Source organism: Pelmatolapia mariae, linkage group LG5, assembly GCF_036321145.2.
Source record: "Pelmatolapia mariae isolate MD_Pm_ZW linkage group LG5, Pm_UMD_F_2, whole genome shotgun sequence".
Classification (NCBI taxonomy): Eukaryota; Metazoa; Chordata; class Actinopteri; order Cichliformes; family Cichlidae; genus Pelmatolapia; species Pelmatolapia mariae.
In genome coordinates, this window is record NC_086231.1 from 33,739,642 (window position 1) to 33,951,328 (window position 211,687).

Here is a 211,687-nt window from a genome sequence, read left to right on the forward strand (position 1 = left end):
GAGAGAAAAAGAAGAGAAAACAAGCAAAAAAAAACAACAACAAAGCAACATACTAAACGCAACACCATCATGTTAATCTAGGTAAGTGTAAACAGCAATAAATACTAAATATTGAATGTTGTTGTGCAGCACAGACAGCGCACAATGTGCTTTGAAGTAGCAGCTAAGAAAGGTGTAGTTTATGTCTACGAACAGTGAACACCCATGTGCACACCCGTGTGGATCAGCGCGCTTGTATACAGAAGGTTTCCCCATGTAACGGTCTGCTAGAGGGTGTGGAGGGCCATAGCCCCGTCCCCCAGGGCATGAAGCAGGCATGGAGGAGATCCAGGCTCCAGACATCCAGGGACCCCAGAGTGCGAGAGCCCAAGGAGTACCACCGGAGGGGCATCCGTGCCACCCTCCTGGGAAGGGCTGAGGAGATCCCCAGACGAGGGGTCACCCAGTAGCCACGGAGCAGAAGCCAGAGGGGGCTGCACTGGCGCGCCCGCCGGCTCTGCCGGCAGCCAGCTGTGCCAGAGTGAACCGAGCTGCAGGCCCCGAGGCCGGAGGTTCGAGGGCCCCCTTTGCCCCGGAAGAGGCCTGACCGAGCGACAGGCACCAGGCCCCGCCAAGTAGCCACCGGGAGTGAGCTGGTGTATACCTGAGCGCCCAGCACCGGACACCAAGAACCACCAATGCACCGACCCCTGAGTGCATCAGTTACCGGCAGGGAGTGTGGTGAGGGGAGATAGGCCTCCACACTTTGGAGGGCCTGGGTGTTCCCAGGGAGGTGGAGTCTAAGACCTGACCTGACATATAAACACAGACAAACAGGCACACACAGACACAAACATGCATTCCCACCCTCATGCACACATATACAAACACTCAGCACTCATCCAACGTAGGAATAGACATATATGCACATGTACACACAATCGCACTCCCCAAACATACTCTATACCCCGGGTCCAGGTACCCTCGCCCCCAGAGGGGGAAACGGCACCCAGACCCAAGAGATGTGACCCTTTCCCCCCGGGGTGGAGGCAAGCAGACCGCCCCAGGCCTCGCAGAAGCAGGGAGGCCAATCTGTCAGCCAACACCTCCTCCCAGCCCCCCGCCCCGATGGCTGGCAGAGAACGGGGGTGTGTGAAGACCCCATACCTCCCTCCTCCCGCTCATGTGTAGTGTTGCTGCGTGTTGTTCTAAAGTGCATTTAAAACAGGGGAGGGCATGGTGCTACTGCCGGAGAGCAGCAGGTGTTAGCACGGCCCCTCCCGAGAACCCTCAATGTCTACATGGATTTAAAATTGAGAGGTGGGCACCGGCGCCAGAGGTAGGGTTGAATACTCAGACCATTCACTGGACGCCGTTGGCGTGGTCACCCTCAAGGCCCTATATATATGTGTGTGTTATGACAGTGTGAATAATGTGGATGTCTAAGTTGTGGAATAAAATTGAGGCACAGGTGGCCAGAAGGGGACAGAGGGGGGGGATGTCTCCCCTGCACCCTGGTGACACACCCACACCCCAAGGCCCTACCTGTGTGGGTGGGTGTGGTGGAGCGGGAAGAGGGAGGCAGCCGGGGATGGGGAGGAAAAGAAAGGAGGAGCAAGATGCTCCTCCCTAGGGCCAGCTCCCCCGCTGACCCCAGTAGGCACCCCCGTCCTCTGGCACCCACCAAGGCAAGGGAGTCCAGGCCCATCCAGACCGGGGCCTACGGCAGCAGCACCGCCAAGCCCCACAGGACCCAGGGAAGCCCACCCTACCCCACCACAGAGGAAACTGTACCCACCCTAACATTCAATCATCTCCCAGACTACACAAGACAACAGACACCCAGGTTAGGTTTGTTCTCCACCTCTCCTATGTCTCTCCCCCACCTGCAGAGTGGACTTCTGCAAGGATGGAACAACCTCCCCGCCAGTTAAAGAGCCCCTCAGTTAGGCCGATGCACCAGAGGCCCCCTGCGCCAGGGCTGAGCCCCCGTGCACCCACCCGCCCACAACCTCGGCGACACACCGACTAGGACCGAAGCCCCAAGGCCCAGTCAGAGCCCCATCACGGAGACGAAGCACCCCCGAACCCCAAGCCCCCCCGCCTGCCCCGGATCCACTCAGGGGCAGCCAGGCCACCAGGCCAGTAACCTACGTCCGCCAGCACAGACCATCCCCCAACCCCCGCTGCACGCAGCCACGAGGAGAACACCCTCTAAGAGCGACCAGAGCCACTGACCAGGTTATGACCACAGCCCCCCGGGTTGAGCCCTCCCGGGATAACGTCTCTAGGGGTCCTCCAGGCGCCCTAAGCCCGTCCCAACCTCCACATCAACCACAATAGCTAAGACGGGACCAAACCACGACCCCCCACCCCCTCTAGGTGACGGAGCCGATCAAAGGAGCCCAGAGGGATTGATCTAATGTGGTGGCAGAGGCTGTATCAAGACTAATGTGATCTGTTAGATGGTTTCTATATTGGCTAGAATTAAGATTATTTTTATTTTTCCAGTTCATGAGGATCGTTTTCTTGGCGATGCATAGGGCAGTAAAAACCATGTGGACTGTATTAGTTTCTGTAGTGACATCATCCAATTTTCCCAACAAGCACACTAAAGGGGAGGCTGGAATTTTACATTTCAGACACTTTGATAAGTCTTCACATATCTCACGCCAAAACTTCTGAACTGGTGAACAGAACCAAAGAGCGTGGATGTAATTGTCTGGTGTATTGCCTTGACAGTGTGAGCAGTTGTTGGAAGATGTAAAGCCCATCTTGAACATCCGATGACCAGTATAGTGCACTCTATGTAGTATTTTGTATTGTATTAATTGCAGACTGGGATTTTTAATCAATTTAAAGGTTTTTAAGCATACCTGAGACCAGAAGTTTTGGTCTAAGCTTACTGATAAATCTGCTTCCCACTTTGCAATAGGAAGGGATACTGATTCATCTATTTTAGAAAGTGTTCTGTATATTTTAGATAATAATTTGGGGGATTTAAGAGTAAGAAAATGTACCACACTTGGTGGTGTTTGTAATTCAGCTTGACTGGGGTAAAATTTCTTTTTTACTATGGATTTAATTTGTTGATATTCTAAAAACCTTTTCTTGTTGATCCCATATTGTGCAACTAGTCTGTCAAATGAAATAAATTCTGTTCCCTCTAATATATGTTCTAAGTATTTAATTCCTTTACAACTCCATTCTGGAAAATTAATCATATTATTGTTTTGTAATATGTCAGGGTTATTCCAGATAGGTGTAAGTTTGCATGGGATTAATGAAGACTCCGTTATTTTTAGAAACTCCCACCATGCTGTCAGAGAAGAGCTGATGTTAACACTTTTGAAGCATTCATATCTTTTGATGTTTGAGCTGATAAATGGTAGGTCTGAAATCTCTAGATCATTGCATAGTGCCTGTTCAACATCTAGCCAGGGCTCATCTAAGAGGGTATGTTTTAACCATTCTGAAATGAACTGAAGCCTGTTGGCTAAAAAGTATTGTTGAAAATTAGGCAGATCTAATCCTCCTTTATCCTTAGTTCTTTGTAGCGTTTTTAAGCTGATACGCGGGGGTTTATCTTTCCAAAGGAATTTAGAAATATATGAATCCAGAGATCTGAACCAATCTTGTGATGGTTTGTTAGGGATCATTAAAAATAAGTAATTTATTTTTGGCAAGATCATCATTTTTATAGTGGCGACCCTTCCCATGAGTGATATGGGTAAAGATTTCCATCTAGTCAGATCGCCTTCTACTTTCTTTAGAAGTGGGATGTGGTTTAATTTAGTTAAGTCTGAAAGCTTAGGAGAAACATTAATACCCAAATATTTAATGTTTCCAGATTGTAGTGGGGCAGAAGAAGAGTTATGGAAGGAGCAGTTAATGGGAAGAACTGTAGATTTTGACCAGTTAATTGAATAATCTGAAACTCTTGAAAACCAGTTTATTAGAGTAATTACCTCAGAAAGGTTGGTTTGTGAGTTTTGCAGAAAAAGCAACACATCATCTGCATAGAGACTGATTTTATGTTCTACGTTCTTACATTTTATGCCCTTAATTTTTGTGGCCTGTCTAAATGCTGCCGCTAGTGGTTCGATAAAAATTGCAAAAAGTGAAGGGGAGAGTGGGCATCCCTGCCTGGTGCCCCTCAGGAGACAGAAGCTGGAGGATGTCTGGTCATTTGTCCTGATACAAGCTGTTGGAGAATTGTATAATATTCTTATCCAGTTTATGAAAGAGGTTCCAAAACCAAATTTGTGTAAAGTTGCAAATAGAAATTTCCAGTTTACTCTGTCAAATGCTTTTTCTGCATCTAGAGATAATATTATGGTTTCAATGTTTTTACTGCATGAGTAGTCTATCAAATTAAGTAATCTACGAGTGTTTGTTGATGAGTGTCTACCTTTTATGAAACCAGTTTGGTCAGGATGAATTAAAAGGGGGGTTATTTTCTCTAGTCTCTTTGAGAGAGCTTTGCAGATTATTTTGAGGTCTACATTTATAAGAGATATTGGACGATAGCTTGAGGGAAATAAAGGGTCCTTGCCTGGTTTTAGTAGGAGACTAATGTTGGCAGAATTCATATTTGATGGAAGTCTGCCATTTTCCTTGATTTCCTGCAACATTCTGCGGAATACTGGTGCCAAAATTGTCCAGAATTCTTTGTAGAATTCTGCAGGAAAGCCATCGGGACCTGGAGCCTTATTATTGGGCATACTTATCAGGGCTTCCTGGAGTTCACCTGGCGTCAGTGGCGAATCCAGTGCCATTGCTTGACTGTCTAGTAATTTCGGAAGATTTACGTTGTCAAGAAACTGATCAATTTCATTATTAGATGGGTTTATTTGTGGTGAATATAAAGTTTCATAGAAATCCCTAAAAATGTTGTTTATTCTTCCCGGGTCATATATTGTGTTCCCCGATAGATCTTTAACAGCACATATAGTTGTTTTTTCTTTATTTATTTTTAACTGGTTAGCTAGAAATCGACCGGATTTGTTACTGTGTTCAAAATTCTGCAAGCGAAGTCTTTGTACTAGGAATTCTGTTTTTTTATTAATAATTTCATTTAATTCTAGTTTTGTTTTGCATATTTTGTTCATTATTTCTTGATCTTGGTGGGACGCGTAGGCTTCTTCTAAGGATTTGATGTTTTTTTCTAATTCCTGAATATTTTTGTTTTCTTCTTTCTTTTTATGTGATGAGAAAGAAATTATTCTACCTCTCATCACAGCTTTCCCTGCTTCCCATAGAACAGAAGCAGATGTTCCGGGAGTGTCGTTAAAGTCTAAATATAAAGTCCATTCTTTTTTAAAATATTTAATAAAGTCTTCATCTTTGAGCAGTGATGTGTTAAATCTCCAGTTTTTACTTGGTGTAGTATTATTCTTGTGCATCAATGTTAAAGATACAGGAGCATGATCGCTGACAGCTATAGGGTGAATCTCAGTGTCTGAAATGTCCCTCAGCAGTGAGCTGCTGACCAAAAAATAATCCAGACGAGAGTAGGAGTGATGGACATGTGAGAAAAAAGAATATTCCTTACTGTTGGGGTGGAGGGAGCGCCATGCATCGCAAAGGCCATAGTCGCTCATATACTGTTTGATTATATATAGGATAATGTAAATCTAAATTGTTCGTATTTATGAAGGTGAGCATGAATGGTTATCTATTCCATCTGTGTTGATCTTGTTAAGGTTGCACTGGCAACCCAGCAGGTTGTATTGTGAACTGTGCCATGCAACAGTTGGAAAAGGCTCTGGCCCTTCTTTGACCCTGAATTGATTTAGTAGAAGAAAGAAGATGGATGGATGGAAGATACGATGATGGGAGAGAGACCATACTTCTCCCATAATGGCCTCTCTTCTTTGTGTCCTTGTTAAATCCAGAATAAAATCATTTGCTTCACATACAAGGTCTTGAATAATCAGGTCTCATTTTATCTTAAAGACCTCACAGTACTGTATCACCCCAGTAGAGCACTTTGCTCTCAGACTGCCTCCCATTCTACTTTTAAATATCCAAGGAACCACAAGTAAACCAGCTCTTAGTTTGTTTGGGAAACATACGCCCTCTCTACTTTTAAGATTAGGCTTAAAACTTTCCTTTTTGATGAATCATACCCTATCCTCCCTTAGTTATGCTGCAATAGGCCTAGGATGCTGGGGGCTTCCCATGATGCACTGAGTGTTTCTACTTCACTCACCCCTTTTCACTCTCTGTGTTTTTATACACCCTTTTGCATTTAATCATTAGTAATTATTCATCTCTGGTTCTCTTCCACAGTGCATCTTTGTCCTGTCTCCTTCCCCTCACCCCCAACCAGTCACGACAGATGGCTGCCTGGTTCTGATGGAGCGTTCTTAAAAGGGATTTTTTTCTTCCCACTGTCACCAAATGCTTTCTCATAGAGGGTCATCAGATATAAAGCACACTGAGGGGACTGCTTTTGTGATCTGGGCTATGTAAATAAATAAATAAATAAATAAATAATACATTTAAAAAAACTAATAACCAAAGAAGTAAAAATGAATTGAATAGAATAGACGGATAGATGGATCAGTCTAACCCTTCACCATGCCCTTCACCACTTTCCGGCTATTCCTGTATGGATTTCCTTTTCTGTAAGACACATTACACTGATAACTGCGGCTGTTGTAAATTCACGGGTCATTATTTTGCCCATTGTTTGAGCATTTTAAATTTCAGTAATTTTATTCAGAAATGTTTTTTTTTTCCAACAGATACACATGGTGCAATTGTATCTACTACACAAGCTTAAGAAACACACAGAGGCTAATTTTGGTTTGCTCTAAATTTGATATTTAACATTGTCAGTCCCTCCCTCCCTTCCTACTGTCTGCAGTGTTTCCAATCAGGGAAGTATAGCAAGGCCCAAGATTACAGTCATAGGAGGCCTGGCTTTATCTCTCTGCTTTAAAAGGGAAAGAAGAGGGAGGGGAGAGAAACAGCAAAGAGGAGAAGGATGAGGAGGAGGAGGGAGGGCAGCTAATAATTGCAGCTGGCTTGTTTTAATTGTGCCCAGAATCCCTGGTGATTGCAGGGGCCAATAGAGGGACTGAAGCTGTGTTGTGTTGATCAGCATGCTCTTTTCTGCTCTGCACAATAATACACATAAACAGTGAGCCACAATGACTGACACACACACAGCGTTTTCTACAGCAGCCAAGCTGTCAACAATCCCGACAATGGCGGCCATTATGTTCAGGCGTACTGCTGCCCTCTGTGCGGCTCCTTCCAGCAGTGTGTGCGCACAGGATGTTTGGGAGCGTGCATTCTTTGAATCTTCAGAACACGCTGTCCAACGGCACCTCTGCCAAGAGAAAGTCAGTGTCCAGAGGCGACGCAGGCCAAACACTCACAGCAGAGCGGCAGCAAAGCATTCAGCAAAAACTTTAGTTTAGCTAATTTGCATAAAGAAAGAGAAACTGGCCCTTTGTTGAACTTCAGTCGGAGGTAGTCTTTATCTGATTGCGCCTGTGAAGTTGACCAAGGTTTTGCGTTCAAAGGGAGCAGAGTGCGATCAACCTGCTCGGGAAAAATCCCCACCATCTTAAATCAAGTGGAGGGAAGTGTGTCAAGGAAAAACTTTCCTGTCGTCTGTTCTCCCTGCACTCTTTTCCTCACTCGTCTTTCGTTTGATGTGCTCACGAGAGAGACAATACTGACAGAGAGATAGAGAACATGTGCATGCAAGAGGAAAAGATTCATTATTGAGATAATGAGTCCGTGTGGGACAATATAAGACAGTTCACTCCCCCTGTGATTGTCTCCAGCATTCTAGGAGAGGACACTTTTCCAGTTCGGAGCAAGAGGACAGCCAGCATTGCCACGGCCTCGTTATTGTGCCACCCTGCCGATGGTTGCCATTGCTGCTGCCATGCAGAGTTCTGTTAAAGAGCTCTGCCAATTGCAGGTCTTCTGGAGTTTTCTTTCCTCCATAGAAAAAGAAGAGGTGACAAATCCTGCCTTTGATTGAAAACCATATATCTCAGCTTCACAAAAACGTTTTGTGGAAAATCTGTTTGCATTAATTCTATTTTATAATCTGATCTGAGTTCTTGACTATGCTTTTGTATTTTTATCTAGAAAAAAACTCGTTTACATTGATGCATAGATCATACATGTACAAAGATGTACATTTCCTTATCTTTTTTTACATTTCACCAAAATTCAACATTCAACATTTACTTGGCACTCGTTCGTTTTGCAACCAATCACAGAGCTAGCCTTCCTGATCATTTTACTCAGTCTGTTGGTGTCACCAGCTCAGATGCTGCAAAGTACAATGCACTCGAGAATGTATCACTCTATCGAATGATAGAAAATCTCCATTCTTTTTCTGCACACACTAGGATCTCAGCTTCCTTCCTGCTCATCCCCCTCCTTGTATAGAGGTTTGCAGACATGCGACCGCTCACCATGTGCACATGTGCACCACAACTTGTCGGCCATTTTGGAAGTGGGCAGTGAGTGAAAAACCTGCTAAACATTATGTATGTCACGGTTCTGGGTCATTTTGACCCAGCTTTTTCAGTTTTTTATATTTTGGTATATTTCTATAGTATTGATTATTATTCTAGATTAAGTTCAGTGTCTGTCTGCCTCCTTGTAAATTGTTTCTTGTTTCCTGTTTTACTTTGGAGGTTCATGTCTGGTGTCAGTGTGTTCGGTTTACGCTTCCCCTGTCTCGTCAGCTGTGATTTCTCCCAGGTGTGTTCCCCTCCTGTCTCTCAACCCTTGATTACTGCCGTGTGTATATTAGCCCTGTGTTTCCTTTGTTCTCTGTCGCGTCGTTAATGTCTACTCACCCTCAGTCTATGCTCTGTGTTTCGGTCCCTGTTTATCTGCCTGTTAGTTTATATTTTCCCAGTGTAGTTAGTCCGCTGTTCATCTGCAACCTGCAAATAAAGCTGTTTACTTTGAGTTCAACTTCGCCTCACTGAATCCTGCATTTTGGGTCCTTCCTCCTTGCCTGCCGGTACACAGCCATGACAGAACGACGCGACCATTACCTGGACCCAGTGGTTTCATCCCCTGAGTGTGATCTCTCCCGCATCCACAGCCTGGTCAAGCGGATTTCCCACACTAAGGACGCGAAGGCAATGGCAGTTGGGATTAACGCTATCAAAGCGATCCTGGAGGGAAATTCTCATCTGCGCCCACTTAAGGGATTTATGGGCTTGATGGACCAGCTGCACGAAGCCCAGGAGGTGCTACAAGCTCTGGAGCTCGCAGCTTTCGCCCGCTCCCGGTATTCCGTCCCAAAGCCCCCACACCAGCAGCAGCGGTGCACGGAGCTTTCCACTACACACCGGCAACCGACATTAGAGAGGGGAATCTCAACGCAGCTGCTGCAGAATTCCTCCTCGTGCCATTCTGTGCCTAACTCACCGGGTTCCTTCCTGGCAGCAATGTGGTCAGAGGAGGAGGAGCAAGCCTTCATCGCTCCACCATCACCAGTTTCCTCCGTCACCTCTGTTCCCTCATCAGGGAGGAAACGTCATTCACGCCGCCGGCACCCCCTAACTCAACCAGATTCTGGGACTTCTGAGCAGCCGGCTGGGCTTGCATTTCCAGGGACTACTGAGCTAGTGCAACCCGCTCCTCTCTCCGCTGGCAGCTTAGCTGAGCCGCCTCTGCCTCCTGTTTCTGCTGTGAGCCCAGGCGAGCTCAGCCAGCCTGCAAAAGACTGTTGCTTATCTGTTCACTCGGAACAGAAGCCTCTGAGACAGGCTGTTTCCTCTGAGCTCGTCCAGCCATCACCAGCGCCTGCAGCCTTCGCTGGAGGGTCCAAGGAGCCCGTCCAGCCATCACCGTCATCAGCAGCTTCCGCTGAGGGGTCTCAGGAACCACTTCAGCCTGCTGCTTTCGCTGGGGGGACCAAGGAGCCCGTCCAGCTATCACCATCGTCTGCAGCGCCACCACCTACGGCTCCCACGCCGTCGCAAGCAGCGCCACCACCTGCGGCTTCCACGCCATTGCCTGCAGCGCCACCACCTGCGGCTTCCACGCCATTGCCTGCAGCGCCACCACCTGCGGCTTCCACGCCGTCGCTTACAGTTTCGGCATCCTCATCATCCATGCCTGCAGCATCGGCATCCGCTTCATCCTCATCTGGTCCAGCCTCCGTGTCTTCTTCCTCGTCTGGTCCAGCCTCCGTGTCTTCATCCTCGTCTGGTCCAGCCTCCGTGTCTTCATCCTCGTCTGGTCCAGCCTCCGTGTCTTCTTCCTCGTCTGGTCCAGCCTCCGTGTCTTCATCCTCGTCTGCAGCGGCAGCTTCACTCTCGCCTGCAGCTGCAGCCTCACCCACGCCTGCAGCGTCAGCATCGGCATCAGCCTCGCCATCAGCTTCAGAGTTGCCTGCCGCAGCCTCATCAGCTTCAGCGTCGCCTGCCGCAGCCTCGTCACCCACGCCTGCCGCAGCCTCGTCACCCACGCCTGCCGCAGCCTCGTCACCGGCATCGGCATCAGCATCAGCTTCGCCAGCATCGGCATCAGCTTCTTCATCCTCGCCTGCATCGGCATCGGCAGCAGCCTCTTCATCCTTGCCTGCAGCGGCAGCCTCTTCATCCTCGCCTGGTCCAGCGCTGTCAGAACCAGCTCGGCCTGAACTACCTCGCCTTTGCCGGCCACTTTCCAGGCCTTTGGTTGGACGTCTTCGCCGACGGGGGTGGCCCCCAGAACGAGTTCGTCCCCCTGAACAAGGTCGACGCCGCCGCTGCCTTCCACGCGGCCGACCTCTGGACCCTTTTCACCTGTGCCGCCGCCGCCGCCGCCGCTTTACGCACGGTCGGCCTCCTGAACTATGCTGTATTGGCCTCGTGCATTGTCGGCCTACACGTCAGCCCCCTGAACTCTGTTTGTGGGTTTTGTTTTTCCTGGACTCCAGGGTTTTTGATTTGTGGCTTGTTTTGGTTTGTTTTTGGACTCATTTTGGGTCCTTCCTCCTTGCCTGCTGGTACACAGCCATGACAATGTAGATGAGAACTATGGCAACTATAAGTAAACAAACAAGTCTATATTCACTCTCAGAAGAAGGAAAACACTTTCACGGCAAGCATCGTGCCCGTTATGTGGAGAAATTGGGCAAGGGAGGGCTGAAGATGGATGTTCAGTTACTCTATCCGAGTGTGTTTACTGATGTTTTAAAGCCTGGCACTCTCTCTGACTTCATGCCGCAAGACTTATCATTACGTTATCATGTTATACAGATGAGATATGAAGGCCTACAAAAGCTTCCATGCTTATCAGTATTTTGTGTCAGAATGGGTAACAAACCTCAGTCACTGGACTCTGCCTGGAACTGTAGTCACTGGATTTAGTGGACCACAGTAACTGCTCAGGTATTTACCAGATGTTTTTGGCAGATGGGGGAGATGAGAAACGAAACATCTAGAAAATAATAATATAAAAATCTTAATGCAAAAATTTGAATCTTGTTTGAAACATACTGGTGATCTTAAAAATTCAAATAAGTTATAACTGATACTTTTTGATCTGATTCCACTGTTTCAGTTAATTGTTTTGGGGCTTTTTCAGCTTCTTCTATGCAAAACAGCAGGAAAACAATAAAAAGTAAATATTCTCTCTCTGTCCTTGATGATTGCTGCACCCAACAGCGCAGCAGAATATAGATGTTGACAGGAGGAGAGGAACAAGAGTGAAAGGGAAGGTTTACAAGATGGTATTGAGACCTGCTATGATGTGTGGTTTGGAGATGGGGGCACTGACAAAAAGACAGGAGGTGGAGCTGGAGGTGGCATTGCTGAAGATGTTATGATTTTCACTGAGAGTGAGCACTATTGGAATTACAAATCAGAGGGAGAGCTCAGGTTGAGCAGTTTTGAGGCAAAGTTAGTGATTAAAAGTTGAGATGGTTTGGACATTGGATGAGGGATAGTGGATATATCTGACAAAGTATCTGGATGATGAAACTGTCAGGGAGAGGCAGATGGTAGGGAGAGGTTTAGATGGAGGCAGATGATCCACTGTAGTGAGCCCTAAAGAGAGCGGCTGAAAGAAAAAGAAGAAAAAAAAAGAGGAAAATATGATCTCCTCTATATCCTTCATTTAAGTTATACTGTAACAAAATAATAACAATAATAACAATAATAATAATGAACAATTAAATTACATTTCCTGTTTTTCACTATTGACTATCAAAATGTCTGTTTTGAATTTTTTTAAAATCACATTTTCTGTGAATTTACCAAAATTACAGGACAGTCTAGGCAATAAACTACACATTTTACACATGTATTACTTAGAATTTCAGCCCAAACAGTCATGCTAAGTTAATTTCATTAACTGCAGCAGTATTTCTTTATCACGTGGGAAAACTGAAGGCATAATGTTGACATTGCACTTTTTCCCCCTTATAAATATATCAGGGATTAAATGTCTGGTTAAACTTCTTTTCACTAACAGAAAGGGAAGTTTACTGGTCTGGTCTATTTAAGATCAAAGTGAGCTGTTTGTAGCCCAGAATGGAAAATGAGGTTGACATCCCTGGACTAGAATTTAGTAAAAACCTTGCAGCAGCATTTTATATTGTATACTGTTTGTAACATGTAGCGCCTTTTTCTAGATATTTAAATGAATACAGTGATTTATTTCACCTGGATAAAGTAAGATCATTCCGTATTAGGTACGTATCAGGCATCCAAAGATCAAAAACTCTGATTAAAAGGCTATGTCTACATGATGGGTCCTTTTCAAAAATGCTATTAGACACAATATGGGCAGGACAGTGCTGCAGTGGTTAGCACTGTCACCTCACAGTATGAAGGTTCAGTCAACTGGCTGGCTCTGTGGGCTCTCTCCAGGTACTTTGAATTCTTCCAACAGTCCAAAGTCATGCTTGTTAGGAGAATTAGTGATTCTAAATTGGCCATCGATTTGAATATGAGTGTGAATGTTTTTCTGTCTATATGTGACCTGTGAAGGCCGTACTTTGCTTTTTTCCCTGTGACAATTGGGATAGGCATCTCCGTCCTGGAAGACTTGAGAACCAGAAATAATAGATGATATTGTATCATTTTGTTGGTGCCATTCAAACAGAAGACAATGTGAAAATTATTCTATAACTTCTTAATGTCCACCAGGTTTCTGGTGAACTACTTTGGACTAATATTGAATTGAATTTGAGATACATGTTAGACAAGATGCTCTATTTCCATATACCAAATACCAAATTACATAACAGTTAGCTATAAAGGGGTAGATATTAACCTAACCTCAAGTTTAAATGGGTTGCTGCAACCTAGTGGAAGTTAAGAGATTAAATAAAAATCTATAAACAAATATGCGTAAAAGGAAAAAAAAACATTTACAGAAAGTTAAAAAGAGATATTTCAGGGTCAAAAACACTACAGCATTTCTTTCTTTTCTTTTGTATTCTTCTTTTCATGCACTGCTGTGCGGTGCATCCAGATTGCTGGAATAAACCTTAAAGTATAGATTTTTCCATAGAGTTGAGCCATCAATTTAGCACCAATGGCTGGTGTGATTTTACCCCAGCTGGTTTTGGATCTTGTGTCACAATAGGAGAATCAGAAACGTTAATCAATAGACTCTCCCCCTTCTTGACTCCCCCCTTTTCTTTCTCCTCAAAACAAGTGAACTAAACAGCAGTCCACCCTCACTGACATGGAGAGCAGACTGCTGTTTGGAAAAACAACTTTATGGCAAGAAGACCTGTTGCACCTTGGTTAATATGTCATGTTGTCACAATGGATTTTGCCCCATTCTTTGTCTTTTCATCAGATTTGACACTTTTCCTTTTTTTAACTTCCCTAAAACAAATTATATAAGGCATTGGGGTGAGAAAACCTTGCAAGAGAGAGGGGAAAAGAGCTTGCAAGGTCGGAGATAAGTGGAGGCATTAACTTGTGGAATGAAACAGAAAGAGAGCAACAGAGGTGCACATGCACCATTCATTCTCCATTCAGAGCCGCGGCTACAGTGCGGCACAGAGGAAGCACACTGGGACACTTCCCTTGTCATTAATCACAGTGACAGGCCTTTTGTTGTCACTTAGCAGCTGTATGCTGGGGAACATTACTGTTCCTGATTACAAACTCTACACACCACAGTTGCATGTACTTGTGGGACCATGTACGAGTTGGTTTTGACCTTGCTTGAACCCACAAAGATAATTGTTATCTTGCTACAAATTCTTCCTTGTCTGGTCAAAATGCCATCTATTGCAATTTAGCTAGAATCAAGTCAATGCAGAGAGAAAAAAAAGACTATCTATCTATCTATCTATCTATCTATCTATATTAAATTCCTTTTTTTTGTCAAAGTCTATCTCAAGGGTAAGTTCTAGACAGCCAAAGATGACTTTTATTCAAAGATTTACTTATTCATAATTTTTGAGTATTCAAATCAGTAGTGTCAGTGAGTAATGTGTGATGATAAATAAAAAGTGTTGAGTCATGTATGAAGCAAAGAAACACAAAACTAAACCAAGCCAAATAGCAATAGACATCGCCTTGGAGTTACATAGATCAAGAATTTATGGTCCCACATGCAAGAATTCAACCAAAGAAGAGTCCAGTCTTGCTACAAGGAAAAGTTTCTGATTGAGAGCCTTACGCGTGATGTTCCTGGCAGCCTTACCTTTTGTCCTGGCGAGTAATCTGGTGCTGGAGCATGATGACGGGTTAGTCCACGTACCTTTTATTTTGAGCCTGAGCAAGGCCTCACTGGTGTAAGGGGGGTTCATATCCAAGAGATACTTCAAAAGGGGACTGACCTGTAGCTGAGGAGGTGAGGGAGTTGTGTGTGTATTCAATCCAGAGTAACTGTTGGGACCAAGTGGCAGTATTTTGAGAGGTGATGTAGCCTCGAGCTCCTGGTTCAGCTGCTCAGTTTGCCCATTGGTCTGTGGATGGTAACCAGAGCTGAGGCACACCTTGGCTCCTAAGGAAGAACAGAAGGTTTTCCAGGTTTGTGAGATGAATTAAGGTCCTCTGTCTGAGAATATTTCATTGGGGATACCACGGAGTTTGAAAACATAATTTACAAGGATGATAGTCTTACCATTGGGCGGAGGGAGGACAGTGAGGGACGTCTAATGCCATGTGAGACAAACGAAACCTTGTGGGGTTTGAAACTGGAAAGTGGGGAAGCTACCTTACAACAATCTTTGATGAAGGTAAAGGGTAAAAGTTGCTAAATCCCAAGAAATGTTGGAGCTCTCTCTTCATTTGCCCTCCTGAAATAACAAAGCCCAGAAAAGAGACTGTAGAGGTCTTAAATTCACACTTCTCTGTCTTAACATTAACATCTGCCCCCTGGAATTAGTCAAACACAGGGGGTACTTGTTTTTTACAGTGATGTCATTAAGTCCCTGCTAAGCTATACAGGGCCTCAAAGTCTTATCTTTTTGGTGACAAAGAAAATACTTGCGCCTACCTGGGAGGTGGAGGTGCCTGCTACCAGACTCCTGAATGTATTTCTCCATGGACTCCCTCTCAGGACGCAGCAAGTTGTACAAGCAGCTTGAGGGGAGTGTGGTGGCAGGAAGGAGATAAATGGAGCAATCGTAGGGGGGATGGGGCAGCAACAGAACCTTCTCTTTATTGAACCCTCCAAAGATGGCATATTTCTTGGGTACCAATGAGGTCAGAAGGAGTGGTGCACAGGTGATCAGTGGTGGCGGGGCCTGAAGGGAGAGGCATCGGGTGTGACAGAATAAACTCCAGTGTGTTCACTCCAGATGGGGGTTATGATTCTCCAGCCAGGGAAAACCAAGGATGAGTGGAATATCTGGAGACATGAATGTGTAGAATGTTATTGTTTCCCAGAAGTGACCAACTGCACAGGCTCAGGCTAGTGAGTGATCTTGTCAAAAACCTTGATATTTGGAGCAGTGGCAGGTATGTTGGAGAGGGATCAGGGGAAGGTCCAGGTGATGGACTATTTCAGCGTCAATAAGATTCAGTGCATAGCTAGAATCCTCAAAAGCACGGAGAGGGTGAAAGGCGTGTTGGTGACAGAGTTTCACTGGGAGTAAGAGGCGGGACTTGGGCAGGGAAGAATCGCCCACCAGTACCCCCAAAATTACTGGGTGACTATTTGGCTGAACTGGACAGGAGGCAATGAAATGACCAGCACGGCCGCAATGTAAGCACTCCTGAGTGCAAAAATACCTCTCTCTCTTTCCACCGGAGTGAGCCTCGACTGCTCAATTTGCATGGGTTTGGCTGGGTCCTTTGGTGGACGGGAAAAGGGACTGCTGAGCGGCTCCGCGGGTGGTAGCGTGAGAGGGCGCAGAAGTCTGGTAAGTGGCTGCGTGTTCCTTACTCTCTGTCTATACAAAGAGCTAAAGAGACTAATTCCTTGAATGAAGGGGGTTCATTGTGAGCTGGTCCTTCACAGTTGGAAAAGAGGGAGTTTGATTGAGCCGATTTTACCACCATAGATAGGCAAACAAGCCGGTAAAGAGGGGCATTTTTGTGAGCTGGTCCATATCAGATCTTCAGGCTACTCTTTGGGCGACCGGCCAAGCTCCATGGGCAAAGCCCTGACCACTAAGCGCTCTAGCTCCCTAACCAGGCTTTGGCCCAGTCTGGGTCCTAGTAACCCTGTCCCAGACAGCGTAAACTTGATTATTACTTATTTCATAGACCTCAAAATCAGAGTTAGTCCAACTGGGACCAATCAGGTGTGCGCTGGTATCAAGAACACTTGCAGAAAACTTTGTGATAATAAGCATGAATAACCATCTTATCATGTTGGAGGGGATTTGTGTCCCTGTGATCCCAAGGGATATACTGTCAGGGGCTGTCACAAAGTTGAGACTCAAAGAAAAACAAAGACCTAGTGTCAGTCTGAATACAATACAAGAGATCCATTTTTTTCTAACATTTCTTATGCAATTCTGAAGTACACAGCAGCCTGTAATAATAATTTGAATTACATGTGGATGTTGTCAGCCTCATTACCATTTGAGACATTCACTCACCAAAACAACTGGAGAAAAAACTGTGGATAATGACCATGTAATGGCCATTACTTTTGAATACACATTATGATGGTTACGCATTAATTGACCTTTGAAGTGTTAGACAATATGCAATTTGAAATTTCTCTCTTGCTACTCCAAACTATCTTTCAAAGCCACATGCACTTTTTGGGGTGATTGTGGATGCAACCTCATGCCCCATACCACGCTTGTTTTTGGTTTGTCTGTTGAAGCCTAATAACAGTAAAGTCTATTTTAACAAGTCAATTCTCCACGCAGTGTGGTTAATTCAAATATAGCCGCTCGCGGGCACATACATTTATGGTTTTATTCTCTTTCAGTCCCTGAAAACTTGAAGAGTCCTGCAGAGGCAATCATACCAGACACTTGAGTAAAAATAAACCGATCAAAACTTGATTTCTTGTCATGAGATGGGAACAACAGAGGGCAGTATGGTGGTTAAAAAACACTTGCCATAGAGAATAATTTCTGGGTTGGAACCTTCTACAGAGCTGGGGTGTTCTGTATGGAGTTTGCAAGTTCTTTCTGTGTCTCTCTGTGGTCCTGTTTCATCCCAGAGTTAAAAAAACAAAATGCATTTTAACTGATAACTGATGGCTGCAGGTCTGTAACAAGTATTTCAGATGTGTTATACCTTTCTCTATTCGCACTGTGATAGTCCGAATGCATCAATATTTTTATATAAAAGATGAATTTAGCTTCTGGGTCTGAAAGGCAAAGCTGGTATGGAAGTGCCTTAAGCCTAGTTAAACTCTGATCTCCAACAGGGACAGATTCCTTTCAGTTGGCAAAAGAAAAAAGTGGTATTGTAAAGGAGTATGTGCTGAAACATGGTCTTAGTCATGTTTTTGCATGCTCCTACTGTACTTTTAAATCTTCTCTCATGAGTGTCATTCAGTGGTATGTTATGGCCCGAATTCTGCCTTTGACTGGCATTTATTGACTTGACTGTCATAGACATAAAGTACTGTGAAAAAGTCTTGAACAGTCCCTATTTCTGTATATTTTGCTTCCATATTTGCTTCATTGAAGCAGTGTGGAAATCATCTTGACCAAAAACAGAACAAAAGGCAACCAAGTTGCAAAGATTTTTGGACTATCCTTTAAGAAGCCTGGAACAGTATTGATGAAGACTAGCAAAATAAATTAGTAGAAAGATAAAATTTTGTTATCCAGAATATATATAAATCACGAAACACAATTTTGGGTGCACTGTCTATTCAGCATCACATCTATTTAACTGAAGAACAGTAGAAGATAAAACACATTTTGTTGACAGGTACACATGTTGCCCGTCTCGTTTATGCATGGCCATAGTCCCTAGACTTGCAAGTAATGTTCTTTGGTCATTCTGTGATGAATCTGTGATGGCATGCTGATGTCTCCAGGGTGTACGCCATCCCTTGCCCTATGAAAACTGGTATAAGCTCCTACCACCAATGATCCTAAATTAGATAAGTGGTTGAGAAAATGGTTACATTTTTAAGTGACATAAAAAAAAAAAAGACAAGCAAAAACATTACCCATGTTTCTGTTCAAGTGAACAGAATCCACTTTTTGGGATTTCCTTACCTGATTGAGCATGCATCAAGATGTTACCCATGTTTCTTTTGCTGGTGCTTAAAATCAACTGCTCTTATCTGCTTGGACTACACAAAACCTCTGAAAATGACTTGTGGTATCAGCACCAAGACAGGTGGGGATGAACGGGAGGGCCTTCTAGTGAGGCCTGGCCGATTGAAGATTTACCAATGCAGCAGTCTCGTGACGACACTCTATGCTTGTGATAAAAATTGCTGGTCATGGTGCCCTGAAGCCATGTGGACCTACTTGAGCTTTGTATTGTTGAGTGATAGGCCTTATTAAGTGAGTCGTGACACTCGCACAGAGGAGGGACACACCCAGTTGTTGATGCCTAAGAGCCACTGGGAAATGATTTTCCACGCAGCTCATTATTGCCCCATGGCAGGGCATATGGGATATGATAAAACTCTGTAGCTAATAACGGCCTGATTTTATTGGCCAGGCATCTGAGCGGATGTGCGCTGATGGTACGTGTCCTGCCGTCCATGCCAATGCGCCCAAAAGCATTTAAGCGCATTGGCATGGGCCTTATCAGGCCATTTCACCTGAGTGCACGGGGATATTGCTTTGTATTAGTTCCAGTGGATTATGCAATATTCTGACTGCCACCATTTCTGCAAAGAGTGGGGTGCAGGCGCTGTTTCAGGTGATCTCCTGAGACGGTATCTCAAAAGAGGTGCTGACTCACCAGGGCACGTTGTTCATGTCTCACACACTCAATGAATTATTAAATCTATTCAGATCAGTTTCTTCCACCCTCAGACTGATGGGTTGGTGGACCGTCTGAATAAGACTTTAAAGTCCATGATTCGTAAGTTCATTCCTGAGGATGAATGCAATGGGATTGCTGTTTAGACCCTCTGTTGATCTCAGTGCAGGAGGCATCCCAGGTCTCCACGGGATTTTCTCCCTTTGAACTGCTGTTCGGCAGGAAGCTGCAGGGGGTGTTAGAACTAATTAAGGAAAACTGGGAAGAAGGTCCAAGTCTGGTGAAAAATTAGATTCAGTATGTCCTGGACCTGAGAGCAAAGCTGCACATGCTGGGTAGGTTATTACGAGAGGATTTGCTCCAGGCCCAGGAATGTCAACAGCGCCTGTACAATAGAGGGGCTAGACACAGGCAATTTTCACCGGGAGACCAAGTGCTTGTGTTACTCCCTACTTCCAGCTCAAAGGCACTCAGCAAGTGGCAAGGGCCCTTCGTGGTCACACGGCAGGTAGGTGATGTTGACTATCAGGTGGTACAGTCGGACAGGGGAGGAGCCACACAGGTATATCACCTAAACCTCTTTAAAGCATGGAGAGATCCTGAAACCACTTCTATGGTGAGCTTGGTGGAGGAGAGAGATGAGTTGGGGCCAGAGGTGCCAAATTCCACAATTCCCGCTTCCCTCCATTGTGATAACCATCTCACACAGGCCGAGAGAGTGGGTGTTGCTGCATTGCAAAAGGGATTTGCGGATGTGTTCTCCCACCTGCCTGGACGTACGAGTCTCATAGAGCACCATTTTGAGACGCAGCCTGGCGTGATGGTGCATTCACGAGCCTACAGGTTACTGAACATAAACAGTAAATTGTTCAGAAGGAATTGGCCAAGATGCTGAGAATGGGGGCAATAGAAGAGCCCCATAGTTCTGGTTGTGAAGAAAGATGGGTCTATACAGTTCTGTGTTGATTACTGCAAGGTGAATGAAGTGTCAAGGTTTGGTACCTGCCCCGGGTTGACGAACTCCTGGACCATTTAGGCACCACTTAATTTTTCATGACACTAGATTTAACGAGGGGCTACTGGTAGATTCCCTTGTGTGTAGAGTCCAAGGAAAAGACAGCCTTCTCCACTCTGTACAGTTGGTACCAATTTGTCAAACTTCCGTTCGGCTTGGTCGGAAGCCCCTGCCACTTTCCAGCGCCTCACGGACCGGGTGTTGCTGCCGCACACTGCATATGCTGCCGCCTACCTGGATGATGTGATCATCCACAGTAACACCTAGGCAGAGCATGTGCAGTGGGTGGCCACGGCCCTGGAGTCTCTTAGGCGGGCAGGGCTCATGGCTAAACCAAAAAAGTGTGCAGTTGGACGGAGGGCAGTGTTGGGTAAGTTACTTTAGTAACTTAGTTACATTACTAGTTACTTCTATCAAAAGTAACTCAGTTACTTCAAGTTACTCGTTACTTTCAAAGTAACTAGTTACTAGGGAAAGTAACTTTGGTTTTACTCAGAATTCTCTTGTTAATGTGTTGCTTCCGTAACTGGATACCCAGAAAGAGTGCCAGTCTTCTAGCTTGCTTACTTGCCACAAGTGCACTGTGCCACCTACCAATAGAAAGGAAAAAATAATGTGCATATATCCACGAGAGAAATCCCACGCCTGGACCGTCGTTGACCACCGCCATGATTCTAGCCTACGTCACAGCGTCACATGCGCTTTTTACATCCAACACAAAAACTGCAGTCGTGGTGCTTTCGATTGTACTCAGAACTCAGAAATTCTGCCTTCTGAATAGGAAGATGTAGGCAACACCAGACTGCAGATGAGCTGCATACAGGGCTGGACTGGGACAAAAAATTGGCCCGGGCATTTTGACTAGAAAGTAATATTAAATAAATTCTAACAACAGCTGATCAAGCTGATCAAGCCCGCCATTAGAGGAAAAATCATAAAGCCTTTGAATGAAAACAAACGCTGTTGTGACAGTGATGTACACTGTTCTGATGGTATATATGTATCAATCTATCAATTGTTTGTAGTAAGATTCAGATAATTATTTGTTAAAAGCTAGATATTTTAAATGAGAATAAGAAAGAAAAGTATTTCTTTGTGCCCCCCTTTCCCTGTTAATGCCCTACCTGGCCCCCTGGCTAAACTTTGCTAGACCCGCCCCTGCACAGTTACCAGCTGTCAGCTACATAAAAAAAGGATCCTGGTGTTATTTGTCTCTCAGAAACAGTTCATAACTTCCCTTCAACTCATTCATGTCACCTAAAAGGTAAACCTGTTTCTCCATCACCTGTTCAGCTCTGATGATTCAGTAAGGACATCTCCTGGTTTCATCTTCATGTTTCGTCTCACCACATATCCAAACCGATATCATGACCAGCAGCTTTTACAGCTGTGGCTCCAGCAAACATCAGCTGATACTAGAAATTAATATTAAATAAATTCTAACAACAGCTGATCAAGCTTAAACGTGCTGCTGCTGTTTAACGCGACCTCCGCTGGTTTCTTCTTTCTGGCGCAAAGTGGGCGATAAACAAACAAGAGAGAAAAGCCGATCAGCTGATCATTGATCAGTTTCATGATTGAAGTAGAAACAGGAAAGGGAAGGGAGAGAATCAGAGAAGAAGAGGCAGCTGCAGCATAAAGACACAGAATAACTTCAGCTTTGTGTCTTTTTCATTGTAGCTGAAGTCTGGGACAAACTGCATTCATTTTCACCTCAATACGAAACGCGTAATATTTTCTCTGAATAAGAGACGATTCCGTTTTTTACAGGACTGTTGGCAACTCTAATAACTAACCTTATGAACAAAATAAAGTTCAACATCAGTAACATCATAGCACCCACCCAGCTGTATAGAAACTCCGTCATGCTAGCTAGTACCCAGTACGAAAAAGTCAGCACAACGAAAATAAACTCCACCCCCTTTCCCTCATCCACCTGCTGGCCTCCACCACTTGCTAATGTTACTGAATCTGTGGAAGCTCCGCGATAGCCACCACAAGAAGTAACGAATAACGACCCCATCTAAATACCAGTAACGACTAACGCGTTCCTGACTTTAGCATAATAACTAGTTACCGTGCTCGTTACCACAATAATAATGTAGTTACTGTAACGCGTTACTTAATAACGCGTTAGTCCCTACACTGACGGAGGGAGGTATGGTATCTGGGGTACCACTTGGCGGATTGGCAGGTGTGTCCAGAAGAACACAGCCGCTATTGCATCCTGCCCACTCCCCAAAACCAAAAAGCAGGATCAGAGGGCTGGGGGCCGTTTTGTCCTAGCAGGTAAGGGGGGGTCAACCAGTCGTATACATAAACCGGAAGCTGACCAAATGAGAAACGTGGTACCGCACTGTGGAGCAGGAGTGTCTGGCAATCTGGTGGGTGGTCAAGCCCCCGGCCTCAGCCAGGCAGTGGGGATTTGTAGCGGGGATGGTCTTTTTTCTCTGCTGCGGTTGAGGGGTGGTGCAGCTGCATCAAGGGGCAGTGCCAGGGAAGCTGAGGTCCAGGTGGAGGTAATCAGGCTGATGAGCTCTCTTCCCTTTTTAATGTGGCCAGGGACCGGAGACAGGAGAGAAGTGTGGAGTCAGCTGAAAAGCTGACCACACCAAAGACGTTTGGTGCCAAACCATAATGTGCGTGTGTGCGCGCACCTAAATAAAAGTGGCAAAACAGCCAATTTGTCACGGTCCGTGGTCCTGCGTCTGTGGAATGCGCGGATAGCCACACCCCCCGGGCCGGGCCATCCTCGGCACACCTGCTCTCCATCGCTGTGATTACAGGAAAAGCTACTTCACCCGGCGCTGACGGATGCTCCATGCCAGTCCGTAATCACATCACAAGTGGTAACTAGGCTCCCATGAAAGCGCGTATCACTTCTGGTTGGAACTGTGTCTAATCTGCCTACTTGTGTCCAGGTTTCGATTCGGCGTTCAGCGTCTGCCACCTGCCTGTCCTCCTGCTCGACTGGATCACTCAGTACATCACCTGGCTCTCCACTATCTCCACAGGACTTCCTGCTCACGGACTGCCACTCTACCCTCCCGAGCTCCCACGGTCCCGCTCTATCGTAAGCCCGCGACTCCCGCTAAGTCCTGATGTGTTTCCCTGCTTCCCGGCTTCCTAGTAATCTTCTCCCCTTTTTCTTGCAGCCTCCCACGGTCCCGATTCCGGTTTCCTCGTGTCGTTTCCTCCCCGAGTTTTTCAGTTCCTCGTTTTGCTCTCTAGGTTTCCCGGGTCGCCTTTCGTTAATATAATAAAGTGCCTTTTCTGTTAGCGCTGAGTCTGCGTTTGGATCCTTTTTGTGCACACGCGCCGTGGCGCATGACACAATTAATGTCGTGCAGGGTCTGAATTATTCACAATATTGTTTTATGTTTCATACATATTCTGGATAACAAAATTTTATCTTACTTGTACTTCTACAGGCTTTGTACTCCAACGATCTTGTTTGAGGACAAACTGAAGAACTATGTTTACCTGTTTCATTTTTGCTTCCAACTTGAACTGGTGTTAACTGGTACACACTTTTCATAAGACTTTGGCCCATGGGAGATTTACTCAGGTTTTAACACATGACCGTTTATCCCACAGTGAATGTGACGAATTAGTTAACTTATCACTCAGTTTTCTGAGATGCCAACAGATCCCAAATGGTGATATGCAATATGGTTAAAATAATGATTATTTTCTTTGTCTGGGTGGCTCAAGCACTTAATGCTCTGCCCTAAACAACTCTAATCCTCGGTGCACACTAGAGAATGTTGCATAGAAGAAAAATATTTTTGCCTGTTACCACTTTTAAGAAAAAAACTGATATTTGATCGGGGACGGTCACTAAATGAGAAGCTATTAATCACTGTACAGTGGCTATTTTAGGCCATGTCAGACTTCAGTTGGTAGCCATAACTAACAGGCTACTTTACAGAATAGTATGTGAATGCTGAGCATGTAACCTTTAGAATATTAGTTATGTGTTTAGAGATTTCAAGATCAAGGGACGCCCACACAACAGGGACATGTCAGTCACTTAGGGACTCATTATTTTATTGAGTGCTTCTAGCTGGGAAATGCCCTTTGGGTATTAAAGTAACAAAAACAACTCAATATCTTCCCTTAATGCCAATACAAGGTATGTAAAATAAAGATTAATTTGGCCAAGACTGTTATTTTAGTCTGTAGTTATGCAGCAGTATACCTTACGGCCATAAAATGGTTACAAATACAGACTGAATAACCCCAAGTTGGTGCAATGTCCGAGTTTTATGAGTATCCAAAGGGAGAAATGGACTACTGACACTATTAGATTCAGCCTGTCACAAACTCAAATGTTGAACAAGTAGAACTTCTGTCACGTTTCTATGATTACATCAGACTCTTCGTCTCGGGAGCACTGGACCTAAAACTGATGGTAATACAATTCCACTGCTGTCAGAACAGATCAATTAGACCAACAGGGTGACAACACACTACCCTTGACCATGCATTTTGTACTGATATTTTTTTTTCTTCCAGAAACAAGACATTGATGATATGTCCCCGACCTCAAAATTGCCCCTCAAACAAGATTTATTCATCTACACTGCAGCTTTGTGCAGCATTTTCATCTACAGTGGTTCTTACGTACTGCAAGCTCTGAAAGCTCAGGACATGAGGAGCATCACCTGATCTCTTGAAATTAGATTTGAAATACTGAGGATAGTCTTATATTTGAGGACTCGGCAATTTTGTGTTTATCTGTATTATGGGTTGTTTATGACATTAATGCTTTAGACTAGTAAATGTTACAGCTGGTCTTAATACCGGTTCTCTATCACTTATTGCATTAGCACCTGTTATGAAAATATTCTCTTGATCTGCCTTTGATCTAATCACAGTTTGCATAGGAGGCTGATATCTTGACAACAGTTATAGTGTGGTCCCAGGTTAGGGGAGGCAAAGCAAGTTAATGTAAAAGTTAATTTAATACCTATGATATGTTATTAATACTGAAGAACAGACTTCAATGAGAGCTAAATTATAAAGATATATTATCGCATTGCGCTCTGAGGAAATTTGCTTTTGGCCACATTTCCAGACTCAGCACAGAAGACAGAAACTATGTCCTCATTGCAGAATATTAAAAACAGCAAATAATATTAAAAACAACAAATAATAATAATATATGAGAAATACAGTTTTTAACAGAAAATAATAATAAAAATAAATAATACTTTGACATTTTGGACTTGTTTCTGAAAAATTGTGCATTTAGCATGTGACTAAAACAAAACTGAATCCTAACCATAGCACATGTAATTCCTGGGAACCTAGTAGGTGTTAACATGTTAAACATGTAGCAATTTGGGTATACAGTCATATCCCTAATACCTTCTCTTGAACCTTCACTGTGTGGATTGATGGTCTTCCACATGCTAAAGGTTCAGATTCTAAAAAGTCTGAAGAGTTTAAAAAGATTTAGTGATTATCAAGAAAACCTGTTCAGTGGTACATGTACACAACAGCTTCCCAGCTTAAAAAGAATTGATTTCTCATAAAACAGATGTTGGAATAACAGGTCATCTCATATTTAATTCAGTATGCTAGCGACATTGTACATGAAATATTCCTACTGACTTGAGAGGAAGGCAGCTTTGTCTAAACTAGAATCAAATTTAGTTTTTGCAGTCAATTTGTGAATTTACTAATCACAACAACAATTTCCTACCTTCATATTGTATTGGTCATAAAAAACAAACAAACAAACGAAGAAAAATAAAATATGAGAAGCTCGTTTTTCAGGATAGTCGAATGGAGTCGCAGGGGACACACAGACCTCTACAGACTAGAGAGGTCTGCCCTGGTCCAGATCTGGGAGGAAAACCCCCAGGACAGAAGATTACCCCGATGTTGGTGTCTTTGAATTCAGCCTTCTGTACGTTGATCATTTTCTTTTCCATTAAGACAATGTGACACATTACCTAGTCCATTTCAGTATAGAAATCAGTACGATGTTTTTTTTTTTTTTTTTTTTTAAATTGAGATCTGATGTGTTTTCAAAGAATTCTCTTAATTTCTCTTGAGTATTATATAATCAGTATTTTTTTAAAGCAGAGGAGTTTCCCCCTGCAGGCTAATGTGAAGAATTACGAGTTAAGATACACAAGTTACACAGTTCTTTTCAGAACTGGAAGCTATACTCATCTCTTTATACCATCTACAAATTCAGCTGATGAGTAACTGATGGAACTTATATGCATGTTCAATATGTGCATTGCACACATACAGACGTTCTCGCTTCTCTCACACATAAATGGATTTACAGTATCTGGTGTTCTTCATCCCTCTGCATTATCTACACTCTTGGCAAACAAATGAATAGCCTACATTCAGGCAAGATAAGCTCATCCTCTGTATGTTTGTGTGTGTTTGCGGGTTTACCCAGTGCTTTAAGGCACCGCGGAAATTATGCCCCCAAGATGCTAAATTTTGGACTGATTCATTATCCCGTGTTTTATCCTGACAATGCTTCTGGGTCAACACACTCAGCTCTGAACTCTATTTGACCCCAACCTCCCATCGTGCAGCGCTCCTAGAAATCTACCATGACTTCCCACAATTAGTACCCAAACACGGGCTCAAAGATATACACACACATATACATACACGCACACTCTGTGCAGAGATGCTGACACAAACACACACACCTCAGTCGTTTTTCTGCCTGGGCTGTTTGCTCTGTTTCTCAAAGTGACAAAGAGCTCTTGGGCTGTTTGGTGACAGTCCTTGTTTACCTTCCTTCACTCCTCCTCCTCCTCCTCTTCCTCTCCCTATTTGTTGCTCTTTTTTTTTATAAACCACCCCTCTGAGAGAGTCTGTCATGGATAAAGCGCTCCTAAGACACAGGCTAGGATTGAGTGAGGACGACCCTGTTGTTTCTGCTGCAAGCTGCACAATACATGAACATCTATTTCTGTCTTCCTTTATTCAAGAAAGTGTGTGTGCGTGTGTGTGTGTTTCTGTGCTGCCTCAGAGCTGATGGGTCACACACACAACAGGGCTGTCACAGTTTATCAGCTGCATGTGTCCCATATTGATTCTAATGCCTCAAATGTAAACTGATGAAAGGAGAATCATGAAATTGACATCACTGTCTCTAGCTTGTAAAAGAAACCTCAAGGGTGCAAAGATGGATGACTCCCTGTAATTATGCCTATACTTACCTATACATACGAGCAGCGCACTGGTAAGGGAGGCAGGCTTCCTTTAGAAGTGGAAATAAGGAAGGAGATGTCTTTGGAGATGACAGGAGGAGGTGCCCACCAGTCAGATCAGTGGATTTTTAAAGGCTGTCCTCAGCATTATGCTCCCTCGCAACTCACTCTTACAACTATTCCCTCAGCAACATTACACATAATAAACAAATATCTCTTTAATTTTGGGGAGATATTGTCATATAAACAATGTTTGTTCATTTTCTCTTTATTCTTGATTACGATGACATAATATGTTTTATAGTTAGCTTTAAATGTAAGATACATTATGCTTTGGACCTTTGATGACAGCCAACTAGATTAACTCACCAACTACACCAAAGAAAAATGTAAGGCAAAATTGCAATGGGATTATATATATGAAGGATTTTAAATGAAATTCATGCAAAGTATGGAGGACTTCAATTATAGTTCATTAGTACTAATATCTTGTCAGTGAGCTTTACAGTGGTGGTCTGCTTCAATCAGTGAGTGAAAAGAAAAACACTGAGAAACAAAAGATAAATAAACACTTTCCTTAAGACCTTAAAACAGAAGTTTGAAGGACAAACTATTCGGATCCTATATTTAAATGGTGATTCAGACGAATATTAAGGTGATCCAGACAAACCAAAACAAACTAACACAAAGCCTTCTTGTAAACTAAACCAATTATCAGTTAAGTAATTGATCCAAATATAATTTTAAAAGAGAGCTCTAGAGAAAAAATACATTTTGATTTGCAGCATCCTCCTAGTAGACAGACAGACAAAATGAACAAATAAACAGTTTTCAGGTTGGTGAGGTCAGAGGAGGATCAGGAACACGGAGATCTGGAACAAAAGATACAGAAAGAGGCAGAGAGGGAACGAGAGGACAGAGAAGACCAAGTACAAACAAAGAAGAGAGAGGAGACACACGTAATGGTATTTAATAGTGCTAAATAAACATGGAGAGAGTGAAAGAGGGTAGAGTGCATCATGGGTCACCTAGTAGAATCAGCCTGTAACACTTTTAGCCCCATTGTTCTTGTGTTAGTTTTATCCAAAGGAAAGACTAGATCATAATCCTCCATGTTTGCTGCCCATTAGAACACTAGAGTAATGAAACGAGCCTGGATCCTCCAGACTCACACATGATTTTGTCTTTTAACAAAAGCACAGTGCCTAAGTGCACTCCCCATCAGCTGTGTATAATACAGATGATCAGTGCACCTAAAGATGTGCTCGAGTAAAATGTTCTGCTTAGCAAGTCTTCAGTGTTTAGACGAAAAGCTTGCTGCTTCAGCTGATTGTGTTTAAATGTCAGATAGAAGAAAATGCTTTTGTCTAAATCCAAACACAGCCAGACCTTGAATTTAGATTTTACAGTTCCTGTTGTAAAAGATGGATGTGTTTGTTAGGATTGGGTCAGCTTAAGGCTACATGCATGCTGAACAAGAGCTGTTTTGTAAATGATGAGGGTCAGAGGTTTAGCTAAAGCCTTCGAACATCTTTGAAGTTCAGTGGAAGAAGTTTTATACATACTTAATATATACAGAACTCTCATCTGTTTCGGTTTTAAAATATGTAAAAATGTGCACCACAGGGGGAAAAAGTAAAAAAAGGAACAAATAAAAATGAAAAAAAGAACACAATTGTATCAGGAGCACATCTGGTGCCCTGCCACCTGCTGCTGCAGTGTAAGTGGTGTTTAACAGAAAACAAATGTCTTGCTTCATTATTACGTGCAGTCTAAGGTCTGACCCTGGCTTTGATCCCATCTAACTAACCTGCTAGTCAGGCGGTGAAAGGGCTAAATAACCGAACATGTAGTTTCAGCTTCAAATTCTTGCTGTTTCTCTCACAACAAAGGCAATCTTCAGCACTGGCGCTGCTGCCAGGACTGCTGCGTTTTCATTTAAATATAATATATTTTTCATGCAGCATGAACACAATATCCTGTCAAAGTGTAGCCCTTTCCATTTCTCTGCATTATATGTCCCCATATCATTGTACTGTGTAGGTCAATTTTATTTATAGTGCTCCTTAAACTAGTGTTTTTGTCACAATGTGATTTATAGAGAACAAAGGGCACAGAAACGGACAAGAACAGAGATAATGAAAGCAGGAGAATAACTACTCTGCAGACTCGGGGATACAGACACGAGATTGTATATCAGTGTTTCAGTTATTCTTGTGTCACCTTGTCACATTTGGTTGTTAGGGTGAGCCAGTACAGGTGAAGGAGTTTTTCTAAGGCTGCATGGAGGGTCAGCTATTAGTGCTTTTGTTTAATGCTTTTTAGTTTTTATTATTTATTTACTGCCATCAGTTTACCTTGTTTTAGAGGCATTCACAGCAATATTAACTCTATACAGACTAGTTTTATAACCTGCTACCCAATCAGATAATCTCTGGATATGGGCCTACAGGGAACAGGGAAATACAGTCTGTACAAACAGTCTGTCGAGTGATCTGCTTGCCTCTTTTGTGAGGGAAAGACCCGGCAGCAGAGTCATTGAGAATGAGGGAACAACTCCATGTGCTGATTTAGGGTTTAAACAGCCACTTTATTACAACTAGTGACAGGTGTTGTGTTAGCGTGGATGACTAGAAAGTTTGGTAAAAGCATGGTGTAAGGAACAGTACAAAGAGCCCACAGACACCCCCAGTTGTCCTGTGGGGGGGTCATAGCTGTCATGGTAGCAGGGGGGAGCTTACAGTTTTGTTGCACCTGATCTGGGAATAGGAGAAAAAGCAAAATACATAAGTAAAGTAAAGTAAAGTAAAATTTTTGCCCTGAGCTGTCACTTCTTTGCTTGAGATATATGCAGGTATGTTTTTTTTTATTTAGTTTTTTGATTTATTGATTTATTGATTAGCATTCAAATATCTCAGTGAATACAGAATAAAGATCTACCACAAAGCAAGAAAGCACGAGACATGGCTAATCAAAAGGTATTGGCTGAAGCACATGCTTATTACGCCAACCCTTTTAACAAAAGATCTTTTAGCATGCAGCTCATGTACACAGGGTTTGAAGCAAAGAGTAAAACAATACAGAACAAAGCAAACAAACAAACAAAAAACTTTCCACCTTAGATAAGTAACATTAAATTAAATTTCATTAACATAATCAAAGCAAAACAACCAAGAGTTTCAGTATTATTATTTTGCTCCTTTCATTCTTGATTTATATATTTTTCTAATACTCTATTTTTAAACATGTTTTTAAACAAAGAAAATGAACTGCACCTTTTTAAATCACTGTCATAACTATTCCACACGTTACCTCCTCTAACAGAAACACATCTCTGCTTTATGTTTGTCCTTATCTTGTTTTTGTTTTTTAAAGAAATCTGTTCCCCTTAAGTCATATTGACTCTCTCTGACTTCAAACAGCTTCTGAGTACTGTGGCAAAGCAAGTTATTTTGTGCTTTATACATTATCTGTGCCATTTTATAGTCATAAATCATAAAATTTCAGGGTATTCAGATTAATAATCAAAATGTTAGTTGGTCCTAAATAGTTTGATTGATTTATAATTCTTATAGCTCTTTTTTGTAACTTGAAAATAGGAAGAGTATTTGTTTTATATGTATTACCCCATAACTCTAGACAATAAGTCATATATGGAAGCATATATGGTATGTCATCACATCGGTTCAAAACCAGAGAGTTTCTGTTTATATAGCCTATACCCCCTCAGATGGCAAAATGGGAATTTAGTCTTCAGTGTTTAGAAAGTAATGATGCTTCTCTGATCTAAAAAAGTCAGTGCTACAAGATGGCATGTAAGACAAATCATTAATTCCCTTTCAAGTTATTTTGCAGAAAGTAAGGCTTTGTTAAAATCCAGATCTACAGGGTGGGCCATTTATATGGATACACCGTAATAACATGGGAATGGTTGGTGATATTAAAGTCCTGTTTGTGGCACATTAGTATATGTGAGGGGGCAAACTCCTCAAGATGGGTGGTGACCATGGTGGCCATTTAGAAGTCGGCCATCTTGGATACAACTTTTGTTTTGTCAATAGGAAGAGGGCCATGTGACACATCAAACTTATTGGTAATGTCACAAGAAAAACAATGGACTATAGTGATGTAACGTTGAGGGTCTCTACTCTTTTACTCTACTTCATTTTAAGGGGCTTAAAAATATCTACTCAGGGGAGTTTCAAAAAATGGAAGCCAAGTGGTCAGATTCTAAAAGAACTTTTGTCGCGGTCCTGGGTCGCGGGACCCAGTGTTCCTGAGTTTTCTTATATTTTGATATTCATTGTTTATCGTTAAGTCTCATTTAATATTCCAAGTTTGTTTCTATTTTGCCTTGGTTGCCTTGTTGTAGTTTATTATCTATCAGATTCCCCTTGTGTCTTCGTCCCCTGTGTTTAAGTCCCCCTCGCCCTTCATGTGTTTCATGTCTGCGTGGTTCATGTTCCTGTTTTATTTTGAAAGTCTTGTTTCTATGTTCATCATGTTTAGCGTTACCTTTCCCTGTGGCGTCATGATGTTCATTTTTGTCAGCTGTTTCCCCGTGTGTTTCCACTTCTCCTGATCACCTCCTGTGTGTATTTAGTCTGTGTCTTCTCATTCTGTCCTTGTCTCCACGTCTTGCCACAGTTATCATAGTTGTCATAAGTGATTCATAGTTCATCGGTCTCAGTTGTCACAGTTATTTTAGTTTACCCAATTTAGGTTTTCAGTTAGCTCTCGCCCCTGTTTACCTTCGTTTGAGTTTTGTATTCGTGTTATATAACAGCCACTTCATCATCACACTGGCATACCCCGCAATGACAACTTTGTTAAAGTCATTGTCATTTTGTAGTTTCATTGGTAATCCCTGGGCAGTTATTTCTTCCTGTATACATACACTTGCATCAGTTCAACTGCAGCCTCTTTTTGAGATGAACCATTTTTCTTAAATCCATGATACATTAAAGATGTGGATTTTAGCTATTTTCTTCAGTGTATCTGGAAAGTATTCACAGCGCTTCATTTGTTCCACATTTTGTCATGTTACAGCTTTTTCAAGAATGGATTAAATCATTTTATAAATTTATTCCATATTGGAATAATATGACAAAATGTTAAATAAGTGAAGCTCTGTGAATACTTTCATGATGCATTGTACATGATCCATTAGATCTAAAATATGTAGGAAAAAATTTAATCCAGACAAATTGATTAAAGAGTAAAAATACTGACTGAAGTTTAAAAATATAACTGTCCAAGCTACAAATGAGAGCTATAAGTTGTCTTTATTTTAAGATACCTGTGAAGCTGGTTATGGGTTTTAGACAGACGTTGAACATTTTTCTGCACCTGTATAGCTCATGAGATGGCTTAATTTGAAATAATAATAATAGTTTTCAACAGGATGTTTTAACTGGAGAGCAGGTGTTGGTGTAATTTTGCAAAGTGAACTTTACTCCGCTCTCTAATCCATCCATGACCAACTCACTGTGGAGCTGTGGGTGCGATTTAGAGAAAGGCTGCAAGAGAAAGAACACGACTCTGAGGCTAATTGCAGAAGGGTTGTTTCATTATTTGTATTTTTTTGCAGGCAACTGTGTAATTAATGTGGTCAGTGCTGAATGCTAGGTAGATTAATGATAAAATTTATGCTCGTGGAAGATCTAGTCTAATTTTTATCTTAGAGACTCTTCAGTGGCACCAGAGTGCTTCAGCTGTGGAGGCAGGCTGATGAGGTGATGGAAAAAAGGTGAATGGTGAGTGAGAACAACGAGGTGCAGATGTTTCAAAGAATAAATGGCAGATAAGATAACTGGCTGTGATAACTAAGTTAAGTCAGTTAGGGACAGATTGGAAGCAACAGCAGAGAAAAGCGGGGTTAATTTTGGCACCTGATGTTTGTTCAAATTTAGTCCTTACAAAACGTGAATTCATTTTAGTCAATAAAAACCCAAATCAAGTTACTCAGCAACCAGGCGGCACAAGCAGGAGGGAAAGACTATTAAGTGTTATGACTGGATGATTTTGCTGCTATCATGAACTGTGGATTGTGACAATATTATTCTTATAATGTTATAATATAGTTAATGTGGACTGTGAATATTCATATTCACATTATTATGCTCTTTCATGTAAGACATTAAAATGTAGGATAACTTTGGTCATAGCACACAATGCTTACCACCTGCACTGCTTACCAGGTATGGCTCTCTGCAATTTTGACCAATTCCCCCAAAAGTGGTAAATACACTGGTTCTTGTACAGTGCTTTTCTACTTTACCTGAGTACTCAAAATACTTTATACAGTGCTTAATTCATCCATTCATACACACATTCTTTTATGCTTAAGTGTTTTCTATCTAACGTTCACTCACAGATGCATCAGAGAGCAACATGGGGTAAGCATCTTGCCAAAGGATATTTTAACAAAGCAAGGTCCATAAAGACATAGGTAGTGAGTTTGGTGTGGAAGAACTTAACTGGCCACCACAGCTCTCAACCCAAAAGAACACCTTTGGGATGAAATAGAGTGGAGACTGCAAACAAGGCCTTGTCATTCAACAGCAGTGTCTAACCTCACAAGTATGCTTCAGGAAGAATGGTCAAAAATCCCCATAAACACACTTCTAAACCTTGTGGAAAACCTTCCCAGAAGACCTGAAGCCTTTATGGTTTGTTGTATGAGCAACGCAAACCAGGTGGTTGCAGGCTTGTGGTGGTTATAAGTCGAAGATTAAATGAGTAAAATACCAGAATGTAACAGCACTCGTAAAAAAGACCAGCGGCTGCCACTGCTATCCCTTGGGCTTGTAGTAGACAGACCCATGGTAACAATCTCAAAAGCCGATGTCACTGTCTTCTGAAGTTATAGCATTCACAAGGTTTTCAGAAAATTAGATTAGAATTCATCAAAGATTTTTAGAAGATGCATCCATGGTGTCATTTTGAAATTCCTTCTTGAGTTGTCGCATTCACAAGATTTTCAGAAAACTTGACCTCTGATCTTGACCTTGAGGAACTGCTGAGCCTGCCGTTGGGATGGCAGCTAGGATATGGTCCGAGCTGGCGTCCCCTCTCCATCACATCATTTCCTTAGGGATTAATAAAGTATTCTGATTGTGATTCTGATTATCATCAGTGTTCCTTGTTACTGTACTAAAAGAGTTATTAACAACCTTTTTACCCACCATCTTCTCTGCATCACACATATTGGCCAAGGTGGTTAGCAAGAGGAAACATAACTATTATGACGATAAATGCTAAGGATTGCTTCCATACAAAGTGAAGATTGGAAATGATCTGTGAAAGCAGAGTCCGCATCAGATTGCTATCAGTTTGCTTTAAAGACCAAAATTTAGCCACAATATGCAAACCACCAGAAGAAAAACTGCTGTTTACCCAGCTCAAGTCATTGTTAATGGGAGACAGATACGCCCCTAAAATGGAGACAATACAATTTCCTATGACTACAAAACAAGAAGCGTTTTCAGTCAGAATAGCTAATGCAGCCAAAAGATGGCAGTAATGTAAAGGCTAGATGGGAAAAGGCCTGGAGGTTCATGACAGTGCTGTTTGAGATGTAAGGATAGAGATGACCTTATTGTGTTATGTTTTAATTTCAGTCTATTTTCACATTTTGTCCTGAGAGATTGCCACTGCTGAAAGGAAAGGATAGAAAAATTTAACCCTGTAATGCCAAATGTATCATATTTGACATAACGACTTTGATACCTCTACATCGTCAGTATGATTTTTTTATTTTGAAAAACCTGACGTGTAGAGCTGCAAACAGATTTGCTGTTGGGAGCAATAAACTGTGCAAAAATGATGGATGTAGCAAAAATGATACAAATTAGTACTCACATGTGCAAAATTATATTTAATTCCTTTTTTTTAAATGTGTCAGATTATTCAGTAAACACTCCACTTTCAAAAAAGCTGAATTTTCTGGCAATTATTTCATGGTTCAGGCTTTAAATCAAGTGCCAACACAGCTCACGGCTCTCATAATTAACTTTGATCTTTCATAGCTTTCAATAGCCGTAGGTCAGCAGTGGACTTGAACTCAGGCCCCTTCAGCAGTAGATATGATCACCTGCACAACCAGGTGAGCCGTAATGGCACCCATACAATTTTAAAGAAACTGTTTCTTTAAAAAGTAACAAAGTGTTTCTCCATGCCAAAGGACCTTTTCTATGCTTGCCTCATTCAGGCTTCCGATCTGTGAGGCCGATACCGATCCTCTCACTCTCAGGTACAGCTCGCTAAAAGTTATTTATGTATTTGATTAGAATAAGACCTTTGTGTCATTTACAGTATCTTGCCTGGAAAATGTGAGTTTAGATTGATATTATTTGACAGCTTCCATTTTACTAGGATTTTGGCCTGATAGTGCTCGATCTATTTCTCTGTCCATATTTTCTCTCTTCCTGATTTAAGCTACAACAAGCAATGTGTCGCATGCACACTGTCTCTGACCCTCACGAGCACACACACATAGGAAGGACAGAACAGAAACACACTCACAGTGTCTGACAGGGTCTCAGTGGAGACATCCCCTGTCAGTCTGTCAACTCTCGGGGTTTCCAAACAAGCCAAGACAAGCTTTCTTGAAGACAAGATACAAGACAACTCATCACTTTTGGCTAGTCGTCTTTTGGGATGCCAGTCTTATGCAGAAATGTCACGTTCACAAAGAACACAAAGGTGAAAAAAATAAATAAAGACTGTGGGTCATCATGTTGTCTTAGGACTAATTCATGTCTTCATGAAAATTGATTGATAGGAACTGGTGTGTATTGTGAGACTGCACATGAGGCTTACAGGCAGCCGGCTAATTAGGACTAAACTGTATTAACGCAACAAGAACCGTGACCCCTGCTGAGCCTTGTTCTTAAATGTACACACACACAGAATATGACCTCATTATTGATGCTCTTCTTGGTTAAGATACTCTCACGGTCTCTGCTACTCTGGACTTCACTGAATAAAAAACCCACACAGATATAGTGACCAATTATTGTTAAAAACTCAACACCCTGTTATTTCTGCTTCAAGGGCTCAGTAATCATGGGCAGTCGTGTTGATTTTTTCCCTGACACTAATCACTGCTGTTTTAAATGGGATGAAATATAGAGATTTTCTAAAGATGGGTATTTGAGAATTGCAACAATGTATCACAAACACAAAATTCCACATATTGTGGGAGTCAGTTCCTTAAATGATAAAATACTGTCTATGATAATTATTTAACTCAAACATAAAGCTAGCCAATAGAGTCACTTGAAAAAGATACTTTATGTAGATTTCAATTAAAATGGGTAAAGGTGGGATTATTTTACCCATCAATCTACTCCCAGTACACAATAATAATAAGTAAACCATAATATGGGAATATACAGTACATGGAGAAAAATACTGTACCACAACTGAATCTTTCATTTCAGGTGTTTTTAGTTGCTTTGTCTCGAGAATATAATATCAAGCACCTAGCCATGCAATCTGCCATTACAATCATTTGTGAAGGAACTGGTCATTCTAAAGAGCTCGTGGTACTAAAATAGAATGTTATATTTACAAAAAGTCAATTTGTGAAATTTATATCCCCCCTATATATTCCATGATCAATTTTAAGTAGTATTATTGTATGCTGGAAGTGGCAGTTCACATAAAGTTACAGAGCAGTGTTGCAAAGTGCTGAAGTGCATAAGATTCAACAACACTGCTGACTCTCTGACATTAACATCAGCACAAATGTGTGCCGGGAGCTTCGTAGCATTGGTTTTCATGGCCGAACAGCTCCTGTCGGTGTATTGTGTTGTTTGTCCAATACTTTTGTCCATTTCATGTACGGCAGAAAATAAAGGAAGCAAAAAAGATAACTTTAATGAAAGTTACTGAAACTAGTATTAACAATTTGGAGAATACAATCAGCATATATTTTAATAGCAATAATCCACCACTGTCAGGTTTCTTTTTTTTTTAACACAATTAGTTTGTAAATATATTTCACTACTTCATGCAAAGATGTTTCCCATTAAAAGACTTCCAGGGCTTTTTTTTATTCATAAAGAAGATACATCTCAATCATTTAAACTACATCCAAATAACACCTCTAGTACAGCTAGAGTAATTCAAAGGAAAGAACATGGATCAAATGTAAAAGGCTGTGCAAAGATGAAATGAATGAAGTGTTTAGTATTTAATAAGTAGGTTAAAATAAAATGTATCTGTTAAATGCACAACGTCAGCAGTAGGTTAGTAGACATGATAATGTGATAGTATTATGATTATTGGATAAAGAACTGAGGAAACGTATATCATCCTTATGAGGTATGTTTTACAATTATTTAATCACCTTCATGTTTTTTTTTGTAATCTTGTTGATGCTGAACTAACCGAGCAGGCAACAAACTCAATCTCAGCAACCATTCCAGCAGGTCGACAGATCTCTGTGACAGTAATCTGATTACTTACAATTATACTATGAAGAAAAAAACTTATATAAGGATGGTAAACAGGAGTGAAGCAACTTACAGTCTTTTGTGTTTCATTCAGTTAAATAAGAGACATTAAAAAGTGAGATGTCATGATTGCTGTGTGTTCTTTGAATAGTTCATTAAAAAGAAAACTACAAAAATTCTAAATAACTTGCTAGCACCAAATTACAAAATTATCACTCAGTATTTTTTTGTAAGATTATTATAAGAAGGACATGCAGAGGGTTGTTGTGACAAAAGAGGATGCTAGAGATAAGGGAAGTTGGAGGCAGGCAAATAAATGCACACTTCTTCATGATAGATAAAAAGTAAAAATTCAAATGAAAATGAGATGAAATGAATAAAGGTCTTAAAATTACTTTTAACTAAGAACACATCACATCATGTCTTTAAAGGGAATTCTCTTTGGAGAGCTGCGCATACCAGCTGTGGTTAGTATAATGTAATGAGCCTGTGGCAAAAGGCTCTGAAAGAAATGCCAAAAACTGCATATTAGTGCAATACACCTATAATTCCATTTGCACTCAATTCTTGTTTTTTAATGTCACTAAAGATGTATGCAGTACAATCATTCCATTCCCCCCAAATTACCATGGCATGCATGTCCATGATGAGTGCATGTGAACTTCTAAAAACTGCTCAAACTTTATTTTTTTAGCGAGATAATCATAACAAAACATTTTAAACCTCTGATATGATGAAGCCAGCAGCAACAGACTTCTAAGCATTTCAATATTGAAAAGGAACAGAACAAAAACATAAACAGCTGAAAGGTTGTTTTTTTTCCCACAATACCTGTAAAACTTATATGAGTTACTCAATAAAGAGGCCCTCTTCACATTTGTCTCATACATAAATAAATAAAGAATATCATGAGACTTACGAAGTATATATAAAATAAATATTTCATATGTTTAGATTATGTTTATTTATTTATTTTATTGTAGGGGTGCTAGATGCTCCACAAGAAAATACTGACACAAATCAGCAAAGTAGCAATCAGTAACATATGTTGGTAAATTAGAACGAATAATCAAAGAAGAATTAATCAAAGTATAACATACTAATTAGAATGAGACGTCTGTCTCTGTCTTGTCTGAGCGAGCTGATTTCAGAGCAGATTACATCACCTCAGAGAAATGTAATCTCACTGCACATCAAGCTTGGCTTGACAGACACGTCTGACAGCTGGATTCTGTTTGGCTGCTCAAAGGAAGCATCGCAGATTAACAGAAGAAGACTGCAGAACAGTGCAATGTTAGCTCATTAGGTCCAGCAGACCTGAATGCTTTTATAGGTGTTGCAGGGTTACATGAAGTTACATTAGCTGCCCATAAAAAGATTCAGTCGGAGGAAACAAATTTGTAGAGACAATTTAAATCCAACAATGAATTTAGTGATTAGAATTACCTTTAATGAAAGTTGGTGAAAGGCTTTATTGGCCAGCTCAGTATCTCCACATGGACTTCTCGATAAAGCACTTTCTTTTGGATGTAAAATCTGGGTCACTTATAGTCCTGTGTTTCTCTGAAGCACAGTAAAGAGGGGGACTAATTTTTGTTTTTGCCTGTCCCGTTTGGTTCTTTTGCCATCAGAATTATTGTCTAAAGGCAAAGAAAGATGCCCAATGGATTTACTTTACCAAATGGACCACCCCGGCATTGCCGTATTGGTCTATTTGATTCACCTTTGCTTTTATTGTTTATTTTATTTTATTTTCACTTGCTACACACGGGACAGACATGACTGGGGGAAAGAAAAGGGAGAAAGAAAGAGACGTAGGGAAAGAAAAAACAGCGGGGAAGAGGAACGGTGATAAAGGGCAAAAAACAAAAAACAAAAAAACAAACCGACAAAAAATACATATATCAATCACCTGGATCACCTGTTGAGAAAGAAAAAAGAGAAAACAAGCAAAAAAAGAGAGCAATATAATAAACAACATCATCGCGATAATCTATGTGAATATAACAGTAAATACTAAATATTGAATATTATTGTGCAGCACGTAGGATCGACAGCACACAGTGTGCTTTGAGGTAGGAGCGAAAAAGGGTGTAGTTTGTGTGTGTGGGCAACCGTGTGTACACCTGTGAGCATGAGCGCGCTTGTATTTAAAAGGTTCCTTCATGTAATGATCTGCTAGAGGGTGTGGGGAGCCATAGCCCCGTCCTCCAGGGCATGAAGCAGGTATGGAGGAGATCCAGGCTCCAGACATCCAGAGGCCCTCAGAGCACAAGAGACCAATGTAGACCAACGGAGGGTCAACCGTGCCACTTGTGCTATGGGCTTGAAGATGGCCTCTAGCGTTGTCCGCCACATCCCCATTGAGTTCCTGATGAAGACTCTTAGGGTCCTGTTGACCTTGTATAGTTGTAGGCATTCCAGGATCCAGGTGTGAGGCATTGAGTCATAGGCCTTCTTGTAATCAATCCAGGCAGTGCACATGTTGGTCAGTCTGGTCTTGCAGTCTCAGCTGACTGCTTGGTCTACCAGTAGCTGGTGTTTTGCGCCTCTTGTATTCTTGCCAATCCCTTTCTGTGCCCCGCTTATGTATTGAGCCATGTGCCTGTTCATCTTAGGTGCTTTGATGCCTGACAGGAGCTTCCATGTGGTGCTAAGGCAAGTTATTAGTCGGTAGTTGGATGGGACCGGTCCCTTCTGGGGGTCCTTGAGGATCAGGACTGTTCGGCCTTCGGTTAACCAACCCGGGTTTCTCTCGTCAAGTACGTTTGTGCTGCCAGGCGCTCGTGGAGTGCAGTCAGCTTCTTTAGCCAGTAGGCGTGAACCATGTCGGGAGGACAGCTGGTTTATTCTCCTGCCTTCGATCTCTCTGGTGTACCTCTTCAAGCGGCTGGCCAAGGCTGTGAGTGATTGCTTGGTAGTTTCCAAGGCCTCAGGTATGGACAGCTTGCTGTACTTCTTAGGCACCTTCTTCATCGCAACTTTCTGCAACTCCGATAGTTGGCTAACCTCCCTCCGTGCTACGTTGATCTTAGCCTCTAGCCTCCTTCTCCATAGAGGGTACTGCCCCTTGTGGCTGTTCAACTTGTAGCCAAGCATCACTGCCGCCGTATTGTAGATCAGCTTGTTAGTCTCGGTAATGGTGGCCGTAGGTATCGTCCATAGTGCTGCATTAACGTCATGTAGCAGACCTTCTGAGGGTACTTCACGTAGTCTTGGTAACCGGCTACGGGGGGTCCAGGTTTCAAGCTTGGCCATGATCCTATCTTTCAGGTCAGTTCCTCTCGCACTCAACAATTCTTCTCCTATCGCACTTGGGGATTGGTACCCAATCGCGGGTGGGGGTGATGATATCTCCCCCCTGACCTGGCGCCCTGGCTCCCCCTTGCTATAGCATTTATGTTGTACCTCGTCAATCTCTAGCTGTGAGAGCAGCCCCTTCTTTTGAATATTAGAACACTGAGCTACTAGTTGTTTCGCCATCATTGTGGATGTTGGGTATCGAAGCATCCATAGGTCCCTTTAGATAGATATATACATAACCTACATAAGGTGGAGCAAGGCAGAAAGTTGGTGCCTTAATCCCTGGCTGCTCCAGTCTGCATGAAAGCAGATAGACAGAAAGTATTTAGATGTAGAAAAAATGCTTGTGTGAATGAGCCACTTTGTATAAAATGCTTAGGGCTCAAATTGAGTAGAAGAGCGATATATGACAAACAGTCCATTTGCCATTTACATAACTCCAGTGTTATTCTAGATTGTGCAAAACTGAAAATATTGTCTGGAACAACAGACTATATAAAAGCTGTATTTGAATGATTTGGTATACTCATTTTTTCACTGCTACTGTATCAGGTGTACACAAAAAGTTTCAGGAACAGGCCAATAAAATTAAAAATCATATAAATTTTAATCATTAAATTTGCCAGATCTCGCAGTTCATAATAGTCTTCCTGGGTGTGGCCCAACAGCTTGCATTGGAACTGTTATACTTAGATCACTCCCTGGAAGTTCCTTTCTACCCACTTGCACTGTGTGTTCTGTAATTTCATTATTAGACAGTCCACTGTACTCTTTCAAAATGATCAGAATTTTGTGTGAGGATCGTTACCTGTGATGAGAGGCGTGTCTCTATATAAGCTCGAGCAATTTATAGCAGATTTCAGTTGAAGAGTCCACAGTTTCCAAGCCCGAGGGTGAAGCATGAGGTGAGGAGAGAGACTTGGAGCTTGCTTGTTATTTTTTCCAACATTCACAAGGTAGTGTACTGTGAATTTGTCCCTCAGGGTGATGCTGTCTGTGTGGGGTTCTACATCCTAAGGCACCTGAAGGAGAAAATGACCTAAAGTGTGGTGCAAGCCAGCCTGCTACCCTATGCTGGCAGACAGCACACTGAAAATAATTGTTTTAGCCATGAAAACACAATCGGCAATTATCATTTGCCTTACCCCTTTTCTGGAACTCCTGCTTTCTAAAAATGATAATAAGTATACTGAGATCCAGCACTCACCACTAAGTAACAACTGCAAAATGATAGAAAAGGACTTGCACTAAGTAGTTATGCCATTATTAATGAGCCCTGAGAGTCCACTTGCTTTGTTGAATTCTACTGGCTTACTGTAACAAATATGAGTAAATACAGTTTAATAAGAAGAGAGGAGATATAAGAGAAGTTGAACATGATTTATTGATATGGTAATTAATGTGCTATTTGGTGATTAGATTCTCAATGTTAGCTTTTTTCATGAACAAGTTAAACAACCACATCACTGTTATATTATTGCAGTGCTAACCAAGCAATGTTAATTGTTCAGTTAAGTAGTAGTTTTATGACTTTCAATCATGGCATGACTGAGGGTGTATATGTCTATCACATTTTGGAACAAACTGTCATATTTATGTAGCCTGGCTAATTTAACCAGCCCTTTGTTTTAATCTGAATGATAAAGTAAGCACTCAGAAGAAAATAAAAAGGTTGTAAAAAATAAAGAAATAAAATTGTTACAGACAGTTCTTATCCAGTAACAGCTTTGTGCACTGGTAACCCACTGCTACTGCAGGTTATTTTCCCAACTTTATCAGCGTCTGGAACTCAAGGATGTCTAGCGTCAATTTGTGACTGATATAAACCCATACAGAAATAAAACAAACTTAGAAGTGCAAAAATAACTGTAGTGGCTTCTCCTGCTAAAATACAGAGCCAAAATTAAACAGTTAACAAAGGTACATTTTCCCCCTTACCAGTGTAGGGACTAACGCGTACGTTATTGTTGTGGTAACGAGCACGGTAACTAGTTATTATGCCAAAATCAGGAACGCGTTAATCGTTACTGGGATTTAGATAGGGTCGTTATTCGTTACTTCTTGCGGTGGCTATCGCGGAGCTTCCACAGATTCAGTAACATTAGCAAGTGGTGGAGGCCAGCAGGTGGATGAGGGAAAGGGGGGGCAGGAGGAGCAGAGACCTGAGGCGGCCGCCGGTCCGAGTGTCAGGTGAAATGAACTTCAGGTAAGAAGTTATGACCTGCAGTCTATCTGGGTCAGATATAAACCAAGTTTAGGTGTAGTTTATTTTCGTTATGCTGACTTTTTCGTACTGGGTACTAGCTAGCATGACGGAGTTTCTATACAGCTGGGTGGTGCTATGATGTTACTGATGTTGAACTTTATTTTGTTCATAAGGTTAGTTAGTAGAGTTGCCAACCGTCCCGTAAAAAACGGAATCGTCTTGTATTCAGAGAAAATATTACGCGTTTCGTATTGAGCTGAAATTAACACAGTTTGTCCCAGACTTCAGCTACAATGAAAAAGACACAAAGCTGGAGTTATTCTGTGTTTTTGCTGCACAGCTGCCTCTTCTTCTCTCGTTCTCTCCCCTCCCTCTCCTGTTTCTACTTCAATCATGAAACTGATCAATGATCAGCTGATCGGCTTTTCTCTCTTGTTTGTTTATCGCCCACTTTGTGCCAGAAAGAGGAAAGCAGCGGAGGTCGCGCTAAACAACAGCAGCACATTTAAGCTTGGTCAACTGTTGTTAGAATTTATTTAATATTAATTTCTAGTATCAGCTGATGTTTGCTGGAGCCACAGCTGTAAAAGCTGCTGGTCATGATATCGGTTTGGATATGTGGTGAGAGGGAAACATGAAACCAGGAGATGTCCTTACTGAATCATCAGAGCTGAACAGGTGATGGAGAAACAGGTTTACCTTTTAGGTGACATGAATGAGTTGAAGGGAAGTTATGAACTGTTTCTGAGAGACAAATAACACCAGGATCCTTTTTTTATGTAGCTGACAGCTGGTAACTGTGCAGGGGCGGGTCTAGCAAAGTTTAGCCAGGGGGCCAGGTAGGGCATTAACAGGGAAAGGGGGGCACAAAGAAGTACTTTTCTTTCTTATTCTCATTTGAAATATCTAGCTTTTAAAAAATAATTATCTGAATCTTACAACAAACGATTGATAGATTGATGCATATATACCATCAAAACAGTGTACATCACTGTCACAACAGCGTTTGTTTTCATTCAAAGGCTTTATGATTTTTCCTCTAATGGCGGGCCGTCTCTAGTCAAAATGCCTGGGCCGATTTTTTGTCCCAGTCCAGCCCTGTAAGCTCATCTGCAGTCTGGTGTTACCTACATCTTCCTATTCGGAAGTCAGAATTTCCGAGTTCTGAGTACAATCGAAAGCACCACGACTGCAGTTTTTGTGTTGGATGTAAAAAGCGCACATGATGCTGTGACGTAGGCTAGAATCATGGCGGCGGTCAACGACGGTCCAGGCGTGGGATTTCTCTTGTGGATATATGCACATTATTTTTTCCTTTCTATTGGTAGGTGGCACAGTGCACTTGTGGCAGGATAGTGCTAACATGTAAGCAAGCTAGAAGACTGGCAATCTTGCTGGGTATCCACCTACAGAACACATTAACAAGAGAATTCTGAGTAAAAGTAAAGTTACTTTCCCTAGTAACTAGTTACTTTGAAAGTAACGAGTAACTTGAAGTAACTGAGTTACTTTTGATAGAAGTAACTAGTAATGTAACTAAGTTACTAATTTAAAGTAACTTACCCAACACTGCCCCTTACCCACAGAGATATTATAATACAAGTGTGAACTCAAATACATACAGTGCATTAATCCAGCAGAAAACGGAATACAGATCCCTCTGAGATGAACGGCGAAGTCGGTTGCAGCAACTCCTGGTGCCTGAACTGTTCCACACTTTGCATTTAAAACAGACCACGCAGCGAAAAACGGCATTGCACACCCACATTACACCAATGCAAGCTAGCACTTCCGTGAATGTCTCTGTAGATCCCCATCGTCCCTTGCGCTCTCAGAGGTCCTCCAAAAGAAACAGCGCCATCCTGTGGCATGTCCCATAATACCGATCTTCCACCTGGCTACATTTATTTAGAATGAAAATGAGGTCATTCACTAGCTCGTGAGGCATTTTAAGGCAATAACATTCCATCAGGGCAAGCAAGGCAAGCCAGTGCTTGTCTAGTGAAATCTAAAAATAGATAGAGTAAATGGACTGGTTCTTATATAGTGCTTCCCTACTCTACCTGGGCACTCAAATTGCTTTATATGCATGCCTTTTTCACCTATTCAAACAAGCATTTTTTTCTAAGCATAGGCGCTTTCTATTTAACATTGACACATATTCACACTTCGATAGATGCATTAGAGAGCAACTTAACCCTGGAGAACCCATGGGGTCAGAGCCGACCCCATTGGTTTTCTAGGGAAACCATGGGGTCAAATTTGACCCCATGGGTTCTCCAGGGTTAAGGTTAGCATCTTGGCCAAGGATGTTTAGCATGCAGACTAGATCGAACCAGCAACATCCATCCTTTAAATCATTGTCATCTTGTGTCTATAGTTGGCTATTGTTTCTGGAAGCAGAATTAATACCCCCTAATTAATGCCCTTCGATTGAAACTGATACCAGTACAGATTGGTACTGATAGGTGTTCTCATGGGCATGTCCGTGTCCTAGTAACAATGACTGAAACTCGTCAAGCTGATATAGAAAAACTTTAATAACTTGTTTAACATGATAAATGATTTATCATTTCCTGATAACATTTACATTTACAATAATTGATTACACAGCAGTGGAGAGTAGACTTTATCAAACTAGATGTCTTTCTGATAGTGCTGTAACTAAGTTTAAGAATATAATCCACCCACTGTTATCATCTTCAATGCCCTGTACCAACATAGAGCAGGGCAGCTATCTGAACGCTACTCCAACAGAGGTCGATTATCTTGTTAATAATTTTACCTCCTCACTACGTACGACTCTGGATACTGTAGCTCCAGTGAAAACTAAGGTCTCAAATCAGAAGTACCTGACTCCGTGGTATAATTCTCAAACACGTAGCCTAAAGCAGATAACTCGTAAGCTGGAGAGGAAATGGCGTGTCACAAATTTAGAGGATCATCATTTAGCCTGGAGAAATAGTTTGCTGCTTTATAAGAAAGCCCTCCGCAAAGCCAGAACATCTTACTATTCGTCACTGATTGAAGAAAATAAGAACAACCCCAGGTTTCTCTTCAGCACTGTAGCCAGGCTGACAAAAAGTCAGAGCTCTACTGAGCCAACCATCCCTTTAACGTTAACTAGTAATGACTTCATGAACTTCTTCAGAAATAAAATTTTTATCATTAGAGAAAAAATTACCAATAATCATCCCACAGATGTAATATCGTCTACAGCTACTTTTAGTACCATTGATGTTAAGTTAGACTCTTTTTCTCCAATCGATCTTTCTGAGTTAACTTCAATAATTACTTCCTCCAAACCATCAACGTGTCTTTTAGACCCCATTCCTACAAAACTGCTCAAAGAAGTCCTGCCATTAATTAATTCTTCAATCTTAAATATGATCAATCTATCTCTAATAATTGGCTATGTACCACAGGCCTTCAAGGTGGCTGTAGTTAAACCCTTACTTAAAAAGCAATCTCTAGACCCAGCTGTCTTAGCTAATTATAGGCCAATCTCCAACCTTCCTTTCATATCAAAAATCCTTGAAAGAGTAGTTGTCAAACAGCTAACAGATCATCTGCAGAGGAATGGCTTATTTGAAGAGTTTCAGTCAGGTTTCAGAGCTCATCACAGCACAGAAACAGCCTTAGTGAAGGTTACAAATGATCTTCTTATGGCCTCTGACAGTGGACTCATCTCTGTGCTTGTCCTGCTAGACCTCAGTGCAGCGTTTGATACTGTCGACCATAATATCCTATTAGAGCGATTAGAACATGCTGTAGGTATTACAGGTACTGCACTGCAGTGGTTTGTATCATATCTATCTAATAGACTCCAATTTGTTCAAGTAAATGGAGAGTCTTCTTCACATGCTGAGGTTAATTATGGAGTTCCACAGGGTTCAGTGCTAGGACCAATTCTATTTACATTATACATGCTTCCCCTAGGTAGCATCATTAGAAGACATAGCATAAATTTTCACTGCTATGCAGATGATACGCAGCTCTATCTATCCATGAAGCCAGGTAACACACACCAATTAGTTAAACTGCAGGAATGTCTTAAAGACATAAAGACCTGGATGGCCGCTAACTTCCTGCTTCTTAATTCAGATAAAACTGAGGTTATTGTACTCGGCCCTGAAAATCTTAGAAATATGGTATCTAAGCAGATCCTTACTCTGGATGGCATTACCTTGGCCTCCAGTAATGCTGTGAGGAACCTTGGAGTCATTTTTGACCAGGACATGTCCTTCAAGGCACATATTAAACAAATATGTAAGACTGCTTTCTTCCATTTGCGCAACATCTCTAAAATTAGAAATATCCTGTCTCAGAGTGATGCTGAAAAACTAGTTCATGCCTTCATTACTTCCAGGCTGGACTACTGTAACTCATTATTATCAGGATGTCCTAAAAACTCCCTGAAAAGTCTTCAGTTAATCCAAAATGCTGCAGCAAGAGTACTGACAGGGACTAGAAAGAGAGAGCATATTTCTCCTGTTTTGGCTTCCCTTCATTGGCTTCCTGTTAAATCCAGAATTGAATTCAAAATCCTGCTCCTCACATACAAGGTCTTAAATAATCAGGCCCCATCTTATCTTAATGACCTTGTAGTACCATATCACCCTATTAGAGCACTTCGCTCTCGCTCTGCAGGCTTACTTGTTGTTCCTAGAGTATTTAAAAGTAGAATGGGAGGGAGAGCCTTCAGTTTTCAGGCCCCTCTTCTGTGGAACCAGCTTCCAGTTTGGATTCAGGAGACAGACACTATCTCTACTTTCAAGGTTAGGCTTAAAACTTTCCTTTTTGCTAAAGCATATAGTTAGGGCTGGACCAGGTGACCCTGAATCCTCCCTTAGTTATGCTGCAATAGACGTAGGCTGCCGGGGATTCCCATGATGCATTGAGTTTTTCCTTTCCAGTCACCTTCTCACTCACTATGTGTTAATAGACCTCTCTGCATCGAATCATATCTGTTATTAATCTCTGTCTCTCTTCCACAGCATGTCTTTCATCCTGTTTTCCTTCTTTCACCCCAACCGGTCGCAGCAGATGGCCGCCCCTCCCTGAGCCTGGTTCTGCCGGAGGTTTCTTCCTGTTAAAAGGGAGTTTTTCCTTCCCACTGTCGCCAAAGTGCTTGCTCATAGGGGGTCATATGATATGATTGTTGGGTTTTTCTCTGTATTTATTATTGTGCTATCTACTGTACAATATAAAGCGCCTTGAGGCGACTTTTGTTGTGATTTGGCGCTATATAAATAAAATTGAATTGAATTGAATTGATAGCAATAAGAAGCTTTAATGATTGACAGGGGAACTCAAGCACAGGCTCCATCAACGCTTACAGATTAGCATCTTTGAGAAATCACTTGGTTGATCAAATGAATAAAGTTTAAACATGTTTAAAAGTTATTTTGGTAATACACCACCTTCATTTTCATTAATTTTTAATCATTTTATGTGTGTGTGTGTGTGTGGTACATTGTCTCTATTTGCCTTTTTGTACATTCTGTAGTGCATGGTACTGGGCACTGCTTTAAAGAATAACTCCAATAAAAACTGCAAAGGAAATGGGAATTATTTTGTTGTGCAGTAATAAATATATATATAGAGAGAGAGGTCCAAAGGTGCATGTGATGGACGTGGAACATGAGCTTAAATAAGCTACAGTTTTTGATTTACACTAAACTGCTTTAAAAAAAATGATCTTGGGTGTATCTTTAAAAATGATTTATATGTATCATTAATTATTATTTCCCTTCTTTTTTTGATAGAACTATCTTTGTATCAAGCTTAGTCATATGCAGAATGTTTTACCCTCAGGTTTTTCAGCACGTTATGACTAAACTTGTCTCTGTGAGCCTACCTGTTAAGTGCAGCACCTCTGCCCCTCAACTGTGTAAGCCACAGCACCCTGATAAGAGTTCACTGACCTTTGTGTTGGAGTGGGAAGCAGAGAATTGGGAGATGACAAGCAAAACAGACTAGGAGATGCAAAAAAACAGAAGAAGAAGTAAGCAGTATCTTTACAGTCAGACGTTTCAGATACCCACTGTTGCCAGAGAGGGGAATTGAAAACGATTATCTCGAAGAAGCTGAATATTTCAGGGCATTGGAGTGGACTGTAGGGTGGGAGATTCTCACTAGTGCTGAGTCTGATCAAACAAGCTATCCAGATGAGAGGAAGATTAGATGAGATGATGGTCTCGGCGGATTCAACTGGCTGACTCTATGATTGCAAACATGTACTGTGGTTACTTTCGTCTAGGGGTATAGTGCAGACTGAATCCATCTCAACTTAATTTAAACACTTTTCTGTAGGGACAGTGTGTGCTGCCTTTAACCCTGTGCCATAAAGTCTTAAATAAAAACTGGTGTTCCCATAATAGCCAGGAACATCCCCAGCATGAACAAATACAGACCTGGTCTTGGTTCAAAAATTAGGTTGAGGACCTGTGTATACCATAATGGCATGGCAACAAAATATAAAAATTGCTCTCACTTATCATGGCACTAAAATTTAGCAAGAGGAAGCAGTTTGCAGACATGACAAGCAACAGTCAGGACTATAGCTTATATTTAACATAGCCAAATGTTCTTCGATTGATTGATTGTGACCTTTCTGTGGGAAGTGTGCATGTTTCTTCTGTATCTCTGTGGGTTTCCTATCCAAGTCCAAAGACATCCTTGTTAGATTAATAAGTATGTCTGTTTTTCTATGTTGGCCGTGTTATGGAGCAGCAACCGTTTGCCATATGTCAGCTGGAATACGCTTTAATTAAGACACTGAAATGATTATAAAGTATATAACTTAAAATAAGTACTGCTTATTGTTCACATAATGAATCACTCTCTTGTTTACCATAAAACTACATTTAAATCATCTGCCCAATTGGCATGTTTTGATAAATTCAACATGAGTTCACTGGCCATCATTTCCATCAACTTTTTCAAAGGGCATTTCAAAAAAGTTATTTGGAGAAGAAGGAAATTGAAGATTGGCTGAACTATGAACATTGTCTGCTTTTTCACTTATTTTACGTTCAGTCTTTATATCATAAGTCTGCACCACTGGTGGAATGACTCTTTATATTATAAGGCTGCGTACTCAATGAGTACCTGCTGATGCACCCTGTTTGCTCTAAGAGTGGTAAGAGTGTCGAGAAGGTTGATCGTTTTTACTTTACAGCTGGACCAACAGTCATTAAGTTTAAACTTTTGAACTCACTTTAAACCTTAAAACTGTCAAAAGGACGATAAGGAAAGATTTTGGACTCCTTTAAAGGAGGGGCAGATATGCCCCCACCAGCTTTTTCTGTATGTGTCTTTGTGGGTCTCTGCTGTATGTGCTTAAAGGCTCTACACCCTGAGGTTTTGCTTTTCTTGTTTTGCTCCATGTTATCTTGCTGTTCTGTGTATTGTGATGTACTGTTTTCCTGTTCATATGACATATAAATATGCTTCAAGAATTTCACTCTTTTCCAGAGGATCTTTTTGAGTGATTTAATTTTAATTGGATCTAAAAAGCTGGATCTCCAAAACATCATTGGCTAGATAAGGTTATCGTGTTGTCTTTAAAATTTGTGACCCAACAAACCATCTGCCTGCCTGCCTGCCTGCCTGCCTGCCTATCTATCTATCTCGATCTATCTCGATCTATCAATCTATCGATCGATGATCGATCGCCAGGTCTCAAGGGCAGCAGCCTAAGCAGAGAAGCCCAGATTTACCTCTCCCTAGCTGCCTCCTTTAGCTTGTCCGGGTGAACACCCAACCATTCCCAGGCAAGCCGAGAGATATAATCCCTCCAGCGTGTCCTGGGTTTGCCCCAGGGCCTCCTCCTGGTTGGACATGCCCAGGACACCTGACAGGAGGCATCTTTGTCAGATGCCCGAACCACCTCAACTGGCTCCTTTGGATGTGGAGGAACAGCGACTCTACTCTGAGCCTCGTTCCGAGTGGCCAAACTCCTCATCCTGTCTCTAAGGGAGAAGCCAGCCACCCTTTGAAGGAAACACATTTCTGCTGCTTTTATCTGCAATCTTGTTCTTTCAGTCACTACCCACAGCTCGTGACCATAGGTCATAGATCGACCAGTAAATTGAGAGCTTCGCCTTTACACTCAGCTCTCTATTCACCCCAATGGACTGGTGCAGCGTCCGCGAGTGTTCTCATCACTCGTGAACAAGACCCCAAGATACTTAAACTCCTCCACTTTGGGCAGAAACTCAGCCCTGACCCGGAGTGGGCACTCCACCCTTTTCCTGATTCTCATTCCCACCACTTCACACTTGGCTGTCAACCCCTCCAGTGCGAGCTTGAGGCCATCACCCGATGAAACCAACAGAAACACATCATCTGCAAAAAGCAAAGATGAGATTTTGAGACCACTGAAGTGAAAGGCTTCCACCACTTGGCTAGAACAAAAAATTCTGTCCATAAAAGTTATGAACAGAATCGATGACAAAGGGCAGCCCTGGCGGAGCCCATCACCCACCAGAAACGAGTGCAACTTATTGCTGGCTATGCGGACCAAGCTTCTGCAACGGTTGTTTTGCTTCAGCCACTGTCGAGCCACTTTCCAGCTGGCTTGTCAGTACCTATCAGCTGCTTCCAAAGTCCCACAAGCTAACCAAAACCGATAGGACTCCTTCTTCAGCCGATGGCTTCCTTCACCAGGGCTACCACCACGACAGTCACGAACCACCTTGCAGCCGCAGCTCAGTGCAGCAGCAATGGATGCGCTGAACATGTCCCCTGTCTCCCTCGGAATAATGTTGAAGCTCTACTGGAGGTGTGAGTTGAAGTTCTCATGGACCTGGACATCTGCCAGATTTTCCCATTGCACCAGGTCTGTCCAGCATCCTCCACCGCCACCTGATCCAATTCACCACCAGGTGGTGATCTTCACCCGAGTGCCCAGAACATATGGTCTGGTGGTTATCGACCTGCAACCTAGTGTCACGTGCACTTATGGACACCCTTTTGTTCGAACATGTGGTTTGCACAGAAGTCCAGTAACGAAACACCGCTCAGGTTCAGATCCGGTAGGCCGTTCCTCCCAGTCACGTCCCTCCAGGTCTCACTGTTGTTGCCCACATGAGCACTGAAGTCTCCCAGTAGGACAACAGAGTCCAGCATCCCACTCATGGACTCTATACAACATGCCCCATTTACCCATTCACACAAGTACTGTCTTTGAAGTACTTGTCAGTACCTATCAGCTGAACCATTCACACTCTGATGGATGCATCAGAGAGGAACTTGGGGTTAATATCTTGCCCAAGGATATTTGGCATGCAGACTAGGTGGAGCCAGGGATCGAACCACCAATCACCAACCTTCCGATCAGTAGATGACCTGCTCTACCTACTGAGCTACAGCCACATAGATTATTTGTGGTGTATCACATCTTTGGAAACCTAAGTTCAGTTTCTCTAGCCCAGGCCAGTCAGTTTAACTAATTGTGTGTCTGTATCATCTGGCATAATTGATAAATAAAGCTTGGTATCATTGGCATAGCAATAAAAATGTATGCTACAGCTTCAATCAGTGTCTCTCTAAAAGTGAACTAGAACAACGACAACAAAAAAAACTAGAATAAAAAATAGAGACTTTTCTGATATTGCAAAGATGTATTTATTTCTGCTTGGGGACATGCACTCACTGGCTACTTCATTTGTTACATCTTGTTATTACTGGATTGGACCCTCTTTTGCATTCGGAATGACCTTAATTCTTTGTGACATGGACTAAACAAGGTGCCCGAAATATTCCTCAAAGATTTGGCCCATATTGATGTGATAGCATCACAAGGTGCAGATTTGTCTGGTTTCCATCCATGATGCAAATCTGCTATTCCACCACATTCCAAAGGTTTTCTGTTGGATTGTTTGATTGCTGCACAGATACTGACAACTTTGCCTTTTTGCTGCTAATGCACCAATTGCAGAAAATATATTTGAGGACAATCTAAAAATTAAATTCAGTTATATAAACAAAAAACAGAAAAAAAAGAGTCATATGAGCTCTTCTTCATGCAGGAAATTATGATGTTCATTTACACTACAACGCATCAATTGAGTACAATGTAAGAATAACAATAGAATGAGAAGAATGTTTGTTATGAATAGGGATGGGTACCGGTATCCGGTGCCATTATGGCACCGGTTCTGACATAAACAGTAGTAACCAGACCGAAAAGCAGCGCACATTTCGGTGCTTTATTCGGTGCTTTTTTTTTTCTTGAGATGTCATACACTTTGGATTCTAGCCAATCATTTTACCTTTACAAGGATAGTAGGCGGGCCCAGGTACGTACGTTCTTTTAGAGCAGAGCTACAGATTAAAAATGCCCAAGGCGAAGCGGTCAAAAGTCTGGCTGTACTTCACAGCAAAAGATGCAAACTCAGCAGCCTGCAACAAGTGCTTTAAGCCCCACGCCCCCGGTACCGCGAGCAAAAAGGAGGAGATCACGTTTAATCGGTTATAACACGGGGTGAGAAATATAAGTCCAGACATGTGTGGTATCCACAGAAACCTCTGAATCTCAGCTAAAATGTCATATAAACCATTTCTACAACCACCAAACTCAACGAAAACAAGCCATGATTAAACGAGCAGTTATGTAAATGCGCACAAGTCCGCTAAACAAACAAGGCGAACCAGAAATTCTCCAGACGTTCATGTAACCGGCTAAAGAAAAGCTGGTTATCTTCCAGAGCTATCACCAATTCCAAACACCAAGTTTCACCACACTCTGACCAAAATTCACTGAATGAGCCACAAAAGAAGACCACAAAAACACACAGCGGCGCAAATGCGCTAAGACAGAAATTGGCTTACCGTCCAGATTTCCTCCGTTATTTTCGCCGGTAGCCGGTAGCCATGTGATTATCAGCAGTTACCACGCCTACCTAGCCGCATCAGAGTCGTTTTCCGTCAACAACCTCCATTTTAGACCCACCTACAGACACGTGACTGGACAGACGTCACATGCAGTAAATTTGGGCCCACGTGGGTTTTAGCCTTGGAACGTCTGATTGGTTGAAGTAACGTGAACGTGGCATCGTCACTGTGACTCTATTGGCTCAAACAATTAAAAAGAGGTGTCAATCATGCAAATTGACCAAAAGAAACCAAAGTTACAGCCCCTCAGAGTTTAAAGGGCCAGAGGCCAATTAAACGCTCCATGGCAGAAAAGGCCCATTACCATGTAAATGTGTGGTTAATTCTTCAAAAACGTATTTTTAAAAAAAGCATTTTTAGGCATGTTAATAAAATTAATTAATGTCTGCTCTTAAATACCTAAAAAAAAACAACTGGCATGGTGTCCAATTGTGTGCCAGAATTGGACATTTTTGTACAACGTCTGGATATTCATGTATTGACAGCGCTGTAATTTTTCACTGTTTCACTTTAAAAACATAAATCTTTGCACAGATGATGTTTATATGTTGTTACGGTTCTTATCATTTTGCAGAAAAAAAGAGACCGCTAAAAATAAAAACATAAGAGGTTTTTGGACGCAGTTTGTGTTCTCCATTCTTTAAGCACCGGTTCGAGCACCGTTTAAGCACCGGCAGCGTTTCAAAAGTACCGATTTGGCACCGGTATCGGATAAAACCTAAACGATACCCATCACTAGTTATGAATAAAACTTTTTTTGGTGTCATGACAAAACAGTTTTGCATTGGACACATTCACGTGTGTAATGTTTTCCTGCAACTGAAGTAAATAAAGGCTTCTTGTGCTATTTTGGCTCACAGTATAGCATAGTGACATCTATTAAACTAACACAAAATAAAGTAAGATACTGATGTTTTTCTGTTTTTAAACAACATCTGTCGTGCTTTTAGTGTCATTCTATGACTTGTTAGTTTATGCTGAACTGACCCGTGTTGGTTTAAATCCGTTTGATTACACTGAGATAAAATAAAAGGAGGTGAACTGATCAAAAAATTAAAGTGAGAGTGGCCACAGAGTCAGGGACTGTGCTCTGAGCCGCTCTGTCACTATTGCGCTATATTTAGCCAACACACACCAACAAGCCCCAAAACAGTAAGCGTGCACTGACCCCCACCATCTGCTCACTCTCTCTCTTTCACACACACACACAAGTATACAGACACACACCTTATGGTTTTACCGCCAACTGCTGCCCACAGACCCCCCAGGTAAACCCAGGTGGACTTATTAAGATTCGCGTCATGAGGTGTTGTTACACACACACACACACACACACACACATACACGGGAGGGGGACTCCAGCAATAGAGTTGTTAGTGAATTTGCTCATTATGGTGGATACATATACTGTATATAACAACAAGGCTTTTCAAAGACTTACTGTGAGAGCAGAGAGCTATGGGGAGCCATTTTAATGAGCTTGGATGTGGAATTCTGTGCATGTGTGTGTGTGTGTGCGTGTGTGTGTCGGGGGGGGGGGCATCGAAGTGAGTGTGTATATAACACATCTATCATGCATTTCTCTCCCTCACGCCTTCAATTATGGTAAAAGGACAAAATGACCCGACAACATTTGTATTGCTCCTGTTTGCGCTCACATTTATATTCATATTCTGAGTCACACATTTATACGTGCAATACCTGGCCCCGTAGAGTGCTGTGTTTCACACACTGTGAGATGGGGTTTTTTGTTGTTGTTTTTGGGGTTTTTTTTTATCCTACCACCTCCTTTAGCCAGAAGTGATAGAACACTTTACACAGGTGCACGACTGCTTGAAAATTAACTGCCAAAGATGCAAAAGGTGACCGAGACAGCAACTCGTGGGATTTTTCTGGATCTGTTTTCTGCTTACACATATTCGAACATAATGTTAGCCCAGGCACCAAGTCAAGCTCAATGCCACAATCCTGGCAGGTCAGCCAATCTAAGTGCCAGCCCACATCAGCTTATGGCTCAGCTGACACCCTCCCACATAATCATCTTGTGAACACTTTATATTAACTATCTGTAACAAATGATAAATTGATAGTTAAAACACCTTTAGTTATTTACCATTAGCAAGAAAAATAAAAATTAATATGTTTTCTTTTTTGATATACAGACCTGCTCTTTGTTTATATAAACCTACAAGCTGTTTCTCTCACTAGTTAGTTTTGATCCCACTTTTAAATTTTGATAGCTATTTATTTCTTTTTAGGCAGTACGGTTGGGTTAAAAAATGACCCAAGAGTGTGACCCATCTCACTCTTGGACACAGAAGTCTGATAGACAGTGGTTTTGGGTTCAAATAAAATAGTTTTTTTTTTTTTTGTACACAAATTAATGACATAAATATAAAATACAATTTTACTATTGATTAGACGCTAAAATAACTAATCATTACTTTATCCTTTATTATCAATTCCTATCATAAAGTTATACCAGATGACCCTTTAGGAAGGACTACTTAATCTGCTTTAGTCTTCCCACAGTTGCTGCAAATCTGCAAACCACTCAGCAGTCCACCTTAACCTCAGCTCATGTCATGTTAAGTCATAGCTGTTGTCGATATGACAGTATATGAGTATATGACAGCATATAGGATATGAGTGTTTTTCTGCTGCTCTACCTGTATATATGTAAATTCATGTAGATGTGCTCTACCTGAATTTGCATATGCGCACATGGTTCCAGAACAGTACCATAGAGCCTTGCATAAATTTCTACTGTAAATTCAATTCAATTCAATTTAATTCAATTCAAGTCAATTCTATTCAGTATTATTTATATAGCGCCAAATCACAACAACAGTTGCCTCAAGGTGCTTTATATTGTAAGGTTAAGATCCTACAATACTGTATTTTTTGTACTTTTTAACTGGTAATAAAAAAGTGTGGACTGAAATTTGTTCATCTTTGAACTCGTTTGGTCAGTTATCTGGTTACAATGCAGCCTTTTATTCTACAAATCCCTGGAGAATCTGACAGAAATCAGTGATTTGTTTTGGTGTTTTTGGCATGTCGATGGTGTTTAAAGGTTCAGAGAGCACTCTTTGCTCTGCTTTGGAAGATTGGAGCATCCGGGTGAAGATGACAGTGTTGTCATCGCAAGCGTGCAAGCCTATTAGACAGGCAGACTGACAGTGCAGCCTAGTGGTAAAGAAACGAAGCCTCACACATGAACACATACACACACACAAACGCTGCAGACGAGGGACAACTCAGCTATAGAGCATAACAGCATCTGAAATATGATGCACGTCCATCCGCATCTGTGTGTTTGTGTTTATGTGTGTCTCGCTCCAGCCAGACGTTGCACGTAGGCACAAAGCTCCCCTATACATGCTGTGGAAGAACCATTATGAACTCACACAGACACCCCTGTGTCTCCAGGCCTGAGGAGGGTGGAGGCAGGCGTTTGGCAGGTGCAGCACTGCCTCAGTTTGGCCTTGACACTCATGTCAACTAACCTCCATCTTCTTTGCTTAGTAGGCCAGCTGTCTGTATGTTCACACTCAACATTCACGGACAGGCCTCACTTAAAGCCTTAAATATTTTGTAGGATGAGTAATAGTTTACTTCTGTGTGTGTGTGTGTGTGTGTGTGTGTGTGTGTGTGTGTGTGTGTGTGTGTGTGTGTGTGTGTGTGTGCATGTGCAAGGCCAATCAAGCAGTAGCAGAAGAAGCAGCCCTGTCGTGATGGCAGCCAAGCTGTGACAGTGTTGTGCTGCCATGTCCCAGGGCTCACGGGGCGTACAGTTCTGTTTGGAAACTCAGCATGCAGCAGGGCTGGCAGACCCCTTAGCAGACCTCTGTGACACACAACACAGCTACAGCAGGAGGATGAGTGGCTGGCCCTGTGCAAAGGGGGACTGTGGAGAGAAATGCATTCTTTACTTACATTTATTTATTTCATAATTTAACAATAAAACATATTTGGACTGAGAAGCACTATTATTAACTGAAGTAAAGTCTTTAAAAACATTCCAATAATTATTTTTAAGGTTTTTAATATTACAATATTTTTTATTTATTGATGAAAGTCATGTTATTGTTATTATTAATAACAACTGTAATATAATAATAATGATAATAATTATAATCATCATCATCATAATGTGTGCAAATTATATTTAACAAAAATGTCTATTATAATCTCTTTTGGATTTATCAGTGGAAGAATTACTTAATGGTAGTATTAGTTATTATTTGTATTATCTCCATTAATAGGACTGACAGTTATGATATATCATTATTTTCACTGATACAAATAATAGAAATTAGATAATTAGTGACGGCAGTAGAAGACAAGTAAAAATAACTGTACATTGTTTAAACTGTTATAATACTCTACTACAAGTAATTGAAGCTGGAGTAGTAGCTAGGAAAACCAACCAAGTACAAGTAATTTTAACACTGACAATAGCTGACACATGACATGATATGTTATGATTTATTGCTAATATTACTATTATTTTAAGAAGTAGTACAGATGTAATAGTAACAATAACAGTAGAATGAGTAATCAAGTAAATATAATAATATAAGTATTATTTCTTTAAAAATCTATGTGTGGAAAAAAAAGAGGTGAATGTGCAGTAGTAGCATGTAAGCAGCAAGCAGGTGAATTCTGTACATTAGGTGAATTAAATAAGAATAGACAATATGAACATTTTACAAAATAGACAATATGAACATATTTAAAATTAAAGGAATTTGAAATGTACATTGTGCCGGTGGGTTTAGAGTGTCTGGAAGAGAGTCCTGTCTCAGTCACATGGATGATGTGAGAGGGCGAGTGTGTTTGTGTGTGTGTGTGTGTGTGTAGGGGGTGGGGGGGTTAGGGCCCGGATGGCTTGGGGATAGAAGCTCCTCTTGAGTCTCTCTGTCCTTGGCCGGATGATGCGGAACCTTCTACCGGATTGCAGAAGTTGGAACAGTTTGTTGCCAGGATGGGACGGGTCCTTCAGTATCTGCGCTGCTCTAGTCCGGCATCTCCTGGTGTAGGTGTCCTGAAGCGCGGGGAGAGCAATCCTGCAGCAGCGTTCTGCTGTACGGATCACTCTCTGAAGAGCTTTTTGGTCCTTAACACAGCTGTTCCCAAACCAGGATGTGATGTTCTGTGTGAGGATGCTCTCCACAGCGCCTGTAGAGAAAATCTTGAGGATCTCTGGCGAGACCCTGAACTTCCTCAGTTGTCGTAGGTGGTACAGGCGCTGCCTAACCTTTTTGGTCTGGACCTGAATGTGGGCAGCCCATGTCAGGTCTGAAGAGATGTGGACACCGAGATACTTGAAGGACTGCACCCTCTCCACTGGAGCTCCATTGATGATAATGGGCTTGTAGTCGCTGTGCTGACTCCGTCTGAAGTCCACCACCAGCTCCTTGGTCTTGCCAACGTTCAGCTTGAGATGGTTGTCCTGGCGCCAGATTCTTCACTTCATCCATGTAGGCCATCTCATCGTTGTTGGAGATGGCGCCCAACACCACTGTGTCATCAGCAAACTTCACAATGGTGTTGGAGCCGTGGGTGGCCACACAGTCTGAAGTGTAGAGGGAGTAGAGCAGTGGCGAGAGGACACACCCCTGTGGTGCTCCTGTGTTGATGGTGATGCTGTCAGAGACACACCTACCCACCCTCACCACCTGAGTTCTGCCAGTGAGGAAGTCCAACACCCATGCACACAGACGGCTGTTGAGTCCCAGATCCCTCAGCTTTGTGAACAGTCTGCTGGGCACTATTGTGTTAAACGCTGAACTGTAATCAACAAACAGCATTGTCACATAGTTACCCTGTTTCTTGTCCGCGATCTTATTTGGTTTTTATGAGCAACCAAGGATCATCAGTTACTGCTGTAGACTTTCTCTCGTCTTAATCTAAAACATAACTTTTCACTTTTATAGTATAATGTAGTTTTTGCACTATTTGTATTCCATGTGCTACGATTGGCATGCTAGGTTGGAGCAAAGGCATCTGTTATTATGCCCGTCTGTTTTATTTTTTTTCGTCTGCTTATATTTTTTTTAATTAGCTACAATTTTTTATGTGGAAAAAAGTAAAGTAGTAGAGTAAGCAGTATTATTATTATATTATTAGAAGAAATGGAAACTAAGAACAAAACTCTAATTATCCATAATTAATAAACAGAAAACAGGTTTGGTGCTATTTGTCATTACCAGTAGACACACAGCGAATGAAAGTGCACCAAAGACTGTATAGAAAAAAAAATTCACTACTGATTATTTTTTTATTTCCTTTTTTAGTGGAGTCGGAGCAAACCTTATTTGGACAAAAGTGCATAGTACTAAGCTAGCAGCTAAGATTAGCTATTTTAGTTAGCGAGCTGTTAATTAGTGGTAAGTAGCACACTAATAAAGTACAAGAATTTCACTTTGCATGAACCCCTTGAGTGGGTTGGCAAACTACAATATTTATGAGGTAAGTCCATTAAAATCCTTCACAAGGCACCGAAAATCCAGACATGGTGGTAAGGACTAGTTAGCGGAGGTGAGAGCTAACAGTCAGCCACTGGCTACAGCTAACTGTCTGAGCAGCCAGGTCTCTAATTTTAAGCCTGAACAAAATACAACTTTTAACACACTTCACCTATTGTAGAGTTGTTCGGAAGGGAGGAAACTATACGCACCAGGGTGTAAACATGCACTTTAATGCTGTAAGGTTGGAGGAACTGCAATTTTTGGCACTTCCTGTGTTGGCTTCATTATTACAGTTTTTGCCCGTTGCTTGAACACATTTTGCAAAACTTCGCTCATTGTGCCAAAACTCTAAACACAAGTAAACATGACACAACACTGGGAAATATACCATTCACATTTGTGCCAAATTGAAACTCTTCTCTCAAAACCTAAACTCTGCTATCAAAACCTAACATGCCTTTGTCAAAATGTAACTCTATTGACAAAATGACACATACTTGCATCATATGCAAACACTTTCAGATCAGGGGGAACACACTAGTCTACTTTATATAAAACACTGCAGTCTTTGATTTTCATTGTTTATTCAGAAGGCATATTTTCAGGAGACACATTTTCAAACAACCAAAAAGCAAATAGGCCTACTCAATATTGTACATTGCAGCACTGTACATTGCAGTACCATGAAGTCAGATAAAGCAAAAAACAAAAACAAAAACATAATACAGTAATAGAAAAAACACTATCATGTAAACACAAAAAATCATGACAATTGTGCATACGTGGGCTCATGGATCCCGCCGTCTGTTGGCGTCCTCCCCCAGAAGGTCTTCGAGTCATTCTAGAGACATACAACCACATATTGTCATAGGTTTGCTTATTTTTCTTACAGTACTTTACTGTATATACTGTATCATCCACTGTACAACACTGTACTTCAATATAAGTAATCATGGTATGTTTCACAAAAACTGCCACTTTGGCTGCAAAAGGAGCATTAGCACCCTGCAATACCCTGTACACTTGATATGGTAATGTGATATACTGTAGAACAGTGCTATAGAAACCATCTGAGTAGAGTAGAAGGTAGAGAGGTGAGGCATACCTGTTTTCTAGTCTGAATGTTCGTATTACAGATGCCACTGTGAAGCGGCTTAGATGTGGGTGGACTCTCTGCCCAGCTTCCCTCATGGTCAGGCCATGGTTGATGACATGGTCCACCAAAGTTGCTCTTATGTCATCACAAATATGGGTCCGTGCATGGCCTCTTCGACCTCTTCCTCCTCCTCCTCCTCTTACTCTTGCTCTCCACCCATCCATGCTTGCAAAGTTCTTGAAATGGCTAAACTGAGGACTTTTTGTAGTTGGCTAATTGGTGTTCAGTTTTGCAAGTAAGTGCATTCAGGTATGTATTTGAGTGGTTGCAATTACCCGATGTGTTTTGTATTTTGGATACATGTGTTTTCCAAATGGCACCCTGAAATTTCATTTTTGAACGAAGTGTCTTATGTATGAAATAGAGTGTAGTATGCAGGACCATGTGTGTTGCATAAAGGAGTAAGTGTGTTGCATAATTGCAACTAGAGTGCAAAGCAGCGCTTTTGCTTAAGGAATGGGTACATGTGTTTGAGGTATGGTAACAAAAGCTTCAAGTTGTGTTACTTTAGTCTAAGCATGGGTTTATAGTGTTCAAGCAATGGGCAAAAACTGTAAGCTCCAGAGGTTGGTGCTTCGTGTTAACATTGAAACAATAGCTGAGCAAACACTCTCACCTCAAGGTCTGTTCAGTAGCTTGTCTCCAGTTTTCAAAACATGCGACATGAGCGTACCCAGAACTGCTAAGGATGTTTTGTCAGCTGTATATTGTTAGTTTTACATCAGTTCACCGCGTTCACGCCTCATGAATGCAAATGTGGTTAAAGTGAGATTTGGCAGACTGACTAATAAAATCAATTTTTCTGTCAGCCTTCTAAACCAGTGTTTGCACGCACATGTGCCTCTACATGTGCAGCAATTTTACTTTACTGTGGCTCAGGTCACTGCAACACAAGCTTGTCGAGAGTGAGGGAAGAAAAAAGATCATTGATCTGGACAGGTGCCGTGATCTTGCACATTTCCCACCATCGCATGAATCAATGCTTGATCACAGTGCTAGAATAACAGTGCTTCTCACACACACAGACACACATATGTGAAGTTGCGCTGTGCTGCACCTGGTCATAGTGAAGGTAATAGCTTTATGAATGCAATATGGATGATCGATAACCGATCATTGTCCTTGGGCCTCGCAGACATGCTGCTGTTTTCAGTTTATCCCATCAGTCAGATATTTGCCACTGGGTAGGTGAGAGTGTGTGTTTGTTGGGGAGAGGCGAGCCAATGACAAATGAGGGTAAATAGAGGTAGAGAGAGAGAGGGAGAGAGGGAGGAGTTGGGGTGTAGCACTGTGCCAGCTCATGACCCAGAGAGATAAACAGAAAGTGAGAGTTGGCCAGGCAGGTAGGACAGGGAGGGTGTGGCGTTCTGAGAGAGCTTTCACTCCCAATGCCGCGCTCTAATTGGCTGCCACCGTTCTGACAGACGCGGCCGTCCCTCCCTCCCTCCTTCTGCCTGCCGAAACTCTATCTATGTATGTGTGTGTGCATGAGGGAGCTGGCAGATTGAAGAGAGCCACAGAGGCAGCCTCTAACTCCAACCCAATGAGCTCACAGCCTTCACACACACACACACACACAAAATCTCTCCTCAGCGCTCTGCTCTCACTCTCTCTTCAACCCTGGGACACAAGAAGAAGAAGGAGGAGAGAGCACAGAGAGAGAGAGGAAGAGGCAGTGAGTTGCAGAGAGGGAGAGTGAGGGTGAGGGAGTAAGAGAGGAGAGAGGGAGAGAGAGGCAGAGGGAGACTGGCGGGGTGTGAGGGAGAACACCATGGCTTCAGATCCGGGGCTGGCTGCGATGCTGCTATGGACTATATCACTACAGGCTGTGGGCACCTCGGGAACTAACAGCAATGAAGGTAAGAAAGAGAGAGAGAGTCTTTGTGTGTGTGTGTGTGTTAATTTGAACAGACAATTAAATAATGCATATAGTCAGACAGCGGGGATTAACTTCATATGTACATGTGGCGCTCCAGTGTGGAGAACACAGCGACAATGAGTCAACGCATGCACACAAACACATTAACAAATGTAAACACACACTTCAGAGAGGATGTCTCAACCCAGGGGCAAGACATCAAAGTTTGCTTCGCGGAGCAACTCAAGGAAATCCGCCTGATGTCTGCATGTGTACGTATGAACTCGTCTTGACATTGCTCATATTTGGCCGGGTTGCGTGTCAGCTGCAGTAACAGCGCATGTGTCTGCTGAGGGCTTAGGCGGTGACGTGAAAGTGTGTGTGTCTGCGCTCTTTTTTTATCTGAACTGAACATTTTTATGAATCCTCACTTGTGTGAGCTTCTTGAAAAAGTGTGTGTGTGTGTGTCCCCTATACTCTTGTTCCACACACTTTGTTCCCTAAAGCCCAGCCTGGGTTTGTTTTCTTCCACCCTCTTGTCCTTCATCTTTCCACCATGAGACGGAAAACTGTTGTTATCACTTGTTCAACTAATGCTGCGCACACACGCCACAGAGTCCCCCGACACCGTCCTTTATATTAGTTTGTGAGTGTGACACGGTCCTTGACATAGGTCTGATCTCAGGAGGCTGAGTGACAGCAGCGGCTCAACTGTTAGGGCCTCTTCTTCACCCCTCGTGACAACACTGAGCTTTATCTGCTGCAGGAAGACAAGAAAAAAGCAGCAAAAAAAGATGACTGTGTGTGTGTGTGTGAGAGAGTGTGTGTGTGAGAGTGTGTGGGGTGGGATTGCCTCAGTGGTGGAGAAGTATCCAGTATGAAGTTAAGTAGGGTGAGGTGAGACACGTTCAGTCCTGCGATATCTGCATGTCACATTTTATTTACCTCTCCATCCTTCGGCGGTCCCGTCCTGATTGGTGCTGATTGGACCACAGTGTTCGCTCATATCCACTTCCATGTAAAGCGCTCCCATTCTTCCTGTGCCTTTGCTCTTAACATTCAGCCCACGGTGACTGGAGCCCATTGCTGAGACATACATGCTAACTGAATTTAAGAACTTGTCCGTCTCACTCCAAATCTAAATGTAAACGCAAAACAAACAAACAAACAAAACAAACAAACAAAACAAAAAAAAAACAACGCTCCCCCCAAATTGGTAGAAATTCACAAAAGTTTCACTGTCCATCATTTTAGGTCCAAAAGTGTCTCAATCCACCTTAATAAAAAACTGTTGAGAATACTGGCGCAGTGCAAACCCATTTAAATCAACATGGTTTCATATTCTAATATTCTAATACGCTGAGGTAAGAGTTAATATTACAGTTTTATTAGATGTTTTGTCTTAATTTGACAGGAAATGTGGGAAAAATAAAAAATGATACAAGTGCATCCCTTTGGTATTTTTTGCTTAACAATGAAGACGATCACGTTTGGAAATCCCCCTTAAAAATGCTTTAAAGTAAATGTTATTGCTCTTATTCCCACTGCTTCTAACAAATAGAATTTAAAGGTCCCATTCAGATGGTGCAGAAGCTTAGAAAACACGGAAACAGATGTTATGATAGACAGTAAGTGTTTTTTTCTGGTTCTCCCTTTAGTACACTTAGTGTCTTTGTTCTGTCACAGCAAAGTTTGAAAAGCTCATAATAAAGCCGCTTCTACTGAGCTATTCAAGATCTCAGTCAGAGGACAACTGAGTCCTGCTCACAACAGTTCACCTACAAAGAAGTTCTCACTCTATTTAAAGAGGACCTCTGAGTGATGATAATCTATATATATATATATATATATATATATATAGATAGATAGATAGATAGATAGATAGATAGATAGATAACACCATCCCTCGAAATCCTATGGTGTTATCATCATTCATCGAAATAAAGACATGCAATTAAGCTCAAGTCAGAAGTTGATGCAAAAAAGATAACAATTTCTTTTTATTTCGGTAGTTTTGTCCGTATCCCGCTGAATTTAAAAAAAAAAGTATTTGAAAGAATTAAAACGATGAAACGTTAATTGTCTCCTTTGCTTTTCTGCAGTCTGACCTGAGGGCAATTCTAGATATTACATGTACATGGAAGAGATAGCTAGAAATATAGATGCAGATAAAGTGCTAAGAATTACATTCTTGAAAGAGCAGGCACTGCAACCGTGCAGAGCTCCGACTGACTTGAGTACGTATATCAGAGCAGGAGCCAGGGCCAGCCATTTTGTTTTTGTTCATCGTATTCATCCTGTGCAGATCCATACAAATGGCCAGAGGTGTGTATGTGAGGCTGCCTGCGCTTTCACACGCAGTGAGACTTTGAATTGTATATATTCAGCTCGTCAAACCTTAAGTGTCCTTCAAACATTGTCATTTAGTTACTTGGAGCAACTCTGTTTGTGTGCGTGCGTGGATCTGTGGTTAGGAGGGGTCAGACCTCGAGGAACAAAGAGACAAAGGGAAAGCAAATGATATTTTGACATCTCATAATGTGTCTGGATGTTCTTCAGCTGGAGATGTGCAATATTGAATCTTTCACCGAATCTATTGTGTGCCCGACAGCCACAGTAATTATTACAGAATCCGATCACTGCTGTTTTCTAGGCAGAAAAAAAGAGGAGCTCTAGGCAGTGGCAAACCTGCCACGATGTACGGCTTGTATGCTTAGCAACATATTTCATTTCCAGATATGGAATTTAGAATATCACGAGTCACATAAAGCAAGGAAGTAAAGTGTGAAAAGGCTGTGCAGCTTGTACAACTTTGTGCCTATGAAAACAACATGGTATTACGGTATTGTGGTAATAGTTTTGGTACACAGGCAACGCTAAAGTGAATTGGTTAAAAAATAATTAACATAAAAACAAATCTTCAATTTTAACAATTTTACAATTTTAACTTTGGAGACGTGATTTTCTTTTGACACAATTTAGATGCAATCTCGCAGGTGAGCGCTGTTTTTGATTTTCCTTTTAATCTTGAATATGACCTATAAAAAAGAAAATTAAAGAAAAAATTTAAGCGAATTATTCAAATTATTGTAATGAAGCAATCATTAAAAATAGCACTATATCTTTATCTCTAATGTTACGTGCTTTATCTTTAATGCTTGAGATTTTAATATTTCTGTGTAATATACAGAAGCCAAAGTTAAAAACAAAACACTTTAAGTAGAACAATTATTTTTAAATTACATTAAATACAGAGAATCTATATGATTTTGAAATGTTCCAGTGAATTATTAAACCCGCCAGCTCCTCTCATGATGAAATGTTGTGAAACATAAAGTCGTTTGTATTCTATTCCAGTCTTGTGTTTTTTTTCCTTGAAGTGTTTTTTTAATTTCCAGATTCTGATTGTGTTTCGGAATAACACTTCTTCATGCTTATCATGTTCATCACTTTTTTTCTGTTGACCAAGACAAACAAGCTAGACACTAGAGTCAGGTATGTGATTGGTCACTGGTCTGTAGGAACGAGCAACCAGAAAAACGAGGAAAAATATCCGTCTTTAAAATTCAAATTGAATTCATTTGCAGTTGTCTGGTTACACTAAGTTTTTCAGTGCTTACATGTTCAGTATGTGGTTTTTTTTTTGTAATTTTTTTTTCAAGTGTCTTGAAGCTGTAAGCTGTAAACATCAACACCAGCAGCAGACGCTCCTCTAACTTTGAGCTGTTTGCTGCAGAAATAATGCTTTCTAAGAATCCATTCACAGAGGAAACACTGACCTATTTTTGACAGGTTTTTGAGGGATGAAAATGACCACATTAAAGTTATTGGCACAAAATACTTATCATCTGTATTTATATCTGCCTCCAGAAAAGTCATTATAGGCCAAACAGACACACTCGCACAGGAAGCAACACATTTTGCTGCATCTCCCACATATTATTGCAACTTTTGCCTGTACGGGGGTGGTGGTTTTCCCTGAGCAGCTTATCCTGTCTGTGAGTACTGTCCCTGACTCAACTCCGGCACACTGTTTCACACTGTCGCATTCCCATCGAGGACACAGAGCGTTCCTTCAGGTAGTTGTCAGTACTGAGGAACATGAAAAGACCCATGCAGAGAGCAGGACTCACTGCTAATGAGCAAACTGTAGGTAGATGATTATTACAACATACCTCTGCTGCAGGAAGACCAGCTAGGGAAACGAGACCCAGAGGCAGAAAACAATGAGTCGCAGCCAGGATTATTTTTGCTTTACTTTTGAAAAATTTGAGCACATAATGTAAAAAAGGAAATGAAGAAGGAGAAGTTGAAAGCAGCTGAAGTGTTGGGAGTTGCAGTTTTTGCTTCTCTTTGTGCGATAGAAGGCAAAGACAAATTTTTGCTTGTGTGAAAAGAAAAGCTTTTGAATTTGATCACTGCTAGAGTCAGCTCTGCTGTTTATATTGATCTCTCCTCAGTCAACAGAGAATGTAGCGCTTTTTCATTTTTTGTCAACATCACACGGAAATAAAACGTAGCACGACTTGACATAATTAATAGCTTAGAGAGGAAACCTTTCTATAACACATTACAGAGTTAAGAAAAAGCATTGTTGCTATTATATTAAGCACTGAAGCTACTTCAGCTCCCAACATATACCAGGTTGCTGGAGAGCAATTTAAAGGCAGGGTTAGGGTTAAGTTCTCGTCTATGCCTTTATTTTCACATAGCCAAGTGGATGTTTCCTATCAGAGGCCCAAATACGTTCAAGAGACCCAATTTAAGGTAGCAGCATACAGTTTCTGAAACTATGCTTCTTAGCATGTGGCTAAAATGTACCGCTACCCGTAAATGGGTTCTGCTCTTTTGGATTTAGAGGGAGGAAAAAAAGAAACCAATAAAACATTGTTGCTTTAAAAAAAAGTGCTAGGAATTGAGCTTTGTTCATATCAGTTCATTTATATGTTTATTTACTTTTTATTATTTGGGATACCCAAAAATTAAATCTCATATTAGAACAACTTTAAGGCCAAAATAAATCCCAGAGACTTGATTTAAATTACTTCTAGTTTTGTATTCCAGTGTTTGCCCCTTCCTGAATTCCAAGTTGTTTATTTTATTTTATTTTATTTTATTTTATTATTTTATAATTTTTATTTATTTATTTATTTTTTAATTTTTTTTTATATTTATTTATTTTTTATTATATTTATCTCACTTGAATATTTCAGGTCATCAAACAAATTTTGATATAAAGGGACAATAATACATAATAAAATATAAAATGCAGTTTTAAATTATGATTAATTAATTACAATTAAGGGGGGGGGGGGGGGAACCTACCCGCACCTACCCGGGACTATGTGAAAAAGTAATTCCCCCACTTCTTAAATCATAAACTGTCACTGTGATTAACAGTTTTGAGATCAGTTTCACTCCGCACACCCAGGCCTGATACTGCCAGAAGTGTTAAATCAAGAAATCACTTAAATAGAGCCTGGCAAAGTAAAATTAAAGCTAAAAGAGCTCAAAATTCATCACACCTTGATATAAGGAAACAGACGAGTAACAATGTCACTGAGTCTAGAAAGTCTAGACTTTAAAAGGTTACAAAGATATGTCGAAGGCTTTATGATTCCAGTGAATCACTCTGAGAGTTATCCACAAATTGAGAAATTTTGGAACAGTGGTGAATCTTCACAGGACCCAAAATGATCAAAATTAGACCAAGAGTGCACTGACGACTCATCCAGGAGGTCACAAAGGAATCCTGAACAACACCCAAAGAACTGTAGCCACCACTTGCCTCAGTTTAGATTAGTGTTCATTATTCAATAATAAGAAAGAGACTGGGAAAAAATGGATCGAAAATCACTGGATAGCAAAAATAACACAAATTTGCTAGAAAAAAACAAAAAACCACTGTGATGACCAAGACTTTTTGGGAAAACATTCTGTGGACAGACGAGATGAATTTTCTGCAAGGTTTGAGTGCCACTACATCTCACGTAAAACTAATTCATCCATTCATCTTGTTCTACTTATTTTGGGTCGACTCGCAGAGGGAGGAGTCTAAGGCGAGAAGCTCAGACCTCCCTCCTCCAGTTTATCTGGGGGGTGCAGAGGCATTCACAGGCCTGCCAAGAGATGTAATCTCTCCAGCATGTCTTGGGTCTGCATTTCATTAAAAGAACATCATACCAAAAGTCAAACATGGTGATAGTGTGATGATCTGAGGCTGTTTTGCTGCTTCAGTACCTGGATGACTTGTTGTAATTGTTAAACCTGAATTCTACTTTCCACCAGAAAATCCTAAAGGAGCACATCCTGCCTTCAGTTTGTACCCTGAAGCTCAAAGGCACTTGGGTTATAGAGCAGGACAATGATCACAAACGAACCAACGAGTCCACCTCTGAATGGGTTAAAGAACAAATCTAAGGCTTAGAGTGTCCCAGTGAAAGTCAATGTTTTAAGAAGACTTTCCACAAGGTTTAGAAATGCGTTTATGGTCATTTTTGACCATTATTGCAAAATCACACTTGTGAGGTCAGACACTGATATTGGACAAGAAGACCTGTCTCGCAGTCTCCACTCTAATTCATGCCAAAGGTGTTCTGTCAGGGTGAGGTCAGGACTCTTTGTTGGCCAGTCAAGTTCTTCAACAGCAAACTTACTCATCCATGTTTTTATGGACCTTGTTTAGTAACAAGTACAAGTTACTGTAATCTAATTACTTTTTTCAAGTAATGAAAGGGATTACTATTGCAAAAAAGTAATTAGATTACTGTTACTTTCCCATAAGCACGCTGCATTACTGCGTTACTAAACCGTGATTCTGTTTGTGAGAGTGTCTCATGACAATGATGTACGAGCGTGCGACATCCGTGGCAACAATAGATGTGTGCAGATCAACAATGGATAATATGGAGTTCGGCGAGAGTACGACCATGCAGCGTTTAAAGCTTGGAAGTACTCACATTACTTTAAGTTTTATTCCGTAAAAAGTGACAAAAACATTAGTGTCTGCTGTACACTCTGTGTGGAAAGAAAACTTAGTTGTTCAGCGAAAAATTAAACTTCAAATCTGAGGTAGCACCAAGCACGCTCCCACAGGAATGGGAAATTCACAGAGAAACCCCCGGATCCTCCCACTGACATAACCGCTGCGGCACCGGGCAAACCTCCACCCACCCCACTCCTGCTAAACAGGTGACAATAGATTTAAAAGCGACTGCTGAATCTTTGATTTTATTTACTTTTTGCTGTATTTTACTTGCATCTGTTTGAAAGAGTGCGTGTAAACATGCTTATCCTTTACAGGGTCGCGGACTGCTGGTAACCTATTCCCATATTTATTTCCCTTTACTGTCAGCACAGTTTGTCCAAATAGTGCCCTTTTGTGCTACCTCACAGTCCCCTCTAGTGGTGGTCCTTGTGCCAACCACACAGTCCATTTTTCAATTAATCAATTAATTCCCAGGATATGGTGCAAGTCTATTCAAAACCTCATACATAAAACAGGTAAACTTGAACACAACATGACAGACTGATTGATTGATGAGGCAGACAGTATTTCAGACAATATTTTATCTTGCAAGCCTTTTTATTGATATTTCCTTCCATCCCTTTGCCACACAAAGCGGCCAAACTATATCCTGAAGTCTCATGCATCAAAAATACAAGCCCAGCCTCACCAATCAATCAGTCTGTCATGTTGTGTTTCTTTCTCACCAACACTCTTCTTTTGTTTGTTTTGCTCTATCACTTAAAGCTGTCTGGTCCCGATCAATAATGGAGTGGGGAGTATTAAGAGATATATAACACAGCTTTGTTTTAGTTAGTCACGATTTTACCTTGAAAACGAGGAATAAAACAGTCTTTGAAGTCAGAGTTTTATTAATTATGCTTTAACAGCAAATGACTGCACTTTACTTTAATGTATTGCATTTGAAGTGAGCATAAAATGTTCTTCTCCTTTTCTTCTGAGTTTGAGCTCAGTACAGTACGAGTTTACAGTGTCATCCTGAGCAGGGGAGTGCTGTCAGAGTGCATTTAAAAACAGAGAGGGCACGAACTGCTCCATTCCTTTGTCTGTTGGTGTGTCTTCAAACAGGTTGCTGTTGGCTGACCCAGCAGCCCCCCCCCAAACACACATATCGTTTCTCCCCCAGGCACCAGTCTTTATTGAGACATCAGCCTTGTTAGCCAGCTGTCGGCAGAAATACAGGAGCTTTCAGATCAATACAACTGGCTCTTGTAGCCCTCCTGGAGCTGAAGCCGACTAGGCCTCACAAAACAGGGGGCTCTCTACAGCCCTTTCCACCCATTAAAAGGAGCTGATGCTGGGCTGACCAGAGTTCAGCAGCCTCTGTGCGGGCTCTGCTGCTCTTTCTGATTGGAGGCGTGTTGCTGGGTAATTCACATTTCTGTGCTCTGCTACCATGTGTGCTCGAAGATCCCTCACTGGGATGGCTGAAGATAAAGCGAAAGAGTGAGAGACTGTTGTAGGTGATGCTTGACAGCTCTGTAATGGGCTGCTGTTGTGGCTGTGTTAGCACATCCCTCCTGGAGAGAGACCTCTATGATGTTCCCTTCATGGGGACTGATGAATGACGAAGATCTGGCTCTGCAGCATCAGCTTTGTCTCCTCTGTTATAGACTGGAAGAGGCGTACAGGTTGTGTTAGAGACAAAAGAGAGACTGTGTGATAGAGGAATAAGGGGGGAAGGGACAATGTGAAAGGAGAGAAAGGAGGAGGGATGGAAAGAGTCACGGTGAGAGAACAAAGTGAGACGAAGAAGGGAAAAGAGAGGGAGGCTTGCTGTCTAAACTGCATCTCTTCAAGTTCCACTGGTGAGTGTCTTTATCAACACCAGTGGAGAGCGTCTAGCTGATAATTTGCCGCTCTCAATTCCCTTCAATCCATTAAAGGATTTAAATGTTCATTAAGTTTAATAGAAGCCCAGTGAAGGTCTAATATGCTCTGATAAACGCTGGCAAACCTGCCAACCTGTTCAAATTGCTGCTGCAACAAAGAGCCATCCAACTAATAAGGTCAAACTCAAAGTTTGTGCTAGGCTCACTTTGTGAAGAGAATTTTCTGAGTCACAGCAGCTCAAACGGCAACAAGCTGAGAGAGAGTAAATCCATGTCCTCTAAAGTAGAAAGTAAAAATAGATTATTATAAGTGCTGTTCAGAAAGACCCATGAAATACACACACTTTTCAATTTTTATGGTAAACGGACTGATTCTTATATAGCGCTTTTCTACTCTCCCGGAGTACTCAAAGCGCTCTATACAACATGCCACGTTCACCCAATCACACCCATTCTCTGAACTTAGTGTTTTCTAAATACATTTACACACATTCATATTCCAATAGATGCATCAGAGAGCAACTTGGGGTTAGTATCTTGCCCAGGGATTGGAGGAGCCACAGATCGAACCGCCAACCTTCCGATCAGTAAGTGACCTGCTCTACCTCCTGAGCTACAGCCACCCCGAAATTGTTAGATCTGATGCCACTTCAGGTGGGAAGACATCGTCTGTCACTGCACTCTGAATGTGATGCTTAGAGAAGGAGTACCACTGTCACTGCTTTGCTGCCTTTGTTAAGAAGGAAAGTCAAGAAGAGGAAATTACCACTATACCCTCAACACACTGTCACATTGGTCTGAACCATCAATCACAAAGTGATATTTTATTTCTACCAAGGCGGTTTGTCTTGTTATCTGTTCATTAGCAGTACTATTAAAATGTTAAACTAATGTCAAAACTAATTAGGAATCAGCCTAAGATTTTAAAATAAAGAGGCACTCTTTTGATGATTGTTAAAAGACATATTTTTACTAATTTAAAGCAAAAAAAAGTAACAGTGCAAAACTAAAAAAGTTTTACTCACAACAGTTTTGCTGTTAGAGCTTTATTTGGTTCACTATAACCATTAGCTTAAAGATGCTAACGTTTGGAGACTGATATCGGTGTGCTCATTTAAATATTATTCTGTTTGCTTGACTGCTGCTCCAAATCAAGGTAAAACACTTTTAAAGCATGACTTTAGTCAAACTGAAATGCAGATTATTCTTTGGGAACTTTGGATTTTCTGCTTTTGCTTGTGTGCTCCTGTTCCTCCTGCTGTCTAAAGTGATGCATGCTCAATTAATATTAAATGCTTACCTAGTTGAATAACCAGTTAAGGCAATACTAAGGTGGAAGTACATCTAAATGTTTTCCTGCTCTTCATCCCATTCAAACTGTACTGTTAATTCACCAACAGATGAATACTTTAAAGCAACACTAGGGTTAAAGACAAAAACATAAATGACAGTCCCCCAGTATGCCCTGTACTAGTTTCTGTTGCCACTATTTCATCAAAGTGACACTGTTTCACCATGATAAGGGTATCACAAATACCTTCATCTGGCAATGATTATATGAAAGAAAAGCCCACATGACTCGTAAATGTGTATTTGCAATACGAGGCACGGAGCTCATTGAGCAGTCGCTGTTGTGTGAGTGAGTAAATGAAAGAGTCGGTGACCCAAAACCTACTGACTATTTACCCTGGTCACTGGCCAGCCACCTAAGTGGAAACAGTTTGCTCAGCCTCTGCTGCTGTGTCAAAGTAATTTCCTTTGTTGCACCTTCCAGAGACAACTGGCTTTGGATGAGAGTCAAAATAGGTCCCATTTAGACAATCCTCAAACTTTGTTTCCACAGATTGTATAAAGTGTGTAAAGAAGCCTGGAGCTTCACCACACAATCTTGGTGCTCTTTAGCCAGATATGATGAATATTCAACAGAAGTGAATGAGAACTGTACGCACAATAAAACTAGTGACTTATCAGTTGGCACGGTAAAGCACACCCTGCTTTACCTACCGTCCTGTTTGACTCTAACGGGAACCGTAATGTACAAAATAACTATCATTACAGCATGAGAATATGAACTGAAACTGGAGACTGAGACCATAATTTCATCAGAAATCTCTGTACTGGGGTCTCAGATCAATGGATGGGTGGTTGTTTAACGATAAACTTCATTTTCAAATTCACACTTACAGTTGTGGTCAGAGGTTCACATTCAGTCATCATGGGCATGAATGTCATGGTAATGTTAGAATGATTGTACAGCTTACACTACCGGTCAAAAGTTTTCCAGTTATTTATTGCAATTAAAGTCATTCATGTCCAATGAATTGCTTGAAATGGTACAAAGGTAAGTGGTGAACTGCCAGAGGTGAAACAAAAGATGCAGCAATGGAGGTTGATCAAGTCTTGAAAACTAGTGCTACTAATTCCTACAAGTGTTCCAACTTTTCTGGATTACTTCCAACCCCCTCTGTCTGCATAAAAGCATTGTTGGAACACACTGTGGTACCATACTCTTGTAAGCATTAGTTGAACTGTATTGTACCACAGAAAGTAGTGTGTTGCTACAAAAATGGTGAGAAAAAGGCAATTAACAATGGAAGAGAGACAGACCATCATAACACTTAAAAATGTAGGTCTTTCCTACAGAGAAATTGCAAAGAAAGTCAAGGTGTCAGTGAGCACCTGGGGCAAACTGATAGGCGGCTCACAGGACAACAGCTTCAAGCACAGCTTAATAGTGGTCGTAGTAAGCAAGTCTCAGTTTCAACTGTGAAGAGAAGACTTCGAGCTGTAAGAGGCTTGCTGGACCATGGAACACCACCATTGGACTACTAACAACTTGAAGAAGGTGTTATGGACTGATGAATCAAACTCTTAAATCTTTGGTTCATGATGCAGGATTTCTGTATGCCGTCAAGTAGGCGAAAGGATGATTCCACAGTGTCTGGCATCATCACCATCAGGGAAGTATGATGGTCTGGGGCTGTTTTGCTGGATCCAGGGTCGGTGACTTGTACAGAGTGAGAGGCAGCCTGAACCAAAATGGCTACCACAGCATTCTGCAGTGCCATGCAGTACCCTCTGGTATGTGCACCTAGTTTGTCAGGGGTTCATCCTACCGCAAGATAATGAGCCAAAACTCTATACTGTACAATCATTCCATCCTGGAAAAAGAATAGTTCAAAGAAATCATTAGAAGCCCAAACCTCTGACTGCGACTGTAGGTAGAATTTAGAATCACTAACCGACTTAACTAGAAAGATAGAAGACCTGCATTTACTTCCCTTTTTAGACATGAAAGTGACTTCTTTTATAAAGAGTTTGAAAAACGATCCAGTCTTGATTTCATATTGAGTGCGAGAGAGTGCATTCCATCGGTGACTACGGCAGGTAAGCCAAGTGCTCATGTATGATGCAGTAAGCCCCAAAGCAACCATGAAACAGGCTGACGGATCTCTCCCAGGGCCTGTTTCCATAAGGAAATAATGCGTTTTACACCAGTAATCTGTTCATATATCACAGCCCTGATGAAATTAATACCTGGCAAGGGGAATGATGAAAATCCAGACACACATGTACTCTGCACGCGGGGCTACACATATGTACATGTGCATGCTCCCACACACACATCTAACTGAGTTATCTCAGTGGGGATGATATTAATGTCTGGCAAATGTGAAGCGTTAGTCTAAAGGAAACAGTTCAAGATATTTTACTTTTATACACAGATAGGGGAGAAAGATAAAAGGAGGAGAAAGTGAATACATTAAATGAAGAGTATTTTGGCAAAAGGTTTGTAAATGTCTATTTCAATGTCTTGCGTCAGCATCTAGCCTATGAATTACCTTCTCCTGAAGTAACCTTAGCATTTAGAGTAAAAAAAAAAATATATATATATATATATATATATATGTATATATATATATACATATATATACACTGAAAAGTCTAAAAGAAGTTAATCTGAAACCTCTAAGTTGGAAGTGGAAGGGCCAGTAGAGAGCTGTGTTACCTACTATGTTTTTTCTCCTCTTGATCCATGTTCTTCCAGTACAACTACCTCTGTGTGATGATGTGAGTGTGTAATCAGTGCAGTGATATCTTGTATAAATGTAGGAAGATCAAAGATTTTTAAGGTGAATGTACGAGAAAAAAGGAAAAAAGAAAAGAAAGAAAGAAGAAGAGCCAAGTGGGGAGAGGAAATGCACAGCTGTCTCAGTGACGTGCAGTGGCTAACTCTGTCAAAACAGGGAGTCCAAACACTCTTTTATTCCCCTCTCTGTTCTCTGACATCATTCGTCTTCTGTTCAAAAACAGCCCTTTTCAAATGCATAAACTCATTCATCTACTTGTGCTCAAACTAGATTAACAACAAAGCTGGTGTATCCCTGCGAGTCCCTGAGCAGAGGGTGTGCTGCAGGCTTTTGCGAGCTCCAGTTAGCTCTCTGCACTGGAACTCTCTGCACTTCGACGCATGGCTCCATGGGGAAAACAAACACATTAACACAGCAGCATGTCATTGTGTTGTGCACTAGAAACTATGGTTTGATACTGATTTGCGCACCTTACTTCCTGCTGCTGATGTTTCCATGCTCAGGCTGCTTTTTTTTGGTGCTGGCTAATGATGCAGAGAGTCACTACTCTGTAGTTCATTCAAATCTACAGCTCTCACTGGGCTGCACAGACAGTTAGGTCCACCAGCTCTGGAGCAGTTTTCACTATTCTGCTACAGATTTCCAAAGAAATAATCATTTTAATGATTATGCAAATTTATTGCCCATTTTATATGTTGTTTTGAATATCTTATCAGCTGCAAAATAGTAATTTTATCAAGATAAGACATAATTTATAATGTAAAGGTGTTTTTCAATTGACCTTGCTTAGTAGGTTACTCTAGGCTACTGATAGCTTAGAACATATAAATCATTATTTTGTTATTGTGCTATACTGAAAAGATGGAGCCCATTTTACAGCAAAATATTAATTTTCAATTTTGTTTTGTCATTTTGATTTTATTCTTTTGACAGAGTTTTGAATTTATCTGCTCACTACTGCCTACAATATATTGAGTAGTAGAATAGAAAAAGCTCAATTTATAAAAAATACCCTTGGACATCTTACCATTTCACATATATCGTGATACTTTACTTAGGCAGATCCTTTGAAGTGTTATATAAACCTTGCCATATGAGCAGTGTTTGTCTCTTTATTCCATATTTAATGGTGACTTGAACAAAATTCTGTCACAAATACAAATTTTAAATAAATAACTAATAATACATAATAATAAATAAATAAATAACGGCTCTGCAAGCTGTCCAATGCTGACATTGGGATGTTGTGGGGTGGCTGTAGCTCAGGAGGAAGAGCAGGTCATCTGCTAATAAAAAGGTTGGTCATTCGATCCCTGGCTGCTCCAGTCTGTGTGCTTAATATCCTCGGGTAAGATACCAACCCCAAATAGCTCTCTGATATATCCATAAGAGTCTGAATGTGTGTGTACATTAGAGAGAAATCACTTAAGCATAGAAAATGTACTTGTGTGAATGAGGCAAGTTGTACAAAGTGCTTTGAGTATTTTAGGTATAGTAGAAAAGATATTTAAGAACCAAATCTTTTAATTATTTTTAGGTATTTTTTGAGACTTTGCCCTATAATAAGGTTTTTTCCCTCCCTGCATATTCTGTTATGAAATTCTCTCCACATTCTTTGAGTGCCACATATCTCCTTATGTCCCTGGTGTCCGTATTTCACTCCATGTCTTCCCTAAAGCTTTTAGTTCTATTGAAAAAGTGTTTTGTAATTTTCCTGTACTAATAGGAACTAACAGGAATGCAGCTCAGCCAGCACTGATGGACAGGTTGTCACAATTACAGATACCTACTGTAAGTCTAGGCAGGAAATATAGCCCGCACCCAGGGGGAACAACTGGTCAATGGTTGCCTAAAGTGTAGCATAAAAAGTCATTCATTGTATTTCGTTGTGTTCTTATTGCCTGGCTCCAAAATGTTCCCAAGGCTCTCAGCCTGGAGGCAGAAAACCAGAGAGAAATCTTTGGGTTATACATAAAGATTTTCATGAAACTAAGTCGTGAACACATACGGTACAGTGCATGTGTGCCCCAATTCCTTTCTTTCTTTTTTTTTCAATGTTATCTTGCTACTGATACTGCAGTCTCTTTTCCCTCTTCAAGCATGGGCCCTCCAGAGCAGACATAGTGAGGTGACCATGGCATGTTAGACACACTGACTGACAGTAATTATCACCATTCATCATTAAGCGTAAGCTAGGGATGATAAGAGCTCTTTATGTAAAATGTCAGCCTGCTGAAATGATGAAAATGATTAAAGGGCATTGGTTTGAAATAGAGACATACATGCTGCACTAGAGCTGAACTGAGCTGACAGCGCAGGGGCTTGTGGATAGAGCAGCCAGCGTGCAGGAAAATAAATAAAGAAGAAGTGTAATTTTACTTATTAACGAGAAAGGCATGGTGAGAACGGAGCTGGTATGAAAACATCACAGGGATCTCTGGGCTGGGCTGCAAGTCGAGTCCGTATTGATAAAATATCACCGTCATCTTGACTTAACTATTCTCTCTGCTCTGTCTCGCTGCTCTTCAGTTCAACACAGCTAACCTCTGCATGAACTCTCTCTGCCATAAATCAATAAGTTGAGCATACTTGGTCAGCTTTTTCAGCAGCATGAGCTACAAGTCAGGAGATCTGTTCTGTTCAGCAGGTGCTGCAGACAACATCCGCCCAGATCTCTGTGGACACCGTGAGCCACAGATATCATACTCTGTCATCTGCTTTCAGACTTTTCTGTCTCTTCTCTTCTTGTCTTCTGCCCCCTCCTCTCATTTTGCCCCACCACTCCTCTTTACCTGCTCTATAAATAGCTTGCCATGTCTCTCCTTTGCTGCGTCTACACCCCTCTGGATGTTTTCCCTGGGGAAGCCAGGCAGGCCCAGGCAGCAGTATAGCCTGCTATTCACTCCTCTCTCCTCTGGGAATGGATGAGTCTCGCTGGCCCTGAGCATCCTCCACCCTTCATCATGCAGCAAGCATGATGCCTTGCAGGGATATATATACAAAGCAGGGTCTCACGCTCAAGCATGGGAGCACCTGGTAAAGTAAGATGTGAGAGATTGTGCTGGGTGGGGTTTGCCAGAGTAAACTGCATCATCTCATCAAGCATCCAGCAGAGGAGCAGGTACTGTAGTGCCTGCTCTTTCTGACCCAATCTTGTGGTTGTGGATAGCGGTAAACTGGGCCGTGTTTACGGTGTATTCTGCTGTTTACTTGTTGAAAAAGCGCTGTCTCCAGTGCATTTTGTGCTGATATTATGGAAAAAGTTGTGCAGTGCACACTTCTATGCTTCATTTCCATAACAATTTTGGAAGCTCTGGCAGTGATGACGACGACAGCTTTCTTGTGTCTCCAGTGTTCAAATACCCCCCCCCCCCCCCCCCCCCCCGCCCATACCCATCATCGTATCACGGCACATATAGCATATTTAGTAGTTGTTTAAAGTCTCCTCTTCTGTTATATACATACTGTTAAAGCGGCACATGCTCAAGTTAAACATGGCAGTAATAATTCCTGTGAGCCAAAAGCTCTGACTTGAAAAAGCTCTAAACATTCAGTTTCAGATTGTTTTTGTTACTCTTATGTCTTCATGTTAATGAGAGGTGATATCTTTAATATGCTAATATAAGACTTACAGCTCTAACAGTGAACACAGAATCCTCAATCACCTTTTTTTCCATTTAGAAAACAGATGCCTCAGAGGCAACCAGCAGCATTCAGGGCTTAAAGTTAGGGTGAGTGTGGAAGCAATATAAACTGCAATTCCTGTAGTGGCCACTAGAGGCTAGCTTTACCTGGAATCCATTCCCATAGACTAAAAATGCCCATCTAAAAAGATGAAAAAGCATTATTTACTGCCTGTCAAATGTTTTTTATGGTTTTTGTATTTATTTTTTATTTTCTGCCTGTAGGTGAAGTTTTCCCCTTCACAACAACTGTTATGATTTCATCAATCATGTAATAAATATCTGCCTTACTTGTTTTTATTTTAAGAGCCTTCTTATTCATTCTTGCCAGTGTTAGGATGATAGTAAGACCTTAGTGAAAAAAAAACACATTTTTGTGCTGTTAAACTTGACACCTATAGCGCTGAGCTGGAAAAATCAACAAATCAAAAATGCATGAACCAGGTAACGATTGCATTAAAAAAGTATAAACCATGCGGGGGAATCCTATTACTCTGGGATAATGCTAAAAATCACTTTAGTACACCTAACAGATTGAGTTTTCAGTCCTCACTCTCTGTCTGCTGGAGTCCCGTGGGGGCCCTGCTGCTGTACATGGTGCCAGGGATCTGTTTATTTTCATGGCTATTAAATGTTAAAAATGAGCTTTGTTAGGCATATTGACCTTCTGTTTGACTGTAGAATTATTGCACAGCTGCTAGACTCTGTATTGTGCACCAATTTCTGACCAAGTAATGGCTGGCTCAGTTTTAATTAGATTTTTATTTATTTATTCATTTACTTTAAACTTAACAAAGTCAGTCATGTCCTCAATATGGCAGCACTGAACTGATATTTTTAATTTAGCATTTTTTGGTGCTCTAGTCAGACACGTTACGTGCGTATTAACACAGTAAAGTTATAATAGTAGATTCTAAGCAGAAACTTCTACGTGCCTTAAACAGTATTGTCAGGGGCATCAGTCCACCATCCTGTGACTGAAATATTAGTGGATCTTAAAAAACAGAACTTCAAAAGGTACATTTTTTATATATTGTATAGTCAATATAGTAAAATATTTAATCTTTTTTGTTTTAATTTTGATGATTTTGCTGGGTATTTTATAAAGGAATCCAGTGTTTTAAATCGTTAAAATATTGACAATACAGTTTCTTGGTTAGGATTCCTTTAACAAACTGCATCAGTGCAGCATGGCATGGAGGCAGTCAGCTTCTGGCACTGCTGATGAAGCCCAGGTTAGTGTGATTTTGGCCTTCAGTTTGTCTGTTTTTGACTTCACTACCAATTAGTCAGCATGTGGCACTGTTACAGCCCAGGTAAGATGCTTAGCTGTTGTCTCTGTTTAAGGAGTAGCTTGATATGAGGAAGTTGGTAATCAGCCTCAGTCCAGTTCTCATTCTTGAATCTACTTTTGTTGACTATCTCATGAAGGAAAATAAAACAACAGAGATGACTGCCACACTTTTCCTTTCCAGTTAGCTTTCTGTTAATGTGCTCGTTCCACTTTCATTAGTTCCGCCCTCCATTTCCACAGGGAACTAATAATAATACGTTTTTATTTTTTTCTCATTCACTATGTGTTAATAGACCTCTCTGCATTGAATCATACTTGTTATTAATCTCTGTCTCTCTTCCACATCATATCTTTCATCCTGTCTTCCTTCTCTCACCCCAACCAGTTGCAACAGATGGCCCCGCCCCTCCCTGAGCCTGGGTCTGCTGGAGGTTTCTTCCTGTTAAAAGGGAGTTTTTTCTTCCCACTGTCGCCAAAGTGCTTGCTCATAGGGGGTCATATAATTGTTGGGTTTTTCTCTGTATGTATTATTGTAGGGTCTACCTTACAATATAAAGCGCCTTGAGGTGTTGTTGTTGTGATTTGGTGCTGTATAAATAAAATTGAATTGAATTGAATTAAATAACTGTGTTTCTATATAAGTATATAATAACTGAATTTTATGAATGTCCAAAATAAAGCAAATACAAATAATACAATTAAAACATGTAAACGATGTCAGAAATAAAGAAAAAAGAGATTACACATTTTTGTGTATACCACACAAAATAAGCAGGGGGGAATGGACTAGATTTAAATACCATTTAAATGTGGTAATTGTTTCTGTAAACTCAGAGCGTATGTCCAAAGAAAACTTGCAGTGCAAGTAACACAGAAACAGCAGACTAAAATCTATCAAAATTCAAGAAAAGTTTACAAGAAATTAAACAGTTGTTTCCTGACTAAACGCTGAACTTTAGGCCAAAAAATTAAATAACGATTCAAAAAATTAAAAAGTCGGGTTCAGGATTCAATTTTTGACAAAATACTCAAAAAGAACAATTTTTTGTAAAATTATGTAAATTTATGCAAACATATTTGAGCCATTCAAAATATTTAATGTGAATAAAAAAAGCATATTATTTATTTATTTTTTATCCAAAAATTGGTGTGCGCGCGCGTGTGTGTGTGTGTGTGTCCACACTGTTTCATACCATTTCCACTTGTTTGTTCTGTCTACCACTTTAAAACCTATTGGTGGCACTTATCATATGAGTTCAGAAGCAGAGTGTGAAAAGTTGAAACAAAGTCTTTTCTAAAGGGAACATCTGCATCTGCGTGTCATTATAAGTCTCTCAGCAGTCTTTCCCGCCATCGGTTGTACTGCTTTCTTGGTACCAAGGACAAAAGGCTTACACCACAATGGAGACATTCGGAGGAAAGAAGAGCCTCTGGGGAGAAAAACTTCAGGGAGAGTCTGAAGAAAGATGAGACGAGGAAGAAGAGGGAGGAAGGTTAGTGTAGGTGTGGAGGTAACGAGATGAAGCTTTAATGATCCCTGTGGGGAAAATGGGCCACTGCAACAAATGCTAAAAAGACACAGCAAGAAACACAGAAAGAAAATGGAAAAAAAGAGCTGAACACCATTGAACAAAGCAACGTTTTTACAGCAAGTTAGACATATGGAAAACTGCCACAAACGACAGTGAGTATTTATTCAGATGGGGAGATGTGAGGATATGTAGAAAAACATGCTGAGAGTAAATTTAGAAAAGACAAGGACAATGAAGGCATAAATGTGTAAAATATTCATTTTCTCTTAAAGAAAAATGTAGCCCATATATTTCTGTTACATCATTGTTTCTCTGTTGTGGCTCTACTAAGCAGGCCTCCTCTGTAGTACAAGTAGGCTGGCAGTGTTCTCTCCTATTGATGGTTTCTTACTGTTTACAGTTTTAAAAATAGAGGTAAAGTCTATAGTCATGTATCTACAGGTCCAAGTGATTGGACTCCACACTGAAGAAAAATATTTACACTCAAAATGCTGACTTTAAGTGATTTGATGTAAATTCTTCAAGTAATTTTTTTTTGCATAAGTACAAAGGAAAACATTAAATTTAAATGAAATGTACTGGATTGGTATGCATTCAATTTATACTAAGCATATTTTCCCTAATGATTAATTATGTGAACAAATAAACTTTTGCGTTTATACATTTCAGTTACATTTTACTCAAAATTATTATAATCAGTTTGTTAGGTGAGGGGGCGATTATTGAAATTATTCATGGCCAAAAAGGTACCAGAAAGTATGTTAACTGGCATCAGCTTTTACAATGCAGTACAAGGTAGCATAAATAAATTAAAATGTGCTTAGATTAATTTAAAAAATGTACCATTATAATAAGGAATTAGCTGATGTACTCAGGTTTGTAATCTAATCCAATCCACATTTTAAAGGCAAACTTCATCAAGAAAAGATGCAGTCACTGCATTGTCATTCCTTCCCTTAATGGCTGCTCCACTCTGTCACAGATCACTACCTTCTTATCAGTGATGAGCATTCAGTGTTGAACTGTGTGTGTGTGTGTGTGTGTGTGTGTGTGTGTGTGTGTGTGTGTGTGTGTGTGTGTGTGTGTGTGTGTGTGAGAGAGAGAGGGAGAGAGAGAGAGAGAGAGAGAGAGCATCTCTCTGTCTTTCTCGAGTCTTTAGTTTATTACACAGTGGAGCCTGCTTGAAAATTCTTATAGCCTGAAAATAAAAGTTGGTTTTCTGCAGCAGTTTTATTTTAAAAAAGCAAACAAACAAACAAACAAAAAAATCTATGAGGGTTTTTAAAATGCATTACACATAATATTTACTAATACTATTACCTCAGTAATTATCAAAATAGTATTAAGCAAGAAGGTAGGAAAAGAAGAAAAATGACCACTAAGAATGCTGGCATAATGTGTAGTAACATATGTTGTGGGTAAGCAGTTGCAGCAACACAAACATGTTATGTATTGGGTGTGATCCCAGCCTGGAGTTCTGCTCCCATGTGTTGTGGTTTATTTACAGCTCATTTGTCATCCAGGAAGCCACATGATTTTGTTCCCTTCTCTGTAAAATGAAAGTCAATACTGGCTGAAGAAACTTTACAGAACTCAGTTTAGAGGATTTTTTCTTCTTCTTCTGATGCACTCTTTAAATCTTTTCAAACAAAACTAGACTCTTTAGGGAAATTTAGTGAAGCAGCCCAGATAACTTCAGGTGAGTGACGAAGAAGAATCTAATGTTGACACACATTCATCAGACTCATTTTACTTTAAGATAAGTCTTGGAATAGTAACCACGGTGATAAGCAAAGAAAAAGCTGCTTTGTTATGAAGAAAATCTTTAAAGAGGGCCATGATCCAAGCTAATCCTGATAAGGTTATATTCTGTGAATCTGGGTCTTGACATGACAACTGAAAGTTGAACAGCCCTTTGAAGTTTACCAACATGTGCTAACCCTAACCCTTACACTTTACACTCATTTTTCCCTCTGATCTGTTTTCATGGCCTAAAGTCAATTATTATTTTGCACTAGTACCTATTCGGCTCCACTCAACTTGGTTTTGTTCATTTTCCATTACAATTAAGTACCACCTGATTTGTGTGGGGTCGTTACAGTAACCTAAAGTCCTGTGACGTCATTTGTATGCAGCATGAACGCCACAACAATGGAGGATGTTAAGGCAAATATGGTGTATGGCTTTGTGTCAGACTTGGGAACCGCGGTCATGGTTTTTCGTGTAGCCATTTCCCTTGTTGTCAGGTTTCAAAAATGGTGGTTTTGATTTTTGCGATGGAGACATTCTCATGACTCATCGAGTGACCCCACTGTTGACATCACATCGGATCACCTCAGATCGCTTGGAACCCCAAGCAGTTACAGAGAGAACTCCTGGTACCAGGTACAACCACCTAATGGAAAACTCCAAAACTGAGTCGTGGAGTGCCAAGATGACCCAGGTTGGTACTGGAGGATATGTTCTCTTTCAGCTGATTCACTCGGTACAACACACATAGTATGGGATGTCATAGCCCTGCATGTCTTGGCTGAAGACACGTCTATTCATGCCTATAAGGTAGTGTTAGTGGATCTGTGTGCTAGGCAGAGTTATGTCCCCAAAGTGCAGACTCACAGGCAGGACTGTGAGTTTATAGATAAACAACTAAACTGGGAAGGTTAACTGGGAGATACTAAACAGGCAGAATTATACATGGAATTACTATACAGACAGGAAACACAGCAAGAAGGAGATCACAACACTGGACAGGAGACAGAGACATTATATACACAAGAGGGAATCAAGGCAGAGAGGAAACACGGCTGGACATAATCTGACTGACGAAACAGGGGCAGCAGAACAGAACATCACCTACACAGGACTATCACAATAAGACAGGACACACACTGAGACACAGACTATACAAACAATAGCACACACAGGACGTGAGGATACAAACAACAGAGTGAATACAGCGGATGAAATACTGAATAACTGGAACATAAATAACTTCATAAACCAAAACTATACCATGAGCCCTACTCAAAACTCAAAACATGATAGGGAGATGAACTGTGATGACTTATGTGCAGGCCTGTAACACAGTTATCCCTCATTTCGATAACCACTGCTCATCGAGCCAAGCTGCACAGGGAGGCAACCTTGTGTTGCACCTCATTTGTCTCCTTCAGGGAACAGATGTTACAGACATAACATTTTTAGTGTATAGCCTGCCAGCACTCCTCCATCATAGATCGCTAAAACGGAAGCCAGTATTTGAATGAAATGTCTTTCAACAGGTAAAAATAAAATGTAAACACATGCACAGTCATGATAAATCTATTTGCACTTCTTCCAGCTCATAACAGCCTTATTACCCCAAATAAAATCACATTTTTTTTCTTTAGTTTTTGGACTTTTTCTCACTCTGCAGCATAGCTGTGCCTGATAAGCCTCGATTGTACGTTTCTTTACTATACAGCAGGGCTGTCAGTTAAAAATTAAAGAGGTCCAGTTCAAGAAAATAACAAAGTTCCAGAATGTCATAAAGTTCCACGTGCATTAGAATTCAGTGCAAGATATTTCAATATATTTAATTCTTTCTCATTCAAAGTTAATCAAGGTTTGCATTCAAAAGTTAAAAAAAGACCTTTAGAAAAACCTATCCTAAAATAAAATGCTTAATTTTAAAAAAAAAAAGGAAGACTTGTACTCTGCGTTTCCCCTTTTCTTCTTTTTCCTTCACATGTAACCCATCTCAGCTTTAACCCCTCTTTTCTTGCTGCTCCCCTGACTTCTTCAGGCTTCTCTCATCTCCTCGTGGAGTTTTCTGTTTTCCCACATGCACTCTAAATAAATTATTTGATTGGCTGAGCAGCATCACATGGAATGACTCACAAAGCATGTGATTGGTCTGTGTGTTTCCTGTGTACCAGAGCTGTTGAATATATCCATTAACATCTACCTTATTCATGAACCCATTCAGAACAGCTGTGCCAGACTGAAATAACCAGCAAACAATGGCATCTGGGTCTGGATCTGGACTGCTGTCCAACTTATTGGTGACCGAAGATTCACACTTTCAATCTCAAAAATGCCTGAAAACTACTTTACTTTAATCACCCACCATCATTGGATACTCAAGTGTCCTGGTGTGGTGCATTAACAGGATCTACTAATAATGTGCTCTCTCTTTGCTTGTGAGCACCAAATGAACAATTTGGGAATCATATCAGTCTCCCTTAATTCATTTCCACCTTTCATTTCTTCATTTCATCTGCCTGACTTAAACCAGCACACCTCCCTGTGACTGTCACCGCTCATCATCAGCATTTCTTTAAAAAAAACAAACAAAACATACACTTGCATCTGTAAAGAGGAGAGGAGGGGAGCGCTGGCGATGAAAAGAATGCTTGTAAATTATTTCATATTGGTTTGAGTTTTCTTGAGAGGCAGTAATTTATGTGGACTTGTTCTTATAATTGGAGAGTAGGGAATTGGTGTTGGGACTGCGAAGCAATTCTAAAAACAAAACTAGAAAGGACAGACAATAGCTCTGTGTGTCCCAGTGTGTGTGTCTGTGTGAGAGAGAGAGACTAAGAGGAAATAAAAGAGAAAAAGAGAGCGCGAGCGTTCGGTGTTTTGGTGAAGCTCCTCTCATCTCCGTGAAGGCTTTTATCGTCTGTGGTCGCAGCAGCTATGAGGAGCGTTACAGGCGGCTCGAAGAGAGACAAGAGAAGGAGAAGCTTGTTAGAGCAGGGAGGTGTTGATGAGATAATTACACAGCTGTCACAGTGCCTGTCTCACACAAGAGCTGTGCCATCAATGAGTGTGTCTGTACATATGTGTGAGCGTACATATTTGCTTGAAAGGATGTACATTTATGCGTTGGTCTATGCACATTTTTGATTGCCATTGAATGTTGCCTTCTATTTCTCTGCATGTACACATGCTATATGTGTGTGTGTGCTGATACACTTTGTGTAGAGTGATGGCTGCACTTTCCCTTCTGAAATGTATGACCATGCCTTTTGGGGTGGAAATGAAGTTTTGAGCATCTGCTGTGTTTTGCCATTTCCTCCATCTATACTCGCCTCTTTTCTGTGTTTGTGTGTATATATATATATATATATATATATATATATATGTATATACATATTTATTTATTTATTTTTTTTAAAGACAACATTGTTGCTATTGGCCATACCCAGCCATCGACAGCGCTGCAGGCGAGCCGTTCTGTGACAGCCCATAATCCTTCCACTTTGACTCCAGCCACACATGCGCCCTCTTTCAGCCGGCCACGACCACTGCTGCCTTTTCAGAGGCATCGGAAGGCCTGGCTGATTTGACACATGCCTGTGACATGAAGTGCCAGGCCGCAGGCGCTCACGCACGAGCCCCGGTGCTAACCTACCAGTCCGATGGAGTCGTGGGGGCGAGAGAGGAGGGAAAAGTAATGGCACCGCGAAAAAGTTGAGCGCCGCCCTGGGAAATATGTGTTGTGTCTCTGAGTGAGTGGGAACAAGCTCCCAAGTTGGCGGACAGCTTTTTCATTTGGCGCTCCCCGAGATGTGGAGGAGAGCAGCACAGAGAGAAATTGGTGAAGGTGTAGGTAGGTGGGGGTGATGGTTTGTGTTCCTGTTATGAAGAGAATGCTGTGAAACAGGAACAAACTCAATTTCAAGCCCGGGGGTCCTCAAGGAGATGCACTCTTGGTCCCACCGCCCGGCTCCAAAGCCAAACAGAGGCTTTTAACCTCTTCACTGCTGCAGAGCTTTTGAGACTGAGCTCTGCTGCTGGAGCTTACTGGAGGTCAGCCTGTTCCCTCAAAAGCCTTGTAAAGCACTGCTTTTAGAACTTTGTGAAAACAGCGCTTGAAGGTGGAGGTGGGAATGCAATGAAGAAAGGGAGAAATAAAAAAAGAGGATCGAGCTTTTTTCCGCTTTCCTCCATACAAGATGAGACAAAGTGTGTGTGTGTTGGGGTGTGTGTATACAAAGTGCTAATTACTGCCTGTCCTCTCTTTTATTCACACAGTTGCCGTCACATTAAAGCAAAGCAGCAGACATGCCACTAAACCCTATCGCTTGTATACGAGCCATAATTCAGGCAGCTAGAGCAAATTAGATAAATGACTCCCACCACCTTCAAAGACAGAGGGATTTCTCATTTGAGTGGAAATTAAATTAATACCACTGGGAACGGCTTGTGAATCTTCACACGGTCTGCGGCGGTGATAACATGCCGCCTCACATATTTTCAGATTCAGAGAGTGGATTTATTTGTCTTTATTTTTTTGTGCTTTAATAATAACAGTATAGTGGAGCAAAATTCCCTCGGTGCAGTGAAGAATTATTAAATCCACTTGCACCGGTACGCTGCTTTCATTATGTCACTTTGGCGGGCCGGCGGAGAGCACTCAGGGGAGTGTAATTGGCGACATCCATTTGTGACCTTGGCTAGAGCGCAAGGGGCTACCGCATCATCGATACGATGCAATGGGATGTCGGCGCCTTGGCGAGGGAGAGGCAGAGAGAAGGCTGGGAGATGGGGGAGGGACGGATGGAGGGATGAGCGAATGGTGGCACTGCCATCTGTCTGTGTGTTCTGACCCACTGCCCTCCACAGCGGCCCAATGCCCAAATTAGAAGGAGTGACACACCAGCTAATTGCAACACGTGAGAAAAGCTACAGCCTTTGCACAGAGAAATTAGAAGATGACGAGACCCCACTTGGCAAGAATTTTATGGAAAAATACTTGTGTCTTATTACTCTAAATCATGAAGTGGAGCTTCAGTAAAGAAGAGTGCTCCATCCCCATTACTTCATTTTGCACTCATCCTAGTTGCCTCTATGAATTGTGGGTGTTCTTGACCCACTGCAAGCCACAAATTGACACTTGAGAGCAAAACACACAACTCCCTCTGCAAAACAGCAGCCAGTAAGCACTGTTCAGAGTTGGACTAACCCAGATTAGATCTCTTCATTACTTCTAAGAATGGCTGACTCCTGCTATTTGGAGCCACCAAAGAGCCAGACAGCCCAGAATCATTTTAATAAAGTGAGCTGCAAAATAAGTGATTTTGTGCATGTCCGTGTGTGTTTGTGTATGTGGGTGTATGCACACGCATCATTTGCGTTGAAGGGCTGTCAACCCACACAGGTGTTTTCAATGATTCTGCCTAATTAGAACTTTCTTCAGGCTACAGTTAGGAACAACTATGCTAGGAGACTCGATAGTCACTACACTTTGAAAAGCATCTTATTGCTCTTAATTTATTTCGATATTACATAATTATCAGCACAAATTACAGTTAATAATAAAAATAAAATAATTGCTTTGCAGTCAGTTGCCATCTTCAGAGTGATTTTGGCGCATCAAGATGACACTAAAACAGCATTAAAACAGAAACAGCCTCCTATTGACAGAGGGGGCAAAAGTACAGATATTCTGTACTTTTATAGAGTAGTAGAAGTACAGAGAGTGTTAAAAAATACTTCAGTAAGAGTTGAAGTACTGATTCGACTTCTTTACTCACGTAAAAGTAAAAAAGAACATAAAAAGAGAAAAAGAAGGAATTTAAAAAATATCTCTATTTTCTTTTTCCTACACTGTAGAGAGTGACTTTGCCTCTAACAGGAAAATTAGTAGAGAAGAGGCTAAAATGGGATCCAGCAGGTGGGAGAACCTTTGAATCATTCACGGTACAGCAAACTAACCTGTTTATCCTGCACTAACCTGCAGAGGATTTTCATACAACCTTTAAATAACACAGTTAGTCGACCTCAGCATGTTTCACAATATGAAAAAAACCTAATGTCACATGTACAGACCCAATATCTGATTTAAAAACATGAGGACTTACATGCAAGCTTTGCATTTACAGTTTAACACCACTGAGCAGTCCTCACCTTTAAATCTAAGCTCTCTTCTTCCTCTCCTGTCCTGTCTTTCTTATCTTTCTCCATCTCTGAGTGAAGTTAGCTTTCTTTCTTTTCTCTCCCTGTGAAATACAGCAACTGGACCTTTAGCTGCAACACACTGTGAGACAAACTTCACACAGTTTGTGTGTTTGCTGATGTTTGTTGAGCTGATAGAAACGCTGCACTGAAATGACCTGCTACTTAAATAAAAGAAATTCTCTTTATGTGCGCTCCTCTTCAGTAGGGCTTGCTAGTTGCTTAAGTACTGCAAGCATAACTTACGGAGACCTGGAGTTGTTAATTAAAAACACCGAGCCATTTTAACCCCTGAATTTGGTAAACGATTTTGCATCTTTCATCTCTTTTTACTTGGTGATTAATACTGAAACAGGACTGCCTTTCATGTGTCACTGTTCACTCTCGTATTTGTTTTAATGTTTGAAGGCTTGCAGGGACGTGAAATAGTAACTCCCCTCAAAATCTGTTAAAGCAAAAGTAATGAGCCTGTTCTGAAAATATAAGAAGTCGAAAGTACAGCTATCTGTTTAACAATGTAGGGCGTAAAAGTAAAAAGTAAAGTACAGAAACCTGAACATTCTTGTACAGTAACGAAGTATTTGTACTTTGTAAAGTCAAGTCAGGAGTTACATGTAACCTGTGATAATACTGTGACTAACTGCCGTAAATATTTAAAAATCAGTTGCTGTCTAAACCTAACCAGAAAAAATCAGTGTAGTCACTGGGCAACCTCCGATAGGACTGTACTCAAAAAAAAGACCACATAAGCTCTTATTGTAATAAATGTGCTGACACCTTTAGATGTGGAGTGAAAAGATTTTCTTTCATGCTAGAAGATGGAGCCTTCTACGATGTTCAATGCTGTAAAAGAGTGGTTTTTTGTTAACCTAACCAAATATTCTTTGTGGCTAAATCAAACTAACCGGTGGGTGAAACAAAAAAGGGATATTACTATCTGTGCTTAAGTAAAGGCTAACAGAGGCACTTTAACGATTACAGGCACTTCTGCAGACACAATAGATACTTCACTCTTTGTTTTCACCCTTATTTTTGTTCCATGCCACATTTACTATGTGAACCAGTCTCTGCTCTCTCATCAGCCGTGTTTCCAGCAGCGACAAGCAACTGTTTCAGTGAACAAACTCTAATAAACACAAAAAACGCAGCAGGATGCTTCAGATACAGTTTTACTCAGACAGTGTTGATGTTAGTGTTAGAGCTGATACTGGACTAAACAGAGCTAATCTTGGATTTGTTTTTTTGTGTCTGCTGAATTTGAAAGAAAATTCTATAGTCTTTTTTTACTGTATATTATATATACTGCATATTTATTGCAGTATTATGAAAAGATATGTAGGAGTGTTTGTTGTTAAAGTTATGGAGAAAGTCAGACGTCAGTCAAGCACAAAGTGCTCGCACAGTTCTGAGAGGACATCTAATCAGGCAGAAGAGAAAACACCTGTGTAAGTGTACCGTAGCTGTGCAGACGCTTTAAGTGCTCATTACGCGCATCAGCTTTTTTCCTGTCACTTATCGTCAATCAATGTCTGCGCATCTCTTCCTGTGCATGAAATGTCTCTCTGTGGTGCTTTTCTAGTTTTCAGACATCATAGTTACTCATGAACTATCACAGAGGAAGATATGTAAATGTCATCATTTCCTTTTTGCCGGCAGACTGCCATCTACAAAACATGCAAATGCACAAAAGCGCAACTTCTGAACAGTCAGTGTCATCATTTCTGAACTTTCACTTTGCAGCATTTTCCAAGGAAGCCACAGAGATCACCTCACGGTTGTTTTCTGAAAAATTATCCGTATGAGTAAAAAGCATGAACTCAGCCAGCTGAGGGGGAGGAGGCCAGGCCTTGGCAGTTTGCTTGCTGCTTTGAGGCAAAACGGTTGCATACGGTAGCAAGAGAGACAGGAAGAGAGCAAGTGTCAAGCAGAGAGATGAAGATGAGAGACCGAAAGCTAAGAAGTGTGAAGTGTTTTGTTAAACTCATTCTAATATGGGGAACAGCACTTGGCTGCTTGACAAGCAGCCTTGGGGCAGAGATCATATTAGCTGGAAGTGCTGGAGGGGTGAGATACACGCACATACACACACATACCTGCTTGAGCAGACTGTATGGACACTGCTACTGTGTAGAATTAATAGTTCACCAAGATGCGTTTTTTCCTCAGCTGTCCATCCCATCTTGTAAAGTCCTGTCACTCAGATGTGTTTTGATTGAATGTGGAGTGAATTTTAAATGCAGCTGTATCAGATAAAGACACAAAACATACAGAAATTATAGGAAGAAGGACATGTCTGTGTGAGCTGAAAATACTTTAACTTCCATTTGAAGTGAACATGACTCAAGCGCGTGGGTCTCCATGAAGATGCTGCTACAGGTCATTCAGTTAGCTGTTTGCACTTTTTAAAAGCTTGATGACCAAACAAGCTTACTGGGTTGGTCCTGGGCTGTATTATACAGTGCTACCAAATTGAATTATTATATAATTATAGTTATTAAATTATGTTTATATTAAATATTTATACAATTGCTGCTATTTCTGTGACATGACTTTCTCTAAAACCAGTTTTTTTTTAACTTTTATTTTAACATTTAGCTCGGGCTTTCTATTTGAATTTTCTCTCTAGCCCAAAATGATCGAGGAGTTATGGGAACGTGACGCGCATTTCCTAAAAGCAAGGTGGAGCTGATTATGCTGCCTGTGTTCAGACAGCAGTACTTTGTGAATGCTTTGTGTTACTGTGACACACCGAATATCCCGTACAGCTCGTCTTCTCAACTTTCTAAAACAATGAGCATAATGGAGTTACAGCCATTTGAACAACACTTGTAAAATGAGTCTGACTCCAGGCTGATGGTAAAAAAGAGTTAAGCTATGTGTTAGCTATTTCAGGTTGGGCTCATTTAAAAATCAAAAACAATTAAACAAACAAGCAAACAAACAGGAAAAAAAACACATGCACCAAATGCTTAATTACCAGGTAAAAGAAAAAAACCTTCTCATTTCAGTTTTTTTGCTGTAACAAAGCTAAAGATAAGTTAAGTGTTAGCCAGTCTGATTTAATTGGCTTCAAACAGAACAAATCTGCACTTAAATGCCCAAATAATACTGCAGTACTGGACTGGTATTTTTACTTTTACTGACCAAACAAAAGTGGTTTGCACTGTAAGCCAAATTCACGCAGCTTACATCCTTACCTACGGCCAATACTGAAGCACCAGTCAACCTAGCATGTACATGTCTGGACTGTGGGAGGAAACCCACACAGGCGCACAGAAAGGCCCCAGAAAGGTTTGAAACCACAGCCTTGCTGTGAGGCATGTTCACACTGCACCACTGTGCTGCCCTTGAAACTTCCAGCCAACAAGCAATAAACAAAAGCACCATGAAAAATAGAGACAGACAAGCAGTGTCTGATTGGTCGCCACCTGCTTGGAGTGACACTTTGCCATAGTGTTTCGTCAAATTGTTTTGCACCCTTGTTAACCTTCTGTATGTTCGTCCCATGTGTTACATGCTGGTGTTTGGTACTTGCCTTTTACGTGCCACTTCTTTCCTGACTTAAAACGCATATGAAAATGGAGCATTCTGATTGGTGGTTTTCACCCATATAAACAAACAAGTTAATGCAGTGTTTCTATTCCACTGTGAAAAGCAGTGTTTCGTGTCCTGTTCTATTCTGAGCTCATACCACTGAGGTTCTGAGGTGCCGTGATGGGTGAAACAGGTCAAGGTGACATCACGGATGTGACACCTGGCTTAGAGTTGCCGTGACGACCGTCCCGGCTCATCAGTCACACCTGTCAGACAGGTGTATGTGTGTATGTGGGGTGCTCTGTCGGGTGCCAGTGCACACAGAGGATGGTTATGAAGGACAGGATGGATGGGGCAGGATGAGGAAAAACAATCATTTAAAGTTCACCACTTACCTCCTCCGGTGTGTTGTTCTCTCTCTTTTGCAGTGAATCTACTGGACACGACTACAGTCACAGGAGACTGGGGCTGGCTAACATATCCATCACATGGGGTAAGAATGACTTAACAAAAACATCTGATACCGACATGTTTGCAGGGCAGTCGTTTTGTACTGCGTCTGCACTTAATCCCAAGTCCATAAATTTAAACCCCAAAAATACCTGTTTGCAAGTTATTTCTATTTTTTTCCCATTTGAAAGCATGTGAGGTGATTTTCCAGTTGGTGGGGAAGCCTGTTCTTATTAAACGCGATCCAGTTGTAACTCTGACACGAAAGGCTAATTACATGTTCGTCATTTGCAGTCAGGCAACTACACACAGCACTCACCTAATTCCAACATTGGCTTTGACATCACTCTTAAGCCCCCTGCACATACTGGCAGCAAGGTGCGTATTGCAGAGTGGGATTTGGGGTGGGGGTGGCTCAGCCCCCAGGGAGACAGGGAGGAGAGAAAAAGATGAAAGAGAGAACGAGGTGAGAGCGAGGGCACGGCGTCGCCGCATTAGCATATTGTAATGCCACATGATGATGCCTGGGGTGATGAATTAGGACTCCAGCCGCGATCTTTATAGCAGAGAGATGCCACCGTGTCCCTGACTCCCTCGGCTGTCAGCGAAGTGCTAGAAACATTTAACTCACCTCCGGCCCACACAACAGAAGGCGGTGTGATTGAACGGCGGCCAGGAGGAACAGATGGATTGTCTTTCAAGTCCTGAGAAAAGAGCTGGAAGAATTGGATTAGAGCTTTGAGCGAAATCACTCCTTCGGCGCGATACCAGCGTGAGAAGTGAGTCTCCTCCATCCTGACAGGTCCATGTTCTAACATCTAGATTACATAAACTCAGCCTGTAGTGTTTCATTTAATTGGTTCAATATGCAGGAAATATTCACTCATAATTTGATGAGAGAGTTTTTCTTTCCTCGCTGCTCCTGCAGAACAAACACTTGGCAGTGTAGATGTAGAGTAGGAGTTCAGCTTTGTGGCGCTGTAGTCAGGCTACATACACTATGATTATATGATTGTCTATGAAATCACAGACGGTGTGAATTCATTTGAACTTTTTGGGGATTCTTTATTTTAAACAGAAGCTCAGGCCATTTATATCCATTCATGCACAGCAAACGTTGTGTTTAAAAGGTTAAGGACCTATAGGTTAAGGTTATGAATCATAAATAAAAGAAACTACTCACTGATTACATGCCGGAGAAAGTAATTTGTTACACTGCTAGTTACATTACTTTCTCATTACAAAACACATTGTCTCATAATTACCCAACAGTTCCATACAATAACACAAATCCCATTTTACACAATGCCGACAGCACAGAGCAAAGTTGAAAACCAGCATAAAGAGACTTAAGCGATCACCATGGCGATACTTTAGAAATTAAACAGGTAGAAACGGAGGCTGCAGCCTACTGCTTTGTGTTACCTGTTGGTTGTTAGCTTTAACATCTCTCTGGGTTCATGGCTAACTTTGTGTTAACATGCTGTCTGTGCTGTTAACACTATAATGCACATATAGTCTGGATATACTTTGCTTTTCACCATCACACTCGTTGCCTTTTGTGCAATAAAAAGTAATGTTCGTATTTCCCCTGCAGACAGGTTCTCAAAAAAACAGTGGAAAAACAAAATAATAACAACAATAATAATTATTATTAGAATAATAATTGTGGTAACACATAAATTTATAAGTCTTATCTAGACAAATCCTTTTAATAAAAATAGTTTCCTCAGTGGAAATGAAGTTGTAACAAAGCAAAAACATAAATACAAACCCTCCCCAAAGATTCACAGACACTAAAATATCACAACATAGTCATTACATGCTGTACTGTTGGCTAGCTGTTATTTTAATATACTGTATTCAGGGATTAAAATGGGATTTGGAAGATGAGGGAATCTGAAGTTATTGGGTAGGTGTGTAGCACAGGGAAAAGACTCATTTAGAAATAGGTCACACAGTACTTTGTATTATGAACTACTTTAATTTGTTTTTTTCGCGGACGGGCTGGATCAGCTGACCTGTGTGGCTGCTGGCTCTGAGGTTCCAGTCTACAATATATAAGCAGATGTTACATCCGTCCTAGCAGCTTCCCAACCTTGCAAGCTAGTTTAAAGGTGGAAATCTGCTGTTTCTCCAAAGAGCATCCACAGTTCAAAGTGACGACTTGTTACTCTCCTACATTTAATCAAAACTATGATGACTGGACACCACAGCAAACCAGTCTCCTTATTATTAATTTTATGTCCCGTCATAACCTTTGAATTAGGTGAAATAGTTGTATTTGTTGTTGTTTCTCCAACTCATCATGAACAGATCCCGATTTTGCCCGACTTTAAAAAAAATACAAAGAGTAAGTACATGTAAGCTTTAGATTTCCAGTTGATCAAATATCACTTGCTGAGCAGTCTGTACCTTTAAAAGTCATCTCTCACCTTCCTCTACTGTCTGCAGTTTCTCACATCTTTCTCCATCTCTGAGAGTGAAGTTATCACACATATTTTTTTCCCCTTAAATACTGCTACTGCACCTTTAGGCTAGTGAGGCAGTTGGCCAAGTCCCGCAGAAACATCTTGTGTGTTTGATGATATTTGCTGAGGGTTTTTTTTTTTTTTGCCACTGAAGAAAAAGTAATTCAGTTTATGCTCGCTGCCCTTCCCCACCTGACGGGGATGAGACGAAGGAAAGGGTGTGTGTGTGCAGATTGTGCAGTAGGGTGACATCACTTTCAGGCTTGATGAGTAACTTCATGGCATCAGCTGGAAACCGTGCCAGCCTGCAGCTGACGGAGAATGAACTTGCTTGCTATCATTAAGTATTAAACTGCCTATCACATTTAATTACTTGTTAACTGACAGTGTTGAAATTTTGTTCTGGATTGTTCCAGCCCATTTCAGCTGCTCACTCCATTGACTGTACTGACCCATTTGCACGTGTGATTAAAAATTCTTCTGATCTTTTAATTATAATTTTGTGTTTCTGAAAATCATGCCTTGAATTACAAAAAGCCTTATAATATAACAGTAATACTCAACTTAAAAAAATGAAGGAAACACTTGACCAAGTCAATCAAACTTCTGGGATATTGATCGGGTCAGTTAGGTAGCAGAGGGTGCTTTTTAACAGTTTCAGCTGCTTTGGTGTTAATGACATTAACAACAACAATGAGACAACCCTAAAAACTGGAATGGTCTTACATACCGCTGACATTTTTCCCTCTTCAACTTTTCTAACTGTTTTGCATTTGGCTAGGGTCAGTGTTGCCACTGGTGGTGGGATGTGATACCTCAAACTTATCGAGGATCCACAGGTTGGAGGATGCAACTTCTCTAGTTTGGCACATGAATGCATGTGACTGACAGGCCTGTAGAAGGTCCAGGACTGGTTTCTGCTCCTTGCAAGGGAGGAATAGGATGAGCACTGTCAGAGCTACAAAATCACCTCCAGCAGGACACTGGTGTGAATGTCTCTGACCAAACAATCAGAAGCAGACCTCTTGAGGGTGGCCAGAGGACCCCGCATCCTCTAGTGGGTCCTGTGCTCATTGTCCGGCATTCATTTTCAAAGCTGAGGGCAAGTTCATCATATCTGACAGGCTTGAAAGAGTGTGAAGAAGCTGTGGAGAACATTATGCTGACTTTAACATTGTTCATCATGACTGCTTTGGTTGTGGCTCAGTGAGGGAGGCGGGGGAGGCATATCCACAGAGGGACGCACAGACCTTTACTGGCAGTGGCACTCGGACTGCCATCAGGATGAAATCCTCAGAACCTGTGCTGGTGCAGATGGTCCTGGTGGGTCCTGCCGCCCGTCCCAATGTCTGTAGGTTGATATTTCCATCAAACCATTTGGCATCGATTCCTAATACGTTACCCAGCCCATATCGATACAGATATCCAGCACAAGTTTATTGTTTTCCTACACTTTAAAAACACGTCCTATCTGAAGTATTCAGTTAAATTGTATATATTGCTTAGACTGCAAAGAAGACTCAGTGATTTTGTGTTGCTGTTGTTGTAATTACTACTAAAAAAAGTCAAGGTCACAGAGTTATCAAAACTACCTCTGTGCTTCCTGCCACGCCAACAAAAAAAATGACACCTCTTTCCTCATGTTCTGTATCCTCTCAAGGGTAGAGTGTGTATCATGTGCAGTGTTATAAAAAGAACTGCGCTATATTTAATTTTTTAAATATTTAAATTAAAAACATTTCCTCTTCATTTTTTGACATTGAGAGAAGCTCTGCATTTCTCTGACGGCTCATTTGTGTAAGACAAAACTAATGTTTGTAGCTGGATAAATACACATCATGCTGCTGACAAGTTACCTGAGATCAAGAGCGTATCCAGCGCTTGTATTCAATACTCATATTGCCATACAAATCTATCAACTATACATTACTGTGCGTACATAGAATTAAGGTTGTTTGTATTTTCACCACTGATGGCCTCCAGCTGGATTTTGTCATTTGTGTGTCTGGGCACAGAAAATGCCAGGCTTGTTTAATGTAAGTAAGGAGCTGCTGTCTTCCGTGTAGGAGGTTTGATATACTCAGAGCAGTAAGTGCTACAGTAGAGTGTGTATGTTTTGAGCTTGATAATGATGCATTCAAAATGATTCCTCAGCAAAGCTATTGAAGCAGCGGCAGTGCTTACTGCTGCTGCGGGTCAGCTTCTGCTTTCAGTTTTTTTCAGCCACGGTGAGTGAAAACCAGAAAAGTACCTATGTTTAATGGTTTGAGTCTCCTCGCTAGGACTGCACCAGAATAAATATACAGTATGGCTCAATAAACAATAAAGAATTTAGAGGTCCTGATGCACAGCTGTTTACAATAGGTGGGCTAGGGTTAACTGTGAGCATGAGTGCAAGTGGTGGTGCGATTTGATCAATTGTACCTCAGCACAGGAATCACATGGTATATGTATTGTATGTTAGAGTTAGGCTAACCCTAACCCTATGGCAGGAGAAGCACCGAAAATGTTAGGTGATTCACACTCCTGATACCGGTTGGTGCTCACTGTTGTTCTTCTTGCAAATGGTGGGCTGTGCCACAAGCGATTGCTGGCTCACGGTGCACTTTGATGTCATTCTTGTTAGACAAAATGAGTAGACATGGACACCTGAGTTTTTGTTGGCAATAATGTGAAAGCATGCCACGACTTTATAGGTGTTTCTATGATATATTAATGCAGGAGCATCTCGTGCTGTCAGGACACACAGTGGGGGTACTGCTGCAACGGTGAAATAAGAAGACATGTTCTTCAGAAAACTTTGTTCCCTGCTTAAATTTCTTCTTGTCTTGTTCTTGCCAGAAAGCAGTGATTTGTTTTTTCTGATCAGCTACACCTGTGGTGTAGGTGAAGACCTGCCTCAAGCATGAGTATACATCATAATGGATTACTGTACTCATGTCAGTTTGGATGAGCAGTGACTAATGTATCGCTCATAATCCTAGAATAAGGGCTGCTTTGATACAAAACTGTCTTCATTAAATCATCAATACTAACATGTAATTTTTGACTACATTACTATCATCACATATAATATCAGATTCTTTGATAAACAGTTGAATGCACAAGCCTGCGACATGAGATTTTCAAAGGAAAGCCCACCAAACTTATTTTAGTAAGTGGCAGCCAATCTCAGAGCTCAGTGTTCTTGCATATGAGCTTCCAGTGGTGCCTAGATTGTAAAAATGAGATCAACAGTTTACATCAACTGACTGACTGAGCACTGTAGTGTCATAAACCATAAATGTTTTGCTTCGTGTTGTAGTTTTCTGAACTGATTGTTGCCACCATGAGCTGGTAAATATGGGCTATGTTTGTGGCTAGAAAAAGTTGAGGGACTATATTATTTGACTCAAGAAGCTTTATGTTGTAAAGTTGAGACCCTGCAATAACAGAGGGAAAACCCCAACAATGAGACAAGCATTTGGCAGCAGTGGGAAGGAAAAACTCCCTTTTAACAGGAAGAAACCTCCAGCAGAACCAGGATCAGGGAGCTGCAGCCAACTGCTGCAATCGGTTGGGGGTGAGCAGAGGAAGAGACAACAAAAGACATCCTGTGGAAGAGAGCCAGAGATTAATAATAACTAATGATTAAATGCAGAGAGGTGAATAAGCACACAGAGTGAAAAGAGGAGAATGAAGAAGAAATTCTTAGTGCATCATGAGAAGCACAAGACCTTGTGTGTGAGGAGAAGGACGTCTCTGTGAAGTTACTAACATCAGGGTAGAGGTACAGGGGTACTAACTTTGCAAACTGTCTGTGACCTTTTAATATATAATATGTTGATAAAATCACGATGACAAGAGATGTGCTTCATTTGTGCATTACTGTGCTTCTTGGCAACACTGTTGCTGATGTTGTGCAGCACTTTGTTCTTAATATTTGTTTGTAACTGTCACTCCTCTTTGGTGTAGCGGTAGTTATGTGACGGCTGCCACAAAGACGTATGGAATTTCGCAAAGGACAACAAACACTGAGAACAAACTTAGGTCTGGTATATTTTCTTCCTCAGTTGCGTTTGGTTGAGGGTTAAATTGACATCAGATGTCATGGCAGCCTTCTCTATGTAAAGCACTCTTTCAAATTTATTTATTTTTTTGATATTTTATTTTTGGCCTTCTCAGCTTTGTTGTATAGTGCAGTGAAGAGTGACAGGAAAGCAGAGGGAGAGAGAGGGGGAAGACATGCGGGAAAGAGCTGGTCGCAGAACCCGGGCCGGCCGCTCTGCGCCAAGCAGCATGTGGCCGCCTGCTCTTCCCAGTGAGCTAAACCAGAGCCTGCACTCCTTCAAATTTAATACAAACTAAGATATCCAAACCTTCTGATAATGTTATGGTAATAATAATATGTGTATTCATAGTCCGGGTTGACTTTTAACTGAGACACAGTGTAAGAGAGGAAAACATTAGTGAGACCTCGTGGGTTCTTTGATAAGTATATTTTGACACTTTCTAACTCTCCCTGTCTCTCTGTCACACTTCCATACACACATTCTCATGCACAGACATGCAGCACGTATAGAGGATGGTAGAGGAGGAAGGTCATTTTTTGCCATCCTGACAGTTTACAGTGTTATGGATGCGCCATGCCAGCAGCATCCGGTTCTGGGCACAGCAGCTTTCTGATGTTCTTAGTTTAGAGAAAATACAAGTGCAGCAGAAGGACTGTGTCACAAAAAGCTGTTGTTACTGCACAGAGCGTGACTCCTACATGAACAGTCGCACTGTATTTGACTCACAAAGTGGGTGAGAAGTTTGGATTCAGCAGTATTGTGTGAATGTACTGTGACATAACAAATACATTAAGCATGGATCTGCTGATAGTCTGCTGGCTCAATTATGTTATTTTTATCTTGAAGTGTTGTTCAGGAAGGGACACACGTGTCACTAAGAGTGAGTGAAAAAGGCAAAGGTGAGAGGGAGAAATAGAGAGGTTGCCCACAGGGAACACAGGAGGAATAAGTGTCAAGTCCATGCCAGAGGAAGATGGATTAAAGCTGTCATTGTGCGGTTTCCTGAATGTGGAGTAATTTTTAGGCAGAGGGTTAGAGATTGGATGCAGACATTTGCCGTATGCAGCGCCAACAGTCAGATTCATTCCCTTTGATTTGGTGCCTTAAATTATGTACGAACGATGCATGATATCTCCTTAAATGGCATAACTGTTGACATGTGAAATATTTTTTCTTTTAATTTTCTGTCAAATGTGTTTTTGAACAATCTTCACTGAAATTCTTCATCAGCTCAAATTGCCCGTCAACCTCTGTTTCCAGATTTAAAAGGGGGCATGTCAAGCTCTGTCTGAAATGGGCCTTTGGGTCCTCTCTTTCTAACCCTTCCTCCTGGCACTCTGCTTTAGCCAAGTGCTGGAAAAACTGATCAAACAGTGTTTTACATTACAAATGGATAACGACCCACAGCATGCTGCAAAAGCAACCCAAGAGTTTCTCACTGCAAGAAAATGTGATATTCATCATTTCCTTTAAGTCACCTGATGTTAACCCAACAGAGGATACATCTTTTTATTGGAAGATAAAACTGAATGTAGGAGGACCTCTGCCAGAGGTTTCTTCCTGTTAAAAGGGAGCTTTTCCTCCCCACTTTTGCCAAGTGCTTGCTCACAGGCGGTCGTGTGATTGTTGGAGTTTTCTCTTTATTAACGTAGGCTCTTCAGTTTAAGATGTAAGCTTCAGGCCACTGCTGCTGAATTGGTGCTGTGTGTAAATCAAATTGGATTGAATTTGGTTTAATTAAATCAGATGTTAGGAAGGGAGGTAAAGTTCAAACAGAAACCTACATGTATGTGTACATAACAAGCAGCAGTAGTTGGTGGCTGAAGGTGACCGTTATAATTCTATCTGGTGGTTGCATGGTGGGTGACCTTGTGGTTCTGTGAACATTCTTAATACTTACAGATAAATACTAATAAAAAATAAACAGTAGTTACTTTAAGGTTTGCCTTGGAATCTGTTTGAACGTGAACATCAAATTTTGTCTCCTGGAACAACTTTAAAAACGAAAATAAAAATAAAATTGTATAAACAAACCATTAAGACACAAAATTAAAACCACCTGATTGTGTTTCCTTTGTGGAGCTAAACAGCCTCTGGGGTACCGACACAGGACCTCTGGGGGTATCCTCCACTGTCTGGCAGGAGATCTCTTGGATCTTGTGAATTTCATGGCGTCTCTGTTCACTGTTTAGCTCAGGTGGAGATCTGGATAGTTTGATTTCAATTTCCTTCATCTGTCAGAAGTTTTAATGTTGCAAAGGGTTGGTGTATAAGACAGATTGTTCTTAAAAATTGGCTTAACTGACACTAAGTTCTTTACAGTCATTAAATGGAGATAGGATTTTTCATAACAAATATTAAATAACCTTATTATATAAGTAAGGCAGTAAATTAGTTAACAAGACTAAAGTTTTGCTTCTAGAAACATGGAGAGATGGAGGGAAATGATGGAGAGAGACAGCAAGAGGTGGGTAGAATATTTTAGCACTGTTACAGCCGGATTAAAATGTTCCCAGCAAAATAGCTGGGGAATGTCAGCTCGCACTTACTCTTCAATCGATGTGTCTGTGAGTGTGTGCGTGCATATGTGGGGATGCATTTGCACACGCACGTGTGTGTTGAGGGGTTATGTCTTTATTAGCACCCTGACCGCTCCCATTGCAAGTCTCGTTTAGATGACATCATGACAGATCACGTCTTCAACTCAAGGGGCTTCTTTCCATCCAATTTATTCAGGCAATGTTAGGACGCCTGTGGGCTGTCCCAGGAGCATCTTTCTCTGTTTTGCCTTCTCTCTCTCTCAAACACACACACACACACACACACACACACACCTACACACACACACACACACACACACACACACAGACATTCGTTCAGTCTCTAACACACTCTCTTGGAGCTTGTCAAATAGGGCAGGAAGACTTCATTATCCTCCAGTCCGGTCTATGTTGGCCATGACAGGTTCATCCGCCGGCCACCCCACAATCGATACAGCTGACAGTACAGTGTCTGTGTGTAGGGGTGTGTGTGTGTGTGTGTGTGTGTGTGTGTGTGTGTGTGTGTGTGTGTCTGAGAGCGAGGCAGAGAGCGAGTGTGATTAACTTCAGCCAGGAAAGCCATGATGTGTATGAGCAAGTGATGAGCTGAAGTGTCAAAAACCAACACTCTGTTGCCATTACTTATTATTTCTCCTTTTCCTTGTTTTTGTTTTCTTCACACGCATGCACCACACATGCACATGAACACACACACACATTACACATTGACATTTACATACTTGTTTTTCACAGCACCTTCCACTTGGTGACATGTGGCTGAGTAGAATAGCTGGGCAGTTTACCACCAACTATACATTTCTGTTTTAGTTTCTGTTTCCAGGATTCAATATTCAAACCCTGGCATAGAGCGGAATAGCATACACTGTCTCACTGTAGCTGGCTATATAATTGTTGTGGTAGTTGGAAAAAAGTACCCAGTAGGCACTTTTGAACTTTCCATAGTTTTAACTTCTGGAGGAAATCCTTCCTACCGTTCATAGTTCAAAGTTCAACACCCTGTGTTTTATAAGGGTGCTCTAGCTCCTACACCAGAGTAGGTGCTCTCCAGCACAAGAAGAAAGCCTGTAGGAACCGATAAACATGCATGCATTGGTGTAGTACATACAAGGGACTTGAAAGACCACTAGAGGTCTTTAAAGGATGCCCAAATGGGTCAGAGGTGTATAAAATAAAAAGCTACAAACCCTTAAACAATCTATAAGTGCATTTCAAGAATATTTATATCATATAAAATAAAATGAATATGCACATTATTCTCAGCCTCACGGTTTCCTCTTGCAGACCGTGGTGATCCAATGACACGCAATGGTGCAACAGATGAAATGCTTTGTAACATGGCAGATGCAACATGCTACCTAGATTTCACTTAGTGCCATTTTTCCAGGGCTGACACCTAACTTTAGTATTTAATATGAAATATGGATGAGCACAATGAATGGATGGATAATTACCTTGTTATTATTTTATGATTATTTTCTTGGTAATGTTTGCATGTCATTCAGTTTTGAATTAATTCTGTTAATAATTTGTTAACAATCCATTAAAATTTTCAAGTACTTCAAAGTCAGCTAGACGATTTATTGGTCAAAAACTGAGAAAAGCCCTACAGCTTAGAAAGTATGATTCTTACAAGTGTGGTGTGTATTCTCAACACATAGAAAGTGCCGTGTAAAGATTTAAAATATCATTTTGCATTTGACCTCTGATCTCTCCTTCAAAGTTTGATCTGAAGGTCAAATTGATAATAATGATGTATAGAGATCATATGGAAAATACAATGCTATTCCCTCAGAAGTAAATACTGCCCAGAGACTGAGCTGCCTTGGAGGAGGTTTACTCTTGTTACAAAATACAACCGTCAAAAGAAGATGACCTCACAGAGGTAGATGATGCTCACCCTTCTTTTACAGTAGAAGGAGATGCCCTCTTTTGCTCTCTTACCCACATGTCTGCAAATCTAGAAGAAAAGAAATGAAGTAACCCTTCTCTGAACCTGTTGAGGTATTTTGATTTAGATGGCCAACACGTGTTTGACACTCAGTAGGGATATTTCTATTTTTTTCCGAGGTTCCTTTAAAATCTGTTGCACTGAATCCTTTTAATTTATCTTTTATTTACCTATCAGTGCTTTTCATGTTTAAACACTGGTACTTGGTGGTACTATAATGTGGTATAATAAAATGTTTGAACAGAACACAATCTGGATCATGCCCTCCTCTCCATCCTCATACAGTGTCATCTGTACTGTCACAGAAGTACAAGTGCTAACAATGTCTGTGAAGGTTCTCAGTCATTCAATTCGATTCAATTTTATTTAGAAAGCGCCAAATCACAACAGCAGTCACCTCAAAGCTCTTTATATTGTAAGATAGACCCTACAATAATACATTTGGAGAAAAACCCAGCAGTCATATGACCCCCTATGAGCAAGCACTTTGGCGACAGTGGGAATCAAAACCTCCCTTATAACAGGAAAAAACCTCCAGGCTCAGGGAGGGGCGGCCATCTGCTGCGACCAAATAATTTAGAAGAGCCAGGGACATCCCCTCTGCCAGGTCACACCCTGCACGTATCTTCTTGTATACACACCAAATGTACTATAGTATTAGCTTTTTCATTGCATTTCTCTGTTTAAGTAACAGGTAATGCTAGCAGACTCAAAGTGTAGTGCAAACGTGTAATCCAACCATCAGTGCTCTTGCCTTGTCTTGTGAGTTTACAGCTGCTTTTCCTGAAGCTGAATTGGTTAACATTAAAATAGAGAGAAAAGTTAAAATGAGCACTAACTTATAACACTAACTGTTTTTTCACCAGAGTCTAATTGAAGCTTCTTAAGCAGGACAAGATGCAATTTAAAGTTTTGAGGGCAGAAGAGGAAAGTTGTATAAGAGTTCCAATGCAATAAAAAAGAAACACTACCATACATATCCAGCAGTGTCACTGACATAACTTTATCTTTTATTCCCATTCATTTGGTCAAAAAGTCGACTAAAAGTGAAAATCTGTTCTTAAAATGCTAATTAAACTTTTAATGATTGTAACTCATTTAACCACATTTTAATCATAATAATAAGTAAATCAATTGGTAATTCAAGTTATTAAGCTCCTGCTTATTTATATTGAAACAGGAAAAGGCTTCTCATAAAAAATGTATTTCACTGTACTGTGTTATGACTTAATTGATGATATTACACTTAAATTAGTTTAGAATTGCTTTTCTCAATGAGAAAACTAACCCTCTGGGTGCTTTTCTGCTGCTATCAGCAGCACTATTCTCCAGGCCTGATTACATACTTCCTTAAGACACCTTTAGCTTGTCTTTGAACTATCTCTGCTACCCTCTCGATGACCATCCGCTACAGTGTAATTGGCTCGACAACCTCCCACGAGACAGTAGCATCCTACAATTCAGCAAAACTGCTGCTGGATGGTGGTGGAGCTAACTCACCTCTGCAGCAGCTCTTTGGAAATATTTCTCTTAATAAAGATGTCAGGTGAAGGCAATGATGTTCCACAGGTGCTGGATCACTGATAAAGACCCTCTCGTGGTTTGAATGCCCAGGTGTTTGAGTAGCTCAGGCTCCCCAGGATGCCACCATTGTGTTACTGGCTTTAACAGGTGCAGCAGGGATCATCTGTTCAGAGTGAAATGATCTGAGATGCTCTTGAGTCAAAGCATTCTCCCTCTGAAGCATTTTATTGTCTTAAGATGCCTGTAGACTGTTACACCAGTGGAAGCTTAATTGTTTCTTTCTTTTTGCTTCTACATTCAATTCGGGTTTTCTAGACAGAAAACACTTTGCTAGCATACCTAAACCCATTTAATGCATTAAAATAACTTAAAAAAAGAAGTTGGGTTTTCTTTCAGCCACAGTTTTTAGAAAGTAGAAGATGGTACCTTCTTAATGAAGTCTCAAACATTCATTTTTACCTTACCCTAAGTGAAAGGTTTTTCCATTTGGGTGTCCTTTTCTATGAAATTAGATGCATGTTAACCCTAACCCAAAGCCTGCCCATACCCCTAAGGCTTAAATGGAGTGCCAATGAACCTGGTGGAAGATGATTTTGTTGTGCAATGTATTCAGGAAATACTTTTTGGAGTCATATAGACTAACAGTCAAAGTTTTTATCCATCCATTCGCTTCCGCTTATCCTTTTAAGGGATGTGGGGGGCGCTGAAGCCTATCCCAGCTGTCATAGGGCAAGAGGCGGGGTACACCCTGGGCAGCTCGCCAGTCCATCGCAGGGCTAACACACAGAGACAGACAGCCACTCGCGCTCACATTCACTCCCGCATTCACACCTATGGGCAATTTGGATTAATCAATTAACCTATTCCCACAAACTGCATGTCTTTGCTCTGTGGGAAGAAGCCGGAGTACCCGGAGGGAACCCACGCAAACACAGGGAGAACATCCAAACTCCACACAGAAAGATCCCCGCCTGATGGTGGAATTGAACTCAGGACCTTCTTGCTGTGCGGCAACAGTGCTAACCACCGTGCCACCGTGCTGCCCCCAAATTTTTATAAGACCCCAATTTTTCCAGTTATTTATTGCGATTCAAGTCATTCATGTCCAATGAATAGCTTGAAATGGTACAAATGTAACGGGTGAACTAACAGAGGTTAAAAAAAGGGTAAGGTTACCGAAAAATAATGTACATTTCAGAATTATACAAAAAGACCTTTTTCAGGAAACACAAAATGGGTAAAAATTTAAAGCTGTTCTGCAGCAATAGCGTTTGATCAAGCCTTGAAGCTACTAATTCCTACAGGTGTTCAAAATTTTCTGGATTACTTACAACCCCCTCTAAAAGCAGTGTTGGAACACACTGTGGTACCATACCCTCGTGAGTATCAGTTGAACAGTACTGTACTGCAGAAAGTAGTGTGTTGTTACAAAACTACTTCTAGCTGCAGGTTTGACAGGATGAGTTGCAGCAAGAAGGCCAGACGTCAGAATAAGACAAAGATACTTGCCTGGGCCATGAAACACTGCGATTGGACTACTGAAAACTGGAAGATGGTATTATGGACAGATGAATCAAACTTTTAAATCTTCGGTTCATCACACAGGATCTTTGTAAGGCGTCAAGTAGGCGAAGGGATGGTTCCACAGCGTGTGGCATCATCACCATCAGGAAGTGTGATCGTCTGGGGCTGTTTTGCTGGATCCAGGGTCGGTGACTTGTGCAGAGTGAGACACTCTGAACCAAATACAGCTACCACAGCGTTTTGCAGCACCATGCAGTACCCTCTGGTATGTGCTCCTAGTTTGTCAGGGGTTCATCCTTCAGCAAGATAATGACCCAAATATAGGTTCAAGCCAGTCAGATTACCTTTGATGAGTCAGATGTTTAAAATACATTTTGGTCTATAAATTGATTTCATGATTTCTTTTTTAACTCCAATTACTTATTTGTACTATGCTTTAATTTCAGAGTGCAATCAGGCATTAAACTGCATAATTTTCAGTGAAAAAATTGAAAAATTGGGGTGTTCTAAAGCTTTCGACTGGTCATGTATGTTGCAATGGTTTTTCAAGTCCTTCAGCAGTTTCTGAACATGTATGAGGCATTTTTAATAGCTTTAACTGTTGGAAGAAATCATCTTGACTGTTCCAGTGAAACTCACTCTCTGACAAGCTACACAAATATGGATTTTCTGGACTGTATTATCTCAATTTTCACTTGTGAAAAAGTAAACCAGTAGCTGCTCTTTTAGTCTGTGATTGACCCTGTGATATCGAAGTTGTCATCACTGATGGCCCTGGCCAGAACCAGAACCCTATCCTTAACCCTGTTTGATTTTCTCTCACATGTTGGCATTAAATAATAATTCTAACTGATACATAACAAAAACTATTCAAATTAAAATAATCTCTTTAGTCTTTCTCTAAAATGTAGGCTTAGACTAAGGGTTAGGGTTACCCTCTGACCTGGAAAACAGAACATATAAAACATTCTTCTCACAAACACATATTGGATTCTTCCCTCATTAGCATAGAAAGAATGAAAAGGAGTAATATAACTGTTCTGTTTTATTTAAGAATTTGTTCACTGTGATATTCTTTTTCTAAGTTTATTAGTAATAAATGTGATTTATCTTTAGCTTTTAAAAAAAGGCTTTTTGAGAAAATGATAATAATTTTAATACTAACAAAAAAATAATAGTTGCTCATTCCAAAATCTAATGTATTTATCCACTTATTGGAGGCCTGTCTAGCTCATAAGTTCCCCTTATTACCAAGGCGCTGTTCGCCAAAACATTATTCTCAGACAGTGTTTTGCTCCTGGTCAGCTGGCTTGAAGATTAATTTTGCTTTATTAACGTGTATTTCTTGTTTGTATAGAATAAACAATAAATGAGTTTGGAAGGATGAGAAACATGAAAATATATGCTCAGACAAATCCAGATACATCTCCGGGCATGGCTGGTCTGGCAATCTGGCATTCCCGGCATTTGCCCAGAGGGCTGATGCACTTGTGGGCCGAAGGGTCAATCTAATTACACAGACAGGTTCCATTTAAGAGATTTTTTAACACAACAGGTCTGGCAGTAACTAGGCCTGGGTGTGGCAAATAAAACTGAACTCAGGGTATTTTTGTCTAATATTAAAATTTGTCTGATTTGAAACATTTAGGTGTGACAAATATGCAAAAGCACTTTGTGAAACAGATATCATCAAAGATGAACTGAGACCATAAGCTGACACTGCTGTGGACCTCTGTCGTGGACGCTGCCACTGTAGATACTTTTTTCATACATTCTTTGGAAAAACGATTGTGTAACAAATTCCCGTTTGTTTGAATGTTTTTGCACACAGCTGCGCACACAATCTGGTAAAAATTGCATCTCAGAATAGATAGCAATTAGACCATTTCCCTTACTGATCCCAGACCAGTGCAATTAACACTTCTATTCCAGAAAGGTTATCGCTGTCAAAGAGCCCACAGACACCCACACACACACAGATGCGCAGGAGTTATTAAGTCTGTTATGGTTGTGTGGCCGATAGTATGAGAAGCAGAAAGGTGTGGGGCAGAACCTGATATTTCCACTGAGTTAATATTCAGACCTGTTACTTCACATAGAGCCCAGCATTAAGCCTGGAAATGCCACCAATGAGCTTCCACATACACATACATGCTCCCACACACGCAACCAAAAGCGCATACACACACAGTATTAGCCAGCCGGCAGACTCCACTCACAGTCTCTTTTTGTTTCCCCTCCCTCTGCCATTCTTTGGCCGTCCACAGCTCCATCAAATATACTAATCTGAAATTAGATCTCTCAAGGAAGACACCATTCATCAGCTGTGTCTCCTTTGTCTTTTCTTTTTTTTCATTTCTCTTCTGAAAACTTGTGTCTGCTTAATGCAGGTTGTGGAGTGGGGTAAAATATTATTAGTATAGTCTGGCCATTAAGTGCAGAAGTCTGACAGATAGTGTGTTAGTATTTTACACAGGGCATGGCAATAATCTGTGGATTTTAGTAGACAGTAAAGATGTGCAATCCAGTTTAGTACAGCAAAGCAACATATCGTTCCATTATCCAACTTTTGCAGTAAAAATGGAACAAGCTAAATCAACACCTTGTCTAATTATTGAACACAGTTAATAACTGTCATGCAGACATATATATGACACTTCTGAACAGTCATGGCTCACAGGCACAACTGCCAGAGTGCACAGAGCTGCTCACTATTTCCAGCAGTTGCATCACAGGATCTTCATTAGTTACACAGCTCATACTGCTAATTGTACACATTATATTTGTTGCTGCTGGCTCCCTTCTTAATGCCCAAATGTTCCCTCATTACTAAACAGATTTATGAATCTATAATTTATGAATCTATAATTTATGAATCTATTCTTTTGACCCTGTGAGGATTAGAGAAAATCCAAAATAAATGAAAACGTGTGCACCCGATTCTTGTTTTCTAAAGTGATATAAGATGTATGCTGTACAATCAGTCCCCCGGGGGAAAAAAACAGTTTCAAGAAATGATTAAATCCCCAAATTGTATGTAACCTTCTGACCACAACTGTATGGTGCTGCCAAAAAAAAGCTGATTACAGCGGCTGCCAAAAGGTTGGATGTAAAACACCAACTTGCCTGTAAACACTTTCCAACTACTCTCCAAGTCGTATTAAAATGTGAAAAGTCAACTCTTTCTCTTCACCATCTTACAGCTGCTCCCTTTAGGTGTTACCTTAGCGGGTCATCTGCCTTCACGCACCCTCATCTGTCACACCAGAGGGGGGTGCTTGCATGTCATCTGTCATGACACCCATGACATTTTTCAGAAAAACATCCTTTGTCTTTCTCTTTTCCTGCAACATTCAACATCCTTTGTCCAATAATATCCACAATCTCGTCTCTGCACATGTCCAAACCATCTTGCCTTTGCTTCTCTAACTTTGTCTCCAAACCTGTGCTGTTCCTCTGATGTACTCATTTCTTAACTTGTCCATGCTGTCACAAATCCCCCCTGAAACTTCTCCCTCTCCACCTCTCTGCACTCTCTTCTTCACTTCTCTTGTGCACATTTGAACTCATCAGCCTTTATTAGCTCTGCTCCTTGCTCCTCACTGTTATACCTGTCTCTCTCTCTCTCTCTCTCTCATTCACACACGTTCTGTCTCGCTGCTGCAGACGTTCATTCCTCTCCCTTCCAACTGCAAAAAGTGTGACACAAATTTGAAATGGAGACCAGTGTAAAAGATGAAGCCACAACTTTTACTCTGAAGGCAGATGCTCTGTGTTTATGGTTCACATTGCACCACAGCTTGGTGAGTGAATGGGGAGAGTTTGCAGACATTCATGCAAACTAAGGGGGACTGCAGCAATTTCCTAGTTAATAAAGTTCTGTTAGATTTTCTGCTTTTTAGCTAAATTGTCTGTTTCATATAATGGGGAAAAATCCAGTTCAGCCACCCACCTACATTAAAAATTAATTCAATTCATTGTAACAGCTGCCACATTAATGTCAATCAATGTGTTCGTGATTTGCTATTACTGTTTATTTTGATTATGTTTTTGCAGATTTTACAGGTTTAGTCAAAACTACAAATGGAATATAAGGGTGAACAGGGCATCTGAGGTTATTTCATTGTAACCACATGGATGGAGGTCTATGTAAATAAGCATGGGTGCTTGGAGGAAAATACAAATAAGGACAAAAAGAGGGGACGAACTGATAGGTTACAGTGAGAAACAGAACTTGTGTCATTTTTGCCTCAGTCTTATGTTTATTTTTCATTAAGAAGTCGATCAGTTCAACAACACTTTGTTTGCTTGTGTGGTCTGAAGCCTGGAGCATACTTGGTTGGAAACTTGTATGAGATGTGGAAACTGAGCAGGACGTATTATTCATCAGCACAGCAGACTCCCTGCGACAGTATGTGTGTTTATGCTACAGTCATGAGCACACAATAACCCCTCCTTTCAACTCCTTTCCTCTCTACATATCTGTGAGTCAGCCTTTGATTCTCTCTGTTATCTTTTTCAGCATCCATTCTCTTTCATATCACACATTATGAATAGACTGATATAGATTTCATGGTACAGGACGTCCAACTTCTGTGAGAATAGACCCGCAAGATGTAGACGGCAGCTTAGAAACGACTGCTTTAACAAACGCTTTTATTCTGCTTAACAACAGCTTCTCTGATCTCCCGGCCACTCAGATGGCAGCTTCTTTGGAAACAGTAAATGGATGGAGACAAACAAAAGAAATTGAGATTAAAGAGAGAAAGGGAGTGTAAAGAATTAGATAAATCAAAGAATGTGGATCAGGGAAGAAATAATTGCCGCAGAGTCAGCAGAGGCTGAGCTGTTTGACTGCGTGACCCCATGACATCCTGATTGGAAACACAATTAGCAATAAATAAGGAGAAGTTATCACCAGCCTGGATTTTTTTTATCACTTTGTCTTTGCTCGTTATTTTTCCTAATGAAGAAGTGATAAATCAGTCATGTTATCTGTCCTCTCAGGGCATGTTTTGGAGATCGGTGGACTGAGGTACAGACAGTCGGAGCACTGGTGTGGTTTATCAAGCACTCTGTCTTATCGCTTCTTCTGTTTACTGTTGTATCAAACTGTTTATCAGTGTTGGTATAGTTACTCAAGAAAAGTAATGGATTACACATTACTCATTACTTTTCTCTAAATAATACAACACGTTAATCACCAGAAAAAGTAATTACTTGCACTGGTGGTTACATTTCTTTATTGTTATTCCATTAAATAATATCAAACACATTGTCTCATAGTTACCAGTTAACAATATAAACCTGAGGCTACAGTCCAACATGCAGACAACACAGTTCTTTCTGTCCTGGACGCTGTTTGTATTTAGTTCATTTTTTGGCCATAAAAATGAGATTAATGTCCAAATCTCTACTCATGAAAAACTTTAGACCACTACACCATTTTCCTCCTCCCACACATGTCCTCCCTGCACCTCTATGGATTCCCCCCATTTGCAGATTCATTCCTCAGTTAACTTACACTTTTTCTGATTTGTTGCAGTGCCAACTTATATTCTCTGGATCAAATCGTCACCACCACCGAGCTAATTTATTGAATCGGCTACTCTTTTGGCAAAGCTTTAACCCATTAGATAAAATTCACAGACCTTAAAGTAACGGGCTGTCAACCCATGAATAAAAACATGTTCTACTGCAGTAGCTCAGTTTCATCTCAAAGAACTGTCACTGGGTTTTTTCTTTCTTTCTTCCTTCCTGTCTTCAGCCTCTTACAATTGCAATTATTAATCTTCACCCCTGCAGCCAGGGCTGACCTGGCTTTCATTGAATCATTGGCACCAAGTGTGATTACCACTATGCGACTCAAGTGAATAAAACTCAAGGAAAAAATGTTTTGAATGAGTGAGAATGTGTTTAAAGTTCTATAAAAACATTAAATATTTCAGTGTCTTAACAGGTGAAACTTGTTCAAGGCTTATCTAAAGAGTGACTTATTCAATAAATGGGTTCAGGACACTGAAAATTTGGTTCAGTCTTTCCGCAGATGAGAGAAATAGTTTTTTAAAATCTTTATCACTTGAACAAACCTGAGCAGTTTTGCCTTTTAACCCCAGTTATCGATGTGGAGGATGGTCATGTTTATTTTGATGTGGTTTAAAAAATGTGCTTTAAGAAAATCCAGTCAAACCGTGGCATGGCACTTTAAATATTTCCGGCGTACATTGTCTGGATTTATAAAATAAAGCAAACTATATTGGAGAGGAATTTTGCCACATTTTTCATTTTGATGCATGCTGCAGTCCAGAAGTACTTTGACCTAAAACCTCAGAAAATACGAGTGGCTTTTTACTCTCCGTCTGTCACATTTGCTTCCTCCTGATGAGAGATCTGATGATCTGAAAGGCAGGAAACAGATGTGTGATTTACAGCCAATTAATTTTGTTCTCTGCTGCATTTTGTGTCTCTGATGTACTTCACACTCATTCTCACTCTGTCTGACACACACAATACCACGCGCACCTACACCACACTGTCAGCTGGCCGCTCTGTGAAGCACTGCATTTCTGTTGTTGGGGTGATAGAAAACTCCCTTATCGTGCTCTCAGAAAGATAAACATGCCCTGCTGAATCTTTCACTTCTTCTTTTCCCTGTCTGTTTGCTGAGGAAGAGCTGCAAAGATTTCCATTATTCTCAAAACTAAAGTACAAGCAATCTGGTTCAATCTTGTTCCCTCCCTGCTTGCCGAACCGCTCCCAACCTCCTGACAGTCTGCCGTCAGCTGCTGTGATTTTTCACGCTAGAAGAAAATTACCAGGAGCTAAACTGTAAGATTTCCCAAGAAAAGTGTAACCAAAAAAAAGGTTGAGAGCACAGTGATGGCAAGACAGGAATAATGAGGGAGATAGAGAGGTATACACCCCGCTAATTAGCTGGGGTCTTTACAAGTTCAAGGACAGTTTCAATTTAGCTGATAAAGATGAGAGGATGAGGATGGCAGGGAAGGGTGAGGTTGGTTGAGGCTTTCTACATCTTAATTATCTAGTGTGTGTGTGTGTGTGTGTGGGGGGGGGGGGGGGGGACATGTGTTGAGGAATCTGGGGAAAGGAGGGAGGGCACAGAGTGAGTTCAGGATGAGGAAAGAAGTTGAAGGGCTTCTACGGAAAACCCAGACGTCTTATCCGAGGTTGAGTTCAGCTGGGGGTCGGCCCCAAGCTTCCTGGGGTCAACGATTTCCCTTTCAATTACTTCGCCACTTGCGCAAGGATTCTCAGCCCAGGAGGATCATGGATAACCCGGGGGTTAAACACACACGCATTACTTAATTCAAACATGCATACAAATTGGCTTCACTCAAGCTTGTGATACTCAGGAATGATCAGTCCTGTATATTTCTGTGACATCGTGATGACGATTCAAACGTATCAACTTTGCCTCTGATGTATACCCACAACAGCTCATGGGAAGAGTTTCTATTCTCTTGGTGGAGGAGGAAGTCATTACATTTCAGTACACAGCACCCACCCATCAGTGTTTTGATGCATAGTTGTACATTCATGAGACACCTTTGGGCATTTGTTTGAGTAGTTATTTAGAAGCATTACCTGAGTGAACATTAATGTCGGTGGTCACCATGTAATAGAACACTTTCAAAGTTCGCAACAAAATAAAGATTTAAAAAGCTTTCTCTCCTGGAATTATACAAATATTTCTCACATAGTTTAGTTAAGGATTCTTTGATAGTCACATTGTATGCAAAAGGTTTCACAGGTTAGGGTCAGGATAACAAATGACAAGTAAATACTTCCTGTTGATGCTGATGTGGCACAAAGATTAAAAAGTATATATTTGTTAGCAAAACAGAGAAGCTTGCAATAGCTGCTGAGTTTGACAGCTACACTCAAAATTTGTCTCAAAGTGTCATCTGCAATTACAGTGTGAACTGGTATGATTTTTACCCAGGAAGTAGTGTAGGAAATATGGGTGCAAGTTGGACAACATATAGTCAGGGCCGTAAGCAAATGGACAATCACATTTTGTTGTTGTTTTGTTTTTTTATTGCCTCTGTACAGATCAAGTGGATTTTAAACTGTATAGTATGTCAATAACTGTTTTGGAAATACAGATATTTTTACACACATAGTGTCACATTTTCAGAGACACAAAAGTAAGTGGAAAAACTGACGTCACAACTTAAAGGATTGTTTTGAGTAATGACTGCTTGAAGTGTTGAACCATGGACACCAAACACTGTGTATCCTCCCTTGAGATGCTTTGCCAGGCCTTAACTGCAGCCACCTTTGGCTGCAGCTTGTTTGTGGGTCTCTCTCCCTTCTGTTTTCGCTTCAGTAAACTAAAAAGCATGCCTCATTGGGTTCAGTTCAGGTGACCGACTTGGCCATTGAAAAATCTCCATTCTCTTTGCCTTGAGAAACTCTTGGGTTGCTTTTGCAGTACGCTTTCGATTATTATCTATTTGTACTGTGAAGTGCTGTCCATTCAGGGTTGCATTTTTCAGCATTCGTCTGAATAAGAGCAGAGAGCACAGCCCTGTACACTTCAAAATTTATCATACCATTAGCAGTCACACCATCACTGAACGCTAGTGACCTGGTTCTGTTATAATGACAGTGGCTCTGTAATAATGTGTAATTGTGCATTTGGTGGGATAAAGTGGGTCCACTTGTCTCTTCAGAGGGTATGGTCGCTGCAGTCAGCCATGGATGGGAGTTTTCTCCATTCTGCCATCATAGCAAGGGTAGACTAGGGGCCACATTTAACCTAAAAAACAAGAAAGACATATGGGAGGTTTTGGACATACATGTTAGAAAGAGCTGCACGACATCTTCATCAAAGCTGCAACATCCATCCATCCATCCATTCTCTGCCGCTTATCCTTTTCAGGGTCGTGGGGGGACTGGAGCCTATTTTTTGCAAATGTAATGTTCATTCGTTAAGTAATGTTCCATAAAGCAGTATGGCAGCAGTAGACACTACTGCTGCCATACTGCTTTATGGCACCAATTGTTCCTTTAGTTTTGAAGATCGATTTCTGTCTTTGATATTGTTTGTGTTTTCCAATGGTAGTTATTATGGATATCTATGCCATGGGGAGTTTACATAGTTAATCATCAGTTTGGCTAGTGTTAAATGGCAGATCTCACATAAAAGTTACAATTAAACTGATTTCTCATTTATAAAATTACCCATTTCATTCCATACAAATCACCCTTGTGAACAATTCACCCTTTATAAGGACCTCTATTTGCTTTATGTAACATGCAAAAATATTTTTTCAACAAAAGCATGAAAAAGGAAGAAAGCTGCTCTCAAAATCACATTCCCCTACAGTTCTGGTTATTTGCATGAAGTTTTGACATCTCACAATTGAGTCTCCATGTTACCATGAATAAACCAGTTGACAGAATATCCCCACTTCGTCAATGAAAGTCTGGGGATGCTTTTATTTCTATTAGAGGAACAGAGAAGGATGATATTTACCCTCTCTCATCTTCGTGTATGATGTTTCTGAGCAAGTGGATTTGCACATACAGAGAAAACTATAAGTAGGAAGAATATATAAAGTCCTTCTATACAGCAGTTTACTCAGTCTAGACTAGATTGTAATAGGTGCTTACATGTAAATTGAACTTCACATGTGTTTATCTTAAATGACTTTTCCATGATATGATAACATTTATTTCATGCAATTAATACAGTTCACGTATAATGCAATAATCTTTGACATGTCACAAACTGGGCCATTAGTGGAACCCAATTGTATTCACCATCTTGGAACCATCAATGTCAGTCGGAGGCTATTTTAGATTTGTGAGATAGTCATGTCCGGATCAGTCATTGTGTCACAGAAAGACTGAAACTGCCATCTCCAGAGTCATTTTTCCATCATGATTTGAACTTTTTTTGTACCCAAAGAGCAGACTGTGACTACAATTGAGAGTTTTATAATGTTTACTTACAAATGAAGAGAGTTCAGTGACAGGTAGTAGGGAGCACTGGGGCAGTATCTGTAGAAAAGGAGAGCGTATTAGATAAAGTTGGTCTCATTCAGAGAATTGCCAAAATAAAGTGAGTGGACAAGTTGCGATCTTACTTGTTAGTGCAGGAGAACAGTCCTTGGAACAGGGTTCTGGGGAGATCCAAGGTGTCGATGGTGAGTCAGTGGGCAGGTGAATGGCAGGAATCCACAGAGAGTATTTGGCTGTGAGACCGACAAAAGCTTGTGATTGGCTGTGAACTCTCGACTCCTTGAGGCTGATTTTCCAATGGAAATGGATCAGACTTCAGGCAAGGAAATAGAAGACAGATAAAGATACTGAGTGGACATAATGAACTGGCAGAGAATGACTGCCACAGTTGGCCCTTAAATACACAGCACAATGAGTTGATGCTCAACAGGTGTGAAAGTGCAAGCCTATGTTCCCTCCATGGAAACACAGGTTTGCACCTGGATATTCAGCTTTTAAGATCCAACAGAGTTAGAGTTGGGTTGCATTTTAGATACATGCTAAAATGCAGAGACTAAATGGTGAACAGGCTGATCCATGAATAGCACTTTTCTACTCTTCTGGAGTACTCTATACAACATGCCGCATATATCCAATCACACAAGCACTGTCTTTTAAGCTTCTTAGTGCTTCCTAAGTACCATTCATACACATTTAGACTCTTATTTGGGGTTAGGATACTTGGCATGCAGACTGGAGGAGCTAGGGATCGATCCAGCAACCTTCCAATCAGTAGATGACCTGCTCTACCTCCTGAGCTAAAGCCACCTGTAAAATTTAAAAATGTAACTAAATGTTACATTGGTCTTACAGTTCTACTTTTTATAAGAGTTCCCTTTTGGTAAGCCAAAATTTAAAAATTCCATATTGGGGGTAAATGTAAATCTAACCCTAAGTATGAACTTGTCGCTAGCTACAGGATGGATGTCCAGAGGTGAATATATGTGCTTTGGGTGTCTCTGTTCTCTTTAGCTGCTTATGAAGTATTGTAAAGTGTATTTTACCTGTACACTCATCATTATCATAGAGTCAGGTGAATTAGACTTTCACTCTTGTCACCCTACACTGAAATCTGATTCTAGACCCTCACATTGACTAATTTGACTAAAAATTTGGGATTTGACAGTTATGTGTCAACCAGCTATACAGTTTCAGGCATATCTGCATGTGAAATGAAATGCAAATGGATGCTAATTAAAATGCCTCGTTTACATTTGTTGTGTTTGTGAATACAAAAATAGTCTGAGCGGTATGTTTAGTAAGGCAGAGGCCTCTTCTTGGAAAGATGCAGAACAGTGCCCAATGATGCATTTAAATACATGATTTTGAACTTAATATTCTTGTTTATTGTACTTCATAAATTTAGGCATTTAGGAGTTCAGCTGACAGGTACTGTATATCTGCCTTCTCCATACAGGAAAGGAGTAAAAGGGGCTTCCTGTGATTGACTTTCTATCTAAGGCTGAATGTAGATGCAAGGAAGTGTAACACACATAAACACTTTTGGAAATACCAAAGCATTGCACTTACTATTCCTCCTGTAATGCTATAATTACCCACCAACGGTATTCAGTAAACAGTGTAAATCAGATCACATGCATGTACATGAGGCGCATTACATTAAAGGAAATGCGCCCCATCGGAATTCCGTAAAGTGAATTCCAACAATGCTGAAATGTAGATCTTGTGATTGCATCTGTGTATCGTGCACCAGCACAATCAGGTGGAATGAATCAGCATGTTTAAGATCTTCTTTAAGTTTAACAGATTAAAAACGAGGAAAAAGATGCTTTTCGGAGAAAAAGAATGTGAAGGTCAGGTTTTTTCTGACTGGCAAACATTTGTCACTCCAACACAGGCACAAGATAATGAGGTTTGAAATCATCACCAATCATCTGGAAACTGAGACCTTGCTCTTCACATTCTCTGAGATTCATTTACAGTACATGACGCATCTGCTGTTTGACTGCCGCCTCTGTGACGGCAGTCGCCTCATGTTTTATTTGATGTCAAACCTAATGATGATCACAAAAGAATGCATGATCATGTGGGAAATAGAAACTATGAATCTGAGAAATGCAGGAACGTCTGACTAACCTGAGAATGTTTGCTTCTCTGTCGTGCTCTCTCTTTCCACAGTGGGATGCCATTAATGAGATGGACGAGTACTTCAGTCCTATCCACACATACCAGGTGTGTAATGTTCTTATTGTACTGTGGGGCTGAGTGTGTTAGGATTAACTGTTATAAGAACTTCACCTTGATCCTGGGGAAACTGGGATTTTTCCATCTAAATTAAGTTTGATTTTAAAACACAAACTGTGAATTAATTAATCATGAATCAGTTCTTTATTTTATTAGGTTATATAGATGGTGCACTACTAATACTGCAAAAATTACAATTCCTCATTATGTACCAAAGTTGAAAAATTTTAACTTATCTGTAAGTTTTCAGTCTGCACCTGAATGATTGTGACAGATGGAACTTTGACATGTATTTGTCTTCATTCATCGACTAGTCTTTAACTCACAAAAACACCCAATGAAATCCAAGGAAAGTATATCAGTAGGGTTGATATTCCATGTCCTGACATAGTTGGACACTTTATTGTTTATAAAACAGTTCCCATAGATAAAGCTATTATACTTGAACAATAAGAGAAATCAACTTATACAATCATTTATTCGACAAAGATATTGATAGAATTATTTTTTTCTGAGTTGACTTCTTTATGCTGGCTAAATCTGAGCAATCTCATCATGACTGCAGGAACAGTCACTTTGAGCCAAACTGTTGCAGCCGTAACTGTAGATGCTGAGATGTTTTACATCAAAAGGTCTGGTGTTAAGTGACCAGTCCTGGACTTCTAGATGTTGTTAAATAATATTTTAAATAATATAGGGACTATTTTTTGTTTTTTTCTTTGTTTTTCTCCATCGTTCAACTCACATCACAGTTTTTTTCTGAAAGTCTTACCTGAATGGTGTAGTGGGGCCGGACGGACGTGGTCCCAGCTAATGAAATTAATTCAAATTGAGAAAAGAATAACAAAATGCAAATATATGTGTGACATTTGTGTAGTTTATAAACACTTTACTTTAGAGTTTACTTATTAAAATGAAAAATTTCAACAATTTGCTTACTTTAATACTAATTATTTGCTCTTAAATATTAATTAACAATAACAAATTAAATGAGAAAATTGCCTGCCAGAGCTAGCAATAAAAATAATCATTTTTTTATTCCCCATTCAAAATTCTTATGTGGAAATATTCTTATTTATTTATTTATTTTTTTATTCTAAACTAATGTTAAGGCAAATGACTTCTATGTACATGTTCAAAATAGAAGCTGTGAAATAACAACAGATCTTCCTCTGAATTAGGTCTGTAACGTGATGAGCCCGAGCCAGAACAATTGGCTGGTGACAGGCTGGATCCCTCGGGAAGGAGCCAGGAGGATCTACATCGAGGTCAAGTTCACCCTGAGAGACTGTAACAGCATGCCTGGAGTACTGGGCACCTGCAAGGTAACAGACAGACTGGAAGGAAAGGGGTGGGTGGGTGAAGTCCAACATTTGTTGACGAAAGCTGGCAAAGAAAATGCACACAGAGTAACTTGTGTTCACTGTATTGAGTATGCTCATTATTCTGAGTATTATGTCAACTCAGAGTAATGGTATCAAACATTTGCCATCTGGTGGTCTGTCTTATGTGCTAAAATTAAAGCATTTTTCATCACAACACTAATTATGACCAACCAAAACCTGAGAAAATGAGAACCAGCTGCAGCTCTGAGGCTGTGTTGTTACTTCATTGAATGACCTAAATATAGACTTATGAAAGCTTTGCCATAGCTAGGAAGCTAACCAGAAGTAACAATGGGACTATTGTGTAGTTTACTCAAAATGATGCTGATAAATTAAACACTGATAGTCAAATTTTACTTATTAAATCTTAGTTATTTATCAACAAGAAGTTCTCAACACAAAAGTGCTCCAATGCTAGCAAGACTTGACAAACTTGTTTATGTACATAAGTCCTTAACTTGACTTTTGGACTGGTAATAGAACAAGATAAGAACAACATTTTTGAATTACTGTGGTGGTGATAGCATCTTACATTGGGAGGAAAAATAACTAATTTTAGAGGAACTGAAAAGACTACATTATTTGTAGAAATTGTTTCCAAATGCCACCTTTGGGAGGGAAAATTACAGACTATGTGAACCTTACATCAGTATTTTGGCTTTTGCAAAGCATGGAGATATGGTTCCAACATACCTCTGATTTTGTAATATGATGAACAAGCGTGCAGTACTTATGACACCATATTTGTTCTGCAGGAAACTTTCAACCTGTACTACTATGAGTCTGACAGAGCGGTGGGCTCAGCCATACGGGAGAACCAGTTCATTAAGATTGACACTATCGCTGCTGACGAGAGCTTCACAGGGGTGGACCTGGGAGTCAGACGACTTAAACTCAACACAGAGGTACGAGCTTCAACACCGAATAACTCAGCAATACTACAGGTGAATGTCAGCCCAGGCTTTCAAAGCAAAATCTCACGCTGGATTGTAAGTTAGCATGCACACCTCCACACAAGTTCAAAACAAGCTGGAAGCATCCACATCCACAGGAGAGCCTCTTCCAGTCACGTCAGTCAAACTGTTTTGAGCTCGGGTCTGCACAGCTGTGAGAGAAAACAAATAGCAGCACTTGGCTCAGTGTTTTCAGATGTGATTTGATATTGACAACAGCTTCAAATTTGATATAGGATAGTGGTACTACACTATTATTGATACCTAACTCTGTTGCCACTCTGTTTGGAAGTAGAACAATCAGTATTAGGACATTTACTTAGTTATCAGCTAAAGCTAGCAAGCTGGGTTAGCAAGCTTCATGAAACCATTGTATAAATGCAATACAATGTACTACTTGTACTGATACAAACAGAATGCTACTCAGCAATACTGAAGCCTTTTCTGAATCTCATAGAAGGCCATATAACAACCACATTAACACAGCTGAGAGATCCAGTAGTGTGATGTGACTTTAATTCAATTAAATTAGCTATCAGAAAGAGCTTTAGCTATAAATTTTATATGACAGTGAAGCTTATAACAGGCCCAAATGTTTTTTTTTCCTATCTGGCTGAAAACATGTCTGATGTCTGTCTTCATGACTGAGGTTAGGATTCACAACAGTGGAGTGTGTATGAGGTCTGACTAGTTCCACAACAGGAACTGTAGTCTTTTTATATCTTAGATTTAGAAATTTAAAGCTGAATTTTTGCCTTGTTTTAGGTCATCTCACCATATCACCTTGCAACAGGAAAAAGATTAAAAGAAATATTTAATTAGAGTATTTAAATTCAGTTTCTTTTTTCATGTAGACATTAATTTTTATTTTTAAAAATATTATTGTGGCCAATAATACTGTTACTAGATCATTAAAAAAATAAATGAATTACATTATAATAATTATACTTAATGATATATATTGTAGAGAGTCTGTGACTTTCACAAATGAATCCAAAGAAATAATTTTATATATTTTTATTTTATTTATTTATTTATTAATAAAGCACATTTAATAACAACAGAGAGTTGACCAAAGTGCTGTACAAAGTAATAATTAAACAATGACATTAACATCAACAACAGGTAAGAAAATCAAAAGAAAATTAGGATAAAAAGAATTGGTAACTCTCATGCAGTATCGAAAGCCAAAGTGAAAAAATATTTTTTAAGATGGGATTTAAAAAGAGTGACAGTTGGGGCCTTTCTAATGTGGAGAGGTAGATCGTTCCACATTTTCGGCGCCACAACCACAAACGCCCGATGAGGAGTAAATGATCACTTGATCACTTAATGTGCATCTATGTTTAAGTGGGGAGGAGTAGCACACAGGAAAATGATCATTTTTGCCTCATAACAAATGCTGATTCATGATTGCACAGCATATGTTTAATTCTTACAAGAAAAAGCTACAGAAGCAGCCCCCTGATAACCTGGAAAGAGCAGCAAAACTCATAATTAGCTGACTAATTAGCAAACAGTGTTGATGCATCAGAAGCTTGATGAGTTTGTTTGATGGTGAAATGCCTATTTAATTCATCAATTAGGTGTGCAAACAAAGCTACTGGTTGTGCAGCAGTGATGGTTTTTCAGCATTTAGACATGTCCCTTTTAAAGGTACAATAAGTCAGTTTTGAGGTTGCTTAATAGAAAAAATGAAAATTGAGCTAATGCGTTCTCATGAATGTAGAATTAATCTATTAAAAATAATCAAGAGCGAGTGCAGGTTTGTGGAGGCTGCCATGTTTCCCCGCCATATTGAATACAGTGGCTGAGATGGCCATCGCCAAACATGGCGCCATCCACCGTGTTTTATGTCTGTAGCTAGAGACCAGCCACATACGTAGTATAGCTTATAATCAATAGCTCTTTCAGTTTATTAGACATGCAACCCTCCTGTCTCTGGACACCTGACAGTGAGCCAGCTAAACAACAACAGCTGGTTTTAAGCTAACGTTATGCCAGCCAATTAGGTGGCATAGCTGGGACCTAAAAATCTCACTTTCTCTATGATAAACAATGTGATTACATTCTCGCATTATAAGAATTTGACTAAGTGTCCGAGTACACCAATGTTCTATCCATTTCCAGCAGTATTCCACTACAGAGCTAACCTCCGCTAACGTCAGCTAACAGTGTTAGCTCGGTGGTGAGTACCCTTCAGTAATAGTAATAAATCACACAGCAATAATACATCGAAGATACTGAAGTGGCACATAACCCAGATAGCTACCACAACTAAAACAAGGTAGCTGCAGTAGGCTAATGTTAGTTTTTAAAAAAGAACTTACTTCCAGATGTTTCTTTAGGTTTGAGGTGGAGTCTTTTGACTCTGAGAGCAGCTTGGTTGTACAGTCAGATTTCGCCTGTCCCTTTCTTCTTTAATTGGAGATTATCTATCGGAATTTCAGGAGCAGGACCACGCCTCCAAACACGCTCCTTCCAGTTGCCATCTATATAGGTTCCCCCAGTTCTGAAAGCTGTTCATTCTCGTTTACATGCCTCACCCTCCCTCCGTCCTTGTTCTCAATTCTTTAACTTCTTCATTTCTATTTAGTGCATGGGGATCTGCCAGGCCCGGGAGCCATCGGCAGTCCCCTTTGAGGCCTTCCCCAAACCGTAGCTCAATTCATGTCAAAGCATTACTTTTACCTACTAAAACGCTGTCAAACCTAAAATGAGGACGTGGGCCCAGCTAGTGAAATATGAAGTGGTGTCAGAATTTTCAAGTAAGAAATGCATTCCTGCCCGTGCACTGCTGGCTCGGTTGTGCTGGCTCAAGGTCCATTGTGTAACTGATGCCACCAACATTAACATTAATTAAGACATATATATATATATATATATAAAAGAGAAAAAGAACGCCATGTAATCCATTTATTTCAACGAAGTAAATGTATTCTAATTATCAACTTTTTAAATGCTAACAGAATACAGTTACTCATGTTTTTTAAATACGTAACGCCGGTAACATGTACTCCGTTATTCCCCAACACTGTCCATTTCAAAGAAAGGTTCACTAACTCCTCCTAGCAGCAGCGCTTACTGACAGAAGAGTTCAGGATATCTTCAACAACTTACCTCAATATCACTGTCACTGGACATAAGTGAGCTTCACTGAATCATGCTGGGCTTCATTTGTCGTTTGTCCTATAACTGCAACCGCAGATATGTACAAGAATTGGGGGGGATAAGAAAACAGAATACAGCAGTCTGCAATCTACAGACATTTAGCATTGAGAGTTTACACACTGAAAATAGGTGCTTTCTTTATACCACTGTACTTGTCTCTGTGAGATGAATAATATATAAATAACAAAATATTTCTTATTTATTGTGTCTCCTTTACGAGAAGAAAAAAACCTGTCATCTCAGGCATTAAGCTGTGAGCACAGCCACATGTTGTACAAACCTTATGTTTGTGAGAAGCAACCAATCTAAAAAAAAAAAAGTGTAAGTGGCTTTGAAGGGAAAGGTGCCACCCCAGCTTGTTTCAGAGTATACAAACTGAGGGGGTGGCCAGTCTTCTATCTATCTACTAGTAAGAACAAGGTTTTTGCCTATTTTTAGATGCTTTTGCTGCAAACTTTTAAAATAATGTTGTAAATTAGCTCCTTGGTGTTAACAATAGTCAACTGTGATGTGATATCTTATGAAAAACAAGCATATAAAAAATGTAAAATCATCTGTTTCCTCATTGTGGTCGGAAGCGGAGCAGTTGATTAATGACTGCTGCCAAAGCAAAACACCAAACACCGGTCCAGAGATTAAATTACAGCTGCATTCATACTGTTCCACCTGTTTTGTTAAGAAACCTCTGCATCAACCACTGTTTATGTTTTATGAAAAAAATAAATAAATAAAACAACTTTCTAAACTCTAGAAAGTTACTACATGCATGCTCATGTACACTTTGGGCTTTAAATTGTGCACAGGTAAGTTCCTGCAAAATTAAGAGCATTCCTGCCTTTTAAGAAAAATTGCTTTTCCTGTCTTCTTACAGGTGCGCGGTGTGGGCCCTCTCAATAGGCGGGGCTTTTACCTGGCCTTCCAGGACATCGGCGCCTGCATCGCCCTCACCTCGGTGAGGGTGTACTACAAACGCTGTGTGGGCGTGAACCGTAACCTGGCTGTGTTCACTGACGTGGTCACGGGGGCTGACTCATCATCTCTGGTAGAGGTCAGAGGTCAGTGTGTGGATCACGCTGAGGAGAGGGACACACCCAAAATGTACTGCAGTGCAGAGGGGGAATGGCTGGTGCCCATCGGGAGGTGCGTGTGCTCGGCTGGATTTGAGGAGCACAGGGACTCCTGCATAGGTAAGTCTACAAAGAGTCCACTGACGATAAGTCTTTATGGTGCATGGTGTGTTTGCACTTTTGGTTTGGTAGTATTTATATTTGGAGCTTTGCAGTGGAGGCAAAGCTACTGCTCTGAGCAATCATAGTGTGTCATTTTTAAAACATTTTAATCGTTTTTCATGTTTTGAAAATAAGGGAACAAAGAAAATGACCATTCTAAATGAAGGGCATCAGACACTTTTTATATTTTCTTTAAAAAAAAAAGCCTATTCACCAAATTGATCTGATAGTTTCCAACTCTTAGCCAATTTAGCAAAAGCCCAAAACTCAACCCTAACCATAAATGGTTAATGGACTGCTGCTTAAGTAGAACTGCTTTACTCTATCTGAGGACTCAAAGCACTTTCACAAGTCGCAAGTCTCATTCACCCATTCACACACATTCATACATGCACACACAGACTCACACTCCAGTGAAAGCACAAGGGGTAACTTAGGGTTCAGTATTTGGCCTGAGGATACTTCAACATCTGGAACCCAGGGATCAAACCACCAACTTTCCAATTAGTAGACAGCCTGCCTCATGAGACACAGATAACTGTACCTGGAAGGTTCTGTTAGGCTGCATTTTGCCTCGTGATAAACCGGCAAGTTTTCAAACCTGGAAGATGTTAGAGTTGAAATATGATTTCTGACATGAATTCAGTTTCTCTCTGGGTATAAAGGGAGAGATTTGAACCTAACCCTAACCCTAATCTTAAACAGCGACCTAGGGAAGGTTAACATGCATTCAAGGTTTCAGTTATAGGTCAGCCTTCATGACATGTGCCGACTGTGGGAACCATTCAGGAAGTACTTTACAAAGAGATCTATTTAACTGTGCAGCCATAGTATCCATGGTAAGAAGTATATTTTTTGTACTTCCATAAAAAAACTGTCAACTTAAAACCTTTGTTATTGTTCCTGAACAAAAACTGGACATCCATTTAACAGACCACAGAATGCTCAAATGCTGCAAAAACAGAGAAAGTATTCGAGGGAAATTGTTGCGTTAGGATGAGATGGTGGACGGCGAGATGAGGGTGACCCACACTGTTAACTCTCCAGAGAGAGCTGGAGGTGAACAAAGTTAATCAGAGAGAGGTGAACTGTTGCTCAGCAGGGGCTGTGCACTTAAACCGGATGAAGTGGGTTATAAAACATGGCAGTTTGCCATTAGCTCATGGCTTTTACTTTGCTGCTGGTTTCCAGGTGTTTTGCTTTTTATTTGACTTTTATTTCTCGTGCTTGCACATGTGATGTCAACAGGAGAAGAACAGGTTCACATCTACTGTTTGGGTGTCTTGAGTAATAATCGATGCTCTGAAAGTGCAAAGGCAAACACATTGCATGTTATGAACACGCATCACCTTTTTTCTTTAAAGTTATCTTAAATGTTACATCCTATTGCACTGAGTCACAACTGACCAATTTAATCTGTGTATGTCTGAATTTGTGGTATGTGATTTTAATGGAGAACGACTTTGCTTCAAGTTTTGTTGTTAAACTAAAGATTAATTAGCATACAGGACATGAGACATTACTTTTTATTCAATTTTTATTCAAGGTTTCATTATCAAAGAATGTAATTTGAACTAAACTTCATCAGCTTAAAGTTGAAGTGAAAGAAAAATGCCAGTGAGCTACCCAGACCACCACGACTACACTCCACCCTACTTGCCTGCTTAGAATATGCTCTTTAATTGTTGTACATATATTAAAGGTATTATACGTATCTTTACAATTTTATCAAATTCATTCCAGTTTATTAACTATTTACATAGTTTCATAAACACTAGAGCAAGCACAAATATTAATGGTTACCATTAAGAATTTTTCTAGCAATTGTGTACAGTAAATGATAGTTAACTGAAATGTAGTAACCTGACAGTTTATTACATATTAACCATTGTTATTATGGGATATGAAGTTTAGAACTATACATTGTAACTATTATCCAATATATCTACTATACATGAGCAAATGAAGAATTGAGTAAAATCTCACTCTACTCGCTACTGTTACTTTCTTTCATGCTCTGATTGCATGTTCACGATAGTCTGACACCTTTTATGCTGAGCTCATTTCAACACTTTAACCCTTATGGATGAGCTGTTAGAAAACTTTAATCTACAGTTTGTATGAATGTGGAAACTATATCCATAGATACCCAAAAACATGTTTTGGACCAGGGTGTAAATATGCTTGTAATGATCACAAGTTTAAGCATTTTAACTTGGGAATCTATGGGAACTGATTTTCTTTTGGAGTCATCAGAAGCACTGCAGTTTTTGGCCTCATTTGTCAGACCTGGAGCTGGCACTTGGTTCTTTTCGCAGCACCATGTCTGATAAACCAACAACTCATCGTGCACTGCCTCATTTAACTGGAATTGTCACTAGTTTCCCGTCAGCTGGGACAAATCCTACTTCAAGGTCATCAACACTAAACTCCATAAGTGCTGTTTGGGCTCAACGTTGGCAATGCTATGGAGACAAAGTAATTGTGTAAAAGGCAGCTTCAGTTACAAAGTAACTACTAATAGATTTCAGATCGCTTTTTAAATTATCAGTGCTATTCAGTCTTCTGATTAGGAAAATGATTGTGCACGCATTGCAGTTGCACAGTAAATTAGCTATATGAACATTTCCTCGGAGCATCAGCAGCAGCGTGTGTGCAGAATGCAAAAAGCCTTAGAAGCAATGCATGAATTTGGAAAGGTTCTAACCTTTCTAACGAATCAAAAAGTCTCTTTGAAGCTCCGGCTGCAGATCATGTAAAGAAAATTTTAAATGAAACGAAAAAGTTCAAGGTCTGGTCAAAAGCCTTTCAGAGGTCTAACATTTTCCTCAAGGAGGTAAATACTGATGAAAACAGCCGCCTGTCTGCCCGAGCTCGCTTTTCTTCTTTCATTCGCTGATGAAAATAAAACAGGTGAGAGGTTTGAGATGGAAAGATTTTTGATCTGCTATTGTTTGCCCTCACACTCAGTTTGTTTTGTCCTTTTTGATTTTTCCTTGCCAGGGATTTGATAGGCTGACCTCATTCAGAGACCTGTGCATATTTCAGGTTGCAATTGGGTTACAGTAATTAAAATCTATTAATCATACAGCGCTGGATAATTAAACGCTAAAAGCAGTTTGTCAGCTAAACGAGCCGAACGAGACACGCAACACCGGTTTGCTAGCATCCCCCTCCTTTTAGCCTTCCTCCTCCCATCATCTACGCGCACTCATCCACACACCCACAAATCTCTGTTGTGTCTGAGGCCAGCGGCAAACCCCCTCTCACTTCGACACAGTGAGAGCTACTTGTCAAAATGTGTTTAAAAGCATAGGAAACGGTGTGTGTGTGCGCATGTGTGTGTGAGTGAGTGTGTGTCCGGTTCAGAGGGCCACATACAGACCTTCTATAATTAGTTGCAGGCAATTAGCAGCAGCAGAGAAATGCAAAACAGAGCCCAGTAAAGAAAGCAGAGGAAAGGGGTGGAGGGAAAACCCACCGTGAGTTCATGTTTTGTTTATGGAACAGATTTTATCCACATTTTTAATGTAACACACTTCTGTACTTTTTCTGAGGTTGTGGAGATAGGATCTTTTAAAGGGAGGAAATAACATGAAAAGGAAGAGAAAATAGAATTCTTTTACTTTGTGATAATCCTCAGCTGGAGGTGCTCCTTTATACCCTGTATTTTTTTGTGTCAGAGCACAAAGTGAGTTTTTGCAGTGGAAAGGGAGAGTTTTCAGTATATCTTCCGCTGATGTCTTGACTCTTCTGGTACCAAACTGGGTCGCTGTGCTAATTTGCCCTCACCACAGCCAGCCACAGTCACGCACACACGAGACCAGACGAGACCCAGAGAGGAGGGAGGGCACGAGATGGTGAAAGGAAGATGGCTTAAGTTGCTTGTACATGTGTGTGTGTGTGTGTGTGTGTGTGTGTGTGTGTGTGTGTGTGTGTGTGTGTGTGTGTGTGTTTGTGTGCATGCGTGTGTGTGTGTATGTGTGTGTGTGTGTGTGCAGAAGGGAAAAAAAATCAGACATGACTGTGTTTGAATATGTGCGTATATGAGCGTGCTTAAGTGGCTCTCCCCTGACAAAGATGCAGAGCTTTGGCAGAGAGCACGACATGGTGTGTGCGTGTGCATGAGCACAGGGTTGCGTGACATGCCGTTAAAAATGTCACAGGGAGGGAGGCAATGAAAGACGAAGGGAAAAAGAGAGGAGGGTAGAGGGAGAGACACGGAGGCGGAGCGGTTGACTGGACCCCTCGTCTACTTGCGTTTACATCAAAACACTGAGTGTGTGTGGGTGTAGCTGTACATGCATGCGTGTGTGCAGGTGGATACTGTGTGTGTCTGCGTGTGTGTGGAGAGGCATGCCTCCCGGTGCCAGTGAAGAATGGGCTAAAGTGCCCCATACAGTGAGAGCGATCAAGGACACACTGATATGAGACACACACACTTAGTCTGGTCACATTTACTCAGCTCAGTCGGGCCATCCAACCCTGACACGCACACACACACACACATATACAAAGGGAAAGTGGGAGAACAAGAGAGATAGAGCAAAGGGGAGGGTTCGTACTCACAGATGTGTATTAGCTCTGCTCAGTCAGTGGACCACAACGTGTCCTCCTACTCTGAGAACTCCGCTGTACCTCTCATACTTTCAGGTGATTTATTGTTCCAGCTGCAACGACGTAAAGTCAAACGTGTAGAGAAGACAGGTTTACTCAACATTTCATTAATGTGATGCATATTCATACATTATCACTTTTTTGGTGATGTTGTGATGATGCCTTTTTCCTTATCTGTCATTCCTCACATATCCCCAAAAAATCATTAAAATGTGCAACAACAATAATGTTCTTTATTTGTCATTCCAGATTAAAGAAATTAAGTTTTTAAAGATCTTCCTGACATGCTCTCTAAGAATTCACTGACACACATTTGAATAATTGGTGTTTTTATAACTTTAAATATCTTTCATGTTGCTCCAGCCTTCGTTTCCCACCTCCAAATCCCCAGTGGAGCATCTACACCACCAAACTCTACACAGAGATTATTTTTGGAATTTTCCTCCAAATTGTAGCCACATTTTTTTTCTTTTTTAAAATGCTAAAGCCACTAAAAATAAAACTCTTTCTCCTTTACAGACTCAGCAGTGTATAACCTACGTTAATTTCATTTGTGAAAAAGAAAAAGTTTCATTGTCAGAGAGGAAACAGTAAAAACAGACTTACACCTGAAATATCGCTTTGTAAACTTTGTCCAACAAAATCGTATTACACTCGATAATGTATGCAATTTTAATATCCATCAATTGATCTTTCAGTCTGTCTATAGATGTAAAAAAAAATGTAAACATTTTGGTTTACAAGATTAACAATTCAATTTTTTACACTTTATAAATCCCTTCATGGATTTATTTCATCATTGTGTGTCATTATTAAATGATTATCCAATTTAAAATACAGAAATGTGGATTTGCAACTTGTTATTTATGGTAGCATACAGACACCGTATGAAAAGAAATTCAAATTTATATATTAGAAAAATGAAAGATAAAGAAATAACATAAAAAAGACTTAAATATTGATGGATTTTATTTTATTTAATTTTTCGCCACTGTAATGTATGTCTATAATTTTAAAGGGAGCGTTCACAGCAACATCAAATGTTGTTTAGATTGTGTTTGCTGTCAGTTGCACAGTTTTGCTGATCTGCACTGTGGAAGTGTCTTTTCTACTTTTTTTTTTTTTTTTACTGAACGACAGCTGCCAGCTGTATCACTCTGCAGAAAAGCTCGTGAATCTCCTCATGACAACAAGGTCACAGTAGTAGCAGGGTGGCAGGATGCAAACATTAGTGGAGCTCTCCTCAGCCGAGCCGGCCTGTTAGCTAGCAGCATGGGTGACAGACGTAAACAGGAGAGAGGAGACAGCTCATAAATGAAACTAATCACAGCAAGCTTTGTGTTTCTTTCTTTCTTTTGTAAGAAAACACATTACTGCTGTGTCAAATTTCTTTATGATTTTTTGTGAAAATCAAAGAAAGTTTTGTTTAATTACGCTGAAGAAAACGTCTCTAAAGCTGATATCACCTAAACTGTACTTTTGTGGTGAACTGTTCCTTTAAATGATTTTTTGTCCCCCATACTCGGCTTAAATTGATCTCTTTGTAAAGATAAAATCATGACCAGAAGAATAATCAGATTTAGGAAATTGCAATGTCACTCAGAGCCAGCAGAGCAAAAGAAGGGTTATTTCTAGTGTCTGATAACATTTAAATCTGACAGGATTATCTTATACTGCTTTTTACCTCCGTGGTGAGCTGGAGATTAATTAATATCAAGAGATATTAAAAATGTTATCAAGGAATTATGTAAATACATTAATCACAAAAGCATGCAGGCATTCGTGCTGAAACTGAGATTGTTTGAAAAACACCAACATTTCTAGTAATGTGACGCATCTTAGTTGTGAGTGATGATGATCAGGAAAATGTGCTGATCTGAAAAAGAAAAGCATGTCCTGACTCAGTTCTCCCGCTTTAGCCTTCAAATGATGTATGTGATTAAACTGGGTGTTTGTGTGTGTTTGTGTGTGTGTGTTTGACAGTGTGCCACCCTGGCAGCTCTTGAAATTCCTCACCTCTCCCTCTTAAGCAGACAACAATTATTGGCTCCTCCTGTCGCTGAGGGATTGTAGGATTGCTCAGGGCCTTTTTTGACTCTTGTGTCAGCAAACTGTTCTCCCTGTGAGTTAAAGGGTGGAGGGCTGGCGGGTGGGGGCTTAAGCAGAGGTTCGACCAGAGAAAGAAAAGAATAAAGGGAAAGGTAAGCAGAATAAAAGGGGGCGAAATAAAATAATCAAACATACAGTTTGTTCGAGTCACAGAGATTATGAAACAAAGTCGAATGGGAGAAGTAATGTGATCGTTATCTGTCAGTGTGGCACCGTAGAGAAATATCAGAGGACGACAGCAGCGGGCGACGAGGAGGATTTAATATTCTTCTTTTATATATTTATTATTTCATCAAACACACACACAGAGCAGGTGAGGAGCTTTGTCCTTGCTTCTGTCTGTGAGTACCTCCTTCCTCTCTGCTGTCATTCTTCCTCACAGCTTTTATTTTCCACCTCAGAAATACAACATGATGCTTACACACACACACACACACACACACACACACACACACACACACACACAGGTCCAAAGGTTTGTGTGATTACCTGTCATTCAACATGTGAATAATTGTTGTATAACTGTGTATATCAATTATCAGAGAATATTTCTTATTATAATTAAAACCATTTTTATCTATCAAATAAAAAGCCGGCATAATTTCAGCATGCAATTATTGGTGAAAAATGTTTTTTTCCATTGAGATCAATATATTTGTTCACACAACTTACAATAAAATTTCACTTTGAATTTTCTCTTCTCGTTTGAACGATATAATTGGAAACTGAGCAAAAGAAGCAATTTGCAGGAATTTGCACAAATCACTTGGTCTCTGGTGAATATCTTAAAAAATGTCTGTCAATTAAGTCAATTCACTGATTTAAAAGCAAATCAGAAAACTACAAAAGTTTTTTTTGGTTGTTTTTCAGGAAAATGCAAAAAGAAAAAAAAATTAAATAGTGCTTTTCACACAGGAGTCACAAAACACTTTACAAGGACAACAGACGTGAAATGAAAGGCAGTGCAAATTAAACGTTGCTACAAGAAAAAGTGCTGGAATTAAAAGGAAAGAGAATAAAATCATTTTTAAAAAATGCAACAAACTGAAATTAGAAGCAGTGTCAGAATTCCTACATGTAACTTTGCTAATGCTCGCATGTTTCCATATTAATAGCTCACAGTGTCTTAAAACAATGTGTTTGTGTTTGTAGGATGTGCTGATGTGCTGTGGAAACACTCACAGCTGTTGAAGTTCTGTTAACATTCATGTTAAGTGTTGATTTGAGTTTTGATATGAAAAAGACCCGATGTGTCAGCTGAGGTGAAGGAGCTCAAAGTACTACTTTAAATTTTTACACATGGATAAACCATCAAAACCAAGTTTGATGCATTTATTTATTCGATCACTGAGGGAATGTGGTTAAAACTACTTACACAGCAGTTCTATTCACATTATACACACTCCACTCATTCTTATATCCCGAGCATCCCTCTGTTAATGTCTGTGTTGTTGTTGGGAATCTTCAGTTGCTGTCTTGTTCTTTTCGTGATAATCAAAAAACAGGAAAATAATAAAGTTTGATTATTTGTCCAAAATGCCCCACACAGAATCCAACCTTTCAAATACGGTATGACTCCCACCTTCCCTCAGGCAAGTTTTCACACAAACTCGTTACATGTGTGCACACGTATGAAACAAACAAGAAAAAAAATCACACAAATGACCTAACACTGTTTAGCAAAACTGATATCTGTCTGCTTACGTTCACTAATACTCCAGCTCCCTCTCTCTCTCTCTTCTAGCCTTGACACAGACACACACAGTATGCATAGTGCCTTGTTAAACCCCAGCAGTGCAGCATCTAACAAGTTTTCTGGTGAAAAGCCAGCTTTGCATTCTGTGCCCCTCAGGAGTCCAAAGGCTGCTGCTAGGACGGCTCCCCCCTCCGACAACCAATTATAAATTTTCACAACAATGTGTCTCATTTTGTTTCACGTGTTTGCTGACAGCCCTGATCAAGTTTAAAGGCTGAAAGTCTGAGAATATCTATGTATGTATGTACGGAAAGATGGAAAGACAGCTAGGCAACACTACAGTTCTTTGGCTCGTACCGCGTGATGTTGAGCTGCTACGTCGTTAATCTGATGATCTGATGATTTCTTCTACGCTGCAGTGTTCTTAATGAAGATGCAGTTAAGTGATTTGGGGAACAGATGATTTGGTGAGAACTTCATTACTCTCCCGCTCACGACCACTTGAGTGGAACACGATATTCATAATTGCTGTCAGAATCAACTTGTGGCAGCCCGCTATCGAGAACATATAAGGAGCTCAAATTGAAATGGTCTCCAGAGTGGGAGAGACGGGGGAATACACAGTGAGCAAATTAGTTCCATCCTCCTGGCGGTTTGTAAACAACTGCTGATCAACAACATTGTTACTGTTTGGAGGCAAATGACACCGAGGCTCCAGAAAAACACCCACACTCGCTGCCTGGGGGTGGGAAAGCTGCCCGGTGCGAGTGCACATCCACTCACTCACTCACAAATATGGCTTTAACGCACGCACAGTCCTGTAATGCCGATCCACCGGGGATCTGTATCTGTGCAGCTGAAAAACATTTCTTTTTCATCTCCAGGAAGATTGTACACACAAGGCAAACTGCTGAAAGGATGAGATATCAGCTGGCTATGAAACTTGGACTTTGCACTTTGTTTTGGAAGGGAAAAAAAAAAAGACCATCATTTTGGTTTGGTTTTAATGTCTGTGGTGGTTTAGAGTAATAAAGAGCCACAGAACTTTTGCTCCTGAGTTAGGAGCACATCACTTTTTTCTGGAATTACCTTGAACTTGCTGTCTTTCCATGCTGCTGTCTGTCTTTCATTTGGGATGGAATTTTTTTTTTAATCCCTAAAACATCTGCATTCTGAATGCTCAAGTCGAGCTTTTCAACCACTCTTTTTTTTTATTTCTAAAAATATATCAATAATATGGCCAAACTGAAATAAAACAACCTTAAACACATGCTGAATTAATGGCACTACTTTCTTCTTTAGTATTATTTTTGTCTTTATTAGATGGTGGAAAGGGAGGAGGGGAAGACATGCAGCAAAGGGCCTCAGGTCAGACTGGAGCCCGGGCTGGCCCTTTGCAGCCTTGTGGCATATGGTCACCTGCTCACCCTGTGAGCTAAACTGGCACCGGGTGGTGCACCTTTCTAACCTCCTAACATCCACCAGGTCACTTTTACTTCAGCCGCATGCTAAAGAGGCAAATTTTCAGGAGCTAGATGATGTTACCTTCCTATGTTAAAGTTTTACACTAATATCTGTTATCTCAAACCCCTCAAAAAAATCAAACCTTTACCTGATGAAAGTATTTTTTCATGCAGTAGCTCCACGAAATCCCATTTCCTGTGAACTGTCATTTCATTTATTTTCATTTATTTTACTTCTGTCTGATTATAAACAAGTAAAATTAGGAATCCAACAAACAACAGCGTATATGCACCTCCCCTCATACATACAAGATTTAACTAACAACAAAGTGACAATGTAACAGAGAACAGTATTTCATAATAATAACATTCATTTCAAGTAAATAAAATATCTGTGTATTTCTTAATAGACATGTTTTTTTTTACCATATATTTAAATCACTGTATTCCATATTCTGTAAACTTAACCAAAAATAAAAATAAAAAAACGTTTTTTGAAAACCAAATATCCCTCCTCATTCATAATTGGCTGTTCTGAGATGAAAGAAATCCTGAACACCTGGCGATGATGTCACCAGCGTCCCTTTTGAAAAGCAGAGCCCAGAAAGTGGAATATCTTGACTAACATTGCAATGATGTCTCGGGAATGATAGTCGTATCCATTGTTTTGGTGATATTCCTGAGTAAATCAGACAAGCACAGAGCAGTGATTGGTGGGGCATGGCAAGAGGCAAAACTGAAACATTTCAATCAGCCAAATTAGGATATTCAACTTCATAATAACGCTGCTACATTTAAATACTCATCATATTCACGTCAGCCACACTGATGTTGCCAAACAAAAACCACTTCACAAAAGCGCCGAACAACAGTCGTCACAGCTGCAGCGGCTGCATGCTGCGCTTTGGGAAACCAGGCACTGGGACCCTGTGTGTTATTGCACAAATCTGTGTGTGTGTCCAAATGTGTGAGTCTCATTAATGTGTCCAAATGTGTGAGTCCAAACGTGTGAGCAGCCTACATCTGTTTGTTAAGGGGCGGGAGCGTCAGTGGAGAGGGATTTGCTGTTGCCGTGCCAAGACTAATTAGTGTTTTTGTGTTGGTCCGGTTGGTCCTCGCCCGTGGATGTCCAACAAAGTAAGGAAGGAGGGGAAGGAGAGGTGCAAAGAGGGGGAAAGTAGATGAAAGGCAGGGAGAAGGAGAAGGAGAGACAAAGGAGAAGAGAAAAGGAGAGGATCTGGAAAAACTGAAAGGGGAAAAAGGAGAGGAGGAGGAGGACAGCAGAGGAAAGACAGAAGAGTAATGAACAGATGGAAATGAGATAACGGAATATTGAGTTGGAGGATCGAGGACTTAAGAAAGGAAGACACGAGAGTTTAAAAGACGGGCGTAAAGGAAAGACAGCAGATGGGGAGAAGGAAAGAAATGCGGGAGACGCGAGGCGCAAGCAATTAAAGGAAAGTGGGGCGAAGAAAAATGAAAGAAGGGAAGAGAGAACAGGTGAAAAGAGCAGAGAAGTATAGAACAATCTAGGGAAGAAAAGAAGGTAATGAAGGAGATGCAGTAGAAGAAGTGAGGAGAGATGAAAAAAAAAAAAGTGGAGAAGGAAAGGGTAAAACTGAAAAGATAGGTGAGATGAGAGGAAGGAAAGAAGGGGAAAGAGGAGAATCAGTGGAAGAGAATAGCTGGCATTATTAAACATCTAATTCTGTTAAGCCATCATGACTCTTTGTGTGTGTGCGTGAGAGAGAGAGAGAGAGAGAGAGAGAGAGAGAGATAACAGAATGAATCGTATCTCAACCAGCCACAGCACAGTTGTGTCACTCAAACTTCCCTCCAATCTTTGTTGCGATTGGCCGAAGCCCTATCTCCACAGCAGGTGCAGAGGGCTGCACGTCAGCACACAAAGCAACTTTGCACACACACACACACACACACTTGCATACCCATGTTAGCGGCAACACAAAGACGCACACTGGCACGAACAAATCCTCTTATGTGCAGCCCATATGAATGCTTAATTCAGGGCTGAAAACATGCACACAAAAGGCCGGGAAGCTGCTGGCTACATTATTGATTGAGTGTGTGCCACCCTTGGCCTGCAGTAGCCACCCATGTCCCGGTCCAGTGTCTAAGAGCTATTAGTGCTGACAGTAAAGAGACAGGCAACATGATAGCAGATCACTGAGAAGCTGGCAGCCTCCATCTGAAGGGACTGCGGGACTTCTTCAAATGATTTTCTGCCCTGACTTCTTGTTGAGTTAAACTGATGTGCACACGGGGCGCTGTCATTTACTTCTCGCTCTTTCACGGCCTCCGCTGGAGGGATGAGAGTTTGTATGGATGTGTGTGCTCTAATGTATGTGTGTGTGTGTGTGTGTGTGTGTGCGTGTGTGCCATGAATTGCAATGATGTTGGCATTTCAAGTAGAGGAACCAGCTGCGACATAATTTCACTCCTCCATCAATGTCAGTTGATTGCGTGGATAAATAAAAGTGAGACTATAGAAATACAGAAAGTTTATGTTGTGTAATCTGTCGTTTCTTATTCAAAGTCACAGAGGCTCTAATGCCGTTGCTTCACTACGTAATTGGCTCTCGTTCCCGAGCCGAGTCAAACTTTTTGCTTTTTGTCTGCTTTTGCTCAAATGTGTGGAGACTGAAGTTGGGTCAAAGCTTTATTTGATTTATTTATTTCTTTTGGTGCAAAAAAATAGGTGAAAATCTGAGCTTTATTTTTTTTCATCCTTTTATATTCTTCATTTCTTTTCCCACAAAGTTTCTGAAGCTTTGATTTTGTTGGTTTTTTTTTTTTGTTGGTTTGTTTTTTAATGAGCTGCTTTTTCTCTCTTAATGACAATGATTTTTCAAAGAAAAGCCTGCATTTCAGTGCCAACAGTAAGAGAAATAAAGAAATAGCCACATTAAAAAAAAACCAAAACAATCATCGTCATCCTCACTCTTATATCAGTTTCTAAACTATTTTTCACTTTCTTCTTGAAAACTCAAATATAATATGCCATAAATTATCACGTCATATATTTTATGATTGTTTCTTTTTAGGCCTTTCTTGAAAACATTATTTTGAAATGCAATGGGAAACTTCGGAAGCAGGTGGGAAATATGGGCGCTGTTAAAAAAATGATAAACAGAGAGCTGATCACTTTAATTTTTTAGTGCACAAAACTACACAAAGGAACTCTAAGCCTATGATGAGCAGTGGATGACATTTTAAATCCATTTTAGTGAATGCACATGTAGTTGAGTTAAAATAAATTACACAGCATGTGCAACACTGCAACTCGCTAATGTTTTATTAAAGCATGTATTGCGATATATCTACAATCCACTGTGGGGCCAGTTTGCACAGCTGGTAATCAGTGCGGTGTCAGAAAAAGCTTTTTCAGATTCTAATTGTCATTAGTAGTAATGTGCTTCCTTCATATTCTATACTGAAGCCATAGAGAAAAGCAGTGACAGTTTGACACTGCAGTATACTAACACTGCTCTGATAGAGCCCACTGAAGACTGAACTTTACACTTTTTCAGTGCTGCACTCACTCCCTGGTTTGTTTTAGGTACTAAACTCCACTTGGTGAAGTTTAGGAAAAGATTGTGATGTGTGTTCAAATACGCTCCTTCACAACAGCAACCCGGTTCACTGAACGATGATGACTTGGGAGTGACAGACCTGTCACCTTAATGCTGTAACCTGGTGTGTCAAGCTCCACCATCAAAGGCCACCATGTGCCTAAATGAGCCACATCAGCGGCTTTGACAAAACGGCATTAATTGATGTCCGGAAACAAGCTCAGCCTGGATATTTCCAGGATGTTGACTGCGCTTGTTAATGTAATAAAATAACCCTGTAATGCTGCTATTAATGCTAGGGTAATGTTTTATCCAAAAATCTTAAGAATAATACCCACGGGGAGCCTTTTAATGATGGATCAATCCTCTGCAAATGCAAGAACATGAGACTCACTTGTCCTTTTGACCTCCACGAGCGAAACACCTGGAGCGTTGAAAAACTTCTAATTTAGCAAACATGCTTGTAACAACTGCATTTATTATAGGGTGACGGTGTTGTTGAATGGTTCCGACGAGCTCAGCACTTAGTGACCTGCATCCTTCATTCCTGACAGGAATTCTGTTTATCCTGTGAGGATTTTTACGATACTTGTGTTCAAACACACGCACGTTCATCCTGAAACAGCAGTTTGTTAGTTGTTCAGTACATACTTGCTAATCCAAATCCAGATTCTCCTCTTGTTACATGAGCTTCTTGATGAATCACAGAGGGGTCGTACCTTGTTTTGAATGTTAAGTGTGTGAACTTTCTTCTTTTTTTCTTCTTTTTTCCACCCTTCTGTGACGGATTTGTTTTGACTGGAGCTGCCTGGTAGACCGGCTGTGACCACATTAGCGCAGTGTGACTCCTGCCTCCTCTCAGCTCTCCTCCTCCCGCAAGCTTTGTCCTTTTCAAATATATAAATAATCAAAAACAGTTGATTAATTTCCCCTCTGATGCGTCGCAGCGATCGCTAATGTCGGAAAAAGAGGAAAGTTTAGCCTCCCCGCCCCTCCTCCCTCCCTCCGCTGCATCTCCCCACGCCTTTCCCCTCTCGCTTGCGTTTCCGACACACGCGCTTCACACTGTCTGATCTTCTCAATCTGCTGCTAATATGCCTTTCAGAATGCCTGTCTTTTTTTCCCCTTTTTTTTAAAAGCTACCCTTCTTCTCGACCCCTCCCACCTCTCCTCCTCCCACTCCCTCCATTAGACACAGTTTAATGGTGACAGCCATTCAATCGGATAATTAACATCCGTTTAACGCTCATTAACCGGGATGTATTTGTCTCGTTTGATTTGTAATTACCAGGCCTGTTCCACAGGAAAACACTGTGGTAATGTTCCCTTTGTGATGGCTTCATTGATGGAATTGATTTGAACCCAGCGTGGAGGCCAACGGGGAGGTGAGGGGAGGCAGGAACGTATAGGGACTGAAGACATCGACGCCATACTTGTTATTTGTCTTAGTTTTTCTAAAATCAGTTCTTCTTACAGAAATGTTGACAACAAAAGAGGAATCAGTTGTATCATTTATCATAATGATACAAAAATGTAGGGGTCATTACTCACAGAAAGCAATGTATCACACATGATGCTTAGTTTTTTAAAAAGCAATCCATCCCTTTACTCATTTGTTGTTTTTAGAAAGGAAAGTTCGTGACGTTAGTGCAGTTTCCAGTTGATAATAAGAAAAAAAAAATTTTTAATTTCCAAAAAGCAAATTGTATAAAAGAACTAACAAGCTTATTTACTACTGTGTTGATGGTGAAAGACAGCCCACAGAGCTGATGGCAGTGGATTTATTCAAGGAAAACTCCTGTAGATCTCTACTTCTTAACATTGTAAAATCAAGCTCGGTTCATCAGGCTCAGGGATCTCCTGCTGCTAGCTTTGTGTTAACATCGTAGAACTGAAGTAGGTGTAACGCCTCAAAAGCTACAGGTTACTCTGACATCTTCATCTTAACAGGTAAAACGTGGGGGGATGCTAACCCCACCAGATCTCTGCCGCTGCCTCCACCCGCAAAGTTAACCACAGATGGGCCACAGAGACCTGGTGATGTTACAAGGTTAGAAACAGAAAGGCTGTTTTCAGTGTCATAAAGGCTTGAGGTCTGAATCATCTTCAGCTTTACAACCTTCTTACTGAAGCTCAGTAGTGGTTTTTGATATGGGCAACACTGGGCGGTTGCCCAGGGCGACATCGTGGTGGGGGCGGCATCATGGCATCGGCAAAAAAAAGTTGCTTGCATCCATACTGCCCCGACATCATGCCAGCGCATTTTGGGGTTTGCGTGGGCACCGATTGGTTTTCTATTGCCCATTTTTAGGGAGTAAAGGCACCTTCCATTTGCGAGGTGCGCCTGCTGCTTGCCACACAGGGAGGAGAGGGGCGGGACGGCGGGGGATTCTCTGGCTGGCTGGAGCGGCATCTAATAACCAGCTCGCAAAATAAAACAAAATAAAAACAAACTAACAAACTAGGGCTGTCAAAGTTAACGGCGTCATTACGATTAACGCGATTAATCCATTTGGAGCACAGAATGACTCAAATTCCCTGAAATGTCTCTGTTAACGGCAGTTTGTACAAAGTTTTTTTCATTCTGCGTACCAGATGTGTACAGACCTACAACAAACACAAAAACTGAAGACATTATGATACAGACCTATAATTTTTGTTTTCTAAATTCTGTCACACACATATACGGAAAAAGTGATCACGAGGGCCCTCGGTGCGCCTGCACCAAGTCTCACACACAAGGGGAGGGGGCGGACTGCTCCCAAATAGAGCTCATTTCATTCATAATGTTGTCAATCCAAGCTCATTATGTATTAATTATTTTTCCTGGGTTGTGTCAAATTCCAGAAAAAACCCCTATACAAACCAAATCTGTGCACTAAGGTGTAGGTCTATTAGTCTATTAGTTTATGTTGTGGTGATACTGGAGTGCAAAATTACTGATGGAAGATGGACAAGAAAGGGTCAAAGCCATCAGGTCCTCAGTTTAGACAAAACAGAAAAGAAGAAGAGAAACGAGCAAAAGATACAGGTAAGCAGATGTGTCTTTGGATGATGACAGGTCATGTATCCTGAAACAAGATAACATTCATTAGTAGGGACTGGGAAAACTTCTGTTTACCTTTGTTAACCTCTTGGCTATGAAAGTAAACAAAACTAGACTAATAAAAGCCTAGATTATCAAAGACTAAATCTAAAGTCAATACAGCTGACTAAAATATAATGTGTAAAAGTTTGCCATGTTTTACCAGTGAGAGTTGCTCCACATGCTTTTATTGGCGTCTTATTTTCTTTGGCATCAATTGCAAAATTGCTCGATGTGTCTACTCTTGTCTTTCTCTGAAGCGTTGGCATTTTGTCACATTTTCATGAGAAACAGGAAGTATCAGAGAATATTTTATCTCACTTTTATTCGCTGATGAAACTGATAATACACTTCATTATAATTTTTTTTCTTTGTGCACAGGTTTTTATCTAGTTTTTGTTCTCATTGGGAAAAACAAAGGTTGTTGATGAAGACTATGACGAAAAGGATTGGTCAATGAAATTAGCACTGATGTCTAATTTGACATCAGAGATCTAATTTAGTAGCTAAAAGCTGAAAGATTAGCAAACTGTACAGTTAACAAAGTCCTGGCAAACTTTATTACTCAGTAAAAATGCTGGTAACTCATTTGTGCAGTTACAGCCGATAATCTAAACTAATATCATGAAACTAGTTTGCTTTGAGTCCTTTTTTCCCTCTAGCAACAGTTTCTCTCTCAGGTCAGATAATTACCAGACAGATGACTTTAAATGTGTGTTTTGATCATATTGCCAGGGGAAGACAAAGCACTCAGTCAGAGAAACAAATGCTCTTAACTCGGAAGCTGTAAAGCTGGCCATTTTTCTCCAGTGGATGTTTTTCCTTTTATTTTGGGCTGTGATGTTAAATGGCCAGCAGTATTTCAAAACCAGTCCGCAGGTTTAACAGCATTTGGTCTCATTTGTTCAAGCTCTAATAAATGTTTCCTCACATTTACTGTGACCCTGCTGACTATCTTTTCTCTATCAGATATACTAAAGCACCTGTTAATGCAGGGGTTGGTCAAAAATCTGTTGTTTTACTAAAAAAACGTGCTGTCCTTTGACCTCAACACAGCTCAGCTGAACCCATTCATAACTTAAATGTCCTTAAATGATCCTTAACCAGCCCCATCCATTTTCTGCTCAGGGTTAGAAGTATATCGAGCTTACCTCAAATTGAAAGGTAACGTCCCCGTTTAAAGTGTGCAGTGAGATGTAGTAGTGCAGCTATTCAGCTGTTGGTATCTGGACTATTGATGTAGCAGGAGGGACAGTGCGGATGGTGAGTGTCCCATTTCCACAGCTGATCTTACCAACACATTCATCCATCACTCAGACAGCTTCAGCAGCTTGTTAGTGCCTTCATTTGCTCCCTGGGGAAGCAGCTTCGAAGCCTTTGGCAAAGTTTATCACTAGATTTTGGAGAATGCGTGTTTTATTATAAGGTCAGTGCTTTGCAAGGTTTAAGAGATCAGCGCTGGATATGTAAGTGTATAAGGAAACACTTACGGAAACTGTAACCCTAGGTTTTTTACAGCTGCCATCTTTGGGTTTCAGTGGGGCTGCTATGGCAGGGATGACACCTGTTTTTGAACAACATGTTTCTTTTGAGATGCGATTTGACCTTTGTAAACTGGAGCCTATAAAATGTGGGGCAACATCTTTAATATGTGGGACAGGAGGATAAGAGATAAAAATGCTGTGCAGTCCCACATAAAATGGGACATCTGGTCACCCTGCATCCACACCAATTAATCTAACAAACAGATTTTACGACGCGAGCAAACTGAAGCACCCACAGGCAAAAGGAGAACGATTCAAACAGCAACAAAAGCAAAACAGACAAAAATGACTGTAGCAATAAACTTAAAATTAGCGCCTATATTTTACAATGGGCACTGCAAGAAAACTTGACGTTTGTACAACGCAGCAGTCAGTTAAGTAGGAGAAAAAGGGACCAAACAAAAAGCTCTACTAGAAAACCATTAAGAAATAACAAATGGAGTCAGCATAGCTGAGAATTAATTGAGGGGCATAGTGTGTGACCATCAGCGTACTAATGCATTTCAACTTCAACTGCTTGCTATGCACATCTCAGTGCTGTAAGGATACTTTAATGTGATTCATCAAGTTTTGACTGTTTTTTCCTTCCTTTAATCATTTTATGGACTTTTAATACAACACCACAATGTTTCTATTTTGCTCCTCCTTCAGAATTGATTTATTGATTTTATTTATTGATTTATTAGATATTTTCCCCAGCATTACAAAATTACCTTATTGGAGCAGAGAGGGCTCAGAGCCAGTGCTGCACAAACACTGTGAGCTTTCACCGGCCCGTCCAGGCTGTACTTGAGACCCCCACTCATCCGTGCTCCTCCCTCACAGTCTCCTCACGCATGGGACAGTGATGTGCTTTCTCCAGCTCCCTCTTTTTCCCCCAATGTATTTATTTACCCACTTATACAGGGAATAAATCAAGGTCAGCACACAATGCTGCACATGGCTATTAAGATTCATTGTGATGCAAATTCTGCTGTAGCGTTTGCACTACACTGACAGGTACTGACATGGTGGGCAATACGCAAACAGCCACACATGCATACACTCATGCATACTACCAAAGTACATACTCTGTAAACAGTTTGCCTAAAGGATCTGAGCCACTTCACACCACACCTCTGCCAGCTTCCTGTTCACCAGAAAACTGCATAAAAGCAGATATCCACACAGCTGTTTAATTATGACTGGCTTTCCTTATTGATAAGTTTTGACTGCATTTCTAAGAGCTCCTTGTTTCACTGGAACAGCTTTCAAAGAAGTGGTTTGGTTAATTGCTCAGTAGTACCTGAGTGCAGAAAATTATACTACTTGTATATTTTTAGACTGTTGAACGATATAAACTTCAGCTTACGCAAGATTTAAAAAGTGGGCAGGGTCTCCTGTCATCACGCTTTGTATTTTAGAACTCAGTTGTCCTGCAGGGTTGGCTGACTGACCAGCAACAACACAAGCAAGAGTGGCCCACACACTGGTTGTACCACATACTTTCTACATACCTGACAACAAGACTGACAACAGAGCTCCCTGGAGGCAGCTGGGCAGGCCCTGGAGTGGAGCACTACCTCTACTCCACCTTAAAATTAGGTTTAGACCTCAGAGGGTTAAAATAGTTCTCTTGGCAATGAGGAGACAATAAATGAACAAAAACGAACTTTTTGTTTTTGGTGGGACTGTAAATAGTTTTTTATGTGTGTCTTACCAAAAACATTTTATGTACACATACTTTTTTCCATGTTGCTTTTCTCCAAAACATAAGGTTAGGGTTAGGCTTGGGGCTAGGGCTGAGGTGGGGTCAGCTTAGACTTTGTAATGTTTAAAGGTAAAGTATTGGAATAAAGCTGAGATGAGGTGACAAATCACAGAAGACGGCAGTTTAAGGACAGTTATGAGGTTTGGGTAAGATTTTAATAATAAAACAGCAGCTACGGACGCAGAAACTGTCTAAAAACACGCAAGTTTAATGTACAGGAAGAACAGAGTCACCAGCTTTTATCCTTATTAAATAATATTAAACATTTATTTTTTTAAAACTAGACAGTGAGGCGTGATTTATGAGAACAGTGCTTGTTGTGTGTCATGTGGAACAAAAATTGTTGCTTGAACTGATTCTGTCTGAATCTTCTGGCTCCCAGGATGAGCATACATGTTGTTAAACATCAAAACAAGTGTTTGTTATAAAATCAACAAAATTAGCATTTCATGCTGCTGCAAAGCTGCGAACAACGTTTAGTTCACAGCTTTATTTTCAAACTTGTAGCATGTTTAATTCAATATGTTACATGTTCTTTATCGCTCGAGTTTTTTTCCTTTTCCTGCTATGAAGATGTCTGCCAATCCCTGACGCAACGAGCAAGTCGTCACACAAACACAGTATTTAGATTTAGAACTTTCTAGCTAAGCAAACCTAAATATTTCTCATCTTGACATGTTTGGGGAATCTGCCTTTTAATTAATGTTGTTGACGTTAATTAATGTTCTGGAGGCTAAAATCATCTCTGTGTTGGAGGAACAGAAGCAGACGCAGGTGCAGGCGAGGAGGAGCTGCTGCAGGAATACTGGGCTAATAATTCACATCCACGCTTTATTGAAACACGAAAACAAACAGACAAATGTCACTTTGAAGGGAAACAACTTTAAGAACTACGTAAAATGTTAATAATTCATGTTTATTCAGCCTTTATTTGTAGTAAGCAGTACTGCATGATAGGTGTGGCTCTGCCATTCTTCTTCATGAGTAATTTTTGACTCCTGGTTCATTCATTCATGGAAACATCCTATCATGCTGTCATGTATTCTCTTTACTGACAGATTTTGTGCATAAGTGCATCAACCACCTACATCCAGGAGTTCCTTATAGACGAACCAGCGTGGATCTTATATAAAACATAATTGGCACCATTTCTGACGACTGCTGAGTGTGGCACGTTCACTAAAGCGCCTGCCTTGTGCTTCTATGACTAAAATAGCACCAGAAGGAGATAAGTATCACATGCAGCTGATCTTTTTAATGAAGATCAACTCCACATTATACTTTTTTGTAAAGGGGTAGCCCTGAAATGTAACATTATAGAAGTATTGGATTTCACACTTAGAGGGATCTTTGATTTTCTTCTCTTAGTCTTTGCAAATCCCCACATTTTTAAACCTTCAGCCTTCACTGTGGGCCTGTGGTACTTTTAACAACTGCAGATTATACCGTGCTTATTCTTTATCACACTGCTGTAATACAGTCATTTCCCCTGTGGGATCAATAAAGTGCCTATCAAACATCTTTCTAGCTAAGAGCCCAGTAAAACAGGCTTCATATTGAAATTTGAAGCTGGAATCATAATGTGACGTAAGTGTTGAAATTTGCACATAAAATCAAGAGCGCTCATTAGTTTGCATTTTCTTTAATATTACATTTGGAGTTTAATGTCCTATATCTTTGGAGAGAAAAGTTCTTACAGCTGCAAAATGCACTGAAACAACGGCTGAAACTCATTGTGAGAGCAGACAGTATCAGCTACTGGTTGCTATTGTTTAGCTAAAGTAGAAATTGGCAATGCACATTCAGAAATTTAAATAGCTGGAAATGAGAGTGAACAAAAGTGACAATCTCTGGCCGTCAATCAAAACTTTGGGACTACGAAAGAAACACTCCAAAACAGTTTCTGTTTTGTGCTGTGAAGCAATCCATCAGACCTTGTGACACAGACAAAAAGCCAAGCAGGCCCTGCTATAGGCTGCTGGTTCTGCTCGTCTTTGCTTGGCACTGATGAGATTTTTTACTAGACTGCTCGAGACATTAACATCAGGAAAAAAGAAACATCTTGCTATTCAAAGTTCCTGACGGCAGCCAAGAATTCACTAGTTATTCCCCCCCCAGTTGATCATGTTACTCGTGTTTTGATGACGGCATTAGTTTTTGTAATTCCCAGTTATATCTTAATTTTTCCTCCATCCAGAGCATCAAATGAGCAGCACGTCAGATGTGAAATGAAAGGTTATCACAGCTGGTCCTGCTACAAAGCACCTTCTCTCTGCCTTTGCATATTCACCTGTGGGTTGATAAATTCACGCTGCGTGTGGTTACTGTGGCAGCATCAGACATCACCCTAATGTGTATGTTTGTGCATTTTTTGCATTACCATAACCTTTCTGTGTGTGTGCGCGAGTGTGTGTGTGCGTGAAACTCCTGGTGAATCTGTCAGAGACTTCAAAGCTCTCGCCGCCTCTCCCATTGATGAACGAGCTGTTCCGATGTTTATCGTGACCTGCTTTTCAACTCAGGGGCCTCACAAAAAAACATCAAGGGATGGAGGGATTAACGGGATAAAAAAAGGAGGAAGAGAAAACAGTCTGAGATAAATATTGTAAATACAAATAGTTTCTGGCTCCTGTTAGGGAGTGAAAGAGCAGAACACTATCACCCCCTGTCTGTTTATCTATAGTGATACGCGTGACCGTGTGTGTGTCTGTGTGTGTGTATACATATCCAAACAGTTCCTCTTTTTTGCAGGTAAGTGTGGGTCTGTTTATGTGGTGTGTTGCTATTTCAGTGAAGCTAATGCAATTTTTATTTAGAGGTTTTGTTCTAAAGGAAATTTCAGCAGTTTAAAACTATATAATATACTGAAAATTCGATTTTCATAGTAAGATTTTCATATTTTGGGGTCTAAATTATTATCCCTCCATGGATTTTCTACAACTGATAACAGGGTCCAGGTCACAGAGGCAGCAGTCTACACAGAGATGCCTGGACCCTGCCTCTCCCTGGCCACTTCCTTTATCTTTTCAGGGGGACATTCCTTATGCCAGCCAAGAAACATAATATCTCCAGTGTTTCCAGGGTCTGCTCTGAGGTGCCAAAAACACCTCACCTAAGAGACATTCAGGAGAAATCCTAGTTAGATTGCCCATTTACCTCAACGTGCGCTTCTTGATATGATATGGACCCTCTTGAATGACCAAGCTCCTTATCTGATCTCTGAGGCTGAGCCCAGAAACATTTTGAAGAAAGCTCATTCCCACCAGTCTGAGGCATGGTTCACAGCTGAAAAAAGGGTCGAGTGCCCTCTGCAGGTTGGGGATGAGCTTCTGCACTAACTGGAAGAGTCTTAATTATTGATAAATGCAGAATTTTGTGCTGTTTTTTGAGGGTTTTCTTTTATATCTGAGTGTGTTGATGCCAAGGTAACAAACTAACCTTAACCAGCAGCTTGAGCTCCACTGTCTCTGTAGCAGGTCTCTGTGCTATTGGGCAGCTTTTTCTTCAGGAAACTGTACTTAAATGCAGGATTTTTTTTTTTTGCCCTGTCTGACAGGCCCTGTTTATGGCAGTCACAGAGGTCACTACAAACATAGTATTCTGAAAGGGAAAGCACATGAACAGATGTGTTTTTATCCATTTATAGTGCATTCAGCCCTGTAGCCAAATTGCATGTCCCTGAAGACTGAACAGAAGGCTGTGAAACTTGTGTAGCACAAGATTTTGTTTCCACCATCACTTTTAAGACCTCTGAACCCAATATTGATCTGTTCTACCTCCCTAAAATCTCAGGTTCGAGTTTTACCCAACTCTCACTTTTGGTAGTGGGTTAATTTACATGATTCTTCTTCTTTGAAATGTTCCCTCTGGGGATCATATCTGCCTCCATCTCACCCGATCCCTGGCATTCTCCTCCGTCACACCAAACCTTTGCATGTCCTCTTTCACTACATCCAAGAACTTCTCCTGGGGTCTTTCTCTTTTCCTTTTGCCTAAAAGCTCAATATTAAACATCCTTTGTCCAGTTCATCTGCAACATGTGCAAACTATCTCAGTTCTCTAACTTTGTCTCTAAATGCTCAACTTGTCTCTCTGATATACTTCTTTCCAGCCTTGTCCATCCTGGTCACTCCCAGTGAAAATCGTAGCATGTTAAACTCCACCTGCACCTGTAGCTCCACCTCCTGTCTTTTTGTTAGTACCACCATCTCCAACCCATACGTCATAACAGGTCTCACTACCATCTTGTAAACCTTTCACTCTTGCTGCTATCTTTCTATCACAAATCACCCTGCACTCATCTCTGCACACACCACCCTGCCTGCACTCTCTTCTTTAGCTTTCTTGTGCACTCTCTGTCACTTTGGATGGTTGAACCCAAGTATTTAAACTCACCCACCTTCATTATCTCTGTTCCTCACATCTTCACCTTTTCACCTGTCTTCTTTTCATTCACAGACATGGTTCTTACTTGCTTCTCAATCCTCTTTTCTCCCATGCTTCCCTCCACCTCCCCAGGCTCTCAAAGCTTCAAATCTACACAGCTCTCCCATATCTTCATGGTGTGGCTCATCAGTTTTATCCCTCTGTAGTTACTAAAGCTCTTCACATCAGCTTTGTTCTTGTTCTTGTACCAGTACACTTCTCCATTCCTCAGGCATCCTAAGATTATGTTAACACATCATGGCATAATCTAACTCAAGAACAGATGAGAAACAAAGTAATTGACATCTATCAGTCTGTAAACGGTTACAAAATAACTAAAAAGTCTTTGGGACTCCAACAAAACATAGTGAGAGACATTATCCGTAAATGGAGAAAACTTGGAACAGTGGTGAACCTTGCTGGGAGTGGCTGGCTTTCCAAAATTATTCCTCACTACTCTGCATCGATGAGTCATCCAGAAGGCCACAAAAGACTGACAAGACAAAATCTGAACTTTTTGGAAGGTTTCAGTCCCATTTCACCTGGCGTAAAACTGACACATCATTTCATAAAAAGAACATCATACCAGCAGTCAAACATGGTGGTGACAGTGTGATAGTGTGGGCCTACTTTGCTGCTTTAGGACCTGGAAAACTTACCGTAACTAATGGAACCATGAATACCAGAATTTCTACCAAAAATCACAAAGGGGAATTTCCAGCTGTGAAGCTTGAGTCAAGTGCACTTTTTCAGCAGGACAATGATCCAAAACACTCAAAGAAGTCCACCATTTTGGAGTGACTTAATCAGACTTAAAGTCCAGACTTAAATCTGATCGTTCATACTTGACAACTAATGCAGAAGAATTTAATATGCAATTATAAATGATAAACCATCTTCATGAGTTGGTGGAGACCAAAACTGAGTTTAAAGAACACTTTAATTCTTTAAATTCTCCAAAAACACGGCTTCATATAAATACTGACATTGTTCTTAAAGTGTGACATGTTTCCCGTAAACAACTTTATGATGCAATAGTGTATGAATTATGTATTTACACATTGTTTTGCTGCCCCCAAGTGGCAAAATAAAATATATTCGTCTCACTTGGGACAATACTGCTTACATACTGACTCGCTCACTGCTGACAACCAAGGATAAATACCCAGAATGAGCTTTGTGGTGGAATCCATGGACTTCGAAGTAAAATCCCCCGAACCGTCTTAGCTGAAGTATGTGCTGCAAACACTGCAGATCCCTCTCGGTTTTGCAGGCATGTCAGCCTGATGTCTGTAAATAAAAGCCAGTCATTTTTGTCTCAGCACAGGATTTGTTCGTAAACAGCAGAATAAATGTGAGCTGGTAAAGCAAGCTGTTTCTGCCTCCTCTCCACCTTACACTTACCAGCTGACCGACCTCAGCTCCCCATTCTGGTTTGTGTTCCCAAATGTGTCAGCCCCCTAAAAACTGTTTTCTTACGGCTTTTTTATGTTCTTGTGGCATGCTATATAAGATATTTAAGATTTTCAACATGTGACAATATTACTGAAGATTATTATATATTTAGTTAGGCAATATAAGATAACTCTGAATAGCATTAAAAAAATATGTATGAAAAATTATGCTTTCTGATTTTGACAGTAACACCACAAGTAATATTTTCATTTTTTTTTCAGCTTTTAATTGTTATGCGTTTCTCATAGAAGTCTTCTGTTGCTCTTTTATAACATTGATTGTCCAGGTCTTTTGATGTGATCAGCCCTGACAGTTTTTATATGACAAACACACATCTTGAAGCACAGCAGCCCCTCTCTCGATCTCTTTCTCACTCTTAATGGATGCCTATATCTTTGTCTGAAAGGACAGGCAGACAGGAACAAGTCATGGTATATTAAATGGTGAATTATAAATAATAGAGATTGAATTACGGACAAGACTAACAAAACACTGTGCGTGCACCATTGTCTAAAATCCTAGTCATCAAGCCTGATGAAAGGTAATTAATTAAAATCCTTGTTGTGTATTGCAACCAATATCAGCTCCAGCTGTTTGTGATGTCATATTTTGCTTGATAGCTTTGTTATTAGACTTGTTAGTCAGTCCCATATACAATACTGTAAGTTACCCACAGATGATGAACACGGTGTCAATCTGCCATTTTGCTGTGTGCAGACACTCTTGGTGCTTCGATCCAGAACAGACTGCTTGAAGAATTTATCAGAGTCTTAGAGAGCTGTTAAGTCAACTTTATGGTTATTTTGGAAGATAAACCTTCTGTTTGTGGTGCTATTAAATTACAGGGTATTATACAGAGGGGTGCTTCTTATGTATACACCGCTCAGTGATAATAGAAACACCTGAACAAACAACTAGCTCTACAGTCCCAAAGCATCCAAAAATTTAAATTAGTAATTGTTAGATGCTAAAACTTCCTGAAAGCCAGAATATATTGTAACTGGCTGTATTACTATTATGTAAATGTTCCTTATAAATTAAGTGCCTTTAGAATAGTCCTGTTTTACATTGAAATTTGTAGAGTTAAGACTGTAAATGACCATTTTGGATCAGAATAGTACAAAAACCCAACAGATGGCAAAAGAGATGTTTGATCACACAAAGTCAGGAGAGGGTAAAAACTACAAATTTAGAATGCTTTTTTTCCAGAGTCTTAGAAAATGTAGGTTAACGATCTCTAGACAGCTTCTCTGTGAAGAGTTTATTAATTTAAAATCAGCGGTTCGAACTTTTGCTTCATGGAAAATATCAGTCATGATATCGTTTGAATTGTATAATTTACAAAGGTCGACGAAGCTACCACACCAGTAATGTAGCTTTTTATACAGAGTGCAATGAAATATTCTCAAAAAATAAATTAATGAATAAAGTTAAAAAAAAAAAAAAACTGACCTACAATATTTTCAAGCTATTGCTGATTTCTGTAAATATTACGTGAATCTAAAATGCTGCAGACATAATTTGGAACCAGTCTGGTTTTCTGTAGCTGGAAACCAGTGGAATGCCCACTGTGCATCTGGAACAAGTTGCGAGTGTGAAGTATGGTGAATTTGCTCACAGATGAAGGTAGAGTAGACCACATTGTCTGATTGGTGCAGCATCTGCTTTACTGCATTACAGTCTGTTGTGGCGAGGAAGCTGCTGAGTGTGAATGTAAAACTGTCCAATTACCAGTCGATCTACTTTCCTTCCCTTATCTATGGTTATAATCAGTGTGCAGTGAAGAAATGAAAAGAAATTAACCTCTTCTGAAGGGTGTCAGGGCTCTATTGTAGAGATGGGGTGAGTAGAGCTGTTACTCCTCCACACTGGATAAGAGCCATATGATGTGGCTTAGGTATCTGACTGCTGCATCCTAGATGCATGAAGGAGCATTTCCGCAGGTCCTTCCTCCCTGCAGCTGTCAGACTGTACAATCAAAACTGCTCCCAACAAACAGATGTTTACATCAGCGCTGTAATTTGCACTAATCAACCGGACAACTACTACTGTTATAACTTGCACATTACTTTTCTCAGTTTATATATACTAACTTATTGGAAATTACATGCCTACTTTTTAATGCACATGTACAATACACAATCTGTACTTTTTTAATTATTCTAAACATTCTTAACTATTTAAACATCTTTCAGTATCCTGCTCTGTTTGCACACTACAACCTGGGTTTGTCAGGGTTGGCTGTGTGGCAGGCAGGCAGGAGTGGGGGACCCAAAATGCAGGACTCAACACGGAAGTCAAACTTAAAGCGCAGCTTTATTGCTGGGACAAAAAACCCAAACATAACTCGAAATAACACCCTAAACTGAGAACACAAAGCTACTAACAAACACTTGGAGCCGAGAGACAAAAGACTGGAAACACGGAGACAAAACACACAGCTAGTTGAGGGTACGACGCGACAGAGAACAAAGGAAACACAGGGCTATATATACACACGGCAGTAATCAAGGAATGAGAGACAGGAGGGGAACACACCTGGGAGAAATCACAGCTGACAAGACAGGGGAAACGTAACCTGAACACACTCACATAAGACAAGGACCTTCAGAATAAAACAGGAAACTAACAGACACAGAGGACCAGACAAGACACGAACTTAACAGACAGATCCACGAGCAGACACAGTGACACCATGGACAGACAGAGGGACATACAGGCAGAGAAGACTAAGCACAGGCAAACCCTAACTAAACATGAGGGCAAGAGAACAAAACCTAAACCAGAAATGATAATAATAATAATAATAATAATAATAATAATCAACACAGGATAGCTAAAGAATCAGAACATAATTATAATGAGCATAATCTGGAAAAACACCAAAATACAAGAAACCGAAAAAGCAGGGTCAAAATGACCCAGAACAGTGACAGGGTTTGCCAATTATCTGTATTTTAATTTTAATAACTGTACAGTACTGTTTTGGTAACTATTGTCCATGATATGTAAAATATTGTGTGTTTCTGTTCTATGTCCTGTGTCCTGTTCTGTTTGTATATGTGTTTTGTTTTTGTTTTTTTGCTGCTTACCAGCCAAATTTCCCCCTGTGGGTCAATTAAAGGATTCTTCTATTCTAGTTTAGTCTAGTCTATTCTGTTCTATCTGGCAGGTATCTGATTTCTGTGTGCCTCTTAGGGGAGGTGTTTTAGGCTGGGACGAGGCTCTTGGGCCTAGGACATGCTTCTCGGCTGGCTTGGGAATGTCTTGGTGAACCCACTAATGGCAGAAGGAGGTGGTCTCTGCTTAGATTCCATATCCAGAATAAGCAGAACATAGAACATAGATGGACTAACATGGATGGCTTTATCATTGAAACACTGCTGACATCTCCTAGGACAGACACTGTTGCTACTTTCAGTTTCTTAGAATTTTTTGTTACTATACTTGACAGGTTTTAAATGGATTATTTCCTCAAATAATTGATTATAATTGATAGCCAGTTTTGCATATATTAATCTTTAAGCTTTCGCTGCACTTCAAAATAGAACTTTGGTGCCAGATTTTGAAGCTACGATATAAAGTCCCCTTTTTGACAGAATGTTTACCAGCCTCACTGATATGGTTTTCATGTTGTGAATTTTTCTGCCTGTCACATGGCAAAATGTACTTCTGCAGGTTTTAAGCTTTTTGGCACAAGTTGGATGGATGTGTCTGTCTGGGCAGATTTAGTCAGTGACCTAATGTAATAACAGTCCAATATGGAGTGAAATCTAGTATGTGTGTACTTGGAGTGTACAGACATCCAAGTAAAGGTTCAATGAAGGATATGATCCAACCAAATGGAAAGCTTTCAAGGCTGAAAAATAAGCATTAAAAAAACACAGTGGAAGTTAATGTGTTGGTTTCTTTTCTTTGACTTATGAGACATATTTGGTTTTCTGCTTAATTCCCATTAACTGAAGTAACTATTTCATTATTTTGGGGGCGTTTTGTCAGTTGTCCCTTGTGTGTTAGACTAGTCTGATGAGCTAATATTTAAATCCACTTTGTCTTGTCTGTTAAGTCAGTTTTTTTTAATGCAATTAGTTTGGTGGTATTCTGTTAAGTTGCTTTTATTACTTTTTTTGTTTTTTTATTTGTTTACTTATATATAATATATTTTTTGCTTTTTTTGTTAAATAAAACCCACTTTCTCCATAAATACTCCTGTGTCCTCATGTCCAGGCAGCTCATTCACTCACACGATTAATTAGCAAGTATGTGTTGCAGCCATGAATTCAGCTCGCTAACCTTGCTTGCTAGCTGTAGCTTATAATTTAGCACTGTTTTTTTTATCTAATTGTAGCACCCTTAGCTTACAATATAAAGTGAGGCTTTATATTGTTCTTGTTATATAAGTAAACCCAAATAAAACTGGTCACATTTCAGTGTAAATATGGCCACTTCTGGCTCTGAAATACAAACATGGCAGTGTCCTGAACACTTATTGCTGAGGCTCCATGGCCTCTTCCTCCTTTACCCCCCTGAAAGTCATTTACATGTTACCTGTTTAATAGGGGTGCAACAATAGTCGTATCGATATTGAACCGTTCGATACAGTGCTTTCGGTTCGGTACGCATATGTATCGAACAATACAAAATTTTTAATTTATTTTATCAACTTTTCTTCTGACGATGCTGTCTGTGTTGAGAGCTCAGTGGATCTGCGTTCGACTTATCCGCCTAGGCTGCACTGTCGAGCGCAGATCCACTGAACGCAGCGCAAGCTAGCGAGACAGAAGTTGCTCGTTGCAACATGGCAAATTGAACCTCCTCCACCCTCATTCAGATCTGGCGTTTGGAACTATTTTGGTTTTTATGTGAAGTATGACCCTGAAGGTAAGCGCGTCATGGACAAAAGTAAAACAGTATGTCGGATGTGCCACGCAATGCTCAATTACATTGGTGGGAACTAGTGCGTTAGCGCAGTTAGCTTGTTAACGTGTTGACGCCGTCCAGCCCCATGCACGGGGCGATCCGCGGTAGCTCGTTAACGGAGATTTGCCGTGTTGTGGCGTTAACGTCATTTCAACGAGATTAACGCTGACAGCACTAGTGGGAACACAACGAATATGACTGCACATTTACTCCGACATCATCCTAGTGCAGGGCTCGCAAAATTTCAAAATCCCTGGTAGCCCTTCGGGCAGGGACTCTTCAGTTTTTGGTAGCCCAAAATAAATTTAAGTAGCCCGAATAAAAAAGGGAGCAATTTTTTTTATGTTTTGTTTCCGTTACAATATTATACATTAAAGTATAATATTGCAACGGAAACAAAACATTAATCAAAAAATTGTTGAAACACAAATTACAATATTGTATAAAAATTACAATCATCAACTCAAATACTTGGATGTAATTGAACAGAAATTTCTATGAACTTGTAAGAACTGTGTGGAACATGAATCAGTCTGTGTCAGATCCTGAATTTGAAATTTCCACTGAAATCACAGGTAAGAGGCAAGTGGAACCAAGATCTAGGCCATTTGCTTTTTGAAGTTTGCAAAGACTGCTAAATTTTGCCAGTGGTAGTTCAATCTTTGCAACATAGTAGGCTGTTCTAAACAGATTTTTCAGGATTGATTTTTAGTATGTTATTTGCAGACTGAGCAATAATCCATTTCTTGCATTTCTCATGGGTTCTAATGGGGGCCTTTCTTAAAATTACTGGTCCCAGTAACAAAGGCACTTGTCGACTCAGAAATCGAGGGAAACCAACAACACACCCGGCAGAACATTATGTTATTTACACGGGTGCACATAAGTGGTCCGCATGTGCGCATTCGCTGTCAAAATAAAAGACCCGCACCAGATAAGAAGTTGCAACGCGCGTTTGCGTCCATATAAAAGGCAGTGTTTTTGTCTGCTAGAGTGGGATTTTCATGGCACATTCTGCACGTTCATCATTTGTTTAAAGCCAGCTCACTTCCTGCAACCACTTTTCCTAGAATACGCGCTTCTTTTGTGGTTCGGACTCCATCTGACATTTCTTTGGAGGTGGAGGAACACCAAAGTAATTGCTTAAAGGAGCTTCTTCGACATCTTTAACAGTTCTAAACAAATGTCTGTCCTCCTCCAGAAAATCTTATGTACGCAAACACGCGTTGCAACTTCTTATCTTGTGCGCAATATAAAAAATAAAATGTAAATGTGTTAAAAAATGTAAACATCTATGTTTAGTGAACTTTGCCATGTCGCTCTGTGGTGCAGCTAAGACACCAAAGTTTACACACTATGTCTACTTGATCCACGTCTGACTCTGCGAACCCATAATGTTTCTACACCACTGAAGGGTTTTTTTACCTCTCTTTTCAACCAACGGCAGTCACTCTCCTCTCCAAATAACTTCTGCTTAGCTTTCCGAGCTTCCCTCTGTTAGCTCCTCTTAATTGTTGTGACGCGTGTTTGAAACGCAGAGAGGTGCGCTCGATTTGCCACACGGAGCAGCGCGAGAGTAAAGCACGAGGGAGGTGCTAATAATCGGCTCAGTCATTTTTAATGATCGTTGAAAGCCCAGATCGTAATTTAGATTAAAATTCGATTAATTGAGCAGCCCTAGTCACATATTGACAGTGGCTCACCGATGCCAATGACATATTTACCCAGCTACATTTCCGAAAGAATGCAAAAGCATTGACATATATTTTTCCTTTCTATGATAGCCCGACGGGCAGGGCAGGGATAGATTCTGGTAGCCCGACTGGAAAACTCGCTAGCCCCGGGACGTCGGGCTAGCGATTTTGCGAGCCCTGTAGTGCAAAGACAAGTGGAAGCAGACAAAAACAACAAGCACGCATGCTACAAACTTTACCAGAGTCATTTAGACCGCCGTTAGCACATGATTCTCCTTATGGGGACCTGATATGTTTAATATGCTGCTGAGAATATAGCCCAGAAAAAGCGTATAGTATAGCTTTTATTTTGGAAAGAGCCATTTCTCTGTAATAAATTCTCTTTTTCCAAAGATGAGTGATTTCTCGATCAGATAGATTTATTACTTTGTTGTTTCAGCAACATTAAATTTAAAAACTGTACTTTTGAGTTAAAATATATATTTATAATTTTAATAAATGACAAATTAAAAAAGCATGAACATTTTTTGTATCGAAAAAATATTGAACCGTGACACCAAAGTATCGAACCGAACCGAACCATGAATTTTGTGTATCGTTGCACCCCTACTGTTTAAGTATCTCCCAAAATCACTAGTTCATATCTTGTATATAAATACTGTATATTTTCCAAAGTGGGTGTGGTGTAAGACATAATTGGTGTTGCAATTGCTAATTGGTCTCTGGTGTTCGTTTTGAATCTGGTTTGACTTCCATTTGGATAAAAGATCAGAGGTTTTCTTTCTTTTCTTTGTTAACCCTAAAGCATCTAATGAAGAGGTCTACTGACACATGGAGGGAACTTCGTGATTGTTTGGTTTGGTTTAATTTTGGAGCCAAGAAGTCCTCCACATTGTTTGTATTTTGTCCCCATTTCCATTTCATATTCATATGTCAGTCAAAGCTTACCTGTGCATAACTACTGAGTAGTGGACGGATGACTTCCCACTGCCACCAGGTTCAGGCAGATAAAAGCTGTAATTTCAGCTGTGGGGAAGCCAGTGGGATTACATTATTGTGGTAGCAACTTCCCATTCACTGAAGATGGGTAGATTTTAGATAGGGACGGATTCTTATATTGTCAGCTGTCACTGTTTTAAATAACTAAAAGCTGCTTTATGAGGGATTCTCAAAATATAATATCATAAAAATAACTGAATCAAATGCCTGACCCTACATTGAATGAATTTGCTGAACATTTGCATGGGGAGTGGTTTTAATCATTTACAAACATATCTAAAAATGTCTTCAATAATCAGGAATACATGTCAGCTGTATATTTTCTTACAAATTTGCTCTTCTTGGTTTCCCATTTTATGTTTCTTTCAGTGTCTTTGATGTCTAAAGCCCTAAAATGGTCTTCTATTTGCTTTAGAAGGAAAGGTTAGGCAAAGACTGCATCTGTAAACTAAAACACAGCATTTTGGGGAAGTGCAAATTACCATGTGCGAAGAAGAGCAAACAGGGATGCATCGTTTTCATATATGCTGCTTTGCTGCGTGTACGCGAGGTTTACCCCTGCCCCATTTACCAAAGCAGAAGCCTATTAACCGCCTGGAAAGAGAATATATTTATCAGAGCCCCTCTATTATTAATCAGTGCAGAGTTAAAAGTGAATATGTATCAGAGCAACTGAATAAGGTTGAAACACAGTCTGGATTCAGATGGTCTCACTGGGAGTATCAACAGTGCAGCGCCTTTTCAGCCCAAATCTGAACAGAAAGAAGTATGACTTTCATCTCCCCTGCTCTGCAGTCTCTGCGGTTACAAGGCCTGTAATTATACATAGATTAAGGGGGAGTTGGGGTGGGTCTATGTCCTAAAATGAATGCTTTAGAGGAGATGACACAGTTTTGAAAAAGTTGAAGCTTCACGTTGATATGCACAGCTTGCTATAAGAGTGTGATTCATGCCTCTCTGAATGCACTCTCTCTGAATTTTATCATGGTCTGAGTGATTATGGCAATGCAGCTTCCCTGCAAGGTCTCTATTTACTCTATTTATTCTCCCTGCCCCTCTCTCACTCTTTCTCTGTCTCTATCTCCCCGTTTCTGCAGCCTGTGAGGTGGGTTTCTATAAGCCGGTGGCAGGCGATGGTCTGTGTGGTAAATGTCCTCAACACAGCCACTCAGAGACCAGAGCCGCCCTCTCCTGCCCCTGTGACACCAACTACTATCGGGCAGCAGATGACACACCGGCAGCTCCATGCTCCCGTAAGTACAAAAACACCGTGTACCAGAAAGTCCAATCCCACAGGCAAGGTGTGGGATTGCCTTGAAAAAGTGAAAAGACATGCACATAAACACACTCAAACAGCACACGGTAACCATGAAATGATGTGCTGAACTTATCTTTGCCTCAGAAATCGAATTTACTTTTTTTCAGACATGATCAAACCTCCGAATGAACTCAAATCTCTCTTTTCTCCAGGCCCTCCATCTGCTCCAGTAAACGTCATCTCCTCAGTCAATGGGACCTCTGTGAATTTAGAGTGGGACCGTCCTCTGGATACAGGGGGTCGCAGCGACTTGCAGTACAGCGTGTTGTGTATGAAGTGCTCAGGAGAAGGGGGGCCCTGTGAGGACTGTTCATCCTCCCCTGGAGGCATCACTGGTGGAGGGAAGGCAGGTGGAGGGGCAAGTGTTGGGGCAGGGGGAGGAGGGATGGTGGAGCGTTTGGGCACGGCTGCGGTCCGATTCGTTCCTCGCCAGACCGGGCTGAAGGAGTCTTGGGTGACAGTGCTCAACCTGGTGGCCCACACCAACTACTCCTTCCGCATCCTGGCCATGAATGCAGTGTCACACCTAACCAATGAGCCAACACCTTACGCCGTGGTCAACATCACAACGAACCAGGCAGGTAGGGTTCAGAACAATGACGTACTGGAAATCATTACGAGGAGTTTAGTCGGCAGCCCTTACTTTGAATTCAGTTAATCACAACCTTATGTATATCCAGTGTATTTGGCTTGTACTTTTCCTCAAAATAAATTTCTCTGTCTGAAGTGCGATGAGAGGAAATGATCTTGGTGAAGAGTCAGCATTAGGGTAGGTGTGTATTTGTGACTTCATTACTTCCTAGTCCCCAAATATATAATAGACGTTTTTCTCCAGAGGAGCTGGAGCACAAGCCACACCCTCCACACAAGGATCTGTAAAGTGTAGAAATTCAAAAACAGGCAATAGTAATACAAAGAACTCACAAGAAACACAAAAAGAAACAAAGAAAAAATTAGGAAATATAAAGCCGAAAAAAATACAAGGAATGTAAACTAATATGGAGTACAAGGATGTAAAGTCCAATTTGAAGCCTCTAGCTCAGTGATCGCCATGCTAATGGCTACTTTCTCACAGACTTTAAAGTAGAAACAATTGAAGTGTATGACAGAGATTTTGAAATAAAAGAGAAAGTGTCTTAACAGAAACTAAAAAAATAATGACAGCAGAAAACGAGCTGTGAATTCAAGAGAATTCGCAAGTAGAAATCTTTGTAAGTCTTTTGGTAAAGATTTAAAGAGTCTGTAAATCTCTCACAAATACATTAAGGAGACTTTCTTTATTTTCTGTCATTTATATTCTGTTACAGTGGTGTAGTTTCTAATTAAAATAAAGCCAGTGAATATTAAAGTGATCCCCGTGAGCCAAAAGCACAGGCGTCAGACAATTATGTCTACTCTTGGATCTATGACATCACAGATGTGGTCATCTCAGGCCCATAGCTTTAGTAGACACAGAATCTCCACCCTCCTTACAAACCTCCTGCTCTGAGCCATTCAGAAATAAGTTGGCTTAAAGGGAGTGTGGTCTTAAATAATAAAATAAATAATCATAAATACAAAATCTGTACGTGTAACACATAAAGTAAATGGATGACAACGTCGTTACAGATCTAGAAAGGTGCACTGAAAGCAGGATTGTGACTGGTTTATATTGGTAGCATAAGATATGATTGCATCAGTGGTGCATGTTCATACATGCAAGTGCAATGCCCTGTGCACAAATCTAACCTGAAATAAGTCAGTGTGAAAACTATATAATAATCAGAAGCCAAAAGAAGAGAAATGTCATGAAAATGAAATGAAATAAAATGTTTAAATCTCAAGTTTAAAAGTCACCTGTGAGTTATTGGCGACTCACTTGCAGTCACATCATTCGGAGTTTGAATCCAGCCTTGGCCCTTTATCAGACATACTTTTCTCTCTTTGTGGTTCTTTTACTGTCAAATGTGCAGAAGTGCCAAAATAACAATATTTAAAAGGAATGTGCTGTCTCAGTGACATTTTGTGCTGATAATGAAAAACAGGTTGTGCAATGTGCACTTTGTTTCTGTAAGGACTAGTTGGAATAGCTGCTGCTGTCAGCAAACAGAACTCATGGCTAACTGTCTTCTATGCTCCACGCTGACGTCATAAACAGAACTTAAGTTCACCAGTTTCCAAAAACTGATTGTGACTGACTCACTGACTAACCTGAGTTTCCAAAAGGGCGTCTGGTACAAATGACAGGAGGTGAAAAGCAGTGTTTGTGGATGTAAAATTAGGTTTTGTTCTTTTTAATACATCCGTAATACAACTTTGAATTAATTTTAAGACCAAATGTGAGTACAGCACACAAATAAAAAGCCAAGTTAATACACTGATAACATTACAATATTTTTGTGCAACAGAATTACATTTAATCTAGGTTTAAAGTAAGACTTCATCAAGAAATCTTTTAATCTTTGTTAATTACACCTTGCCTTGGGTAACAATTAGAACCTCTATCTTATTAGCAGTTAAAAATCTAGAAACTCTAGAAATAAAGTTGGATGCCATCAGCGAGTAAGTTGCAGTTTATGTTAAAGCTAACAGCAGGTGAAAAAACAAACAAAACAAAAAGCCTGTCAGAGTAGGCCTTTACTTACTTCACAGTAACCTCATCTCCTTACGCTCTGTAACCATGGAAAAACATCTAGAGTTGACAAAACCATGTCTTCCCTGTTTCTTGTGCAGCCCCCTCTGAAGTGTTAGCGATCCGGCAGGAGAACACCAGTCAGAACAGCGTGACTCTGCTGTGGCACGAACCCGATCAGCCCAACGGAGTTATCCTCGAGTACGACATCAAATATTATGAGAAGGTACGCCAGTTGCTACATCTGTACCACTCAAGCCTTAAAGACAGTTCTGTAGTCACTTGTTTGAGGCTGATGCCAACCTATTGTGCTTATTTTCCAAAAAGAACTTACGTGAAACTCTTCAGGCATCTCATGAGAGGAAAAACTGTACCTGTAAACACATTGTCTTCAAAGGGCCTCAACTAAGTTGAGGCACAATATTGTGAAAACAGAGGAGTGATGGTTGGACAGACTCAGGATAACTTAATACAAGAAAAAGACCCTGCTGGCAGCTGAGCTACTTGAAAGGAAATGGGGGTTTTGAGAGAATGAGAGCAAGAAAGAGAATGAGACGGTGTAGTTTCCAACTTAGCGAAAGGGACAGTGACAGCGAGCGGCTTGGCGGGCGTGACCTGTCGATAAGCTAATTGCCCCAAGTGTTTGCCTGAATGTGCATGTATGTGCGTTTGGGTGAGTATGTGTGGTTTTCTGTGTGTGTGTGTGTGTGTGTGTGTGGTTTGATAGAAATCAGCTAATTGCAGAGGGAGCAGCCTGGGAGCCGGCGGTCTCATAGCCAAACAAGCAGGATGGTGTGGGGAGTTCTGAAGGATTAGCTCGTCTCTTGCGCTGCTGTCTTAATCTGGCCTCGCTCAGGGGTGAGACGCCTGTGGGGGATTTTCAAGTGGACAAGTCAGCAATGTGCTTTCTTAAGGTTTTTTAGTACTGTACTGAACAACAGTGAGTCACAGCGAGGACGGTGGCTGCTGCAGCTGACGATGATGAAAACAAAAGAGAGCCAACACTTTATAATTTGGCTGTTATCCATTGGGACACCCAAATGATTCAGCTGCTCTACTGTTTCCATGCACCTTGTAACTCTATATATTGTTTTGTTGAGTGTTTTTCCACCACACATTTAAAATATGTCTAAATTATTGATAATGATATGATAATGATGAACATGATCAAGACTTCAAAATAGGAATATGATAAACTGCACATCCCCTTTTTGATGAATATGTACATGTAAACAGCTGAATTTTGTAACACAGATAGGTATGCATAATAATATTGACAATTCACTTTTAACTAAAAGATGCATCACAAATGAATCTAATATCAAAAAAGAAACAAGAAAATAGGACAAACACGATTCAGGGTACATGTCATTTTTCTGACTGACAGAAGCAGATGAAAAGATTTTCTGAGGCATTTACATGGCAATAAAGTCTAACTGACAGAGCAGGTTATATTCATTTCCCGTGTTCAGCATTGGCTCTAATGAGTCTACTAGTTAAAGAAGACTGTAAGAAATAAAGTGAGTGTTGTGATAGCTATATGTGGATGGTAGATTCAGTGTGATCTTCCATTTTTTTTCAGTCGTCTTTAAAGGCGCTTACAGGATAAATCTGGGCTGCAGTTTCCTTATTGTCACCAAATCCTATAATTCTGCCTCATAATCCATTACATCTTTTCTACAGTGTCTGCAAACCTCAGGTCCAGGTCCTCTGCTTCATACCGAAGAGATTCATCATAAGAAATGGGCCTCAATAATAAAGTGTCATTTCCAAAAAAAGCTCAGTTATTTTTTTAAACAATGGTGGCACTGTAGCTTTGATTAAATATTACTCAAACAGGTGGAAATGCTGCATTTTGTTGAGGTCTATTGTCAGCCATGGATCAATACACATTTGGCGCTCTGGTGGGTTTTCATGGAAGAATAATAGTGCATTTGGAAAGGAGTCCAAATAAACTATAGTGTTTATGCATTCATGTGATAAATGTAGTTTAAATTGTTGGTTTGAAGAATATCATCTGCCTGTTGTTTAAGTTTGTTTTTGTTAAAAATGGAATACGCAGTAAAAAGATTTTTAATTGCCTACAAAACACAGATGAGGATGCAATATAAAAAGAAAAAGAATGAGAAAAAGTTGGGTTGCTAAGCAGCTTGCAGCTGTGTAGCAGCTGTGGGCATGATAAAGCATCTTAAATAATGTGTGCTGTATGAGATTTACCAATTGTATGTGTACAGCACGGTAAGTTTACTTGTATGGCACTATTCACACTGAACTAAGTGTTTTATAGAGGCATAGAAAGAATAAATAGCATTTCTGTTACCCCAACCGGTCGCAGCAGATGGCCGCCCCTCCCTGAGCCTGGTTCTGCCGGAGGTTTCTTCCTGTTAAAAGGGAGTTTTTCCTTCCCACTGTCGCCAAAGTGCTTGCTCATAGGGGGTCATATGATATGATTGTTGGGTTTTTCTCTGTATTTATTATTGTGCGATCTACTGTACAATATAAAGCGCCTTGAGGCGACTTTTGTTGTGATTTGGCGCTGTATAAATAAATTGAATTGAATTGAATTGAATTGAACTGTTAGAGAGCTACTGGGATTACAGCTGATTTCGGTTATTTATCTATCAGAGATGATGATGAACACTGATGATGGATCAGCCCACCAATTTGGCTGAATCAGTGGTTAGCATTTCCTTCATCTTTTTGTTTGCATCCATTATTCTTGGCTTGTTTGCATCTAGTGTGTGCATGAAGTGTGTAAGCAGAACAGCCTGCAAGACTGTACGTTTGACTGTGTGTTTTTATATTGGGACATATATATTTGTCTTTACTGTGTGGTTTTATCCAAACTGAAAATCTGTGTGCTTTTAAAAGTGCTTTATTATTTGTAGAAAGGTTGTATATAAAATGTAAATAAGAACAGAATCCAATGACTTGCAACTCTCATGGCATATCATGAAACGAAAACTATGACTAAGAAGACCTGGGACCCAGGACTGTTGTCTAGATCAGACAAGAATGGGACAGCATCCTCTCCCAAAAATCCAGCAACGGGATGCAGCACAGTAAAGTACAGACTGTTATTAAAAGAAGAGACACTGGTAAACATGGCCTCATCCCAGCTTAATTGTGTTGCCTTCATCTAATTTAAACAAGCTTAAAATTGCAATTTTTCTAACTTAGAATTTGGGATGTTTTCTGTGTTCTATTATAAAGAAAATGCGGGTTTATGTAAATCATTACATTGTGCTTTTGTTTACATTTTAGACAGTCTCTCAGCTTTTGGGGGTTATGTCATTATTCTTTTAAAAAAACACACATTTTGAATGAATTGTGGGATTTTGTACCACTGCTTTAGAATTCACTGTTGCTGTAAAGCAGTCTTGTTCATTAATAAGAAATAAAGCCACTCATGTCATTGTGTGTTAAAGTAAATATTTTAGTTTTATGTCAGTACATTTGTTGGATTTAGTCAATTTTTGTGTCTCATTGTTATGTTTTTTGCAGGTGGTCCTGGATGCAGTAATATTTGCATCGAGGTTTGTCAAGAAAGAGACTTTAATTTGCAGCTTTGTGTTTTCCACTTGATTTTTTTTCCCCCAGTCTGCTAATATTTTAATTTTTATTCACTTTTCGTTTTGGTATTCGGTCACAGGCTTAGTCACAAAAACAGCCTAGCTCAGTGTAGACCCTAAAGGTTTCTTGCTTAGATTTGGGCTTGCTGTTGTTACAGTTTAATGCATCGCGCACTGATGCCAAATAACAACTTGAATGTAACTTGTTTAGCAAAGCAACATTACTCCACACCTCGAGAATAACAGCCAACTGATTTAATTCATTTCTGAAACTATTGTTCACAGTTTGGAAGTCACACCAATCTTCACAACCCTAATCTTTAGATGTATTTGTCATTCTTGCAGGATAATGAAGAGCACAGTTACTCCACTCTGAAGTCCAAGAACACCAGCGCCCGAGTGTCAGGGCTGAAGCCAGGTACCAAGTATATCTTCCAGGTCCGAGCCAGAACCTCAGCAGGCTGCGGACGCTTCAGCCAGAACATAGAGATCCAGACTGGGAAAGCAGGTGTGTGTATGTGCGTGTACACTGGTGTGCGAGGAGAAAAGAAGAAGAGAAAACGCTGTATCGCTAAATTGTTTGGTAAAATCTCCTGCCCTCCATGAGTCACTAGAAACCCTTGATAGACTGGAAAAAAGTCCAGTAACAACAGTTAAAAGACTATCACCTCAAAGTCAAGCCAAACAGCACAGCATGGTCCTAGGCTGAAGAGGTTTGGGTGATAACTGCCCCAGTCCACCCCTCTGTTCCATTGATCTGTGCTTTGTTAGAGGGTCACCCCTGTCAGCAAAGCTGCAGCCTACCCAGGCTTCAAACAGCTAAACACAGTGCTGCTGTGGGGTAGAAGTTTCATGTCTTTCACCTGAAGTAAGAACAACACAGACTGTTACAGAAAACTTCTATTCGAATATTTTTCTTTCCTAATAAGGGATTTGGCAGATAATGTCCTGAGCAGGCGCTAGGTCTGCAAAGCTCAACCACCTGCCTAGATGGAGTCCCAGTGCTGTTTCACTGACTAATAGCCTCCTTTCGGAGGCTGTTCACTGGACCAAACTCTCGCTGACTGAACAAGAGGGCTGTACACATTCTATGAGCCTCCATGCTGAGTAATCAATAAGTCCTAAGTTTTATGATAAACAGACAACAGTTGCCTTTTTCCAGAGCTGTGTGTTTTGCCAACTGCAAACTATGCAAATTCTAAGAACTGAGTTGTGCGCAAGCCTGTGACGCTTAACATGAAGACTAGATGGCTTAGTCAGTGCACCACTTTAGTCCACGCTGGGTGGATTCTAATGAACAATGGACATGTGTACGGTTCCCAGAGGACAAATATAGAATAACTTTTATTTTGCTGATACCTAACTTTCATGTCCAAAGGTCTTTAGCTGTTTTTACACATGCACTGCAGCCCTGGGCTTTCCTTTTGCGTGCTTGCATAGGCAACAGTCGAGTTCATGTGTGACAACTGTTTTTGACAGTTATAAAATGGATTGGTTAAATTTGGTCACTTAAAATAAAATATTAAGGCTTTGATGATCCAACCTGTATTTAGTTCCAACATCAGGTCAAAATTTTAATCTAGTAAATTATCTTTTGGCAGAATTCTGTATTGTTCTCTATATATTGTGATGGTTTGCAGTGGGACCAGTTTGAGGACCATTTGGCACCATCCTGTCTTTTCAGGATTCAGCTTTTTTTAACATCTAGTTCATGTCAGTGTTTAGTAGTGGAGGTTATTTTGCCCTCATCAGTTGGCAGTGGCTGGGTAGTCATACAGGCTGTGACATTGGCTCAGACTGTTAAATCTAACATCTATGTGTCAATCCAAGAATTATGTTTTTTTTAAGGTTTGCCATTTCTGTTAACTGACTTTCAACAGCCCAGTGGGTCCATTTCATCCACATGTCTTGCCATTTCGTTTGCAATCAATTCTGAATCTGGCGCAGGATGATGACATCTCTATTCTTAATCCTGACAAGTACAAGACTCTGATTTCATCAGCTGTTTCTGAAACAGAGAAAACAACTACCACTAGCCACGCAAAGATGTGGGTGAACATTAGGTCAGCTGTCAATATCACATAATTACAGAAAATTGCCAATAATTTTCTCACACAAAGCTGTAATTAATTCTACCATCATCAACATTTTCAAGCAGACCTTTTGGAGAAAAGGCGAAATTAGTTTCAAACTCATACTGGAAACCTTCCACTGTCACTTTGAATTTACATGATATATACTTACCTACTTTGAAGATATACAGTGGCTTGCAAAAGTATTCGGCCCCCTTGAACTTTCCCACATTTTGTCACATTACAGCCACAAACATGAATCAATTTTATTGGAATTCCACGTGAAAGACCAATACAAAGTGGTGTACACTTGAGAAGTGGAACGAAAATCAGACATGATTCCAAACATTTTTTACAAATAAATTACTGCAAAGTGGGGTGTGTGTAATTATTCAGCCCCCTTTGGTCTGAGTGCAGTCAGTTGCCCATAGACATTGCCTGATGAGTGCTAATGACTAAATAGAGTGTACCTGTGTGTAATCTAATGTCAGTACAAATACAGCTGCTCTGTGACGGCCTCAGAGGTTGTCTAAGAGAATATTGGGAGCAACAACACCATGAAGTCCAAAGAACACACCAGACAGGTCAGGGATAAAGTTATTGAGAAATTTAAAGCAGGCTTAGGCTACAAAAAGATTTCCCAAGCCTTCAACATCCCACGGAGCACTGTTCAAGCGATCATTCAGAAATGGAAGGAGTATGGCACAACTGTAAACCTACCAAGACAAGGCCGTCCACCTAAACTCACAGGCCGAACAAGGAGAGCGCTGATCAGAAATGCAGCCAAGAGGCCCATGGTGACTCTGGACGAGCTGCAGAGATCTACAGCTCAGGTGGGGGAATCTGTCCATAGGACAACTATTAGTCGTGCACTGCACAAAGTTGGCCTTTATGGAAGAGTGGCAAGAAGAAAGCCATTGTTAAAAGAAAACCATAAGAAGTCCCGTTTGCAGTTTGCCACAAGCCATGTGGGGGACACAGCAAACATGTGGAAGAAGGTGCTCTGGTCAGATGAGACCAAAATGGAACTTTTTCGCCAAAATGCAAAACGCTATGTGTGGCAGAAAACTAACACTGCACATCACTCTGAACACACCATCCCCACTGTCAAATATGGTGGTGGCAGCATCATGCTCTGGGGGTGCTTCTCTTCAGCAGGGACAGGGAAGCTGGTCAGAGTTGATGGGAAGATGGATGGAGCCAAATACAGGGCAATCTTGGAAGAAAACCTCTTGGGGTCTGCAAAAGACTTGAGACTGGGGCGGAGGTTCACCTTCCAGCAGGACAACGACCCTAAACATAAAGCCAGGACAACAATGGAATGGTTTAAAACAAAACATATCCATGTGTTAGAATGGCCCAGTCAAAGTCCAGATCTAAATCCAATCGAGAATCTGTGGCAAGATCTGAAAACTGCTGTTCACAAACTCTGACATCTAATCTGACTGAGCTGGAGCTGTTTTGCAAAGAAGAATGGGCAAGGATTTCAGTCTGTAGATGTGCAAAGCTGGTAGAGACATACCCTAAAAGACTGGCAGCTGGAATTGCAGCAAAAGGTGGTTCTACAAAGTATTGACTCAGGGGGCTGAATAATTACGCACACCCCACTTTTCAGTTATTTATTTGTAAAAAATGTTTGGAATCATGTATGATTTTTGTTCCACTTTGTATTGGTCTTTCACGTGGAATTCCAATAAAATTGATTTATGTTTGTGGCTGTAATGTGACAAAATGTGGAAAAGTTCAAGGGGGCCGAATACTTTTGCAAGCCACTGTACAGAATGGACAGAGTGAGCATGTTTTGCTATTACTTTGTACACACTAAAAATTAATAATGTGAAAAAATGTACATGATGCAATAACGTCTTTCATGGTAAGTCATAGTAATGGTAAAAGAAAGTACACCATTTCTGCTTCCATAGGAATTCCGATTGAAAGTAGAACCCAAGTGCTGCTAATAAAATGCACTTGCTGAACTTGATTATCTGCAAGCGTGAGCATCTCTATAGAGGCCGAACTTTTAGCAGTTTATTGGTTTTGGAGCATTTGTTAACTTAGTGTCAAGGAGAAAAGACATCATCAGCAATTATTGCTGCGCAGTTGCCTTGGAAGGGTTATAAGACAAAACTAGCAAACAATACACACACACACACACACACATATACATAAAAAAAATCCCCTCTCGCCCCTGCTGGCGGTCTATCCTTCAAGCTTGGATCCTCTACCAGAGGCCTGGGAGCTCGAGGGTCCTGTGCAGTACCTTAGCTGTTCCTAGGACTGCGCTCTTCTGGACAGAGATCTCCGATGTTGCTCCTGGGATCTGCTGGAGCCGCTCCCCTAGCTTGGGGGTCACTGCACCGAGTTCTCCAATTACCACAGGGACTACTGTTAACGTCACCCTCCACATCTTCTAGAGTTCTTCTCTAAGCCCTTGGTATTTCTCGAGCTTCTCGTGTTCCTTTTCCTGATTTGCTATCACTCAGTATAGGTCGGCTATCACTACAGCCATCCTCCTCTGCTTGTCCACCACCACTCTGTCCTGTTGGTTAGCCATCATCAGTTTGTCTGTCTGTATCTGGAAGTCCCACAGGATCATAGCTCATTCATTCTGAAACACCCTAGGGGACATGTCCCATTTTACCTCAGGGGCATTTTGAAACATCTGCACCTGGGATCTTCCTGGTGCGGTAAATCCCAGACTCTATCAATGTTGTGCTGAGAGGTTGTTTCTGTGCTGCCATAATTAATGCCTCTCTGCTGTCTTTCAGTCCAGCTTTGATAGGATTTCTGTATGTCAGTCACTTCGTCTATCTGCCAGTGCTACATACCATGCAGGGGCCTGTCCTTCAATGATGGTTCTTCTGCTTGATCTTTTTCTTTCTTGGGTTTCTGCTGCCTAAGGCATTGACTATGCACACAGTCAGTTGTGGCCATCTTCCTGATGCACTCATGTTTCTTTGTTGTCTCATCCTGTATAGTGGTTCTGATACTCACTAGTCCTTGGCCTCCCTCCTTTCGCTTAGCATGCAGTCTCAAGGTGCTGGATTTCGGTTATAACCTTCCATGCATGGTGAGGAGCTTCCTTGTCTTGATGTCAGTGGCTTTGTGTCTCCCTTCTATATTTTATATTCTCATTGCTATAAGATTGATTGCCCGGATCTTGTTGCCCATACCTGAGGACTCCCAAGCAAAGACTCACAGCCTTGGAAAGCTGCTTGAAGAGGTATACCAGAGAAATAGAAGGCAGGAGAATAAACCAGCTGTTCTCCACAGAATTTACATAGCCTGCACCTGGGGTCTTGCCTGGTGTGATAGACCCCAGCCTCCATGGATCTTGTGCTCAGAGCTTGTTCCTGTGCTACCATGTGCCTCTGTGCTGTCTTTCAGTCCAGTTTTGTCCAACCACTGGTAGGATTTCTGGATGTCGATCATTTCCTCTATCTGCTGGGGCTAATACCATGCTCAAAACACTCATGTTTTGAGCCATGTACCTGTTCATCTTAGTACAAAAAGAATTGGCAGGAATATCAGGACTATCAAAGGAGTAAAACACCAGCTACTGGTAGACAGAGCAGTCGCCTAAGACTGCAAGACCTGCCTGTGATCAGGTATCCTGCTGGGATAATAAGCTGGCCAAAGGAGGAGACAAAAGCCACTAACATCAAGAAAAGTAAGTGCCTAACCATGCATGCAGGGTTTCGGCCGAAATCCACCACCCTGAGATTGCACGCTAAGCAGAAGGAAGAAGGCTGGGAACTAATGAGTGTCAGAACCACTGTCCTGAATAAGACATAGAACATCCAGGAGTACATCAGGAAGATGGCCCCAAACGACCGCATGCTCAGTGAATACTTCAGGCAGCAGAAGCCTGAGAAAGCGGAGCAAGAGGAGAAACCATAATGAAAGGACAGGCCCTTGCATGGTATGTGCCCCAGCAGATAGAGGAAATGATTGACATCCAGAAATCCTACCAGTGGTTGGACAAAACTGAACTGAAAGACAGCACAGAGGCACTAATCATGGTAGCACAGGAACAAGCACTGAGCACAAGATCCATAGAGGCTGGGGTCTATCACACTAGGCAAGACCCCAGGTGCAGGCTGTGTAAAGATGCCCCTGAGACAATCCAGCACATAACAGTAGGGTGCAAGATGCTAGCAGGCAGGGCATACATGGAATGCCATCAGCACGTGGCCGGCATAGTATACAGAAAAATCTGTGCTGAGTATGGCCTGGAAGGCTTGGAAGTCCAAAATGGGAGCTGCCCCCTAGGGTGGTTGAGAATGACTGTTCTGTTTGATTTCCAGATATAGACTGACAAACTGGTGATGGTTAACCAACCAGATATAGTAGTGGTGGACAAGCAAAGTGATAGACGTAGCGATACCAAACGACAGCAGCATCACGAAGAAGGAACATGGGAAGCTGGAGAAGTACCAAGGGCTCAGAGAAGAGCTCAAGAAGATGTGGAGGGTGAAGATAACATTGGTCCCAGTGGTAATCGGAGCACTTGATGCAGTGACTCTGAAGCTAGGCGATGGGCTCCAGCAGATCCAAGGAAAAACATCCAAGATCTCTGTCCAGAAGACATCAGTCCTAGGGACAGCGAAGATACTATGCAAGACCCACAAGCTCAATTATATATATTATGAGAGATCACAAAAACCACATTGTGTCACAGGGATCTTCACACCTTGGATATTTGCTTTTGTTGGCCTGGAGACTATATTGTTCACTAGACTCAAATTTTGATCTTATTGGTTTCAATATTTCTTTTCACTCTATAAAACCTCTGTCTTTCTTGTTCCCGCATTCACTGCTACTAAGCTCATCTGATAGTTGGTGCACACTTCTAACACTTACTGTGTACTTCAGTGTTCACTGAACCAAAACGTTTAGTTTTATTATGCAGATCAACTCAGACATCTATGTATCTATGTATGACAGTGTACTTAAAGATATAGATGTAATGTTTTATGACAACATTCGGTCTTTCTGGGTATTTGACCACATTAGCTGGATATTTCCTACCTAATGTGATGGACAAACAGGAGGTGATTATAAAATGGCGAGGCTATTTAATGAAGCTCCAAATTTCTGTTTATCTTGTTTAACCAATGACACTCTACCTGCCACCTGTGTTTGCCAGTATCTGTGTTTGTGTAAACTGTGAGCATTTGTGGCAGCGTTCCCTCAGCTAACACACTGTGTTTGTGTGTCTCTGCAGTTCCTTTGCGTTACAACACCATGACCATCATCTGGATCTGCATGGCCCTGGTGTCTGGTCTGGTCACCTTTCTGGCCATCATCATCTGCAGGAAACGGCAAGGCTACACTTTACCACACTACCCATCTCTGCTGTGTGTGGAACACTTTCTTACACTACTCTTACGACCATGCCTCTATGTGTAGTTTCTTTTGATCAAATCTCCCGTGTGCACTGTATTTCTCTCAGCTGTTGCCACCTAAAAATGTGGGAAAGGATCTTGTTTAAACCTGTGTTTGAGAAGTACCATTAGTACCTCTTAGTACCCCTTATGACATTAAAATGTTTGTAATGCTGGATGCACAAGTAGTCTGCATGCTATATTTTCAAGCTTAAGTATAATGTGTAAAGGAGATTTTTGAAAGCTAATATTCCTTAGCCCTTGCTGTCTTATTTAGCTAATTTCCTAACTTGTAATTTCCACCTCATAGTGGTTTTAATTATGTTGATTCATGTCCAGTAGCTTGCAAGCCAAATATTCATACTTATCCCACCCCCCTACCCCTCCCTTTTGATGTCTTGTAGTTACATCTCTGTAGAACTGTACCAAATAATTAATTTCATTGCCCTTAATTAATTTACACTTCAGTGCATATTAGGTTTTTCATTGCCAATAGAAAAAGTGGGAAAAAATATAATGAGTTAGAGGACTCCAGACAAGATCCTGCTGTCGTGACTGGAGAGTTTTTGGCATATGCCACTGAGACAAAAGAAAAAGAAAAAAGGAGAGTTGGTATTTGAGTTTAGGGGGATGGCCACTTTACTCATGAAAATATTTAACTACATGGCAATAAACCACAAGGGAAAGGTTTAGTTTTTACAAAGAAAGTAAACTGCATTAAACAGCTTTGCAAAATGAGCACTCTATATACTGATTAAAAATTTTAATGCAATATATATCTAAGAAAATAAAACAAAGTAGCCTAGCTAATGCTAGCAGTCATGCTAATGCTAGCATGCATCTCATTTGTCACTCATCTCACTTTTTTAGCTGATGGTCAGTATTTAGTGGACATACCAGGCTCTAGATCTCTAGACCTACATATTTACCACCTGCTTTTTTTCTAATGACCTGCAGGGGGTGAGTCCTGCAGTTGCAAAAACACTTTTTTAGAGTAATTTGAGGTGAAATTCCCTCTTGTTCTGTGATACTTTCCTGGTGACTTTATGGGTTCAGTCACTAGTTTGAGGGCATATTGAACACAACATCTTGTAAATTATGGTCCAAATTAGAGTCAGAAATGACCAAGATTTACTTATAACATGGGTGCAGTGCCCCTCAGTTTTACAGTCTGATCGATCATCCTGTTTTAAAACACCAAGGTGATGACAGGGAAACCTCTCAGCTCAAGGCTCTAAAACAGAACTTCACTAACATTTGGTATATGTATACCATGTACCTAAGTATACATGTAGGTTGGTAAATGGGTACCAATGGTAAAATCCATCTTATATATACAGTCTATGCTAATAAGCACCATAATCACTTTGTTGCACTCTGGGTAGGTTGTCAGTCACTGATTTATTATACATCTTTATCAAAATAGTAAACTAGGATATTTTTACATGTAAGCTAAAAACCAGCAGGAAATGAAATACCCTGCAGTGCATCAGTGTAGACGTAACATCAAAAAACACATGCCCTAAAGCTACAGGTGGCAACATTTGAATGTGTATGAGTGAAAAAGTCATTTTCCTTTTCGCTCTTAAATGTACTCCTGGGATGTCTTTGCTTTGCCTTGTCAATATGAATATTGATTCTAATAATATTGAGTTTTAATTATGTGGACATGCCCATAGAAAAAGGTTTGCTATTATAAAAATGATACCTCACCTCGCCAAACTAACAGAAAGGAATTTTGCTCTTTAGGACATACCCTTTAACCTTTTATCATTCTCCAATTCACCAACAACCAGTCTAGAGTTAGGGGTAGGGTAACTGGAATCCCTGTGTGGAAAAGCTTTTAACAGAAAACATGCCAAAATGATATATATATAATGTATGAGACTATAAGAAAAGTCCCCTTCTTTCTACATTACATTTTATTCTGCAACAAAAAACACCTAGACCACCTCAACCAGTCTACCCCTTGACTGGTTGCCAGTAACACTGTAAAATCTAACTGCTTGTTGTTAATAAATGACTAAGTGTCAGTAAGTGATGAATAGCTTTGTTAAACTTAATAATTAATTATGAGCAAATATTGATTTATTAATTTTCAACTATACTTAGAGTTTGAAAGTGTTTTCCACTATTGTCCTGTATTCATCCCTCTGTATGTTTATATGTATGGGCATGTGTGTGTGTTTTTGTGGCCGTGCGTGTGTGTGTGTATGTGTGTGCTTTGTATAGACACTGTGGCTATAGCAAAGCCTTCCAGGACTCCGACGAGGAGAAGATGCATTACCAGAATGGTCACGGTATGTTTGGCCCATTTCTCAATTATTACTAATAATAGATTAGATGGCATTCTTTGACAAAGTCGCATTTTCATCCCTGTTTAATAAAGTTCATCCTCAGAGCAAACAATTTTCATCAGGCTCTGAGTGATTACAGGAGAATACACTCCTTGGCCCCTGCATGCTGTGTGTTCTTCCACTCCCTCTGTCTGCTCTTTTTTCCATGTCATTTCTCTCCTCTTTCATCAGGTTTTCCCTGCACACACCGGTGACGGGGCTCAGATGCGATGTTGCTCTCATTCTCCAATATGTGACCAAATGCTAATGTTGTTTATCTTAGTGTCATTCCCCGATGCGAGGTTCTATATCGACCCACACACGTATGAGGACCCCTGCCAGGCGGTCCACGAGTTTGCCAGAGAAATTGAAGCTTCCAGGATCAAAATAGAGAAAATCATTGGTTCAGGTAAAACCATGAACTTGTGTGTGCTCACACACACAGAAAACACACACACACACACACACACACATAGTGAGAATCATTGGCTATGCTAACTTAAAATCATTGGCCGGTGTAAAGGCTGTGGTGTGCAGCAGAGAGGAGGATAGCAAAGTGGAATCAGAGCGTTGCGTGGGGCTGTCAATCAAAGCTCCTCAGACAGGAAGAGAATACTAACACTGTGTCAGCCTCACAATTCACTGTGCTACATATGACTGCTGCAGCCAGAGAGACAAATAGAAATGTATGACACAGACGCATTCAAACAGTGCAACCACCAGTTTAAAGTTCTGTTGAGCTAAAGATAAGAATGGATGGCTAATTAGCTCATGGCAGCTTTTGCACATATATGTGAACAGATAGTTTGTAAGTGGGTTGTTTTCTCTTATCTACCCTGGCAAATTAAATGACATGTTCTCATTCACACAAATGGCTTAGGCGTGGGTGGAGGGTGCAGGGAAGCACAACGAATATTTACTATTGTGGAACAGATTTAAAGGCTGAATATGTTTGATGTGCTGCATTACTGTGTTCCTCTGCCATGTTTTCAGGGGAGTTTGGGGAGGTTTGCTACGGACGTATGAGGCTCCCGGGAAAACGAGACATCCCAGTGGCTCTAAAGACCCTGAAGGCAGGATACACAGAAAAGCAGAAGAGAGACTTCCTGGCCGAGGCTTCAATAATGGCCCAGTTCGACCACCCCAATGTCATCCGTTTAGAGGGGGTAGTAACCCACAGTACGCTCCATCAACTACAATATATCATTGTGAAAAAAATTGATCATTTTCAAAACTATTATCTTTCAGACACAGTTATAGCAAGACCTGTATTAATCCTGAACTGCTTATTCCACTATACTTGCAATTGTGGCACAGAAACTCTAGAGAGGGAGGCCTGCCTGAAATGCTTTGGCAGCACACTTGTCGTCAACATTATCAGCTATAGCATGCTAGCTGGGCTGGGGTACCCTTCCAGATGGGCAAACACTATTACAAAGGATGTGTTTACTCACTCGATTGCTTGATTTACAGTACTTCATTAAATCCCGATGCCCTATGCAGTTTCCTAGCTTGATGTACTCTTTAAAAAAAAAAGTAACTCCTCATTGTAGCTATGCAGACCACAACATGCATATTACTACTAAATGATGATAGTGTATAGTTAAACAAAGTTCAGTATTTTTGTTTTTCCCATTTTCATAGCTCACATTCCAAGTCCAACATTAACAGCTCTGTTTAAATCTTAATAGCGGAGCAGTCCTGGCACATCAGCACACAAGTGTAAAAGCAAACAACACAACTCTTTGGGGATTCAATGATTTTATTTTATTTTTTTTACTTTTTTGGCTAATTGGAAACAGAGGCAGAGCCAGACTTTTATCTGCTGAGGCTCTGGCCACGTATCGGACCAATCCAAATAACCAACGAAGAAAGCCTGGGAGCTACACATACTCACAGAACCAGGCTTGCAGCTAGCAACTAATATTTTGTCTAGCAAAACTCTTTAATGCAGAATTACTTCACAGTTGTAGTTTTGTCAGGCACATTCAAACAGTGCAAGCACCAGTTTGAATTCTAATTATCCAGTTAGATTTATCAAAAAATGAGAAAGTGACTGTTTGTGGTCTTCCAAATTAAGTATTAATATCAGCCTTACCACACCTCTAAAAACAGTTTGACGAGGCACTGCAGCTTCTCTGATCACGCATGTACATAAAGTCAATTTTGTCTATTGATAGTGTTAATAAAGTTTCCAGTGAAAAGCCAGTGTTACTACAGTACATCCAAATAGTATTCACTGTGCTTTAATTATTCCACATTTTGTTAAGTTACATCTCCACGATCTCCTCCATGATGTGGAGAAGCATACACCTGCTTATTTATAATGTCCCGTAGTTTACATTGTATGTCAGAGCATAAACCAAGCCATGAAGTCCAAGGAATTGTCTGTAGACCTCCAAGACAGGGTTGTATTGAGGTACAGATCTGGGGAAGGTACAGAAATAATTCTGCAGCATTGAAGTTCTCAGTGAGCACACTGGCCTCCATCATTCATAAATAGAAGAACCCTTTATGAATGATGACTCTTCCTAGGCTGGTTGGTTGGCCAATCTGAGCTTTCAGAGTAGAAGGGCCTTACTCAGGGAGGTTACCAAGAACCCACTGGTCAATCTGACAACCGTTTCTGCAATCATGTCTGTATGGTTGAGTGGCTGAACAGAAGCTACTATTCAGTTAAAAGCACATGACACTCCTCCTGGAGTTTACCAAAAAACACCAGAAGGACACTCAGACCATGAGAAACAAAATTCTCTGGTCTGATGAAACAAAGATTGAACTCTTTGGCCTGAATGCCAAGCATCATGTCTGGAGGAAACCAGACATTCATCACTTGGTCAATACCATCCCTACAGTGAAGCATGGTGGTGGCAGTATCATGATGTGAGGATGTTTTTGGGCAGCCAGAACTGTGGGACTACTAGGTTGAAGGAAAGATGAATGGAGAAATGTACAGAGACATCATTGATGATAACTTATTCCAGAGTGCTCTGGACCTCTGACCGGGGAGAAGGTTCATCTCCAACAGGATAATGACCCTGACCACATAGCCAACATAACAAAGGAGTGGCTTTGAAACCACTATAAGTATGATGTTACAAGCTTGGCACACTTATTTTTGCCAGTTTCTCACATTATTCTTTACAGAATCAGGTTGGATGGAGTGTGTTAGTGCACAGCCATTTTCAGATCCCTCCAGAGATCCCTCCAAAATAAACAGACGAACATACTGTGAAGCCGTTCAGAAAGCCTGGAGAACTATTGATCAAGACTACTAAGAAAGTCTAACTCCCTAAAGAAAATAAAGAAATGCGGGCATTTAAAGACTTTTGCACACAATTTATGATGTAGGCATCCCTTTTGTAACAGCATATACACTGCCAGGCCAAATGAAAAGTCTGTTTCATTGGATCACCTTTACTTTTAATGACAGAACACATTAATTGTAGCTTAGGTTTATGCAGTCTCAAAACATTTATTTCCATCCAGAGTTGCATTAACTGTGTGTCAAGATTTTCTATTGATGATGGGAAAATTGGAATACTGTATAAATTCTTCTCCAGCAAATCTCAAGTTTTCTAAATGGGGTTAAGGTCTGTGGAGTCTGTGGTGGCCAATTCATGTGTGATCATGTTGTCTCAGTGGGCTCAGAGTCCACTGAACCTTGGCAGAAGAACAAGATCAGTTATCTAGTAATAATGTCTGAAAGCGTAGAACTGGACTTATCAGACCACATGACCTTTTCTCAATCCAATCTTTTTGCTGCCTAGCAAATTGACGCCTTTTTTTTTAGTAACTTTACTTGTTAAGTGTTTTTGTTTAAGCTAAATAGTTACTTAGTCCCAGTTCCTGGAGTTCTCTTCATAATGTGCATGTGGACATACTCTTACTGAAACATAGCTTAGATTTATCTTTTTACAATTTGATTTCATCAAATGTTTCACTGATTTCCAATCAGGACCATTTGATATTTTTCAATACTGTACAATGTACAATGTGCAGCTTTGAAATACTAAAAGAACATTCCTAGATGATCACAGACTCAACATCTCTCTTTTGCGTATTTTCCAAGTTGTATATATAACTGTCAGCAAGTTTTCACAATTTATTTGAACAAATTGCTACAGTAAGCAGCTACCAGTGAAGTGTCGCATTCAGACCTTCCTTGAGTCTAATTAAATTGTTGTCTAGTGTGGAAGCACTACAGACTCACAACTTAATTAGAATTAGTATGCAGTGTCGTTAAAACAAGAAACTCTTCCAAGAAACCACCTGCCTAGTTAGACACTGTGTCAGGCAAGAGAGAAGGACAAAATGTTATAGGTTTTTGAGTGATCAAATCCCTTTAAGAAAATAGAGGTAAACACATTAAATAATAGAAGTAAGACATTGCATTTGTTTTTATTCAGCACATGCATCACTTACTGTACAGTGTGTACACACAAATAAATAGTTGATATCCAAAAAAGATCATAAAGGTTTTGGTTTGTGTTTCCAGGCAAACCAGTGATGATCATCACAGAGTACATGGAGAATGGTTCTCTGGACTCCTTCCTCCGGGTTGGTATTTAAACTCTCAGTTAAAGAGCTCTATATTCCTTTTTCCTTTAATGTCGTCTCATTTCAACTGTTTTAGTGCACTTCTGACTGTTGATGAGTTGTTCAGCTAACAGTTTGTGTAATGTCTTCCTTCCTTTGATTTTCTCCTAATGCGTTAGTGGAGAGGTTTGTGCTACTCATTTTCAAATGCTAGCTGCATGTCCAAGAACTCAACCCACTGTAGCATCAGAAATAATATGGTAATTGACCAAACACAAAACTGCAATCATGTTCAGCAACTACTGAAATGTTCATGAAACTTTAAAGAAAAGTGTTGCCATTTGGCAACCATCTTGGTAATGCCTGGGACAGTTATTGTGAAGCTCCTATCTTGGATGGGGAAAGACCCATAACTGTCCTTTCAATGATCACTGGCACATAAAAAATGAGATCTGTTTTTTAAAATGCTACTGTTCATGCTAAGATAAATGTCTGGCTCCGTCTACATGAAACAAATTCCATTTTTAGTTTTTATATGCAGTAAACCAAGAAAATAAATCGTTATCACGAACCCTAACTACGTGCATACATCAATGCAGCATTACAATTGTCTTATATTTTACCCAGTTTCTGTTATTGACTTGGTCTTTTTGGGGCAAAAACTGGACACCATCTGCTCTGCTGTGAAATTTCACTATATATTTATGTTCAGGACTCACCGAGTGCCAAAACTCTGTTTTATAATGTCTCCAATAACACATAATGTGGTTGTGCAAATGGGTTTGTGCCCGGCTGTAAACTGCCCCTGGCACACACACACAGAAATGGAAAATTAAAATAAGGCTTTGCTTTTCATTTAATTTTGAAGCAACCTATTCATGAAGCTTTGATTCACAACTTTCATTAGTTTTCTGGTGTTTTGTCAATTTCACTATGTTTCCCCTGTTAACATTCGTCAGATGGCTAGTGAACCACCACAGGTAGGTTAGGAATAGATTTGTGTTTAGACACGTTGGATAAGCAGTTTCGAAAACTGCTCGTGTGGTCTTTCAGATCATCTCTCTCACACATTTTGGCCTCTCACCTCTGTGATAAGATTTCCATTTGAGTATGCCATATAGGGAAACACTACATACAGTGGGTTGGTATGAACCTAGCACTAACTTTACCAGTCATAACCAGTAACTGGTGAACTTTTAGCACTTTAAACTCACCTTAATTCTCACTAAAAACACTGAATCTTGTGCCCTTATTAACATCTTTGAAAAATAGCACTGACACCACAACAGAGTTTGAGATCAATCTGGTTGTTAAAATGGAAAAAAAAATTCTATCTTGTAGATGTTAGGCATTTTTTCTGTTGATGTTTGGTGTTTGCATGTTTCAGAGTACAGTGACATTACTTACAGTGTGATGGAGAGCTGTTGCAAGGAGTTGAGAATAGTGTAGAGGAAATATGAAAGTTTTCTTTAACATCATGTATAGGTTGGTTTAACATTGTATTACATTGACAATGTCAAACAGCTCCTGTATTTGCTCATATGATAATACAGCAGATTATTACTTAAAAGCAAATCCCTGTCATGTTTTATTCTCTTATCTTTACTCTTTGCTCTATCTTGATTAAAATCTCTTCTATTATCACTGCTTATCTTCTCAGCTGCTATGCCATCGCATTATTTTATTTTTTTGATCTAGCCTTAATACTCTACCTCCCTGCCACTCCCTTCCTGATCTTTCAGTTTTTTTTGTTCCTTCTTGTAGAGACACGATGGCCAGTTTACCATTATCCAGCTGGTTGGCTTGCTGCGTGGCATCGCAGCCGGCATGACCTACTTGTCTGACCTGGGCTACATCCACCGTGACCTGGCCGCGCGCAACGTCCTGGTCAACAGCAACCTGGTGTGTAAGGTGTCTGACTTTGGGCTATCCAGAGTACTCGAGGATGACCCAGACGCTGCATACACCACCAGTGTGAGTTTTCACATTGAGGCAAGCATTAATGCAGCGACACACACACACACACACATGCATGCGCGTGCGATATTGTCTCCTATTAACTTTGCTATAACAGACAAAATGACATATGATTTAAGATGAATGAATGACATAATAATTAAAATATTTGTATATTAACACACATAATGTAACATAATATTACTAATTACTAGGAATGATCTTTTTTAACAATAGAATATGTATTTAACTTAATAATGTTTATTTTACTTATAAGTGACAGTGAAAACTGGAGCAGTGGAGCATAGGCTAATGGAGATCATAGATCACGGTTCACTTTTCCTTCTTTTTAACTCAGTTGTAGTTGTCTCATTCTAAATGTAAAGGTTTAACAACATAAAGCTGTTCATATCTGCAGCTTATTAATACATTTTGTCCTGCCGTTATTTAAAAATGCTTCTGTTTTGCCTTATGGGAGAGTAGATCTTGCAGCTTTTAAAGAATGGGCCACACTAGCACCACACCAGAAGCTGGTATATCTTGATTCCCGCTGATTCCTTTGAGGCCCCAGTTTTGTGTAAGTGCCCAAATAAATTGATGGAGCGCCTTTAATTGTGTTGCTCAAGGCATCAACTTCAGTAAAATATAATCACATTCTGACCTTTAACTATCTAATGATAAATATCTATGCTACACTTTTATGAACACATCGAGCTTCTGAGATTATTATCACAGCATGTCTGTTCTCTCTCCACAACTGTAGCAAAATACATTATCCAACACATCTTAAACTATAATTGTTGTTTAAAACCAACACACACACACACACACACACACACACACACATATATATATATATATATATATATAGATATATAGATATATAGATATATATATATGCCACTACTGGTTTTCTCATCACTCTTGTAAATCAACCATTGCTAAAAATATGATCATGTTAATATTGCTTTGTTCTGAGCAGTAAAGTAATTCCTTTATGTATGGATCCTCTGATTGCTGTGTGTTTGACAAAGTACTCTTCATAGCGAGCAATTTGAACTTTATAGTTTAACATGATGCTTTAAATTTGTACTCAGTCAGCACAAACCACTGAATTTTGTTCTCTAAAAACGTATCTTGATTATATAAACATATCAGATAATTACAAGAACGAAAGTAGAACCACGACAAACAAAGGCTGGAGAATTAAAACACTTTTATTAGGCGGTACAAATGGAATTTGAGTCAACTGAAAGAGCTACTTTAAAGAATACTCTCATTTTAAACCAGTTTGAAAGAAATATATTGAGTGTTAACTAAAAAAAAAAGTAAAAGATTCCAATGCTTTCAGATCCAAATCTGCTTCAACCCATTTGTCTATTAGTCTGTAAAAGCACAGCAATCAGATTATAGAGACCAAGGTGATTATGTACAGCATCACCCAGTGTGAAGGAGAAACTGATTATGGATCGTGATATACGGACATTATGGCGTCACAATAACGCTTGATTGTAGCTGAAGATTAAAACATTACTGCTTGGAAATTGTGGAGGTATGAAGTTCTTCTATGGAGTCAAAGGTGGCAGCAAAGTAACTTTGAAGGAATTAAAACTACGGAAACTTTGGCCTGTTTTAAATGTTTAGCAGAACATCAAGTGTCTGTAATTGGCTATATTTGGTGAGTAACCTTCAGAGGCTTACAGTTACCCACAGGGAGTGTTTTGTTTGTTTAGGAAGTGATGTATCCATTTGTCAACTTAATTAAGTGCTAGTTTAATATCAAGTACAATGCAAGTAGTTCACTTACTTGCTAACACTTGCAAGTCTATTCTTGTCCTGAGAACATACACATACACATCGTTGCCCTTTAGTGTGTGCTGTTATTTTCTGCTTTCATTAACATTTGCTGTTAAACAGTGAGCAGGCATGTAGCTCATTTATGAATCTGTTTTACTTTAGTAGTAATTTTATTTAACTAGAGTTTCCTTCCATGGTTAAAATGTTGTGCTCTTTTTATGTTGCTAAATCTCTTTTATTGATGTCATTACTTTTCACTTTTGATATCTGACTAAGATCCTACAATACAGTTGAAGATTTTAAAATATCATGTATCATTTCAGATCAACCTTTAACTAGCTTTAATATTTAAATGCTGTCCTCCCATTAAAGTTTTAGCTATAGGTAGATAGATAGACACTTTTACTTAAAGGAAGTGTGTGTGTGCCTCTGTCTGTGTTTTCTTCCTATATTATACTGAAACCCTTAGCAGAATCCCTAATCACATCATCACTACTTTTTCCTTCAAAATGGTCACAAAAGCTGTTACTCATGACATGACAGCTAACTTTCATGTGTGTTTTAATATACATTATTGGTGCTCTAGGGCAGCAGTTCTCAATCCTTTTCTCAGACAAAGCCCCCAAAGCCTTGTCGGTTAAAAACCACCAGCTTATATAACCCTATAAGTCTAGTCTATTTTAACCACTTCCATCTGTTTCATTTTTTCCTGTAAACAGTTTTCAAATGATCATTATGTAGGACTGTTAATAATTTACCACAAGTTATTTAAATAAATCTGCTAAATAACTATTTTCAAAAATGTACCAATTACTACTGCAAGCCATTGAAACTATGTATCTATTGTTTTAGCTAACCATGATACTGATTTATCCTTTAATGACATATTTACCTACTTATCTATTAAATTGACTATATTTAAACAATTTATCCATTACTGAAAACTATTAAAAACATTCAGGCTAACTACTTCTAGCCACAATGTAACTACTACTGCAAGCTTTTCATATTACTTTTAGCTTATCGAGTTAACACCTTATTGATTAGTAAACTATTTATCCATTTATTTAATAACTGAAACTAAATTCTGGTGCTTTTTATCCATTCATTTAAGCTATTTAGTCAATTTATTGTAGCTGAGTAAGAGTCTCTGACTCCTAAATCTAAATTGTAAGCAGGTTCCACAGTAGAGGAGCCTGACAGCTGAAGGCTCTGCCTCCCATACTACTTCTGAAAACTTTAGGACCACAAGTAGGCCAGCAGTCTGAGACCTTGGAGCTCTGTTAGGATAATAAGGTACTATAATGTTTTTAAGGTATGATGGGGCCTAATTATTAAAGGTTTTGTATGCAAGGAGAAGGATTTTAAATTAAATTCTGAATTTAACTGTTACCCAAGGAAGAGAAGCTAATATGGGAGAAATTTGCCTGTTTTCTATCCCCAGATTATTTAGTAGATTTAGTACTCTCACTCTAGCATTCTGGATTAACTGAGGACTTTTCAGGGAGCTTTTAGAGTGACTGATAATAATGAATTACATAAATCCAGCCTAGTTTTTCAGCATCACTCTGAGACAGGAATTTCTCATTTTAGCTATACACATTTTTATTTAATGTGCATGCTGAAGGACATATCCTGATCAAAAATAACTCCAAGACTCCTCACAGAGTTACAGGAGCAATGTCATCTAAAATGGTTAGACACCATCTTTCTAAGAGTTTCAAGAGTACAATAAACTCAGTTTTGCCTGAATCTAGAAGTAAGAACTTACAGGTAATCGAGCCCTTTATGTCATTAAGGACTGCCTGTCCTTAATGGCATTAATTGATTTGTATATTCTGGCTTGATGAATGAATAAAGCTGTGTATCATCTGAATAGAATTGTTTTTTTTTTGTTTTTATTTTCAGCATGACAACGATACAAAACGTACTGCCAATGCAGTAAAAGTATACCTGAATAGAAAAAAATACAGTGTAACACTATCAGTCATGAATTGGCCTCAACCTCAACCTCAACATGATTGAAGCAGTAAGAGATCATCTTGACAGAGTTCAGATCTCAGGTCCAAAGAAGAGCCTTTGGAAGCACCTTCAAGAATCCCGGAAAACTATTCCTGAAGAGTATTTAAAGAAATTGCTAGAAAGGGTACCTAAACAAATTGAGGGTGTGAGGACGAGGAAAAGTGCATCATACCAAATATCGAATTTCAAGTTTGTTCGAAATGTAGAAACTCTGGCTGTGCTTTTATGTTTGCACATTTTTAAAATAGATTGCTGCAACTATTTTCCATTTTCCTAGCAAAATAAAAAGTGATGAAGGGTGGCACAAGACTTTTGCCCAATACTTAATTTAGAATTTATGTTTATCCATTACTGCGACTCATTAAATACTTCAAGCTACTTTTTACTGCCACTATAGCAATTTAATATGTAAGCTTTTTATGCATTTTATCTTTTACTTTTAGGCAACCAATTAAAATTAGTATTTAGCAATTTAGTATTATTAGACCATTTTAACTATTTACCCAACACGTTAAGCTATTTCAGCATTTCATTTGTTAGTTTACTCTGATCTATTTAGCCCACTTATTTAAGTATTTTTCTAAATTTATCCTAAAGAAGCTTATTTAGGATATCTATCTGTGTGTGTGTGTGTGTGTGTGTGTGTGTGTGTGTGTGTGTGTGTGTGTGTGTGTGTGTGTGTGTGTGTGTGTGTGCGTGCGTGTGCGTGTGTGTGTGCGCAATAGCAGGATGTGTTAGGGTTGGGACAGGACACAGGCTCTGTGGACACAATGGCAGTGAAACATTTAGCTCTGGATGTGACTTTCTTACATTTTTTTCTCCAAATCTCCTCTGTATCCTTGCTTGAATTTTTTTGTCTTCCTGGCAGGGTGGAAAAATCCCAATCCGGTGGACAGCTCCAGAGGCCATCGCATATAGGAAATTCTCCTCCTCCAGTGATGTGTGGAGTTATGGCGTGGTCATGTGGGAGGTGATGTCCTATGGAGAGCGACCATACTGGAATCTCACTAACAGAGATGTGAGTGGTGTTTGCTGATTTAAATACCATTTAGCGACCAGAGGTAATGTGATGTTTATTTTTATGCTACATATTGTGGCCTTATGCATATTCTGCTGGACATGTACAGGTGATCAAATCTGTTGAGGAGGGCTACAGGCTGCCTGCTCCTATGGGCTGTCCTGCTGCTCTACACACACTCATGCTGGATTGCTGGCAGAAGGATCGCAACGAGAGGCCCCGTTTTTGCCAGATAGTCACCGTTCTTGACAAGCTAATCCGCAACCCAGAGAACCTGAAGTCTATGGACACACTCTGCAGGTAGGTGGGCAACGGAATAAATCCATATTTGCAGTGGCACAACATGAGTGCATTATGTCACATGCCGAGGAGTCTTTTTGATTTAATTTGGCAAGACAGCTCGCCAAAATTTAATCAAATATTGGTTCATGTGATTAGCGGATTAAACTGCAAATCAAAGCAAGACACCACCTGCGAGGGCCTGAGAAGATGATCTCCGGGACAATATATGGTGACTGACTGTTAAGCTACTAAGTAACCATCCTGGTGTGGGAAGCAGAGTAAATCCAATCTCATCCCGCTGCTATCAAGCATGGGCGCGGTGGGATAAAGTTGCAGCCTAAAGTTTCCCTCAAAGTTGTCTGGCAGATGAAGCGAGCGGTCATGTTCGTTTTCCAATAAGCTCATCTCTGATAGACGCGCTGTGCATTAAGTAAAAGCCTCGCTGTGATATTGACATTGATCCATAGTGAATCTGGGAGCAGGTTTGAAAGGACACCCAGGCTAAAGCTAGACCTGTGTAAATTGCTCAGTTCAGATCTCAGGTCCTATGGAGTCAGTGGTGCATGACACTGTGAGGTGAGAGAAACAGTAGGAATAGTAAGAGGCAGAGAAGCAGGAGGAGTGTTAAGCATTTCTCCCTGTGTTAATCTACCCAAAGCAGCCATCCTGCAACCACGGTCACCACCTCTTCTCAATCATTTTAACTGCTATCGATTTCCTGTCTCACATACCCGTGCATTTCAAAAGCCCCTTTTCCCTCAGGATTCTCCCTCTTGCTCACTTTTTGACTCCTCTCCTTTTCAAGCTGCCTTCAACTAATCTTTTTGTCTTCCGATACATCTTCCTGTCTCTTTCGCTTCTGATCCACTGCCATCTGTCTTTATTTGCTGCAGTTTAAACAGTCCTACACCGATGGAGAGAGCTATCCCTGACTTCAGCAGCTGTAACTCAGTAGACGAGTGGCTGGACACCATAAAGATGAGCCGCTACAAGGAACACTTTGCAGCTGGGGGGTACCACACTCTGGGTCACGTCATAAGCATGAACCAAGGGTAAGCGCTTACTGGGGAAGTCTCAGCAGCTCAGAGGCAGTAGTGAGCTGTTAGATGTAGTAAAATCAGCTTTAGTGCTGATTTTACCTGTTGTCAAGTTCTGCTTTGCAATTTTAACTTATTTTATGTATTTTATGACTATTGCTTCTTTTGTTAATGTTGTTCTTTTGTAAGGTGACCTTGGGTTTTTGAAAGGCGCCCTCAAATAAAATGTATTATTATTATTAATAGTAGTAGTGGTAGTACTGTAGGTGCCAAGCTCTACCAGCTAATGTGAGAGAAATCGCCTCACACAGACCTTAAACTGCTTGACAGGACATAGAATGGCATAGCTTGTGCACAGAAAAGAGGCAATATATTATATTATAACACTTATTGATTATCATCTCCATTCTTCTGTCCCATGAGCCTCTGAGCTCAGTCGAACACATATTAAAACCTCCCACAATGCTTTTCAAATCTGACCCAGGGGTCAGGAACTTATGCCACCCAGTCTTCAAGCCTGTCCTTCAGCTAGCATCAAACTATATTAGCACAGCTTTCCTATAATATGAAACTAAATCACTCAGACTCTCTCACACCAATTTCTTGAGTGTCCATTAGCGTATATCCAAAAAAAGGCTATCTCAAGTATGAGGCGTTATAATATTAGCAGCTGATGGAATTAGTCCCTTATATAGTAACACTAGGGTAATGTCAGGCTCACTGAGCTCTGCCATCCATTACCTGCTCTGAGTGAATTATTTACATTAATACATTAATTTAATACATTGACTTACTGTATGCTTATATCTATATGCACACACACACACACACACACACACACTGAGGGGATTGAACTACCAGAAGGCAACATTGCAGACATAGAGGACAGCTGCAAGTACCTGGGAATCCCACAGGCAAATGGGACCCATGAAGAGGCCGCTAGGAAAGCTGCAACCAACGAAGTACCTGCAGAGGGTCAGGCAAGTCCTGAGGAGTCAGCTGAACGGTAAGAACAAGATCAACACCTACGCCCTGCCGATGATCAGGTACACTGCTGGAATAATAAGCTGGCCAAAGGAGGAGATAGAAGCCACTGACATCAAGAAAAGGAAGCTCCTGACCATACATGGAGGGTTTCACCCCAAGTCCAGCACCCTGAGACCGTACGCTAAGCGGAAGGAAGGAGGCCAGGGACTAATGAGTGTCAGCACTACAATCCAGGATGAGACAACCAACATCCATGAGTACATCAGGAAGATGGCCCCAACTGACCGCATGCTCAGTGAATGCCTTGGGCAGCAGAAACTCAAGAATGAGGAGGAAGAGGAGGAACCATCAGGAAGGACAGGCCCCTGTACGGTATGTACCACCGGCAGATAGAGGAAGCAGCTGACATCCAGGAATCCTACCAGTGGCTGGACAAAGCTGGACTGAAAGACAGCACAGATCATGCACTAATCATGAGGAACAAGCTCTGGGCACAAGATCCATAGAGGCTGGTAGAGGACCCAAGTTTGAAGGATAAAGACTGCCCGCAGGGGCAAGAGGGGATTTTTTTTTTTAGATGGATGGATGGATGGATAGATTAAAATTATAAACTGTTGTGTAAACAAGAAGAATGTAAAAAAAAAAAACTCTATATAAACTACTTTGTAATGTCATATCTTTTTTTATTTAATTTTAATATCCAAATTTTGTTAAGTTTGTTAAGTTGTTAAATTCTGTTGAAAGTAAACTGCTGGTATAAATCCACAAACTGTTACCTGTAGGAAGTAAGAATGTGTGTAGTTTTCAGAAATCATCTAAAGCCTTTGTCTTTTACTGACAAGCACCAATACAATCATTAAAGTCTTAGGAGAAACTTGGTTGTGTTCCTTATACAAGGAAATAAATGCTATTATTTTTAAATCCATAACATAGAAATATATTCCTAGAACAGAACTTTTTGACCATATAAAAAATGTACAAGTCAGCCTCCTTACCATTTTAATTCCTCTTACACTGTTTCACTTCAGCAGGCAGCAACGGAACAATCAGGGGAAAATTTTTCAAACACTGATACCTGCATTAAAGCAGCCTATTAAATTAATGGAATAAACAGTCACAATTATACTCAGATCCTCCCATGTCCTAACAGCGGTGCAGTGATGCTAGTGAGATATTTAATGACACATGTGTCTTGCATTTTTTCCTCTAGGTAAATACACTCGTTTATACAGTTGCTTTCCAGACTCTCAGTCTTGACACTTAACACTCTATGTTACCTGTTACATGTTATTGTACTAAATTCAGTAATCACATTACAGTTATGATTATGTGTTTACTTACATTACAAAGGTTTGTAATTACCTGCAAGATGCCCAGGTCCTGTGAATAAGCCAAAATCATCTGCCCTCCATCACAGTATGTGACAGTTGCTATGAGATGTTTGTGATAATATGATTTGTTTTACCAAATATAGCTCTATGTATTATGATTAAACAGGTTGTTGGTGGTTTGTCAGATTTCAAAACCAAGCTGTGCTGCCATGTTCATTTTAGAGAGAAGAGGCTTCGTCTTGGAAAACCTTCTAAACAAGCTATAGTTGTTCAGTTGTTTTCCTGATCACATGTCATAAACTTTAACACACTAACTGGGGCCTGTAGACTCCAACTTTCATAAATCTTCAAATCTGATTTGTTTTTGTGTGTGTGCCATATAGGGATATCCAGAGGCTTGGGGTGACATTAATGGGCCACCAGAAGAAGATCATGACCAGCGTCCAGCTGATGAGGGCGCAAGTCCTCAACAAGAGTGTGCCGTCGGTGCACGTATAATTCCAATGCCGTGGTTTCTCTGCTGAAATCTGGAAAGCCAGGCTTCTAAAAGGTCACGAGGGACTCCACTGGAAGTAAAAGGATCAGAAAACTGGGAGATGTTGGGAGCTTTCCAAGACTTTTCTTCAAGAGATTAAAGAACAAAATGTGAAAGGTTTTACTGACAGAACAAGTAAACATGACTTCTTTGGGACAAGTCCAACCTTTTATTTTGTTTTTTCCCAACCCAATTAAATTTTCTGAGTTTAAATGTCTTGTTTGTAAATGAAAAGACTGCCTTAATTAGCACAAATGATTTTATTGTATTCTACAAAGAGAAAATAATTTATCAATCATGAATTTATCAGAGAAATATGATTTGCTGAACCAGGCAATAGCAAGAGTAGATGGAGTGATGTAGTAAGTGGGGGTGGGGGGTTTAAATGTTTCGATGACACTTGAGAAGCTTGAAAAGAATGAGGTCCACAATGAAGCTTGAGCCGGGACAAAAAAAAAGTTGAGGAAAGTGAAATAGGGCTCACCCGAGTTGCCAGATCGCCTCCGCAGTGGAGAGGACCTATTTCACCCCGGGCTATTAATACCAACAACAGGCACATTTCTCCACCGTCCAACCTTGATGAATGACCCCAGGAGAGCCCAAGAGCCCTCTGCCCAGTCTGAAGCTGCACGGCGCACAACTATTGTACTCAGAAGATGTGTGTGATTCAGTTACAGTGCACTTTATTCTACAATCTCTCTGTGTTGTAGAGGTCTTGCAGTTGTGTCACAGATCTCCTTGCAGCCACAACTACAACTGCAACTAGATCTCCCTCCAGTCCTTTCAAGAGTTAGCTGTTTTAAAGATTAATAAGGAAATAATGAAGTAAAACATTAATAAACCCAAGAAGTAGAAGAGATATCTAACATTTATTGGGGTTATACAGTAAATACATTGCTTATGAGATTTATTTCAATCTTTTCTTCACTGCGTCAGAAAGCTTCAAAGAAAATATATTGAAATATTAAGCACTGTCATTCCATGTGCATAATATTAAACAATGCTGGCCATTTTTATGTTGTGGTAAATGCTATAAATTGGATGTATTTTAAGTATATTTAGGAACATTTATTCCAAGTGCACTGTCATCTGAAATTCATTTCAAATCAGGTGTAAATGTGACGCAAGATGAATCAGTTTAGTTTTTAATGACCTTGAGAACAGCAGGGTGATAAATTGATCTTACTTCTTAAGTTCACTTGGGAAGAATGTGAAATCAAGCTAGTAAGCGTCAAACTGTTTTCATGCTATTGGTTTTAAAGTCTGTTTTCATCTTATTGTACTTTTCCTACAACATATCAAAGGATATGTTGTAGGATATCAAAGCAAATATTTCCTGAAACAAAACTATGTTTTATTGTTGCTTGAATGGATCAGTGTGTCAAATTTACTGGAGTCTATAGGCGGAAGTGAAATAGAGGTTTTAAACCTAGGATTTCATTAGTGGCCTGTAAGCACATGTTGTATATAAATGATACATGACACTCATTGGTTTCTGACCATTTTGATGCCTCAAAGTTAGCATTTTGCTGTGTTGCTTTTGGAGCCAGAAATTAGAACATTTACATAAAGGGTTGAGTGCTGTTGGTTAAGGGTATTAGGCTTGGTTAGCGAGTTGCATTCAGAGTCTATGCTTGCAACCCACAGTATCTGCTAATTAGTAGCAGACTAATAAAATACTAGAAGTTCCCTCAACAAAACTGGAGTACAAATTTCTAAGGCAGGATGTAAACCACAGCAGGCCATATTATTTATCAAATAAAATAAAATGCTACAAAGGGCATCGACAGCACAAACATGGCCAAGAAGTCCAGTTCAATGAAAAAAATTAGAGGAGGTGAGGATTTACGAGTGTACTGACAGGACACCTGTAAATCAAAGTGGCTATGCCTCTAACATCAATATCCAGATTAACACATTATGACAGGAGAAGCCGTCATAAAAGCAACATTTTTTGTACCAGGCTGTAAATTTACTTTTAGCTGTCCTAAAGCTGGGAATTCAACGTTCTTCCTGAGAGAGAGAGAGAGACGCAATTTTTTCCGACTTCACAGTGACTTCAAATTTAATTTCCCAGAGGTTACAACGTTATAATACAGCAGTTATTTTAAAAAAAATTTTTGTCAGTTTTAGACCACTTCTTATTTATATAGGTGGAAGGGTTATCTTTCACATGGCCTGCCAAGTTACAAGGCCATGAATGGATAAACCTAACTCTGGCTTTTTGCATTGAAGTGAGGCTTTCACCTGTAGAACAGCAAAGCAGTCAGCTGCAGTGTGCTACCTCAACATTAAATCTTACACAGTAAAACTATTTTAGGCTGCTTCCTTATTCACGAGTGATTACCATAGTGGATAATTCCATGTTTGATTTGGCAGAGGTTTTATACCAGATACACTTTCTGAAAAAAACCCAAAGAGCGTCCTCCTGGGACCAGTGCATTTTTGCTTTTTAGGTAAATATTTAAACCACTACACTATAGAGACATTGTTCCTTTTCATTTTTAAAAAAATAAATTTGTGTTTTACTGCCAGTTCAAAGAGCTGTTAAGCTATGTTTAATGAAGGAGAGTGCTAAGCAGATATTTATCTGTTAGCAAGAAAAGAAAATCTACAAAATACAAAATAAGTTACATTCATTTGTGAAATAAATATCAATGTAGCACAAATTGATATATTTGCTGATTTCTGTTTTCACATAAGAGAACATCTGTTTCCAGTGACCAGCAGGATTTACAATATGGGTGTCAGTGTCCCAAATACTGTAGCACCCAATGTTAGCTAAATATATTCCATGTTGTTACCACCATTACACACAACAAATGTTTGTAGTCCTGATCAGGTCAGTCTCAAAGTTCCCCATAAATGACAATGAAAATTACTAAGCATACTGTACATTTTTATATTTTGTACTTAAATAATCCCTTAAATAGTATTCCAGTAATAGATTACTATAGCTTGCAATTTAAATGAAATATTAGGGTGGAAATCTGTATCTTTTGAATAATATTTTACTGGGTGTGTTACAACTGGAAGCCCTCATACTATCTTGGCAGTTTATAAACAAAATGCTACACAGTGTGTTTAGTTCAGTGAAACTTACTCCTGGGATTGACATCAGCACTGACACTATTCAGTGCGATAAATCTGTATCCCAGCATTTTGTCTTTCAATAATGGGATATAAGCTACATAAGCTACGCAGACTGTAAAATAAAGTGTTACTTCTGACCAAATGTGATCACACCGTTTACCTCAGTGTTTGAGGGAAAGGTTAAGAAGAACATGTAAGTAGAATGTTTATTTCGAGACACTATGAAAAAGTACATAATCAGTCCTAATTTATACCCCCCTCCCCTCGAGCCATCAAGAGAATGTCTTTTCTTGTGCACCTTGGTAGGTTTTTCCTCTAGATGGTTGATGTCAGTTTTTATTAGAAGAACCTCATGATATTTCATGAATATGTATTATAGTGGCATTTCACTACTGGTTTATTTTTTCTTTAGGATGCTTTTGAAGATACTGGACTGAAAACCCATATTTTATAAAGTTAGGATATGTTTTTGCTAGATGACTTGATTTATAATGTATACAGCAAGTTCAGTCACTGGAAGGAAGAAAAAAACGATAACAACCGGATTTATTCACCTTTCATTATTTATTCATGCTCATTTGTTTTCCAAATAATACAAATCAGAGAGGTTTTATTACAGCCGATGAATCATTCTTGTTGCTAATGATAAATCATTAATGTGCAAACTGTCCATAAATACACAATAAAGGAACGTTTGTCTGTGTGTGACTGCAACAATGATGTTGCGACTGTTTTTAACACAATGGTTTTTACTGTTTTTAATTGTCGCTGCACTAGCTTGAGTCCTGAATGTCTGCGCAACTTAAACTTCATCAGAGCTGGAGCTGTTGGTGTTTTTTCACATTTGTTCTTTTAGTCAAATGAGTCCAGAACATGAAGTGTGCTGAGCAGTTATCACTTTCTAGTTATTATATGCTTCACTGCATGAGCTGAGGGACTTTCCTGCTGGCACTGATTGTTTTGTTATGCAACTGTGATTGATTACATCACTGTCAGGCAGCTGATCTGGGATCTTTTAGATTAGCAAAGCTGCTAGTTGAATTTCTACCTGCTTTGCTAGTATTAAAGACCTCTGAAAAATTATTTTGTAACTGCAGTTGAAAACACGACTGGGTTTAGTAGATTTCTATAGAGACCTAAAAGAAATTATTGATAAAAATATCAATGTGACAGCATCCCATCCAACAGATTGCTAAAGAGCAAGCAGCCAGTTTGCACCATGAAAGAGAAAACCATTACATGTTATTTTTAAATGTATCTGTGACTAAGTTAAACACAGCATCTCTTGAGCTCTTCATTTTTATATGTAAGATTTGTGTGAAATATACTAAATGTAAAAGAAATGAGTATATATATTTGAAACATTTTTTATTGCTATAATTCACGTTAACACTCACATCAAGGCACTATATAACTGCAAAGAATATACCGTACATTAACAGTGAGAAAACCCAAACAATCAGATGACTGAATACAGGCAGTGACAGTGGGAAGAAAAAAAAACTCCCTTTTGACAGGAAGAAAACTCTGGCAGAACCAGGCGAAGGGAGAGCCAGTCATCTACTATGAACGCTTAGGGGTAAGCGGAAAGAGAAGAGAGCGGAGGGAGACAGGACCAGAGGAACACTCTGGGTGACAAAGAGCTTGGGTTTAATAATTACCAATGATTAAATGCAATAGTGGTGTATAAATAGAGATATACACAGAGACTGAAAAGAGGTGGGTGAAGAAGAAATGCTCAGTGTATCATGAGATGGACTGAGCATCAGTAGCCCACAATGACACCAGAAATTCAATATCAGCAAATTCCATGTCAAATCATAACCTCATGGGGTGGTTATAGCTCAGGAGGTAGAGTAGGTCATCTATGAATCAGAAGGTTGGTGTTTCTATCCCTGTCTACTCCAGTCTGCACGTCAGATATCCTTGGGTAAGATGCTAACCCCAAGTTGCTCTTCGATGCAGCCATCGGATTATGACTGTGTGCAAATGTTAGATATAAAGCACTTCAATAGAAAAAGCATAGAAAAAGTGCTTGTATGAATAAATGAATGAGGTAAGCTGTATAGAGTGCTTTGAGTGCTCAGGTAGAGTAAAAAAGCGCTGTATAAGAACCAGTCCATTTACCATGGCTTTAAAGACGGAGAGAGAATAGATAGAGAGCAGATAGAACCGAATTATAATATTCAAGGTTTAATATGTTTATATGATATGTTTTGAGTTGAGCATTTACAAGAATACCATTATTGTTAGCTGTAAGTGATGTGCATTGCCAACTAAAACTACATAACTGAAAATATATTATTATTATTATTAGCATTATATTATTATTTATATGTGTTTTGAAATTTGTGGTACCACAAACATGTGAACTGTTAACTTGGATGTAAAGAGTTGGAGAATTCTCAACATAGAGAGGTTTTAATGCATTTATCCAAAACAGCTCTAGTTCCTACCAGAATAACATGTTTTGTTACTGTTTAATGTGAGAAAATTAGCACACATCCATGATTTAATTTCACGTAAACAATCAGTGAGACAAGAAAGTGGGAGAGTGGAATTTAGCATAGTGGATAGATATAGCTGGGTGTCATCAGTATAAGAATGATAACGTAATTTCAAATTTCCTTAAAATGGAGCCTAGAGTTAGAAGTTAAATAATAAACAAAAGGAGGCCCAGGACAGAGTCGTAGGGGAACACTGATAACTGGGCAAGCTTGTGATATATTTTAATTGTACATACCGACTGTGATCTGAGAGGCATGATTTAAACCAGGCATGTAAAGTACCAATGGAACAATAGATTCTAGTCTCTTCAAGAAAATATCATCAGCGATTATGTCAAAGGAAGTATAGTTAGGAGTGCAGAGTCTGCTTACATCAGTAGATCATGTGTGATTTTGACCAGGGCTGTCTCTGAAAACCATACTGAAATTAAGTATTATTAAGGTGAGTAAGGTGAGTGAGGTAAATCTGCATAGTAACACTTTTTCATATATTTTTGAAAGCAAAAGTAAACTAGCACTAGGACCATAATTATTTTCACTGAAAGCGTCTGCACTTGGTTTCTAAAGAACTGGAATTATCACAGCTGTTTTGAGGGGTAAAGGAACAAAGCCAGTGATTAGGTTTTCCCTAATCTGTGTTTAATGCCAGTAAAAGGCAAGAAACTGAGAGGACAAACTGAGTGAGAAGTGGGTTAAAATGGCAAGTGGAAAGTTTAAATTTCTTAATAAATTACGATATTTCCTCAACAATCAGGAGTTTAAGCTAGAAAGAAAAGAAAGGGGATCATTCAATATATTACCTAGAAGACTCAGCTGCTGATGAATATTACTATAAAAAATCTGTCAAGTTGTCAAACAATGTTGTTTATAGTAGAGAAAAGAGTCCAAGTATTCCTTTCACCAGACCTTATTAGTGTTGCATAATATTCAAGTTTATCTGTAGACACAGCATCCTTGCAGTGGTCAGTGTTGGGAAGGTTACTTTTAAAATGTATTCCACTACAGATTACAGAATACATGCCCCAAAATGTATTTTGTAACATATTCCGTTACGTTACTCAATGAGAGTAACGTATTCTGAATACTTTGGATTATTTATTATCATGCTTTTTACAACTACATGAATGTACAATTGCTGTGTGATTTATTACTATTACTGAAGGTTACTCGTCATACCAATACCAACTTGATTTTAAAATCTTAATATAAATGAGTAACAGTAGGGTGGACATTAGGTAAGGCTGCACATTTTGCAGCGATCTCGTATAGAAAACTATTTCGCGCGTATATAAAACAGGTCCGCGGCTCCAAACCGTAAAGGCGTAAAACTGTAAAGGGACCTCTGGCTAATACGGTGGGTTCCGTGTCGGGCTCGTAGCTGAAAACTAGCTTTACTTTGTTGTCTGGGTCAACTTTGCTAGCAAGAGACAGAGAGAGGCGTTGAAAGGCTGCTCCAACGGAACTTTTTGTTTTGGAGGAAAACACGAACACGGTGTACAGTCGAGTCTTAATAGCTTAATTACAACTGGGCTCGTCAGGCACTCTTCTTGGCTGCAGTGGTTATTATTATATTTACATGCTTCCAGCTCCCGTTTCTGCTCGATGACAACTCTACTTTTCCACTCTCCTTTTTCTCCCTCCTCGCGCTCACAGACACATAACGGGTATGGCAGTCCATTCTCCCTGCAGCACGGACTACACTGCCCATGAGGCTACATTCTTTAGGGCTATGCCTGTAACACTCTGCCTATTGCCTTCATATTAAATAATTTTTGTGAATATTTTTTTTAAATACTTCTTCACGTCATCTTGTGGGTCGCAAGTGGAGGTGATATGGGCCAAGAGATTGAGACACAGGCATTAGAGCCTTTTAATGCGTGTTTTGTTTGGGTTTCCACCTGCGTGGAATTGCCAAAAATAGAGAGGACATAGCCTAACATATGAGACAGGAAAATACCACCATGTAATCCATTTATTTCAACAAAGTAACTGTATTGTGAATACCACCTTTTTAAATGGTAACTGTAACAGAATACAGTTACTTACATTTTGTATTTTAAATATGTAACGGCGGTACATGTATTCCGTTACTCCCCAACACTGGCAGTGGTGCATATGTTGATAATACACATCCTAATGAAAAACAAGACTAGCCTTTGTACAAAGGCGTTCTAAGCAGCAGCCCTTAGCTTTAAGCTGGTGTAATTTCAGGGTGAAACAGGGAGCAGATTGAAAGAGAGTTGTGTTTTCAGGGAGCAAAAGTATCCAGAATGCTGTGCAGTGCATCATTATACAGGGTGGGCCATTTATATGGATACACCGTAATAACATGGGAATGGTTGGTGATATTAAAGTCCTGTTTGTGGCACATTAGTATATGTGAGGGGGCAAACTCCTCAAGATGGGTGGTGACCATGGTGGCCATTTAGAAGTCAGCCATCTTGGATACAACTTTTGTTTTTTCAATAGGAAGAGGGCCATGTGACACATCAAACTTATTGGTAATGTCACAAGAAAAACAATGGTGTGCTTGGTTTCAACGTAACTTTATTCTTTCATGAGTTATTTACAAGTTTCTGACCACTTATAAAATGTGTTCAATGTGCTACCCATTGTGTTGGATTGTCAATGCAACCCTCTTCTCCCACTCTTCACACACTGAGAGCAACACCGCAGGAGAAATGCCAGCACTGGCATCCAGTATCGGTAGTTTCAGGTGCTGCACATCTCGTATCTTCACACCATAGACAATTGCCTTCAGATGACCCCAAAGATAAAAGTCTAAGGCGGTCAGATCGGGAGACCTTGGGGGCCATTCAACTGGCCCACGACGATGTTATTACGGTGTATCCATATAAATGGCCCACCCTGTAGAAGGATACCAGTTCATCGGAAACAGATAAATTGTCAACTGTCAACTCCACTAGAGAAGGCAGTTATCAATGTTCTTAATGTTGTGATATACAATAGCTTGAAAATGATTTGATTTATATAATATTAAATTTACATCAAAAGATACCAGCTCATGGTCAGATAATAGGGAGGTCAGATGCTAAGGAGTAACATCAAAAATATGGCCTTTAGAGTAAGAAGGAAAATCAATAAATTGCTGTAGACCCCTCATAAAAGTATTAGTGACAGTGGCCATAAGTGCATCAAAATCACCCAACAAAAGTTAGAGGAGGTAGAACAAACTGAATTAGCAGACTGAGAAAATGTATTTAAGAAGTCCTTATTCAACTTGGGCAAAGACTGTAGCGACAGTAGTGGGAGTAAGCCCAATGATTTGTGAGAGTACAATACTGAGGCATGGTTTTAGACCAGGGGTAGGCAACTCCAGGCCTCGAGTGCCGGTGTCCTGGAGGTTTTAGATGTGTCCATGATCCATCACAGTTGATTTAAAGGGCTAAATGACTCCTCAAAATTTCTTGAAGTTCTCCAGAGGCCTGGTAATGAACTAATCATTTGATTTAGGTGTGTTAACCCAGGGTGCGATCTAAAACCTGCAGGACACCGGCACTCGAGGCCTGGAGTTGCCTACCCCTGTTTTAGACTGATGCTTTACACTTCTTTGAACAAACATTGTAGAGCATCATAAGACCACTACTGCAACCAGATGCATGGGATTGACAGATGTAACCAAACCTGACAGTTTGATTAAGCAACAGTTTGATTAAGCTGTGCAAAATCATAGGTTGCTAACACCAATGAATGGTGTTAAATAGGCTGACGGAGAACTCCAAAGATCAATTTCAAAAACTATAAAGTCAAGATGTGTGACCCCAAATTTTTGTCCATATAATGTATTTTTTCTCGTTTTTGGAGGCTGGTTGTTACAGCCAGCAAGGATCAATGACTTCCTCATTACACCAGCCGCCAGGGCCGGCGAGCTTCGAGATCGCCGTGACCTTGGCAGAGGACCACCTGGTAGCACGGTTGGAACAACCGAGGGAGTAGCCAATGGTGGACCTGGGCTGCACACACTCTATCCCACAAAACACTGGTATGTCTGGAGACATTGTTAGAGGTAGAGTGGGTGGAGGTTAGGTGCATGTATGGGCACGTTCATAAATATTCCCTGGTGCTGGAGGACATTAAGTATGGGGGCAAAACGCATAGACTGAAGGCTGTGGTAAGCTCACGGCTGACACACCCCTTGATTTTGGGAAAAGATTGACCCAGGTTTAGTAGATTAATGGGGCAGTGTGTTGGTGTGTGTTCACGACAGGTAGGGAGTCTGTGCTGGACTGCGCTCAATGCTGACTCTGGGTGGTCCGATGTTGACTATGGGGAAGAGGTGGAAAAAAACTAAATTAAAATGTCTTGGATCCTTTTTTACAATAGTGTCCAAAAAGGGTTAACAGGAGCTGAAGCAGTTTTTGTTGCTTCCCAGTTGTTAGCCATTTCAAGCTTTAGGGTCCCAGAAATCATTACATTTGTAATTGAAAGAACAGTTTGGTGCTTAAATCAAACTTCTTTCATTCTCTCAATCTTCACAAACATTTCTGGCATTGTAAGCTTTCAGAGAGAGATTTTGTGGAGAAGTGCTGCATCACTTAAGCAAGACCCTCATACTGTCCAAAAATTATTTTTAATGAATGACTTTCCTGTTTTCAGTGAGGGCAGTGTTCAGGAAAGTTCATTTAGAAATCACCTCTGTTAAAGCAAACCATCATTATGTGCTCTGCTTGGTCATATACAGGGAGTGTATTTATAATCACCATGAGGTTTTTGAGAACTTGCAACTTCACAGAGCCCTGAAGATCACCCTGCAATACTCAAGCTAAAAACTACTGTCTTCTCTATTATACTGATTGGAGGAGCTTTTGACTAAATAGCTTTTTTGTCTGTGGGAATGAGCCCTGACCCAGCTTTGAAACATTATTTTGTCTACAGCCAGAAAGGGAATGGTCTGGTGAATCTGTTTCAGAGTAATTGTCCTTTCCTTCACCTTAGGAGGGCTGCTCGGAGATAATCCTCTCCTTAGTGAAACGAGACCTAACACAACATCATTAATCTCATTACTAAGGCCATGTTGCTTTGTTGCCATTGAGTCCCACGCCCAATTATCAGATGCTACCCTGTCTTCATGATGATGCTTATTCCCACATATCACTGACAACAATCTCCGCTGTCCCCTGACTGACTTTTTTTGAGTGGCAGTTATAGCACTCTGTATCTGTAGTCACAAACCCTCAGAGCACTTGTGTCCATGCGTCCCCCCGTCATGTTGGTTGCGATCACAGCGCAAAGCCGATCATGACAGCAAGTGGTTTTGCCATTTCTTATCGCCTCACAGCAGGTCCACGTTGCCAGCAGAAAACAATATACACGGATTTAAGCGTTTATTGTCAAGTTTGCTTCTGTCGTTAAAGAAGTACAACAATAAAAATTCATTAACACACTCTCAAATCTATGTAAATCTCTGCACAGTTGTAATGAAGTCTTTGTGAATAACCTTGGAACAATGCATGTTCATAACTCACTGCTGTAATTCCCTCTATATATTTCATCAGGAAAACACTGAAAGAAGCTTTCATTGGAGACTGCCTCAACAGTTCACTTTATAACTGGTTTAGTTTTTATTCCCCACTGTGAGCTCTAAACAGAACATCACCTCCACTATTACACAGTAGTTTATTTGACTGGGAGAAAGGTTTCATCACCAGCTGGATTAATTTGTCATTGTTCTACTTGAAATATAGTAGGACTGGGCGATATATCGGGTTTTTAAATATATCGATATATTTTTATACGAGATATGAGATGTGACAGTATCGTTTATATCGATATAGTCTATGCTACGTTAGAATTATACTTGTGGAAAGTTTGCCTCTCTTTCATCCACTTTTGTCTCTACGCAACATTACTCTGCCTCGCCTCTCTCCTTCACTGAACACAACTCCCCCTCCCCCATCGCTTCACCTGCAGGCAAAGACAAGATGGACACGGCAGCTATCAAAGAGGAGCTGGTTGGTAAAAAGAAAACATTTGGAGATTACTATTTTAGTGTTGCTGCGTTACTCTCGTTAAAATGACATTAACGTCATAACTGTATTAACGCGGCAAATCTCCGTTAACGAGTTACCGCGGATCGCCCCGTATGTCGGGGCTGCACGGCATCAACGCGTTAGCGTTGCGGTTAGCATTACGGTTAGCGTTAGCGGTTAGCTCGTTAACGTGTTGACGCCGTGCAGCTAGCACTACCAGTATTTTCACCATTTACAATAGCGCCATAAAGTGCAAAATGAAGAGTGTGTGAAACTGCGTGCTGTATCCCAGACTGCGAAGTCTCCCAGCCTCCTGCCCCGAAACAAATCAACTTACAAAACTCGTATACCGTATTTTTCAGACTATAATCTTACTCTAAAATCATTTCAGTTTCTCAAAAATCGACAGTGTGCCTTATGTATGAATTCTGGTTGTGCTTACTCACCGCGAACCGATTTTATGTGGTACACGGCGCTCAGCGATCTGACAAAAATGTTTTAGTATGACTTTGGTAAGCTGCGAAGCCGCACTACTTGATGGATTGTCGGAGTATTATGGCTACCGTAGTCAGGAGCCTCGCAAGTCATGCATACTGTGCTTCAACCTAATATTACCGTATTGTGTGCTTATAAGGACCACAAATGGCACCTGTAAGAGACACAGTTACGAAGCGGATTTCAAACTCAAGGCTGTCAGTCACGCAGTAGAACTTGGGAACAGAACAGCTGCAAAATCTGTCTGTCTTTGTTATTATGCTCAGAATCTTTTCAGTTTACATTTTGACTGCACAATTGTGAGCATTTTGTTATGCACAAAAACAACATTGTTTTATTTATGGAGAATAATTATTTAATAAATGCTGATAATTTATTTCTGAGTAATTTTTTCATGTACATCTGTGTTGTATGTTAATAAAAGTGCCTGTGTGAGATCTGGGACACAGTATGAGTAAGAACTCTTTTTGTTCTTACTTTATGGCTTTAAAAAAATATCGAGATATATACCGTATATCGCCATCCAGCTAAAGAATATCGAGATATGAATTTTGGGCCATGTCGCCCATCCCTAGTTAATAGAGATAAGAAGAATGAGATGCTCTTAGTTCAGTGTTAAAGAGCCTAAAACAGGTCTTTCCAAACATTGCATCAACATGGAAATATTGCATTTCTGTGCTGACAATTGTTTTTAAAGATCATATTCAGTGTTTCAGGGTTCTACGAAAAATGCTAGTAAGTTTGTTTACATGTATTTAGATGAGCTTTCTTTAGATTTCGTTAATAAGCAGTTGAACTGGTGTCAGTTGAGTGCAGAAGTCTCAGAGAAGGAAGATTACCCTTGTTCTCTGACCTTAGCAAACACTTTGTCTGATGATGTTAATGATGATGTTCATTTTGTAAATGTTGTTCCCATTAGAGTCAAAAAGGGCAATGAAGCAGGATACGCTTCAGGGACAAACATCCTTAGCCAGATAAAAGGTAGATATAGCCCCCATAATGTTACCCACTGGTTTTGAGATCATACATACATGAGCATTAGCATTTTGGCCATCATGTTGTATTTTTGAAACTAGAAATTATATGGATCTGTTATGGCTGCCAGTATCTTCAATTTGGTTAACTAAAGGATATTTTAGTGTAAGTATTTTTTTTTTTAATTAATTAATTAATTTTTTTGTCCTTTATTTATCCAGGTAAAAAAAATCTCATTGAGATTAAAAATCTCATTTTCAAGAGAGACCTGGCATCGGTATTACTTTTGTTTAGTTGAAAAAGTGGTGTTGCCATCTCTGTGATTCACTCAGCAGAAGATTTTCCACTTGTGCATCTCGTGACGACACCCTACGCTCAGCCTTTGACAGAATGATAAAAATTTATGGTGACTTGATGCGCCCTGAAGCAGCACTGACCTACCCGCATTTTGAATTACTTAATGATTGGCTTTACCGAGTGAGTCGTGACACTCGCACAGAGAAGGAACACACCCAGTTGTTCCCTGATGGTGCGCATTCTGCCCAGAATGTCAGCTGGTTAACCTGGTTAAGCTGGCCATTCCAAAAGTGCCTTTGCGCCCATTACCGTTAATGGAGATCCCATTAAGGACATATTAGCATGGACCAGAGTGCACACGGATATGGCTTTGTGTTAGTTCTGGTGGATTATACAAAGCAAAATCCCAAAGCAGTCTCACTGCGCACCATTTTTGCAAAGAGTGTGGCGCAGGTGCTGTTTCAGGTCATCTCTCAAATCAGATTCCCGAAAGAGATACTGAACAACAACAGAACATCATTCAAATCTCGCACAGTAAAAATGCTGTACAACTCTTTTGGCATTAAATCTGTTCGGCCCAGCATCTGCAACACTCAGACTGATCGGTTGGTGGAGCAGCTGAATAAGACTTTAAAGCCCATGATTCGTAAGTTCATTCACAAGGATGAACGCAATTCGGATCACTCGGGAGGTGCTTGAAGTGAATTACTGAAAATCACGGGGGGTGTTGGAACTGATTAAAGAAAACTAGGGGGAAGGTCCAACCCCAGCTAAAAGTGAGATACGTCCTGGATCTGAGAGAAAAGCTGCACACGTTGGGAAGGTTGTCACGGGAAAATTTGCTCCAGGCTTTGCGGAGCTGACCAGCCACTTGACTGATCTCACCCAAAAGGGTCCCCCAGATCTGGTCCAGTGGATGGAGCAGTGCCAGGCGGCATTTGTGCAAATGGGAGCCACTGCTCCACACACCTAACTTCTCCTTCGCTTTTACTCTGCAGACAGATGCCTCGAACAGAGGGGTGGGGGCCATTTTGTCCTAGCAGGTAAGGGGGTCCACCGCCCGATCCTCTACATCAGCTGACAGACCAAAAAGGAAAATACTGCATGATCGAAAAGGAGAGCCTGGCTATCCAGTGGGGGGTCAACGCCGTCCTGTATTACCTCCTGGGAAACTCATTCACCCTCTGCTCAGACCATGCGCAGAGGGTACCAACGCCTGGATCACCGAGTGGTATCTGGCTTTGCAGCCCTTTAACTTCAAGGTGGTTCATAGGCCAGGGGCACTACTCTCAAAAACTCGGGATGCAACACAAGGACAAACTAATCAACATATTTGTTCTAGTTCTACCTTGAGGCAGCTGTTGTTGTAATTTGGTGTAATATAAATACAACTGAACTGAAATTAATTCTAGGATGTCTGTACCACACCACGAGCCATAGTATTAGTAAGATGCTCCATGAAAAATACTCTAGAATGTTCCAGCAGTACACACAGTGAACAGGTCCAGATTAATGACTAATAGTAGGGGATGAGGCCTAGCAGATGCCAGCTACCTCTATTGGGACACCCGTCAAACAACAAAGCAACATCTCTTATTCAATTACTATCCAGGTGTATGAATAAAAAAAAAAATACACCCCATTCAGAGTTTTTATGAGTTAGGGGGGAAACTACCCAAAACAATTCTATGTATGACTACTGTATATATGGCTATTTGGTCTATAGGGATTAACTCAATTTTGGAATGAGCGGCAATGAGATGAGCTGCAATTTTGTCAATTTCAATGTTCGTCTCATTTTTCAACTCTAAATACAAAGATGGCAACAAGAAAAAGTTTAGCTTAAAGCTACACAATGCGATTTCACTAACCATTAGAAGTTCACCATTTATTGGAATTTTTGACCATTCTTCCAAAAGCTAATTCGTGAGGTCTATGGCGTTATTTTTGTGCCACTATTCTGAGCGCACGTAAAAGAAAATTGAGCGCACGTAAAAGAAATTGCAGGTGCAAATGTTGCATTGTGAGGAGAAATTTATTTTGAGCGAAGAAAAGCTAAATTTGAGTGAACAAAATTCATTGCTGCGTGCAAAAAATGTATTTTAGTGTTTGCTATTATCCATACACACACTCACAATAGCAGCCCCTCTCGCTCAGTTTTTGCATTTGTGCTTGCTCGCAATGTGTTGCTCGCGCTCTCAACATTTCTGCCCGTGCGCGCTCAACTCTTTCTGTACACCGTTATATTTGTGCCACAAAACCAGCCAATCACAGACTTGGATGCAAAAAAAATCTGATTGGCTGTTTTGGTCTCCAATCAGCTCGAAATGACGAAATGCAATATCCCAGAATCCATTTCGTCCAAAACTCAAACAAGGCAGTGGCGGAGGAACACAGAGTGGCGGAGTTTGAAATATTACTCTTTCTGGGTCACAAAATAAACTTTTAAGATATTTTCATGCGAGAATGGTGCTGTGTACACTTCAAATATCTGCTCGATTTATCAAGACATCACATATTTGCATAAGTGCTCTAACGTTTTCGGAGATGCCTGTTACCCACCAGCTGACCGCATAGCTGGACTGGCCGTTGGGCATACCGGACATTTGCCCGGTGGGCCGATGGTGATTTTTCATTTTTATGTTTGTTTGTTTGTCTTTGTAACGGTATAAACAATGAAAGGTGGTGGATTAGCCAGTTGGTCATGATCAACTCTGGGCTGGACCAATTGCGATTCGTCCCGGACTTCAGCTACAATGAAAAAGACACAAAGCTGGAGTTATTCTGTCTTTGGTGCACAGCTGCCTCTTCTTCTCTCATTCTCTCCCCTCCCTCTCCTGTTGCTACTTCAGTCATGAAACTGTTCAATGATCAGCTGATCGTCTCTCTTGTTTGTTTATCGCCCACTTTGCGCCAGAAAGAGGAAATCAGCGGATGTCGCGCTAAACAACAGCAGCACGTTCAAGCTTGATAAGCTGTTGTTACAATTTATTTAATATTACTTTCTAGTGTCAGCTGATGTTTGCTGGAGCCACAGCTGTAAAAGCTGCTGGCCATGATATCGGTTTGGATATGTGGTGAGAGGGAAACATGAAGGTGATACAAATCATACATATATACCAACAAGACAGTGTACATCACTGTCACAGCAGCGTTTGTTTTAGTTCTTTTTTTTTCTTTTTTTTTTTTTTAGTTCAAAGGCTTTATGATTTTTCATATAATACCTGGTGGTGTAGTCAGCCGATTTTTTGTCAGTCCAGCCTTATATATTATGTTTAACCCGAGTGACCACCCGGTCAGCTGGTGGGTAACAGGCATCTCCGAAAACGTTAGAGCACTTATATAGTGGCACAAAAATAACGCCATAGAGGTCAGACAATGACATTGGAAAAGAAGACCTGGCTCGCAGTATCTGCTCTACTTCAATCCAAAGGTGTTCTATCTAGGTCTTGAAGTCAGGACTCTGTACAGGCCAGTCGAGTTCTTCCACACCAAAACTAACTCATCCGTGTTTTCATGGACCTTATTTTGTGCACTGGTATGCACTTATATTGGAACAGAAATTGACCAAAATGTTTTGATATGCAAGGATAACTAAGGGGCTGAGCTGCTTTACCTCCCATAGCAGATAATAGCAGTTAGGTGGAAAGAATGGAAAGTTGATTCCATATTTTCTTGGTTCCAAGCACATTCAGATTAATAAGTGACACTAAGTAATTTCTGTAATAATAATAAGAAGAGAAAGGTGTATGAATTATGCCTTACAATTTAAAAAGGACTGAATAAACACAGCAGATAGATGCGTTAATGATAACTTAACACATCTAAGCAAAAATTACTGTGTCAAAATGGAGTTAATAATAATATTGTC

At 40.4% G+C, this 211,687-nt stretch overlaps 1 protein-coding gene and 1 long non-coding RNA gene across 6 annotated transcripts; one reads left to right on the forward strand and one right to left on the reverse strand.

The window, feature by feature from the left end:
• Nucleotides 1–63,534: 63,534 nt before the first annotated feature.
• Nucleotides 63,535–198,227, forward strand: epha8 (eph receptor A8). 5 transcript variants are annotated; one of them, XM_063474846.1, is made up of 20 exons: nt 63,535–63,874; nt 95,239–95,303; nt 121,509–121,562; nt 122,756–122,899; nt 123,715–123,864; nt 127,955–128,270; nt 162,757–162,912; nt 163,130–163,558; nt 165,690–165,814; nt 169,506–169,668; nt 176,460–176,592; nt 178,852–178,919; nt 179,239–179,364; nt 179,949–180,134; nt 183,454–183,515; nt 185,259–185,486; nt 190,138–190,287; nt 190,397–190,587; nt 191,463–191,621; nt 194,308–198,227. In XM_063474846.1, exons 1-20 carry the CDS (start codon nt 63,787–63,789, stop codon nt 194,420–194,422), a joined length of 3,108 nt encoding a protein of 1,035 aa, XP_063330916.1. In that variant the 5' UTR covers nt 63,535–63,786; the 3' UTR covers nt 194,423–198,227. The 5 variants fall into 5 exon arrangements, with proteins under 5 accessions (XP_063330916.1, XP_063330917.1, XP_063330918.1 ...); XM_063474847.1 differs by having other exon boundaries at nt 185,259–185,468; XM_063474848.1 differs by having other exon boundaries at nt 176,460–176,556.
• On the reverse strand, nt 117,425–142,696 carry LOC134628149 (uncharacterized). The gene is made up of 6 exons (XR_010093949.1): nt 142,507–142,696; nt 134,946–135,085; nt 132,882–132,982; nt 119,456–119,643; nt 119,322–119,369; nt 117,425–118,122 (listed from the first exon to the last, which is right to left on the reverse strand). It is a non-coding gene; the product is annotated as an uncharacterized LOC134628149 (long non-coding RNA).
• Nucleotides 198,228–211,687: the final 13,460 nt, after the last annotated feature.

Excerpts from the sequence above, each read along its gene's own strand:
- epha8 (XM_063474846.1), top strand. The coding sequence starts at position 63,787 with ATGGCTTCAGATCCGGGGCTGGCTGCGATGCTGCTATGGACTATATCA. Across the intron at positions 95,304-121,508 it reads TAACATATCCATCACATGGG|TGGGATGCCATTAATGAGAT; the intron begins GTAAGAATGACT and ends CTCTTTCCACAG. Across the intron at positions 179,365-179,948 it reads AGAGAAAATCATTGGTTCAG|GGGAGTTTGGGGAGGTTTGC; the intron begins GTAAAACCATGA and ends CCATGTTTTCAG.